Source organism: Leucoraja erinacea, chromosome 22 (assembly GCF_028641065.1).
Source record: "Leucoraja erinacea ecotype New England chromosome 22, Leri_hhj_1, whole genome shotgun sequence".
Classification (NCBI taxonomy): domain Eukaryota; kingdom Metazoa; phylum Chordata; class Chondrichthyes; order Rajiformes; family Rajidae; genus Leucoraja; species Leucoraja erinaceus.
Genome location: NC_073398.1, coordinates 31,938,044 through 32,226,401, shown reverse-complemented (window position 1 = coordinate 32,226,401; position 288,358 = coordinate 31,938,044). Strand labels below are relative to the sequence as shown.

General features: G+C 46.1%; 3 protein-coding genes, 1 long non-coding RNA gene and 1 pseudogene across 13 annotated transcripts; 3 read left to right on the top strand and 2 right to left on the bottom strand.

Moving 5' to 3' along the window:
• Positions 1 to 98,417: 98,417 nt before the first annotated feature.
• LOC129707934 (ankyrin repeat and SOCS box protein 13-like) lies at positions 98,418 to 117,557 on the bottom strand. Of its 2 annotated transcripts, none has more exons than XM_055653417.1 (6): positions 117,401 to 117,557; positions 111,477 to 111,664; positions 103,883 to 104,033; positions 102,757 to 102,891; positions 101,698 to 101,889; positions 98,418 to 99,259 (listed from the first exon to the last, which is right to left on the bottom strand). In XM_055653417.1, the coding sequence occupies exons 1-6, from the start codon at positions 117,495 to 117,497 to the stop codon at positions 99,132 to 99,134; spliced, it is 891 nt and encodes a 296-aa protein (XP_055509392.1). In that variant the 5' UTR covers positions 117,498 to 117,557; the 3' UTR covers positions 98,418 to 99,131. The 2 variants fall into 2 exon arrangements, with proteins under 2 accessions (XP_055509392.1, XP_055509391.1); XM_055653416.1 differs by lacking the exon at positions 117,401 to 117,557 and adding an exon at positions 114,885 to 115,002.
• A 5,682-nt stretch (positions 117,558 to 123,239) lies between these two features.
• On the top strand, positions 123,240 to 251,069 carry tasor2 (transcription activation suppressor family member 2). Of its 9 annotated transcripts, none has more exons than XM_055653407.1 (34): positions 123,240 to 127,109; positions 170,881 to 171,029; positions 175,603 to 175,698; positions 177,449 to 177,521; positions 182,719 to 182,810; positions 184,922 to 185,059; positions 186,501 to 186,628; positions 191,348 to 191,367; positions 194,288 to 194,387; positions 196,745 to 196,845; positions 196,924 to 197,033; positions 202,777 to 202,849; positions 202,941 to 203,015; positions 205,375 to 206,397; positions 208,165 to 209,317; positions 209,680 to 210,085; positions 213,536 to 213,638; positions 217,136 to 217,291; positions 221,483 to 221,638; positions 224,322 to 224,477; positions 225,455 to 225,610; positions 226,642 to 226,782; positions 229,606 to 229,761; positions 230,955 to 231,110; positions 232,027 to 232,182; positions 234,436 to 234,591; positions 235,434 to 235,589; positions 237,326 to 239,502; positions 242,204 to 242,329; positions 243,503 to 243,656; positions 244,297 to 244,402; positions 246,765 to 246,946; positions 248,890 to 249,012; positions 249,932 to 251,069. In XM_055653407.1, exons 1-34 carry the CDS (start codon positions 127,091 to 127,093, stop codon positions 250,015 to 250,017), a joined length of 8,358 nt encoding a protein of 2,785 aa, XP_055509382.1. In that variant the 5' UTR covers positions 123,240 to 127,090; the 3' UTR covers positions 250,018 to 251,069. The 9 variants fall into 9 exon arrangements, with proteins under 9 accessions (XP_055509382.1, XP_055509381.1, XP_055509380.1 ...); XM_055653406.1 differs by lacking the exon at positions 123,240 to 127,109 and adding an exon at positions 145,994 to 146,605 and having other exon boundaries at positions 194,291 to 194,387; XM_055653405.1 differs by lacking the exon at positions 123,240 to 127,109 and adding an exon at positions 145,994 to 146,605.
• LOC129708061 (U2 spliceosomal RNA) lies at positions 134,433 to 134,540 on the top strand (annotated as a pseudogene).
• A 1,206-nt stretch (positions 251,070 to 252,275) lies between the features above and the next one.
• On the bottom strand, positions 252,276 to 278,883 carry gdi2 (GDP dissociation inhibitor 2). Its single transcript, XM_055653414.1, has 11 exons — positions 278,702 to 278,883; positions 269,271 to 269,378; positions 266,356 to 266,455; positions 264,285 to 264,419; positions 262,002 to 262,200; positions 260,501 to 260,632; positions 258,258 to 258,357; positions 257,169 to 257,340; positions 256,319 to 256,463; positions 254,469 to 254,523; positions 252,276 to 252,918 (listed from the first exon to the last, which is right to left on the bottom strand). The coding sequence occupies exons 1-11, from the start codon at positions 278,744 to 278,746 to the stop codon at positions 252,754 to 252,756; spliced, it is 1,356 nt and encodes a 451-aa protein (XP_055509389.1). The 5' UTR covers positions 278,747 to 278,883; the 3' UTR covers positions 252,276 to 252,753.
• Positions 278,884 to 281,660: 2,777 nt separating this feature from the next.
• Positions 281,661 to 287,742, top strand: LOC129707935 (uncharacterized). Its single transcript, XR_008725257.1, has 2 exons — positions 281,661 to 282,089; positions 287,642 to 287,742. It is a non-coding gene; the product is annotated as an uncharacterized LOC129707935 (long non-coding RNA).
• Positions 287,743 to 288,358: the final 616 nt, after the last annotated feature.

Sequence of the window (288,358 nt, the reverse complement as noted above, 5' to 3'; positions counted from 1 at the left end):
GTCTGCATACCAACAGGGTACCTCTGCCCACTTGTAGACTTCCGAGATATGGATTATTTACAGCAGGCTCTTCTGTGCTCTTTAAACTATCACCAACATCTTCCAAATTCACACTCTCTCAGTTCTGATGATGAGTTGTGACCAACAACATTAACTGTTTCTCTCTCTCTGCAGATGCAGCCAGACCTGCTGAGTATTTTCAGCAGACAATGATGTGTAGGAAGGAACTGCAGATGCTGGTTTATACAGAAGATAGACACAAAGTGCTGGAGTAGCTCAGCAGGTCAGGCAGCATTTCTGGAGCAAAAGGATGAATGACGTTTCGGGTTGGGACTCTTCTTCCGACCCGACTTGAAATGTCACCCATCCTTTTTCTCCAGCGATGCTGCCTGACCCGTTGAGTTACTCCAGCACTTTGTGTCTTTCTTTGAGCATTTTCAGCACTTTGCTTTTGCCAATACTTGGAACTCGGTCTAATAGTGTGGTATAAATGAAACATTCGAGCCAAGGACATCTTGAAACAAAAATATTTCCAAATCGAGAATAGTAGTGATCTTAGTTTAGTTCATTATGGTCTCGTGTACCGAGCTGCAATGAAAATATTTTTGTTGCATGCTACCCATCGAGGGGGATCTACCACAGTCGCTGCCTCAAAAAGGCTGGCAGCGGCATCAAGGACCCAGACCATCCTGGCCACACACACATCTCTCCGCTGCCTTCAGGTAGAAGGTATAGGAGCCTGAAATCTGCAACATCCAGGTTCAGGAATAGCTGCTTCCCCACAGCCATCAGACTATTAAACTCAACTCAAACAAAATCTGGACTTTAACAGCGTGCTTGCGTGCGTGCGTGTGTGTGTGTGTGCGCTAATCTGTTCTGTATCATTTATGCGTGCAATATTCTGTTGTGCTGAAGCAAAGCAAGAATCTCATTGTCCTATCTGGAACACATGACAATAAACTCTCTTGAATCTCGACTCTTAAATCTTGATTACAATCGAGCCGTCCACAGTGTACAGTTACTGCATCTTATATCCCTTTACATCTACACTGTCCAAAGCAACAAATCTGTTTGTATATGAAGAGTTCTTCAGCAACAGTGGTCCTTAAATTTCCTCTTGAGTTAAATAAATAATAGCTGACAGAATTACGTTAAAAGTGCTGTGTTAAGATTCCAGCCGCCTCTGTAACATCTGAAAGAAGCCAGAAGTTAACATCTGTATACAATTTACATTACATTTGAAATGTTACACAGATTTGGTGACATTCTGGACCTAGCAACAGTTAAGTTAATTTGGCACGAACTGCCTTCTGCAAATACCTTCTGTGGAGTCAGAGTTCCAGACAAGAGCTGACAAAAATAAACTATCATTATTCTCCTTTTAGACCTCCAGAAATACTTTTAAAATATAAACTCTGATGGAATATAACAAATCTTCCGGCCAACTTGCACATAGCATGCATCTTCAAATCATGTCATAAATGATCAGAGGGGAGCAGCTATTTTTAATGATGCTCATTTAGGGTAAATGATACAAGGATGTATGTTATTATTTTTGTAACTTGGATCAGTTCTCTGTTCCCTCACTTTAGAGTGCATGTGAACAGCAGTCTCTCATGGAGTGTAAAGGGCATGTTTCACTTTCACGACCTAATTCACGACCTCTGCCGAGTTTGCCCTTGACTCATACTCGCAGCATGGTCGTCACGAGGTCGTAGCAGGTCGTGATGCTAGTCGTAGGTACTCGTGGCATCAAGTAGGTCGGGGCGTTTTTCTAGCCTGATGAAAAATGTCCACGAGTAAAAAAGGTCGTGAATTAGGTCGTGAAAATGGGACAGGCCCTTAAAACTTTAGGTTTAAAAACAGTCATCATATCCAAATGGTTTTAGTGATAGAACATAGGACAGTGCAGTCAAAACAAGGAACTGCAGATGCTGGTTACCAAAGGAAGACACAAAGTGCTGGAGTAACTCAGTGGGCTAGATAGCAACCCTGGAGAACATGGATAGGTGATGTTTCAGGTTGAGGAAGGTTCCTGTTGCGAAACATTACCTATTTATGTTCTCTTGTGATGCTGCCTTTAGACTGCAGAGATACAGCCTGGAAAAAGGCCCTTCGGCCCATTGTGTACGTTGCCAACCAGCGACCACCCCGTTATTAACACCATCTTACACCCTGGGGGCAATTTTTACAATCAGAGCCAATTAACCGACACACCTGTAGGTCTTGGAAGTTGTGGGTGGAAACCGGAACACCCGGAGAAAACCCACGTGGTCACAGGGAGGACGTGCAAACTCCGTACAGACAGCACCCGTAGTCAGGATCGAACCCGGGTCGCGGGCGCTGTGAGGCAGCAGCTCTACCGCTGCACCAATGTGCCACATGCCTAACCCGCTGAGTTACTCCAACATTTTGTTGGCCCCTAGGCCCACAATATCTGCGCAAAACATAATGCCAAGTTAAACTAATCCTCTTCCCGCATGTGATCCATCACCCTCTATTCCAAACTTCTGCATGTGCCTATGCAAAACTATCGTAACTGAATCTATCACCACACCTAGCAGTGCCTTCCGGCACTCTCCGCCCTCTCTGTGGAAAAACTTCATCAGTTCATAAGTGATAGGAGCAGAATTAGGCCATCGTCTATTCCGCCATTCAATCATGGCTGGTCTATCTCTCACTCTCACCCCCATTCTCCTGTCTTTTCCCCCATCACCTTTGACACCCGTACTAACCAAGACTTACTTGCCCCATACATCTCGGTTAAAGTTTAAATGCAATGAAGTGGACTGAAGGATAACCATTGGCCAGGGTGACAGAATAACTACCCCTTTACTCACTGAAATAAAATGAGCAGGTTGTTTTCACATGAAGGAGGGGCAGGATGTAAACATGGAACACTGCAGCATTTTTCTGAGTTCTCACAGCAGTCCTGGCTTATACTTCTGAACTTGCACCTGTGAAATGAACCCACAAGCTAGACACTAGTGTTCATGAGGTCATAAGGGATAGGAGTTAGTAGATTTAGGCCGTTCGGCCCATCGAGTCTACTCCGCCATTCAATCATGGCTGATCTATCTCTCCCTCCTAACCCCATTCTCCTGCCTTCTCCCCATAACCTCTGACACCTGTACTAATCAATAATCTATCTAACTCTGCCTTAAAATTCCTGCAATGAATTCCACAGATTCTCTACTCTCTGACTAAATAAACTTCTCCTCAGCTCCTTCCTAAAAGACCGTCCTTGAATTCTGAGGCTGTGACCTCTAGTCCTAGACTCTCCCATTAGTGGAAACATCCCCTCCACATCTACTCTATCCAAGCCTTTCGCTATTCTGTACATTTCAATGAGGTCCCCCCTCATGCTTCTAATCTCCAGTGAGTACAAGCCCAGTGCCGACTGACCTCATCATAGGTTAACCTGCTTATTTCTGGGATCATTCTTGTTCTGCTAACTATCTACAGTAGACAATTAAACACGTTCCATTTTATTTGGATTACATCCGTACTTCTACAAATTAAACCTCCTCAGTGCTAATCCCTGCCTGTTGTCCATTAGACCATCCCTGAGGGTCCTGAAGAAAGATACTGCAACCAACAAAAAGTTCGCCACACAAGTGGCTCAGCAGTAGAGTTGCTGTCTCACGGCACCAGAGACCCGGGTTCAATCCTGAATACAGGTACAGAGTTTGTACATTCTCCCCGTGACCTGCGTGAGTTTTCTCCAGGTGCTCCGGTTTCCTCCCACACCAAAGACTTACAGGTTTGTAGGTTGATTTGGCCTCTGTAAATTGAAAATTGTCCCTAGTGAGAGAAATAGATCGGGTAGATGCACTGAGTCTCTTGTCCAGAGTAGGTGAATCGAGGACCAGAGGACAAAGGTTTGTGAAGGGGAAAAGATTTAGTAAGCATCTGAGGGGTAACTATTTCACACAAAGGGTGGTGGATGTATGGAACAAGCACCCAGAGGAGGTAGCTAAGGCAGGGACAATCCCAACATTTAAGAAACAGTTAGATAGGTACATGGATAGGACAGGTCTGGAGGCATAAGAACCAAAAGCAAGCTGGTGGGACTAGTGTAGCTGGGACATGGGCAAGTTGGGCCGAAGGGCATGTTTCCACACTGTATCACTTTATGACTCATGTGTGTAGGATAGTGTTAGTGTACAGAGATCGCTGGTTGGTGCAAACTCGGTGGGCCGAAGGGCCTGTTTCCATGCTGTATATCTCTAAACTAATCTGGGGGGGGGGGGGGGGGAGGGACCTGGCTGGAGGTGGGGGAGGGGGCGTCAGCGCGTGTACCCATTGCGTCAGCGATACATCACGTAGGTGGTGCGCAAGGATTTTATGCAGCAGAAAATCCTGGAGCGCCGCGCGATACCGCGCACAACTCCACACTCCTCCACGCCTCTCCATGTGTCCGTCCCGCGCTACCCACACGGTACCCGTGCATCACAACGCGTCGACCTATTTTACATATATAACCATATAACCATATAACAATTACAGCACGGAAACAGGCCATCTCGACCCTTCTAGTCCGTGCCGAACACATATTCTCCCCTAGTCCCATATACCTGCGTTCAGACCATAACCCTCCATTCCTTTCCCGTCCATATAACTATCCAATTTATTTTTAAATGATAAAAACGAACCTGCCTCCACCACCTTCACTGGAAGCTCATTCCACACAGCTACCACTCTCTGGGTAAAGAAGTTCCCCCTCATGTTACCCCTAAACTTCAGTCCCTTAATTCTCAAATGTCCCCTTGTTTGAATCTTCCCTACTCTCAGTGGGAAAAGCTTATCCACGTCAACTCTGTCTATCCCTCTCATCATTTTAAAGACCTCTATCAAGTCCCCCCTTAACCTCCTGCGCTCCAAAGAATAAAGCCCTAACTTGTTCAACCTTTCTCTGTAACTTAGTTGCTGAAACCCAGGCAACATTCTAGTAAATCTCCTCTGTACTCTCTCTATTTTGTTGACATCCTTCCTATAATTTGGCAACCAAAATTGTACACCATACTCCAAAATTGGCCTCACTAATGCCTTGTACAATTTTAACATTACATCCCAACTTCTATACTCAATGCTCTGATTTATAAAGGCCAGCACACCAAAAGCTTTCTTTACCACCCTAACTACATGAGATTCCACTTTCAGGGAACTGTGCACAGTTATTCCCAGATCCCTCTGTTCACCTGCATTCTTCAATTCCCTGCCATTTACCATGTACGTCCTATTTTGATTTGTCCTGCCAAAATGTAGCACCTCACACTTATCAGCATTAAACTCCATCTGCCATCTTTCAGCCCACTCTTCCAACTGGCATAAATCTCTCTGTAGACTTTGAAAATCTACTGCATTATCCACAACCCCACCTATCTTAGTATCATCTGCATACTTACTAATCCAATTTACCACACCATCATCCAGATCATTGATGTACATGACAAACAACAGTGGACCCAACACAGATCCCTGTGGCACCCCACTAGTCACCGGCCTCCAACCTGACAAACAACCATATGACGCGTAAATGAGGCATAAATGACGGCCAAGTGGGACAGGCTCTTTACTCAGCATTAATGGGGCTACTGTGGATAGGGTGAGCAGCGTTAAATACCTGGGTCCGCATCACAGAGGGTCTGACATGGACAACACACACTGCCGCACTGGTGAGAAAGGCAAGGCAGTGCCTTTACCACCTCAGGCAGCTGAGGAAATTCAGAGTCTCTCTGAGGATCCTTCAATCCTTCTACTCTGGTGCTGTAGAAAGTATCCTGACCAGAAACAGCTCGATCTGGTTTGGCAACAGCTCTGCCCAGAACAGGAAGGCTCTGCAGAGGGTAGTGCATTTGGCCAAACACACTGTGGGAACTACACTCCCCCCCCCCCACTGCAGGACCTATACACCAGGAGGTGTAGATCCAGAGCCAGCAACATTATGGGGGACCCCTACCCCCCCAGCAACGGACTGTTCCAGCTGCTACGGTCAAGCAAGCGCCTTCGCTGTCACGCTGCGAAAACAGAGAGGATGAGATGGATTTCTTCCCACAGGCCATCAGGACTGTAAACTCTGATCTCACCAGGGCATCTGAAGAAGGGTTTCGGCCCGAAATATTTCCTATTTCCTTCGCTCCATAGATGCTGCCTCACCCGCTGAGTTTACCCAGCATTTTTGTCTACTTTCGATTTTCCAGCATCTGCAGTTCCTTCTTAAACAGGGCGTAAATATTGGTTCGGTTCTGTTCTGTTCTGTTGTTTTACACAATCCCGCAGGCATTGCCACTTTCATTTCACTGTACATCCTGTATGTGTATGTGACAAATAAACTTGACTTGACTTGTGTCTGTCAGCCTTCAGTCTTAAACCAGCATCTGCAGTTGCCTCCTCGACAAACCTTTCGTCAACCCAAGAGTTAAAATACAAAGCTATCTTTCAGATTGGCCACCAGTCAACTAAACTGTCTGATGGTGATTTATTGTCCGGCCCTGCCCAAGTTGCCTGAGTTCTGGCACCATTCATTCCACAAACGTTAAAAAGGCCCATAAAACCCAGTTCCTCCCATTTCCTGAGCAGTTTCAAAAAATAACAGAACTCCCACTGAATAAATAAAAACTAAATCTCAGAGTCTGGCGTGTCAGCATAATCTTCCCGTTCAACTGATAAAGACCAATCTCCAGAGGACAAAGGCGTATGCAGGGGGGAGGTAAGGGGGGGGTCGTGCAGATTTAGAGGAAAGATGTGAGATTTTACTAGCGAGGTGCTCCTTCCAAAACAAGGTGTTATTGTACTGATGACCTCTCTTCCATTGACTCCATTTATACCTAACGCTGCCTCGGCAAGGCCAGCAGCATAATCAAGGACCAGTCGCACCCCGGCCACTCCCTCTTCCCCCCTCTCCCATCCGGCAAGAGATACAGAAGTGTGAAAACGCACACCTCCAGATTCAGGGACAGTTTCTTCCCAGCTGTTGTCAGGCAACTGAATAACTACCATAACTAGAGAGCAGTGTTAAACTGCTCACTGGCCACCCTCAGACGATCTTTGATTAGACTTTGTGTTCAAGTAGGAACTGCAGATGCTGGAAGATCGAAGGTACACAAAATTGCTGGAGAAACTCAGCGGGTGCAGCAGCATCTATGGAGCGAAGGAAATAGGCGACGTTTCGGGGCCGAAACGTCGCCTATTTCCTTCGCTCCATAGATGCTGCTGCACCCGCTGAGTTTCTCCAGCAATTTTGTGTACCTTTGATTAGACTTTGCTGGCTTTATCTTGCACTAAATGTTATTCCCTTATCATGATCTATACACTGTAAATAGCTCAATTATAATCATATATGGTCTTTCCTCTGACTGGATAGTAGGCAACCCTATGGCGGAAAGGTAGGAAAATAAGGTTAGGAGGGAGAGATAGATCAGCCATGATTGAATGGCAAGGTAGAATTGATGGGCTGAATGGCCTAATTTCTGCTCCCATTGCTTATGAATTTATGAAGAGCTTTTCAGGGTTCCTCGGTACACGTGATAGTAATCTAAACTGTACCATTGGTCCATGCACTTGGACAACGTTGCCGTCTTTTGCTTGGGTTGTAAGTTTTATTGAAGGGCATTCAGCACAAATATCTCGGTTGTTCCCGCAGGTGTGTGACACTGCCACAGGTCTCGTCTTCCACATCCATCACTAGTTCCCCGTCCGTTTACTCCGGCTGGCGTTAGAAAAATCACGAGGCGACGCAGGTGATGAAATATTGAGAGAAAAAAAACAAAGCGCTGGAGGAACTCAGCATCTGGGGAAGGAACAGGCAGACGACAATTCAGGATTGAAGTGACATTACATGGGACGACAGATGGCACAATGGGCTAAGTGTTCGGCTGGCGACCGGAGGGTAGCCGGTTCGAATCCCGCTTGGAGTGCTTACTGTCGTTGTGTCCTTGGGGCAAGACACTTCACCCACCTTTGCCTGTGTGTAATGTAATGTAATTATGTGAAGCACTTTGGGGTCAATGCAAGTTGACTGAAAATGTGCTATATAAATAAGATTATTATTATTATTATTATTATTATATTGTTAGGGTTGAACCCGGGGCTCTGGCGCTGTAGGGCAGCAACTCTACCGTTGCACCACCCTGCCACCCACTTGTTCTCCAATGATATAAAGGTGCGTCCTAATGGATTGAAGAGAGTGGTTATGGTATTGAACCCACCCCCACAATAAGGGTCCGGAGAGGGTTTCGGCCCGAAACGTTGTCTATTTCCTTCGCTCCATAGATGCTGCTGCACCCGCTGAGTTTCTCCAGCATATTTGTCTACCCACAATAAACAGTAGAGGCAAATAGCATGGACACATTTAAGAGAGAAGCTGGCAAACAGATGAAGACAGGCTAGATTACATGAGAAAGCTTGGGAGGATTGTTGTAAAACCAAACAGCTGGAAGAATGTTACGAGGACGTTGCCGGGACTTGAGGCTGAGCTATTGGGAGAGGTTGGGCAGCCTGGGACTCTGAGGGGTGATCTTACAGAGATGTATAAAATCGAGAGTGGGAATAGATAGGATGAATGCACAGACACTTTTACCCAGGGTCGAGGGATCAAAAACAAAAGGTTTAAGGTAAGAGGGGAACAATCTAATTGGAACCTGAAAGCAAATTTTTCACTCAGGGGGCAGTGAGTATGGAACAAGCTTCCAGAGGAGGTAGTTGAGGGAGATACTATGAGAGCATTTAAAAGACCTTTGGATTGGTGTATGGATAGGAACGGTATAGAGGTAAATGGATTAATATGGGCAAATGGGTTCTAGATTTGATGGTACACAGAAATGCTGGAGAAACTCAGCGGGTGCAGCAGCATCTATGGAGCAAAGGAAATAGGCAACGTTTCGGGCTGAAACCCTTCTTCAGACAAACCCTAGATTTGATGGGGCATTTTGATCAGCATGGACGAGTTGGGCCGAAGGGCCTGACTCCGTGCAGTATGACTCGATGACTATCGGGGTCTATGGGTCAAACAGCATCTGGAAGGTAAAGAGATGGTCGATGTTTCAGGTCAGTACTCTGCAGAATAGTCCTTGGGCAACATCTTCTTGTGTGAGACATCTGTCTATGGACTGAGCTGGCACAACCGGAGCTGAGGCTGAGGAGGTGGGAGAATTGGAATGTCAACATCTCCACCCTGGGAAAAGATGAATGTGCGGCATAGAATATGGTGCGGACCATTTGGACCGAATGGCCTGTTACTGCTTGTAAATTGCAAACCTATTCAGCTGACAAAGGGCAGTTTTGACACCTCTCCGTGGCATTCAACACATCGTTAGTATCATTGAAATCTCTCCCATCTCTTATCCACCACGATGATGAAGGAAGGTGGAGATGATTCTCTTTCCCCTTGTCCATTTGCTTTTGCGAGAAAGAGAGAGTCCATGTTCCTGACTGTGTTAATGTTAGATCAACGGCACGTCATTTCAGCTACTAATGTGCGCAGTTCCCAGTCAGGGATAATCACCATCTGATGGGCTTCATTCATCTGTGATGGAGCTGCCAGGGTATAGGAGACAGCACCGGCTCCACGCTGACTGGGAAATATTCCAGATATTGTAGCCGCCCAGACATAGAAACATAGAAACATAGAAAATAGGTGCAGGAGGAGGCCATTCGGCCCTTCGAGCCAGCACCTCCATTCATTGTGATCATGACTGATCGTCCCCAATCAATAACCCGTGCCTGCCTTCTCCACACAGAAATATCCAAGATCTGAAGAAGGGTCCCGACCCGAAACGCTACCTATCCATGTTCTCCAGAGTTGCTGCCAGACCCGTTGAGTTACTTCATGCTTTTGGGAAATATTCCATGCTTTTCTGGTTATGAGGTCTCGTAAATCCATGTGTCCTAGGAGCTGAATTAGGCCATTCGGCCCATCAAGTCTACTCAAGTCCATGGCTGATCTATCTCTCCCTCTCAACCCCATTCTCCTGCTTTCTCCCCATAACGGCTGACAGTCTCTGAGACGGAGCAATCCTGGGTTCCATATGCTAATCTTACTTTTCCTTATTATCCCCATATTTCCATCAACACTGCGGCACGGCGGCAACGGAGTTGGTACGTTCTCCCCGTGACCACGTGGGTTTTCTCCGGGTGCTCCGGTTTCCTCCCACACTCCAAAGGCGTGCAGGCTCGTAGGTTAATTGGCTTCTGCAAATTGCCCCTAGATAGAACTAGTGTACAGGTGATCACTGGTCGGCGCAGATTCAATGGGCCGAAGGGCCTGCTTCCACGCTGTATCTCTAACCTCGCAATGAAATGTGGTGCTCACTCACATGAGGAAGCAAAAAGAGAAGAGAATTTCTAACACCAAGAACTACTCATTCTGGTTTAAGCATAAAATGCTGGAATACAGAGAGGGGCCTGGCAGCTTCACTGAGTCACACCCCACGGAACGAAGCCTTACTATGAGCACAAATATTTGGGCATGCCTAAACCAGCATTGCCTGTGTTGGAAGCAGCTTTCCAGCCCAGATTGGTCTAATCCACCATCTCCATACTCCAAGATTGAAGAGTAGAAACAAGGAACTGTAGATGCTGGTTTACAAAGAAGGGTGCAAAGTGCTGGAGTAACTCCGGACTGAACTAACCTGAGGACTCCAGTTGCGGAGCCTGCGGACTTGCCGTCGCGGAGCTGGCCGACTTCGGAACGGGAAGAGCTGTGGTGGCGCGCGGCTGCGACCCCCGACTTCGGAGGCTCCGGCCCGGTGGACAGGGACAACGGGAGCTCGCAGGTCCCTGGTGGGAGACCGCTTTTCGGAGCTCCAGCAGCGGCAACTTCTCCCGCTGGAATCGCGGGGTTTAATGACTAGGAGCGGGGCCTAACATCGCCCCGCGCGGCTTAAACGGCGGCGGGACTTACCATCGCCCGCCAGGGGCTTTAATATCGGGAGCCCCAGTCGCCTCGACGTTGTAGTTAGACTGCTGGACCGCGGGAGAAGAACAAAGGGAAGAGATAAGACTTTGCCTTCCATCACAGTGAGGAGATGTTGGAGATTCACTGTGATGGATGTTTGTGTAAATTGTGTTAAGTGTGTGTCTTGGTTTTTTTTGTAATGTTAAGATTGTAGAAATGCAATTTCGTTCAAACCTTGTATGTTTGAATGACAATAAAAGGCATTCTATTTTATTATTTTATTACACAGTGGTGGGTGCCTGGAACGCGCTGCCTGGGGTAGGGGTGGAGGCAGATACGATAGTGGTGTTTAAGAGGCTTTTAGATAGACATTTCGACATACAAGGACTGGAGGGATACGGATCACATGCAGGCAGAGGAGATTAGTTTAATTTGACTTGATGTTTGGCACATTCATTGCGGGCCTGTTCCTGCCGCGTGCTGTTCTATTTATTCTATCCTGTGCAAGGTGTATGTCATTCATATCAAAATGAATGGTGGTGGTTGCCAATTCACCTTAAGACAATTATGCCTCGAAGCCTTCACGTGGCTGATGTTTAATTAAACAACTCGAATGCGGTCATAATGTGAACAAGAAGCTACGTGGATTGATGCACGATCTTCAAAGGTGCAGCTTGTAGTGCTGATGCCTTGCAGCATGAGCAAACCTGACCGTGACCTCGGGTGCTGTCTGGGTGGAGTTTGCACGTTCTCCCTGTGACCCCGTGGGTTTCCTCCGTTTTCCTCCCCCATACCAAAGATGCCCGGGTTTGTAAGTTAATTGCTCCCTGTAAATTACCCCTGGTGACGGGAGAGTGGATGAGAAAGTGGGATAACAATTAAAATTGAATCTGAATCTAGTGCGGGTGGGTGATCGATGGTCGGTGTGGGCATGGTGGGCCGAAGGGCCTGTTTCCATGTTGTATCTGAGTTTAGTTTAGTTTAGAGATACAGCGCGGAAATAGACCCTCCGGCCAACCGAGTCCACGCCGGCCAGCGATCCCCACACATTAACACTACCCGACACACACTAGGGACAATTTACATTTATACCAAGCTAATTAAACTACAAACCTGTATACGCCTTTTGAGTGTGGAAGGAAATCAACGATCTCTGTACAAACTCTGCGCAGACAGCACCCGTAGCCAGGATCGAACCCGGGTCTCTGGCGCTGTAAAGGGCCTGTCCCACTTGGCCGTCATTCGCGCGCCATTTACACGACCTGCTAGCGTGTGGGTAGCGCGTGGGTAGCACGGGACAGGCGCGTGGAGTGGCGTGAAGGAGCGTGGATTCGTCCTGCACAAAATCTTCACACGCCACTGGCCTGTCGCGTGACTGACGGCCAAAGTGGGGCAGGCCCATAAGGCAGCAACTCTACCGCTGTGCCATCGTGCCGCCCTAAAACTAAAAACTGAACAAAACGTCCGAGAGGAATCCCTCTCTCCTGACCTGGTCTGTCCCGTATGTAACTCCAATCCTTGCCAAAACAGTTGATTTCTAAATGCACTCTGAAATGGCCTAGTATGTCATTCAGATCACTGTACTAATATAGGAAAGAAAATCTAAGTGGAAAGTGGCATAGAGACAGCAAATGGTAATGGGAACATGGAACCGCAGATGCTGGTTTACAAAAGACAGAGTGCTGGAGTAACTCAGGGGGTCAGGTAGCATCTCTGGAGAACATGGCGAGGTGACCCTTCTTCAGACTACAGGTAGTGGGGGGAGAAAGCTGGTCGCGAGGTGGGGGCAGGCAAATGATAGGTAGTCAAGGCTGCGTGTGTGAGTGACCTGTTTGTCCTCCATGTTGAGTGATTAATCTGGCCACTCATTTCGCACCATTAGCAGGTCTGCAGTCAGGTACAGGTCATAGACAATAGACAATAGGTGCAGGAGTAGGCCATTCGACCCCTCGAACCACCACCACCATTCAATGTGATCATGGCTGATCATCCCCAATCAGTACCCTGTTCCTGCCTTCACCCCATATCCCCTGACTCCGCTATCTTTAAGAGCCCTATCTAGCTCTCTCATGAAAGCATCTAGAGAACTGGTCTGAGGCGAAGAATTCCACAGACTCCCTGGGTCAAAAATTGCTCTCATCTCTGTCTTAATGCTTAAGCATCTAGAGATTGTATTCCGGTCATTGTCTCAATTTGAGACAGAGAATTCCCTTACAGGCTCATAAAAAAACTCTAAAAAGTGGGTCAAAAATAAATAAATGTTTCTTCATCTCTGTTAAAAAAAAAGCAAACACAGAAAGTCCACGACACAACATAACATAAATGGCACCAAGGTGAGGATGGCACCATAGTCCAGCCAGCCTCCCCTCCGTGTTCATCCGTGGTCGGGGCCCCTGGTTCTGGACTCCCCCAACATGGGGAACATGTTTCCATGGTCAATAAGAATGAAACTTGCTTTGAAGGACATTATTGTCCCAGATACTTTTTTCTAAACAACACTTAGATAATGTCATGATTACCATTGGGGGAGGGGCAGGACAAAGCCTGGCAGGTAATAGGCTGAAGTGAGGAAACAAGGAACTGCAGACGCTGGTTTACCAAGGAAAGACACAAAGTGCTGAAATAACTCGGCAGATCAGGCACCGCAGGAGAACATGGATTGGTAACGTTTCAGGTCAGGATTATACGGGCTGGCATAATAGGGTGGTGAATCTGTGGGATTCATTGCCACAGAAGGCTGTGGAGGCCAAGTCAATGGATATTTTCAGGCCGGGATTGATAGCTTCTTGATAGGTTCGGGTGTCAGAGGTTATGGGGAGAAGGCAGGAGAATGGGGTTGGGAGGGAGAGATAGATCAGCCATGATTGAATGGCGGAGAAAACTATGGGCTGAATGGTCTAATTCTGCTCCTATCACTGATGAATTTATGAACGTATGGACACAGATGTGGAGGGTTATTCTATTTGTAGATGTTTGGACAAAGGCCAGATATGAAAAGACAACAGGAGTGAGATAAATACAATACAATTTACAATACAATACAATTTATTTGTCATTTGGACCCCTTGAGGTCCAAACAAAATGACGTTTCTGCAGCCATACATTACAAAACAAAAGACCCGAGACACAACACAATTTACACAAACATCCATCACATCGCTGTGATGGAAGGCAAAAATACTTATCTCTCCCCTGCAATCCCCCCCCCCCCCCCCCCCGATGTCCGAGTCAAAGTCAAAGCCCCCCGGCTGGTGATGGTGATTGTCCCATGGCCATTAAAGCCACGCCGGGTGATGCAAGGTCGCACACCGGGTCTTGTTGTTGGAGCCCCCGGTGTGCGCTCACAAAGTCCCGCGGCCATTCCAAGCCGCGCGGGGCGGTGATGTAAGGCCCCGCTCCAGGTACTCTTCAACCCCGCAACTCGGTAGTGTTTTGTATTGAAAAGGTTGACATTAGCGCAAGGTTCTATCGTGCTGTGTATCTCCAGTGTTCTAGAATTTAATGCCTCTAGATTTTTTGCTCTTGGCCACTTTTCCAGAGAGGTGCAGTATAATCCTGCGTCGGTCCAGTCTAGGCATGGACAATCGCCATTACAGAATTCACAAATCAAATCACCACCAAAAAGTTTGAGACATACGATAAAAAAATCACTTTTACAAACTTTATGGGATATAGATTCCTTAAATAAATGTAAAATACAAAAATAAAATAAAAAATCATGTTCATAAGTGATAGGAGAAGAATAGGCCATTCGGCCCATCATGTCTATTCCACCATTCAATCATGGCTCTCAACCCCATTGTCCTGCCTTCTCCCCCATAACCCCTAACATTCGTACTAATCAAGAATCTATCTATCTCAGCCTTAACATTATCCATTGACTTGGCCTCCACAGCCGTCTGTGGCAAAGAATTCCACAATGAATGACATTGTCTCCATTTTTCTCAAGGGTTCAAGTTGTTGAAAATGGTGACGTGGACGTTATTCCAGCCACGTGACCCCTCCGCGTGCAGGCTGACTCTGGATGCCCGCACGTGGACAATTACTGTAAATTCCACGTTAATCCGGAGAATTCCCAGGACTAGGGTCAGTGACGGCCGGGACCTTAACATCACTTTCTGCTAAAGGAGAAGACAAAGTCAGCGGGCCAGGCAGCATCTCTGGAAGGCATGGACAGGAGATGATTCAGGTCAAGACCCTCCATCAGACCCTTTCACCAGGGATGCTGCCTGACCTGCTGGATTACTCAAGCACTTTGAGTCCTTTTTGGTAAACCATTATCTGCAGCTCTGAGTGTCTCCATTTTGTTACAACAGACAATAGACAATAGGTGCAGGAGTAGGCCATTCAGCCCTTCGAGCCAGCACCGCCATTCAATGTCATCATGGCTGAGCATCCCCAATCAGTACCCCGTTCCTGCCTTCTCCTCATACCCCCTGACTCCGCTATCTTTACACTTTCTGCAGTTTACTTGTTAACTGGTGATGCAACTGGTTGTGATTGTGATAAAGTATTATTGTGTTTGTCAAAAATGTACTTACAACTTACATCATTTACTTTGATGGGTGGCCAGATCCAAAGCTTTAAATCTTTCAGTCTGTGTGAAAGTACAAGCGGTCATCAAAGCTTTATCTCCTCTCATTTGGGAAGATCAGTTACTGACGGTGAACTGGGTGTGATTAAATGTGCCCCAATGCCAGTCTCGCTACTTGGCTTCAGGAAGCAGTTTCCTCTTCATTGTTTACAAATGAATATGTTAAAGTAAATGGCAGTGCCTTTTCTATCTGTAAAAACAAATGAGCTATATTGAGATGCTTCTCAGTCATTAGGTCTCGTTTCCTCCCAAAATGTTCTTCCCAAAAGTACTTTCACTGAGACTAACAAAAAGCAATTTTGTTAGCAGTTGGCAATACATTTGCAAATTATTGAACTAACATCCTGGGATTCTTGCAAAAGGAAGCATTGCATGACCTGTCGTCAATCTCCAAATTAAATAGTCACCTCACCTAACATTTAACTATTTCAAGGCGTTGAAGAAAGAACTGCAGATGCTGGAAAAATCGAAAGTAGACAAAAATGCTGGAGAAACTCAGCGGGTGAAGAATGGTCTCGACCCGAAAGGTTGCCTATTTCCTTCACTCCATAGATAGATTGCTGAGTTTCTTCAGCATTTTTGTCTATCAACTATTTCGAGGAGCTGTTTTGTCTTTTTGGTCAGCCTTCCTGTCTTCACCAATACATTTTATCATGCGAGTCTTTCTTCAAAAATATATGTATTTTCTAAGCCCTTCTTAAGTGTATTATTTCCTGCATGAAGTTACAGCATTTTCACCAGTTCCTCACCTGTAATGGTTTGTGAATATAGAAACAAAGAACTGCAGGTGCCGGTTTATACCAAAAGTAGACACAAAATGCTGGAGTAACTCAGAGGGTCAGGCAGCATCTCTGGAGAAAAAGGATGGGTGACTTTTCGGGTTGGGTCTGAAGAAGGATCGCGAGGGTATCATTAACTACCGAAGGGCAGTTCATCTGTGGAACTCATTGCCACAGAAGGTTGTGGAGGTCAAGTGAGTGGATATTTTTAAGGCAGAGTCAGACAAGTTCTTGATTAGAACGGGAGTCAAGGGTTATGGGTAGAAGGCAGGAAAATGGGATTGGGAGGCAGAGATCAGCCATGATTGAATGGCGGAGTGGACTTGATGGGCCAAATGGCCTAATTCTACTCCTGTAACTTGTGAACTTGTAAAACGTCACCCATCCTTTTCTCCAGAGATGCTGTCTGACCCGCTGAGTTACTCCAGCATTTTGTGTCTATCTGGTGTGGTGCAGCAGTAGAGTTGCTGCCTCACAGCGGCAGAGAACCCGGTTCGATCCTGACCACTGCTGCTGTCTGTACAGAGTTTGTACGTTCTCCCCGTGACCGCGTGGGTTTTCTCCGGGTGCTCCAGTTTACTCCCACATTCCATTGATTCCACAATCCATAATTCCACCCCCACATTCCACAACCTTCCCTCCATTGACGAACTGTACACTGCAAGGGCCAGGAAGCGAGCGGGCAAGATCATCTCTGACCCCTCTCACCCTGGCCACAAACTCTTTGAATCACTTCCCTCTGGAAGGCGACTCCAGACTGTCAAAGCTGCCACAGCCAGACACAAAAACAGCTTTTATCCACGAGTAGTAGCTCTACTCAACAACCAAAAATCTGTAGCCTCCCTTTGATCTGGTATTTTATTATTAAAATCTAATGTTTTATGTGTCATTCCTAACTGTCACTATGTCATTGTCACTTGCGGGCGGAGCACCAAGGCAAATTCCTTGTATGTGAATACTTGGCCAATAAACTTATTCATCTCCCTCATAGAGGTGCGGGTTTGTAGGTTAATTGGCTTCTGTAAATTGTCCCCAAAGTGTAGCATAGAATTAGTGCATAGCTGCTCATTGGTTGGCATGGACTCGGTGGGCCGAAGGGCCCTTTTCCCCGCTGCATCTAAAAGGAGGAATGAAAACAAAAGAGAACATTTCATGTTGATCTTGGAAAAAACACTTTTGGGATGAACACTTTTGGAGGAAACGAGACCTAATGACTGAGGTACATCTCAATTTAGCTCATTTGTTTTTACAGATAGAAAGGGCACTGCCATTTACTTTCACATATTAATTGGTAAACAATGAAGAGGAAACTGCTTCCTGAAGCCAAGTAGCGAGACTGGTATTGGGGCACATTTAATCACACCCAGTTCACCGTCTGTAACTGATGTTCCCAGATGAGAGGAGATAAAGGCTTGATGATCACTTGTACTTTCACACAGACTGAAAGATTTAAAGCTTTGGATCTGGCCACCCATCAAAGTTAATTTTTTACATAACCAGTTAATAAACAGCAGGAAGTGCAATAAAATAGACACACTACGAACTCCAGATACATGTCACACAAACAAAGACTCAACGTGCTTGAGTAATTCAGCGGGTCAGGCAGCATCCCTGGACCACACGTCTCGGCAATGCTTTAGGTCTGAGAAAATATCTCCTATCCATGTCTTCCAGAGGTGCTGCCTGACCCGCTGAGTTACCCCAGCACTTTGTGTCCTTTTTAGCAGAAACTGAAGTTATGATCCTGGCTGGCACTGATCCCAGCCCTGGGAATTCTCTGGGTAATCATGGAATTTCTAGCAATTGGCCAGACATGGGCATCCAAAGTCCAAAGTCAATTTTGAATGTTGCAACCTAATTTTAACATGACCAGTTGACAAAGTGCTGGAGGAAATCAGTGGGTCAGGCAACATCTGTGGAGGGAACGGACAGACAATGTTTTGGGTTGGGGCTCATAGAACATAGAAACAGTACAGCACGCACAAGAAAGAACAGTGTCTGTGCCAAACATGGCGCCAAGATCAATTCTTGTCTGTTGCCTGCACATGATCCATATCCTTCCAATCCCTCGGTATCCATATGCCTGATTGTCGGTTTGTCAAGGAGGACTCTCTCTAACTTCTACAGGTGCACAATAGAGAGCATGCTGACCGGTTGCATCGTGGCTTGGTTCGGCAACTTGAGTGCCCTGGAGAGGAAGAGACTACAAAAAATAGTATGCACTGCCCAGTCCATCATTGGCTCTGACCTTCCTTCCATCGAGGGGATTTATCGCAGTCGATGCCTCAAAAAGGCTGGCAGTATCATCAAAGACCCACACACCATCCTGGCCACACACTCATCTCCCTGCTACCTTCAGGAAGACTGCAATGACCAGGTTCAGGAATAGCTACTTCCCCACAGCCATCAGGCTATTAAACTTGGCTCGGACAAAACTATGAACATTAATAGCCCATTATCTGTTATTTGCACTTTATCAGTTTATTTATTCATGTGTGTATATATTTATATAATGGTATATGGACACACTGATCTGTTCTGTATTCATGCCTACTATGTTCTGTGTGCTGAAGCAAAGCAAGAATTTCATTGGCCTATCAGGGACACATGACAATAAACTCACTTGAACTTGAACTTCCCTACCCAAAAATGTCTTAGACACCACAATCGTACCTGCCTCCACCACCACCCCAGCAGTATGTTCCAGGCATCTATCACCCTCTGTGTATAAAACTTGCTCCGCACATCTCGTTTATTCCAAATCAGTCCGAAGAAGGGTGCCAATCCAAGGCATTGTTTGTCCACCCCCTTCCACAGATGCTTCTTGGCCCGTTGAGTTCCTCTCATGAAGAACTGCTATTCTGGAACTACTATCTACTGTACATCATCGGGAACCCTCAGACTACATTTACTGACTTTACCTTGCACTAAACATAATTTATCATGTATCTGTACACTGCGAATGGCTCGATTGTAATCATGTGTTGCCTTTCTGCTGGTCGGATAGCACGCAACAAAAAAAGCTTTTCACTGTACCTCGGTACACGTGACAATAAACTAAACTGAACTGAACGGAACTAAACCCCAGCACTTTGCGTTTTGCTCAAGATTTCACCATCTGTAGCTTCTTGTGTCTCGATGTGGCCATTGCACTATTTTGTCTGCACTTTCTCTATAGCTGTTACGTTGCATCTTGTTTCCATTCTATTTTTACACTTCCCCTTGCAGTCATGTATGGTTTGATTGTTGGGTATGGTTTGCCTGGATAGCACGCAGAACAAAGCCTTCCACTGTATCTCCACGCACGTGGCCATAATTAACCAAATACTAAATACCAAACACCTTGCAGACTTACAGCACAATAAAACATTGTGCCAAAGTCAATGTATTCCAACACCTTTGTGCTTTAGTTTAGTTCAGTTTAGTTCAGAGATACAGCGCGGAAACAGGCCCTTCGGCCCACCGGCTCCGTGCCGACCAGCGATCCCCGCACATCAACACTATCCTACATCCACTAGGAACAATTTTTACATTTACCAAGGCAATTAACCTACAAACCTGCACGTCTTTGGAGTGTGGGAGGAAACCAAAGATCTCGGAGAAAACCCACGCAGGTCACGGGGAGAAAACGTACAAACTCCATACAGACAGCGCCCGTAGTTGGGATCGAACCCGGGTCTCCTGCGCTGCATTCGCTGTAAGACAGCAACTCTACCGCTGCGCCACCGTGACACACTTTTCCTCTCACACTCCAAAGACGTGCAAATTTGTATGTAGGAGGGGGGGTCTTACCCTCCGTGCCCCTCGAGGTCGGCTGCAGGGGGCGCCCACTGGGGAATGAGGGTTGAAGGGGGCCGGGCGTGGAGAGGGACAACAGTTCGCGGGACAGAGGCGGCGGCTGCAACGGGCCCTTATGGCCGGCTGTAGCTGGGACAGTAAATTGGCACCAAAATGGCGCCTCCTGCATATGGACTCGGTGGACTGTCCTGGACATTATGTACTGATTCAGATTCAGATTCAGATTCAGATTCAATTTTAATTGTCATTGTCAGTGTACAGTACAGAGACAATGAAATGCATTTAGCATCTCCCTTGAAGAGCGACATAGCAAACGATTTGAAACAATAATAATAAGTCCGGGGGGGGGGGGGGGGGGGGGGGTGATAGTCCTGATTGGCAGTCATCGTCCGGGGAGGTTGTGCTTACGTACGTACGTCCGGTGATAGTCTTGCTGAGCTGTTTGCAGAAAATGTATTTCACTGTACACGTGATAATAAGGAAACCATTGAACCGTTGAATGCTCAATTTGGAGGCTGCCTCTCTTGAAGGAACCCACGAGAAGGATGAAGAAAATATAAGGGGAGATACTATTGCAACGTTTGAGAAACTCCAACGTTAGTACATGGATAGGACAGGTTTGGAGGGGTATTGACCAAATGCAGGCAGGTTGACTAGTGTAGATGGGACACATTGGCCGGTTTCCACACTGTATGACTCCATGACTTTATGACCGTAACTTAAACAACACATACATTATTGCCTTGAAGTTTTTTATTGATGGTAGCCCGTGCCCACATTAAATGTGTCACCGTACCAATTGCCGATATTGTGTTTTATAATCTTGGGCCAGGCTGCATCCAGTTTATCCCCTAAGGAAACCCACACCTTATGATGTCAGAATGGGATGTGTTGCGGCCTGCCTCTGTTCAACGCCGGCTCTGCCCATGAAGAGGCGGGAAGTTCTTCATGCCTGAATCACACAGGCATGGTCTGTTCCATTAATACAAGGTTGCTCAACTTCAGAGCTGTTTTCTCTCTCCAAAGGACTGGAGACCGTGCACTCATTTGCAGGACTAAAGGGCCTGTCCCACTTGGCCGTTTTTTTCGGAGACTGCCGGCATCATTGACTGACGTATATCAGGTCACCGAAAAATTTGCCGCGTGATGCCACGTGACGCGCGGTGTTTTTTCAAGTGTCGCAACATTTTTTTTGTCGCCGCTGGATCTTTGAAATGTTCAAAATCTTTTGGCGACACTGATATGACGCCAGCAGTCCCCGAAAAAATCGCCAAGTGGGTCAGGCCCCTTAAAGGTACTAATGCATGATGAAAAGGACACCCACGTACAGATCAATGAATGTTTTACAGACGGGCAAGGCTGGATGGTTTCAGGTGTGAAGGGTTCGAGGGTGTCAGGGGTGACGGGGAGAAGGCAGGAGAATGGGGTTGAGAGAAAAGGGTAGATCAACATTGGTTGAGTAGACTTGGTGGGCCGAATGGCCTAATTCTGCTCCTAGAACAGATGATGTTTTTTTCAAACAGAGGGTGGTGGGGGCCTGGACTGTGCCTGGAACGTGCTGGAGTCTGAAGAAGGGTTTCAGCCCGAAACGTTGCCTATTTCCTTCGCTCCATAGATGCTGCTGCACCCGCTGAGTTTCTCCAGCACTTTTGTCTACCTTCGATTTTCCAGCATCTGCAGTTCCTTCTTAAACACATGACTCCAGCACTTTTGTTTCCCAATGCAATAGATTTCCCCCAGTACAGGCCGACTGGAATAGGAAGGAGATTGCGGAGATTAGAGATGAGAAAGATGTTTAATTAGGCACGCGATGTTACACAGTTTACTCTGAGTGAGTTGCTTTCCCAGCCTTATTATGACTATTGTAACACTGGGTTTCTGTAGACAACACGAACCCACAATGGGAGATTACGGTCATTAACACATAATCCGCTTTAGTCATTTAGATTGAGGTTAAGTATCAGTCAGGGTGGAGTGGGTGAAGAGGATGGTGTGGTTGAGGGAGGGAGACTGCCTTGCCATTAGATAGACACAAAATGCTGGAGTAATGTCCCCAGTCTCACTTAGGCAATTTTTTAGGTGGCTACAGGTGACTAGTCTGTGGCCACACGGTCGGCGGGGTGTCGCCTGTACGGTCGTGAGTCGTCTCCTCAGTCGCCCAAAGAGCCGTAGAGTCTTTCTGGTCGCCGCTGGCTTTTGAAATGTTCAAAACTTTTCGGCGATAGTTGGCTTGACGCCAATGAGCGTAGCGTGACTTCTCCTGATGTAGGTGCTGTGGTAGATTGTCGCCAGGATAACGTAGGTTGTCGCCGGTGCTGACTTCGGTGAATTCCATTGGCGACTAGCTACGTCAACTTACGCCAACCGGCGACAGGTACCGGCTGCTGAAATCTTGCACCTTGTCACGGGTGGACGTAAGTTGTTGTAGGTGTGGTCGTAGGTGGACGTCCTAATGGGTCGCCTGTTGTCGGTGGCTTGCCATAGTTTGACGTCGACTAGGTGGTTGGTCATTGTAGACATTGTCGTGGACGTATTGTCGTAGTGGGGTCCAGGCGCCGTTTTTTCGGCGACCTGTGACGGCTATGACAGTCGCCGAAAAAAATCTCCTAAGTGGGACAGGCCCTTAACACAGCGGGTCTGGCTGCATTTCTGGAGAAAAGGAATAGGTGACGTTTTGGGTGGAGACCCTTCTTCAGTAGAGATGCATTACTCTCTAGTGACGTGCCAACTCCACAAAGGCAGCGTGGCACCAAGGGGCCGGGGCCATCAGAATCTTGTGAAAGACTCGAGATGTGGTTTCGGCCGATGGCCTTGCCTCTTTCAACCTTTCTGAGAATGATCTGTCAAGGACCGTGGAGTGGCTGTCTGTGCGCCAGTCTCCCCACGTTAATCAAAGTCACGCACAGGTGTCCTCCAACCCTGGAGACACCCATGGTCAGGACAGCCATGACTAAGAAGAAGAAGCAGGAAATGGAGGGATTTAGATTATGTACAGGCAGATATGAGTTGGTCTTGGCATCATGTCTGGCACTGTCATTGTGGGCTGAATGGCCTGCTCCTGTACTGTGCTGATCTATCTTATATGTTTTATGTTCTATAATTGAGATTAGAGCTTGGATCCTCATAAAGGTTATGATTGACCTTAGATCAGTTGTAATGAGAACAAAGATATGTTCCTAACATCCAAAACAAACCTGTGGTCATTCCACTTTGTAAATGATGCAAAGATATCTGACAAGGCAGAAACTGTGCGGAGGTGAGCGGGCTGTGTGAATCTGTCTGAGTCTCTTCCCAATTCCCTCAGGGAGGATTCTGTGGAAATTCCAGATAATGATCTTGCCTTTCTTGAAATATCTTTCACTGAACAGATGTGTAACTGCAACTTAACTTTTTAACTTTGCTTGAGAGATGCTGCACTGAAACGGGCCGCCCGGCCACCGAGTCAAGTCAAGTATCGATCTTTCATTCATTCAAGTACGTGTCGACCAGCGATCTCATGAAACATATGCAATTATTAAGGGATTGGACACGCTGGATGCAGGAAACAGGTTCCCGATGTTGGGGGGGAGTCCAGAACCAGGGGCCACAGTTTAAGAATAAAGGGGTAGGCCATTTAGAACTGAGATGAGGAAAAACGTTTTCACCCAGAGAGTTGTGAATTTGTGGAATTCTCTGCAACAGAAGGCAGTGGTGGCCAATTCACTGGATGCTTTCAAAAGAGAGTTAGATATCGCTCTGAGGGCTAGTGGAATCAAGGGATACGGGGAGAAGGCAGGAACGGGGTACTGATTGTGGATGATCAGCCATGATCACATTGAATGACGGTGCTGGCTCGAAGGGCTAAATGGCCTACTCCTGCACCTATTTTCTATGTATCTATGTACACTAATAGCCCTGTCCCACGGTACGAGTTCATTCCAAGAGCTCTCCCGAGTTTGCCCTGATTCGAACTCGGAGATTTACGGTAATGGCCGCTCGTTGGTACTCGGGGCTCTCGTGGACATTTTTCAACATGTTGAAAAATCTTCACGAGTCTTACCGTGCTTACCTGCCGTTAGCGGGTCTTCCCGAGTACCTGCCGTTAGCGTTACGAGACGTCCCCGAGCTCCGACGTACCCGCTACGTTCATTCTCCGTGCTAACCACGAGTTTGATTTTTTTTAAACTCGGGAGAGCTCTTGGAATGAACTCGTACCGTGGGACAGGGCTTTAACACTACCCTACGCACACTGTGGACAATTTACAATTATACCAAGCGGTTAACCTGCAAACCTGTACGTCTTTGGAGTGTGGGGTGGGGGGAAACTGGAGATTCCGGGGAAAACCCACACAGGTACAAACTCCGTACAGTCAGCACCCGTGGCCAGGATCGAACCCGGGTCTCTGGCGCTGTGCGGCAGCAACTCCACCGCTGCTCCAACGTGCAGCCCTACTCCAAGGCATGAAAGAGTCACGGGAGCCAACAGCTCCAGCCTGCTGGCGCGGCAAATGCCTGACTGTTTTTTGTGGACGAGCAAGCTGCAATTTTGGCCAAGTTCAGCTAACGTCTCGGTGATCAGAGGGTGTGGGATCCCGGTGGGGAGGGAACGAGACGGAGCGGAATAACCAGATAAACAACACTGCCTGGAGCTGGTTCACGTCACATAGCTGAAATGCCAAGCCTAATCCCCGCACGCTGCTCCCTTGTATTCATTACCTCAGCTCCATTTCTACGCCTTTGTCTTCGGCAGCCAAAATAATACATTAGCATTGAGACTGGCTGGTTTCATGTCACCAGGAGCGGCCGGCAATCTATGACGTACGTTTGCATCTTTGAGATCTGCGGAGAGAAAGACAGAAGAAGCAAGGGGCTTAACGCTGCAAATAATCTCCCACAGTTTACAGTAAACAGAGGGTCTCTTCACAACAGGGTGTTCACAAGTAGTTGGAGCAGAATTAGGCCATTCGGCCCATCAAGTCTACTCTACCATTCAATCATGGCTGATCTATCTTTCCCTCCTAACCCCCATTCTACTGCCTGCTCCCCATAACCCCTGACACTTCGTACGAATCATTTTTGTCATTTGAACAGGGTAGTTGGTGTGTGTACCTGGGCTTCCAGCAATGTGATCTTAATCGGAGGCGATGGAATGAGACCTAGTCATACAGTGATGGTGATCAGGAACGGGCCCTTCAGCCTAACACATCCATGCTGAAGACAGACAACGTGCTGGAGTAACTCTGGTGGGTCAGGCAGCAACTCTGGTGACGTTTGCGGGTGAAGCCCTTCCTTGTCCATGCTGCCCTTCTACCCTAACCCCATTGGCCAGTGTTTGGCTCGTATCACCCTCAACCTTAGAAATAACGAACTGCAGATGCTGGTTAATACACATTGGGTCACAGAGTGCTGGAGTAACTCAACAGGTCAGGTAGCATCTCTGGAGAACAAGGATGGGTGGTGTATCGGGTTTGTGAGACCCTTCCTCAGAATCTGAAGAGCCTGAAGAAGGGTCTCACAAACCCCGACACATCACCTATCCATGTTCTGAAGAGTCTGAAGAAGGGTCTCAACCCAAAACGTCACCTATCCTTGTTCTCCAGAGATGCTAGCTGACCTGCTGAGTTACCCCAGCGCTCTGTGTGTCCTTTTTTCCACTTCTAAACTTTTCCCTACGCATGCACCTGTCCAAATGTTTTGTAAATGGTATTCTAGTTCCTGCCTCAACTACTTCTTCAGGCAATTCATGTTCATATGCCCCCCACAGTCTGAATGAAAAAGATGCCTCTCAGGTTCCTATTAAACCTTTCCCCTCTCACCTTAAACGTGTGTGTCCACTGGTTTTTGATTCCCTTCCCTTCCCCTGGGTAAAAGATTCCATGCCTTCACCTTATCTACTCCCCTCATGATTCCATACGCCTCTATAAGATCGCCACTCATCCGACTGCGCTCCAAGGAATAAGCCGATGCAGAAAAAACACTTGACCTGCACTTGTAAAACACTCTGTTTAAGCAGCAGTGGAAACTGAACAGGATAGAAACCGTCAGTCTGAAGACGGGCCTCGACCCGAAACGTCACCTATTCCTTCGCTCCATAGATGCTGCCTCACCCGCTGAGTCTCACCTGCATTTTTGTCTACTAGGACAGAAACCATAGCAGTTCCTCCCAAGCTGGTTTCACTAGAACATGCAGCTATATATAGCTGAAACAACTTGATCGGGCTCTTAAAGATAGCGGAGTCAGGGGATATGGGGAGAAGGCAGGAACGGGTACTGATTGGGGATGATCAGCCATGATCACATTGAATGGCGGTGCTGGCTCGAAGGGCTGAATGATCAACTACTGCACCTATTTTTCCTGCTAGATGCAGGAAAAATGGTCCCGATGTTGGGGGAGTCCAGAACCAGGGGGGTCACACAGTTTAAGAATAAGGGGTGGGCCATTTAGGGCTGAGGTGAGGAAATAACTTTTTCACCCAGAGAGTTGTGAATCTGTGGAATTCTCTGCCACAGAAGGCAGTGGAGGCCAATTCGCTGGATATTTTCTAGATGGAGTTAGCTCTTCGGGCTAAGGGAATCAAGGGATGTTGGGAGAAAGCAGGAACGGGGTACTGATTTTGGATGATCAGCCACGATCATATTGAATGGCGGTGCTGGCTCGAAGGGCCGAATGGCCTACTCCTGCACCTACTTTCTGTGTTTCTACATTTCTAAAGACCTAGGGAGGTGGTGGTAAACACTGATGACGTGAATACTCAGAGCAGCGCCATCAGGGGCATTGGATGAGTCTTGTTAACTCTCTCCCATTACCCCCCCCCCCCCCCCCCCCACACCCCCCCCCCCCCCCCTTTTAGTCAGAGGGTCGTGATTCTGTGGAATTCTTTGCCACAGGAGGCTGTGGAGGCCAAGTCAGTGGATATTTTTAAGGCAGAGATAGATAGATACGTGATTAGTACAGGTGTCAGGGGTTATGGGGAGAAGGCAGGAGAATGGGGTTGAGAGGGGGAGATAGATCAGCCATGATTGAATGGCGGAGTAGACTTGATGGGCCGAATGGCCTAATTCTACTCCTATCCCTTATGACCATATGACGTCATGAATAGATCGGGTAGATCCAGCCTGCCCAGAGTAGGGGAATCGAGAAGCAGAGGACATAGGTTTAAGGTGCGGGGGTTTGGGGTTGTCATGGTGCAGGGATTCTAGCAAATCAGTCGGGAAGTTGCACTCATTTCAAGGCAGGCTGGATGGAGACTATCTGGAGCTGTTTCCTCTGTCCTTCTGCTAATCTCTCTTCTCACCTCATCACTTTATCAGTCAGCGCTGGAACAGTCTGTTCTGATAGAGGGTGAACGAGCCTTTTTGTTGACATCCACAAACAATTCGGTGATGTTTTTGCAGTCACGGCGTTTGGTGAATTGCAGACACTTTAACATTAAGGCCACTTAAAAAAAAAAACTTTTACATCTACTGTATCTCCCTGTTCATCTTTTCGTACCTTGTGAAATGGAATAACGCTCAGAGTAGATTAAAGTGGGAGATAAACACAAAGTGCTGGAGTCGTAGATTCATAGATTCATAGATTCATAGAGTGATACAGTGTGGAAACAGGCCCTTCGATCCAACATGTCCCAGCTACACCAGTCCAACCTGCCTGCGTTTGGTCCATATCCCTCCAAACTTGTCCTATCCATGTACCTGTGTAACTGTTTCTTAAACGTTGGGATAGTCTCTGCCTCAACTACCTCCTCTGGCTGCTCGTTGTTTAAGGAACTGCAGATGCTGGAAAAAACAAGCCTCTGACAGCTCGTCCATACAGCCACCACCCTTTGCGTGAAAAAGTTACCCCTCAGATTCCTGTTAAATCCTTTCCCCGTCACCTTGAACCTATGTCCTCTGGTCCTCGATTCCCATACTCTGGGCAAGAGACTCTGTGCTTCTACCCGATCTATTCCTCTCATGATTTTATACACTAGAGTAACTCAGCGGGACAGGCAACCTCTCTGGACAAAAGGAATAGGTGACGTTCTTCAGACTCGAGCCGAAACGTCACCTATTCCTTTTCTTCAGAGATGCTGCCTGACCCACTGATTCCAGCTTCTTGTGTCTATCTTCGGTGTAAACCAGCATTTGCAGTTCCTTCCGACACATAGATTTCATCAGGAACTCTGTAACCAAGGAACGGGACAGCCCGATAAACACACACATTTTGTAACATTAAAACAAGCGGCTAGTCACTGGGTTAGGTTATGGTGTTGTCTTTCGGATTGGTCTGGTATGGGGAGAAACTGGGGTGACTGGAAGTAATTAGTGTGCCCACAAGTGCTGAGCCTTCAGGAAAACAAGGTGAGTCACACGTGATTATTGCAGGCTTATTTCATGCCCTGAAGATTTGTTTTGCTTAGTTTAATTTTGTTTAGTTTAGAGATACAGCGCGGAAACAGGCCCTTCGGCCCACCGAGTCCGCACCGACCAGCGATGCCCGCACACTAACACTATCCTACACACACTAGGGACAATTTACACGTACACCAAGCCAATTCACCTACAAACCTGCACGTCTTTGGAGTGTGGGAGGAAATCGAGGATCTCGGGGGAAAACCCACGCAGGTCTAGGGGAGAACGTACAAACTATGTAAGATAGCACCCGTAGTCGGGATCGAACCTGGGTCCCCGGCGCTGCAAGCGCTGTAAGGCAGAAACTCTACCACTGCGCCACCGTGACAGCCCAGATGACTTTCCACAATACTCCTGAAAGGCCACAGTTTGTGCTTTTCTTGTCCTGGCAAGAGTAAGCATGTAGAAGTGAGGAGGCTGATAACAACCTGGTGCGTACTCAAGGGCATGGGGTGATACACGATGACTCACTTGAGCTGTTTCAGCAGAGGGAGAGAGATGCAGATGTAATGCTTTGCTCTCTGGAGAGCACAAAGGGGAAATACCCCCCCAAGCTGGAATGCAGTGGAGGAAGGTACTGCAGATGCTGTCTTACACTGAAGATGGACAAAAACTGCTGGAGTAACTCAGCCGGACAGGTAGCATCTCTGGAGAGAAGGAATAGGTGACATTTTGGGTCGTAACCCCTTCTTCAGACTGCTTCACTTGATGAGGAGAGACAGATTTGTTTTACTTGAGGGCTGAGGAGGGATTTAAAGATTCGAGGCACAGCGTGGAAACTGACCATTCGGCCCTCCGAGTCCACGTCATCCAACTTTCCCTTACACTCCCTGCACACTAGGGGCAATTTACAGAAAACCCGCAAGTGTCTAGAATGTGGGAGGAAACCGGAGCGCCCGGAGGAAACCCACGCAGTCACGGGGAGAGCGTACAGACTCCGCACATACAGCATCTCCTCCAGAGATGTTGCTTGGCTCGCTGAGTTACTCCAGTAAAAAATGACACTGAGTGCTAGAGTAACTCAGCTGGCCAGGCAGCATCTTTGGAGAATATGGATAAGTGACGTATCGGGTCGGGACCCTTCAGAAATATCACCCATCCATGGAATGGCTTAGAACCGAAACATCACCAATCATGTTCTCCAGAGATGCTGCCTGGCCCGCTGAGTTACTCCAGCACTCGGTGTCTTTTTTTGTAGACCACGTCTGCAGTTCCTTGTTTCTACGTGTTACTCCAGCAATCTCTCCTTCTATCTGCAGTTCGACTCATGGTACAAGGGGGGGGGAGAGATGCAGAGATATTATCCTTTGATTTCTAGCTGAGGCAGCAAGTTGATTTCCCGAGGCTCAGACCAGAATTCTCTCCAAAACGGAGGCAGGCCGTAATGCCACCAAAGAGCTCATTGATTAACTCAACTCAAGTACTTCTTGTTTTCAAGAGAGAGTTAGACTTAAAGCCCTGTCCCACGGTACGAGTTCATTCCAAGAGTTCTCCCGAGTTTAAAAAAAAAATCAAACTCGTGGTAAGCACGGAGAATGAACGTAGCAGGTACGTCGGAGCTCGGGGACGTCTCTTAGCGGCTCGTAACGCTAACGGCCGGTACTCGGGAAGACTCGCCAATGGCAGGTAAGCACGGGAAGACACGTGAAGATTTTTCAACACGTTGAATAATGTCCACGAAAGCCCCGAGTACCGACGAGTGGCCATTACCGTAAATCTCCGAGTTCAAATCAGGGCAAACTCGGGAGAACTCTTGGAATGAACTCGTACCGTGGGACAGGGCTTTTAGCTCTTAGGGGTAACGGAATCGAGGGATATGGGGAAGAAAGCTGCAATGGGCTATTGATTTTGGATGATCAGCCATGATCATATTGAAGGGCTGAATGGCCTATCCCTGCACCTATTTTCTATGTTTCAATCCCTGGGTATGTGTGGGGCTTTCCTGAGAGTGGTATGCGCTGTGCTTCCCTCTATAACAGATAGAGACAAGGTTTACGATTACTTAAATAAGAAACAAAAATGCTGGCAACACTAGAAGAGGGTGTGGCAATGGTTGCCGTGGTGATTCCGATGTTTACTGACAATAGATGAATGTGGCAGGGACAGAGGGAGAGAGAAAACAGATCAGGGGAGGTGTCAAATACAGGTGAGAACTGTGTAGGAAGGAACTGCAGATGCTGGTTAAAACCGAAGACAGACACAAAAAGCTGGAGTAACTCTGCGGGTCAGGCAGCATCTCTGGAGGGAAGGAACGACCCGAAACGTCACCCATTCCTTCTCTCCAGAGATGCTGCCTGTCCCGCTGAGTTACTCCAACTTTTTGCGTCTGTCTACAGGTTAGACACAAAAACTGTTGTCACCTGAAACTAAGGGAAGAATTCTGAAAGGTTTAGTTTAATTCAAAGATAGGCACAAATAGCTGGAGTAACTCTGCGGGTCAGGCAGCATCTCTGGAGCTAAAGGAATAGGTGATGTTTCTGGTCGAGACCCTTCTTCAGGCTGAGAGTCTCTGCATGACCCTTCTTCAGGCAATTAAATTGAATCTGAATCTGATCTGAGAGTTAGGGGAAAGGGAAAGGAGAGATATGGACAGTAGTATAGAGAGATACAGAATCTCAGGGAGAACGTACAAACTCCGTACAGACAGCACCCGTGGTCGGGATCGAACCCGAGTCTCCGGCGCTGCATTCTACCGCTACACCACCGTGACCGCCCTGGGAGATACAGGGAGAGGTTGAGCAGGCTGGGACTCTATTCCTTGGAGCGCAGGAGGATGAGCGGTGATCTTATAGAGGTGTATAAAATCATGAGAGGAATAGATCGGGTAGATGCACAGTCTCTTGCCCAGAGGGAGGGGAATCAAGGACCAGAGGGCATAGATTTAAGGTGAAGGGGAAAAGATTTAATAGAAATCTGAGGGGTAACTTCCTCACCCAAATGTTGTGGTGGGTGTATGGAACAAGCTGCCAGAGGAGGCAGTTGAGGCAGGGACTATGCCAACACTTAAGAAACAGTTAGACAGGTACATGGATGGGACAGGTTTGGAGGGATATGGACCAGATACGGGCAGCTGGGACTAGTGTAGCTGGGACATGTTGACCAGTGTGGGCAAGTTGGGCTGAAGGGCCTGATTCCACACTGTATCACTCTAGGACTCTGAGACTCTAATGACATGGTGACTTCAAATGTATTCAGACTTTATTGTTATTCGTCCATTGATTTCTGGGGTATGGACTTGCACTTTAAGTTTATCTTAACTACAATGTATTTACACTGAAAGGAAGGACCCAGTGAAAATGTATCTTGAATTCTGCGTTGGCTACTGACTCCATCTCAAAAGTAATGGGAGCTTTAAAATCTTTGAATCATGATGAAAGCAATTGAAGTATTACATTCTCATATGCTACGCATTTTACAGAGAGGGTGGTGAGTGCCTGGAACGTGCTGCCATGGGTGGTAGTTGAAACAGATAAGTTAGTGGCATTGAAAATTCTTTTGGATAGGCATATGGATATGCAGGGGATGGAGGGTTATGGGTTACTGGCAGGTAGATAGGTGATGGTCTTGGCATCATGACCGGCACTGATATTGTGGGCTGAATGGCCTGTTCTTGTGCTATGTTCTCATTTGGCTTTTTAGAAGCCACCAGCTTCTCTGGTTTTTAATTGGAAATCAAAGAAAGAGGGAAATCTGGATTTAGTATATTCGAACTCCCCCGAGCATCTGATATTGTTCAACTGTGCACATCTGTCTATTAAGTGTTTTTTTCCATTACCGTTTCGAAAGCGTTGTGGTAATTATTGCCACTTTGCGAGGATCTGCCCTTGTGATTCACGCAATAGATGAGGACATAGGCTAATAGGAGCCACCTACCCAATAGAACCTTCCGCCTTCCAAACATTCCATGTAGTCATCAGGTCATTAGGTAATCAGGGATAGGAGTAGAATTCGGCCATTCGGCCCATTGTCTACATCATTCAATCATGACTGATCTATCTCTCCCTCCTAACCCCATTCTCCTGCCTTCTCCCCATAACCACACGTGTACTAATTAAGAATCTATCCATCTATCTCTGCCTTAAAAATATTCACTGACTTGGCCTCCACAGCGCTCTGTAGCAAATAATTCCACAGATTCACCACCCTCTGACTAAATGATTTCTCCTCATCCCCTTCCTAAAAGAGCGTCCTTTAACTCTATGGCTGTGACCTCTAGTCCTAGACTCTCCCACTAGTGGAAACATCCTCTCCGTATCCACTCTATCTAAGTCTTTCCTCATCCTGTATGTTTCAATGAGGTCCCCTCCTCATTCTCCTAAACTCCAGCAAGCCATGGCTGACCTGCCCAGGCCTCATCTCCTCTTCTGATCCATCAGTAAATTAGTGTTGGGACCCAACCCGAAACGTCACCTATCCGTGTTCTCCAAAAGATGCTGCTTGACCCGCTAGAGTTACTCCAGTACATCCCCATCCCAGATTTTTTTGGAAACCAGCACCTGCATTTCCTTTTGTCTACATTCCACCACTTTATATTTGCATCAGACCATATGAAATTTCCAATTAAAGACACAGAGTGCTGGAGTAACTCAGTGGGTCAGGCAGCATCTCTGGAGAACATGGATAGGTGACGTTTCACAGAGTGCTGGAGTAACTCAGCGGGTTAGGCAGCATCTCTGGAGAACATGGATAGGTGACGTTTCACAGAGTGCTGGAGTAACTCAGCAGGTTAGGCAGCATCTCTGGAGAACATGGATAGGTGACGTTTCACAGAGTGCTGGAGTAACTCAGCGGGTCAGGCAGCATCTGTGGAGAACATGGATAGGTGACGTTTCACAGAGTGTTGGAGTAACTCAGCGGGTGCAGCAGCATCTATGGAGCTAAGGAAATAGGCAACGTTTCGGGTCGAAACCCTTCCGGGTTTCGGCCCGAAACGTTGCCTATTTCCAGAAGGGTTTCGGCCCGAAACGTTGCGTATTTCCAGAAGGGTTTCGGCCCAAAACGTTGCCTAATTCCTTCGCTCCATAGATGCTGCTGCACCATAACTCAGCGGGCCAAGCAGCATCTCTGGAGAACATGGATAGGTGGCATTTCACAGAGTGCTGGAATAACTCAGCAGGTCAGGCAGCATCTCTGGAGAACAATGATAGGTGACGTTTTGGTTCAGGACCCTTCCAATGCCTTGGTGGTTTTTCTCGCAATGTCTCCTATTGATGTTGTCCACAGATGCCACCTAACCCATTGAATTACTCCAGCACTCTGTGGCCTTCTTTGTGAATCAACATCTTTACTTCCTTGTTCCAAAATTTCCAATTTGTTGTAATCTCCGGCCCGTTGATGCAATGTCAAATGGAGAGGCACGTTGAGGTTGCAACTGGTCATTGGTTGACCTTACTGTATGTGACACGGACTTCCTCTAACAAGCTGATTTAAAGTCATGTGTAGATGACTTCAGGAAGCTCGTCCCAGAGGCAGGAACCCAGTCAACTGGGAGCTGATGCCACTCAAGCTGAACCATCCTACCACAACCAGAGAGCAGTCCCGAACTACTATCTACCTCGTTGGTGACCCTCGGACTATCTGTGATCAGACTTTACAGGGTTTACCTTGCACTAACGTTATTCCCTTACCATGCATCTGTACACTGTAAATGGCTCGATTGTAATCATGTATTGTCTTTCCGCTGACTGTATGGCATGCAACAGAAACAAAAGCTTTTCACTGTACCTCAGTACACGTGACAATAAACCAAACTGTAACTATATAAACTAAACTGGAAAGGCGCACACTATTCACCAATTCCGCTTGGGGAGTCTGCATCCTGGGGGCATGAACATTGAATTCTCCCAATTTTGTTAGCCCTTGCTGTCTCCTCCCCTTCCTATCTCTCCCTCAGCCCTCGGGCTCCTCCTCCTCCTTTCTCCTTTCTTCTCCCCGCCCCCACCCCCCATCAGTCTGAAGAAGGCCCGAAACATTGCCTATTTCCTTCGCTCCATAGATGCTGACTCGCCTACTGAGTTTCTCCAGCATTTTTGTGTACCTTCGATTTTCCAGCATCTGCAGTTCCTTCTTAAACACTTCATTTGTGCATGTTTGGTGTATAAATACTCAGCACAAAATTTGCAAGTGTGATGTGTAAACCTTTTTCAAGAGAGAGTTAGATTTAGCTCTTTGGGCTAACTGAATCGAGGGATATGGGGAAAAAGCTGGAATGGGGTACTGATTTTGGATGACCAGCCATGATCATATTGAATGGTGGTGCTGGCTCGAAGGGCCAAATGGCCTACTCCTGCACCTATTGTTTATGTCTATGTTTCCTAGGTGACAATAAACTGAAACTTGAAACCTTTAGCTAGGGTATAACAATCTGAAACCACCTTAAAATCTGAGATCACTTGACTGTCCCAAGTTCAATGGGAAGAAAATCTCACTTTGTTGAATGGAATAAAACGCCTCTCTGATGTTCTTGGCTCCATTTCATTTTCTTTAAAACGACGTTAGAACCTTTCCACAGTCAATATTTACGTTTGGAGGTACTATAATGGAAACTTGGCATCTTTATATAAAAGCCAGACTTGCGTGAATGTGAGTTTGGAGGGTCTGAACAGCTTATTTGAGATAAAATGCATTTTACAGCTGGTTGAACAAATCCTGTACAACAGGAGCATTCCACATTGGGGCCTGGAGATGTCTTTAATTGTATTTGAGCAAGCATAACATAATACAAATTGGCTACATTTAAGAGGGAGTTCGATGTTGCCCTTGTGGCTAAAGGGATCAGGGGGTATGGAGAGAAGGCAGGTATGGGATACTGAGTTGGATGATCAGCCATGATCATATTTAATGGCGGTGCAGGCTCGAAGGGCCGAATGGCCTATTTTCTATGTTTCTATGTTTCTATGTTTCTATGTTTCTAATACAAAGGTAGACAAAAAAGCTGGTGAAACTCAGCGGGTGAGGCAGCATCTATGGAGCGAAGGAATAGGCGACGTTTCGGGTCGAGTCTCGACCCGAAACATCGCCTATTCCTTCGCTCCATAGATGCTGCCTCACCCGCTGAGTTTCACCAGATTTTTTGTCTACCTTTGATTTTTCCAGTGTTTGCAGTTCCTTCTCCAACATAACATGAGACAAAATGTTTCCCACTAGTGGTGAAATCGGTTTTACGTTCTATATGTTGTTGCCTTGCATTAATACCTGAACTTTTTAGTTTAGTTTAGAGATACAGCACAGAAACAAGGCCCTTCGGCCCACTGAGTCCCCGCCCCGTATACTAGCACTATCCTACACACACAAGGGGGAATTTACAATTTTACTGAAACCAATCAACCTACAAACCTGTACATTTTTGGTGAGTGAGAGGAAACCGGAGCACCCGGAGAAAACCCAGGTGGTCACAGGGAGAACGTGCAAACTCCATGCAGGCATCACCCTTAGCCAGGATCGAACCGGGGTCTCTGGCGCTGTGAGGCAGCAACCCCGACTGCTGTGCCACCGTGCCGTCCCGTTAGCTATTAATTTAACTAATCATCGCAGATTGGAACAGTTCGAAACCTGCAAAGCTGCCAAGTTTCTTCCCACATTCCAGCGTTAAACACAGGAGTAACTGAGGGATTCCTGAACAGGGTTCAAGTGCCACCTGTTGTGAAAGGCAGCCTTTGTTCAGAAGGCAGAAGAGACCATTAATCACACCACTGGCAGCAACAGCTGCCTTCTAACAATGAAAGAGCGAGGAAGAGAGCCTATAGCTGCTACTGATTGATAACACATCTGCTCATACCTGCACCCCACCCCCCCCCCCCCCCCCCCCCCCCCCCCCCCCCCTTTCCAGCCCTCACTCCCATCCCCCGTATAAAGAGGCCCACTGCTCATGTAAAATGGTGCCTGGTGCAAGGGAATTCCCTGGAAACGAAACCTTCAGGCTAAAGTGGAGGATCGGACGGACGTTCAGCAGCTATGGCAGGGCTTGCACGCCCTTGTTCCCTGCAGGGCAAAACCAAGTAGCTCAAGTGACAGCGAAGTATCACTCACGGAAGAGCAGCGACCCCAGTTCCCCGAGTTCGATATAGACACAAAGTGCTGGAGTATCTCAACGGGTCGGGCAGCATCTCTGGGGAACTTGGATAGGTGAATGTCATGGGACGAAGCTAGAGAATGGGGTTGAGAGGGAAAGATAGATCATCCATGATTGAATGGTGGAACAAACAGACTTGATGGGCCGAATGGCCTAATTCTGCTCCTAGAACTTATGAATTTATGAACATGTTTACACCATAGGATACAAAGTGTTGGAGTAACTCAGCGAGTCAGGCAGCATCGCTGGAGAACATGGATAGGCGACGTTGTGGGTCAGGGCACTACTTCAAATTCCCCGATTTTGATGTGTGGGAAGGAACTGCAGACTTAGAAAGGGACAAAATGCTGGAGTAACTCAGTGGGTCTGGCAGCATCTCTGGATAGAGGAATGGATGTAACTAATAAATAATAATAATAATAATAATAAGCCTTTATTGTCATTGTACTTAGAAATACAACAACATTAGGAGAGCTACTCCTGATCAGTGCAACCAAACAAGTTAAAACAAGATAAAAATAAGATATTTTTATAAGAAATACAAGAAATAAGAATAAGGAGTAAGCCATTTAGAACGGAGATGAGGAAACCCTTTTTCTCACAGAGAGTGGTGAGTCTGTGGAATTCTCTGCCTCAGAGGGCAGTTCTCTGGATGCTTTCAAGAGAGAGCTAGATAGGGCTCTTAAAAATAGTGGAGTCAGGGGATATGGGGAGAAGGCAGGAACGGGGTACTGATGGGGAAGATCAGCCATGATCACATTGAATGGCGGTGCTGGCACGAAGGGCCGAATGGCCTGCTCCTGCACCTATTGTCTATTGTCTATTGTCTGTTGTCTAAAAATACATCCAATTGTATCCGATACGTTATTTAACTGCTTGAAATAGTAGATAAATTATATTTGACACACCTAGGTAGAACATTGCACTGGGAGAATATTGCACTTTAAAATGTAATAAATACTTTAAAAGAATTAAAAAAGAAGAAATATTAGCTGAGTGGTCTGTGGTATAGTGGAATGTATGACAGCATTCTCATGTCGTGTGGATAGTTGAGAAGTTTAGAGTTCTAATGGCCCCGGGAAAGAAACTGTTCTCGAGTCTGTTTGTCCGGCTTTTGATGCACCTGTACCGCCTACCAGAGGGCAGGAGGTTGAACAGGAACTGTCCAGGATGGGAGGGGTCTTTGATTATTTCCCTGGCTCTACAGAGGCACCGAGAGCTGGAGATGTCTTCCAGGGAAGGCAGAGGGTTGAGACTCTTCTTCAGATTGGGAGTCAGGAGAAATGAAACGAGAAATATAGCAGGGAAATAGAACCCTTTCCCCTTCATTCTTTCCATGTCTCTCATTTCCCTTTCCCCTCTCAGTCTGAAGAAGGGACCCGACCCGAAACGTCACGGGAACAGGCCCTTCGGCCCATAATATCTGTGCTGAAAAAAATACTACATTAAATTAATCTCGTCATCCTACACATAATCCATTTGACTCCATTCCCAGTGAAGCCATCTCCTATTTAAATGTCTCCTAAACACTAATATTGTATCTGCCTCCATCACCACCAGTGGCAGCTCGTTCCAGACACCAACCACACTGTGTATAAAAAACATGCCCCTTTAAACTTCACCCCTCTTGCCTTAAAGCAACACATTCTAGATTTTGGCATTTCCACCCTGGGTGAAAAAGGTTTTGCGTGTCTACCCTATCTCTACCGCTCATCATTTTATATACCTCTGTCATGACTACCCTTCATCTCCAGTGTTTTGGAGAAAACTATCCAAGCCTGGACAACTGCTCCCTGTAGCTAACGTCATTGATTCCTTTTTCTCCAGAGATGCTGCCTGATCCGTTGAGTTACTCCAGCTGTTTGTGTCCATCTTGCCTGATTTTGATGATATGTTTACAGGGGAGGATGGTCGTAAAGTCATAAGTAATAGTAAAGAGATTTAGGCCATCCTCGATTACCTACGACTAACATGCCGACCTATTACGAGCTACTACGACTAAACCTACGAGTAAAAAAAGTATCGATTTTTTCCATGGCGACATTTTTTTACTCGCGGGCATTTTTCAACATGTTGAAAAATACGCCGCTACCTAGCTGAGGCCTCAAATACACGGGGACCACTCTCGAGCATGAAGGATAGTTACAAAGACTATCGTACCTACGACCTCATGTCGACCATGCTGCGAGTATGAGGCAAACTCGCCAGAACTAAATTAAACTAAAGTAAAATAAACTAAATGGTAGCATCGCATCCCTGAATGTATGGCTATCAAATCAAATCAAATCAAATCAACCTTTATTGTCATCTTGCCAAGCAACAGTTGCACAGTGCAAAATGAGAAGACGCTTCCCAGGGAATACCGGAGCATCGCACATGAAGCTTAAAACATTTCACACATAATAACAATAAAAAACAATCCAGTCCCTGATGAAACAGTATAAATAGTTAAAAGCAGGTAAAACAGCAACATTAAAATACAGTAAAACCAATCATTAAAATGTCCGGGGCAGCTAATTTGAGTGGCCAGTGCCAGAGTTATTCAAATGTCAGTGCAAAGCCACAGAATCAGGTGACTGTGAGTACAGAGTGACTGTTTAGCAGCCTCACAGCCTGTAGCAGGAAGCTGTTTATCTGTCTGGTAGTCCGGGCTTTGATGCTACGGTATCTCTTGCCTGATGGCAGGAGATCCAGGTGTGTGTGGAGGGGGTTCAGTTTGTCCTTAGCTATTCTCAGAGCTTTTTTCAGACAGCGGCTCTGGAACAGTTCTTGTACCGAGGGTAGGGAGACGCCAATGATCCTCTCTGCTCCCCTCACTACCCTCTGCAGAGCCTTCCTGTCTGAACAGTTGCAGGTGGAGTACCACGTATTTATGCAGTACGTGAGTACAGACTCCACCGTGCCCCTGTAGAAAGTCCTGAGGATGTTGGTGGGGAGTGAGGCCTGTTTGAGTTTCCTCAGGAAGTGCAGTCGCTGATGGGCCCGTTTGACAATCCCAGTGTTGTTCCTGGACCAGGTGAGACTGTCTGTAATTTGCATACCGAGGAACTTAATGCTCTCCACTCTCTCCACTGTGGTGCCACTGATGTTGAGGGGTGTGTGTTTTGGCTGCGCCCTCCTGAAGTCAACAATCATCTCCTTTGTTTTGTCGACATTTAATGCTAGATTGTTGTTTCCGCACCAGTCCACTAGTTGTTTTACTTCCTCCCTGTACATTGATTCGTCATCTCCGCTGATGAGTCCCGCCACTGTTGTGTCATCCGCAAATTTTATGATCTTATTGATGATCTAAGACTGAGCGATCCAATTGATTTGAAGTACGGTGAATTTGAAGTACAATTTATTCGAGGGGCGGCACGGTGGCGCGGCGGTAGAGTTGCTGCCATACAGCTCAAGAGACCCGGGTTCGATCCTGACGACGGGTGCTGCCTGTACGTAGTTTGCACGTTCTCCCCGTGACCTGCCCGGGTTTTCCCTGGTATCTCCAGTTTCCTCCCACACTCCAAAGACGTGCAGGTTTATAGGTTAACTGGCTTTGGTGTCATTGTAAATTGTCCCTAGTGTGTGTAGGGTAGCCAGTGTATGGGGGTCGCTGGTCGGCACGGACTCGGCGGGCCGAAGGGCCTGTTTCCGCACTGTATCTCTAAACTAAACTAAAGGACAATGGCAAAGGCAATGAATATTTAATGGTTATGGGCAACACAGTGGTGCATGGGCAGATATCACCCTCTCAGGGTAGAGGTGCTGCCTTACAGCAAATACAGTGCTGGAGACCCGGGTTCGATCCCGACTACGGGTGCTGTCTGTATGGAGTTTGCACGTTCTCCCTGTGACCTCCATTTTTTCTCCAAGATCTTCAGTTTCCTCCCAGACGCCAAAGACATACAGGTTTGTAGGTTAATCGGCTTGGTAAATGTAACAATTGTCCCTATAGTGTGTGTAGGATAGGGTTATTGTGCGAGGATCGCTGTTCGGTGCTGACCCGGTGGACTGAGGGGCTTGTTACCGCTCTGTATCTCTAAACTTAACGAAACTAAACTAAACAAGTCACCGGAAATTTAGGCAAAACGAGTCTATTCTAAGAGAGGGTGCATGATTGTCCCTTCTACTCTTGTCAGTCCGACTTTCAGTTGCCCAATAGTGTCTGGATAATGAAGCAAGCTAGAGGTTGCCACAGATAATGGAAACTATGCTTCAGGCCTTGGAAAGAGTGACTAATTACATTGTAAACTGTTATCTCTAGGATCGGATGTAGGACCTTTGGCTAAGCTCAACTCTTACTAGCTCCATAAAACATCTGAAAAATGTGATGGGTGTTTAGAGTAATTTCACTTGTAAGTTAATAGATGCAAAAGGACTGGGGTATTTTTCACATTAGATTGGGGGAACGCTTCCAAATGTATCTCCTATTTGTGACAAATGTGTCAAGGGTGGCACGGTGGCGCAGCGGTAGGAATGCCGCCTCACAGCGCCAGAGACCCGGGTTAGATTCTGACCACGGGTGCTGTCTGTGCCAAGTTGGTATATCATCCCGGGGACCACGCGGGTTTTCTCTGGGTGCTCTGGTTTCCACCCACACTCCAAAAACGTGCAGGTTGACACAAAATGCTGGAGTAATTCAGCGGGCCGGGCAGCATCTGTGGAGAAAAGGAAGAGGTGACATTTTGATTGGTTTCTGTAAATTGCCCCTATTGTGTATGGTGCCAAGATGGGATATAATAGAACTAGTGCGAATGGGTGATCTATAGTCAGCGTGGACTCGGTGGGCCAATGGGCCTGTTTCCCCACCAACTGAAAAGATGGGGCAACATCTGAGAATAATGCTTAAACAGTACAGATTGTTTCATGCATGTGAGCTGCTGTCATTAGTTTACATGAGGTTACATTAGGTTACAGAGAAAGGTTGAACAAGTTAGGGCTTTATTCTTTGGAGCGCAGAAGGTTAAGGGGGGGACTTGATAGAGGTTTTTTAAATGATGAGAGGGATAGACAGAGTTGACGTGGAAAAGCTTTTCCCACTGAGAGTAGGGAAGATTCAAACAAGGGGACATGACTTGAGAATTAAGGGACTGAAGTTTAGGGGTAACATGAGGGGGAACTTCTTTACTCAGAGAGTGGTAGCGGTGTGGAATGAGCTTCCAGTGAAGGTGGTGGAGGCAGGTTCGTTTTTATCATTTAAAAATAAATTGGATAGTTATATGGATGGGAAGGGAATGGAGGGTTATGGTCTGAGCGCAGGTATATGGGACTAGGGGAGATTATGTGTTCGGAACGGACTAGAAGGGTCGAGATGGCCTGTTTCCGTGCTGTAATTGTTATATGTTATATGGACTTATATTAGTAAGTCTAGTAATTGAGCCATAGAGTGATACAGCATGGAAACAGGCCCTTCGGCCCAACTTGCCCACATAATCATAATCATCATCATCATACTTTATTAGCCAAGTTTTGCAACATACGAGGAATTTGATTTGCCGTACTGTCACACCAATAAAAAGTAACGAGACACACAAAACGCATTTTAACATAAACATCCACCACAGTGACTCCTCCACATTCCTCACTGTGATAGAAGGCAAAAAAAAGTTCAATCTCTTCCCTTCTTTGTCCTCCAGCGGTCGGGGGCCTCGAGGCCTCCGTTGACGGGACGATCTTGCCTCCCGTAGCCAGCAGTCGGGCCATCCGCGTCGGGGCGATCAAACTCTCACATCGGGGGGATCTCAGCTCCCCCGCGCCGGGCGATCGGACCTGGGTCGGAGCTGGTGGAACCTACTGCGGCATTGGAGCTTCCCGACATCAGTCTCCACCCGAGACTGCGAGCTCCTCGATGTTGAAGTCCGCAGGCTGCGGTTGGAGCGTCGATCCCAGGCGGTGGATCGCAGGCTCCGATGGTAAGTCCACGTCCCCGCGGGGGGGGGCTCAAAGTCAGTCTCGAGCAAGGCCGGCAGCTCCACCATGTTAGGCCGCAGAGCGACCGGAGATACGATCCGGAAAACAATCGCATCTCCGGCAAGGAACAAAACTTTCCCCCGATCCCCTCCCTCACCCCCCACATAAAACAAACCAGAGAACATCAACACATACTTTTAAAAACGCACTAAAAATAACAAAAAAGACGAAAAGATGGACGCGACTGCCATCACTGACGGCGCTTCAGCTATTCTAGTCCCACCTGCCCGCGTTTGGTCCATATTCCTCCAAACCTGTCCGATCGCTAAATGTATTTAAAGTATTTAATGCCAATCGGAATTGCCTCAGAGATTGGTGGTGAACTTGCATGTTGAATTGCTGCTGTGTGTGTGCTGATGTTAGGTAATTCTGAAGAAGGGTGTCGACCCAAAACATTACCCCTTCCTTCTCTCCAGAGATGTTGCCTGTCCCACTGAGTTACTCTTGTCCATGTTAGGTCCATGTCCATATATTTGTTTCCCGGGGGCTAATTGTACAATGCTGCTACATACCCATGTCTTTATTCTCCATTGTTTGTGTGTCATAACGCCTGATATTGAAGTGAACCTTCCCAGCACTTTATGTCAATGCCAATCTTACTGGAAAACATTGGCTCATGAGAAGTTTCAAGGAGGAAGCAAGTGCCCAAGTTGAATGAGTTGTTCCTTTTTTTTATAAATGGGACCTTGTATCAGTTTGATTTCATTCATGTTGAAATAGTGTGCCCAGGTTTTATTTAAGGAAACACTGACTAACACGAAAATAAGGCTTGTGTGTAGGAAGGAACTGCAGATGCTGGTTTACACCGAAGATGGACACAAAAAGCTGGGGGAACTCAGCAGGTCAGGCAGCAACTCTGTAGAAAAGGAATAGGTGACGTTCAGCTCAATCAACTCATAATGGCGGCACGGTGGCGCAGCTGGTAGAGCCACCGCCTCACAGCACCAGAGTCCCCGGTTCAATCCTGACCTTGGGTGCTGTCGGTACGGAGTTTGTACTTTCTCCCCGTGACTGCGTGGGCTTCCTCTGGGTTCCCTGGTTTTGTCCCACATCCCAAAGACGTGCTGGTTTGTAGGTTTGGTTTGGCCTCTGTAAAATTGTCCCATAGTGTGTAGGGAGTGGATGAGAACATGAAATGCTATAGAACTAGTGTGGACGGGTGATCAATAGCTTGCTGGACTCGATGAGCCAAAAGGCCTGCTTTCATACTGTATATATCCATTCAATTCAACAACTTTTTTGTGGGATCCTGCTATGTATTGTGGCTGGTTACTGCTTTTTAGGCATGATGATGGCTTTAAGATTTCTGCAGTGTCTTAAGGATATACAAAGTGGAAGATAAGTCCGATTTCTTCTCTTGTTCGTTGACATCTTAACGGAGGGCCGTATACATAGGCTGTATCTGTACTTTTATGTTTCAGACTGCACTTTGGACCAAATTAGATTTCCGAGCTCCGCAGGACTTTTTCCGTTTTGTTTCAACGTTGGCACAATTCCCCTTTTAAACTTCTCTTCGTTTTGACGTCCACCGCTATTTCACCTTTCTCGGTGAGACTAGTTCTTGAAATTCCAACTCACTTCCTCATTTTATGAAATAGACCTTCTTTTCAAAGGTTGTTTCAATTTCCTGCACATGCAGCATCTCTGAACTCTATTCAGCTAAACTAAACTAAAGTAAACTAAATTCACGAGGATGTTGCCAGGACTCGAGGGTCTGAGCTACAGGGAGAGGATTAGGCTGGGACTCGATTCCTTGGAGCACATGAGGATGAGGGGTGATCTTATAGAGGTGTATAAAATCATGAGAGGAATAGATCGGGTAGATGCACAAAGTCCCTTGCCCAGAGTAGGGGAATCGAAGACCAGAGGACGTAGGTTTAAGGTGAAGGAGAAAAGATTTAATAGGAATATGAGGGGTAATTTTTTCACACAAAGGGTGGTGGGTGAATGAACGAGCTTCCAGAGGAGGTAGTTGAGGCTGGGACTATCCTAACGTTTAAGAAACAGTTAGACAGGTACAGGAATTGGACAGGTTTGGAGGGACATGGACAAAACGCAGGCTGGTAGGACTGGTGTAGCCGGGACATGTTGGTCGGTATGGGCAAGTTGGGCCGAAGGGCCTGTTTCCATTCTGTATCACTCTATGACTCTAGAAACTAAACTAAACTAAACTAAATGGAGTCTCCTCATCAAATGCATCCACGACATCTCAATTCTCAAACTACCAACACATCTGTCCCTTCCAACACCTCATCAATGCCCTGCAGCAGAGTCTATGTCACCAACACAGGTCTCATCAACTACCTCGTGATTGCAGTCGAAGATCGGTCCGCCTTGGCCTACTGGATGTCCCGGTCGCTAAACATATCACCTCCCCTTCCCGTTCCCACACTGACCTTTCTGTCCTGGGCCTCCTCCATTGTCAGTATGAGGCCACATGCAAACTGGAGGAACAGCACCTCATATTTCGCTTGGGCATCTTACAACCCAGCGGTATGAATATTAAACTCTCTCATTTTAAATAACTTACACTCCGCTCCCCTCCCCCATCCTCCCTTGCCCACTTCCTCCACCCTAGTCATTTCACCAGTTCCACAGTGAATTCCCTCATTTTCGGTAACTTCTACTGACACTCCCCTCCACCCACCCCTCCTCCCTTGTCCCCTCCCTCCACGCTAGTCGTTTGACCAATTCCACAGTTCTCCACATTGGTTTCCTCTTAAGATCACATCATCCCCAGCCAACAATGAGCTTATCAGGCTCAGCCTGCCTAGGGTTGCCAACTGTCCCGTATTAGCCGGGACATCTCGTATATTGGGATAAATTGGTTTGTCCCGTACGGGACCGCCCTTGTCCCGTATTTGACCGTTACTGCTCGGACCGAGGAAACTGTCGGGTCAGAGCGCCGCGTCCGGCCCCCGCCTCACCCGCCCCGACGTAGTGCAGCCCATGGAGTGCAGCAGCAGCAGCAGCAGCGCCTCGCCCGTGGCCCCGTCGGTCGGCAGCCCGGCCAGCTGTCCGACCTTCAGACCTTCGCTTACCGCCGACACCACCACCCCTCCTTCTCATGGCCGATCATCGGTTCACGAGTTGGACGGGGCGCCGGACTTTGCGCGCAACATTGCGCGGCCCGGGCCAAAACTCCTCAGCTGGCCCGCCGGCTGGGCTTTGTGTGCAGTCCAGCACCCGGGGCCAACTCATCATTCACCATTCGAGTCGGTCAACGAATTGCCGTGGGGAATTTGTCCCTATTTTTGACCTTTTGCCCCTTAATTGGGAGTGAGAAAGTTGGCGACCCTGGCCCTGCCTGAGGTCATTTGTGGCCGATCTAGGTTAGCCCTGGTGTTTACTCACCTCCAGCTCTTCACACACACCTATTATTAGGTATGTTACAAAACCTACCTGAATCGTCATTGGGAATCTGCCCTCAGCCATGTCGGCGATTTTGGCGCTGTTTGGAGGGGGCGGGTTTTAAATGCGATTTTTACTAGGCTGTACTAATCGCACATGTTCAGCCTAGTAAATCATTAACGAAAAATCGCTGCAAGACCCGGTCGCAAAAGGTATTATTAGTTTTATAGGCCTCGATAATATAGTTCTAATAGTTTTAAAATTAGTCTCTGATTCCGCAACATCTCGCAGCCCCAGGGTTTTATAGAGCAAACAATTAAAGGTATGTACCTTATTTTTACATTAAATGGGGCATGTATATAACCCTATATATCAAGTTATCTATAGCGAGTAGTTCATTTTGGGCTTTTTATATCCCGCAGTATTTTTCTCGGCATTTGAGGGCACTAATCCAGCGCTATGTCAACATTCTAAACCAGCGCGTTCCACATGAACCCACTAGAAAGCCGATTTAAATGGGCATTTATTTACAGCAATTGAACACTAAATTCCTTCCATTTGGCCTATAAATTAATGTAAATTAGATATAAAAATCATGTTATATTGTGAATTATTTGTGAATAATCTTTGGACACTTAGACTATTTAAAAATGTTAATCTTTCCTTAAGAAATGGGCGTTTGACTATCCAAGATCACAGCTTTTTTGTAATGTCCATTGAAAATCAATAGGGAACAAGATGCTAATTTCCGCGTATGAAAATGGTCATAACTTTTTTAATACTTGAGATATGAAAGTGAATTTGGTGTCAAATTAAACTTATTGTTATGCTTTATCTGATGGGATAAATTGCAGACTTGATTTTTTAAATCTCAAAATTTTGTAACATTGCTACTATTATCTCTGGCCTTTGTTTAACTATCTGCATATCAAAAACCCTCCTCACTCGTACTAACCTAATACCTGCCGCCCTTTGTCCTGCCCCTTCTATCTTCCAGCTTTCTTCCCCCCACCTACAACCAGTCTGAAGCAAAGATCCTGCAGCGAGCAAGATAGATCACTCGACGAAAAAGACGTAGTTCGGTCATGGGCAGATTCACGGGTAATTTTCAGCCCCATTTCCGTAACCGGCTTCCGTCTCCGCACCAAAGATCCCGTAGCGGAGCAAAGATACTAGTGCGGAGACGGAAGCCGTTTACGGAAACAGCCTCGTAAAAATAAAAGTTATTTGGTAAAAATCTTCACCTCATTTTCAGGATTTAAATTTATTAACACAAACTGTTCCCCCGCCACGTTGATTACACTGCGGGTCGGGTCGGGTCTGGTTACGGAAATGGATGAAAAAAAGGCCCACATTCCGCTCCGTTGTGTACTACACGTCAGCCCATTGCATTTAGAAGGAGTGATCTATCTTGCTCCGCTATAGGATCTTTGGTCTGAAGAAGGATCCCCCAACCAAAACAGCACCCACCCATTTTCTCCGAAGATGCTGCCTGACTCGCTGAGTTACTTCAACACTGTGCGTCTATCTTTGGTATAAACCACACCTGCAGTTCTTTGTTTCGACAGCAAGTTAAGCTAGCTCCTGAGAGAGAGAGATGCTGCCTGACCAGCTGAGTTACTCCAGCATTTTGTGCCTTTCTCCTGTAATGTTGATCGGACCTCACTGGCTTCACCTTATTCCATTATCATGTATCTATACACTGTCAAAGGCTCGATTGTAATCATGCATTATCCTTCCACTGACTGGTCAGCATGCAACAAAAGCTTTTCATTGTACCTCAGTACACATGACAATAAACTAAACTCAACTGAGTGTGATCCTGAGGGAAGACTCTGGAGTAACTCGGTGGGAGAGGCAGCATCTCTGGAGAGAAGGAATGGGTGACGTTTCTGGTCGAGACGCTTCTTCAGACCCTAGGGGTTGCCCTAGAAAGCGCAGACACATGCGAGACTTTCTTTTGAAGTCACCGCTGCCCCACACATGCGTAGGGACTCTTCAGCATCTGTTAAATAATTTATAATGTATTCACCAAAATGGGGCTGGAAACAAAAGGTTGAAAGTACAACTTTTCCCTTGCTGCCGGATGCAGTTTATCTGTTTCCACTTGCATAAGCTCAGCCACCCTTTCATCGAAAACATTAACAGCGGGGGCCTTTGTATGAGGGAACGCCACCTGTGGGAGAATGGACATGCGGTCATTTTTTCCACTTGCGGGTTAATGATCACAAGCTTGAGACAGACCAGTAAATCACTCTAATTTAGGAGAAACGTACACTGAATACACATGCTTTTAAGGGTAATTTATGAATCGCAGAATGGTAATTTCAATTTTACTGGAGAACAAAGGGAGACTTTACTAGGCAGCTGGTAGTTAGATTGTGTCAGAACAGCCCAGAGCATGTTGCGCAGGCCAAATAAAAATGACTGAAAGTTCTATTTCTTCCCCCCTGAAAACTAATCATATATTCTAGGAACAGACACAAAGGACTCAATGTAGACAAAAATGCTGGAGAAACTCAGCGGGTGAGGCAGCATCTATGGGGAGAAGGAATAGGCGATGTTTCGGGTCGAGACCCTTCTTCAGACTGGGTTCGAGGGGGGTAGGGGGGGAGGAGGGTGGGAAAAAGAAAGGAAGAGGCGGAGACAGTGGGCTGTGGGAGAGCTGGGGAGGGGAGGGGAAGGAGGGAGAAAGCAGGGACTACCTGAAATTGGAGAAGTCAATGTTCATACCGCTGGGGTGTAAACTACCCAAGCGAAATATGAGGTGCTGCTCCTCCAATTTGCGCTGGGCCTCACTCTGGCCATGGAGGAGGCCCAGGACAGAAAGGGTGGATTCGGAATGGGAGGGGGAGTTGAAGTGCTGAGCCACCGGGAGATCAGGTTGGTTATTGCGAACTGAGCGGAGAAGATTTAGAAGGATGTTGCCAGGCCTCGAGGGCCTGAGCTATAGGGAGAGGTTGAGCAGGCTGGGACTTTATTCCTCGAAGTGCAGGAGGCTGAGGAGTGATCTTGTAGAGCTGTATACAATGATGAGGGGAATAGACAGAGCTAATGCTCAGAGTTTTTTTTAAAACTCAGAGCAGAGCAGAGATCACAAGTTTAAGGTGAGAGTGGAAAGATTTAATAGGAACCTGAGAGGGTTTACCTTTTATAGACAATAGACAATAGACAATAGGTGCAGGAGTAGGCCATTTGGACCTTCAAGCCAGCACCGCCATTCAATGTGATCATGGCTGATCATTCCCAATTAGTACCCCGTTCTTGCCTTCTCCCCATACCCCTGACTCCGCTATCTTTAAGAGCCCTATCTAGCTCTCTCTTGAAAGCACCCAGAGAACCCGCCTCCACCGCCCTCTGAGGCAGAGAATTCCACAGACTCACCACTCTCTTTGAGAAAAAGAGTTTCCTCGTCCCCGTTCTAAATGGCTTACTCCTTATTCTTAAACTATGGCCCCTGGTTCTGGACTGCCCCCAACATCGGGAACATGTTTTGTGTTGTGAGTATATGGAACGAGCAGCCAGAGGAGGTAGTTGAGGCAGGATCTATAACGACACTTAAAAGACACTTGGTTTGGAAGGAACTGCAGATGTGTTTTACACCAAAGATAGACACAAAATGCTGGAGTAACTCTGCAGGTCAGGCAGCATCTCTGGAAAAAATGGAATAGGTGACGTTTCCAGTCGAGACTCTTCTTCAGACAGGATGTTGCCTGAACCTTTAAAAAACACTTGGACGGGTACATGGATAGGAAAGGTTTCGAGGGATGTGAGCAAAACACTGGCAAACACTTTTAATTGTAACGCTGCATGGTAAATTAATTTCACTGCACCTTCTGGGGCATGTGACAAATACATTTGAACTTGAACTTGAACTTGGCTAGCTTGGGTGGGGAAAGTTGGTTGGTATGGGCGAGTTGGGCCGAAGGGCCTGTTTCTGTGCTATATAACTCTACGACTCCATAACAAGCCAAGCATCTAATATTTCCTTATGACATTAAAGAGGCCATTTAGCCCTTCAAGTCCAAGCCAGGACTTGAGCATTCCCATATGTCCTATCCCCTCACAATCCATGTGACCTCTCCTCTCTCCCATGTCAACCAGCATCTCCCCCCAATTCTCCTGGCAATTATCTAGACTAGAGAGGACAATTCAGATCGAGTACCAACATGCCTTGGGGATGTGGGAGGGAACCGGAGTACCGAGGGGAGACTATCATTGACACAACTCCAAACAGGTGTAACGCCCAAGGCCAGCACTGAACCTATAGCAGGGAAGCTCAAATTAAGTCAGGCCAATTTTTCTGTCATTGTAGAAGTACAGTGAGGTGCAGGTGCAAAGAAAATCTCAGCAGGATACCAACATCACAGGCACATGAACAACGAAAAAAACATAAATCATATATATATGTAGGAAGGAACTGCAGATGCTGGTTTAAACCGAAGCTAGACACAAAAATCTGGAGTAACTCAGCGGTGCAGGCAGCATCTCTGGAGAGAAGGAATGGGTGACGTCCCGACCCGAAACGTCACCCATTCCTTCTCTCCAGAGATGCTGCCTGTCCCGCTGAGTTACTCCAGATTTTTGTGTCTATCCTCAATCATCGACGGGACTGGCAGCAATTTGGAATTCCCCCTGTCGTGTAGTCAAGGGTCCAGTCCAGTAATCTTTTGAATTGGCATCACACCCCAGGGGTTTTCCCAACTATTTCACTGCAGGAAAGGAAGATCATCCTCATGCCACGGAGGAATCGACAGGAACGTGTTCCCGGTGTCCCTGCTCTGCTGAACTCCTTTGTCCTTGGAGCCTCCTCTTCTTCAAAGGGTTTCCTTTTCCCAAGTTCGACGCTGAGGGAAAATATCCTGGTGCACTCCAGTGGAAATGAAACCATGACATTTTCCAAGAATCAATAAAAAAAACGCCTATTTCATTTTCATTAATCCCATTTCTCTAAAAAACCTTGGGAAGAAATTCACAGAGTATCTTACTCTTAGAGTAAAGGAATCGAGAACCAGAGGAGATAGGTTTGAGGAGAGAGGGGAAAGATTGAATAGGAGGTAGACAAAAATGCTGGAGAAACTCCGCGGGTGCGGCAGTGAGGCAGTATCTATGGAGCGAAGGAAATAGGCAACGTTTCGGGCCGAAACCCTTCTTCAGACCAGCATTTTTGTCTACCTTCGATTTTCCAGCATCTGCAGTTCCTTCTTGAAGATTCAATAGGAACCTAAGGCGTGACATTTTCACACAAAGGGTGGTGGGTGTATGGAACATGCTGCCAGAGGAGGTAGTTGAGGCTGGGACTATCGCAAAGTTTAGATAGGTACATGAATAGGACTGGTTCAGAGGGATATGTGCCAAATGCAGGCAGATGGGACTAGTGTAGATGTCCTCTCCACATCCACTCTATCCAAGCTTTTACTCTTCTGTATGCTTCAATGTGGTCCCCTTCTAAAGTCCAGAGAGTAGAGGCCCAGTGCCGATCATAGGTTAATCTAGTGGTGTTTAAGAAGGAATTGCAGATGCTGGAAAATCGAAGGTACACAAAAAAGCTGGAGAAACTCAGCGGGTGCAGCACCAGCTTTTTTGTGTACCCTTAATCTGGTTTACCCAAGGGCGAATGAATTTTTTTTGGGGTGAATGAGGGCGGAAGGAAGGGTGAATGATGTAATTTATTCAGATATTTATATATATATTTTCTATGCTATAAAAATGTATTGCCATTAAAGTGGTTAGTACGCTCTTATTGGTTTTAACGGCAGTGGAGCTGGAAACTTGTTTTTTTCTCTCTACCCCATGGTTTTCTAATTTCAAAGCAGCAAGATATTTCCCAAATTTACCATAATATAACCTTTTAGGGAAGACCAGACGAGCTAGTGGGATCATAAATGTATAAAAGGCAACACTGGAGGATCGCCGTAGGCAACTGTAACTTTACTTTGTGTAGCAATTTAGCCACCAAAGTTGATATTTAGCGGTACCTGTATTGTGAGCTTTCGTCGGGGAGAGGTATAGGAAGTTATATCAGTTGGATACTAATATATTAAATCACATACTCCATGGTTTTTTGAGCTAGTTTTCCGAGAAAAAAAACTGTGGTAATCAAAGCCCGAAAGGGTAACCATATAACCATATAACAATTACAGCACGGAAACAGGCCATCTCGACCCTTCTAGTCCGTGCTGAACACGTATTCTCCCCTAGTCCCATACACCTGCGTTCAGACCATAACCCTCCATACCTTTCCCGTCCATATAACTATCCAATTTATTTTTAAATGATAAAAACGAACCTGCCTCCACCACCTTCACTGGAAGCTCATTCCACACAGCCACCACTCTCTGATAAAGAAGTTCCCCCTCATGTTACCCCTAAACTTCTGTCCCTTAATTCTCAAGTCATGTCCCCTTGTTTGAATCTTCCCTACTCTCAGTGGGAAAAGCTTATCCACGTCAACTCTGTCTATCCCTCTCATCATTTTAAAGACCTCTATCAAGTCCCCCCTTAACCTTCTGCGCTCCAAAGAATAAAGCCCTAACTTGTTCAACCTTTCTCTGTAACTTAGTTGCTGAAATCCAGGCAACATTCTAGTAAATCTCCTCCGTACTCTCTCTATTTTGTTGACATCCTTCCTATAATTAGGCGACCAAAATTGTACACCATACTCCAAAATTGGCCTCACCAATGCCTTGTACAATTTTAACATTACATCCCAACAGGTAGGATGGGGCTGAAGCCCAGTTGAACAAAGGAGGACTGGCTGGACTTTGTTGCCTTCCAACACAGTGAAGAATGCTGTGGTGGATGTTTGTGTTAAATCTTATTGTGTATTGTGTGTTCTTTTTAAGTGTATTGCTGCTGGCAAATTCATTTCACTGCACCTTCTGGGTGCATGTGACAAATAAAATTGATTTTGACTTTGTTTTTAGAGATTGGAATGTTTTTTTTTTATCATTCTAATAGAATGATTTTCCAACTCCAGTGGTAATTAAACTTTTTTTTCCACTCCTAGTTTTCTTTACATATTTTTAGGATTTTCAAAAAGTTGAATAAAATAAATACTTCAGAACTGAGTTAATTTAATGTTCTTTCCTCATGTGACAAAATAAGTTATATCTAAAATTAGACACAAGGGAGAAAAAGATGAAAATGACCAAAAAATCCATTAGAAAATTTAGTCGAGAGTTTATGAAATTTTGTGATAAAGACTCAAGGGTGAATTAGTTTAAGACACTGAAATAGTTTAAGAAACTGGATTAACTGACTCATTCCTGGGATCATTCTTGTAAAACTTCTTGGAAAACATTTGGACAAGGCCAGAGATAAAAGGGTGAAAGGGAATATGTGCCGTTTCGGGTCAAGGCCCTTCTTCAGACGGAGAGTCAGGAAAGAAGGAAACTAGAGGTATGAAAAGATACAGAGCTGGCACTGATGGCTCAGGAAAGGTGGAGCCCACAATGGTCCATTGTTGGCTGTGGAAGAGGAGATATTTCGAAGGGATACGAAGTGGAACTAGCAGAACCACTAGGGTGGGGAGGGACAGAGAGAGAGAGAGAGAGAGAGAGAGAGAGAGAGGGAATGCAAGGGTCACAAAATTAGAGAAATCAATATTCATACTGAAGATAGACACAAAATGCTGGAGTAACTCAGCGGGACAGGCAGCATCTCTGGAGAGAAGGAGTGGGCGACATTTTGACGTTTCGGGTCGAGACCCTTCTTCAGACTGAAGAATGGTCACCCATTCCTTCTCCCCTGAGATGCTGCCTGTCCCGCTGAGATAAATCATATATAAATACATGATGACAAGTCACAGTGTAATTCTTGGCTTGCTGGATCTGGATCTAGAACTCTGAAAAGCTCTAGGTAGAACAACACTCAGCACTGGACAATTTTATACTGGACAATTTTTACATTTACCAAGCCAATTAACCTACAAACCTGTACGTCTTTGGAGTGTGGGAGGAAACGGAAGATCTCGGAGAAAACCCACGCAGATCAGGGGGAGAACGTACAAACTCCATACAGACAGCACCCGTAGTCAGGATCGAACTCGGGTCTCTGGCGCTACATTTAGCATTTTGCTGTAAGGCAGCAACTCTACCGCTGCGCCACCGTGACCATACTCAGGTATGTAAATAGCTGCCACATAAAGGGCATTGACAAAGTATTACAAAGTATCCCGCGCCGGGACCCCCTTTGTTCTCCCCGCCACCCCCTCGCTCCCAGCCGACCCCCCATGCTGGGCCCATCTTTCTTTGGAACTTAAAATAAAACAGAATAAAGGTTTGTGGCGAATGTTATTCATGGGAATGCCATGATCCTGGATTTAGAGTGCAGTGGATTACTTGGAAAATAATACAAAGATGGTTATGAGAAAAGATTAACATTAGGTAACATAAAAAACAGAAACAGAAAAAACATTGAACGCAAAAATTAAACAGAAAACAAAAATCTTTCACCGTAACAGAAAAAACCCGACGTTTGGCTAAAGTGTTTTGTGACGATACAAGGCTGTGAAAGAGTTAAGTAAGTCAAAATTCTTTCTTTCTATCATTCCATAATTATTCTTAGATCATAAAATCTGCACAGAAGGTTATTCAGCCCTGTGCCAGCTGTTTGCAAAGAATTATCTAACTACAGCCCACAGTCCAACATTTTCTGCAGAACTCTATGAATAAAAGCCTCTTCAAAATCAAGCACAGAAAACTCTAAAACGTACCATAACGTACACCGCGATCACACGTGTATTATTGTGCACATATGCAATCTGAGAAAAAGCCATGAAGAAAGGTTTCATTACTGACTTTCCCCACAAAAAAGATTTAGCATTCTCTGCATGAGCGTTTGATGGCACTGGGCCTGTACTCACTGGAGTTTAGGAGGATGAGGGGGATCGCATTGAAACCTACCAAATAATGAAAGGCTCGGATAGAGTGGATGTGGAGAGGATGTTTGCACTAGTGGGAGAGTCTAGGACCAGAGGACACAGCCGCAGGATAAAAGCACCAACCTTTAGAAAGGAGATGGGAAGGAATTTCTTTAGTCAGAGGGTGGTGTATCTGTGGAATTCATTGCCACACACAGCTTTGGAGGCCAAGTCAATGGATATTTTTAAGGCTGAGATTGACAGATTCTTGTCTAGTGAGGGTGTCGAGGGTTACGGGGAGAAGGCAGGAGAATGGGATTGATAGATTAGGTCCTCCCCACATTCACTCTATCCAACACCAGCACATCTTTCCTCAGATATGGGGTCCAAAACTGCTCCCGATATGTCGGTACACACAAAATTGCTGGAGAAACTCAGCGGGGGGCAGCAACATCAATGGAGCGAAGAAAAGAGGCGACGTTTCAGGCCGGAACCCTTCTTCGGACTGATGGGGGGGTGGGGGGGAGAAGGAAGGAAAAAGGGGGGGGGAGGAGCCCGAGGGCGGGGGGAGGGGGTGGGTGGGAGGAGGCAACTCGAGGGTTAAGGAAGGGGAGGAGACAACAAGAGCTAGCAAAATTGGGAGAATTCAACGTTCATGCCATCAGGACGCAAGCTGCCCAGGCGGAATATGAGGTGCTGTTCCTCCAATTTCCGGTGTTGCTCACTCACTCACAGATAAGTAGCATCATCATTGATTCTTGGTATCTCAGGCCCACAGCAGCCTAATGTGATGAAAGAGAAAGCTATTGAGCACCTCAAATCTCTTTGGGCAGCGCTGTTGGTGCAGTTGGTAGACCTGTTGTCTTACAGCGCCAGAGACCTGACCTTGGGTCATGTAGAGTTTGCACATTCTGTAAGGAAGTAAGTTTCTCCCGGGTGTTCCAGTTTTCTCCCGTATCTCAAAGCGGGTTTGTAGATTAATTGGTCTCGTTCAACGGACCATCGATCACCCCTTCACACTAGTTCAATGTTATTCCATTTTCTCAGCCAATTAACCTGTAGGAAGGAACTGCAGATGCTGGTTTAAACCAAAGATAGGCACAAAAAGCTGGAGTAACTCAGCGGGGCAGGCAGCACCTCTGGAGAGAAGGAATGGGTGACATGGGTGAAGGAATGGTGACATAGGATTTGTGGTGGATTTGTATTCTTTTGTTGAAAATGGAAACCTACTGTATCTTTAATTTAGTTTTGTTTAGAGATACAGAAAGAAAACAGGCCATTCAGCCCACTGACCAGCGATCACCCTGCACACTAGCACTATCTTACGCGCTAGGGATAATTTTACAATTTTACCGAAGCTAATTTTACTTCGGAGTCACGTGAGTGATTCCGTGAAGAACCCAGCAGGTACTGCGCATGCGACATTATCGCACAGCTGTGCAACGCGGCCAGCGGGAGTCGGGCTAGCTCCCGCATCCAAGGAACGAGAGGTAAGTACTTACCTTAATCGGGCCTTGTGGTTTTTGCTCCAGGGGGAGCAAAGTAGAGAGGCATGGTGAGCGGGCCCCGTTTCGACTCCAGCGTGGAGCCGACAGTGGACGGGGAAAAAGCGCTACCCGGACCGCAAACGCTGCGGACCGCTGCAAAGAGCTGCGCTATACCGGTCCGCTGAACAGCTGTTCCGTACAGCCGCGGACCGGCGGGAAGTTTAAAAAAACCCGACCAGCAGCCCTGCAGACTCCTGACAAGGAGAATCACCGCCCGGGAACCGCTACAATGCCGCCTGGAAAACGGCAGGCAGCCTCTACATGCAGGTAAGAGAAAAATCTTCCCAATTTACAGGTTCTACAGGAGCCAACTTCCTCCAAAACTGGAACAGGTTGGAGAAGGCAAAATAAGTATGTCTGTCTCCCCAAGCCAGAGGAGGTCATGGAGTTCACCTCCAGGAGAAAAGGGGCACTGGCTGAATGCCAAGGGAGCTGACTCCTACCCCAGTGCTATTGCACTAGCCATCTCCCTTGTCAAGGGATTGATGCAACAGCGGAGTTTGAGCTATGCCTCCTCCAATTTAGCACACCCTTTTGCTCCCTCTTTTGAGGCTAGCTAAGGAGGCCAGGGCTGGGCTGGCTTAAACGCTGGGCAGGCGGACGAGAACAGCAGTATGCCAGGGGAGCAGGATCAGGAAGAGCTACTGGGTGTCGTGGGCCACTACATGGCTCCTCCACGCGACCATCTTCCCAACAAAAGTCCTGCAGGAGCAGGCCTTTCCAGAGGCAAATCCGCAGGCAGCTGGGTCAGCAGACTCGCAGACAAGCAGCGAATTCTACAGAAGGGTCAAGATGTTACCGCCTTTGCTCGCCTTTTCCACGGATTATACTCTCCCAGGATGAGACTATCCCATTGCACTACCAGGGTGCTGACGCCTAAGATGTTCCCAAATTTGGGATACTCGACTGAACAATGGTGCATATAGACCTGCCCGCAACCCCAAATATATGGGGCTATGCAAACCGCTGCTGCGGGAAGAGAGGCAGATAAACCTGTGCGCCTCATGAAGGCAGGCCATGGAACGAGCAGGACATCGCATCCAACACCCAGCTGGCAGCACCCCTCGGCATCCACCAGTGAATCAAACAAGGACTGGTGAAAGCCTGGCGACCGCTTCACTTTACCCCAAAGTTCTTTTTAGACGGGGCCCAGAGCGGAGCCGTGGGAAGATGCGCCGCCCCACCGACAGCACCAGCATACCAGCAAACTACGCCTTCATGAAAAAACAACAAACATGGAGGTAGGTAGTCTGGTTCCTCCCGTTTACACTAAACAAGGGTGTTCTACTAACTGCGTGGGGGGGCATTTACACTTGTGGATAAAGCATGGGATGCTGTCACAAATAACTAAAATATACTCAACAGTCTTAGAGGATAAAAACGAATTCAAATTGGGCATATTACCGCCAGTTCAGCAATGCGCCCAAAGGGCATTTTCTCCCTCTAAGAAAAGAGAAGTGAGAAGGTCAAGCTGAACTAGAAAGGCTCATTACTAAACGGATGATGGGAGTAAACATGAGCCATTGGAATTTGTATCGAATATATTCACCAAAACTACAAAAGATGGTGAATGTAGCATCATCATTGATCTAATATCACTAAATAAATCTGTTGAGTATATACACTTTAAGATGGAGATGGGTTCTTGTCACTGCCAGACATCTGATCTCCCTAGGATACCTATGGGGAGCATTGATATGGAAGATGCTAACTATCTTATACCCATACACTAGGATCATTATAGATACCTAAAAAATTTTACCTGGATAATGGATATCCCGGGTAGGGCAACCATGGGAGCATATAGCATTCCCTATGGTCTAACCTCAGCCCTAAACTATTATAAATGGCCATGAAAATATTAAGAAAACAAGCATAATCATGGCATATATTGGATGATATCCTCATATTAGGGGAAACAAAGGATTAGCTGTGGCAGCAGTTCTAGCTACGAAACAGCTCCCTAAAGCTGAGGTTTATCCCACGCCCAGATAAACCAGAATTGAAGCGTTAACCTCCAAGGATTATCTGGGCTTCAATAATAATTCCGTCCATATGACTGTTACTTTGCCAAGGTACTTGGATCACTATAATCAAATCATGAATGTACCCACTGAAGCTATATCACAATTAAGGTGGTGGGCAGACATATATTTGGCATAGTTTTCAGCCCTATTATCATCACCAATCCCAACCTGGTTATTAAAAACCGATGCCAGTACTTTAGGCTGGGGAGCAACTAAACTCCATATCCAGCACAGGTAACAGATGGACCAATTCACAAACATCGTTACTACACATACCGGGCATCAACTACTTGGGATTGGTGATCGCCTATTGGGCTAAAAAGCATATGCATTTCAAATGCAGCACGTACATATGTGGTTACGGATTGATAATACTATGGTGGTGGCTTATATCAACCATATGGGGAGCATAATAATCATTATTGTGCAACAAATTGGTCAAACAAATCTGGCAATGGTGTGTCAAAAGACATTTTAACTATCAGCTGCCTATGTCCTAGGAAGCTAGAACACAGTGGGAGACACCATGTCACGGGGTAAAATCTATGATTACATTGAATAGATGTCAAACCCAAAATATCTGCTAAATTTATTAAGCAGTTTGAAAGCCAGATATCAATTTGGTTGCACAAGACGGAATCACCAGTAACCCATGTATGTGACTTAGGAACCAGATTAGAGGCAGCAGCGATAGATGCCTATACGCTGGAAGGGGGAATTTCTGCTTTGCCTTCCTCCCTTCTGCCTCATCAGACGGGCACTTCGCAATACAGAGGGATCTGTCTCCGAGATATTGAACGTGCCCGACCGGCCTACACAGCCATGGTTCCCAGTTCATCACGACACGGTGGGCGAGTCACCTATGGATTTCCCTAGTGGACCATGGTTGCTGACTCAACCCAGTATCAGGCACAAGCCACCCATGCCAGGGAAACATCAAACTCCTGGGTGCAGGGTTTGAATAGACCTTACCAGGGACTGGGATTATCCAAAGGAACCATTACCACCATGTCGGCATCCCTGCGAACAGTCACTAAAAGCTAACATGGGTAAAATACTGCCACGACGCAGGGACAACGAACTATTCAACCACTGACGTATTGGAGTTCCTGGAACATCTACACCATGACTAAAAGGTGAGTTACAGTGCCGTAAATACAGCATGGAGCGCCTTATCTGCTTATCTAAAACAGCATGTCAGCAGAGCATGGGATCCCATCCACTGAAGGTATGAAGGGCAACTATAATATAAGCCCCAAACACCCAGGTATATACCCATGTTGGGATATTGGTGTGACATTGACATGTCTCAGAGATGGCATCAGCCAGATCCCTCAGCTTGCTTAATCTATGTTTTTTAAAAAACGCTCATGCTTATGGCTCTCGTACACGCTCACAGAGTCCAGTCACTCCATAAAACAGACTGGATAACATGGTGATTACCCCAGACGCATCACGTTCATATTTAGGTCTGGTAAAATCTAACTCGCAGGTATATGGGACTAGGCGAGATTATGAGTTCGGCACGAACTAGTAGGGTCGAGATCGCCCGTGTTTCCGTGCTGTAGTCGTTATATGGCTATATGGACCAGGAACGCCCAATTCACTGGTGGGATTCCGGGCCTACCCACCAGAGTCCAGGTTGAGTGTGGTGACCCATCTACTACTATATATAGACACAACCCACAATCTTAGAGGGAGAGGAAAGCCTATGGGTCAACCACAGTAACCCAAGACGGGGTACGAGCCAAACCACTCCTAGGTGGCTCAAACAGGTACCGAAAGCTGCCGGAATAGATAATAATACATTTAATCCCATTCCACTAGGGCAGCATTGGTATCAGCGGCTGAACGAATGGACATCCCGGTTGACCACATTTTCAATACAGTAGAATGGTCAAGGGAACGGCGTTCAGAACATTTTGTTTTTATTATAAACCGTTGATAAACCTGATTTAATTGCAGGAGAATATTACAAACTGCAATATTAATTTAAGCTCAGAGGAGCTCTTTTATGTTGTTATTGTTAACAAATACCTTTCTGTTTCTTTTGAAAGCAGATCAACTGGTTGATTACGATAACACTTCCTCCCTCATAAACTTCGGCAGTGAGTGAAATAAAAACTGTTACACGGTTTGAAATCACAGACCTTTGAAGTCTTCACGGAATCACTCACGTGACTCCGAAGTAAAATAGTTAGATTAAACGAGTACTTACCAGTATGAAGTTTGATCTGTATTTTATGAGGAGTTACGGTGAGGGATTAAGTGCCCGCCGCTCCCACCCTCATTATATAGATCAAGCTAATAAACTGATGTCTCGTGATCTTTACTATCTTACTTCAAATATTGTGTCTATTCTGTGATTCCACACCGCTGCTTCGAAGTATGCCGCATGCGCAGTACCTGCTGGGTTCTTCACTTAATCCCTCACCGTAACTCCTCATAAAATACAGATCAAACTTCATACTGGTAAGTACTCGTTTAATCTAACTATTAAACTACAAACCCGCACATTGTTGGAGTGTGGGAGGAAACCGGAGCACCCGGAGAAAACCCACACGGTCACAGGGAGAACGTACAAACACCGTACAGACAGCGCCCGTAGTCCAGGGTCTCTGGCGCTGTGAGGCAGCAACTCTACTGCTGCGCCACTGTGCCTATCTGATTTCATCTGCAATTAACCTTCCAGTGCGACAATTGCTTCTTAAATGTCATGCATTTAGAAGCCTGGAATTCCATCCATTGGATCAATTGCTTATCTGGTGAAAAACAGGAATTGGCTCAAAAGAACTTGGATTCTGAAGTTGTTTCAAACACAGACCATTTGCCTCATCGATGACTCGTTCCAGTTAGCCGCAAGCTAATTCTCAGCTGTCATGGAATTGCGTAGGTTCGATTTTTCCTATTGATTAGAGTTGGAACCAGATTGGCAAGACTAAGACACGTGCCTCCGGCTCTTTCTCAGAACCTCTCTCCAATCTTAAACAGAGTCTAGACATTTCCCTACAAGGAATGATGACTACAGAGCAGGTCATACGTCACCCAGTCTTCCATGAACTGTGCGTTGTAGGCTATTTTGATTGTGGCTGGCCCTATGATGTATTAGATTAGGGAGGGAGGGGAAGGGAGTGGGGAGGGGGTTGGGAGGGTGGATTTCTAAAGAAAACGGATGATACATGGAAAAAATAAACATGATTTCACAATTATTCTGGTCAAGGACAGAAAGGGCAGATGACAACAAGAAATGCTGATCACTACTGTAACCATTTTGCTGTAACATTGTCTAACGGGGTTATTTTTAGTGAGTAGGATGTGAAAAAAATGACATGATTGTGGGGCAATGTTTTAAGTGGACTCGTTAATAAACAGCTTCTGTTCCTACGCCCAAATATGTAACTGAAACATGGCGCATCTGTTCACGTCATGTTGGCCGGTACTTAAATTTCATTATTATTATAACGGGCAAGACACTTTCAATGCTATGTAAATGTATCTTTTGAATGGTGGCAGACCAATTTTGGGATAAATAAAAGTCGTATCATATCGTATTGTATCGTTTCGTATCATATTGTATCATATCGCACTGTATCGTATCGTATCGAATCGTGTCGCGTTGTGTCGTGTCGTATCGTATCGTATCGTATTGTGTTGTCATATCCTATTGTTGAGTCATTGGTCAGAGTCAGAGACACAAAGGAACTGCAGATGTTGGACTTGTGCGTATAACACAAAGTGCTGGATTAACTCAACGGGTCAGGCAGCTTCTCTGAGGGACGTGGATAGACGTTTTTCGAGTCGGGGCCCTTCTTCAGGCCATCTGTAGAAGGTTCCCGGCCTGAAACCTCGACAATCCATGTTCTCCACAGATGCTGCCTGACTCGCTGAGTTATTCCAATACTTTGTGTTCGACTCAGACTCATTTCCTACATTGACACTTCCGTACCCTGTACAGCAGTGAGTGGCGCGGTGGCGCAGCGGTAGAGTTGCTGCCTTACAGCGCCAGAGACCCGGGCTCGATCCTGACTATGGGTATATGGAGCACGCACGTTCTCCCCGTGACCTGCGTCACTTTTCTCCGGGTGCTCCAGTTTCCCCCCACACTCCAAAGACGTACGTGCAGGTTTGTAGGTTAATTGGCTTGGTATATATGTAAAATGATCCCTAGTTATGAGTTGGACAATGTTAATGTGTGGGGATCGCTGGTCGGTGCGGACTCAGTTGACCGACGGGCCGGCTCCTGCGCTGTGTCTCTAAACTAAACTAAACGGTGGTAGAAGATTCAGAATTTCGTACGGGCCAGCAGATGAATTCTGTCACGAGGGGAACTTTGACCAAATGGTTGATGGGTGAGATCAATGAAAGATGCCAACAGCCTGAAGTGTGGAAACAGGTGTTTTGAAACTCCAGGCAACAGGATCTGTCCGAGCGAGAGACAGAGAAGGAGTGAAAGGTCAAATTTCATGCAGAAATCGCCAAAGAACCAAGCATGGTAACATAACACAGCTAGAATCCGTGAAGTACATATATTATCTATTAAAATAATCAGTGAGGCTAAAAAAATGATTTTCCGTTTTTAGTTTAGTTTCGTCAATTGTCACGTGTACAGCAAAACGTTTTATTTGCGTGCTAACCAGTCAGCGGAAAGGCAATACATGATTACGATGGTTCTATTACAGTGCATGGGTACATGATGAGGGATTTAGCCTGGAGTTTTTCTTCAGTATTCTTGTATCTATCCCTGGTTTTAACACGTTTGAGGGGCATCTGAAAATGGAGCCGTGTTGGATATTCCGCGTTTCACCTTAATATCAACAAGTTGTGTAACTGGGATGTACTGTGTGTAAGCCCATGCATCAATGCAGGACACTGGAACACAACCAAGGACAGGTCTTTGACCTACAGACGCCACGACTGGCTTAAGCATCGAATCCTTGTCTAAACTGAGATTGTCTCATTTAGCCTTGACCAAGGTATGAACCAGGAACTTTTCCAGCCTTTAAGATTCATTTCATTCTTGTGAAAAGTAGTTAGCAACTGAATTAATGGTTTTAAATGAGTGACAGTTCTCACATGGTGAACTTCTACCGCTGCACCATCGAGAGCATCCTTACCAACTGCATCACAGTATGGTATGGCAACTGCTCTGTCTCCGACCGGAAGGCATTGCAGAGGGTGGTGAAAATTGCCCAACGCATCACCGGTTCCTCGCTCCCCTCCATTGAGTCTGTCCAAAGCAAGCGCTGTCTGCGGAGGGCGCTCAGCATCGCCAAGGACTGCTCTCACCCCAACCATGGATTGTTTACCCTCCTACCATCCGGGAGGCACTACAGGTCTCTCCGTTGCCGAACCAGCAGGTCGAGGAACAGCTTCTTTCCGGCGGCTGTCACTCTACTCAACAACGTACCTCGGTGACTGCCAATTACCACCCCCCCCCCCCCCCCCCCCCCCCCCCGGACACTTATTATTATTTATTCAAATCGTTTGCTATGTCGCTCTTCCAGGGAGATGCTAAATGCATTTCGTTGTCTCTGTACTGTACGCTGACAATGACAATTAAAATTGAATCTGAATCTGATGTCCCGTTTAGTTTAGTTTAGTTTTGTTTAGTTTAGTTTACAGCCCCTTCGGCCCACCGATTCCATGCCGACCAGCGATCCCCGCATATTGACACTAACCTTACATCCTGATAATTTAACGTTCATACCAAGCCAATTAAACTACAAAACAGCGTCTTTGGAGTGTGGGAGTAAGCCGGAGATCCCGGAGAAAACCCACGCAGGTCGCGGGGAGAACGGACAAACTCCGTACAGACAGCACCCGTAGTCGGGATCGAACCCGGGTCTCTGGCGCTGCGAGGCAGAAACTCTACCGCTGCGTTGCCGTGCCGCCCCGACATTTCGTTTAGTTTGGTTTGGAGATTCAGCATGGAAGCAGGCTCTTCGACACACCAAATCCATGCCAAACAACAATGACTCGTGAACACCAGTTCTATTCGATGGTTCAATGCTACCATCTTGTCACATGCGCCGAAGGTGGAAGGGGCAAAGTTTAAAGGAGATGCGTGGGGAAAGCTTTTTTTACACGGAGGGTGGGTGATGAGTGCCTGCAACACCCTGTTAGGGGTGGTGGTGGAGGCAGACATGATTGTGATATTCAACCGGCTTTTAGAGTGGCCCATGGATATGCTGGGAATGGAGGGACAAGGATCATGTGCCGGATGACGAGATTCCTTTACTTTGGCATCATGGAATACTTTGTGTTTTGCAAACAATCTGGTAAAATCATACAGCAGCCAGCATCATCAGCAGACACACACCATCCTGGCCACACACTCATTTCACCACCGCCATCGGGAAGTAGGCCCAGGAGCCTGAAAACTGTAACATCCAGGTTCAGGAACAGCTTCTTCCCGACAGCCATTAGGCGATTAAACATGACCACCTCATAGAAACATAGAAAATGGGCGCAGGAGGAGGCCATTCGGCCCTTCGAGCCAGCACCGCCATTCATTGTGATCATGGCTGATCGTCCCCTATCAATGACCCGTGCCTGCCTTCTCCCCATATCCCTTGACTCCACTGGCCCCTAGAGCTTTATCTAACTCTCTCTTAAATCCTTGTCCTGCCACCCCCCACCCCTCCTACCCCACCCCACTCCTTCCCTGGGCCATGGCTGGATTTGCACACATTGTTGCCATCGTCCTCGAAGGGCCGAATGGCCTACTCCTGCACCTAATTTCTATGTCCTGCCCACTTTCCCCTTCCCACCGCCCCTTCCACCCTCACCCCAACCTGGATATTGTATGTATGTGTCGACCCATCCATTCCAGGCCCCGCGATTGAGGAACCCGTCCAAAACAGTGAGACTGCGCACGGCCACAGCTCCTTCCACGTCCTAAACGCTGCCTCCTTATAAGGAATATATCTCAAAAATCTTGAACAGCCATCTTAGTCACTTTTCTAGGCTCCACTTGCCAGAAAAATAAGCCAAGGGTTTAGAAAGCCCCTCAACACTTCTGACATTCAGAGAGTATTGTGAACTTTCAGACCCGATCCAAAATTATTAAAGCATTCCTTAAAAAAAAAAGATTGCCTTAAAAGCACAGCAGTAATTATGTGACTCCCAGGATACAAATATTGCACGGACATTATGTGGAAGGGTCTCGACCCGAAACGTCACCCATTCCTTCTCTCCAGAGATGCTGCCTGTCCCGCTGAGTTACTCCAGCATTTTGTGTCTATCTTCGGACATTACAGTATGTGGAGCTTGATTGTAAATGTTGGCGATCTGTGTGTGTGTGTGTGTGTGTGTGTGTGTGTGTGTGTGTGTGTGTGTGTGTGTGTGTGTGTGTGTGTGTGTGTGTGTGTATCTGTGTGTGTGTGGGCATGTGTGCGTACGCGCGTGTGTGTGTGTGTGTGTATGTATCTGTGTGTGTGTGTGTGTGTGTATCTGTGTGTGTGTGTGTGTGTGTGTGTGTGTGTGTGTCTCTGTGTGTGTGTGTGTGTGTGTGTGTGTGTGTGTGTGTGTGTGTGTGTGTGTGTGTGTGTGTGTGTGTGTCTGTGTGTGTGTGTGTGTGTCTGTATGTATGTGTGTGTGTGTATTTGGGTGCGTGCGTGTGTGTTTAGTTGTCCGTGTGTTTGTGTGTATATGTGTGCCTGTGTGTATGTCTATATGTATGTTTGTGTATATGTGTGTGTGCGTGTGTGTGTGTGTGTGTGTGTATCTGTGTGTGTGTGTGTGTGTGTGTGTGTGTGTGTGTGTGTGTGTGTATATGTGTGTGTGTGTGTATGTATGTATGTGTGTGTGTGTGTGTGTGTGTGTGTCTGTGTGTGTGTGTGTGTGTGTGTGTGTGTGTGTGTGTGTGTGTGTCTGTGTGTGTGTGTGTGTGTATGTATCTATGTGTGTGTGTATGTATCTGTGTGTGTGTCCATGTGTGTGTGTGTGCGTGTATGTATCTGTGTGTGTGTGTGTGTGTGTGTCTGTGTGTGTGTGTGTCTGTATGTATCTGTGTGTGTGTCTGTATGTATCTGTGTGTATGTGTGCGTGGGGGAATTTGATCTTCTTCACACATACAATGGGTATTTGTCACTGGGGAGTTGCTACTAAACTCCAGCCCAAAGTGTATTGTCGTAAAGACAAGCAGGAAAGATCACGTAATGTCTCTGAAATACTTATTGTATTTTAAATCGTAAATGCAAATGTCCTTGAATCTGTACAGCAAACAAATGATTAGCATGCTACATTCAGTCTTGTTTAGGCTGGAGTTGCAGTGTGGAAACAGGCCCTTCAGCCCATCGAGTCCGTGCCGGCCAATGATCACCCGTTCACACTAGTTCTATCGTGCACAGTAGGGACAATTTATGGACTTTATTGAAACCAATTAACCTATTAACAAACCTGCACGTCTTGGGAATGTGGGATGAAACCGGAGCACCTGGAGAAAATCCACACGATCACAGGGAGAACATGCAAACTCCATACAGACAGCAGCCGCAGTCAGGATTGAACCCGGGTCTCTGGTGCTGTGAGGCAGTAACTGTCCCACTGCACCACCGTGCCACCCCTTGTGCCTCCATCCTTCTGTCCTGATCTAAAGTTTGAAGTATGAAGTTTAGTTTATCGTCACTTGGGGTGCTGTCTGTGTGTTGTTTGTACGTACTGCCTGTGACCTGTGGGTTTCCTCCGGGTGCTCCGGTTTGCTCCCACGTCCCAACGACGTGCTGGTTTTTGTCGGTTAATTGCCTTTTAATAAATTGACCCTAGTGTGTGTGTGTGTGTGTGTGTGTGTGTGTGTGTGTGTGTGTGTGTGTGTGTGTGTGTGTGTGTGTGTGTGTGTGTGTGTGTGTGTGTGTGTGTGTGTGTGTGTGTGTGTGTGTGTGTGTGGTGTGTGTGTGTGGAATTGGTGTGTAGATGGAATAACATGGGACCAGCGTCAACGAATGTTGATGGTCGGAGGAAAGACACAAAAAGCTGCAGTAACTAAAGGGCCTGGCCCACGAGCATGCGGCAAGCGCGACCTAACGTGGTCGCTTGAGCCGTACGGCCTCGCGGGGCCGGTCCCACTTCGATCGCCGGAGCCGTATGGAGTTGTGCGGAGTTGGTCCCGACATCGCGCGGGGCTCCGAAAAACTGACAGTGTTAAAAAATTCCGCGCGGCAACGGCCTGCCAGCCTCGATGCCGTACGCTCCGACTCGACGGGCATGCGCAGCGTCTCGACGCCGTACGTCACGCGCGAACTTCCCGTGGACTTCGCTCGAACTTCACGTCACTCACTCGACCTCCGCGCGGCCCCCGCTTCTGGTTTGGTCGTGCTCGCCGCTTGCAGTCGCATGCTGGTGGGACCGGCCCTTTAGCAGGACAGGCAACATCTCTGGAGAGAAGAAACAGGTGACGTTTCAGGTCGAGAACCTTCTTCAGACAAACTTCTTCTTCTTCTTGCGAATGAAACAGAAACCAAAGGAATAGTTAGATCTCAAGCCTGGGGTGTTGAGCAGCCAGGTTGTTGCCTCTGTTGGCATCAATGCCTGCCAGGCCCTGACACAGCTCCATTTGGTGGGTGGTAGAGCGGGCACCCAGAGATGACATGGTTCAGACAGTGGTCAGCGTAGACTCAGTGGGGCGAAGGGCCTGTTTCCATGCTGCATCTCTGAACTAAACCCTGAAGCAGTTAACCATTAGCTGCGAGCACATGTGGAGTACCACGAGCTGTTATGGAACTCGCTCTCCCTGTCTAGACTACATAACCTTATTTGCAAAAAAAAGTTTGCAAGAAATGTTGAAGATATTAAAGGCTGCTGAGATGGTGATTGAGCTGTGTGCTATGTGTAAGCTGTGGGCAATCGTCTACAATGGCAGGGCCAAGACTATTCTCTTTGTTGTGCCGTGGCAGGCGATTATTGCAGTTCCCACAGTGGACGGCTGCTGGAGAGACATTGCAGAAACACCTAGACAGGAAACCAGGGGAAAAGTAACCCTGGCAGAACATAGTTAGTGGAGCAAGCTGCAGACAGGACTGCTTGCGTCAGGAATTCAAACACTGAGGAATATTATGTGTTGTTTCTTCTGTTCTGCTCCCTAGTGCATTCCTGATTTTCACTCCTCCACCGTCAACACCGTTCCTCCAGCTGCCTCGATAGTAAAATTCGGAATTCCCTCCCCAAACCTCGTCTCTTCACGTAATTTTCTCTTTCTTTATATTCTTGCGACATTCGGCCCATCAAAAATTTTCCTTTCTTTTGACCAGTCTGAGTAAGTTGCCTCGACCCGAAACGTCACCCATTCCTTCTCTCCAGAGATGCTGCCTGTCCCGCTGAGTTACTCCAGCATTTTTGTGGTTATCTTTAGTTTAGTTTAAGAAGGAACTGCAGATGCTAGAAAAATCGAAGGTAGATAAAAATGCTGGAGAAACTCAGCGGGTGAGGCAGCATCTATGGAGCGAAGGAATAGGTGACATTTCATGTCGAGGCCCTTAAAGGTGGTTCAGTTGCCTGATAACAGCTGGGAAGAAACTGAATCTGAATCTTCAGAAGGGGTAGGATGGGGACCCACAATCCCGTTTATATCAATGGTGGAAAGGGTCAAGAACTTCAAATTCCTGGGCGTGCATATTTCTGAAGATGTATTCTGGGCCAAGAACATTGATGCAATCATAAAGAAAGCACATCAGCGCCTCTACTTCCTGAGAAGATTACGGAGAGTCGGTTTGTCAAGGAGGACATTAGAGAGCATGCTGACCGGTTGCATCGTGGCTTGGTTCGGCATGTTGGTTCGGCAACCTGAGCGCCCAGGAGGGCTGCAAAAAGTTGCAAACACTGCCCAGTCCATCATCGGCTCTGACCTCCCTTCCATCGAGGGGATCTATCGCAGGCGCTGCCTCAAAAAGACTGGCAGCATCATCAAGGACCCACACCATCCTGGCCACACACTCATCTCCCCACTACCTTCAGGTAGAAGGTACAGGAGTCTGAAGACTGCAACGTCCAGGTTCAGAAATAGCTACTTCTCCACAGCCATCAGGCTGTTAAACACAACTTCAAACAAACTATGAACTATAACAGCCTATTGCACCTTATCTGTGTATTTTTGAGTGTGTATATATATATATATTCTGTGGTATATGGACACACTGATCTGATCTGATCTGTATTTATACCTAAAATATTCAGTCGTGCTGCAGCAAGCAAGAATTTCATTGTCCTATCTGGGGCCCATGACAATAAACTCTTAGAATAGCGGAGTCAGGGGATATGGGGAGAAGGCAGGAACGGGGTACTGATTGGGGCTGATCAGCCATGATCACATTGAATGGCGGTGCTGGCTCGAAGGGCCAAATGGCCTACTCCTGCACCTATTGTCTATTGTCTCTTGACTCTTGACTTGATTAAGGGAATAACGTTTATATCTGGACCAGACCCAGTCAGTGTCCTGATGAGGCCACAACACTAACTTCTGTGTCACTGAACCACCTTTCCCTAACCTCTGCTGCTCTCACTTTCTTGACGATATTCATAAGAACCGTCATGTTTATGGTTCAGGTACTGTGCGGCTCTTAATGTCCTTACATTGGATCTAGCCAGCTGGGGTTTAGTGGAGTTCATGTTAATAGACGGGATGCTGGCCAGGAGTGCACAGGGATCTTCTATTGTAACAAGATCTTGCATGAGTCATGTCTAGGAATAATCTGAACCTCCGCCAGCTTGGAAACTGTACACAGTATTGCTGCTTCCCGATCTGGAAATGTGTGCGTTCTCCCCTCTCTTCACAACATAGAACATAGAACAGCACAGGAACAGGCCCTTCGGCCCATAATGCTCACCCTGAACACGATGCCAAGTTAAACCCTCCTCTGTCTGCACGCAATCTTCAGTTTAGTTGACTTTATTGTCACAGTGAACAGCTTTGGATGGAACCCAGGTCTCTGCCGCTGTAAGGCAGCAACTCTACCGCTGTGCCACCATGCCAATAGACAGCAGACAATAGACAATAGACAATAGGTGCAGGAGTAGGCCATTCGGCCCTTCGAGCCAGCACCGCCATTCAATGTGATCATGGTTGATCATCCCCAATCAGTACCCCGTTCCTGCCTTCTCCCCGTATATCCTGACTCCTCTATTTTTAAGAGCCCTATCTAGCTCTCTCTTGAAAGCATCCAGAGAACCTGCCTCCACCGCCCTCTGAGGCAGAGAATTCCACAGACTGCCGCTGTACATTTCACCCGAAACTTGACATTTCTAATAATGCAGCACTTCTCAATACCATTTTGAAGGAGCATAGAGTCATAGAGTGATACAGTGCGGAAACACACCCTTCGGCCCAACTTGCCCACACCGGCCAACATGTCCCACCTGCCTGCGTTTGGCCCAAATCACTCCAAACTTGTCCTATCTATGTACCTGTCTAACTGTTTCTTAAACGTTGGTAGAAAGGTCCCCACCCAAAGCGCTACTTATCTACATTCTCCAGTGATGCTGCCTCGCCCATTGAATTACTCCAGCGCTTTGTGTTTTTTTTTGTTGTAAAGTGGCATCTGCAGTTCCTCGTGCCTCCTTATCGCTGGCTATTCCCGGCACCGATGAAGTGTCATGGACATGAATCGATAACTTTGTTCCTGAATGCTTCCAGCATTTGTCATTTTATCACTCTGACCATTTCTGCCTTTATTGACTCTGAGAGAAGGTTTTAAAACAGGTGCAGGTGGAGAGAGGAATGTGACTGATAATAAACATGACGCCTATAAAAAACTATGTCAAGGGCAGTAAAAAAACGCTCAGTGCAGAGAGTATTTTCACATATCTCAAAAGTTGCGTTACGATAGCAGGGTACAAATTTCAATCAATTTATGTAATTACTTTGTTTAAGAAGGAACTGCAGATGCTGGAGAATCGAAGGTACACAAAAAAGCTGGAGAAACTCAGCGGGTGCAGCAGCATCTATGGAGCGAAGGAAATAGGCAACGTTTCGGGCCGAAACGTTGCCTATTTCCTTCGCTCCATAGATGCTGCTGCACCCGCTGAGTTTCTCCAGCTTTTATGTAATGACTTTGCTGTTTTGTTAAGATTAGACAGTCAGAATATTTGTGTCCCAGGATGGAACTATCAAAAACAGGACGACATTGCTTTAGTGTTTAAGAGGGAACTGCAGATGCTGGAGAATCGAAGGTTACACAGAAAAGCTGGAGAAACTCAGCGGGTGCAGCAGCATCTATGGAACGACATTGCTTTAGGGTGAGAGGGACGGCTTGTACCTTGTACCTTGTGAAGAGTCCACCATACTGAAGTCCGAAGATCTCTGAGACAACCCACGCAGGTCACGGGGAGAACGTGCAAACTCTGTACAGACAGTGCCCGTAGTCGGGATCGAACCCGGGTCTCTGGCGCTGCATTTTGCTGCAAGGCAGCAACTCTACCGCTGCGCCACCGTGATACCTCTGCTGTTCCACTGGTAACACATTTATCCCAGAGGCTCAAAGTTGTAGGTTCAGGTCCTCCTTTATAACAATTTATATTCGTTTTTTTTTAAGAGAGTTGCATACTTTTGAAGGTGCCATCTATCAGATGAGCATCTGGATTTTGTAAGCAAACCTTCACACAAACCAACCTCCCTTCATTGATGTCTCACACTAAAGGCCAGCAGCAACAGCTGCGTCCGCTGGACTGGAGGGCGGCAGTTTCGACCACCCCTGGGCCGCGGAGCTTGAACCGGCCCGTTCGCGGAGCTCGGTTGAGCCGCGGGACTGACCACCATCGCCCGGTGGGGGAACAACACATCGCCTCAGCGCAGAGGGAGAATGAGGAGGGAAGAGACAGTAACCTTAAGACTTTTGCCTCCATCACAGTGAGGAGGTGCCTGGTGAACTCACTGTGGTGGATGTTAATTTGTGTTTATTGTGTGTTTTGTTGTTTATTGTTATATGTATGGCTGCAGGCAACGACATATCGTACAGACCGAAAGGTCTGAATGACAAATAAAAGATCTAATCTAATCTAATCTAATCTAATAATCAAGGATCAGTCTCACCCTGGTCACTCCCTCTTCCCCCCTCTCCCATCAGGCAAGAGGTACAGAAGTGTGAAAACACACACCTCCAGATTCAGGGACTGTTTCTTCCCAGCTGTTATCAGGCAACTGAATCATCCTACCAACAACGAGAGAGCAATGCCGAGCTTCTATGCACCTCATTGGTGACTCAGACTATCTCTGATCAGACTTTATTGGACTTGCTATTCACGTTATTCCCTTTATCATGCATCTGTACACTGTGGATGGCTGTCGATTGTAATCATGTTTGTGTTTAAGAAGGAACTGCAGATGCTGGAAAATCGAAGGGACACAAAAATGCTGCAGAAACTCAGCGGGTGCAGCAGCATCTATGGAGCGAAGGAAATAGGCAACGTTTCGGGCCGAAACCCTTCATGTATTGACTTTCCAGTGTCTGGTTAGCATGCAACAAAAGCTTTTCACTGTACCTCGGTACACGTGACAATACACTGACCTCAGACTCAAACTGGAGGCCAGCAATTATTGTCCAACCCCATGGGATGGTGAATGCAAAAGCCACCATGGGCCTAGTTCAAAATAAGTGCAGAGGATTCTGCTGCAGGACAATTTTAATTGATGGGTCAACATGATTTAAAGGGATTATGTGGTCATTATTTCATTGTGTTGGGAGGTTGCCGCATGCCAATTGCCTGACAACAATAACAATGTTCTAATAAAATAAAATGTCACGCACTGTGGGAGGCTGAGAGCATCGTGAATGATTCAGTTACAGTCATAGAGTGATACAGCATGGAAACAGGCCCTTCGGCCCAACTTGCCCATGCTGAACAACGTGTCCCATCTACACTAGTCCTACCTGCCTGAATTTGACACTTATCCCTCTCAACCTGTCCAATCCATGTAGCTCTCTAACTGTTTCATAAACGTTGCGATAGTCCCTGCCTCAAATACTTCCTCTGGCAACTCGTTCCATACACCCACCACCCTTTGTATGAAAAAATTACCCCTCAGATTCCTATTAAATCTTCACTCTTCACCATAAACCTGTGCCCTCTGGTTCCTGACACCTCTACTAGAGAAAATAATAGGTGCAGGAGTAGGCCATTCGGCCCTTCCAGCCAGCACCGCCATTCGATATGATCATGGCTGATCATCCAAAATCAGAAGTCAGTAATCTCTGGGCAAGAGACTCTGTGCGTCTCCCCGATCTATGCCAAATTAAGATTGAGTTGAGATGCTTATTTCTGCTTCCGTCAGAAAGGGATGGAATGGTTTAAGGCAAAGTTGCTGAAATCAGGAAGCACCATTTCTTGGTCATCAGAATCGGTTCTGCTTCATGCTGACGAGGGTTAATGACCAGACGAGCGTTGCTCAGTCATTCACCAAGTGGATGACTTGAACAACTGGTGGTTAAAAGACCGATCATCTTGCAATAAATGAGCCCGAGCCAAGACTTTGTTGTGTTGATAAATGGCCCTTATGTCAGCCTGTGCATGGAAAGGCAAACCACTTCATTAGTCATGTTATAAATATGCTTGGGGGAAGGGCGGTGACTGCACTAATGTAAAGATCTGAGCACTCTATCTCCGACGTGTAACTTATCTAGAGTTTTTGTCAGCCTGCATTTGGCAGCTGTACAATGCACGCACAGTAACACACATATGCACGTGTGCACACACTCACACACACGCTCACACACACACTCACACACATGCTCACACACACACTCACACACTCACACACACACACACACACACACACATGCGCACACACACACACACACAAACACACACACACGCTCACACACACACACACACACACACACACGCGCACACACACATGCTCACACACACACACACACACACACACACACACACACACACACACACACACACACTCTCTCACACACACACACACACACACACACACACACACACACACACACACACACACACACACACACACACACACACACACACACACACACACACACACACACACACACACACACACACACACACACTGACACAAACACACATGCGCACACACACACGCACAGCTACGACCACCCAAGTAGACAGACTTCACCACACAGACATAAACTAACCTAATATTTTCTTGAGGTTTAATAAAAGATCACTGCCTTTAAGACAAACATATATGGAAAAGGTTTCTGTATTTTATCCCATCGTTGAGATGTAAATGTGTCAAAGTATGTCAATGGGCTTCTTCTGTGCAATGTCTTCACAATATCTCTGTGTCCATTGAGGAAAGGCTAATGAATACACACCTTTCCTTATCCTGCTCACTTCCTCAAACAATCCTTTACTTTTCCCTCCTTCTTCTAGTTTAGTTTGGTTTAGTTTAGTTTAGTTTAGTTTAGTTTAGTTTAGTTTAGTTTAATTTAATTTAGTATAATGTCACGTGCTCCGTTGCATGCAAACCAGTCAGTGGAAAAACAATCTATGATTACAATTGAGCCATTCACAGTTTACACGATAAGGGAATAACGTTTAGTGCAAGATACAGCCAGGAAAGTCCGATCAAAGATAGTCCGGGGGATTCCAAATGAGGTAGATAGTAGTTCAGGACTGCTCTCTAGTTGTTGTAGGATGGTTCAGTTGTCTGATAACAGCTGGAGTTACACTCCTTCTACAGGGAGTGTGAGGTTTGGTCAGGGAGGTATGTGTCACCACCAGACAGGAAGATATGTTTCACTTTCAGGAATACTCAAACGAGCCTTCATTGAATTGTTACCAATCTCTTCTGATTGATTTGGGGGGCATTTGCCTGAAGACGTAAGGGCCTGTCCCAATTGGCCGTCATTTGCACCTCATTTACGGGTCATATGTAAAATAGATCGTTGAGTCGTGACGCGTGGGGTGCGCGTGGGTGATGCACGCATTGCACATGGTGAGGCGTGGAATCGCATGCGGTGGCGCGCTGTATCGCGCGGCGCTCCAGGATTTCGTAGTGTAACAAAATCCTCGCGCGCCACCCTTGCGTATCGCGTACGCTGATGCATTGGCATCGCACGCTGGCATCCCGACGTCTCACGTGTATCGCGTGGTGACGCATGGTTACGTCACCGTGTGTCCACGTCCATAACCATGCGTCTCCGCGCGCCGCAGGGTATTCTAATTACGTCACGTGCACCAGATGGCTGTGCTGACGCGTGATTTGCGCGCGACATCGCGCATTACAGTTTAAGGATAAGGGAGAAATCTTTTAGGACCGAGATGAGAAAAAAATTTTTTACACAAAGAGTGGTGAATCTGTGGAATTCTCTGCCACAGAGGGTAGTTGAGGCCACAGTTCATTGGCAATATTTAAGAGGGAGTTAGATGTGGCCCTTGTGGCTAAAGGGATCAGGGGGTATGGAGAGAAGGCAGGTACAGGATACTGAGTTGGATGATCAGCCATGATCATATTGAATGGTGGTGCAGGCTCGAAGGGCCGAATGGCCTACTCCTGCACCTATTTTCTATGTTTCTCTGTTTCTATCATGACACGTCGACCTATGACGCGTAAATGAGGCGCAAATGACAGCCGAGTGGGACAGGCCCTTTAGCGAAAAGCTGTGAATGGGAATGGGTGTCATGAAAAGTAGACTTGGCCGTGATATGAAATACCGTGGAATTACTGTGCCTGGTCACCACCACAGACAAACATTGCACAAGCAGGTTACATAATCTTGTGTTTTGGTCCAAAAATGTTACAGAGCAAAGAGAGACACAAAATGATGGAATAACTCAGCGGATCAGGCAGCTTCTCTGGAGAACATGGACAGGTGATGTTATGGGTTGGGCCCCTTCTTCAGACTGATGGCAGCACCTGTAGTCGGGATTGAACCTGGGTCCCTGGTGCTGTAAGGCAGCAACTCTACCGCTGCGACACCATGCTGCCACATTCATGTATGTGTTCGTCAAATCTGAATGCATGATTTTTTTAAAAGAGCAATACTTTTGGATATTTTTCCATTGCCTGTAGCTAGAAAGTTTTGAGTACCTTCTCTTCACCCTTTCAATAGACAATAGACAATAGGTGCAGCAGGAGTGGGCCATTCGGCCCTTCGAGCCAGCACCGCCAATTCATTGTGATCATGGCTGATCATCCCCAATCAGTACCCCGTTCCTGCCTTCTCCCCATATCCCTTGACTCCGCTATCTTTAAGAACTCTATCTAACTCCCTCTTGAAAGCATTCAGAGAATTGGCCTCCAGTGCCTTCTGAGACAGAGAATTCCACATATTCACAACTCTCTGGGTGAAAACGTTTTTCCTCATTTCCGTTCTAAATGTTCTAAAACCCCTTATTCTTAAACTGTGGCCCCTGGTTCTGGACTCCCCCAACATCGGGAACATGTTTCCTGCCTCAAGAGTGTCCAATTCCTTAATAGTCTTATATGTTTCAATGAGTTCCCTTCTCATCCTTCTAAATTCCAGTGTATGCAAGTCCATTCTTTCAACATATGCCAGTCCCGCCATCCCAGGAATTAACCTCATTCCAGCCAGCCAACATCCTAACAGCAATGCCTAACATGACTTGACTACCTGTTGATCTTTAATGATAATGATGCATCCCTTGATCCTGAAACCAATTAGTGGCCACCCTAATCTGAGTTGTAGCAAGGCTCACATGGCTCTATAACATTTTTACTCATTTCATAGCGAGCATAGTCTCAGAATTAAAGGACGTTCCTTAAAGCAGAAATTAAAGCAGAATTTCTTTGGTCAGAGGGTGGTGAATCTGTGGAATTCATTGCCACCGAAGGCTGTGAAGGCCATCCATGGATATTTTTAAGGCAGAGATAGATAGATTCTTGATTAGGAAATAGACAAAAAATGCTGAAGAAACTCAGCGGGTGAGGCAGCATCTACGGAGGGAAGGAATAGGTGACATTTCGGGTCAAGACCCTTCTTCAATCAGAATGAAGAATGGTCTTGACCCAAAACGTCGCCTATTCCTTCTCTCTATAGATGCTGCCTCACCCGCTGAGTTTCTCCAGCATTTTTTTGCCTATTTTCGATTTTTCCAGCATCTGCGGTTCCTTCTCAAACAAGACTTGATTAGTACGGGTGTCAGGGGTTGTGGGGAGAACGCAGGAGAATGAGGTTGAGAGGGGGAGCCATGACTGATTGGCGGATTAGGCTTGATGGGCCGAATGGCCTAATTCTGTTCCTATCACTTATGACCTTATGTTTTTACACAATGGGTAGTGGGTGACAGGAACAGGCTGCCAGGGGTGGTGGTGGAAGCAGATACATTTAGTGACATTTGTGAGGCTTTTAGACAGGCACATGGGATTTAAGGGTCATGGGTCACGTTTAGGCAGATGAGATTAGTTTGACTTGACATTATGTTCGGCACAGATATTGTGGCCCAAGGGCCTGTAACTATGCTGCACTGTTCTACATTCAACATTCTTAATTGCTGTTCTACTCTGGTGAAGCTGTAATTATATCCAATAATATTTATCTATCATCGTTCACCTGGCAATGTGTGCTGAAATACTGTCCTTTGCAAAACAAGCTACGTTGTATTCAAAAGATTCAGTCTGCATGAAGGCACGTAAGGTTAATAAACTCAGGCCGAAGGTTAACTTGATGCCGTTATTGAAAGCAATCATCAGTGGTAACAATGCAATTAACCTCTCCCCTACAGTTGTAATACGAGGCTCGGATCCAATTGGAACCGCTTTTCGAAGAGAAGACACAAAGTGCTGGAGTAACTCAGCAGGGCAGGCAGCATCTCTGCAGGGAATGAGTCTGAGGAAGGGTCCCGACCCTGAAACATCCCCTATCCATGTTCTCCAGAGTTGCTGCCTGACTTGCTGACTTTGAGTCCTTTAATGCAATTTTGTAGCTGTTCATGCATATTTACATGCGGCACGGTGGTACAGCGGTAGAGTTGCTGTCTCACAGCGCCAGAGACCCGGGTTCGATCCTGATTACGGGTGCTGTCTGTACGGAGTTTGTACGTTCTCCCCGTGACCTGCGTGGGTTTCCCCCGGGTGCTCCGGTTTCCTCCCACACTCCAAAGACGTGCAGGTTTGTAGGTTAATTGGCTTGGTATGAATGTAAATTGTCCCTAGTGTGTGATAGTGTTAAGGGCCTGTCCCACTTGGCATCATTTGCACGTTATTTACGTGTCACGATGCACGACGCGCGCCTGCGTGACGCCCAAGTGGGACAGGCCCTTATATGTGTGGGGATCGCTGGTCGGTGAGGACTCAGTGGGTTTCGAAGATTACCTTTGAGCAAGGATACTCATTCGGTCTCAACACAAAGTGCTGGAGTAACTCACCGGGTCAGGCAGCATCGCTGGAGAACATGATGTGTGTTGTCTCGGGTCAGGGTCCTTCTTCAGACTGATTGTAGGGAGATGGGGGGAGAAAGCTGGAAGGTAGGAGGGGCAGGACAAAGGCTGGCAGGTTAATACAGATGATACGTGCATAGTTAAAGTCGTAAGTGATAGGAGTAGAATTAGACCATTCGGCCCATCAAGTCTATTCCGCCATTCAATCACGGCTGATCTATCTTTCCCTCTCAACCCTATTTTCTTGCCTTCTCTCCATAACCTCTGACACCTGTACTATCTAAACCTGCCTTAAAAATATCCACTTGCATTGACTTGGCCTCTGCAGCCTTCTGTGGCAAAGAATTCCACAAATTCACCACCCTCTGACTAAAGAAATTCCTCTTCATCTCTGTCAAAGAACGTCCTTTAATTCTGAGGCTGTGACCTCTAGTCCTAGACTCTCCCACTGGTGAAAACATCTCCTCCACATCCACTCTATCCAAGCCCTCTCACTAGTTTGTATGTTTCAACGAGGTCCCCCCCCCCCCCCCCCCCCTCATTCTTCTAAACCACAGCGAGTACAGGCCCAGTACCGACAATCGCTCATCATAGGCTAACCCCCACATTCCTGGGATCATTCTTGTAAAACTCCTTGTAAAAATGTTGAACAAAGGCCAGATATATTAGGTTGAAAACAAGTTTTTGTAATGGGTTGCTACGTGAGGTTAGCATTGCTCACCTGAGTCTGTGATTCATAATCTACACTGACATATCATCACCTAACCAGGGAGATGCTTTATTAGCAGTGAAAAACAGACGGAATCCCTGGAGAAAGGGAATACAGTGTAGGTGACGTTTCGGGTCCACACCCTTCTTCAGGCGGAGAGTCAGGGCAACGAGAGGTATGAAAAGGTGCAGAACAATCAGAGCCGGCACCAATGACTCAGGAAAGGTGGAGCCCACAATGGTCCATTGTTGGCTGTGGGAGAGGAGATATAATGAAGGGATACGAACAGTGGAACTAGCAGAACGACAAGGGTGGGGAGGGACAGAGAGAGAGAGAGAGGGAATGCAAGGGTCACGAAATTAGAAAAATCAATTTTAATACTGAAGATAGACACAAAATACTGGAGTAACTCAGCGGGTCAGGAAGCATCTCTGGAGAAAAGGAAAGGGCGACGTTTCAGGTCGAAATCCTATACCTTTTAGCGAATCTATACCTTTTTGATGACCCTCGGACTATCGTTGATCGCACTTTGCTGGCTTTACCTTGCGCTAAACTTTATTCCCTGATGATGTATCTACATTGTGGATTGTAATTATGTTTGTCTTTCCACTGACTGGTTTGCAAATAAAAGCTTTTCACTGTACCTCGATACACGTGATAATAAACTAATCAAACTAACTAACTAGGGTCAGGGGAGAGGGAAACCAATATACCCTCACAGAGGGCAATTGGATTTTAGCTCAGTTCTTCATCTTAAGAAAGAAGCAAGCGCTGTCCGAGGAGGGCGCTCAGCATCGCCAAGGACTGCTCTCACCACAACCATGGACTGTTTACCCTCCTACCATCCGGGAGGCGCTACAGGTCTCTCTGTTGCCGAACCAGCAGGTCGAGGAACAGCTTCTTTCCGGCGGCTGTCACTCTACTCAACAACGTACCTCGGTGACTGCCAATCACCACCCCCCCCCCCCGGACACTTATTATTTTTTATTCAAATCGTTTGCTATGTCGCTCTTCAAGGGAGATGCTAAATGCATTTCGTTGTCTCTGTACTGTACACTGACAATGACAATTAAATTGAATCTGAATCTGAATCTGAATCTGAATCTTATGAAAATGGGACATTCAAACCTGTGCCTCAATCCAGAAGGAACTGCAGATGCTGGTTTAAACCGAAGATAGACACAAAAAGCTGGAGTAACTCAGCGGGACAGGCAGCGTCCCTGGAGAGAAGGAATGGGTGACGTTTCGGGTCTGGTCTGCAGAAGGGTCTCGACCTGAAACGTCACCCGTTCCTTCTCTCCAGAGATGCTGCCTGTCCCACTGAGTTACTCCAGTTTTTTGTGGCTATCTTCAATCTTTGAGTTCCCACTGCGGGACTGGCAGCAATGTGGAATTCCCCCTGTCGTGTAGTCAAGGGCCCAGTCCAGTAATCTTCGGAATTGGCATCACACCCCAGGGGTTTTCCCAACTATTTCACTGCAGGAAAGGAAGATCATCCTCATGCCACGGAGGAATCGACAGGAACGTGTTCCCGGTGTCCTTGCTCTGCTGAACTCCTTTGGCCCTGGAGCCTCCTCTTCCGCAAAGGGTTTCCTTTTCCCGTGTTCAACGTGGAGGGAAAATATCCTGGTGCACTCCAGTGGAAATGAAACCATGACATTTCCCAAGAATCAATTAAAAATGTCCTTTTCACTAATCCCATTTCTCTAAAAACCTTGAGAAGAAATTCTCGAGTCTCTTACTCGGAGTAAGAAAATCGAGAAGCAGAGGACATAGGTTTAAGGTGAGGGGGGGAAAGATTCAATAGGAACTTGAGGTGTAACCTTTTCACACAAAGGGTGGTGGGTGGATGGAACGAGCTGCCAGAGGAGGTGGTGGAGGCTGGGACTATCCCAACATTTAATAAACATTTAGACAGGTACATGGATAGGACAGGTTTAGAGAGACATGGGCCAAATGCAGGCAGGTGGGACTAGTGTAGATGGGACACGTTGACCAATGTGGGCAAGTTGGGCCGAAGTAATCCGAAGATTACTTATTTATGAAGCATTCGCACAGTAGCTAAATATCTCCTTGTGGCTCAATATCGTTTGATTTTATAATGGTCTCTGTGAGTAAACACGGCCCAGTCCATCATCGGCTCTGACCTCCCTTCCATCGAGGGGATTTATCGCAGTCGCTGCCTCAAAAAGGCTGGCAGTATCATCAAAGGACCCACACCATCCTGGCCACACACTCATCTCCCTGCTACCTTCAGGTAAAAGGTACAGGAGCCTGAAGACTGCAACAACCAGGTTCAGGAATAGCTACTTCCCCACAGCCATCAGGCTATTAAACTTGGCTCGGACAAAAATTTGATTATTAATAACCAATTATTTGTTCATGTGTGTATATATTTATATTATGGTATATGGACACACTGATCTGTTTTGTAGTAAATGCCTACTATGTTCTGTGTGCTGAAGCAAAGCAAGAATTTCATTGTCCTATCAGGGACACATGACAATAAAGTCACTTGAACTTGAACTTGAAGTGCCTTGGGACCTTTACCTCTTTAAGCCACTATGTAAGCATGCATTATACTCTCTCATAAGCCATCAACTTCAAATCTGAAATTTTAAAAAAATGAAAATGCTAGGGGCACTCTGCAGGTCGGGCAGCATCTGTGGTGGGAAAAGTGGGGTTAAATTCTCACGTTGGTGACTTTTGTTATTGAGGAGTATTTGTAGGAGTGTGATGGGCCCATGTGACACAGTTGCTTTCGGCACTGTTTAAGGTAAAAACACCCTGGAGGTGTTTTTTTAAGTTGAGCTGCAAATGAGGACAGTATATGAAAGAAAATGTGCTGGGACGTGTGAGGGGGCAGCACACAGGAGTTGCTGGGGATCTGGAAGAATAGGGAATGCTGGATATATTCAACAGGTCAGGCAGCATCTGCCGAGAGAGAAATAATATATAATGTTGCAAATGTTCTGAATCAGCCGGGTGGCACAGTGGCGCAGCAGTAGTGTTCGGTAGTGCAGCGCTGAACACCCAGGTTTGATCCCGACTTCGGGTGCTGTCTGTACGGAGTTTGCACGTTCTCCCCGTGACCTGCGTGGGTTTTCTCCGAGACCTTCGGTTTCCTCCCACTCTCCAAAGACGTGCAGGTTTGTAGGTTAATTGGCTTGGTGTACGTGTAAATTGTCCTTAGTGTGTGTAGAATAGTGTTAGTGTGTGGGGATCGCTGGTCGGTGTGGACTCAGCGGGGCGAAGGACGTGTTTCCACGGTTTCTCTAAACTAAACTAAACTTAACTAATTGGCCGGAACTGATACAAACAGGAATGACTGGTACCTGTATTTGAAATTGTTTATGCATTTTTATGTGTATAAAAATCACAGTGGGTGCATTGTTTCACCGGGACAAGATGACAGATGAGATATATCATTTGAATCTATATTTGGAAATATAGTAATGAACCAGTTGCGGGTCCTGTCATCACTTACAAAGACAATAATAATAATTTGTGTTGTTACATAGTTACATTGTCTGTTTATAAAATGTTATCTCTCTCCTTTTGGCTTGCTCTCGATCTGTCTGAAATCTGTCTGAAGAAGGGTCTCGACCCGAAACTTCAAGGGCCTGTTGCACTTGGCGGTTTTTTCGCCGACTGCCGGCGTCATTGACTGGCGTATCAGGGTTGCCGAAAGATTTAGAACATTTCAAAAGCCAGCGGCGACAGAAAAAATGTTGCGACACTTGAGGAAACACCACGGGTCAAAACGTCATCATACCGCGACTGTTTCGGTGACCGGATACGCCTGTCAATGATGCCGGCAGTCGCCAAAAAAATCGCCAAGTGGGACAGGCCCTTCAATCTTTCCTTCTCTCTAGAGATGCTGCCTGTTCCGCTGAGTTACTCCAGCATTTTGTCCATCTTCGATTTAAACCAGCATCTGCAGTTCTTTCCTCCACTCTCAGTCTTTCTCTGTTGCAACCACCTGCTTAACATTAGGGTCTTTCAAGTCAAGCCAAGTCGAGTTTCCTTGGCATATGCATGTACGGTGAGATTCCGCTACAATGAAAATCAGGCACATAGACAACAATTAAAAAACATGAAGTAGAAACAAAGAACTGCAAGCGCTGGTTTAAACCAAAGATAGACACAAAGTGCTGGAGTAATTCTGCTGGTCAGGCAGCATCAGGAGAATATTGAACACGTTATTAATTTTCTTCTTCTTGCGTGTGGCATGCACAGCCAAAAGTTGCAAGCCAACTTGTTCTGTTTGATCTTCTGTTTGTGCACGCCAGGTCGATTGCAGTCGTGGAAACAGGGTGGACCACGCGAAGGTTGCAATCTCCCACCCCATTGTTAAACACAGCCATATAGGACATTTCAGACCAAAAGATACAGTTCACAACATCAACAAACCTGACTACCTCATCCAGGAGAAACTGAACATAGTTATCTGATCGGGGCTGACGGTACTAAATTTCAACAAGAAAACGACTGCTTTAAATCATAAATTATTTCAGGGCTTTGTAGTGACGTCAATGCTATTGACCAGTGTAGCAGCATTTTAAATCAGTACCTGACTAGCAGTGAAAGACTTATATCCCCACTACCACATAGGCTTGGGTCAAAGTGACCTGTCCAAGCTTAAACTGGTGCGTCGCTTTTCCCTTGATTGATACATAGCAGTTAAAGATACATTTCAACTTCCTTTGTTAAAGTCCTGGAAGATCATACTAGGTCTAAGAGGCGGCACGGTGGCTCAGCGGTAGAGTTGCTGCCTTACAGCGCCAGGGACCCGGGTTCGATCCTGACCAAGGGTGTTGTCTGTCTAGAGTTTGTACATTCTACCTGTGACTGTACGGGTTTTCTCCTGTTTCCTCCCACACCCAAAAGGTAAGTAAGTAAGTAAGTAAGTTTATTGGCCAAATATTCACATACAAGGAAATTGCCTTGGTGCTCCGCCCACAAGTAACAACATGACATACAGTGACAGTTACGAATCTCAGAAAACACTAAACATTAATAATAATAAAACATTAATGATAAAACACCATTGATCAAGCATGTGAACCAACAAAATACCAGATCAAAGGGAGGCTACAGATTTTTGGCCGTTGAGTAGAGCTCGTGGATAAAAACTGTTTTTATTACTTTGACAGTCCGGAGTCGCCTTCCAGAGAGAAGTGATTCAAAGAGTTTGTGGCCAGGGTGAGAGGGGTCAGAGATAATCTTGCCCGCTCGCTTCCTAGCCCTTGCAGTTTGTAGGTTAATTGACTTCTGTAAATTGTAAATCATCCCTAGTGTGTTGTACAGTGCTAGTGTACAGGGTGATCGCTGGTCAATGAACAATAGACAGTAGGTGCAGGAGTAGGCCATTCGGCCCTTCAAACCAGCACCGCCATTCAATGTGATCATGGCTGATCATCCCCAATCAGTACCCCGTTCCTGCCTTCTCCCCATATCCCCTGACTCTGCTATCTTCAAGAGCCCTATCTAGCTCTCTCTTGAAAGCATCCAGAGACCTGGCCTCCACCGTCCTCTGAGGCAGAGAATTCCACAGACTCACCACTCTCTGTGTGAAAAAGTGTTTCCTCTCCGTTCTAAATGGCTTACTCCTTATTCTTAATCTGTGGCCCCTGGTTCTGGACTCCCCCAACATTGGGAACATGTTTCCTGCCTCTAGCGTGTCCAAACCCTTAATAATCTTATATGTTTCAATAAGATCCCATCTCATCCTTCTAAAGTCCAGAGTGTACAAGCCAAGCCACTTCATTCTCTTAGCATATGACCATATTCGGCATGGAATCAGTGGGCCGAAGGGCCTGTTTCCACGCTGTATCTCTAAAGTCTAAAGGGTTATGGGCCAGACACGGACAGGTGGGACGTGTGCTGATGGGGTTTGTTGGTCGGCATGTGCAAGTTGGGCCGAAGGGCCTGTTTCCATGCTGTATGATACTCTGACTCTAAGCGTGCCCAGTTTGAAGTCGATGCCTTTCAACATTGCCCCCACATTAGATGTGGTCACGTTGATATGTGAAATTAGACTGTAGAGATACAGTGTAGAAATGAGCCCTTCGGCCCACCGAGTCCATGCTGACCAGTGATCCCCATAAACCAGCACCATCCTACACCCGAGGGACAATTTACAATTTTACTGAAGCCAATTAACCTGCAAACCTGCACGTCTTTGGAGTGTGGGAGGAAACCAGAGCACCCGGAGAAAACCCACGCAGGTCACGGGGAGAAAGTACTGTACAAACTCCGTGGTCAGGATCGAACCCAGGTCCCTGGCGCTGTAAGGCAGCGCAACTCTACCGCTGAGCCACCGTGCCGCCTCTTAGACCAAGTATGATCTTCCAGGATTTTAACAAACGAAGTTGAAATGTATCTTTTAGCTGCTATGTATCAATCAAGGGAAAAGCGCCGCACCAGTTTAAGCTTGGACAGGTCACTTTGCCACCCTTCTAAACCTTTCCAATCCATGTACCCATCTAAATGTCTTTTAAATGAAGTCACAGTAGCAGCCTCAACTACCTCCTCTGGCAGCTCGCCAGGCTTTCCCCACCCTTCCTCTCTACCGGCTTTCTCCCCCGCCTCACCACAATCAGTCTAAAGAAGGGTCCCAACCCAAACCGTCTGAAGAACGCCAGCTATTTACAATATATATTAATGATCTGGATGAGGGAATTGAAGGCAATATCTCCAAGTTTGCGGATGACACTAAACTGGGGGGCAGTGTTAGCTGTGAGGAGGATGCTAGAAGACTGCAGGGTGACTTGGATAGGCTGGGTGAGTGGGCAAATGTTTGCCAGATGCAGTATAATGTGGATAAATGTGAGGTTATCCATTTTGGTGGCAAAAACGGGAAAGCAGATTATTATCTAAATGGTGGCCGATTGGGAAAGGGGGAGATGCAGCGAGACCTGGGTGTCATGGTACACCAGTCATTGAAGGTAGGCATGCAGGTGCAGCAGGCAGTAAAGAAAGCGAATGGTATGTTGGCTTTCATAGCAAGAGGATTTGAGTATAGGAGCAGGGAGGTTCTACTGCAGTTGTACAGGGTCTTGGTGAGACCACACCTGGAGTATTGCGTGCAGTTTTGGTCTCCAAATCTGAGGAAGGACATTATTGCCATAGAGGGAGTGCAGAGAAGGTTCACCAGACTGATTCCTGGGATGTCAGGACTGTCTTATGAAGAAAGACTGGATAGACTTGTTTATACTCTCTAGAATTTAGGAGATTGAGAGGGGGATCTTATAGAAACTTACAAAATTCTTAAGGGGTTGGACAGGCTAGATGCAGGAAGATTGTTCCCGATGTTGGGGAAGTCCAGGACAAGGGGTCACAGCTTAAGGATAAGGGGGAAATCCTTTAATACCGAGATGAGGAGAACTTTTTTCACACAGAGAGTGGTGAATCTCTTGGAACTCTCTGCCACAGAGGGTAGTTGAGGCCAGTTCATTGGCTATATTTAAGAGGGAGTTAGATGTGGCCCTTGTGGCCAAGGGGATCAGAGAGTATGGAGAGAAGGCAGGTACGGGATACTGAGTTGGATGATCAGCCATGATCATATTGAATGGCGGTGCAGGCTCGAAGGGCCGAATGGCCTACTCCTGCACCTAATTTCTATGTTTCTATGTTTCTAAGAAGGGTTTCGGTCCGAAACGTTGCCTATTTCCTTCGTTCCATAGATGCTGCTGCACCCGCTGAGTTTCTCCAGCTTTTTTGTGTACATCACTACTCATGTTCTCCAGAGATTCCGTCTGACCTGCATAGTTACTCCAGCACTTTGCTTCTTTTTTAAATAAACCAGCACCTGCGGTTCCATCTGTTTATTGTGAGTCATTATTCGAGGAAGCAGCATTATGATCATAGGTGTCACAAAGCCGGCTAAAGGGGAAGAACTGGTTAGTTTACATTGGTGCTTATTAATAGTAAATATTTCAACTTACTGCTGGCACTGTGTTTCTGTGGCATGATAAAATGTCGTAAGAAAATATGAAAAAAATAAAAGAGGTATATGGAGCAATCATGGGCACTTGGGACTAACTTAGATGGGGCATAGAGTCAAAGAGTCTTACAGCCTGGAAACAGGCCCTTCGGCCCAACTTGCCCGCACCAGCCAACATGTCCCATCTACACTAGTCCCACCTGTCTACGTTTGGCCAATAACCCTCAAAACCTGTCCATGTGCCTGTCTAAATGTTGCTCAAAAGTTGCAATAGTCACTGCCTCAACTACCTCACCCAGCAGCTCATTCCATGCACCCTTTGTGTGAAAAGGCTACCCCTCAGATTCCTATTGAATCTTTCCCTCCTCATCTTAAACCTATGTCATGGTTTCACCTGCAACCTATGATGGCCGATTAGGAAAGGGGGAGATGCAACGAGACCTGGGTGTCATGGTACACCAGTCATTAAAAGTAGGCATGCAGGTACAGCAGGCAGTGAAGAAGGCGAATGGTATGTTAGCATTCATAGCACAAGGATTTGAGTATAGGAGCAGGGAGGTTCTACTGCAGTTGTACAGGGTCTTGGTGAGACCACACCTGGAGTATTGCGTACAGTTTTGGTCTCCTAATCTGAGGAAAGACATTCTTGCCTTAGAGGGAGTACAGAGACGGTTCACCAGACTGATTCCTGGGATGTCAGGACTGTATTATGAAGAAAGACTGGATAGACTTGGTTTATACTCTCTAGAATTTAGGAGATTGAGAGGGGATCTTATAGAAACTTACAAAATTCTTATGGGGTTGGACAGGCTAGATGCAGGAAGATTGTTTCCGATGTTGGGGAAGTCCAGAGCAAGGGGTCACAGTTTAAGGATAAGGGGGAAATCCTTTAGGACTGAGATGAGGAAAACATTTTTCACACAGAGTGGTGAATCTCTGGAATTCTCTGCCACAGAAGGTAGGTGAGGCCAGTTCGTTGGCTATATTTAAGAGGGAGTTAGATGTGGCCCTTGTGGCTAAAGGGATCGGGGGTATGGAGAGAAGGCAGGTACAGGATACCGAGTTGGATGATCAGCCATGATCATATTGAATGGCGGTGCAGGCTCGAAGGGCCGAATGGCCTACTCCTGCACCTATTTTCTATGTTTCTATGTTTCTATGTCATAAACCTATGGTTCTCGATTACCCTACTCTGGGCAAGAGACATCTACCTGATCTATTCCTTTCATTATGGACGAGTTGGGCCGAAGGGCCTGTTTCCTTGCTCTCTGACTCTAAATCCCTTTCACAGGCCTGCCTTAGGAATTCTTGCCTGAATGATAGATATTCCCCACCCACAGATTCTGCACTGGTCCGGCATTTAATTCCGGAAATAAGGGGTGCAAAGAATAAGGGGTTGGCCATTTAAAATGGAGAGGAGGAAAAACATTTTCTCCCAGAGAGTTGTGAATCTGTGGAATTCTCGGCCTCAGAAGGCAGTGGAGGTCAATTCTCTACATGCTTTCAAGCGAGAGTTAGATAGAGGTCGTAAAGGTAGCGGAGTCAGCGGATGTCGAGGAGAAGGTAGGAACGGGGCTATCATTGTTGATGATATTCTTTACGGACTTGATCTGGCTGAACATGACGCCAATCTGAAGAAAGTACTTGACCGTGCCAAAGACATTCATATTAAACTCAATCCCACTTCTGACACCATGTAATGAGTAGACTCGAACACACATCAAGATACAACACATCTATCTATCTATCTATCTATCTATCTATCTATCTATCTATCTATCTATCTATCTATCTATCTATCTATCTATCTATCTATCTTTAAAATATTAAAACTGTGTGTGTGTGTGTGTGTGTGTGTGTGTGTGTTTCTGACTGACTTGTGGGTGCCAGCCTTTGATTCGTTGCTACGCCAACACCAGAAGCAGAAAGGCCGAGATTTTTTTCCATTTCGGTAGAGATTTCACTTTTCATTCCAAGTATCCACTCCTGATTAAATTTCGTCGTGTTTATGTACACATTTTTAATAAAATCCTTCTCCCCCCCCACTCACTCATTTTGTCGCCTCCTGCTGGCCAGCGACCATAACAGCTGCTGGCGCCCGCCTCACGCCTCAAAGACGCCATTTAAAAACAGCCGCACTGCTGAGTGCTGGAATCTTATGTTCGGGAACGGCTTGAATTGGAGGACCACGTCTCCCGTGGGGGCTACGGGTAGGGAACGGCTGCATTGGGGGAGCAGACCCAACGGGTCTGCACTTGGTCTAGTATTCATTAAATCTACATACGCAAGGATCTGCACTCATCACATCTCCGAGCTACTATTCGTTCTAACCAATTTAAGCAGGCTCTTGATAATATGAATTACATAGTAGGCGAAGTTACTACTAACAAACACTATAATTGGCTAGTATGAAATAGCCAATCTACAATCAGCCATGATCACAGTGAATGGCGGTGGTAGACAAAAATGCTGGAGAAACTCAGCGGGTGAGGCAGCATCTATGGAGCGAACGAATAGGTGACCTGAAATGCCTCGACCCGAAACGTCACCTATTCCTTCGCTCCATAGATGCTGCCTCACCCACTGAGTTTCTCCAGCATTTTTGACTAACTTCGATTTTTTCAGCATCTGCAGTTCTTTCTTAAACAGTGATTGGTGGTGCTGGATCAAAGGGCCAAATGGCCTACTCCTGCTCCTATTGTCTGTTGGAAACTCAGAGAAATATTGACTTCCTGGAGCAAGAAAATATTGTCAGTTTAAAAAGTTTTGGTTGCACACAATAAAAGTTTGGAGATTCAAGTGATATTGTTTGGGTATTCACTAAATCTGTTTTGAATACAAATAATGGATGAACTGAATATTTCCATATTTCATAGTTCACATTGGGTTGTCTTGCAGGTTCACATAGAAATGTCAGTGTGTGCTGCTAATATATCATTCTTTCACTGGCTAGCTTCATGTTTGGACAGCACAGTGGCGCAGTTAGCAGAACGGGAGATATCCAGAGTTTAATCACATCCTCCGGCGCTGTCCGTGCAGAGTTTGAACGTTTCCACCCCAAAGTGTTCTGGTTTCCACCGACAGTCCAAAAGCCAAAAAGGTATTGAGCACAGACGCTGGAACGCCATGTTACAGAATAAGGGGTAAGCCATTTAGAACGGAGACGAGGAAACACTTTTTCTCACAGAGAGTTGTGAGTCTGTGGAATTCTCTGCCTCAGAGGGCGATGGAGGCCGGGTCTCTGGATACTTTCAAGAGAGAGCTAGATAGGGCTCTTAAAAATAGTGGAGTCAGGGGATATGGGGAGAAGGCAGGAATGGGGTACTGATTGGGGATGATCAGCCATGATCACATTGAATGGCTGTGCTGGCTCGAAGGGCCGAATGGCCTACTCCTGCACCTATTGTCTATCGTACAAGACGTTGGTGAGGCCACACTTGGAATTTGGGGTGTTCAGTTTCGGCCACCCTCCTATAAGAAGATCGCTTGTCGGCGCGGACTCAGTGGGCCGAAGGGCCTGTTTCCGCGCTGTATCTGGAAACTAAACAAAACTAAACAAGGGTCTGGACCAATTCCTTCTCTCCAGAGATGCTGCCTCACCCGCTGAGTTTCTCCAGCATTTATTGTTTACCTTTGATTTTCCCAGCATCTGCAGTTCCTTCGTAAACTAAACTAAAGATTGTCAGATCCAGAGGGATTAGTTATAATGAGGAGGTTCTCTGATGTTACATCATGGGCCTCCAGATGACGATGAAGCGTTTGGATTTTGAATGTTTCAAGTTCAGCTCTCACCCTTTCTTCCCACTTACCTTTCATCTAATTTAACACAACTTTATTGTTTGGTAAGCTTTGACATTTAATATCCATGAGACCCAGCTGATCACGGCCAGCCCGCTAATCCAGCTTTTCACTGTAAAAAATGAAAGCTGAAAGGAAAAAATCTAAAAGATGACCTTTGTTATTCTGAGTCAGGTTATGTTACAGCTCAGGGCAGCGCCACTGAATAATGAAAATTGCTCTCAGAACAGTGAATGATTGTAGATTGGCAGAAGCTATCCTTGATCGGATCGGCCTGTCACTCACCAGGTAGACACCAACTGCTGGAGTAACTCAGCGGGACAGGCAGCATCTCTGGAGAGAAGGAATGGGTGACGTTTCGAGTCGAGACCCTTCTTTATAGAAACATAAAAAATAGGTGCAGAAGGAGGCCATTTGGCCCTTCAAGCCATCACCGCCATTCATTGTGATCATGGCTGATCATCCACAATCAGTAACCCGTGCCTGCCTTCTCCGTGTATCCCTAGATTCCGCTAGCCCCCAGAACTCTATGATCTAACTCTTTTTTAAATTCATCCAATGAATTGGCCTCTACTGCCTTCTGTGGCAGAGAATTCTACAAATTCATAACTCTCTGGGTGAAAAAGTTTTTTCTCATCTCAGTTTTAAATGGCCTCCCCCTTATTCTTAGGCTGTGGCCCCTGGTTCTGGACCCCTCCCCTATAATTGGGAACATTTTTCCTGCATCGAGCTTGTCCAGTCCTTCTTCATTGGTCTGCCCCCACCTCTCTCTTCCAGCTTTCTCTACGCTACTCCATCAATCTGAAGAAGGGTCTCGACCCGAAATGTCATCCATTCCTTCTCCAGAGATGCTGCCTGTCCCACAGAGTTACTCCAGCATTTTGTGTCTAATTCGATCGGACTTTACTGGTTTTATCTTGCACTAAACGTTATTCCCTTATCGTGTATCGTGTACACTGCGAATGGCTCGATTGTAATGGTGTACTGTCTTCCTGCTGACAGGATAGCATGCAACAAAAGCTTTTCACTGTACACGTGACAATAAACTAAACTAAACTAAACTACACACATAAACCAACAGCTTTGATGCTTCAAGCAAAGCACAAGGGTGCTGGACGAACTCAGGGGGTCAGGCAGCATCTGCGGAGGGAATGGACAAACGACGTTTCGGGGCGGGGCCCTTGGTCTGTCCAATGGGGTAGCGGGGAGAGAAAGTTGGGAGAGAGAGGTGGGGGCAGGCCCAAGCCTGGTGAGTGATAGGTGGATACAGCTGGGAGGGTCTGATTGGCAGGTGGGTGGAGCAAGTGACAAAGCCTGGAGGTGATAAGGCGACAAAAAGGGTGTCGGATTAGGAAAGGAGGAGTGGAATGTACTGGAAAGCCACAGAGAGAGGGGTTTGTGTAGAAGGAGAATGGGGGAGGGAAAAGAAGGGAGAAATGGAGGTGCCCGAGGGCATGGGAATGTTCATAGAAACATAGAAAATAGGTGGAGTAGGCCATTCGGCCCTTCGAGCCTGCACCGCCATTCAATATGATCATGGCTAATCATCCAACTCAGTATCCTGTACCTGCCTTCTCTCCATACACCCTGATCCCTTTAGCCACAAGGGCCACATCTAACTCCCTCTTAAATATAGCCAATGAACTGGCCTCAACTACCTTCTGTGGCAGAGAATTCCACAGATTCACCACTCTCAGTGAAACATGTTTTTCTCATCTCGGTCCTAAAAGATTTCCCCCTTATCCTTAAACTGTGACCCCTTGTTCTGGACTTCCCCAACATCGGGAACAATCTTCCTGCATCTAGCCTGTCCAACCCCTTAAGAATTTTGTAAGTTTCTATAAGATCCCCCCTCAATCTTCTAAATTCTAGCGAGTACTAGCCGAGTCTATCCAGTCTTTCTTTATATGAAAGTCCTGACATCCCAGGAATCAGTCTGGTGAACCTTCTCTGTACTCCCTCTATGTTCGGACTGAAGGCTTACGCCTTGTTCCGAGGGAACCCCGTGTGACTCATGAAGATCAACGTGTTAGTAGCAGCCAAGATACCCGTGTTCTGCAGCAGTCTGTGATGACCTTGGACTGTAGACCTGTGTTATTTCCTGCATGGACTCTCTTACTGTTCCTGCCACATCATCAGTACCTCCCTCCCGATTATCCACTCTATCGCAAAACTCTCTCTCGATGTATTCAAGAGAGAGTTAGATTTAGCTCTTAGGGTTATGGGAATCAAGGGATATGGGGAGAAAGCAGAAACGGGGTACTGATTTTGGATGATCATATTCGAAGGCCCGAATGGCCTACTCCTGCACCAGTTTCCTACTCTCTATGATCTATGTCTCTAACCCCTTTCTTCCACAACTTAAAACCATGTTCGATTTCCAGCTCTCTCAATTCAGAGCAAAACCTAAAATATTAAAGTGGCGCAGTGGCTTAGCGGTAGAGTTGCTGCCTTACAGAGACCCAGGTTCGATCCTGACTCCGAGTGCTTTTATCTACGGAGTTTGTACGTTCTCCCTGTGACCGAGTGGGTTTTCTCCGGGAGCTCCGGTTTCCTCCCACACTTTAAAGACATACAAGTTTGTAGGTTAATTGGCTTCATTAAAAAAATTGTAGACAGTCCCTAATGTATAGGATAGTGCTAATGACCGCTGGTTGGCACGGACTCGATGGGCCGAAGGGCTTGTTTCCACACCGTATCTAGTTTACAGATCTAGCCTAAAGTCTAAAATTGACTCAGTTTCTCTCTCCATTGATGCTGATGTTTCCAACATTGACAACACAGTGAAGCAGCTACTAGAGAGGCTGCCTCACAGTGCCACAGACCCCGGTTCGATCCTGGCCTTGGGTTTAATTTAGTTTAGTGATACAGCATGGAAACAGGCTCTTCGGCCCACCAAGCCTAGGCCGTTACACACCAGTTCTATGTTATCCCACTCTCGTATCCACTCTCTACACATTTAGGAGCAATTTTACAGAGGGCCAATTAACCTACAATCCTGCACGTGTTTGGGATGTGGGAGGAAACCGGAGCACTCAGAGGAAACCCACGCGGTCACAGGGAGAACATGCAAACTCCGTACACAGCACCCGTGGTCAGGATCGAACCCTGGTCTCTGGTGCTGTGAAGCTGGGCCACTTGGCTGGCATTTTGTAAAACGCCAGTCTGTATGTAGTTTGCATGTTCTCCTTGTGACCACGTGAGTTAGCTGCAAGTGTTCTGTTTTCCTTCCATGTTCCAAAAGATGTGCCAGAGACCCAGGCTCGATCCTGACCTCGGGTGCTGTCTGTGTGGAGTTTGCATGTTCTCCCGAAAGGCCTACTCCTGCACCTATTGTCTATTGTCTGCAACACAGGAATAGTCTCTTCGGCCCACAGTGTCTGTGCTGGATGACTAATCCCTTCTGCCTGTAAGTGCTTAATTTCCCACCATTCCCAACACATCCCACCTGCAATTAAAAGCCTGTTCAACACCAGTATCGTACCCGTCTCCTCAACCGCCTCTGCAGTGTGGTCTGTGTAAAAAAAAAAAAAAAACCTGCCTTAGTTTAAATCTTTAAACTATTAACAGCTCCAGCCGAGAAAAACATCCGACTGCCCCGTCCGTCCATAACTCTCAGAAGTTAATAAACTTCGATTAGTTTCTCCTCAGCCTCCATAGAATACAATCCAAGCTTGTCTAACTTCTCCGTGCAGCTAATTCTCTCCAATCCAGACAGCAGTCTGGTAAACCTCTCTTGCACCTTCTCCAAAGCCTTTACATTCGTTCCTGTAATGGGCCGACCAGAAGTGCAGGCAATACTCCAACCGCAGCTTAACCTAAATTCTATAAAGGTGCATCATGTCTTGCTGACATCTTTTACGCAATGCCCCGATCGATGAAGTCAAGCATACCATACACCTTCTTTAACAATTCACCGACTTGCGAGTTGCTACTCTCATGGAGCTATGGACTTGGACCTCAAATACCTCTCTACCACAGCTAGAGAGCAGCGCTGAACTACTATCTACCTCGTTGGTGACCCTTGGACTATCCTTGAAGAAGGAACTGCAGATGCTGAAGAAATGAAGGTAGATAGAAATGCTGGAGAAACTCAGCGGGTGAGGCAGCATCTATGGAGCGAAGGAATAGGTGACATCTGAAGAAGGGATTTGTCCCGAAATGTTGCCTATTTCCTTCGCTCCATAGATGCTGCTGCACCCGCTGAGTTTCTCCAGCACTTTTGTCTATCTTCAATTTTCCAGCATCTGCAGTTCCTTCTTAAACACAAACAGGTGAAGAGACCCTTCTTCAGACTGAAGATGGGTCTCGAACCGAAACATCACCTATTCCTTCACTCCATAGATGCTGCCTCACCCACTGAGTTTCTCCAGCATTTTTATCTACCTCAGACTATCCTTGATCGGACTTTGCTGGCTTTACCTTGCACTAAACGTTATTCTGGTGCCATGTATCTGTACACTGTAGATAGCGAGATTGTAATCATGTATTATCAATCTGTTGACTGACTAGCACGCAGCAAAAGCTTGTCACTGCTCCTCGGTACACGTGCCAATAAACTGAACTGAAACTGAATCACTGTGAAAGGTCCTGTCATTAACTGAAAAAAAATGACCTCTTTGTCTCCCACCACACATGCTGCCTGGTCAGCTAAGCATTTTCCACTTTAATTTTACATGTGAAAGATTGTTAATTCTTTTAGGCATTGAATCAATCAGCAAGAGTTCTTTCAGAGTGCGAGATCTATGAGTCGGTGTTTGAGAATGTATCTTGAGTTTCATATGAAGGATTGATGTACACATCCGTAAGATCCGAGCTTAAAATCTTACCATGTATTGAATGAATCCACTCAGGATTGTATAATAAAAGTGGGGCCAAATTTACCAACAGAGTCATGGGAGAAAACAGTAATTGTTCTGTAGTCAGTACATATGACAATTATTACTCCAGTATTTTGTGTCTATCTTCAGTGTAAACCAGCATCTGCAGTTCCTTCCTACACATTCTGTCTGATCCACATAACTCTCTTCATGGTATGCCTATTTTGAAGAAATTCCCATAGAGTGATACAGCGTGGAAGCAGGCCCAACTTGCCCTCACCGACCAACATGTCCCAGCTGCACTCATCCCGTAGATCTCCCACCGTGCAAACTCCACACAGTGACCCGAGATCAGGATCGAGCCTGGGTCTCTGGCGCTGTGAGGCGGCAGCTCTAGGTCTGCACTTTGGTCCATATCCCTACAAACCTGTCTGTTTCTTAAACATTAGGAAAATCCCAGCCTCAACTACCTCCTCTGGCAGCTCGTTCCATACACCCACCACCCCGTGCGTGAAAAAGTTACTCCTCAGGTTCCTATTCAATCTTTTCCCCTTCATCTTAAACCTATATCCTCTGGTCCTTGATTCCCCTACTCTGGACAAGACTCTGTGCGTCTACCCGATCTAATCCTCTCATGATTTTGTACACCTTCATAAGATCACCCCTCATCCTCCTGCGCTCCAAGGAATAGAGTCCCAGCCTGCTTAACCTCTCCCTGTAGCTCAGGCCTTCTAGTCCTGGCAACATCCTTGTAAATCTTCTCTGTGCCCTTTCCAACTTTCCAACGCGACTTCATCGTCTGCTTTGATCGGCCCTTTTCACATCTTGCATGCCCTTTGTTCTCATCCATAACTTTGTCTCTCCCCTGAATCTTAGTCTGAAGACAGGTCTCGAGTCTCCAAATTTGGTCTCCAAATCTGAGGAAGGACATTATTGCCATAGAGGGAGTGCAGAGAAGGTTCACCAGACTGATTCCTGGGATGTCAGGACTGTCTTATGAAGAAAGACTGGATAGACTTGGTTTATACTCTCTAGAATTTAGGAGAGTGAGAGGGGATCTTATAGAAACTTACAAAATTCTTAAGGGGTTGGACAGGCTAGATGCAGGAAGATTGCTCCCGATGTTGGGGAAGTCCAGGACAAGGGGTCACAGCTTAAGGATAAGGGGGAAATCCTTTAAAACTGAGATAAGAACTTTTTTCACACAGAGAGTGGTGAATCTCTGGAACTCTCTGCCACAGAGGGTAGTCGAGGACAGTTCATTGGCTATATTTAAGAGGGAGTTAGATGTGGCCCTTGTGGCTAAGGGGATCAGAGGGTATGGAGAGAAGGCAGGTACGGGATACTGAGTTGGATGATCAGCCATGATCATATTGAATGGCGGTGCAGGCTCGAAGGGCCGAATGGCCTACTCCTGCACCTAATTTCTATGTTTCTATGTCTCGATCCAAAACATCACCCATTCCTTCTATACAGAGATGCTGCCTGTCCCGTAGAGTTACTCCAGCATTTTGTGTCTATTTTGGACAATTAAATGCTTTAAGTCTCTTGCCCATGGAAATGTGATTTGCTCCACACTGCCACCCAGTGGCTGCTGTTGGATCGGGCTTGCTGAATTTACCCCTCTCAACCCTCGTTCACCAGTTGTTAAAAAGATCTCCCTTGCCCGCACCAGCGAAGAACGATGGCGTCGCCTTGGCACTGAATGCGTACTGACTGGCGTGGATATGCATCGCAAGAGATAGCATCCAGAAAGAAGACCAGAGAACTGACAAGAAATAAATAGAACAACATTCATGGAAGGCAGACAAAAGTGCTGGAGAAACTCAGTGGGTGCAGCAGCATCTATGGAGCGAAGGAAATGGGCAACGTTTCAGGCCGAAACCCTTTCTCAGACTCATTCATGGAGATCGACACTAAGTGCTGAAGTAACTCAGTGGGACAAGCAGCATCTCCGATCATCATCAGTATCAGGCAGTAACCCAGCTGAGTTACTCCACCATCGTTGGCACAAAACAGCATCAGCAATTCCTTTCTATGCATTGATGGGGACACAAGGGGGACACAGTGGCACAGCGGTAGAAGCACTGCCTTACAGCACCAGAGACCAGGGTTCAATCCTCACTACGGGTGCTGTCTTTACGACTGGTTGCTTGTACGTTTTCCGCTCCAACCATCGATCGCCCGAGCACACTAATCTATGTTATCTCACTTCCTCATCCACTCCCTGGACTCTAGGGGCAATTAACAGAGGCCAATTATCCCACCAACCCACACAGGTATGCGATGTGGGAGGAAATGGGAGCACCCAGGAAGAAACCTTTAGTCAGAGGGCGATTAATGTGTGGAATCCTTTGCCACAGTAGGCTGCGGAGGCCAAGTCAGTGGATATTTCTGAAGCAGAGATAGATTTGTGATTAGTACAGGTGTCAGAGGTTGTGGGGAGAAGGCAGGAGAGTAGGGTTAGGAGGGAGAGACAGGTCAGCCATGATTAAATAGCGGAGTAGACTTGATGGGCCGAATGGCCTACTTCTGCTCCTATCACTTATGAGCTAGACCCACGCAGTCACAGGAAGAATGTGCAAACTGCACACAGATTTTTTTGAAATAATTTACAATCTTAGCCCATCCTTTACTGACTGTATCTTATCAGAAAAAAATCATTCTGCTTTCGCTCAGACTAAGTTACTACCCGTACAGTCACAGACTCAACGTTTAACAGTTCTCTTTAAATAAACTCCCTAAATAGCCTTTGTTTGCTTTGCCATTTCTCGAGACAGAAAATTCTGTTTATACATTGTCTGCAATGAAAATTCCCAGGCTCCAGTTTATTTGACACAGTCTCACTTCTGTCAAGAGAATAAAATAAAAAGGGCAGAATTCAATGGCAACAAGTTCATAAACTTATATTTAAATCTGGCATGTCTAATTTAATATCAACGAGGCAGTAGGTCGAGGGAACTTTCTGCTTGCCAACCAGCAAGATGTCAGCAATGCCAAACAGAAATAGCTTTTTAACTTGAGCGCTGCTGGTTTGGGGCGATAACCTTTACGTTCCGTTGGAAGGTTGCAAGAGTCAGCAAACAGCATACAATGGGAGATCTTTTAAGAAGCTGGCATGAACAGGATGGGACGAACGGCCTCATTCTGTGCCGAGAATCTCTATGCTTCCACAAGCATTCAATGTCTTGGAGTTGCAAATGGAAAAAAAAAAAAAAAAGAAAAGATGGGGCATTTAATTCTCAAAGAAGTTCATCAACGTGTTGAAGTGGCTCTTGATGTACAATTTGTTCAGTCGTAGCAGAGATAGCCGATGAGTCCTGGAGGGATGTTTAACTGGTGGATGGATTTTAATCTTCGTGGACCAAGGACTTTCCTCAGGGTCAGTCTGCAGTAGTGTGCCAAGCTCATTGGTGTACCTGCAGTCAAAGCAGAACCGTTAGTATCTGCGATTCAAAGATAGACATCCCTCACACATAATTCCAAAATACGTGAACACTCCCTCAACATCCCACCACACAATCCTTCCGATTCATTCATCCACGCATTGCAGAATTACGTAGAAACAAAGAACTGCAGATGCTGGTTAATACACAAAAGGGCACAAAGTGCCATAGTGACTCGGTGGGTCAGGCAGCATCCCTGGAGAACAAGATTGACGGGGGCACCCTGGCGCAGTTGCAGAGCTGCCCCCTCACAGCGCCAGAGACGCAGGTTCGATCCTGACCTCGGGTCACTGTCTGTGTGGAGTTTGCACGTTTTCTCTGTGAATGTGGGTTTCCTCCGGGAGCTCCGGCTTCCCCCCACATTCCAAAGACATACGGGTTCGTAGTTTAATTGGCCTCTGTAAAATGTGTAGGGAGTGGTTGGGAAAGTGGGGTAACATACACTGCGAACAGGTGATCGATGGTCGGTGTAGACTCAGCAGGCCGAAGAGTCAGTTCCCACGCTGGATCTTTAATAAAATACTGACTGCTGTTATATGGCAATAACTTACTGAATGTCTTACTTAAGAATAAAGGGCAAGCCATTTAGAACGGAGACGAGGAAACACTTTTTTCACACAGAATTGAGAGTCTGTGGAATGCTCTGTCTTAGAGGGCAGTGAAGGCCGGTTCTCTGGATGCTTTAAAGAGAGAGCTACAATAGGGCTCTTAAAGATAGCGGAGTCAGGGGATATGGGGAGAAGGCAGGAACGGGGTACTGATTGGGGATGATCTGCCATGATCACATTGAATGGCGGTGCTGGCTCGAAGGGCCGAATGGCCTACTCCTGCACCTATTCTCTATTGTCATAATGCCTCCAACTATTTCACACACTGTTTAACTTGGGTGACTCAATTAAAGAAATAAGACTGAATGGAGAATTTACGATAAAACTGCAAATCGCAATTAATTATATGGATGGCAGGTAGCAGAAACAATTTTTCAAGCACACTTGTAATGCGAATCAGGGTTGATGCAATGCAGTGGCTTCAGTAATGGGCTGGCTAGTGGACGATAAACTAGCATCTGCAGTTCCATCACTCTACATCATGGAGGATTCCTCCACCTTCACCTCCCACCTATGAACCGGGTGGATGTGGAGAGGGTGTTTCTACTAGGAGAGTCTAGGACTAGAGGTCATAGCCTCAGAATTAAAGGAGCTCCGGTTAGTTTTAGGAAGGCAAGATGATGCTGGATTTGGAGCCGCGCAGCCAGGGGTAGAGTTGCTGGGTGGCTCCAACCGGCGCCGCGCCCACGGGACGGAGCCCCCAACTCCGCGCCCCCAGCTTCTGGCAAGCTCCCCGCTGGCTATCCCAGCGCTGCGAAGCCGCCCTCCCGACAGCGCATTTTCTTCCCCGGAGCTTGCGACAGAGGGCTGTGGAGGCCACGTCAGTGGATATTTTTAAGGCAGAGATAGATTCTTCATTAGTACAGGTGTCACCAGGTAGGTATGGGGAATTAAAGAATCCCTCCAAACAGGAGAATAGCAATGGTTAGGAGGAGACTTTTAGATCAGTCCATGAATGATGTCCGAAATCCGCAAGTGTCTGGAGTAGACCTGATGGGAGGCCGAATAGCCACAGAATTAAAGGAGGTTCTTTTAGGAAGGAGATGATGAGGAATTATTTGCCACAGAGGGCTGTGGAGGCCACGTCAGTGGATATTTTTTAAGGCAGAGATAGATTCTTCATTAGTACAGGTGTCAGAGGTTATGGGGAGAAGACAGGAGAATAGGGTTAGGAGAGATAGATCAGTCATGAATGAATGGAGAGTAGACCTGATGGGCCGAATGGCCTCATTCCACTCCTATCCCTTATGACCTGATGACCCAATGGTGGAGGCAGAACTGAGCACCGTCACTTTAAGTCTACACCACACGAGTGCTCTCACGTAGTAGCGAATTGTGAACACAGCCCAAACCAGCCTCCCTTCCAATGACTCCATCTACACCTCACGCTGCCTCGCCAAGGCCAGCATCATAATCAAGGATGAGTCATACTGTGGCCACCCCCTCTTCTCCCCTCTCCCATCGGGCAAAAGGTACAGAAGTGTGAAAACGCACACCTCCAGATTCAAGGGCAGTTTCTTCCCAACTGCTATCAGGCAACTGAATCATCCTACCACAACCAGAGAGCTGTGCTGAACTAATATTGGTGACCCTTGGGCTATGCTTGATCGGACTTGGCCGGCTTTATCTTGCACTAAATGTTATCCCCTTATCAATGTGTTATCCCCTTATACACCGTAAACGGCTCGATTGTAATCATGTATTGTGTTTCTGCTGACTGGTTAGCACGCAACAAAAACGTCTCACTGTGCCTCGGTACACGTGACAATAAACTAAACTGAAACTGTGAAAAAGCCTCCTTACTCTGGTAATATTTCAGGCGCTCTGCAGAAGGCGATCCTGACAGCGTGCGCTCCAGCGGCGACCGGCCTTGGTTGTCTCTCCCGTAAACGTTGGCTCCAAAGTCGATGAGCATTGTGATCAGATCCACATCCTTCACCTTGGCTGCAAGGTGAAGAGCTGTTTCATGCAGTTTCGCTCCATTCACATTTGCCCCTGGATGAGAGTCAAGTCGAGAGCGTTTATTTGTCACATGTATCGAATCCTCCTTTCGTCAGAGGGTGGTGAATCTGCAGAATTCACTGCCATGTCAATGGATACTTTCAAGGCAGAGACAGATAGATTCTGGATTAGTACGGGTGTCAGGGATTATGGGGAGAAGGCAGGAGAATGCAGTAGAGAGGGAGAGATAGATCAGCCATGATTGAATGGTGGAGAAGACGTGATGGGCAGAATGGCCTAATTCTGCTCCTATCACTTATTAAGATGAAATGGAACAACAGGGGGCCAAATAGACGCAGGACCCCACAGATAGACATAAAACGCTGGAACAACTCAGCTGGTCAGGCAGCATCTCTGGGAAAAAAGGAATAGCTGACGTTTTGTGTTGAGGCCCTTCTACAGTCCCGAGAGGTCACCTATTCCTTCTCTCCAGAGATGCTGCCTGTCCCGCTGAGTTACTCCAGCTTTGTGTGTCTATCTTTGGGCCTGTTTCTGCGCTGTATCGCTGAAGTCTAAAGTAAAGACCGCTCTATGCCGTGTCGTTGGGTCAGAGTGCGAGAGGAAATTGACCAGTTTAAGAAAGAACTGCAGATGTTGGAAAAATCGAAGGTAGACAAAAATGCTGGAGAAACTCAGCAGGTGAGGCAGCGTCTATGGAGCGAAGGAATCGGTGACGTTTCGGGTCAAGACCCTTCTTCAGTCCTCGCTCCATAGATGCTGCCTCACCTGCTGAGTTTCTCCACCATTTTTGTCTACCGATGGAAATGGACCTGGTCTGTCGCGAGTGACCAGCGACCACAAAAGGAAGTGTCAAGTGGGTGAAGAAGAAGCCTTGGTTTTCCAGCTTGGTGGGAAACGCACCTGCATTCAGCAAGACCTTTGCACAATCGATGTGTGGCCTAGCACAGGCAATGTGCAGCGGGGTCCCAAAGTGGCAGTCATAAGCCTCCAGGTTTGCACCCACATCGATGAGCAGCCTCATGCACTCGGCACTGCCTGAAACACAGCAAAACACAGGTTAAAGCAGCCCCATACAGTGGCTCGATCAATGGCTCAATGCCACTTTACTGTAACATGCCACGTTACAGCGCCAGTGACCCAGGTTCGATTCCGACTACACACGTCCATCACCAAGGACCTTGCCAGGATGTGGCCCGGACTAGAGGGTTTGAGTTGTAGGGATAAGTTGAATAGGCTGGGTCTCTATTCCTTGGAGCATAGGAGGATGAGGGGTTACCTTATAGAGGTGTATAAAATCATGAGAGGAATAGATCAGGGAATAGAGACTCTTGCCCAGAGTAGGGGAATCGAGGACCAGAGGACAAAGGTTTAAGGTGAAAAGATTTAATAGGGATATAAGGGGTAAGGGTGGTGGGTGTATGGAACATGCTTCCAGAGGAGGTAGTTGAAGCTGGGACTATCCCAACCTTTAACAGTTAGACAGGTACATGGATAGGACAAGTTTGGAGGGATATGGACCAAACACTAGCTGGGACATGTTGGCAGGTGTGGGAAAGTTGGGCTGAAGGGCCTGCTTTCACATGTATCATTCTATGACCACTCCCTCTTCTCCCTTCTGGCAAGAGGTACAGAAGTGTGAAAGCGCTCACGTTCAGATGCAGGGACAGTTTCTTCCCGGCTGTTATCAGGCAACTGAACCGTCCTCTCATAAACGAGAGTGCAGTCTTGACCTCCCATCTACCTCTTCGAAGTGAACGTTCGTCAGAGTAGAGGTGGTCTCGGGATGGGTATTTACCCAGAACGTCACCCATTCCTTCTCCCCAGAGATGCCGCCTGTCCCACTGAGTTACTCCAGCTTTTAGAGACCATTGGAGTGTCCGGGATGAAACTAGTCCTTGATTATGACGGTGGCCTTGCTGAGGAAGCGTGAAGTGTAGATGCTTCACTGAAGGTCCCTTTGTATCCAGATACAAACTACATACTTTAATGACTGATGGATGAGAAAGAACGTGGGGCTCCAGCTTACCGATCATACAAGCTTCATGTAATGGTGAGACTGTAAAGTTGAGTGGATTCACATTGGCTCCGTGGCTCAACAGCAACTTAACACATTCTATACTTCCTACAGCACAGGCATCACAAAGTGGAGTACTTCCATCTATGTTTCTGGCTTCGATCTGAGAGACAGATTGGAAAGAAAATGAATAAGTTATCACTTTTTGTTTTAAAGCAGGATGATGTCTGAATCACAAAACAGCAAGTCAAAGCTCCTTCAGACTACATAGTCATAGAGTGATACAGTGTGGAAACAGGCCCTTCTGTGGAGGTTTTGTTTTAAAGTAGAGGCATAGATGCTTGATATGCAAAGGTTTGAATATAATTGACACAGTGGATGTATGGAATGAGCTGCCAGAGGAGTAGTTGAGGCAGATACTATAACAATATTTTGTTTCGTTTTTTTAGTTTAGAGGTACAGCGTGAAAACAGGTCCTTTGGCCCACCGAGTCCGCGCCGACCAGCGACCCCCGTAACGCTAATTCTAGCCTAAACACACAGACGGAATAATTTTACAGAAGGCAATTAACCTACAAACCTGCACGTCTTGGGAATGTGGGCAGAAACCGGAGCACCTGGAGAAAACCCATGGAGAAAGTACAGATTCCGTAAAGATGGCAAACCTGGTCAGGATCGAACCTGGGCCTCCAGCTCGGTAAGGCAGCATCTCTACCAACGTGCCACCCCAACTTAAAAGCTACTTGGACAGGTACATGGGTATAAAAGGTTTAGAGGGATATGGACCAAACACGGGCAGGAGGGACTAGTGTAGATGGGACATCTTGGTCAACATGGGCAAGTTGGGCCAAAGGGCCTCGTTTCCGCACTGGATGACTCTATGACGGGGAGAAGACAGGAATATCGAGTCTGATCAGCAATGATCTTATTAACTGGCAAAGCCCCCATGATAGAGTTCTCTACGAGTGAGCTTGTTAGACACAAGATGCTGGATTTTCTCCTTCTTTTGAAGCAATGATAAATTATGAATTATTAGGCAGATTGCAGCCCCAAGCTTTCAAAGACAATTAAGTATCATATTTTCCAGCTTAGATCTTTGCCTGCACCTGGATAGAAGCAGAGGATTGTACGGAATGTGGGCCACTCACCGCACCTTAGCTTTCAGAGCTAAACATCTGTCAGTTCAAATCCCCACGGAGTCCTGGAGTGATTCTGCGTGGAACAGGCCCTTCGGCCCAACATGCTCCCACCTACCAGCATTTGGTCAATGTCGCTCCAAACCTGTCCTATCCATGTACCTATCTAACGGTTTCTTAAATGTTGGGATAATCCCAGCCTCAACTACCTCCTCTGGCAGCTAGTTCCACATGCCCACCAGCATCTTTTGAGCGAAAATGTGGTGGAGGCAGATAATATAGTGCCGTTTACGAGACTTTTACATTTTGTATAGTTTAGTTTAGAGATACAGCACAGAAACAGGCCGTTCAGCCCCAAGTCAACACACACCAACACTATCCCACACACACCAGGACAATGTTTACATTCACACCAAGCCAATTAACCTACAAACCTGTACGTCTTTGGAGTGTGGGAGGAAACCAAAGATCTCGGAGAAAATCCACGCAGGTCACGGTGAGAATGTACAATCTACGTACAGAAAGCACCCGTAGTCGGGATCGAACCTGGGTTTCTGGTGCTGTAAGGCAACTCCACCACTGCCCCACCGTGATGTCCAAAAGAAGCACATGGGTGCACAGGGAATAGAGTAAAATGGATTATGTGTAGGAAGACGAGATTAGATTATTTGAGTATTATGTTCAACACAGATATTATGGGCCCAAGGGCCTGTGTTATTCTAGTCTATATCCTGAAGTGTCCATCTCTGCTGCTCAATAATCAGCCTTTCACAACGCCTGACACTTTTTCCAGTGACCTCTAGATGTCGCTGTTGATTCACTTTCCCCACTTACCTAGAGAGTCCCAGTCAAAGGTTGAACATACAAACAGGCCAGGCAGCAACTCTAACGGTGCGCCACCATGCCGGCCCTCCGGCACTTAGTTTTCATTCAAGATTCCAGCATCTGCAGTCACTTGTGCCTCCAACTCCCACACAAACTCCCAGACACTTTGTACAAAGAAAGGTCTGCACTTCTATAGCAACTATCGTGTCCATGTCTTGGCAAACCAATCAGTTCGCAGCCAGTGAAATACTTCAATGCAGCAACCAGCTGTTCTAACATTGAACCTGGAGTAATTTGAAGATGGTAAACTCCCACAAAAAAGCAATATGAAAATGTCCAAGATTCATGTAATTTGGTGGAACTAGAGCACGGAAACAAACCCTTTGGCCCACAGAGGATGTCCGCTGACCAAGGATCGCCCGACCTTAGTTCAATCCTACACACTACGGACAATTTACAGAAGTACAAACCCGTATATCTTTGGCGTTTAGGAGGAAACCGGAGCGCCCGGAGTAAACTCACGGGGTCTTGGGGAGAACGTACAAACTCCGTACAGATAGCACCCATAGTCGGGATCGAACCCGTGTCTCTGGCGCTGTAAGGCAGCAACTCTACCGCTGTGCCATTTCTAATTATCTAAGAATGTTTTTAACAATGGTAACTATCGCCCTAGACACAAGGAAGGCTTCATGTTTGAAATAGTAACATGGGGATTGCTCGGGGGGGGGGGGGGGGGGGGGGGGGGGGGGGGGGGAAGAAGTTAAGATGAGCTTTGGAACAAAACTCCATGTTGAAGGCACCGCACCCTCAGTGTGGCACCAGCCCAGATTTTGCATTTACTTTCCTGGAGAGACTAAAACTGGCATTTCTTGTTGGACAGGGGAGTGCCAAATCTGCCGGAAGCTACAGGAGTTTTATAAAGTTTAGTTTAGAGATACAGCGCGGAAACAGGCCCTTCGGCCCACCAGGTCCGCGCCAACCACGACCCCCGCACATTAACACTATCCTACACACACACACAACTAGGGACAATTTACAGGTAATATCAAGCCCACTGTCGCTGAGAGGTTTTGAACATTTCAAAGTCCAGCGGCAACAAGAAATAAATAACGACACTTGAGGAGACCGCTCACGATAACAGGCGTCACCCTGCGACAGCCTATTTTTCGGCTGTCGATGAAAAAAAATCCCCTAAGTGGGACAGGCCCTTTAGTGTACGTAGTGATCGCTGGTCAGCGCGGACTTTGTGGGCTGCTGGGCCTTTTTGTGTACTGTATCACACTAGTGGTATCTGTATCACACACACTACAGAGGGCAATTGACCTACAAACCCGTACGTCTTTGGGATGTTGAAGGAAACCCGAGCACCAGGGGGAAACCCACGTGGTCACGGGGAGAACATGCAAAATGTGATGTTTCGTGGACTGTGTGGGGTGGGAGGACCTGTTGCTCCTCCCGTGCAGCAGGTGGCGCTGCACAGGACAAAGGGAGATGTGTGTGTGTGTGTGTGTGTGTGTGTGTGTGTGTGTGTGTGTGTGTGTGTGTGTGTACCCATTTCGAGTTGTCTTGCTGCCAACATTGAGTAATGTAATAAAGACTTCTGTTATGACCTTGAAGAAGCTTTTGTGCAGAAAACAAACACGAAAGTGGTGTCAGAAGTGGGATACTTCGGATTGCGTCCAAAGACCCAGATAAGAGCCTATTTTTCGATTAAAAAAAAATATATAATTTTGCGATCTGTAGTATACTCAAACTAACATGTCTCGGCAATTCGATCGTTTCGATCCCGAGCGAGAAAGGTGGTCGGCGTATTTAATGCGAGCCGAGTTTTATTTTGAAAGTATGGAAATTTTACGAATGGCCAGATGAAGAAGGCTCCAGTGTTCATCTATGTCGCCAGAAACATTTGCACCGCTTCAAAATTTACTGACAGAAGAAGTAACTGAAGCCTCATATGCTGAAATCACAATGGTTTTGCAGTTGCATTTCAAAGAAAGTCAAAGTTTCCTCGCAGCTCGCCTCGATTTCGACAGGACGATGCAACAGGAAGGGCTATCGATCATGGAATTTCTTGCCGAACTTCGCACCAAGGCAAAGGCATGTTATTTTAAAACTCAATGATGCGAAAAGTGCCAAGACAATGCGTTGCGGGATAGACTGGTCATGGGCTGCAGGCATGCATTCATCCAGCAGGCGATTCTCAAGGAATCGGACGCCTCATTGAAGAGTGCGCTAAGATGGCCGAGCTGCTGAGTAAAGAACTGCACAAAATGGCAGGCGAAACAGCATCGAAACTCCCTCAGGAGGTGCATACAGTTCGTCAGACTCGGCCGCAACGCCAGAAACCACTTGATCGACCCAGAGCAAAACGGAGAAGGAGAGACAGTTTCAGAAGAGCCGTCCCCCTGTGGGGGGAGGATCGAAACCCTGCTACTGGTGCGGCTCGACTGCTCATCATCACCGTGAGTGCCCGTATATCGAGTCCGTTTGTTATGCCTGTTACCGAAAAGGTCATCTCCAAGCAGCGTGTCAGTCCGTAGGAAAGCTGAGAAAGGGCTAGAAAGACCAAAACAGTCGACCAAATCGCGGAGACCATTCATATTGAAGTGCTCGGTGTGTCTACGATCACCAACAAGACGAGGATTTTGCTGCGGGTCTCGAACGTCGATCTACAGTTCCAGTGGACACTGGTGCGGCTGTGTCGCTAGTGGGTCAGGACATCGGGGAGAGGATCAGATCGCCGAAACTGAAAACGGCCAACATCAGACTTTTCGGAGTCGGACGACAGCCCATTCCCACGAAAGGCAAATCCAGTATCGCCGTTTCCTGTAATGGTATGACACAGATGTTGCTGCTGATCGTCGTTGGTAAAGGTACATCCCTGTGTGCCATCGACTGGATCCATTCAAGCTTGACATGAACGCCTTGATCTACGATGGATCAACTATGGCATTGTCATTGACCACGGATTGCAACATGGTCAGCAAGTGCGAGAATAACCTGTGGAAACAGGACGTCGAATGGTACTGGTCCAAAGAGTGTGACCACGCGTTCACCAGGTTGAAGGAGATGCTCGCTCAGAAGACACGCTTGGACTATGATCGAAGCCGATCTCGCTGGCCGCCGAGGCTGGTCTTGGAGCTGTAATCTCACAAACGGCGTTGAACGGCAAGGAAGAACAAACCGCGTTCGCATCCAAGACGCTGACGACCACCGAGAAAAACTACAGTCAAGTGGAGAAAGAACAGCAAATACTGATAGATTTTCAAAAGAGAACACCGAGGAAAACTCTGTTGATTCTGAGCCTTTAGCAAGAGTTATGAAACGCAAAAAAGGCTGGAAAATAAGAGTGAAGCGAGGTCCAGCTAAATGGAGACGTTCAAACTGGACAGGGGAAATGAGACAGGGAAACCATTGTCTCTGCGTGTTCGTGCCCCACCAAACTCATCTCCACATACCTTGACTCCATACTATCCCCCTTGGTCAAATCCCTGCCCACCTATGTTCTAGACACCTCAGACACTCTCCGCCACCTCCACGCATTCCACTCTCTAGGCCCCCACCCCCTCATCTTCACCATGGATGTCCAGTCACTCTACACCTCCATCTCCATCCGGATGGCCTCAAAGCCTTCCGGTTCTTCCTCGACCAGAGGAGCAACCTATACCCAGCCACTGACACTCTCCTCCGCCTAACGGAGTTGGTCCTCACCCTCAACAACTTTACATTTGACTCCTCCCATTTCCTCCAAACACAAGGCGTAGCTATGGGCACACGCATGGGCACCAGCTACACCTGCCTCTTTGTCGGGTACGTTGAACAATCCTTGTTCAATACGTACCAGGGCCCCATCCCCGACCTCTACCTCCGTTACATTGACAACTGCTTTGGGGCCACCTCCTGCACCTACACACAACTGACTGACTTCATCCACTTCACCACCAACTTCCATCCGGCACTCAAATACACCTGGATCATTTCCGACACTTCCCTACCATTCCTTGACCTCACCATCTCCATCACAGGGGACAGACTTCTGACCGACATACACTACAAACCAACTGACTCACATGGCTATCTGGATTACACGTCTTCCCACCCTGCCCCCTGTAAAGACTCCATCCCCTACTCCCAATTCCTCCGCCTACGCCGCATCTGTTCCCAGGTTCCCATCATTTCCGATGCCAGGGCATCGGAAACGTCCTCATTCTTCAGGGAACGGGGATTCCCCTCTGCCACCATAGATGAAGCTCGCACCAGGGTCTCATCCATACCCCGCACTCATAACAAGGGCAGAGTCCCCCTGGTCCTCACCTTTCACCCCACCAGCCGGCAAATACAACACATAATTCTCCGCCATTTCCTCCACCTCCAATGTGACCCCACCACTCGCCACATCTTCCCATCTCCCCCCATGTCTGCCTTCCGCAAAGACCGCTCCCTCCGCAACTCCCTTGTCAATTCTTCCCTTCCGTACCACCCCCTCCCCGGGCACTTTCCGTTGCAACCGCAGGAAATGCAACACCTGTCCCTGCACCTCCCCCCTCGACTCCATTCAAGGTCCCAAGCAGTCGTTCCAGGTGTGACAAAAGTTCACCTGTATCTCCTCCAACCTCATCTACTGCATCCGCTGCTCTAGATGTCAGCTGATTTACATCGGGGAGACTAAGCGGAGGTTGGGCGATCGTTTCGCCGAACACCTCCGCTCAGTCCGCAATAACCTACCTGAACTCCCGGTGGCTCAGCACTTCAACTCCCCCTCCCATTCCCAATCCAACCTCTCTGTCCTGGGTCTCCTCCATTGCCAGAGTGAGCAACACCGGAAATTGGAGGAACAGCACCTCATATTCCGCCTGGGTAGCTTGCATCCGGTGGGCATGAACATTGAATTCTCCCAATTTTGCTAGCCCTTGCTGTCTCCTCCCCTTCCTTAACCCCCGAGCTGTCTCCTCCCATCCCCCCCGCCCTCGGGCTCCTCCTCCTCCCTTTTTCCTTCCTTCTCCCCCCCACCCCCTATCAGGCTGAAGAAGGGTTTCGGCCCGAAACGTCGCCTATTTCCTTCGCTCCATAGATGCTGCTGCACCCGCTGAGTTTCTCCAGCAATTTTGTGTACCTTCGATCTTCCAGCATCTGCAGTTCCTTCTTGTTCAGGGGAAATGAGATGTTTGGTGGACTGTGTGGGGTGGGAGGATCTGTTGCTCCTGCCATGCAGCAGGTGGCGCTGCACAGGACAAAGGGAGATGTTGTGTGCATAGATCTCTCCTGTGCGTAGTGTGTGTGTACGTGTCTGTAGTGTGTGTGTGTGTGCGTGTGTGTGTAGTGTGCATGTAGTGTGCGTGTAGTGTGCGTGTAGTGTGCGTGCGTAGCCATTTCGAGTTGTCTTGCTGCCAGCATTGAGTAATGTAATAAAGACTTCTGTTGTAACCTCAAAGACTCTCAGGTTTTGTGCAGACCTAGAGAACGAACACAAAACAAACTCCGCCCGACTCGGACAGCAGCCGAGGTCAGGATCGAGCCCGGATTCTCAGGTGCAGTGGCTCCACAACCCACCTACTGTTTCCATCACATGGACTATTGGGAACCCACAAAACAGACAGCTGTGCTGAGGTGTACAGCAGCAGCAGCCAGTCCCAATGGCGTTTGTACCTCCGCTCCAGCAGCAAGCAGCATCTGTGCACATTGCAGCAGTCCCCGGAGGCTGGCCTCATGCAGGGGGGTAATGGAGTCGACAGTGACCACGTTCACACAGGCTCCCTGTTCAATCAGTTGCTGCAGCTTTAGCACCTGGTCGCCTTTGACTGCTTCATGTACGGGTGTACGATCAGCCCAGAAACCTAGAGAGGAAATATAAAACACACAATTACCTTCGTTAAAGAGGTCCTTCCATAAGCTTGGGTGGCCGATTCACCTCTACCCCATTGTGGACATTGGACTTTGTCTCTGGAACTGATGCACTGCAATGCTGAGAACTACTGTATATTCTGCACTCTATATCTTCCCCTTTACTCTGCCTATTTGAACTTGGCTAGATTATCAAGTCTTGTCCCAACCCAGTCATTTCTTCTTTTCTTCTCCCTGTTCCTGTCCGGCAGAAGGAACAGAATCTTTAAAGCATGCATCACCAGATTTAGGAACACCATTCCCCCTGTTGTCAGGTTTCTGAATGGTACTTTTATCAGCTAGGGAACTGTCCAATTCACCTCTCCCCCAATGTCCACACCTCCCCCCCATTGTGGACATTGGACATTGTCTATGGAACTGGTGCAGTACCACAATAGACAATAGGTGCAGGAGTAGGCCATTCGGTCCTTCGAGCCAGCACCACCATTCAATGTGATCATGGCTGATCATCCCCAATCAGTACCCCGTTCCTGCCTTCTCCCCATATCCCCCGACTCCGAATATATTCTGCAATCTGTATCTTCCCCTTTGCTCTACCTATTTGAGCTTGGCTTGATTATCAAAGTCTTGCCCCACCCCAGTCATTCCTTCTTCTCTCTGTTCCTGTCTGGAAGGAGGTACAGAAGCTTGAAAGCACGCACCACCATTTCTTCCCCTGTTATCGGGCTTCTAAACGGTCCCTCCATGAGCCAAATTGCTGCTTGATTCACCTCTACCCCGACAAGGATGTTGGACTTCTATGGAACAGATTCGCTACAATGTGCAAGAAGGAACTGCAGATGCTGGTTTATGCCGAAGATAGACACAAAGCGCTGGAGTAACTCAGCAGGTCAAGCAGCATCTCTGGAGAAGCTGGATAGGCAATGTTTTGGTTCGCGACCCTTCTACAGGCTGAATGTAGTAGGGGATAAATCTGGTCACGAGGTGGGGGCAGGCAAGTGATAAGTAGTCAAAGCTGGGTGTGATTGTCCTGTTTGTCCTCCATGTTGAGTGACTAATCTGGCCACACATTTCACACCATTAGCGGGTCTACAGTCAATAGACAATAGGTGCAGGAGTAGGCCATTCGGCCCTTCGAGCCAGCACCTCTCAGGTACAGGTCATGGTCAATAAAAATGAAACTTGCTTTTGAAGGACATTGTTGTATCCGATTCTTCTTTTTTATATAAACACTCAGATAATTTCATGATTACCAATGCCGACACCAGCATTGTATTCCACATATTATTGATCGATTTTAAATAACCCAGCGGTCAGCTTGTGGCAGCAATACCTCCTTAGGCCAGTTGTTGCCTCGTCTCGAAGTTCTTGCAGGGGGGTGGTGAATTGTGTAGGCTGGATCAGTGGCGGTATAAAAAGAGAGAGCAGATAGTTTTCGAAGGACCAGAGAATTGAGGGATACGAGGAACAAGCACAGGAGAGAGCACTGCTCTCTAACTCTTGTTTGACTTTGAGTTAGGGAACAGCACAGTAGTTGAGCTGCTGCCTTACAGCACCAGAGACCCAGGTGTGATCCTGACTACAGGTGCGGAGATTATTCGTTCTTCCCGTGACCGCAAGGGATTTCTCCGGGTGCTCCGATTTCCTCCCACACTCCAAAGATGTGCAGCTTTGTAGGTTAATCGGCTTTGGTAAAATTGTACATTGTCCCTAGCGCATAGAATAGTGCGAGTACATGGGGGTGATCGCTGGTTGGCACAGACACTGGGTCGGTGGTCCTGTTTCCGTGCTGTATCTCTAAAGTCTAAAACAGTCTAAACAGTGGGAAGCTCGGCCCAGATGCAGGCAAATGGCCCTAGCTAGGTAGGGCAACTTGGTTAGCATGGATGAGTTGGGCCGAATGGCCTGTCATGCGCTGTATGGAACTAGGATTCTATCAGAAGAGGCCTGGAGTGGATCAGCCTGGTCATAGTGAATGGCAGGGCAGCCTTAAGGTACTCGGTGACCTACTCCTGCCGCTATTTTTTACGTTTGCACCTTCTTAATACATAGTAATCCATTTCAGCTTCCACATAACACGCTCAGCTGATCGGTCTTTTCAGATACAGCTCTGAAGCTCCATCTCCAAACATAACTGAACATAGAATTAAAATTAAAAATAGGCCAGATGCAACAACTTAGTAAGGTATTCCCCCTTTCCCTCCCTTTCTCCCCCTCTCTCTTCCCTGTGCCCCACCTAGATGTGGACTCATTTCTCTTGCTCCTATATTCCTTCCTCTGGCTTCACATTTTGTGCTGCTTCTATTCTTATCTCTTTACCTCCCAAGCAAAACCACTCACTCATCTGTATCCACCCATCACTTGCCAGGCTTTGTCCCGACTCCACTTGCCTTTTCCAGCTTTCTCCCCCTTACACCAATCATTCCGAAGAAGGGTCCCAACCCAAAATGTTGCCCACCTGCCCACACCCTGCACAGATGCTGCCTGACCCACTGAGTTCTCCAACGCCTTGTGTGTTGCTCAGCATTCCAGCACCTGCAGTTTTTTGTATCTCCACTTGAAAGTTAATTTTTTTAATCTTTTCAAAAAAAAGTTAAATTAAAGTTTAAACAATTCATTTAAACGTAGCTAAATTAGCCAAGGATGTTAAAAAAAAAGTGATTATTGTGATTTGCTAATCTTTGTAATAGATCATGATCAGCCATGATCATATTGAATGGCGGTGCAGGCTTGAAGGACCGAATGGCCTACTCCTGCACCTATTTTCTATGTTTCTATGCTGTTCCATGCTGATAGATGGAAGGCAATTGAACCTGGGTCAGGTCTAAATTAGCAGACAAACTATGCGCCCTGGATCACAGGATAATCATATTATGTGTAGTTCCCGTCACCATGGGAGATGGTACAGAAGAGGCTCATTGCTTTTGCTTGGATTGGATACATATAATGGCATCACAGCGGTAGAGTTGCTGCCTGACAGCGCCAAGCATCCCGGTTCAAACCTGACTACGGGTGCTGTCTGTATGGAGTTTGTACGTTCTCCCCGTGACCTGCGTGGGTTTTCTCCGGGTGCTCCGGTTTCCACCACAACAAGCGCAAGACGGACACCATTGTGCGCAGATGCCGAACAGCGTGTTCAGCTCTGGCTGAACAACATCTAATCTTGTGTGTGGACTCGATAAGAAGAAGGCTGAAGCCAATTGCCCTACAAACCTGTACGTCTTTGGAGCGTGGAAGGAAACCGGAGCACCCAGAGAAAACCCACGCAGGTCACGGGTTGTTCAAATTCCGTACAGAGAGCACCCGTAGTCAGCATCGAATCCGGGTCTCTGCCGCTGTGAGGTAACAACTCAGCCGCTGCACCACCGTGCCGCCCCCCAGTCTACCTCATAAGATCATAAGTGAAAGAAACAGAATTAGGCCATTAGGCCCATCAAGTCTACTCCACCATTCAATCATGGCTGATCTATTTCTTCCTCCCAACTCCTGCCTTCTCCCCATAACCCCCGACACCTGTACTAATCAAGACCTCTAGCACGTAACTTCCTTACCTTTATCTGTCACCTTTCTGCTGGGTTACAAGCTGCTTCCCCTTGACTAGAACCTCTTTCCCAGGTACACAGGGGCAAGTGATACAGGAAGGGAGAAGCGAAAGTGAGGAAGCAAAAGGCCAATCACAAACATCACCAAGCACGAAAGAGAAACTGAAGAACAATTCAAGAAATGGAAAGTGAAACTTACCAAGAGAAAGTGAAAATAGGCCCAGGATTGTGACAACCATGATTGCAGACTCCTAATGACTACAATCAAACTAATCACACTTAAAGAGTCATACAGGCCCTTCGGTCCAACTAGCCCACACCAACCACCATGCCCCATCTACACTAGTCCCACCTGCTTGTGTTTGGCCCATATCCCTCTACTGTCCATGTACCTACCAAAATAGTTTTTTTAATGTCGTGCTAGTACCTGCCTCAACTACCTCCTCTGGCAGCTCAGTACATGTACCTACCATCCATTATGTAACAAAAAAAATGTCCTTAAAATTGTCCTATTAAATCTTTCCCCTCCTCACCCTAAACCTTCCCCTACTCTGGGTAAAATAATCTGCATGTCTACCCTATCTATTCCTCTCATGATCTTATACATCGCCACAACATCACCCTTGGTATGGAACGTTAGCGTACATAATATGAATGAATTTACCTTGATTTAAAAAAATACTTTAATGTCAGTGTACCACACATTGATATAAAATTACCTCTTCAATCGGGTAATTGATGTAAAGTGACCCCTTAATATTTTTATTCAATCAAGCTGAGATTACAGAGAAAGGTAGACACCGCTTGTTCCATCACAGGTACTGACCTCCCCACCATCGAAGGGATCTGTAGGTGCTGTCTCGAGAAGGCAGCCTATATTACAAAGACCAACATCTCTCCAGCCTTCCTCTCATTTCAATCCTATCATCGGGAAGAAGGTACAGGAGCCTGAAAACCGTGTCACCGGGTTCAAGAGCAGCTTCTTCCCAACAACCACAAGGCTCTTGAACACTGCTCCATAGTAACCTCAGCAACCAATGAACGTCTATGGACTGCCTTTCATCACAGTAGGAATTTTTGCACTATTACAGTTATTACATTTTTAGACATACAGCACAGAAAAAGGTCCATGCCAACGAGCGCCCCCGCCCCACATACTAGTAATATCCTCCATGCAAGGGACAATTTACCCAAGACAATTAACCTACAAACCCACATGTCCTTGGAGTGCAGGAGAAAAGCAGAGATCCCAGAGAAAACCGGAGCGTGTACCGAGGCACAGTGAAAAGCTTTGTTTGGGAGCTATCCAATCAAATCAGATAATACAAATGAATACAATTAAGTCAAACTCATGTACAATAGGTAGAGGCAAAGAGAAGATACAGAGTGCAGAACATAGTTCTCAGCATTGTAGCACAACAGTCCCAGAGACAAAGTTTAATGTCCTCAATTAGGTTGGTTGAAAGATTGGGACTACAGCCTAACTTATGGAAAGACCATTTAGAAGCCCGATAACAGAGGGGAAGACGCTGTTCCATTGTCGGATGGTGGACACTTTCAAGCTTCTGCATATTTTGCTGGACAGGAGTGAGGAGAAGCAATAATCAGGATTGGAAAGAAAGTGTTTTGACCCAAAATGGCACCTATTTCTTTTTCTCCAGAGATGCTGCCTGACCATTGATAGTACGGGTGTCAGGGGGTTATGGGGAAAAGGCAGGAGAATGGGGTTAGGAGGGAAGATAGATCAACCGTGATTGAATGGCAGAGTAGACTTGATGGGCCCAATGGCCTAATTCTACTCCTTTCACATGACCATATGGCCCTCCAGTTACTCCAGCATTGTGTCTATCCAAGGTCTCTGGTAATGTTGGCTGCTTTCCCAAAGGCAGCATGGAGTATAGATGGAGTCAATGGTGGGGGAGTGGGGATGTGAATCTCATCATCCTCCGGCACAGAGTGTAGGACGCGCTACGCAAATACTGCCAGAGATGCTGCCTAATCCGGCAGAGTTACTCCAGCATTTCGTGTCTATCTTCGGTGCAAACCCAGCATCTGCAGTTCCTTCCCTCACACCGCGAAAGGTGGCAGGTAAACAAACAGTGGGCGGCTTAAAATACAAAGACATCTTGCCGCAACGCTGCTGCTATTGCTTCCCCCACCCCCCCCCAAGCTCCCGCTGCTACTCACCCGTGTCTCCTATGCCCCGCTGCACCTGCATCACCTCCACACCGATGCCGGCAGTTGTTGCAGCAGCTCCATCTAAGCTGCTGTTTATGTCCATCATCTCCTGCCATCAGCTGAGCCCCCGCTGGACACGTGACCCGCCGCAACTCGCTACACTGGGCGGCTGCGCGCCTGCGCGACCGCTGAAACGCACACGCGGAAGTGGGGAGAGGAACATTGTCACGTGGAGGCGTGTTAGTGTAATGGGGTCGTGTAGGGGTGGAGTTATATATATATGTAATATAACAATGTTATAGGACAAACAGACTCAGGAATAGCTGCTTCCTTCCAGGACAAACAGACTCAGGAATAGCTGCTTCCTCCAGGACAAACAGACTCAGGAATAGCTGCTTCCTTCCAGGACAAACAGACTCAGGAATAGCTGCTTCCCGAGAATTATATCTACCATAAATTCAAATCCACACATGCACTGACTACACCGCCCAACACGGACTTCCATATATATATGTATATATATATTTGTGCACCTATTATAAAATTGTATGTATGCACTGAGTATGAGCAGCTTTCAGTTTCACTGTACATGTATAGTGACAATAAATAGCATATCATATATCATCATATATAATATATATCATATATATTATATGTGATATATATATTATATATATAATTGTCATGTGGCCCTTGTGGCTAAAGGGATCAGGGAGTATGGAGGGAAGGCAGGTACAGGATACTGAGTTGGATGATCAGCCATGATCATATTGAATGGCGGTGCAGGCACGAAGGGCCGAATGGCCAACTCCTGCACCTATTTTCTATGTTTCTATGTGGAGTTCGTGGGTATAATGCTGTACTGTAGCAGTTTTAGGGGTGGTGGGTTTGTATGCGTGTATATTGTGTGTATATATATAGATATATGTAACATTGTCATGTAGTGGTGTTAGTGTGTGTAATGTAGCAGGGTAGGAGTGGTTGCGGGGTTGTGTGTGTGCAATGTGGCGGGGTTAGGGATGGTAGCGGTGGGGTTGTGTGTGTGTATATATATCATTGTCATGTAGAGGTGTTAGTGCAATCTTTTAAGAGGTGTTAGTGTGTGTAAAGGTGTAATGTAACAAGGTAGGTGGTGGGTTTTGATTGGTTTTGTCCTGCTCCACCTCTCTTCCAGCTCTCTCCCCCTACTACAATCAGTCTTAAGAAGGATCTTGACCAGAAACATTGCCTATCCATGTTGGCCGGAGATACGGCCTGACCTGCTGAGTTACTCCAGCACTTTGTGTTTTCTCTCCCCGTTGGATTGCAACCTTGTCGTGGTCGGGGAGCTTGTGTGGCTCAGTGACCCCTAGAGCTATGCCTGCGGGAGATTCGTCTCTTGTCAGGGTCTCCCATGCCGGGCAGGTCGAAGGGTAGAGGCGAGACGAAGAGAGATCCACTGGTCCTCCAGGTTGGAGGTTGGGCACAGGGCTAACAACCCTGTCTCGTAAAACAAATATGTTACGGAAACGGCAACTGAAGGAATCAAAACTGGGGGGTGTGATGGACCTCCAGGGCTATCGACAGGAGCTAGGATGAATGTAACAGACAGCATCCCAAGAATAGCCCTGCACTGGACACCGGATGGGAAAAGGAAAAGAGGGAGACCCAAAACCACCTGGCGTTGAGCTGTAGAGGAGGAAATGAAAACAATGGACCTGACCTGGGGTAGTGTCCAGAAGTTAGCCCAGAACAGACAGGAGTGGAGGACCGTTGTTGCTGCCCTACATGCCAGGAGGTGTAATGGGTAGTAAGTAAGTAAGTTTGTGTTTTCTGCTTGAAACAGTTAATATGTCAGTTTGATGAAGTAACGTGTTCCTAACCGTGTGCGAGAAAATCCTTTAATGAAGGAAGCAGCCCTGAACTGTGCCGCCTCGTTCAACAACACATCAGTCACAACGGACAGCAACCTCAGTTCGTACATTGCGTTATTTTCTCTTTGGGAAGTAGGCCAGCCCATGAGAACAATCAAGCATTACACATTTGAGGTCATGCAGTAAGTTAAATATTGCCTCGTGTATAACTGGTGTAGATGTAATTATTGTACATTCAATTTTCTCATCCTCTGAGATTGCATCACAGGAAACTATTTGTCATCCTCAGGAATTCCTTCCTTTGTGGTTCATGCGTCATCTACTTGCGTTTGACCTTTGTCCCATCCAGTGACTGTTGCATCAGCGAAGTCGTCCTGTAACTCAAGTCCACACTTATGCTGCACATCACATTCTCAACCACTGTCTTCTTGGGTGTTATGTGCAGCTAATAAATAATTTATGTGAACCTTCCGACTTCAGTTCCTCGTCACTCTGTTAGGTCATAAGTGATAGGAGCAGAATTAGGCTACTCGGCCCATCTAGTCTACTCCGCCATTCAGTCATGGCTGATCTACCTCTCCCTCCTAACCGCATTCTCCTGCCTTCTCCCCATAACCCCCGACACCCGTACTTATCAAGAATCTATCTATCTATCTGGTTTAAAAATATTAATTGACTTGGCCTCTACAGCCTTCTGTGGCAAAGATTTCCATAAATTCACCAGCCTCTGATTAAAGAAATTGCTCCTCATCTCCTTCCTAAAGGAATGTCCTTTAATTCTGAAGCTATGACTACTGGTCCTACACTCTCCCACTAGTTGAAAAATCCTCTCCACATCCACTCTATCCAAGCCTTTCACTATTTGGTAAGTTTCAATGAGGTCCTCTTTCTTCTTAAACTCCAGCTAGCACAGGCCCAGTAGTCCTGATACATTAGTTCTGATCTCCAGTACTTCCACGATCGCTCCCATGACCATTGTCCAATCTCTCGTGGTCAGTTGAGTTTAGTTTATTGTCACGTGTACAGAGGTATAGTAGAAAGATTTTGTTGCGTGCTAACCAGTCAGCAGAAAGATCATACATCACAAGCCATCCACAGTGTACAGATACATGATAAAGGGAGTAACATTTAGTGCAAGATAAAGTCCGATCAAAAAGAAATCATGGGTCTCCAATTAGGTAGATAGTAGGTCAGTACCGCTCTCTAGTTGTTGGTAGGATGGTTCAGTGGCCTGATAACAACTGGGAAGAAACTGTCAGAGCACTGCATATCCTACTTGAAACAATCTCCCTTAAACTTACAAAAAACTTCTCACAAAGTTGCCTCTTCTGTATTCCCTCTCTACATTTGCCAGCACAGCTCATCCCAGGCTCAATATCATTCAATGGTACCAAGCTCAATGATGAAGAGGGTGTAGGTTCCTTGCAGCCGATCCGTACATGGAGCTGATGCTATCAACCCCACAGCATTGGTCCACATTCATCGTGCTTTCCCATGAGCGGTCCTGAGCTCTCTGCTAGCCCCGGGTCGCTACATTGCACGTCCAATACAAGCCTTCACAAGTAGCCTCCCCACCCTGAGCCAGCGGGTGACTCATTGTAGTTGCACCACCAGGTTTCTAGTACAGAATTGCTGCCATCATGGAACTTGGTACCATTTAGTGATGTTGAGCCTGGGATGAGCAAACAAAGAGAGGGAATGCAGAAGAGGCATGGATAGGACAGGTTTGGAGGGATGTGGACCAAATGCGGGCAGGTGGGACTAGTGTAGCTGCGACATGTTGGCCGGTGTGCGCAACTTGGGCCAAAGGGCCTGTTTCCAGGCTATATAACTATGACTCTAAGAGGCAACATTGTGAGCACTGAATGCAGTTCTCTGCAAATGCTTACATGATTCCTAGTTTTCATCAATGCCCTCATCCTCGGGGAAGCAATCTGAGTGCTAAGTGAGGTGCTAGCTTAATAAATTTAAACAAAATCTAGAATAATAGCTTGCAACCTATCAGTTTTACAGCCACCACCACTGCCAGAGTGAGGCCACACACAAACTGGAAGAACACAACCTTGTATTCCGCTTGGGCAGCTTACAACCTAACGGTATGAACATAGAATTGTCCAATTTTAAATAACTACTTATCTTCAAACCACCCCCGTCTCTTTTCCCAGTGCTCCACCTAGAGGCAAACCCATTGCTCCCCTCACCCCTCCCCTTATATTCCTTCCTCTGGCTTTAAAAGTTGCACCTATCCTTATCTCACACTTTTTGTATCTGGCCTTTGTCCAACAATCTGCCTAACCAAATGTCACCTGTATTCACCTATCACTCACCAGGCTTTGTCCTGCCCTTCTCTTTTCCAGCTTTCCACCAAGAGGCAATATTCCCTCATATTTTTTTCCAGTCGCCAACCAAGAGCATATCCTGACAAGTGCATTGAATTTGAAGCTCTCTATTCAAACACATTTCAGGTTATTCATTTACAGGGGTTGGACATCACTGCCAAGGCCTCTATTTACTGTTCATTCCTAACCATCGTGAACTGCGGAAACAGATAAGAGTGCACTGCGTCACTGGAAGAAGAGTTGTGGGAATAGTGCTGAAAACTTGGCACAACACTGAGCTAGAAGATCAGTTGTGATCTCCATGAATTGTGAAGCAGGCTTGAAGGGCCAAATGGCCTTCTCATGCCCCTATTCCTTATGCCCCTGTCCCACTTAGGCAATTTTTTAGGCGACTACAGGCCACATGGTCGCGGGCTGTCGCCTGTACGGTCGTGAGTCGTCTCCTCAGTCGCCCAGAGAGTTGTAGCGTCTTTCTGGTCGCCGCTGGGTTTTGAAATGTTCAAAAAGTTTCGGCAACAGTGGGCTTGACGCCAATGAGCGTAGCTTGACTTCTCCTGACGTAGGTGCTGTCATAGATTGTCGCCAGGACGACTCAGGTTGTCGCCGGTGCAGACTTCATTTTTTTTTTGTTAAAGTATGATTCTATTTCAAATTATATGTCGCAGGGGTGTCCAGTTGCCATTTTTTCGGCAACCTGTTACGACGATGACAGTCGCCGGCAGTCACCTAAAAATAGCCTAAGTGGGACAGGCTCATTATGAAGACTCATTTCCTTTCATGAAGGACGTTAATGAATGGGATACCAAACAAGACACAAAGTGCTGGAGTAACTCAGCGGGACAGTCAGCATCCCATGGGGAACATGGATAGATGACATTTCAAAACGGGACCCTTCTTCAGAATGATGTTTTCAGTCCGAAGAAGGGTCCCGACCTGAAATGTCACCTGTCCACGCTCTCCATGGCTGCTGCCCATCCTGCCTAGTTACTCCAGCACTTTGTGTCTTTAGACATAGATTTAGCCTTTAGAGATACAGCGTGGAAACAGACCTTTCGGCCCACCAAGTCCACTCCGCCCAGTGATCACCCCATATATTATACTACCCTACACACAATAGACAATAGGTGCAGGAGTAGGCCATTCGGCCCTTCGAGCCAGCACAGCCATTCAATGTGATCATGGCTGATCATCCCCAATCAGTACCCCGTTCCTCCTTCTCCCCATATCCCCTGACTCCGCTATTTTTAAGGGCCCTATCTAGCTCTCTCTTGAAAGCATCCAGAGAACCGGCCTCCACCACCCACACTAGGACATTAGGGACAAGTTTACAGTTTTTTACCATATCCAATTAATCTACAAACCTGTACGTCTTTGGAGTGTGGGTAGAAACCTGAGCACTTGGAGAAAACCCACGCTGTCACTGGGAGAATGTGCAAAATCTGTACAGACAGCACTGGCAGTCACGATCCAACCCGGGTCTCGATCGCTGTAACGCAGCGACTCTACCGCTGTGCCATCGTGCCGTCTTGATTTGTAAACCAGCATCTGTAGGGGGCGCTGTCCTGTGCACGGCTGCCCAGCCAGCAGCTGTCTGTCCTTTCATCTTTTTATTTTTTATTTTAGTAAGTTAAGTGTTTTGTTTGGAGGTCTAGACTTTTTTACGTGGGGGGTGGGAGGGGAAACTACCTTTCAGGGTCCCTACCTGGTCGGAGAGGCGGCTTTTCTCCGGGCTGCAGCTTTGACCCGTCCTCGCGGCCTACCAGCGTGCCTGGAGCAGCGTTTCCTGTCGGGGACCGCCCAGAACCTCGTCTTCGGCGGCGGCACAGCGCTGGAGCGCTATCGCGGAGCGGGCGATGCCTTGCCTGGGTCGCCGCGCTGGAACTCCGGTGAGCTGAAGATCGCTGGGGGGAAACATCGCGGAGCTGCGGGACTGTGGAGCGACCAGCTGCGGGCGGCGGCGCTGAACTTACACCGGGAGCCTGGGATCTCTAGATGAGATCGCCAGTGGTGGAGCTCCAACCGGCGCGGCCCTGTTGGCTTCGGAAGCCGCGGCCTCCAGTACGGAAGTGGCCGTTCCAGTGTTCCCAAGCCGCTGAGAGGACTCTCCCGATGCCGGAGCAACATCACCCGGCGAGAACGGCCTGGAACATCGGGCCTCCGTAGAGGCAACTGTGGAGGCCTCAATGGGCCCGACTATGGGTGAACTGGGGTTGGGGACTGGACTTTGCGCCTTCCCTCATAGTGGGAACCATTGTGGGGGGATGTTCTTTATGTTTAAAACTCTTATTAATGTTATGTCTGTATTCCTTCTTTATTTGCTGCAAAATGGCAAGAAGCATTTCACTTCACTACACCTAGGTGTATGTGAATGTGACCAATAAAATACCTTTGATAACTTTGATCTGCCATTCCTTGTTTCTACTTAATGAACGAAATAGTTGCTATTTCCATTTCCAGTTTCGTGTTGCACATTTATCTCTATACTTGAATTTAATGGCAGCCACAATGCTGGGATTTCAGTTTCTGTCACTGAATTTTCCTGGCAGCCAGATGCTAGTCAAGTGACTTAACCACTAGCATACCCCTAGTCAGCGCTGATGCTCAAAAATCTCTTCTCATCCATATTTCTCATACATCTTTATAACATTCGAGGCAATTCGACCCACCGAGTCCATACTGGCCCTCAGAGCCAACCCACCAGTCCCATTCATCCACGTATCTCCCTGTAATCTATTCTCTCTCACTTCCCTGTCAGCTTGCCCTGAATTCTCTCATCTGCACCAGGGATAATTTCCACAAGAGGCCAATTAACCCACCAGCCAGCTCCTCATCAAGATGTGGACGGAAACCAAAGCAACTGTGAAGTGCTCATGCTACAAAGTGGGAAAAAGTGCAAACACCACACGATTAATTGCGGTCCGTCATGATAATGTGCATTCTGTTTAGTCATTCAGCACGGAAACAAGCCCTTTGGCCCATCTTGTCCAGGTCGAACAAAATACGTCATCTATACCAGTCCCACCTGCCCGCGTTTGGCCCGTATTCCTCTCAACCTTTCCTTTCCATGTGCCTGTCCAAATGTCTTTGAAATGTTGTTATAATACCCGTCTCAGCTGTCTCCTCTGGAACCTCATCCCATTTACCCATTACACTCTGATTGGAAAACATTGTCGTATCATGCCCCACTCATCCTAAACCTATGTCCTCTGATTCTTCATTCCCCTACCCCGGGCAAAAGGCATTGGCACCTTATCTATTTCCTTCATTGAATTGAATTGAATTGAATTCCTTTATTGTCATTCAGACCTTACGGTCTGAACGAAATTTCGTGCCTGCAGTCATACATACAATAATACAATAATAAACAACAATAAACACAAATTAACATCCACCACAGTGAGTCCTCCAAACACCTCCTCACTGTGGTGGAGGCAAAAATCTTAGGGCTGCAGTCTCTTCCCTCTTCTCCCTCTGCGCTGAGGCAATTCCCCACCGGGCGATGGTACAAACAGTCCCGCAGCTCACCGAACCCCGCGAACGGGCCGGTTCAAACACTGCGGCCCGGGGTGGTCGAAGCCGCCGCACCTCCAGTCCAGCACACGCAGCCGCCGGCCCGCGGCTGAACCCAGGACTCTGGACACCACCACCAGAACGTCGTCCCAGCCACCGGAGCACCGTCCCAGCCCCCGGACCGGATCGCCCTCACGTGAGTACCGTTCCTCCCTCGGGCTGGGCCACTCCATATACACTTTTATACACCTCTATAAGATCACCCCTCATCCTCCAGTGCTCCAAGGTATGAAGTCCTAGCCTGCCCAACCTCTCCCTGTAGCTCAGGCCCTCGAGTCCTGGCGACATTCTCCCTTTGTGTTTCTCTGGCTTTGGTATTGTTTTTGTCTTATTGTTGTAATTTGTATCGAGATACAATGGAAAAACTAATAAAGTCATGCTATACGCGAGTACACTCAAGCCACAGAGAAGTACAACAGGTGGTGGAAAGAGAAAGTAAAACAGAGTACACAACGAGTGAAAATAATAGTTGAAGTATAGTTTAAGAATAAGGGGTAAGCCATTTAGAACGGAGATGAGGAAACACTTTTTCACACAGAGAGTTGTGAGTCTGAAATTCTCTGCCTCAGAGAAGGCCATGGAGGCCGGTTCGCTGGATACTTTCAAGAAAGGGCTAGAAAGGGCTCTTAAAGATAGCGGAGTCAGGGGATATGGGGAGAAGGCAGGAATGGGGTACTAATTGGGGATGATCAGCCATGATCACATTGAATGGCGGTGCTGGCTCGAAGAGCCGAATGGCCTATCCTGCACCTATTATTTTTGGACAAAGTGCAGGTAAAAAAAGTGCAAGTCCACAATGACGTAGGTTGGAAGATTGTGGACGTAGGTTGGAAGACCCTAGCTTTTGGGAGGATTGTCCAGTAGTCTGATAACAGCGGGGAAGAAGCTGTTTCTGAACCTGGTGAAACGTGCTTTCAACCTTGCGTATCCCACGGCTGACAGGACTGGGGAGACGAGGGAATGTTCAGGGTGAAAAGGGCCCTCGATGATGATGGCTGCCTTCCTGAGGCAGCGAAAAGTGTAGATGCTTTAAATGCATCAATGAAAGTAATCTCAGATTGTAACAGAGAGTTCCACATTCCTGATGGCACAACAGGGAAGAGGAAGCATGAAGTAATGGCTTTACTGGAGCAGGCCCACAAAATGTGACGTGGCTCACTGACTCGTCAGGCTTGACACAGTCTAATCAGCTGTCAGCATCATGGTCAGGAGCACTTACTCTGAAATGTCTTTCATGCAAGAATTTTATAATTCGACAGAGTTGTGGTTGCACAATCAATTTTGAACTTCTAAACATTTGGAGAGAACAGAAACATCAACACAAAATGGGGAGGGAATACAGTGTGCAACTATAAGGCTGCAAAATTGCTGGCAGCTTTTATTTTTAATCTATTAACAGAAAACCTTATCCGGCTGCTGCATAGCAAAATGTATCAAATTTCCTGTCAAGATGGCAGCTCTGCTTATGTTCGATGTTAAAAACATGTGTAAACTCAAATGCATCAAACATCAATGGAAAACCACCAATTAAGTTACCTGAAAGTGGACTGCTGGTCGTAAATCAAACCTTCACATTGGAGCAGCAGAGGAAATTCTCGTCTGACAATATCGGAAAAAACTTGCATGCAATTTTTTTAAGCTTGGCTTTTTGGACACAAGTAACAACTGAGCAAATCCTATTTCAAGTTAAGGTCAGTGTTGCAAAGATCTGGTAAAATCTTGCAAAATTTACAGGTAGATCTCTCGTTAGTTTATCTCCCCATCTCTGCGCTTTGTTAAACTCGAGTAAAGCTCTGTTAATCTGTGACCATCCCCTCTGAACGAGTTCAAACTAGAGGCTGCCGGAATGTGGCAGGGCACACCTTCTGCGTTGAGGAAGTACATTCATAGCCACAGAATATGGTGTAGCACCACACAGGAACACATGGCTAAACACCATGGCTGAGAATAGTTTGGGTAAGTAAACCACGTTTTACATTTGTAGAGTGAACACTTCAAGGTAAATTCGATTAGCCTTATATACAGTCTCTGTAAAACATAATCATGCATGTCAGAGTAGGTACAAGGGTCCAACAAGCCTAATCTGCTTTGTATTTCTTACATTCTTAAAACTGGAATCGTATCTAAGAAATCTCTGAGTAAAATAGTTTCTCCTGTAACTTGTATTTCCGTTTATTCATCTGAATTTGGCTGTGTGTGTAAATGCAGAAATGAATAGACAATAGGTGCAGGAGTAGGCCATTCGGCCCTTTGAGCCAGCACCGCCATTCAATGTGATCACGGCTGATCATCCACAATCAGTACCCCGTTCCTGCCTTCTCCCCATAATCCCCTGACTCCGCTATCTTTAAGAGCCCTATCAAGCTCTCACTTGAAAGTATCCAGAGAACCGGCCTCCACCGCCCTCTGAGGCAGAGAATTCCACAGACTCACAACTCTCAGCTGTGAAACACCTGCATCCACCTATCATTTGTGTAGGAAGGAACTGCAGATGCTGGTTTAAACCGTAGACACAAAATGTTGGAGTAACTCAGCGGGACAGGCAGCATCTCTGGAGAGAAGGAACAGGTGATGTTTCGGGTCGAAACCCTTCTTCAGACTGACGAAGGGTCTCGACCCGAAAAGTCACCCATTCCTTCTCTCCACAGATGCTGCCTGACCCACAGAGTTCCTCCAATACTTTATTCCTAGGAAGAAGAACAATATAATTCTTCAACCAAACTGCAAATGAAGCTTTTGGGCACAGACACTGGACCACCAATATTCTGCACCTTGAGTTAGAAGCATTCAAGCTTTTTAAAATACGATTTGTATTCCAAATTTCTTCCCTTCAATTACACAGATGCACACACTTGCCATTGTCCAACTCTGTAGACCAATAGTACCTTTGATTTAATAATAAATAATTAATAATAATTTTATTTATAGAGCACTTTAAAAACAAACATAGCTGCAACAAAGTGCTGTACATCACTAATCATTGACAAAAAAGTGAATACACACCAAAAATAACAATCAAAAGAAATAGTAGGAAAAGACATGTGAAATAAAGAAACATCAAAAACACCACAAACAGAAGCAAAGCCTCAGGCATGGTCAAAAGCCAGGGAGTACAAATGTGTTTTAACACTGGATTTGAAGATGGACAGTGAGGGGGCCTGTCTGATGTGCAACGGCAGGGTGTTCCATGGAAGCAGGCCCTTCGTCCCATTGAGTTCTATGTTATCCCATTTTCTCATCCACTCCCCACACATTAGGGGTTATTTACAGAGGCCGATTGACCTACAAACCCACATTTCTTTGGGATGTGGGGGGGGGGGGGGGGGACCCACGCGGTCTCAGGATGAACTTGCAAACTCCACGCAGACATTACTCGGGGTCAGGATCAAACCCGGATCTTTGGCACTGTGAGACAGTGGCACTACCCGCTGTGCCACTGTGCCGTCCCTAAAATCTTATATGAGTAATCACCCCTCCAGTCTATGTGTGTTAACAGGAAGTCCAAGTAAAATCTGATTAAAAGTTTAAAGTGACTTGGTTTATTTTGGCAGAAAGATTGTCCATACTTAAACTTCAAAATGACAATTTCTATTTAGGGCAATTTTGATAATTTTATGTTTGCATAATGCAGGATTAATCCTTTGGGATTAGGAGTCCATGTATCTATAATGAGATAATGCCACAATGTGCTGGTGTCCTATATCAGGACCAGACACTAAATGCATTATTTGTAGCTCTTTGTATTGACTTATTTTAACGGCTAAACATTGCAATCTTCATGTCACAATCATATTTTGTTACCAAGATGCTGGCATGCTGGAGTTTGCTTTGTCATATTGAAAAGCCAACCCTATGGTATTCTGTTTAGTGAAACCTGAACTCCAGCACTACAATGCCCTCCATAATGTTTTGGACCAAGACCCATCATTTATTTATTTGCCTCTGTACCACACAATTTGAGATTTGTAATAGAAAAAAAATCACATGCGGTTAAAATGCACATTGTCAGATGTTATTCAAGGGTAATGTTATACATTTCAAGTTCAAGTTCACATTTATTGTCACATGCACCAATTGATACAGTAATATTTGAGTTACCATACAGCCATACAAATCAAAAGAACACAATACACGATAGAGCTTAACATAAACATCCACCACAGCAGAATCAACGTTTCCCATTGTGATGGAAGGCAATGAAGTTCAGTCATCTTCCTCTGTTCACCCGTGGTCAGGGCCTTTGAACCCTCCGCAGGCATTGCTATGGACGGCCTTATGTACAGGACCTCTCGCCGGGATGATCGGAACTCCGGCGTCGGAACGGATCGGAACACACTTGCGGCTTGGAGTTTCCGAATCGGCCACTTCTTACCGGAGACCGCGGCTTCCGAAGTCCACAGGCCGAGCTGGATGGAGCTCCAACACTGGCGATCCACGGCAAAAGATCCGAGGCCTAACATTAGCAAATTTGCAGATGACACAAAGCTGTGTGGCAGTGTGAACTGTGAGGAGGATGCTATGAGGATGCAGGGTGATTTGGACAGGTTGGGTGCGTGGGCAGATGCATGGCAGATGCAGTTTAATGTGTATAAATGTGAGGTTATCTACTTTGATGGCAAACACAGGAAGGCAGATTATTATCTGAATGGTGTCAATGGTGAAAGGGGAAGTACAAAGAGATCTGGGGGTCCTTGTTCATCACTCACTGAAAGTAAGCATGCAGGTACAGCAGGCAGTGAAGAAAGCTAATGGCATGTTGGCCTTCATAACAAGAGGAGTTGAGTATAGGAGCAAAGAGGTCCTTCTGCAGTTGTACAGGGCCCTAGTGAGACCACACCTGGAGTATTGTGTGCAGTTTTCGTCTCCAAATTTGAGGAAGGACATTCTTGCTATTGAGAGAGTGCAGCATAGGATCACAAGGTTAATTCCCAGGATGGCGGGACTGTCATATGTTGATAGAATTGGGCGGCTGGGCTTGTATACTCTGGAATTAGAAGGATGAGAGGGTAACTTATTGAAACATATAAGATTATTGAGGGATTGGACACGCTAGAGGCAGGAAACATGTTCCCAATGTTGGTCCTGAACCAGGGGTCACAGTTTAAGAATAAGGGGCAGGCCATTTAGAACGGATGAGGAAAACCTTTTTCACCCAGAAAGTTGTGAATCTGTGGAATTCTCTGCCTCAGAAGGCATTGGAGGCCAATTCTCTGGATGCTTTCAAGAGAGAGTTAGATAGAGCTCTTAAATATAACGGAGTGAAGAGGTATGGTGCGAAGGCAGGAATGGGGGTACTGATTGTGGATGGCGGTGCTGGCACGAAGGACCGAATGGCCTACTCCTGCATCTATTGTCTATTGTATATTGTGAGGGAGGAGCAGGAAGAGAAAAGGGGGAACTTGCACGGTGGGGAGATTTGGGCAACTATCTACCTACCTTGGGTATGCAAGCAAAGCATTTCACTGTGACTTGTCACAAGTGACAATAAAGTAATGTATTCAAGTCTTCAAGTTTGAATAGCTGAGTTGAAGAACCACAATATGCCAAGATTGCAAATAGTCCAAACCACTTTGAGAGTGTGGCTGGGAAGGACTCAAATTCTACCAAAATCTTTATGTTTTGAATATAAGATTTAACCACCCCATTTGCAGGAAACATAGAAACATAGAAAACAGGTGCAGGAGGAGGCCATTCGGCCCTTCGAGCCAGCACCACCATTCATTGTGATCATGGCTGATCGTCCCCTATCAAAAACCCGTGTCTGCCTTCTCCCCATATCCCTTGGCTCCACTAGCCCCTAGAGCTCTATCTAACTCTTAAATCCATCCAGTGACTTGGCCTCCACTGCCCTTTGTGGCAGGGAATTCCATAAATTCACAACTCTCTGGGTGAAAAAGTTTTTTCTCACCTCAGTCTTAAATAACCTCTCCTTTATTCTAAGATAGGACTCTTTTTCTAAGATGATGACAAAATGACAAGGCTCAAAACAATAATAAGAATATAAAAGGCTCGCATTCATAACACATTTCAGAAATACAAGCCAGAACCATTTCAGTAAGTTGCACTATTAATATATCATTTCACGGAACAAACTTTACTGCCACATCATTTACAAACTAGGAAGTACATGTGAGTGTGTCTGCAGAGTGTGTCTTTGAGTTAATAGGTCACCTTTTTATCAAGTCAAAGCTAGACAAAAATGCTGGAGAAACTCAGCGGTTGAGGCAGCATATAAGGAGTGAACGAATAGGCGACATTTTGGGTTGAGACCCTTCTTCAGACTGATGTGGGGGGGGGCGGGAAAAAGAAAAGGAAAAGGTGGAGGCTGTTGGAGAGCTGGGAAGGGGAGAGGAAGGAGGGAGAAAGCAAGGACTGCCTGAAATTGGAGGTCAATGTTCATAACGCTGGGGTGTAAACTACCCAAGCGAAATATGAGGTGCTGCTCCTCCAATTTGCGGTGGGACTAAAGTCACGCACTATATCCATTATAGAAGAGTGAACTGTTTCAAAAATCAATTACTCGACAATGCAAGTGTTCCGTGACTTTGTGACCAGCCCTCTGACCTCATGGTCTGATGGTTCTGTGCTCAGCCACCATTTAGAGATCTGGGTTGGTGCTCCAGTACATGACTGAGTGGGAGGCTGCATTGCTAAAGGACCCATCCCTCGGACTGAATGTACAATCTAGTGTGCTCTATCAAGAGATACCATGGTGCTATTTCAAACAAGGACAATGGAGATGGTAAGGAACTGCAGATGCTGGATTCTTTTGTGGAATATAAAGCGCTGGAGTAGCTCGTAGAAACAAATAACTGCAGAAGCTGATTTAGAAAAAAAAGGCTCAAAGTGCTGGAGTAACTCAGCGGGTCAGGCAGCATCTCTGGTGAAAAGGAATAGGTGACATATCGGGTTAGGACCCTTCTTTAGACTCGCTCGGTGACATTTTGGGTCAGGTCCCTTCTTCATACTAACTGGAGTGACTCAGGAAACAGTCTCTCTGCCCAGCATGTCCACATCTACATTTAATCAGCCATTCATACAAATTATATGTTCTCCTATTTTGTCATTCACTCTCTGCACACTAGGGACAGTTTACAAAGGGCAATTCACCTACATAGAAAATAGGTGCAGGAGTAGGCCATTCGGCCCTTCGAGCCTGCATTGCCATCCAATATGATCATGGCTGATCATCCAACTCAGTATCCTGTACCTGCCTTCTCTCCATACCCCCTGATCCCTTTAGCCACAAGGGCCACATCTAACTCCCTCTTAAATATAGCCAATGAACTGGCCTCAACTACCTTCTGTGGCAGATAATTCTAGAGATTCACCACTCTCTGTGTGAAAAATGTTTTCCTCATCTCGATCCTAAAAGATTTCCCCCTTATCCTTAAACTGTGACCCCTTGTCTTGGACTTCCCCAACATCGGGAACAATCTTCCTGCATCTAGCCTGTCCAACCCCTGAAGAATTTTGTAAGTTTCGATAAGATCCCCCCTCAATCCCCACTACAAACCTTACATCTTTGGGAGGCAATTCGCCTACAAACCTTACATGTGGGAGGAAACCGGAGCACCTGGAAGAAACCCACGTGGTCACAGAGAGAATGTGCAAACTCCACACAGATAGCACCTGAGGTCAGTATCGATCCTGGGTTTCTGGTGCTGTGAGGCAGCTGCTCTACCAGCTGCGACACTGTGCAGTCGTGCAAGAGACTTAAGATAAAGCTTCAGAATAGCTGCACTGTGAATATAGGGAAATTACTTTTATAAAGAGAAAAAGTACAAAGTACTGGAATAGCTCAGTAGGTCAGGCAGCATCTCTGAAGACATGGACAGGTGACATTTAGGGTCGGGGCCCTTCCTCATATTCAAGAAGAGTCCCGACCTGAAACATCACCTAACTATGTTCTCCATAGATGTTACCTGACCCATTGAGTTACTCCAGCACTTTGTGTCCTTTTTTGGTAAACCAGCATTACCATTTCCTTGTTTCTTTTTTTTAGGCGGTTTTAGTTTTCCCTGGCTGTATTCTGGTGATTAAACCTTATATTCAAAACATAAATGCAAGCTTTCAAGGAAGGTAATCTAATGTTCTGTAGCTGGAGAATAGTCAATGCTCAAAGTTGTATGAGACAGTACATCATGTTCAATTCCTAGTCAAAGGCATGGTTTGTAGCCAGTAACCGTGCCCAATCCTGGTGGCTTATTCAGATGCAAACAACTCTGAATTTTACTTCGGAGTCACGTGAGTGACTTCGTGAAGAAGCCCGCTTCCACGCATGCGTGTCATATCGCTACACGCATTGCAACGAGTCACACAGGGGGGAACGGCGTTCCCCAAGCGGGAGATTTGAAAGTCGGGAACAGCAGGTAAGAGACTCTGCGTTCCTTTTTACTACTTACTTTTAGGAGGCTGCGGAAAGCTTGCGGGGAGACCCGTGGAGGGCGAGCAGCCAGCAGCAGCAACAGCACGAGTTTCCCTGGAGGGGAACAACCTGAGCCCGACTTTGCTCCCGCACCGGCAAAATTCACCTCTCGGCCGGGCGGGAAGCAAAGTAAAAAAGGTCCCTATGCCAGTCTCAAACGAGACTGGCTTGGGAGCAGTCGGTAGCAGCCAGCGCAGAGGCTGCGGGACAGACAGCACGGACCAGCGGTACCGGGGCTCGAAACGCTCAGCGAGTGCAGCGGCACTTATGGAGTCAGAACGGGACGTTCGGGCTGAAAACCTTGTTCACAAGGTAAGCACCAGGGTCCAGGGGATCTATAGGAACAGCCGGGGTTACCGGCTGCGGAACTGCCGCGAAGGACCAGGCCCGTGAACACCGGGGTCGGTCCAAGCGGCTCGAACCCGACACAGGGAACGACGGTCACCGGCGGGAGAAGGAAAGTCGGGAACAGCAGGTAAGAGACCCTGCGTTTCCTTCAACTTACCTTTCTAGGTGCAGACATGGACCAGGTCCATGTAAGGTGCAGAAGGCCGGCGGGGAGAACCGCGGAGGAGCGAACCAGCGGAGGAGCGGCAAACAGCAGCAGTGGCAGTGGCAGCTGGCACTTCGTGAGGAGCTGGCAGCTGGCACTTCGTGAGGAGCTGGCAGGAGCAGCATGGGCACATCGATTCCCGGGGGGGGAAAAACACCTGTGCCCAACTTCGCTCCAGCATGGTGAGAAAGTTCATTTCTCGGCAGCAAAGGACTTTGCAGTTGACTGGCTGCAATCTACTACAAGGGACCAGTATGTGAGTACCAGGATCGGTCCCAGCGGGGTTTTAGTTACAATAATCGCTTCTCGGCTTTTTGGCTAAGATCAAGTGTAGTATCTGTTCTTATCAGTTTAATATCTGATACACCCCTTATCTAGGGACTATATATATTATATAAAAACTATAGTAGCTGTTATCATCAGTTTTAATGTCTTATATGTCCCTTATCTAAGGACCATATAAGTAGGAGTGCCCAGAATTGAGGGCATTAGAGTGGGGTTGACCGGCTGCAACGACCATAAGGGACCAGTACCGTCAGTACGGGGGTGGGTCCCAGGGGTCTAAGATAAAGGAGCAGCCAGGAGTGCTGAGAGCGTTGAAGTCAGGTTAAAGGAATAGATGGAAGCAGCTGTGCCAGTTATCCTCCACACCGGCCATATCCACTTCACGGAAGGAAGGACAAAACTGGAGAAGGAGGACCATGGAACAGCGGGCAGCCAGCAGCAGCCAGCGGCACTTGGATCAACCGTAGTGGGATCAGCTGTGCCCGATGTCGGCCCCGCACCGGCCAGATCCATGTGACCGAGCGGTAGGCTAGACACAAATCAAACAAGGTAGTGGACTCAGAAGGGTCCGACTTTGCATAAAACCACCGGCAACCAGTGCCCGAGAGGGCTGGAGCGGGAAGAAGCGGTGTATGGAGCCTTGCTCCAACGTGATAAACCCACAGCAGTACCTCTTTGAGGGCTGCACAATGCTTCTACCCCATCAGAGGGGAGCACTGTGGGTCAGTTCTGGGCTGACCTGCAAGAGGGGTCCGCAGAACAAAAGACAAGTGGGCAGCAGTTAAGCCCACATGGGTACCCCGTGTGGGACCCTAGAGATCTCTAACTCTATAAAAAAGAGTAGGCAGGACCCTGATGGGCCAGAGCCTGGTAATACAGCGTCCCATGATCCTAACACAGCAGGGACTCTGCTGGACATGGTGGCCGATTACTTTAGCCAAGTCAAACATGGGTAGACTTGGATCCAGGATGGCAATAGTATTACTATATGTCTGGCCACAAACGCCAACAAGAAAAATTTACAAACACTGGCCAGACATCTGCCACCTGGCAACGGTGAGGCATTACAGGTGCCCAGTGTAAACCAATGCATTTGGCAGCATATGGACGAACATCAGGAACCAGGACCTCAAGATCCAGAGAACCTTCAAGGGATTGACGGAAGGCATCATAGCACACACCAGCACCCTGGACTAAACGTAGGTAACCAAAGACCATCAAGACGCACCAGATCTGTTTAATAATATGCAATATAACCTGAACTACACGTGGAAGGCGGCCATTCAGCCAGCACTAGGACCCCAAATATGCTACCATTTGCAAATAAAAACCGTGTGTGGACTAAGCCAAGACACTGGGGCTCATCAAGGCCAGCGCAAGGGCCTATTTTGGAGCATGATACCAGCCACAGGCAAGGCCATAAAAAATGTGGCTCATACCAGTAGCAGTGTCAGAAATCAATATAACCTGCAGGATCCGTTTTAGGGTATGGCCAGGGCGGCCACCCTGGAAGATGCGGAAGCCTCAACCTCCCACACAACCCCGAACAAGAAATATTAAACCAGAACCTTATTTTCAAAAAACCAAGGAAATAACAAAACCACCGGTAACCATGGAGGTAGGTGGGTGGGGTTTTCTTCTGTTAAAATAGGGACCTACGAGGGTAGGGGAGGTTGCAACACTACAGTTATGTATGGTATATAATCACTACAGATTCATATAATCTCAGCAGTATTCAGGGTTATCTGATAGGGTTTTTCTCATCCCATTAACCACAGTACATCATACACCAGAAGGGCATTTTGTCCTTACATAAACCAAACAATCTAAAACCCACATGGTGCTACAAGAATTGTACACAAAAGATGGGATTGAACATATTTATTAAATATAAGATAGAGTAGGGTTGCAGGATTATCATTGATTTTAACCCTAAACACATTTGTTTTAGATATTCATTTTAAGATGGATGCTCTTATTATTGATATAGACTTGGTGTCAGTTGTGGGTTTCTATATGGCAGGCATTGACTCAATAGAGGAACTTTGGCAATATAGAGCTTACAAAAGGGGCAATCATTAGCCCCATTATTATGTACTAATATTCGTAAACCAGCTTGGCATTGTTATGTAAATAAGCCATAGGGTGAGGTTTTCCCCCGTTCGGACCCATCATTGGGGTACTAGGGATAATTCAACCACACTCGGCATCTGGAATTTTCAGAGTACCCGACTGACCTTCTCAATCATGGTATTTCAGTCTTACAGGGGATGGTGTTAGAACCATGTTCCCTATGAACATTGCCAAAAAATTATTGATTTATCCAGTGACTGGAGGCAGTCATCCATGCCATAACACTATGGATTTATTGATTTGTAGAGTCTAACAGACCCACTACACTGTCAGACAGGACGATGAATCTCATCTCATCTGCACTAAGACTGTCAACATGGAAGCAGTACCTTGGACACATCAAGAAATGGGGCATATACTGCTTGGACAACAATCTCGACCAAAAGGCCAAGAACATTCTGGCCGTATTGGAATTTTTACAAGCCTCCATTAGGATAATCGATGGAGCTACAGTGCCTTCAATAGTGCCACAAGTGCACTCTCCAATTACCTATCACAAGGAACGGAGCGGCACGCGGTGGAAACGCACCCCTGGTAAGAAAACCAGGTACTCCGAAATCTGGGACGTGGGTGTCGTTTCTCAACATGCTGAGGAGCTTGTAGCTCATAACAGCGTTGTCACTTCAGTAACAGTCCAGGAAGATGGTTATGCTCATGGTGTTATTTACCGCACAACAAGTCCAGCCATTAAGCAAACTGAGCCTGGACTCCCTGATCATCTCACCGAGAAACTGGTGTTGTCATACAGGATTTAATAAAAGAAAACAGATCGGGTTCCTCGGGTCAAGTGTTTGAATTTATGGTACACCCATATGGCAAACGACTGTATAGCAAGACACATCTAACAATACATAGAATATACTAAGAACATTCGAGGTCAGAGAATGGAGTTGTTTATCTCTTACAAGAAACCGCATGAAAGGGTCATGACTCAAACTATATCAAGGTGGCTCAAATAGGTCCTAAAAATGGCAGAAATAGACACTAATGTTTTAACTCTCATTCCACCAGGGCTGCAGCAACATCCGCAGCAAAAATTGTACAGGTACCCACAGACCAAATCCTCAGAATGGCAGGATGGTCATTAAAAAAAGGGTTTTCCACAGGTTTTATAATAAACCAGTTATTTTTTGGAGCCATCATTGTATTAAGAAAACATTTTATGTTCAACAAAATAATTTGCCCGAAAGGTTACAGGGCTATGATTCTCAAATTTTAAAAAATGTTATATATATTTTTTCGTTATACCACACAACTCTTTGTATAATTGTGTTTTAAAATTACTAATGATGCTCTCTCCCAATACCCAAGGCAGTTGTGAAGCATGGACTCGTTCCACGGCATGAGGTCACAGAGCTTTGAAATCTTCACGAAGTCACTCACGTGACTCCGAAGTAAAATAGTAAGATTAAACGAGAACTTACCAGTTTGAAGTTTGATCTGTATTTTATGAGGAGTTACGATGAGGGATTTCGTGCCCTCCGCTCCCACCCTCTTATGATCATATCAAAAACTGGTATCTCTTTGGTAATCTTACTATGTTAGATCATTATAGGTTCCTGTGACCTCACACCGCTGCTTTGAAGTATGACACGCATGCGTGGAAGCGGGCTTCTTCACGAAATCCCTCATCGTAACTCCTCATAAAATACAGATCAAACTTCAAACTGGTAAGTTCTCGTTTAATCTTACTATTCTTCAGTGTCAGATTAAAAGATAAAAGACCAAGCATTTAATTTTGATTAAGCGACAACTGACTGATTTCCACCCCCACCCCACCCCCGACATAATCCTTTACCAAGGCAGTAACGTTTACAATATGCACCCATGCAAAATATTAACTCCGTTTATTTGTGATGATTAGAACTAATATCTGTTCATGTTGTTGCTGTTGGTACAACATATTAATTATATATAATTTCTCCTGGGGATCACGAGATAAAACCGCCCAGGGGGATCAGCTATTTATACTGAGTGCCCAAGAGAGAGCTGCATGTGCAATCTACTGATACACTCCAAATATACACACACACACACAAATATATATACTTGTGTGTGTGTGTGTGTGTGTGTGTGTGTGTGTGTGTGTGTGTGTGTGTGTATATATATTTGTGCACGTGTGTATATATATATATATTTGTGTGTGGGTGTACATATATATATGTGTATGTATATATATGTGTGTGTATATATATATATATTTGTCTGTGTGTGAAAATATAATATATCTTTGTGTGTGCGTGTGTGTGTATATATCTATAATTACTAAAAGTAAGATCTTGACCGCTTTTGACTCACTGCGATGTGATTTCCGAGGGAAATCCGCCACTTACGGCCGTCATTTTTGGCCTCCTCGCTCAGAGCCCCCCTCAGCCGGACTGGACCAGAGGATTTTTCCAATCGATGAAACATCAGAGAGATATTAATGTTTTATTCCCATCAATTAAACATTTTGCCATTCTCTCTGCTGCCCCTGCTGGTGGGAGGGGGAGGGAATATAAAACCCGGAAGTGGTGTGCCTCACTCAGTGTCTGCAAGATGGAGGAAGCGAGAGGATCACGTCTCTCTGAGCTCTGAATAACACTGAACACGTGTCTACTCAACTCTGCCCTTAATGTTATTTGAAAATGAAAATATGGTTGGTTTGAAGTAAAAAGGCAGTGCAAATGGTTGTTTGGGTGGTTTTGGGTTGAAGTAAAAAGGCACTGCAAATGGTTGTTTGTGGGGATTTTGGGGTTGAAGTAAAAAGGCACTGCAAATGGTTGTGGGGGGGCGGGGTGGGGTTGAAGTAAAAAGGCACTGCAAATGGTTGTTTGGGGGTTTTGGGGTTGAAGTAAAAGGCACTGCAGATGGTTGTTTGTCAAAACTTGACAACTTCCTGTTTGCACTATATTGATTTTAGATTAAACGTTACCACTTACGGCTGTGATTTTTGGCCATCTTATTCAGTCCCCCTCCGCTCATCAGGTGCAGAGGATTCTTCCCATCAATGAAAAATAAAAGTGTTATTAGTGTTTAAAAAATGTTGAGAATCTCTCCTGTCAATCACGCCATGAAGGCCACACCTTTTCCGGTGGGAGGGGGAGGGATTATAAAACTCAGAAGTGTGGGTGTGGCTCAGTCTCTGCATGATGGGGGAGGGAGAGGTCAGGACACTGTCTGAGCTGTAAATCAACTGAATACACTGAATGTCTAATGAACTGTGAGTGTTGTGTTTTGTGTGGTTTTATGGTGGTTTCACCCTGCTTGAAATGGTATGAAACTGCACTTGAATTTGGTGGCCTTGCACCCTGCTTGAAGTGGTAAGAAACTGCACTTGAATTTGGTGGCCTTGCACCCTGCTTGAAGTGGTAAGAAACTGCACTTGAATTTGGTGGCCTTGCACCCTGCTTGAAATGGTAGGAAAATGGATTTGAATTTGGTGGCCTTGCATTCTGCTTGAAATGGAATTTCAAGGAATAGCCGTGAGTCAACTGCCAGCCCACCAGCCATGAGTGAGCTGCCAGCACATCAGGCTTGAGCGACTGAGCTGCCACCCCAAGAAACCATTTGGCCCACAATATCCATACTAGACCTCTGGAGACCATTAGTCCCTGCAACCAACAACACCCACACGAGCACTCCAGAAAGCCCCCCCCACCCCCACTGGCCACCAATATTGGAATTGGTGGAGAGGTGGAATATTACATTGGGGGACCAGCCCTCCCGTGTGAACATGGGACCCAACGGGTCCCACTTAGTCTAGTATATAAATATATATATATATATAATCAATCAGCTGTTTTGTAGTTCATTACTATAATCCACTGAATGCACTTCATTTAAAAAAAAAAGGAAATACGTCTTACAGGAAATTATATCCAATGTTCTGAGCTTCAGCTCCATTCCAAAGATCTGAGAACAAAAATCTAACGAGACATTAGCCAATGGCCAACATTTCAAAGGTATCCCTCTAGTTATCGCACCTTCCCCAGCCAACAATAGGCCATTGTGGGCTCCACCATTCCTGAGGTCATCTGTTGCCAGCAGTGATTTTTGTTTTTGCCTTTTCTCACCTCCAGTTTATTTTTCTCCAGTTTATTTTGCCTTTTCTCACCTCCAGTTTCGGGCCGAAACGTTGCCTATTTTCTTCGCTCCATAGATGCTGCTGCACCTGCTGAGTTTCTCCAGTATTTTTGTGTGCCTTTGTAGGTTAACTGGTTTGTTATAATTGTAAACTGTCTCTGATATGTGTAGGATAATGTTAGTGTGTGGGGATCGCTGGTTGGCATGGATTCAGTGGACCGAGGGGCCTGTTAACTAAATTCATCCATGCCGACCAAGATACCGCATCTAGGCTAGTCCCATTTGCTTGCGTTGGGCCTATATACCTCTAAACCAGGGGTTCCCAACATTTTTCATCCCGTTTACCCCTGGCAACTTTAATAGCACAAAACAATGTTATTTCGCTTATTTATGAACAACTAACGGTATACCAGAACCAAACACAGTCAGTCAATGAGAACAAAATATGTACAAATCCAGAATCAACAAATTTACCCCCTGGGTAGGCGAAATTTAACTCCTGGGGGTAAATTTACCCCAGGTTGGGAACCCTTGCTCTATCACCATTCCTATCCATGTACCTGGCCAAATGTCATTTAAATGTTGTTAGTACATCTGCCTCAACTACTTCCACTGGCAGCTCTATCTACATACCCACCACGCTCTGAGTGAAAAGGTTGCTCCTCAGGTTCCTGCTAAATCACCCCCCTCTCACTTAAACATATGCCCTGTAGTTCTTGGTTCCTCTGCTCTAGGAAAAAGATTTTGTGCATTCACTCTAATTCTCCTCATGATTTTGTGCACCTCGATAAGATAATCCCTCTCTCCACTGCGATCCAAGGAATGGCGTCCTAGCCTGCTCAGTTTCTCTCTATAACTCGGGCCCTCAATATCCTGGCAATGTCTTTCTATCAGATAGTTTTCCTATTAGATCGTCCCTTTTAATAATTTATTGTCATGTGTCATGTGAAAGGAGTAGAATTAGGCCATTCGGCCCATCAAGTCTACTCCGCCATTCAACCATGGCTGATCAATCTCTCCCTCCTAACCCCATTCTCCTGCCTTCTCCCCATAATCTCTGACACCTGTACTAATCGAGAATCTTTCTATCTCTGCATTGAAAATATCCACAGCCGTCTGTGGCAAAGAATTCCACAGATTCACCTCATCTCCTTCCTAAAAGAACTTTCTTTAATTCTGAGCCTATGACCTCTAGTCCTAGACTCTCCCACTGGTGGAAACATCGCCTCCACATCCACTCGCTCAAAGCCTTTCATTATTCTGTATGTAATTAATTCTTTCATTGGATATGGGGGAAAAGCCGGAACGGAGGGCTGATATTGGATGATCAGCCATGATCATATTGAATGGTGGTGCTGGCTCGAAGGGCCGAATGACCTACTCCTGCAAACTATTTTCTATGTTTCTATTGCTTCCAGTTCCAGGATTTAGACACTATATGCAAAGATGGCACAAATTATTCCTCCCACTTGAGGAAATTAACTTCCTTTAGACTACAGGATCCAATCCACAGTGTTGGCGCATTGGGAAATAAAATATTTATACTTAGTAATATTGACTGTTCAAATTATGGTGGCGCAGTAATGTAGTGTGCCTCACAGCACCAAAGACCCATATTCAATCCGTGTGTGTGTGTGTGTGTGTGTGTGTGTGTGTGTGTGTGTGTGTGTGTGTGTGTGTGTGTGTGTGTGTGTGTGTGTGTGTGTGTGTGTGTGTCTGTGTGTGTGTGTGTGTGTGTGTGTGTGTGTGTGTGTGTGGAGTTTGCACGCTCTCCGTGTGACCACGTGGGTTTCTCCAGCTTCCTCCCACATTTGAAAGATGTGCAGAATTGTAGGTTAATTGGCTTCTGCAAATTGTACCTGGTGTTTAGGATGGAACTAGTGTACGGGTGATTGTTGTTCGGTGCAGATTCAGTGGGCTGAAGGACCTGTTTCCGCACTGTATCTCTATAAACAAAATTAGCTTATTTACTCCCATGGTCTACTTTCGATTTTCAGTTTTTATGTTTTAAAAAAAATATTTTCAGCAAAAAAGGTATTCCAGTGCCCTTGTTTCTTGGATATTCAGTGTGCAAGTAATTTATTTAAACAGGTGTGAATTGATCAAGACATGCTCCATTAGCTCCTTTTCACAAACAGTTGTTTCCTGTTTGACCCAAGATCTTATGCAAAAATGTCGCCACACACACACAGCATGAAGGTGATATGTAAACCTGAAAAGACTTTACTTGTTCATGCACCGGCTGCCTGGTACAAACACAACCACACATTGTGATTCGCAGAATTAACATCCCACAGCCATTTGCAGACACCATTTTAGAAGATAGAAAAAAACAATGAAAAGTACAGAAAGTGCTGGAGTAACTCAGCGGGTCAGGCAGCATCTCTGGAGAACATGGATAGGTGGCGTTTCAGGTCAGGACCCTTCTTCAGACTCAGTCTGATCTACCCTTCACAAAACTATGCTGACTTTGGCCTATTTTACCATGAATTTCTAAGTACCCCATAACCTCATCCTTTATAATGGAGTCCAATGGATAACAAGATAAACTAACCTCATCAATAGAATAGAGGAAATCTCCTCAGGGTATGTCTACTTTGAAGCAGTTCTTCTCCTCTCTCCGAAGACGGTTTGGCAACCTCCCTCTCTCCCCCCCCCCCCCCCCCCCCCCCCCCTCTGTGACATCTCCTTCCCTTCAACTCTACAACCACGTCATAACCCAGACCTATTACCACAGCCACGTTTGCTTTCTCGGGACTTGCCTTCGCCTCCATCTTGTACCTCGTGGATTTGAAATCTCATCGATAGAACATGTAACTTTCATTCCCTATATCTTGGTGTATAAAATTCATTTGTGTTCAGTCAATAAATGAAGGTCACACAGTCCCTTTACCTGGCTTCTTTTGAATGAATGAATAAGTTTATTGGCCAAGTATTCACATACAAGGAATTTGCCTTGGTGCTCCGCGCACAAGTGACAACATGACATACAGTTAAGAATGATACATAAAACATTAATAAAACATTATTGGTTAAACATGTGAATTAAATAAAATACCAGAACAAAAGTAGGCTACAGATTTTTGGTTATTGAGTAGAGCTACTACTCATGGAAAAAAGCTGTTTTTATGTCTGGCTGTGGCAGCTTTGACAGGGTGGAGTCTGTGAGGGGTCAGAGATGATCTTACCCACTCGCTTCCTGGCCCTTGCAGTGTACAGTTCGTCAATGGAGGGAAGGTTGCAGCCAATAACCTTCTCAGCTGATCAGATGATTCGCTGCAGCCTCCAGGTATCGTGCTTGGTGGCTGAGCCAAACCAGACCAAAAAATGGAGGTGAGGACAAACGTATAGAATTGGACCATCATTGCCTGTGGCAGATTATCTTGTTAAGCTCCCCAATTTACAAGTAATTAATAATAGTTTATGGCGTCTTACCTGTTAACTGGAACTATTGTCAACATGTTGCCTAATTACCAGAGTATTATTGTTAGTGGTGCCGTGATGGGAATAAGGATGGGTGGAGTAAGAGTTGAGTTGATTACAGGGACAGAGAAGATGATGGGGTGATGAGAGCAGCATTGGAGGTGATTATGGGGGAAAGAGTGGATTCTACATCTGGACGAGTCAAAGTAAGTGAGTAGGGCTGGGGTTGGATGCGCAGACTGGTGGGTCAGACCAGTGTTGTAGAGCTGAAGAGTCGATAGCAGTTTCGACAGAGGTTGAGGCGAGGTCTGGTGGGGTGGTGGGGTGGTGGATGGTGGGTGAAGAAGGGTCTTGACCCGAAACGTCACCCATTCCTTCTTTCCAGAGGAGCTGCCTCTGGAAGAGCTGAAGGTGGTTTAGAGGCGTATGTGGAGTGGGGGGTAGCAGTGGGTAATGGTGTTGAGTGTGGAGGTGATTACTGAGCTAGGTGAGACAGGGTAGAAGTTCTATAGATGTTAAAAGTGCAGGGCATTATACATTTGGAGGAAAGTCACCAAACCAACATTTGCACTTCCTTGTTTCTACAATATTAATGTGGAAATGTGAGGAGTCTGAGTCTCAACTTGTTTTGAGATTTGCAAGTGTCTGGGATTGGGGTTATGGTTGTGGGGATGTGTTGGCCTTCAGGAATGGGAATAATGGGAATAGAGTATGTGGACACAAAATGCTGGAGTAACTCAGCAGGACAGGCAGCATCTCTGATCAGTCTGAAGAAAGGGATGGGACCCATACACAAATAAAAACATTTCTTCCATCGAACGTGTCCAAAGACAGGCAGCTCGATTTGTTACTAACACCTATGAGAGAGAAGCGAGTGTCACCAAACTTCTGAATTCTCTGGGGTGGAACCCTCTCCAAGACAGACGTGAAGCTCACCGTTTGACCTGTTTTTACAAAATGTTAAATGGTCAGCTCGACATAGACTACAAGACCTACACCAAACCCAAACCAATTAGGAACAGACTAGGGCATTCGATCCAATTTGTGATCCCAGCTACAAAGACAGATGTATACAGCAATTCGTTCTTCCCCCACACAATTAAAACATGGAATAATCTCCACCCAACTATAGTTACCCAACCAGATGCAACTAAATTTAATGTAGCTCTTTCTTCCCAATAACCCTTTCTGGCTTAAGCCCCCCCCTTCACCACCTCCAGTTTAAATTCCATTTGGAATATTTTGGAGGACCAAGAAACCAAGAACCAAGGGTCTCGACCCGAATCGTCGCCCATTCCTTCTCCAGAGATGCTGAGTTACTTCAGCATTTTGTGTCTACCTTCGATTTAAACCCGCATCTGCAACTCTTTCCTCCACATTGAGTAAGTAGAGTTGGTTTCAGGCCTGGAAGTGTTCATGGGGATTGGCGAGTGAAGAAGGGCTGGGGGAGGAATTGGTGTGGAGGGCGGGAGGTGGTTTCGGAGTCAATTGGTGGATAGGGCTGGACGACTGTTGTTCTGGGCTGAGTATCAAAGATCTTATAGCTCCTCTATAATCTTTGCTGAGTATGGTTGGATTGGAGGTGGATGGCGTCAGTATACAAGGCCGGAGTTGGTTTGGTTGGTCGACCAGTGTACATGGCTGGAGTTGAGTCGGTTTGTGTGGAGGGCAGGAGGCGAGTCCGTTAACGTACAGCCCCAGGGAGACAGCCAGGACCCGGCATGAGTAGTTGGGCCACCTCCCGGCCGTCGGACAGCGTCAACAAACGCCGTGAACAGTGACGAGGTCCCCAGCCGCCATAGCGACGCGGGCCCGAGCCGCAGTCAAACACAAACTCGGTGTAACAACCCAATGTAGCGACTCAATGTAACAACTGCATGTAGCGACTCGTTGTAGCGAGCGGCAACAATGTAGCGACGCAGCCACCGCCGCCTCCACGAATGCAGCCAACATCTTGTTTTAAATAGTATTTCACTTATCCCAACCCCTCCAGCTATTTTCTTTTTTTCTCCCTCTCGCTTTCTCGGTGTGAATGGACGAGTCGTGTCCCTCCCCGGAGCTTGTGGATCGGCATCACGTCCCGGGGAGAGCGGCGGTGGCGACAATCCTGGCCTTCCCACGATGGTAACACCAGGCGACAAGCTTTCTCTTTCTTTATCCCTGCCTGATGTAGTAGTGCTTCCGCCTCGGCTAAAGGAACGCCTCCGTGAGTTCACCGTTTTCCGAGCACGCTGCCGGCCGCGGAGAAACTGACTCGTGTTGTGGTTCCTGTTTCAAAAAAAAACTCTTCTCACGGGCGCCCCTGTTGTCTCGTCTCTGTCTCTCCCCCCCCTCCTCCCCACATCGGGAGAGAGGAGAAGGCCGCTCGTAGCTCGGCTCACATTTTACCTCCGACACACACACACACAGACACTATCGGAGAGAAATCTAGAGTGAAGGGGCGGTGAAGAGGAGAGGAGAATAAACTTTCTGTCGGCCGAAATAAGAGGATGCATGAAGGGGAGAGGCCAGAGGCCGCTCTGCCGAAGAGAGAGAACAAGATGTCGGCCCCATGTCGGAAGGCAGGTGAGTCCAGAGCCGCCTTCCAGCTAAATAAAACCCCAGCCTTCCCGCAACCGTACGCTCTTCCCTTATTTTTATTATTTTAAATCGGTTTTTTTTCAACGATCACACGTTGATCGAAACGAAGGTGGATTTTGCGCCTGGAGCAACTTCCTCTTTGTGAATCTGTGGAATTCGTTGTTTTGTGGAGGCCGATGTTTTTTTAATTTTTAAAAAAGGCGCAGGTTGACGTATTCTTGATTAGTATACGGGTGTCATGGGTTGTGGGGAGAAGGCAGGAGGTTGGGAGGGAGAGATACTGTAAATCAGCCATGATTGAATGGCGGAGTAGACGTGATGGGCTGAAAGGCCTAGATTTTGCTCCTAGAAATTATGAGCTTCCCAACAACTATCGGGCTATTAAACACAAGCTCCGAACTACATGCGGCCGTTGTTTTGGACAGGCTAGATGCAGGAAGATTGTTCCCGTTGTTGGGGAAGTCCAGAACAAGGGATCACAGTTTAAGGATAAGGGGGAAATCTTTTAGGACTGAGATGAGAAAAACATTTTTCACACAGAGAGTGGTGAATCTCTGGAATTCTCTACCACAGAATGTAGTTGAGGCCAGTCCATTGGCTATATTTAAGAGGGAGTTAAATGTGGCCCTTGTGGCTAAAGGGATGGAGAGAAGGCAGGTACAGGATACCGAGTTGGATGATCAGCCATGATCATATTGAATGGCGGTGCAGGTTCGAAGGGCCGAATGGCCTACTCCTGCACCTATTTTCTATGTTTTTGCCTTGTACTGTTATTGTTTGTTTGCTTTCTTTAATGTATATACTGAGCTTTTCTTAGTGTTTATTGAGAGGGAAAGATAGATCAGCCCCGATTGAATGCCGGGCCACAGTTTAAGAATAAGGAGTAAGCCATTTAGAATGGAGACGAGGAAACACTTTTTCTCACAGAGAGTTGTGAGCCTGTTGAATTCTCTGCCTCAGAGGGGGGTGGAGGCCGGTTCTCTCGATACTTTAAAGAGAGAGCTGGATAGGGCTCTTAAAGATAGCGGGGTCAGGGGATATGGGGAGAAGGCAGGAACGGGGTACTGATTGGGGATGATCAGCCATGATCACATTGAATGGCGGTGCTGGCTCGAAGGGCTGAATGGCCTACTCCTGCATCTATTGTCTATTGAATGGTGGAGTAGACTTAATGGGCTGAATGGCTGCTGTAACTTACGAACTTCCTTACAATTATCAGGCTATTACGCACCACAACCTCCAAATAAGCGCTGAACTACATAGACTTGGGTGCATTGGCTTTGTCTTTACATTATTATTGTTTGTTTGCTTTCTTTAAAAAAAATATATATATATATATATATTGAACTTTTCTTGTTGTTTATTATGGTGTTTACAGTGTACAATGTTCACATATCTGCGGTGCTGCTGCAAGTAATAATTTCATTGTTCTGTTTCGGGACATATGACCATAAAACTCTTGACTCTTGTTCCAAGATGGTTTGCAGTGGAGGCTTCCGGGGTGAAGGTTTGTAATGTCATTTTTACATTACAAGGAGTTGTATTCTTAAGGGGTTGGACAGGCTAGATGCAGGAAGATTGTTCCCGATGTTAGGGAAGTCCAGGACAAGGGGTCACAGCTTAAGGATAAGGGGGAAATCCTTTAAAACCGAGATGAGAAGAACTTTTTTCACACAGAGAGTGGTGAATCTCTGGAACTCTCTGCCACAGAGGGTAATTGAGGCCAGTTCATTGGCTATATTTAAGAGGGAGTTAGATGTGGCCCTTGTGGCTAAAGGGATCAGGGGGTATGGAGAGAAGGCAGGTACGGGATACTGAGTTGGATGATCAGCCATGATCATATTGAATGGCGGTGCAGGCTCGAAGGGCCGAATGGCCTACTCCTGCACCTAATTTCTATGTTTCTATGTCATTGGAGTTTAAGTTATGTGGCCATGTACTAATGCAAGGTCGCAGCCAAAGCTGGGAAGTGAGATTATAATGAACGATATAATGAAAAAGAAATGCAGATGTTGGTTTATACCAAAGATGGACACAAAGTACTGGAGTAACTTAGCGGGCCAGGCAGCCTCCCTGGAGGACATGGATGGGTGATGTTTTGGGTCTGGACCCTTCTTCAGACTGAATGATGATGTTGGTTCAGTTAATGTGCTCAATAAATCGAATGGTTTCAAAGTGATTTTTTAAATAGTAGAGTGTTGAGGGCCGATGGTGTTTAGCGATCCCTTGATTTGACCAGTGACCTCTGTTGATTAATGGAAGTTACCAGGAAACTTGCTTCTGATCGATTCCTTTGTGCAAACCCGATGTTACAACGGTCTAGATTAACTGACAGCATATGTTCAGTGCGAGGAAGGGCCCCGACCCGAAACATAGAAAATAGGTGTAGAAGTAGGCCATTAAGCCATTCGAGCCTGTATAGCCATTCAATACGATCATGGCTGATCATTCAAAATCAGTATCCCAACCCTGCTTTTTCCCCATATCCCTTGATTCCTTTAGCCCCAAGATCTAAATCTAACTCTCTCTTGAAAACATCCAGTGAATTGGCCATTGCCTTCCGTGGTAGAGAATTCCACAGGTTCACAACTCTCTGGATGAAAAAGTTTTTGCTCATCTCAGTCCTAAATGGCCTACCCCTTTATTCTTAAACTGTGACCCCTGGTTCTGGACTCCCCCAACATGGGGAACAGTTTTCCTGCATCTCGCCTGTCCAATCCCTTAAGAATTTTATATGTTTCCATAAGATCCCCTCTCATCTGCTAAATTCCAGTGAATACAAGCCCAATCGACACATTCTTTCATCATATATCAGTCCCGCCAACCCGGGAACTAACCTGGTGAACCTACGCTGCAGTCCCTTAATATCAAGAATGTCTTGCCTCAAATTAGGAGACCAAAACTGCATACAATACTCAAGGTGTGGTCTCACCAGGGCCCTGTACAACTGCAGTAGGACCTCTTTGCTCCTATACACAAATCCTCTCACTATGAGGGCCACCATGCCATTTGCTTTCTTCACTGCCTGCTGTACCTGCATGCTTATTTTCAGTGACTGATGTATAGGAGTAAAGAGGTCCTACTGCAGTTGTACAGGGCCCTGGTGAGACTACATCTGGAGTATTGTGTGCAATTTTGGTCTCCTAATTTGAGAAAGGACATCCTTGCTCTTGAGGTAGTGCAGCGTAGGTTCACGAGGTTAATCCCCGGGATGGCTGGACTGTCATATGAGGAAAGATTGGAAAGACTGGGCTTGTATTCACTGGAATTTAGAAGGATGAGAGGGAATCTTATAGAAACTTATGAAAGGACTGGACAAGCTAAATGCATGAAAAATGGTCCCAATGTTGGGGGAATCCAGAACCGGGGGCCTCAGTCTAAGAATAAAAGGGAGGCCATTTAAAATTGAGACGAGAAAAAACTTTTTCACCCTGAGAGTTGTGAATTTGCGGAATTCTCTGCCGCAGAAGGCAGTAGAGGCCAATTCACTGAATGAATTTAAAAGAGAGTTAGATAGAGCTTTAGGGGCTAGCAAAATGAAGGGATATGGGGAGAAGGCAGGCACGGGTTACTGATTGTAGATGATCCACAATGAATGGCGAGGCTGGATCAAAGGACCAATGGTCTCCTCCTGCACCTATTTTCTATGTTTCTAAAAGGACACCCAGATCTCGTTGCTCCTCCCCTCTTCCTAATCTGACACCATTCAGATAATAATCTGCCGCCTTGTTCTTGCTACCAAAGTGGATAGCCTCACATTTAGCCATATTATACTGCATCTGCCATGTATCTGCCCACTCCCCCAACCTATCCAAGTCACCCTGCAGCCTCATAACAACCTCCTTGCAGCTCACACTGCCACTCACCTTTGTGTCATCAGCAATCACGGAGATGTTACATTTAACTCCCTTGTTTAAATCGTCAAAATATATTGTAAATAACTTGGGTCCCAGCACTGAGCCTTGTGGCCACTGCCTGCCATTCTGAAAAGGGCCTGTTAGTTCCGACTCTTTGCTTCCTGTCTGCCAACCAGTTCTCTATTGTTGTGAATACCCAATACCATGTGCTTTCATTTTGCACACTAATCTCTTGTGTGGGATCTTTTCAAAGGCTTTTTGATAGAACAGATATACCACATCCACTGGCTCTCCCTTATCCATTCTACTCGTTACATCTTCAAAAAATGCCAGAAGATTAGTCAAGCATGATTTCCCCTTCATATGCTGACTTTGACTGATCCTGTCACTGTTTCCCAAATGCGCTGCTATTACATCTTTAATAATCCACTCCAGCATCTTCCCCACTACCGATGTAAGGCTAACTGGTCTATAATTCCCTGTTTTCTCTCTCCCTCCTTTCTTAAAAAGTGGGGTTACATTGGCTACCCTCTAGTCCACAGGAACTGATCATAGAAACATAGAAATTAGGTGCAGGAGTAGGCCATTCGGCCCTTCGAACCTGCACCGCCATTCAATATGATCATGGCTGATCATCCAACTCAGTATCCCGTACCTGCCTTCTCTCCATACCCTCTGATCCCCTTAGCCACAAGGGCCACATCCTGAGTCAATAAAACATTGGAAAATGATCACCAATGCATCCACAATTTCCAGGGCACCTCCTTGAGTACTCTAGGATGCAGACCATCAGGCCCTGGGGATTTATCTGCCTTCAGTCCCCACAGTTTACCTAACACCATTTCCTGACGAATGTGGATTCCCTTCAGTTCCTCCCTCCCACTAGACCCTCGGTCCCCTAGTATTTCTGGGAGATTGTTTGTGTTTTCCTTAGTGAAGACGGAACCAAAGTACTTATTTAACTGGTCTGCCATTTCCTTGTTTTCCATTATAAATTCACCTGTTTCTGACTGTAAGGGACAATAGACAATAGGTGCAGGAGTAGGCCATTGGGCCCGAGCCAGCACCGCCATTCAGTGTGACCTACATTCATCTTCACAAATCTTTTCATCTTCACATATCTAAAGAAGCTTAAGACCTTTGTCCTCCTCAGTTGAATAAGTTTCTCCCAGCAAATAAGTTTGCTGCTTCCTCTGGCCAATTTATATGCCTCTTTCTTGGATTTAACAATATCCCTAATTTCCCTCATTAGCCACAGTTGAGCCAACTTCCCCGTTTTATTTTCTCGCCAGTGGGGTCAGGCACATATCTGTATAAAATGGATAGGTGATGTTTTGGGTCAGGACCCTTCTTCAGAGTCTGACCCAAAACGCCACCTATTCCTTTTCACCAGAGATGCTGCCTCATCCGCTGAGTTACTCCCACATTTTTACCAAGCCAATTAACTAACAAATCTGAACGTCTTTGGAATGTGGGAGGAAACCGGAGCTCCCGGAGAAAACCCTCGCAGGTCACAGGGAGAACATACAAAATGCAATACCAATCGCACATGTAGTCAGGATCGAACCCGGGTCTCTGGTGCTGTAAGGCAGCAACTCAGCCACAACGCCACTGTGCCGAAGGGCCTTTCTCTGTTCTGCATCCCTCGGTGAAGAAGAGTGCCAGGTTGTCTCTCGAACCCAGGATTGTCTTTTGTGAGTCAGGAGTTCAAGCCCCACCTTGGAAAGTTGAGCTCTTTAACCCAGGCAGGCACTTCAGCCAAGTACAAAGGTGTATGATGTTATTTGAGACACTATTCCCGCCTGCGATGTTAAAACAGGCCATTCACCTGTCCCGGAGAATGTAAAATGGAGCAATGAATCAATCTTTTGTTTAATTCAGAACAGAACAAATATTCCTCGCAGAATTCTGGACAACAATTACTTGTTGGTCACATTGCATCATCAAGGAAACAAAAATAGTTGGCTGATGTTATCTGTAGTTTGGTGTGTGCAATTTGCCATCTAGGTTTTTTTGCAGAGTGGATGTTTCCAGTGGTGCGAGAATCTGGGACCAAAGGGCAGAGCCTCAAAATAAAAGAATGTACCTTTAAACTTTGCCCCTCTCGACTTAAAGCTAGTGATATTTCCATCCTGGAGAAAAAGGTTCTGACTGTCTACCCTGTCTATACATCTCATAATTCTACTTCTGTCGGGATTCCCCCTCGAGTTCTGGCGTTCCAGCGAAAACCATCTACGTCTGTTCAACCTCTCTCTGTAGCTAATGCCTCCGAATACAGGCATCATTCTGGTAACCTCATCTGCTGCACCCTTTGCAATGTCTCCACATCCTTCCTGTAATGGGGCGATGAGAATCTCACGGAACACTACAAGATAGATACAAGTCAAGATAGTCTACTCTTTACCCGACTATCCTTCATTGGACTTTGCTGGCTTTACCTTGCACTAAACGTTATTCCCTCATCATGTATCCTTACATTGTAAATGGCTCGTGTTATCTTTCTGCTGACTGGTTAGCACGCAACAAAAACTTTTCACTGTACCTCGATACACATGACATAACGATAAACTAAACATTGAAACAAAGACAATAGGTGCAGGAGTGGGCCATTCGGCCCCTCGAGCCAGCACCGCCATTCAATTTCAGATTCAGATTCAATTTTAATTGTCATTGTCAGTGTACAGTACAGAGACAACGAAATGCATTTAGCATCTCCCTTGAAGAGCGACATAGCAAACGATTTGAATTAAAAAAAAGAAATAAAAAAAAGTGTCCGGGAGGCGGGGGGCGGGGGGGGGGGGGGGGGGTGGTGTGTTGATTGGCAGTCACCGAGGTACGTATGATCGTGGCTGATCATCCTAAATCAATACCCCGTTCTGGCTTTTTGCCCAAAACAGCCTGAACTGACTGATAGGAACTGTCAGTGTCAGGCAGAAGGATTGAAGACAAAATAAATGTCGCTCTTTTTCAGGCTGGTTTGATGAAAAGAAGGGAGTTTGCCCCACTGATGACTTCCTGGCTCGCAATTATTTACTATACATGTTAATAACTCGGAGGTCGGGACAGAGTAAAGTACAGGGGATTCAGATGGTCTTGTGCATGAAACACATAATTAAGATTTTGGTGCAACAAGTAATTAAGAAGGCAATAATATAGTCTGAAAAAGGGTCTCGATCTAATTTGATCTAAAATGGCGCTGGCTTATGGCGACATTTTCCTAGCAGCCCAGCAGAATACAATCAAATACAGCTTTTCTCAGTTTGCCTGGATAAAAGAAACGGCAGAAACCAGCGCTGTAACCGACAAGCTGCTAACACATTTAAAGGCGTTAGCGCTATTGTGAAACAATTCCGGAGCGGAGTGAATCCCCGACCCGGCGGAGCATCGCAGGTACTATACCTGGAATCATCGTGGAGGCCTCCATGGTGCACGGGAACGTGGCCTTCGGGCAGGATCTCCCGGTAACAACGGAGCTGGAGCTGCCGACTATAAGGGAATCCCCGATCGCTGGGTAATCCCCGACTTGGCACAGACTCGCAGGTACAGGACGTACAGTACCTATAAACACCGGGGAGGCCTCCATTACGTACGGAAACGTGGCCGGCGGGCAGGACAACAAGTCAGACTGAAGCGCAGGGGACTACGATCCCCTCGCCCTACCATCCTACTAGCAAACGTACAATCTCTAGAAAATAAAGTGGAGGACCTAAGGTCAAGGCTTCTTTACCAAAGGGAGCTGAGGGAGAATGCTCTGTGTTCTGTTTCACAGAGACATGGCTCACCCCCAGCTCCACAGACACAGCAGTCCAGCCTGAAGGTTTCTCTATCCACCGTATGGACCGTACGCACGCATCTGGGAAAGGGAGAGGAGGGGGCGTCTGCCTCATGGTCAACTCTTCGTGTTGCTTAGAAGTGGAAGTTCTGTCTAACTCCTGCTCTCCGCACCTGGAACATCTGGCGGTGATGTGCAGCCGCTTCTACCTACTGAGGGAATTCACCTCCATTATCCTGACCGCAGTCTACATCCCACCCCAAGCAGACGTCCATCTGGCACTGCAGGAGCTGCACGCCGTGGTCAACAAGCACCAGACAGCTTACCCCGAGGCGTCTACCACCATAGCCGGGGACTTCAACAAAGCCAACCTTAAAAAGTCACTCCCAAACTACCACCAGCATGTCGCCTGCAGCACCAGAGGACTAAACATCCGTGACCACTGCTATACGACCATCAAGAATGCCTATCGCTCTATCCCTCGCCCTCACTTCGGGAAATCCGATCATTCAGTGGAGCTGCTTCTTCCTGCATACAGGCAGTGACTGAAGAGCGCACCCCCAGAGGTGAGGACTACACAGAGCTGGTCTGGGGAGGCATAGGAACAACTACAGGTCTGCTTGGAGTCTGTAGACTGGGCAATGTTCAAGGACTCGGCAACGGACCTGAATGAATACCCCACAATCGTTACAGATTTCATAAAGAAATGTGTGGAGGACTGCGTTCCAACAAAAACCTTCCGAGTGTTTCCTAACCACTTCAGTTCGCCTACTGCCACAACAGATCAATGGACAATACGATCTCACTGGCTCTCCACTCTACATTGGACCACTTGGACAATAAAAACACTTGCGTCAGGCTGTTGTTTATAGACTACAGCTCGGCATTCAATACCATCATCTCCACCAAGCTGGTTACCAAGCTCACGGAACTGGGTCTCGGCGCATCCTTCTGCAATTGGATCCTCGACTTCCTCATCCACAGACCTCAGTTTTCGAATTGGCAGAAACGCTTCATCCTCAGTAACAATCAGTACGGAGCACCTCAAGGCTACGTACTCAGCCCCCTGCTTTACTCTATACCCATGACTGCTGGACATAGTGCAAACTCCGTCATCAAGTTCGCCGACGACACCACTGTGGGTGGACGAATCACAGATGGGGATGAGTCAGAATATAGAAGTGAGATCGACCGATTGACCAAATGGTGCCAGCACAACAACCTGGCTCTCAACACCAGCAAAACCAAGGAACTAATTGTGGACTTTGGTAGGGGAAGGATGAGGACCCACAATCCTCCTTACAACATGGTGGAGAGGGTCAAAAACGTCAAATTCCTGGGCGTGCATATTTCCGAAGACCTTTCCTGGACCCTGCGCGCTGATGCAATAATAAAGAAGGCACATCAGCGACCCTACTTCCTGAGAAGATTACAGAGATTCGGCATGTCAAAGACGATTCTCCTGAACTTCTACAGGTGCACAGTAGAGGGCATACTGACTGGTTTGCATCGTGGCCTGATGGGGCAACTTGAACGTCCAGGAGCAGAAAAGACTGCAAAAAGTTGTGACCCACTGCCCCGTCCATCACCGGCTTTGACCTCCCCACCATCGAAGGGGTCTATCAAAGTCACTACCTCAAAAAGGCAGCCAACATCATCAAAGACCCACACCATCCTGGACACACGCTCATGTCACCATTATCATCGGGAAAAAGGTACAGGAGCTTGAAATCTGCAATGTCCAGCTTCAGGAAAAGCTTCTTCCCTGCAGCCTTCAGGATATTAAACACAGCAACAAATAAGCTCTGAACTGCAACAGACTATCATTATTATTGCACTATATTTGTTATTTATTGAGTATGTGTGCATGTGTGTACACACACACACTGAACTTTTTTTCTTCCGTTATGTACTTTGTTTACATATTCTGTTGTGATGCAGCAAGCAAGAATTTCATTGTCCCCTCTGGGAATATGACAATAAAATATTCTTGACTCTTGACCCGAAACATCGCCCATTCCTTCTCTCCAGAGATGCTGCCTTTCCCACTGAGTTACTCCAGCTTTTTATGTCTATGTTTGGGGTAAATCAGCATCTGCAGTTCCTTCCTCTACTTTCAAAAAACATTTGGTCAGGTATGTGGACAGGAAACGTTTAGAGGGGTACTAGACCAAGTGGGACCTGTTGGGCCCCGTTCCCCCAACGCATTATTCCACCACTCACCCATAGCCCCCAACTGCGCAGGCGCGGCTCATTTCCCATCATCCCCAGCACTCCCTCTTCTTTCCTCTCATCCTCCCTCCCCCTACACCCTCTCTCACCTCTCCTTTCCCCTACACTCAGTCACTCACTCCCATCCTCCATAACCCCTCTCCCCTCCCTACCCCTCTCCTCTCCATTATCTAAATAACATTAAACAAGAATCCTCCCCCACTCCCTCTCTCTCCTTACCAAATCTCCCTCTCCTTACCAAATACTAAATGCAACAAACCTCCCATTGCGCTGGGAGTCCTGTCTTTGTTAACATTGTAATGGAATTTTTTCGAAAAGAGTAATCTTTTATATAAATGAGATTCGGGATCCCATTGTGACGTCATAAATTGTTAACTGTTAGTGCATTCAAGTGAATTTTGTCAAAGCCGGGTTTTGTAAAGTTTAAAGTGTGCCCCCGACGCGACCCGTTTCCCCAACGTTCATTTCCCCTCATCCCCCAGCACTCCCTCCCCCTCCTCTTCTCCCTCCCTCTTCTTTCTCCTCTCCCACACTCCCTCTCTCACCTCTCTCTCCCTTTCCCCTACCCTCAGTTACTCCCTCCCTCTCTCAATAACCCCTCTCCCCTCCCTACCCCCCTTGACGTCATTGTGAGGTGGAAGCTGCTGTGTTTTTGAAAACGATTAAAAAAAAAAAAATGTAAATGAGATCCCACTGTGGGGTGGAACAATGCTGACGGGCATTTTATATAAATGAGATCCTATTGTGCCGTCATACGCTGCTAACTGCCAGTGCAGATTGAAGATTTTTTTTCTCAAAGTGAGGTTTCGTTAAGTTTAAAATGTGAATAACTTGTAAATTATATAATCAATCTGAACGATACGTCATCGGGTGGCGCCGCGCGCGGCAGCCTCGCCAGCAGTTTGTCTTTTTGTTACGTTTAGTGTCAAAAGTATGGTTTATTTTTTTATGTGGGGGGAGGGGAAGCGGGGAAACGGTTTCCCAGTCACTTCCTGATTGAGGATGTGTCTTTTCTCCGAGTCCTTCTTCGCCATCTCCCCCCCTCGCGGCCTACCATCTTTCCTACCGGAGACTGGCCAGAGTTTCAGCAGCGGTGCCGCATTGGATTCCATGACGGAGCGGGGCGGAGCCTTACTGGGGATCGCCTGTGTTGAAACTCCGGAGTGTTGAGCCTGATGCTTTAACATCACAGAGCTGTGGCTTGTGGAGCTTCTAGCCGCCGGTGGCTCTGACTTTAACATCACCGAGTCCAGGGATCTTTTGCCGAGGGTCGCCAGTGTTGAATCTGCCCAGCTCGGCCTGTGAACTTCGGGAGCCACGGTCTCCCGGTAAGAAGCGGCCGATTCGGAAACTCGAAGCCACTGAGAGTGTTCTTCCGTTTTGACATCAGAGTTCCAATTATACCGGCGAGAGGTCTGGACATCGGGCCGCCGTAGTGGCGACAGCGGAGGGCTCAAAGAACCCGACCACGGGTGAACATAGAGGGAGATGACTGAACTTTATTGCCTTCCCTCAGAGCGGGAAACGTTGATCTCGCTGTGTGGGGATGTTCGTGTTAAATTCTTATCGTGTTTTGTGTTCTTTTTATTCTGTGTATGATAACTCAAATCTCACTGTACCAATTGGTGCATGTGACAATGAATGTAACTTAAACGATACACCGCACATCAGGCAATGGTGAGTAAGGTGGGCCAGAAATTGTGGCGTTTTGGCGTAGTTCTGGCAGCCCACACAGATGGATAAACATAGAAACAAACACAATGAGAATTTTAGTAATATACTGGACCAAGTGGGACCCGTTGGGTCCCGTCCCCTCAACGCGCGGTTGCGAGAAGGGGGGGGGGGGGGGGGGCGGCCTGTGGCCACACACACACACACACCACCCCCTTGATATATTAATATTATTCATTCACTCCTTTTATCCTATCCCCGCCCCAACCACTCATGCATAGCCCCCAACGTGCCTGCTTGGCTAGAGAGGAAGGGGGGTAGAGAGGGCAGAGTGCAGGGGCAGTGACAGAGGCAGAGAGCAGCAGCAACCTCCCCACCATGCGCCAACACGAGGACCCTGAGCGAGGGGGTGGGCGGGCGAGCGTCGACCAAGTGACCGTGAGTTCGGCCTATGCAGTCTGCAGCTCAGTGCTTCCACACCTCATAGCATTTCAAGCAGAGTGCAGTCCACCAAATGCCGTTTCATAGCATTTCAAGCAGAGTGCAGGCCATCAAATGCCGTTTCATAGCATTTCAAGCAGAGTGCAGGCCACCAAATTCAATTCCATTGCATTTGAAGGAGAGTGCATGTTGGTTTGGAGTCCTTGTAATAATAAAGACCTCACACCATGTCAGGTTTACACTGTTTATTTAGAATAAACAACGACAAGCTCTCACTTGAGAGCACTTCAGACTGTGGAGTGCAGTAGACCGCGACGCTAATAAGCTAGTGGGAGTAACTGCAAAAGCATGACTCGTAACATAGAATCATAGAATCATAGAAAGTAGGTGCGAGAGTAGACCACCAGGTCCGTCGAGCCCGCACCGCCATTCGCTCATGGCTGAACACTAAACAGACACACTTACCCACAAACAGTAGACACAAGACACAGAACACAAGACACTACCCTCCCCTTTTTACCGCTATCACCCCTCTCCACCCCAAGAACCTCATGATCTCCTGGGGGAGGCAAAAAACCGGATAAAAACCCAGGTCCAATTCGGGAAAAAAAATCCGGGAAATTCCTCTCCGACCCCAATCCAGGCGATCGACACTTGTCCAGGAGATCACTCAGGTCTTACTATACTAACCATACCTAGGTCCATATCCCTGCCCTCTCCCCGTAGCCCCTTATCCCCTTGGCAGCTAAAAAACCATCTATTTTAGTCTTAAATATATTTAAAGTTTCTGCTTCCACTGCTCCCTGGGGCAGTGAATTCCATAAATTAACCACCCTCTGGGTGAAGAAGTTCTTCCTCATCTCAGTTTTAAAAGAGCCCCCCCTTATTCTGCAACTATGTCCCCTAGTTCTAGTTTCCCCGATCATTGGGAACATCCTCGGTGCATCCACCCGATCAAGGCCCCTCACGATCTTATATGTTTCAATGAGATCGCCTCTCATTCTTCTAAACTCCAAAGAGTAGAGTTCCAGCCTACTTAACCTTTCCTCATATGTCAATCCCCTCATTGCAGGAATTAATCTTGTAAACCTTCGCTGCACTGCCTCCAGGGCTAGTACATCCTTTCTTAAGTATGGACCCCAGAACTGTACACAGTATTCCAAATGTGGTCTCACTAATACTGTGTACAGCTGCAGCAAGACCTCCGTGTTTTTATACTCAATCCCCCTAGCAATAAAGGCCAAAACTCCATTGGCCTTCCTGATTGCTTGCTGCACCTGCATACTAACTTTCATTGATTCATGTACTAATACCCCTAGATCCCTTTGCGTTGCATTACAACGCAGCTCCTCCTCATTTAGAAAATAACTTGCCCTATCATTTTTTTTCCCAAAGTGAATGACTTCACATTTATTAGTATTAAATTTCATCTGCCAAGTTGTTGCCCACTCACCTAGCTTATCTATATCCTTTTGCAGACTCTTCCTATCCTCCTCATCCCCTACTTTTCCTCCCATTTTTGTATCGTCCGCAAATTTTGATATATTACACTTGGTTCCCTCCTCCAAATCATTTATATAAATTGTGAACAACTGGGGTCCCAGCACCGACCCTTGCGGAACCCCGCTAGTTACCGGTTGCCATCCCGAGTATGAACCATTTATCCCCACTCTCTGCTTCCTATTTGTTAGCCAATCCTCTACCCATGCTAATATATTACCCCCAATCCCATAATTTTTTATTTTTAGCAATAGTCTCTTATGTCTCTTATGTGGCACCTTGTCAAAAGCCTTTTGGAAGTCCAAGTATACCACATCCACCGGTTCCCCTTTATCCACCCGGGTTGTTACTTCCTCAAAGAATTCGAGCAGATTCGTTAAACAGGACTTCCCCTTCACAAAACCATGTTGGTTCTGTCCGATGAAGTCATGTTTATCCAAGTGCCCCGTTAGTGTTTCTTTAATAATTGTCTCTAACATTTTACCCACCACCGATGTTAGACTAACCGGTCTATAGTTACCCGCCTTCTGTTTACTTCCTTTTTTAAATATAGGTGTTACATTGGCCATTTTCCAATCCACTGGGACCGTTCCTGCCTCCAGGGAGTTTTGGAAAATTATCACCAATGCATCCACAATCCCCACCGCTATCTCCCTCAAGACCCTTGGATGTAATCCATCAGGCCCAGGGGATTTATCCTCCTTCAGTCTCATTAATTTCCCTAATACCACCTCCTTGGTGATCTTAATAGTATTTAGCTCCTCCCATTCCTACTGCCCCCTGTTTGTCCAGCGTTGGAATATTTTTTGTGTCTTCTATGGTGAAGACTGATACAAAATACTCGTTTAATGCCTTTGCCATTTCCATGTTCCCCACCAACAACTCTCCAGTCTCACCCTCCAATGGACCAACGTTCACCTTAGCCACCCTTTTTCTTTTTATATAGCTATAAAAACTCTTACTATTAGTTTTTATGTTGTTCGCTAAATTCCTTTCATAGTCTATTTTCCCCGTCTTAATTAATCTCTTAGTTATTTTTTGCTGACCTTTAAATGCTTCCCAAACATGAGCCACTAATCTACACCCACACCCCCCCCCCCCCCCCCCCCCCCCTTGTTGTTCATGCCAGGACCAAGCAGTGTCTTTGTGTGTGCGAAGGCGTAATGGGGCTGACGTTTCGCTGAAATCAGGAATGAATTTGCTCAAATAGTTCGCCATGCCAAGGAACCTGTGCAAGCTGGGCACGTCAGTGGGTGCTGGGAGTTCATTAATGACACTGTTTTTTTGCTGGATCCATTTTCAGGCCGTCCTATATGGCCTAGGTATTTTACCTCATTCGCATTTTGCATTTTTTGGGGTTGAATTTGAGATGGATGGCCTCGGCACGCTTCAATGCTTTTGTCAGATTGGCGTCGTGTTCCTCGATCGTTTTCCCAGCAATGAGGATATCGTTCACTACGATGGAGCAGGGGTATCCGGAAAACAATTGCTCCATGGATTGTTGAACCACTTCACTGGCAGGACTTGTACCAAAGGGCATTCTCAAAAATTTATATCGTCCGAACGGTGTGCTGAAAGTTGTCAGCATGGAGGATTTTTGTTCCAGTGGAATCTACCAGAATGAATTCTTGGCATCTAGCACTGTGAATACAGTTGCATCTGCCATCTGTGTCGCAATCCCGTCCTCCGAACGCATTGGATAAAGTCGTCTCTTAATTGCTGTATTTTGGGGTTAATACAAATTCGTATCGTCTTTATTCTTCTTAGTAGCAGCAACCATTCAGGAGACCCAGTCTGAGGGTTCAGTTATGGGAGTAATCACACCAAGAGCCACCATTCTGTTAAGTTCACCTTGTACTCAATCCCGCATAGCATAGGGAATCCTGTGAGCTGGACGAACAACTGGGATTGCCCCAGGGTCAATAGTAATTGTGCATCTGGCAGGCAACCTGCCCAGCTCGTCGTTAAACAAGTCCTTGTATTGTGTTAAAACGTGATGTGTAAAATCACAGTCAACAGTCAGTGGTCACGGGCGTTGAGATGACAATGTAACTTTTCTTGGCCGATAGGGCACAGTGCTGCACCATTAAAAGAGATGAGTAAAGCAGTTGTCTGAGTTAGAGCTTCGGTGTTTTGTAGCTGTTTGAAGACAGCCAAGGAGATAGCGTTACAACGAGCCCCGCTATCAACCTTAAGATAGAGAGTTTTGCTGTTTATGAGTGACCTTGGGATCGAGCTTGGACGCTGAACCAGACAAAGCAGGCACATTAATCTCTGTGCTGTCATCATCTGTTTGTGGGAACTGGGAGACAGGAAATTCATCCTGGTTTAACAAGCTGACAGACTGTCTCGTTTCAAATTTGTTGTTTCCCCGATTTGCAGCATTTCGCGAAATTGTTTCTTTTATTACAGAGCCTGCAGAGTTTTCCAAATGCCGGACACCGGTCACGAATTGCAGTGTGTGAAGCTCTGCAATTAAAGCAATTAGTAATCCATCTTGGACTGTTAACTGGCCCCTGAAACTGTCGAGCTGTAATTTGATTAGACACACTGGCTGCATTAACTTCACGAGCAGCAGGAAATGTTTGCGTTTTAATGTGGGCATTGGTTAACTTAGCTATGCAACAGCGGTTTTCAAGGTCAGGCCCACTTCACGCAACAATTCATCGCGTAGTTTATCACTCAATATGCCATGTATCAATCGATCTCTTATCAAACTAGCGTTGATTTCTCTAAAATCGCATCGACTACATGCTTCAGTGCACTGACATAGAGCTCGACCGGTTCTCGCTGTTTTTGACACATCGCGAAAAATTTATGTGATTCAATGATCACATTAATTTCTAACATAGTTGTTGGAATTTACATAGTTGTTGGAATTTAAATAGGAGGCACTCAGGATCACGGATGGACTCTGCTGGGATTTGTACGTTATTATCATCCACACCAGCCGGTACATAGTGAAATCTACTGGCACGTCGTGCAGCCTCAGTGCCTGCTAAGTTAAGGAGAATCGAGGCACGAAGAGCAGGTGCTGCATTCGGATAATCAGCATCAATGTAGATTGAGAAATCTTCCTCGAACTCACGCCATCGCTCTGCAAGATCAGCATCAAACACCAAGATATCTGGCTTTCTGAGAGCAGTAGCCATAATCGTAGTTAAAAAAATAAACTAAGATAAAAACAATATAATCAATCGGAGGGTGAGATTGGAAACTTTGACACCATGTTGGTTTTGTAATAATAAAGACCTCGCACCATGTCAGGTTATACATTGTTTATTTAGAATAAACAATTACAAGCTATCGCTTGAGAGTTCACTTCAGACTGTGGAGTGCAGCAGACCGCAACGCTAATAAGCTAGTGTGCGTAACTACAAAAGCATGACTCGTATCATGGGCCACTAATTTACGGTGCAGGCCACCAAATTCAATTGCACATCATTTCAAGCAGATTGCAGGCCAGCAAATTCAATTGCATAGCATTTCAAGCAGAGTGCAGGCACCAAATTCAATTGCATAACATTTCAAGCAGAGTGCAGGCCACTAAATTTGGGTTCATAGCATTTGAAGCAGAGTGCAGGCCACTAAATTCGAGTTCATAGCATTTCAAGCAGAGTGCAGGCCACCAAATTCAATTGCATGACATTTCAGGCAGAGTGCAGGCCACCCCATATTCAATTGAATGGCATTTCAAGCAGAATGCAGGCCACAAAATTCAATTGCATAGCATTGCAAGCAGAGTGCAGGTCAACAAATTCAATTGCATGGCATTTCAAGCAGAGTGCAGGCCACCAAATTCAATTTCATGGCATTGCAAGCAGTGCATGCCACCAAATTCAATTTCATGGCACATCAAGCAGAGTGCAGGCCACCAAATTCAGTTTCATAGCATTTCAAGCATAGTGCAGGCCACTAAATTCGGGTTCATAGCATTTGAAGCAGAGTACAGGCCACCAAATTCAATTGCATGACATTTCAAGCAGAGTGCAGGCCACCCCAAATTCAATTGCATGGCATTTCAAGCAGAATGCAGGCCACAAAATTCAATTGCATATCATTGGAAGCAGAGTGCAGGTCAACAAATTCAATTGCATGGCATTTCAAGCAGAGTGCAGGCCACCAAATTCAATTTCATGGCATTGCAAGCAGTGCATGCCACCAAATTCAATTTCATGGCACATCAAGCAGAGTGCAGGCCACCAAATTCAGTTTCATAGCATTTCAAGCACAGTGCAGGCCACTAAATTCGGGTTCATAGCATTTGAAGCAGAGTGCAGGCCACCAAATTCAATTGCATGGCATTTCAAGCAGAGTGCAGGCCACCCCAAATTCAATTGCATGGCATTTCAAGCAGAATGCAGGCCACAAAATTCAATTGCATATCATTGGAAGCAGAGTGCAGGTCAACAAATTCAATTGCATGGCATTTCAAGCAGAGTGCAGGCCACCAACTTCAATTTCATGGCATTGCAAGCAGTGCATGCCACCAAATTCAATTTCATGGCACATCAAGCAGAGTGCAGGCCACCAAATTCAGTTTCATAGCATTTCAAGCACAGTGCAGGCCACTAAATTCGGGTTCATAGCATTTGAAGCAGAGTGCAGGCCACCAAATTCAATTGCATGGCATTTCAAGCAGAGTGCAGGCCACCCCAAATTCAATTGCATGGCATTTCAAGCAGAATGCAGGCCACAAAATTCAATTGCATAGCATTGGAAGCAGAGTGCAGGTCAACAAATTCAATTGCATGGCATTTCAAGCAGAGTGCAGGCCACCAAATTCAGTTTCATGGCATTGCAAGCAGTGCAGGCCACCAAATTCGATTTCATGGCACATCAAGCAGAGTGCAGGCCACCAAATTCAGTTTCATAACATTTCAAACAGAATGCAGGCCACCTAATTCAGTTTCATAGCATTTCAAGCAGAGCGAACGCCTCCAAATTCAATTGCATAGCATTGCAAGCAGAGTGCAGGTCAACAAATTCAATTGCATGGCATTTCAAGCAGAGTGCAGGCCACCAAATTCAATTTCATGGCATTGCAAGCAGTGCATGCCACCAAATTCAATTTCATGGCACATCAAGCAGAGTGCAGGCCACCAAATTCAGTTTCATAGCATTTCAAGCACAGTGCAGGCCACTAAATTCGGGTTCATAGCATTTCAAGCAGAGTGCAGGCCACCAAATTCAATTGCATGACATTTCAAGCAGAGTGCAGGCCACCCCAAATTCAATTGCATGGCATTTCAAGCAGAATGCAGGCCACAAAATTCAATTGCATAGCATTGGAAGCAGAGTGCAGGTCAACAAATTCAATTGCATGGCATTTCAAGCAGAATGCAGGCCACCAAATTCAATTTCATGGCATTGCAAGCAGTGCATGCCACCAAATTCAATTTCATGGCACATCAAGCAGAGTGCAGGCCACCAAATTCAGTTTCATAGCATTTCAAGCACAGTGCAGGCCACTAAATTCGGGTTCATAGCATTTGAAGCAGAGTGCAGGCCACCAAATTCAATTACATGACATTTCAAGCAGAGTGCAGGCCACCCCAAATTCAATTGCATGGTATTTCAAGCAGAATGCAGGCCACAAAATTCATAGCATTGGAAGCAGATAGGTCAACAAATTCAATTGCATGGCATTTCAAGCAGAGTGCAGGCCACCAAATTCAGTTTCATGGCATTGCAAGCAGTGCAGGCCAACCAAATTCGATTTCATGGCACATCAAGCAGAGTGCAGGCCACCAAATTCAGTTTCATAACATTTCAAACAGAATGCAGGCCACCTAATTCAGTTTCATAGCATTTCAAGCAGAGCGAACGCCTCCAAATTCAATTGCATAGCATTTCAAGCTGAGAGCAAGCCTCCAAATTCACTTTCATAGCATTTCAAGCAGAGTGCAGGCCACCAAATTCACTTTCATAGCATTTCAAGCCGAGTGCAGGCCACCAAATTCACTTGCATTACATTTTTAGCAGAGTGCAGGCCACCAAATAGTATTACATAGCATTTCCAGCAGAGTGCAGGCCACCAACTTCAGTTTCATAGCATTTCCATCAGAGTGCAGGCCACCAACTTCAGTTTCATAGCATTTCCATCAGAGTGCAGGCCACCAAATTCAGACTCATAGCATTTTAAGCAAAGTGCAGGCCACGAACATCAATTTCATAACATTTCAAGCAGAGTGCAGCCCACCAAATTCAATTGCATAGCATTACAAGCAGAGTGCAGGCCACCAAATTCAATTGCACAGCATTTCAAGCAGAGTGCAGGCCACCAAAATCAATTGCATAGCATTTCAAGCAGAGTGCAGGCCACCAAATTCATTTTCATAGCATTTTAAGCAAAGTGCAGGCCACGAACATCAATTTCATAACATTTCAAGCAGAGTGCAGCCCACCAAATTCAATTGCATAGCATTACAAGCAGAGTGCAGGCCACCAAACTCAATTGCACAGCATTTCAAGCAGAGTGCCGGCCACCAAATTCAATTGCATAGCATTTCAAGCAGAATGCAGGCCACCAAATTCAGTTTCTTAGCATTTGAAGCAGAGTGCAGGACACTAAATTCAATTGCATAGCATTTCACGCAGAGTGCAGGCCACCAAATTCAATTGCATAGCATCTGAAGCAGAGTGCAGGCCATCAAATTCACTTTCATAGCATTTCAAGCTGAGTTCTGGCCTCCAAATTCAGTGTCACAGCATTTCAAGCAGAGTGCAGGCCACCAAATTCAATTGCATAGCATTTCAAGCAGAGTGCAGGCCACCAAATTCAATTGCTTAGCAATTCAAGCGGAGTGCAGGCCACCAGATTCAGTTCCATGGCATTTCAAGCAGAGTGCCGGCCACCAAATTTAATTGCATAGCATTTCAAGCAGAGTGACGGCCACCAAATTCAATTGCATAGCATTTCAAGCAGAGTGCAGGCCACCAACTTCAGTTTCATAGCATTTCCATCAGAGTGCAGGCCACCAACTTCAGTTTCATAGCATTTCAAGCAGAGTGCAGGCCACCAAATTCAGACTCATAGCATTTTAAGCAAAGTGCAGGCCACGAACATCAATTTCATAACATTTCAAGCAGAGTGCAGCCCACCAAATTCAATTGCATAGCATTACAAGCAGAGTGCAGGCCACCAAATTCAATTGCATAGCATCTGAAGCAGAGTGCAGGCCACCAAATTCACTTTCATAGCATTTCAAGCTGAGTGCTGGCCTCCAAATTCAGTGTCACAGTATTTCAAGCAGAGTGCAGGCCATCAAATTTGGTTTCAAAGTATTTCAAGCAAGTGCAGGCCTCCAAATTCAGTTTCATAGCATTTCAAGCAGAGTGCAGGCCACCAAATTCAATTGAATAGCATTTCAAGCAGAGTGCAGGCCACCAAATTCAATTGCTTAGCAATTCAAGCGGAGTACAGGCCACCAGATTCAATTGCATAGCATTTCTAGCAGAGTGCAGGCCACCAACTTCAGTTCCATTGCATTTCAAGCAGAGTGCAGACCCCCAAATTCAGTTCCATAGCCTTTCAAGCAGAGTACAGGCCACCAGATTCAGTTTCATAGCATTTCAAGCAGAGTGCTGGGCACCAGATTCGGTTTCGTAGCATTTCAACCAGAGTGCAGGTCACCAAAATCAATTTTGTAGCATTTCAAGCAGCATGCAGGCCAGCAAATTCAATTGCATTGCATTTCAAGCCAATTACAGGCCAGCAAATTCAATTGCATAGCATCTCAAGCAGAGTGACGGCCATCAAATTCAATTGCATAGCATTTAAAGCAGTGTGCAGGCCACCACATTCAATTGCATTGCATTTCCAGCAGGGTGGCAGCCACTAAATTGCCAAACAACTCATTGCATTGTCATTAAGGGCTAACAAATCATTTGTTGCAAGTACATTGCAGACTCACAGTTCAGTTGATTCACAGCCCAGAAATATAGTTGTGGACTTTCCCTCGTGATCTTCCAGAATCAATCAGCTGATCGCAAGATTTTTTAAACACTCATAGCTTTTTTATTTTTCATCGATCGGAAAAATCGTCGGGGCTGTCTCAGCAGTGGAGGACTTGTGAGTAAGAGGGCCAAAAATCATAGCGATTTATGGTAACGTTTTTTCTAAAATCAATATACAGAGCAGACAGGAAGTGGTCAAGATGAGACTTTTAGTAATATAGATTTGTTGCCACAGCCAGTGCCACATCTGTGCCTCTGTGGAGATGGTCCGCAGTGCATGCCTCTCCGCCGCAAGTCAGTAGGTGGGCCATTGTCTGTACCTCTCCACGGTTGCACTTGTCAGAGTTTGAGAGGCCCCACTTCTTCAGGTTGAGTCGTCAACGTCCCACTCTAGTGCGGAGACGGTTTAGGGCTCTCCAGGTAGTATAAGTCAGGTGGTGTCCTGGTGCCATCTGTTGTTTGGTTTTGGTGCCTGCCTGGCCTCTTCCGCCGTCTCTGCCTTCCTTTCTCTTTGTTGTAGCTCGCTGTTGGCTTTTGTCATCGTCTAACATGTTGACAGAATTGGTCACCCGACGCGATACAGAGAGCATCGCGTCGTCGTTTCCAGGGATCGCCACGAGGAGTCTTCTGTCACGGTTCTGGAGCACCCGCAGTCAGGAGTGGACGTGGGTCTCCGGCGCTGCAAGGCGCCAACTCCACCGCTGTGCCACTGCTGTGGAGGTTGGACCACTGGATTCAGTGGGTCAGGCAGCATCTCTAGACGACTTAAGGTCATGAGATAGTAGAATTAGGCCATTCAGCCCATCGTCTACTCAACCATTCAATCATATCTGATCTATCTTTCCCTCCTAACCTCATTCTCCTGCCTTCTCCCCATAACATCCGACACCCGTACTAATCACGATTCTATCTCTCTATGCCTTAAAAAATATCTACTGACTTTGCCTCCACAGCCTTCAGTGGCAAAGTAAAGAGGTTTCTCCTCGTCTTCTTCCTAAAAGAACGTCCTTTAATTCTGAGGCTGTGACCTCTAGTCCTAGACTCTCACACAAGTGGAAACATCCTCTCCACATCCACTCTATCGAAGCTTTTCACTATTCTGTATGTTTCAATGAGGTCCCTCCTCATTCTGCTAAACTACAGGCCCAGCGTCGACATACGCTACTCATCCTAGGTTTAACCTCGCTCATTGCTGGGATCATTCTTGTAAACACGGATAGGTGACGCTTCGGGTGGGGGACTCTTCTTCAGACTGATTGCGGAGGGGATGGGAAAGAAAGCTGGAAGTTGAGGGGCTCGACAAGCGTGTAAGAGGTAATACAGCATGTGTGATAGGTGAAGAGGTTTTTGTTTGAGAGGCAGATTGGTGGACAGAGGCCAGGGACGAAAAGGCAGGTGTGAGTCCCGAAAGGATAAAGTGTCACGAATTGTGGAACTCGAGGGTTGAAAAGTTGCGAATTGTGTAGCCATTGGACGGGTTGCAGGTGGGAGGGTGGGCGATAAGGTCAGCCAGGGTTCACGGGAGGGAAGTGTTGGGTGGGGGTGGAAAGGGGGGGGGGGGGGGGGGGGTGTTTTGGGGAGAAGGGGGAGGGAGAGGTTTTGGGGAAAAAGAGGTTACGGGTGCGTGGAGGTGGTGAAGGCAGATGGGATACTGGCATTTAAGAGGCGACGGATATGCAGAGAATGCACATCATGCGCTGGCCAATGAACTGGCCTCAACTACCTTCTGTGGCAGAGAATTCCAGAGATTCACCACTCTCCTGTGTGAAAAATGTTTTTCTCATCTCGGTCCTAAAAGATTTCCCCCTTATCCTTAAACTGTGACCCCCTTGTTCTGGACTTCCCCAACATTTGGACAGCAGAAGCCGCGGTGGCATTGATAAGAAGATAGGATAGGAAGAGTGGGTACAAGGAACTGCAGATGCTGGTTTACAACAAAAAAAATGACACAAGTGCTGGAGTAACTCAGTGGGCCAGGCAGCATCGGATATCAGGGGTTAAGGGGAGAAGGCAGGAGAATGGGGTTGAGAGGGAAAGATAGATCTGCCATGATTAAATGGCGGAGTAGACTTGATGGGCCGAATGGCCTAATTCTGCTCCGAGAACTGATGAAAGTGTGTACTTATGAACTCACTGATGCCCAGTAATTCAATCAAACAAGCAACATATAAAACTCCATAAAATCTCAGGCCGGGTGAGGGGTTTGGGTCGGGGAACGCCCCCCCCCTTCACCACCCCTGTAACAACCCTAATACCTGCTCAGCCTTGTCCTGCCTCTCTCTTCTCCACCACACCCCCCTCCCCACAATCAGACTGAAGAAGGGTCTCGACCCAGAAAGTCTCCCGCCCGTGTTCTCCAGGGTTGCTGCCTGACCCGCTGGGTTACTCCCGCATTTTGAGTCTTGTTTTATTATAGGGGGAGTCTATTTTTGGTGTGGAATTGGGCTTAACCTTGTTGCTTTAACTTCAGGATAGTAAATTGTGAAAAGATTAACAGTCTGTGGTCGAGCATGAGGTGTGATTAAGATACTGGCAGACAATCAATAGCCCTGCAATCGACACTCCAAGACGAGCAATTCTCACTCAATTTGTCGTGAGACTAGCACTTAAAAATTCTAGTGTCAGTAGGATCTTGAAAGCTATGCGTTCTGCACACCCTGTTATCAACAGTGATGTTATTGCTACGCATGCATAACAGCATTATTATTCAAATGTTATAATTATTTCATTTAGGTGAAAAAGTTGGAAATTGTACATGTATCTCTGTGAGAGTAACTATTTTCAAAGGTTAATCTGCTGTGCTAATTTGTGTTTTTTTTCTTTTGCAGAGATATTTTGTCCCATTTCTCTTGTCTCCAGCCAGTTCACACAAGAAATTCTACCCATCTTGCGTCGCGCCTATCTAGATGAAACGTCGCTGGATTATTTTCATTACAGCCAAGTGACGGTGGTAAACAATACAAAGCTGCTGCATCAGGTATTATATTAAAGGAGGGATTCTACTTTACTAGTCAACAAAACCGCGAAGCGTTTTGAATTGAGAATGGAGCGGCTGGGCTTGTGCACTCTGGAGTTTAGAAGGACGAGAGGGGACCTTATTGAAACATATAAGATTTTTAAGGGTTTGGACAAGCTAGAGGCAGGAAACATGTTCCCGATGTTGGGGGAGTCCAGAACCAGCAGCCACTGTTTAAGAATAAAGGGTAAGCCATTTAGAACGGAGACGAGGAAACACTTTTTCACACAGAGAGTTGTGAGTCTGTGGAATTCTCTGCCTCAGAGGGCGGTGGAGGAAGGTTCTTTGGATACTTTCAAGAGAGAGCTAGATAGGGCTATTAAAGATAGCGGAGTCAGGGGATATGGGGAGAAGGCAGGAACGGGGTACTGATTGGGGATGATCAGCCGTGATCACATTGAATGGCGGTGCTGGCTCGAAGGGCCGAATGGCCTACTCCTGCACCTATTGTCTATTGTCTATTCTATCTGTTGCAAGGAATGCTGGTTTGCACCGTAGACACAAAATAGTGGAGTAGACCCAGCGGGACAGGCAGCATCTCTGGGAGGGAAGGAATGGGTGACGTATTGGGTCGAGACCCTTCTTCAGACTGGGACTTGGGGGAGAGGAAGACATGGAGATATGGAAGGGTAAGATGTGAAAACACAGATCAAAAGGGACGATGGTCAAGGAAATGTAGAATGTTACATTGTTAGCTGAGGGGAATGTGACAACGAGGCATACAACAATAATATTTAATCAGGAGGACAGTGGAGAACTAGGATGGGGAAGGGACGGAGAGAGAGGGAAAGCAAGGGTTACGAAGTGTAGAGTATATTCATACGAATAATCGGTACACTTGACAATAAACAATAGACTAAACTAAACTTCGATTCCCTTAGTGTTGAAAGGTCTACTGTCTTGCCTCGAATAAACTGAGCAACTGAATGTCCATTGTCCACCAAAGATTCACAGCCACCGACTGAGGAAATTTCTCTTCATCTTATCTCTCATCTGACCACAACCCTCAGTTCTAGGTTGCTCATGGCCATTTGGTACAGTCTGAGGAAGGGTTTCGGCCCGAAACTTTGCCTATTTCCTGCTGCACCCGCTGAGTTTCTCCAGCATTTCTGTGTACCTGGTATATTTATAGTCTCAGATATAACGGAAGCTCAGTAAACGTTTATTGTCAGCAGGGGTCACAGTTTAAGGATAAGGGGGAAATATTTTAGGACCGAGATTAGGAAAACATTTTTCACACAGAGAATGGTGAATCTCTGGAATTCTCTGCCACAGAAGGTAGTTGAGGCCAGTTCATCGGCTATATTTAAGAGGGAGTTAGATGTGGCCCTTGTGGCTAAAGGGATCAGGGGATATGGAGAGAAGGCAGGTACAGGATACTGAGTTGGATGATCAGCCATGATCATATTGAATGGCGGTGCAGGCTAAAGGGCCGAATGGCCTACTCCTGCACCTATTTTCTATGTTTCTATGTCAACGCTTACCGTGGTAAACATTGACAATAAACTAAACCTAACTGATAGTAGTATAATAAATGTCTTAAAACTAAAGACATTGAAGTGAAATGGAAGTTACTAACAAAGCAGAATGGTGGGATCAGATCAAATATACTGCTGTAACAAGTATCTTTTCTTCGTCTTTTTTTTGAAAAGCATTTAATCTGCCTGCAAGGAACCAGTTATGCTACTTGATACACAGACCCAACCCTGAATGTGTAAATGAGGGTAAAATAACCTGGTGTGATCTTGTTGGTGTCACTGTTTTACTTACTTTGAACAATAATCTTGTGCAGTTACTGTAAGTACTTTGTTGGGGAAATATCTGTCATGCCAATGTAACATGTAGCCTCTTGAATCCAACCTTAAATCTGAACACATTAGGACTCACTGCAAGGTAGACAAAAATGCTGGAGAAACTCAGCGGGTGAGGCAGCATCTGTGGAGCGAAGGAAATAGGCGACGTTTCGGGTCGAGACCTATCTTCAGACTGATGTGGGGGGGTGGGAGGTGCGGGAAGAAGAAAGGAAGAGGCGGAGACAGTGGGCTGTGGGTGAGCTGGGAAGGGGAGGGGAAAGAAGGAGAAAGCAGGGACTATCTAAAATTGGAGAAGTCAATGTTCATACCGCTAGGGTGTAAACTGCCCAAGCGAAATATGAGGTGCTGCTCCTTCAAATTATGTTGGGCCTCACTCTGACCATGGAGGAGGCCCAGGATAGAAAGGTCGGATTCGGAATGGGAGGGGGAGTTGAAGTGCTGAGCCACCGGGAGATCAGGTTGGTTATTGCGAACCGAGCGGAGGTGTTGGGCGAAGCGATCACCAAGCCTGCGCTTGGTCTCACCGATGTAGAGCAGCTGACACCTAGAGCAGCGGATGCAATAGATGAGGTTGGAGGAGGTGCAGATGAACCTGTGCCGCACCTCGAGAGACTGCTTGGGTCCTTGGATGGAGTCAAAGGGGGAGGTAAATCGACAAGTGTAGCATTTCCTGCGGTTGCAAAGGAAAGTGACTGGAGAGGGGGTGGTTTGGGTGGGAAGGCACGAATTGACCAGGGGATTACGGAGGGAGTGGTCTCTGCGGAACGCAGAAAGGGGAGGAGATGGGAAGATATGGCCAGTGGTGGGATCCTGTTGGAGGTGGTGAAAATGTCGGAGAATTATTTGTTGTACGTGACAGCAGGTAGGGTGGAAGGTGAGGACAAGGGGGATTCGGCCCTTGTTGCGAGTGGGGGGGATGGGGAGTGAGAGCAGAGTCACTGGGTATAGAAGAGACCCTGGGGAGAGCCTCATCTATAGTAAAAGAGGGGAACCCCCATTCCCTAAAGAATGAGGACATCCCCAATGCTCTGGTTTGTCCTCATTCTTGCGGTGCTCCTATGCTGAGGTTCAGCGGGTCTGAGATGTGCTTTTCCAGCCTCACATGCTGCTTCCTGTCTCTCAGGAAGTTGGTGATCCACTGACAGAGGGGTTCAGGCACAGTCAACTGGGAGAGTTTGGAGTGTTGTAGCTCTGGCACAATGGTGTTGAATGCAGATCTAAAATCCACAAACAAAATCCTTGCATAGGTCCCCTGGCAGTCTAGGTGCTGGAGGATGAAGTGTAGGCCTAGGTTGACTGCATCATCCACTGATCTATTGGCCCGGTATGCAAACTGCAGGGGTTCCAGCAGGAGGTTTGTGATATTTTTCAGGTGGGCCAGCACAAGCCTTTCAAGGGTCTTCATGACTATAGAGGTCAGTGCAACAGGCCTGTAGTCATTAAGACCAGTAATACTTGGATTTTTCTGTACGGGAACAACAGGGGAGACTTTGAAGCAGGCAGGGTCAGTGCAGGGACCGATTGAAAATGTCTGTGTGGACTGGTGCCAGTTGTTCGACACAGAGCTTGAGGGTAGAGGGGGAAACATTGTCCGGTCATGGAGATTTCCAGCTTTTCAGTCTCCTGAATAGCTTTTCCACCTCCTCAATTGTTATTGTTAGCGATGGAGTGGCCAGGCTGATGTTGGGCAGCAAGGAGGGGGTGGGTAGTGGATGAGGGCCCAGTCTTTGCAGACTGTAGTCAGGCTTGTAAGTGGGTGTGAAGTGGTGATTGGGGAGGAGTGGGTAGGGGAAGAAGTACCAGGGTTATTTCTGTCTATCGAACCTGCAGTAGATCTCGTTCAGGTCGTTGGTCAGCTGAGGATTCTTCCCAGCCCTTCCACACTGAGGAAGAGTCATTAGCAGAGAATTTGCTCCTCAACTTCTCAGAGTTCCTTTCCTTGGCAGCTCAGATTCCTCTTCTCAGCTTGTACTTGGCCTGCCTGTAGATGTCTGCGTCCCCGCTCCTGTAGGCCTCATCTTTAGACTGGCGGAGCTGTCTGAGTTCTGCTGTAAACCAAGGCTTGTCATTGTGGAACCTGATCCGGGTCCTAGTGGGAATGCAACTGTCCTCACAAAAGCTGACATATGATGTCACAGTGTCTGTATATTCATCGAGGCTTGTGGTTGCTTCTCTGAACCCATTCCAATCTGTGCAGTCAAAGCAGGACTGTAGGTTTTCAATGCCCTCGCTTGTCCACCTTGTCATTGTGCTGACCACAGGCTTCGCAGATTTTAGTTTCTGCCTGTAGTTCGGAATAAGGTGAACCAAACAACGATCATAGAGACCTAGAGCCACATGGGGTACAGAGCGATATGCGTTCTTGAATGTAGTGTAACAGTGATCGAGTGTTCTCTCCCCTCTGGTGGGCAGGTAGCGTAATGTCTGTACCTTTGAAAGCTCTCGGCTGAGGTTCAAGTCCCCCAAAACAATGACCATGGAGTCCGGGAAGTCACTCTCCACGCTCATTACCTGACCAGCGACTTGCGTTTGTGCCTCATGTACGCAGGCTTGGGGAGGTGGGGGGGGGGTATGTTAACTCCAGCGAGAATAAAAGAGGTAAATTCCCTCGGAGCTAAATATTAACTAACTTTTAACGATGCCCAAATCCAATAAGTTAATTCATGCAAATTGTTTCCTGGTGAACCTGGAAAATATCATGTTTTGTTTATTGATTACAGCACAATGAATGGCTGTTGGGTATGGAGCAGAGGGGAAACACCAAGGAGGAGCTTGCAACATCCTTTGCTTTTTTAATGTTTGACACTGAAGATCAGGTAAATCAAAAATCCGAATTTCTGGAGAGAAAGAACAAGGAATTTTATTATTATTATTATTATAACAGAGATTTTTTTTTAATAATGCAAGCTCACAGATGTGTGAAATTTTAAAGATCAGAATTGCTCGTTGTAAGGCAACGCAATTGCAGCATGGTGGTGCAGCGGCAGAGTTGCTGCCTTACAGCGCCAGAGACACTGGTTTGATCCTGACTGCTGGTGCTGTCTGTATGGAGTTTGCATGTTCTCCCCGTGACGTGCGTGGGTTTTCTCTGAGAACTTCGGTTTCCTCCCACATTCCAATGATGTGCAGGTTTGTACGTTAATTGACTTGGTATTAAAAAAAATGTTTTAATTGGCCCTAGTGTGGGATGGTATTAATGTGCGGGGATCACTGGTCGGTGCGGACCAGGTGGGCCAAAGGGGCCTGTTTCCGTGTTGTAAACTGTCACTGTTTCACTCGTTATCTCCTTATCCAACAATGGATCATTGTGGGCTCCACCGTCCCGTGATCAGCGATGCTGGCTTTGATGTGTCGTTTTGCATACCTTTCATTCATTTGTCCTTCGTATCTCTAGTTTCCATCTCCTCCGACCTTCAGTCTGAAGGAGGGTCTCTTGACCTGAAACGTCACCCATTCCTTCTCTCCAGAGATGCTGACCACCAAGAAACATGTGAATTGGATTGCCATAGGGCCAGTCTGATCCAAGGGCTTTATCACAACATCCGCTGAACCTAATGTACATCTGGTTCAGGTCAGGCAACCAGGCTCCCCGTGTCCGTATACACAGTCATTCATAGGAATATTTGGCAAAGAGATTCAGTCTAAGGCCTTTGAGGAAGAAAGGTGTGCGGTGTAAAAGAGAATTTGGGCGGCACAATGGCGCAGTGGTAAAGGTGCTGCCTCACAGCGCCAGAGACCCGGGTTCGAGCCTGTCTACGGGTGCTGTCTGTACGCCTCCCTGGGTTTTCTCTGGGTGCTCTGGTTTCCTCCCACACTCCAAAGACGTGCAGGTTTGTGGGTTAAGTGCCTTCTGCTAATTGTGCCCCTAGTGTGCAGGACATAGAACTAGTGCATGGGTGAACGTTGGGCGGCCCGGACTCAGTGGGCCAAAGCCCCTGTTTGAACACTTTATCTCGAAATGTAAATAGTTCAGTTTAGAGATACAGAGCGGAAACAGGCCTTTCGACTCACCGAGTCCGCCCCGACCAGCGATCCCCGCACGGTAACAATCCTACACACACTAGGGACAATGTTACATTTATACCAAGCCAATTAACCTACGAACCTGTACATCTTTGGAGCGTTGGAGGAAACTGAAGGTCCCGGATAAAACCTGCACAGGTCACGGGGAGAACGTACAAACTCCGTACATACGTGGGACGACAGATGGCGCAATGGGCTAAGTGTTCGGCTGGCGACCGGAAGGTAGCCGGTTCGAATCCCGCCTGGACACTTCACCCACCTTTGCCTGTGTGTAAAATGTAATGTAATTATGTGAAGCACTTTGGGGTCAATGCAAGTTGACTAAAAATGTGCTATATAAATAATATTATTATTATTATTATTATTATTATTATTATTATACAGCACCCATAGTCAGGATCGAACCCAGGTCTGTGTCTGTGTGTGTGTGTGTGGCTCTGTGTGTGTGTGTGTGTGTGTGTGTGTGTGTGTGTATGTTGATTGCCACAGCACATTTTGGATTTTGGTTTCCTTTCTCAATGTCACTTTTCCTTTTTTTTGTAGGCAAAAGCAGTCTGCCGCAACGGATTGGAGACTGGGAGCAGTGATATTACAACACTTGGAGATCCGGCGAATGGTATATATATTTATACACAATTACTGCAGTGACCACAGTATGTACACAGTCTGAAAATGACCGAGAGCATCTGTTACAGGAAGTGAAAATTACTTTTATTGGGAGAGAATTAAAATACTTCCTTATGTTTGAGGAATATGAAGTCATTGAAAAAAATATAAGCATTGTACTCAGAAACAAATGTTAAGCCTCTGGGTTTGTGCTATAGTGGATGTTTGGCTTTATTCCCCAGTTTGGGATTTTCTCAAGGGAGAGTACATTTAATTACTATTTCTGTGATCTTGTTGTTGCTCCGAGGCATTGAACTCTAGCAGTTTACTTTAGAGAAGTAAACAGCGCGGAAACAGGCCTTCGGCCCACCGAGTCTATGCCGATGAGTGATCATCCCGTACACCAGCACTATCCTACACACAATGATTAATTTACAATTTTTAGAGGCCAATTAACCTGCAATCTGTACGTCTTTGGAGTGTGGAATGAAACCGCCTCGCCTGTCAAACCCGCAGCCACAGGGAGAACATACATTTATGGAGTTCTTTTTAAGGATTCATGGTCTGCAGATAAATTTGTAGCTGTTTAATTTACATAGAAACATAGAAATTAGGTGCAGGAGTAGGCCATTCGGCCCTTCGAGCCTGCACCGCCATTCAATATGATCATGCAACGTTGAAAAGGCTCATCGGCCCAGTAAAGGGCCTGTCCCACGAGCATGCGACTCAATGCAGCAAGCGCGACCTAACGTGGTCGCTTGAGCCGTACGGCCTCGCGGGGCTGGTCCCACTTTGATCGCCGGAGCCGTATGGAGTTGTGCGGAGCTGGTCCCGACATCGCGCAGGGCTCCGAAAAACTGACCGTGTTAAAAAATTCCGAGCGGCAACGGCCTGCCGGCCCGCAGCCGCCTCGACGCCGTACGCAGCCGCCTTGACGCCGTACGTCACGCGCGAACTTCCCGCGGATTTCGCTCGAACTTCATGTCACTCACTCGACCTCCGAGCGGCCCCCGCTTCTGGTTAGGTCGTGCTTGCCGCATGCTCGTGGGACAGGCCCTTAAGTCCATGTTGAGTATCGATCACCAATTCACACTAGTGTTATGCTATTCCACTTTCGCATCCACTCCCTGGGGGCAATTTACAGAAGTCAATTAACCGACAAACCCGCACATCTTTGGGAAGTGGGAGGAAACTGGAGCACCCGGAGGAAACCCACGCGGTCACAGGAAGAACGTGCAAACTCCATGCAGGCAGCACTCGGGGTCGGGGTTGAACCTGGGTCTCTGGGGCTGTGAGGCAGCAGCTGTGTCACTGTTGCCAGCCTGGCAGTGGGACTGCTTTATATCTAAGGAGAATCTTAAATGCCAATTTCTGCTGCCCATCCAAGGTCGGATGTGCTTGCAGGGTGTGCTCTGTTTATTTTGAAAGGTGCGGTATGATTGGTAACAAGAACTCTGCTTTGAGCTCCCAGGAATGTGTCCCCAAGTAGATTAGTTTAGAGATACAGCGCGGAAACAGGTCCGTCGGTCCACCGAGTCCGCGCCGAACAGCGATCCCAGGCACATTAACACTCTATGAACCATTTACACTTTACACCAATCCAATTGAACGTACAATAACGCACGTCTTTGGAACGCGGGAGGAAAGCGAAGATCTCGGAGAAAACCCAAGCAGGTCACGGGGAGAAAGTACAAACTCCGAACAGACACATGGAGTTTGGATGTTCTTCCAGTGACCTCGTGGGTTTTCCCCGGGTGCTCCGGTTTCCTCCCACACTCCAAAGGCGTACAGGTTTAAACCAGCATCTGCAGTTCCTTCCTACACAGGTTTCTAGGTTAATTGGCTTCGGTTTAAAAAAAACATTGTAAATTGTCCTTTGTGTGTATGATAGAGCTAGTGTACGGGGATTGCTGGTCAGCATTGACTCGGTGGGCCGAAGGGCCTGTTTCCCCGCTGTAACCCTAAAGTCTAAAGATGCCATCGTTTTGTTTCGCCCTGTTAATGTTTCCTCCTTTATAAGCTTCTTGGGGGGGGGGGGTGTGGGGGAAGAACAATGGACAATGGGGGGGCAAAGGACAATGGGGACCCGGCTGGGGGGTTGGGGTGGGGGGTTGGGACAAAAGGGGGAGCTGGCGTGCTTTGTAACTTTGTCACCATCTGTAGTTGCCTGCTATTTGTATACATTGGGTATGCAAGCAAGTCTGCAAGCACTGTGCCCAGTCCCAGACAATAAAGTATTCCTATTTTTCAATTGCCTTGCTTCCCCATGGTGGCATTGCAATGATTGCTAGACTGGTCCGTCGGTGTTACTCCTGTTCCTCTTTATTGTTGCTGGACGGTTGGTGTCAAATTGCACAAGGAACCTGTGGGCAGATTACATCGGGGGGGGGGGTTGGGTGTTTCAAAGCTTCTTCGGCGACGTCTGATGACGTCTTTAAACAAAGTTTAAACAATGCTTTCCTGAAGCTCAAACGAATGGGAACCCTGCCTTCAACGGGATTATTAACGGATTTTGTCGACAATACTGAGAGGGCAGGATATTATTTGAGTTGTTGTGTTGCCCTTAAAGGAGGAAGAATCTATTTAGAGTTTTTTTAAATAAAAAACAACAACGTGGCTTTGAGCCAGAACTGCCTCTAGTGTTGACAATGGCGTCAAATGACAAACGTAGACTTTAAACCACCCTTAACTCCGGTGACCACGTTTTTGCAAACCAGGAATTGCTGAGAATGTGAGCAAATACGACACGGAACTGCAAGTAGTGAGTATAGACAAAAAATGCTGGAGTAACTCGGCAGGACAGGCAGCATCTCCGGATAGAACGAATGGGTGACGTTTTGGGTCGAGACCCTTCTTCAGACTGAGAGTCAGGGGAGAGGGGGTATACAGAGGTATGGACGGGTGAGATGTGAAAACGAGATATCAAAGGGGGATGCAGATCAAGGGAAATGTAGAGTAGATAATTGCTAGCGGGGTTATGTTTCTGTCTGTCGAACCTGCAGTAGAACTCATTCAGGTAGTTGGTCAGCTGGCGATTGTCCAAGGAGCGGGGGGGGGTTCCTCTTGTAGCTGGTGGTTTCTTGCAAGTCCTTTCACACTGAGGAAGAGTCATTAGCTGAGAACTTGTTCTTCAACTTCTCAGACTGCTTCAACTGCTGTAAGCCAAGGATGGTTTAAATGCCTGAGGAAAAAGCTATTATTAACCATGATAAATACTTTGGGAAATTTATTTCTCAAGACTGAATTACTGTGGCACAGTGGCGTAACGATAAGTTGCTGCCTTACAGCACCAGTGACCCACTTTCAATCCTGAGTACGGGTGCTGTCTGTGCAGAGCTTGTACGTTCTCCCCGTGACCCGAGTGGGTTTTCTCCAGGATCTTCGGTTTCCCCCCCACACTCCAAAGACCTACAAGTTTGTAGTTTAATTGGCTTGGTATCATTGTAAATTGTCCCTAGTGTGTGTGTAGGATAGTGTTAGTGGGCTTGGTGTATGTGTAAAATTGTCCCCAGTGAGGGTAGGGTGGCGGGGATCGTTGCTGGTCGGCGCGGACTTGGAGGGCCGAAGGGCCTGTTTCTGCACTCTATAAACAAAACAAAAAAATTAAACTATACACTGTTTTGATTTTTTGATTTTTAAACCTGTCCTATCCATGCACCAGTGTAAATGTTTCTTAAATGTTGCGCTAGTCTCAGCCTCAACTTCCTCCACTGGCAGCTCGTTCCATACACCCACCACCCACCGCGTGAAAAAGTTACCCCTCGGATTCATGTTAATTCTTTCCCCCCTCACATTAAACCTATGTCCTATTGTTCTCGATTCCCCTTCTCTTGCCGTCTACCCGATCTATTGCTCTCATGATTTTATACATTTCATGCATGTTTTCCTTAATAGAAACATAGAAACATAGAAATTAGGTGCAGGCCATTCGGCCCTTCGAGCCTGCACCGCCATTCAATATGATCATGGCAATATTACTGGATGATGTGTAGAATATTTGAGATTGTTACATCTGTGTTAATGGGTGGGTGAGGCACAGCAGACAAGTACATGTGCCGAGCCTTGGGTTGGGTAAGTTAAGGTTGGGTTGGATTCAAGTCTTTTTTGAGTTTAGTGATAAAACATGGAAAGGGGCCCTTCGGCCCACCGAGTCTGCGCCAACCAGCGATCACTCGTGCACTAGTTCTATCCGACACACTAGGGAAAATTTACAAAAGCCAATTAATTAACCTACAAACCTGCACGTCTTTGGAATGTGGAGGAAACTGGAGCACCCGGAGAACCCAAGCTGTCACAGGGAGAACGTACAAACTCCGTACAGACAGCATTCGCGGTCAGGATGGAACCCGGGTCTCTGGAGCTGTGAGGCAGCAACGTTACCGCTGTACTATTGATCTCTCGAAGTGGGTTTTAATTTCATATATCCAGTACCTCGACCTCTAATGATTTGACCAGTAAGTCAGCAGCGACCCAGCTTACACTCAATACTTAGCACTGGTCACACCAGCTAATGAATTCCACAAGCTTGTATTTCTCACAAATAAACAAAAGCTGTCTTTTTTCAATTCAATTAAATTCAATTCAACTTTAATGTCATCGCACAAATACAAGTATGAGTACAACGAAATGCAGTTTTGCGTCAGTCCGTAGTAGTTGTGCATAAAGAAATTAAAATAAAAAAAAAATAGAAAGAGAGAAGATACAGAATAATCAAAAAATGCAGAATAATTAAACAATGGGGATGGAGGGACTGGAGAAATCTATCGGTGGGACTCCGAGTTCAGCAATGTGATTGTATTATTGTAGAAGCTGTTCCTCATCCTACTAGTACGTGACCTGAGGCTCCTGTACCGTCTCCCTAATGGGAGGAGGGCAAACAGTCCATGGTTGGGGTGTGAGGGGTCTTTGATGATCTTCCCAGCCCGTCTCAGACACCGTTTTCGGTGGAGGGCATCCATGGCAGGGAGCGGGGCACCGATGATGTGCTGCGCGGTTTTCACCACCCGTTGTAGTGTAGTGTCTTAATTCCCCATCTATTCAAGCTCTTGCATTGCTTCATCTTTGGTCCTCCATTTTACAATATACTGTGCGGTGTAATTTCACGTCTTCAGAATAGAGCACTGGCTATTAAAAAATATATAATTTTTGCTTTAAATGAGTATTGCCGTGAGATTTACTTAACTTCCATATTTCTTATTGCCTTACAGGAGTGTATCTTTGTAAATTTTCCGACTTCCTTCGCCCTACGCCGTGGAACCACGGGAAACAAGGCTACATTGTTGTATTTAAAATAATCAAGGTAAAGGAAGAGAAAGCATTTTCATTGTATTTTATCCAGAACATCTCGTTTTCAATCTTTCTTAACCCTGATCCAACTTAATTTAGTGGCAGCCACTCCTTTCAGTCCCAAAAAAAAACATACACAGTTGTTTTTTGGGATTTTCTAGGTATCAGTTATGCAGGGCGAGCCAAATATAATTTGCTGTGGCCAGCTCTGTTCTGGGTGTAGTATTTTACCCCTCTGGTATCCTGGACAAGCTGGGAATTTTTTGGAAACTAAGGGCGTTCCAAAAACTGATTGATATGTATTATCCCTGATCCCTGCAGTATGTGCTTTTTTAAAAATTCATTGAAAGGACATCTCTGACATGGCCTTAGTGACTATGGCTGGGCCACTGAACAGGAGTTCTAAATTTACCATGGAGACGCCAGGAACTGCAGATGGTAGAATCTTGCGTAGAACAGAAAGTGCTATGTCCCTTCTGGTGACTCCATTTATACCTCGCATTGCCTCGGAAAGGCCAGCAGCATAGTCAAGGACGAGTTACACCCTGGCCACTCCCTCTTTCTCCCCTCTCCCATCGGGCAAAACATAGAAACATAGAAAATAGGTGCAGGAGTAGGAGTAGGCCATTCGGCCCGTCGAGCCTGCACCGCCATTCAATATGATCATGGCTGATCATCCAACTCAGTATCCCATCCCTGCCTTCTCTCCATACCCCCTGATCCCTTTAGCCACAAGGGCCACATCTAACTCCCTCTTAAATATAGCCAATGAACTGGCCTCAACTACCTTCTGTGGCAGAGAATTCCAGAGATTCACCACTCTCTGGTATAGAAGTGTGAAAACGCACACCACCTGATTCAGGGACAGTTTCTTCCCAGCTGTTATCAGGCAACTGAAGCGTCCTTCCACAACCAGAGAGCGGTCCTGAACTATTATCTACCTCTGATGCCCCTCAGACTATCCTTGACCGGACTTTGCTGGTTTTACCTTGCACTAAATGTTATTCCCTTATCATGTATGATCTATACACTGTAAATGGATTGATTGCAATCATGTATTGTCTTTCTGCTGACTGGTCAACATGCAACAAAAGCTTTTCACTGTACTTCAGTGGGTCAAGCAGCATCTTTGGAGGACATGGGTCGTCGACGTTTCGAGTTGAGACCCTTTTCTGACCCACAACATCACCTGTCCATTCCCTCCACAATGCTGCCGGACCCGCTGAGTTCCTCCAGCACCTTGTGTTTCAAATTTGTCATGCTGGCTTTGACTCTGTGATCACACCCATCCCAAATAGAGTGACATTCCTTTCGCTACTTTGTAATATTTCTCTCTAAACTTTCACAATGGATCCTGATTTCTTCCCTTACTCCGACATTTAAAAATAAGTGTTTCTTTGGCCAGTTTTGCAACAAGTGTCATCTCAGTCCTGCCCAATGAATCATTTGATTTTAACTGCACATGCTGCTTCATTGAAACACTTCATACAGTATATCACCACTGTACTATGGACCAATGGGTGTATGCTGAATGAAATGCTGCCATCTTCAGACCAAAGGTTCTCAGAAGTTACAAATGTGAAGATAGACACAAAGAGATGGAGTAACTCAGTGGGACAGGCAGCATCTCTGGAGAGAAGGAATGGGTCGAGATCCTTCTTCAGACTGGAGAAAAAAGGTCTTGACCCGAAACGTCACCCATTCTTTCTCTCCAGAGATGCTGCCTGTCCCGCTGAGTTACTCCATCTATTTGGAGTTTCTCCAGGTTTTTATGTCTATCTTCGGTTTAAACCAGCATCTGCAGTTCCTTCCTACACCCTTGGAAATGTCAGTCAGGGAGTCATCGAAAGCAGCTCTACCAGCTGCACCACCACTTGCCGGTCAAGCAGTAATGTCCATGTTAATGCAGGCACGGTATCTGATACCTTTCCCCTCTGGAGATTGGCTGGAGCCTGGTGTGAAATTTGATATTCAGTCAACAGTTTGAGCCCCAGTTGATCAGTCCACTTGTGAAATTACTAGATGCATGAGGTCGGCTCAGAGAAGTTTTCTTTGCTGGACTTTATATTTCTCTGCTTCTTTGTATTCAAGAGTAAAAGCATTGCTGTTTTGTTTGTTTAACAGGGTAGAGTGAAGACTGTGACTGAAAACTACACTTCTGATTTCACCAGACCAACTCCTGACTACACTTGCCATGTTTCAACCAACTGTGATAAGGTTTCTTCCAGAAACAGCTGCTTCCAGGCTTTTGAACTGACACAGGTAGAGGCTGTTAAAAAACATTTTTGCATTTGCCTGGAGCTCCTCCTTGATGATCATTGTCAAATGTTGCTTTCTCTGTGGATTTGAGCTTTGATAACTTCACCGGCAATACACTTTTCTCTGGAAGCTGTTTCTCGTTTGGTTTCAAAGAATCAAGATCGATCACTTTAAAATAGTAACACGAGGAACACACAGGTTAAGTGCTTAGTTTAGAGATACAGCATAGAAATAGGCCCATTCTGCCCACAGAGTCCGCTCCGACCAGTGATCTTCGTACACTAGCCCTATCCTACACATTAGGGACTGTTTATAATATCACCAAACCGAGTAACCTACAAACTTGTATGTGTTTGGAGTGTGGAAGGAAACCGGAGCACCCAGAGAAAACCCACGCAGGTCACGGGGAGAACGTACAAACTCTGTACAGACAACCACCCGTAGTCAGGAGAAGGGTCTCGCCCCGAAACGTCAGCTATTCATAGAAATATAGAAAATAGGTGCAGGAGTAGGCCATTCGGCCCTTTGAGCCTGCACCGCCATTCAATATGATCATGGCTGATCATCCAACTCAGTATCCTGTACCTGCCTTCTCTCCATACCCCCTGATCCCTTTAGCCACATGGGCCACATCTAACTCCCTCTTAAATATAGCCAATGAACTGGCCTCAATTACCTTCTGTGGCAGAGAATTCCACAGATTCACCACTCTCTGTGTAAAAAATGATTTTCTCATCTCGGTCCTAAAAGACTTCTCTCTTATCCTTAAACTGTGACCCCTTGTTCGGGACTTCCCCAACATCGGGAATAATCTTCCTGCATCTAGCCTGTCCAACCCCTTAAGAATTTTGTAAGTTTCTATAAAATCCCCCCTCAATCTTCTAAATTCTAGCGTGTACAAGCCGAGTCTATCCAGTCTTTCTTCATATGAAAGTCCTGCCATCCCAGGAATTAGTCTGGTGACTTCTCTCCAGAGGTGCTGCCTGCCCCCCGCTGAGTTACTCCAGCTTTTTGTGTCTTCCATCTATCACTTGGCAGGAAGGGGACTGAGGGAAAGGGAAGAGTAACACGTTAATGGGAGCCAGGGGGAGGGAAGGGAGGAGAGAAGGGGATTAAAAAGGAAGCAAAAGGGAGTGGTATAGGGGGAAGGGGACGGGGAAGGAACGGCAGAGGGAGGGATATAGGTGAAGGGGAACAGTGACCCCCCCCTGAGTCCCTCCAGCAAGTTATATATTGCTTTGATGATCTTTTACAAATGTTGATCGAAGGAGGAACAGGGAAACTGCTCGCTCTGTCCTTGAGCTGATTAGTTTTTGTTTATTCAATATTATTTCAGACCTATTTTGATCTCAATGGGCTTTGCTGTTGAAGCCTGACTTGTTTGGGAGAAGAGCTCATATTTAGCATTGTTTCGGTGACCCCTCTCGCTCCCCCTGTCTTGCAGTACTACCTGTATGATCCTGACCAGCATGAAGGCCGGCATTGCCCACGTCACGTCTGCCCGTTCGCGATTGTGGCATTTCAGTACCGTGACTACAAGTGCAATTCGGCAGAGTCCGGAGAGAATAACACGTGAGTTCACATCTGTTTGGGGAAAATGCAATTTTAGTTTTACAAATGATCCCCGACAACCGTGTGATTGTTGTTATGATATGTGTAATGTGCCTTTAACGACTTAACAGAGTCCAGGCAAGCGCGGGGGTTTCCAGGCATGCGTAGGAGTTTTACTTACTGGAAAAGCTTGGTGGCAGCGGTGGTGCCTTAAAGAATCATTTTTCTGCCACGACCTGAAGCTCCCGGCTGGAACAGTCGGCAGCTAAGGACTAGTGAAAGTGTCGAGGGCCGTAGGATTGGTGAGTGAGCAGCATTTAAGGCACAGAGAATATCAAAACTGCCGGAAAACGACATGGCTACCTGAAGGGTGGGGCAGACGGCCGCTCAGCAGCGAGCCGAGTCGAGTGCGGATGAGGAGACGGGTGACCAGAGACCTACGCTGACGGCCGCCGGTAGTACTCCACAGCGCGCTGCCGGTCCACCTCCCGTGAGCGGTACACGACCACCGACCCCATTAACCGTCAACCGCGGAGTGATCGATGGTTGGGAAACATGGCGTCGGATGTAGGCAAACTACAGCGTGGTCGCACGGCTAGACAGGCAAACAGCAGCATACCAGACAGCGTTGTCTCTCCATGCAATTGGCCCGTCAGGACTGGAGATTTACAACAGTTTTTGTGTTCGCCAACGACGAGGAGAACCAAGAACTGGGGGAGATCATTCGCGCGTTCAAGAGCTACGGTATTGACGAGAAGAATGAGACGTACGAGCAATACTTCTTCAACAAGAGACAGCAAGAAGCAGGTGAGAGGTTTGAATTGTTCCTTGCGAGCCTGAGGACACTAGCGAAGACCTGTCATTTCTGCCAGTGCATGACGGACAGCTTGCTCCGTGACAAGATTGTGTTGGGCATTAGCGACTCGCAGACGAGGAGACGTTTGGTGCAGGAAAGGAAGCTCACTCTCAACAGATGTATCGACATCTGCAAGTGCCGAAACTGCCGAGACTGCCGAGTCAAATCTCCAAGCTTTCACCGGAAGCTGCAGTCCACAAAATCAGACAGCGGAGCGGCAAGAGAGGAATGGCTGTGCAATACTCACACAAGCAAAGCAAGTGGGCTAAGCCTAAGAACAGCCAAGGCGCAAGCACAATCTAGAAGGGAAAGCGTGCAAGTATTGTGGCAAGGAGCATACAATGGACAAACAGCAATGTCCAGCCTACGGACAGACGTGTCGGGAAGGTGGCAGTCGCAACCACTTTGCCAAAGTGTGCAGAAAGAGGAAAGTACACAAAGTGGACGACCAGGCCGGAAGTGACAGGAGCACTGAGTTCATTGATAGTATCACGCTCACAATTTACACAGTGCAGCTAAAGATGATGTCTACGCATCCATCGATGCTTGTCAATGGGAAGCAGGTCGCCATCTTGCCACGCAGATATTTACACGGCGTAGACCACACACTAGCCCCATGTCAAAAGAAGCTCATGATGTGGAATAAGACTACGATGGACACGGAAGGAGTTTGCCAGGTTAAGCTGCTCAACCCCAAGACAAACCGCAAATATTCTGCGTAGTCATTGTGGTCAGTGATGGCTTCACACCACTGCTAGGGAGCAAAGCTAGTCAGCGAATGAATTTGATCACTGTAAATGACGACAGCTTTCACCGTGTACACACGTCGATGGTCGTGAAAGAGAAAGCGGGTAAGACTGAAGAACGCTATGCAGAGGTGTTTGACGGTAAACTAGTAGAGCTACCTGGTGAAGCACACCTGGCAGTGCAACCCACAGTCTTACCGCCAAGACGTTTATCTCATGCGATGAAGCAGAAGGTGAAGACGGAGCTCGAGCGCATGGTAGAGCGTCACGTGATCGCACCAGTTCACGAGCCGACGAGTTGGGTCAGCCAGCTCGTGGTCGCGGCGAATAAGAATGGCGATCTTCGGGTGTGAATCGATCCACAACCGCTAAACAAAGCGCTGAAGCGAGAACACTATCCGCTCCCAGTTACTGAGGACATCTTGCCAGATCTCGACCAAGCGAAGATCTTCAGTCAGATACACATGAGCTCAGCTTTCTGATGATGACATCGATTGCCATTCGGTATAAGTGTATCGTTTAAAATCTTCCAGCAAAGATTACATCAAGTGCTCGAAGGGTTACCTGGAGTGATCTGCGTTGCAGACGACATCCTAGTCTATGGTAAGGGAGAGGCGATGGGAGAAACATGGTCATCAACCACGACTCGAAACTCGAGCAGTTGCTTCAGCGATGTGTACAGCATAACATCAAACGCAACAAGGATAAGCCTGCCTTCCAGTGCAACTGAGATACCATTTTTAGGACATGTGATCACTGGCACAGGACTGCAACCCGACCCCAAAAAGGTTGCAGATGTCGTCAATATGCCAGCACCCTCAGATGTACAGGGTGTGCAGAGGCTAGTTGGATTTGTCAACTACCTGAGCCGTTTTCTACCCAGCCTGTCTGATACCCTTGAGCCCATCAGATGGCTGACGAGACCAGACATCGCATGGGAGTGCTTAAGAAGGAACTGCAGATGCTGCATAGCATGGGAGTGGTCTGCTGAGCAGGACAAAGCGAGGTCCAAGATCAGACAGATGGCATCTGAAGCACCGATCTTAGCGTACTACAATCCCAGAGAGGAGCTGATGATTCAGTGTGATGCGAGCAACAAGGAACTGGGGGCAGCCTTGCTCCAAAAGGGACGTTCCATCGCGAAGGCGAGCAGAGCAATAACTGACACCGAATCACGATATGCCTCGATTGAGAAGGAGATGCTCGCCGTGGTATTTGCAATGGAGCGTTTCCATCAGTATACATTTGTCCGTTTCACCAGCATGATCAGCGATCACACGTCGCTGGAAATGATAGCAAAGAATCCGCTAGTGAAAGTGCCGACGCATCTTCAAGGAATGCTACTCCGCAACAGAGCTATGATTTTGACATCAGCTACTGTCAGGGGAAGCCTCATGTACCTTGCCGATACACTGTCGCATGCAGTTAGCAGCACTACGAGCAGAGAGCAAGCATTCGAGGAGGTAAACATGGTATCACGTTTGCCAATTCGAGATGAGTGTCTCGAGCAAATTCGCAATGAAACAACGAAAGAAGACACACTACAGATGCTGAAATGTGTCATCATCAGTGGTTGGCCTAGTGAACGAGATAGGCTACCAGAGCAGCTCACGCCTTATTACAGCTAGAGGGATGAGCTCACAGTCCAAGATGGTTTGATCTTCCACGGCTAGCGTGTGATCATACCGATAAGCTTAAGAAGAAACATGAAATAAAAGATACTCTCTTCACATCTAGGCGTCGAGGGCTGCCTGCGACGAGCACGCGAATGCCTATTCTGGCCTTGCATGAGTAGCGACATCAAGCTGTATATTGCTACATGTGATGTGTGCCGCACCTATGAGGTGAGCCAGCAAAAAGTGACGCTCATGAGTGATGAGGTACCGACAAGGCCATGGGAGAAAGTCGGCACAGATCTCTCCACATGGGACGGGAAGGATTATCTCGTCACCGTAGATTACCATAGCAACTTTGTCGAAGTAGACCGGCTGAGATACACGAGCAGTCCAACCGTGATTCACGAGATACGACAGCCCGACACAAGTTGTGAGCGATAACGGGCCGCAGTATACATCTGTCGCATTTCGCAGTTCGCCAAGAAATGGGATTTTGAGCACCTGTGGAGCAGTCGCAGAATCTGCCGTCAAAACGGCGAAGCGAATCTTGAGGAAGAGCAGCAAATCACGATCCGACCCCTATCTAACGAAGTTGGATCATCGTAATACACCTTCGCAAGGGCTGAGCACGTCCCGCTCAGCGCCCCATGAATCGTTGCACGCGTACACTTCTGCCGACAGCGAGACTACTTGAACCCAGAGTTGTATACGAGCATGAACGCATGAAGCAGCGCGTTACAATATGTCAGCTAAAGACCTTTCCACACTTCATGAGGGCGACACAGTGCGAATGCAACCCCGCGTACAAGGATAGAAGAGTTGGGAGAAAGCCGCCGTTTCTCGCCAGCTTGACGATCCTTCGTACGTGGTTCAGAGCCCATCTGGCATATACCGTCACAATCGCGTACATCTCCGCAAGACCTGCGAAAATCCACCAGACGCGCTAGTCGCACGTCAACAAGCGAAGCACGGCCAGACCATAAAAGACCAGGGCGAATCTACTACACCGACCACAACTAACACGACACAGGCGTTGAAACAGCAGCCAGCGCCTACTGAAAAGCAAACAGCCACTGAGCGAACTGACAAAAACAAGGACATTGACATAAACGAAACAGTGAGAACTCGCTCAGGTCGAGCTGTGAGACCGCCTAAGTATTTTGGAGACTATGTGACCCATTGATTTAGTTCGCATCAATTTTTATGTCTGTATGGGGTTGTGCAAGTATGGTAAAACAAGTTTATGTAAATAAGATAATGAGAAGGAAAGGAAATTTTACTTTAGAAAAAGTGTTCTTTTCTCACTTGGACAGATATATACATTGTACAGCTGTATGTTTTTCTCTTTTGGTAAAAGAGGGGATGTTATGATATGTGTAATGTGCCTTTGACGACTTTATCAAGTCCACGCATGCGGACTTTAGGGGTCCCAGGCGTGCGTAGAGGTTTTACTTACTGGAAAAGCTTGCCCTTGAACAATTGTAACTAATTATCTTGTTTATGTCGCTTTTCTCCTTCCCAGAGACGCTGCAAAAATTCAAGGTAATTTTCATTTCCTTTTAAATTCTAGCTTAAATAAGTGCTTGTTTATATGACTCTTGAACATAGCTGCTGTATCTGATTCCAATGCAAACAGAAATAGAGAGAAGCCAAATATTTTAAGGAAGTGCTTTTGTCCATCAGCACCGCTTAACTTTTAAGAGTAGAAAGAAGGGAGAGGGGAGTTTCAAAAAGAACCCGAGCAGCAGCTGGGGGGTGGGGGGGGGGGGCGACTAACAGTGGTGTGGCGGTAGAGTCAGCATCAGACCGGGATATGATTCTAACTATGGTTGCTGTCTGTACGGAGTTTGTACGTTCTCCATGTGACTGGCGTGGGTTTTCCCCGGGTGCTCCGGTTTCCTCCCACACCCCAAAGACGTACAGGTTTGAGGGTTAATTAGCTTGTCATAATTGTAAATTGTCGCTAGTACGTGTAGGATAGTGTTGGTGTGTGGGGATCACCGGACGGTGCGAACTCGGCGGGCCAAAGGGCCAGCTTCTAAACTAAAGGGTGGTAGGTATTTGACATGGACTGCCCGATTAGGTAACTGAGACAGGTACTGTCACATCGTTTAAGAAACATTTGGGCAGGTACATGGATAGGCAAGGTCTGGAGGGATATGAGCCAAATGGATATGGGGCAGGCAGGTGGGACTAGTGTAGATGGAGCATGTTGGTTACAGAATTTGCAGAAGCCAATTAACCTACAAACCCTGTACTTCTTTGGAGTGTGGGAGGAAACCAGAGATCCTCGAGAAAATCCACGCAGGTCACTGGGAGAACGTGCAAACAAACATAGAAACATAGAAATTAGGTGCAGGAGTAGGCCATTCGGCCCTTCGAGCCTGCACCGCCATTCAATATGATCATGGCTGATCATCCAACTCAGTATCCCGTACCTGCCTTCTCTCCATACCCTCTGATCCCCTTAACCACAAGGGCCACATCTAACTCCCTCTTAAATACAGCCAATGAACTGGCCTCGACTACCCTCTGTGGCAGAGAGTTCCAGAGATTCACCACTCTCTGTGTGAAAAAAGTTCCTCTCATCTCGGTTTTAAAGGATTTCCCCCTTATCCTTAAGCTGTGACCTCTTGTCCTGGACTTCCCCAACATCAGGAACAATCTTCCTGCATCTAGCTTGTCCAACCCCTTAAGAATTTTGTAAGTTTCTATAAGATCCCCTCTCAATCTCCTAAATTCTAGATAATATAAACCAAGTCCATCCAGTCTTTCTTCATAAGACAGTCCTGACATCCCAGGAATCAGTCTGGTGAACCTTCTCTGCACTCCCTCTATGGCAATAATGTCCTTCCTCAGATTTGGAGACCAAAACTGCACGCAATACTCCAGGTGTGGTCTCACCAAGACCCTGTACAAACACCTGCAGTCCGGATCGAACCCGGGTCTCTGGCGCTGTGAGGCAGCAACTCTACCCGTACGCCACTCCGCTAGAGTTCAGTTCAGTTCATTGTCACGTGTGCCGAGGTACAGTGAAAAGCTTTTGTTGCGTGCTAACCAATAAGGAAATAACATTTAGTGCAAGGTAAAGCCAGCAAAGTCCGATCAAGGATAGTCCGAGGGACACCAGTGAGGTAGATAGTAGTTCGGCACTGCTCTCTGGTTGTGGTAGGATGATTCAGTTGCCTGATAACAGCTGATAAAAGGAAAATGCAATAGAGATATTGGATGGGCTAAAAATTGCTAAAAGTAAACAAGCTGTATTTAACATAGAAACACAGGAAAATAGGTGCAGGAATAGACCATTTGAGCCATTATCATTCATAAAATCAATACCCTGTTCCTGCTTTTCCCCCATATCACTTGATTCCTTTAGCCCTAATAGCTAAATCTAACTCTCTCTTGAAAACATCGTGAATTGGCCTCCACCGCCTTCTGTGACAGAATTGGGGCAGCACGGTGGCACAGCGGCAGAGTTGCTGCCTTGCAGCGCCGGAGGCCTGGGTCCGATCCCGACTACGGGCGCTGTCTGTACGGAGTTTGTACGTTCTCCCCGTGATCACGTGGGTTTTTTCCGAGATCTTCGGTTTCCTCCCACGCTCCGAAGACGTACAGGTTTGTAGGTTAATTGGTTTGGTGTATGTGTAAATTGTCCCGAGTAGTGGGGTAGTGTTAGTGTGCGGTGATCGCTGGTCGGTGCGGACCCGGTGGGCCGAAGGGCCTGTTTCCGCGCTGTATCTCTAAACTAAAACTCCACTCTGGATGGCAATGCTTTAACAGTGGATGACAATGGGTGATGACTCAGCACTGGTGGATTGTGCCCTGGATGGATCGCTGCGACTCTGGCTGAAATCTCCCAGACATTTGTTGGAGGGGGGGAAAAAACAAATTTGTGAGTTGAAGGGAGCAGACCGCGTACTTCTTTAGATTTTAGTTTTAGAGATGGAGGCCCTTCGGCCCACCGAGTCCGCACCAACCACCAGCGATCCCCGTCACCCCACCCACACATACACCAAGCCAATTAACCCTCATACCTGATTAGGAAAGAACTGTGCAGATGCTGGTTTAAATCGAAGGTAGACACAAAATGCTGGAGTAACTCAGCGGGTCAGGCAGCATCTCTGGAGAGAAGGAATGGGTGACGTTTCGGGTCGAGACCCTTCTTTAGACGTACAGGCATGTAGTGTGGGAGGAAACCCTAGATCTCGGAGAAAACCCACTTAGGTCACGGTGAGAACATCCAGACAGCACCCATAGTCGTAATCGAACCCGGGTCTCTGGCGCTGAAAGCGCTGGTAAGGCAGCAACTCTACCGCTGCACCACCGTGCCGACCTTGCCTTCTCCAAACTTCTCTTAGTAGTTTGGCTGAGCATCAGTGCTGGCACCAGGGACAGTTAATGTGTGGTATGCATGTGCAGCCGTGCTTGCAGGCTTATTAAAACCTCAACCCTTTGTGTTTAGCAGTGCTGTACTACCCATGGAGGGGAAAGCTCGTCAGCAAATCCAACGAGATCAGTGTGGCTCTCAAGTCGAACGGCAGTGCATTGATGCCGGTTGCTTTGTAAGTGTTCCCATTTTGTTCTTTGTCTCTCTGGTCACACTCCTTTCCTTTAAGTCACTGATCTGAATATCTTCTTGTGTGACACCGTTCAAATATTAATGCCCCTGTGAATAACCTCTGGGTGTCTTCATGCAAGCCCATGGGGATTTATCCCCAGGTGGTTTGACTTTTGAAAGCAGAGCAGAGGTGCGACTGTGATTTTCAATGTATCTGTACCTCACCGTGAAGGACACGCAGTGCTGGAGGGACTCAGCGGGTCAGGCATCATTTCTGGAGAACGTGGATTGGTGACGTTTTGGGTCGGGACCCTTCTGCAGAAGGTTGAAGTCTGAAGAACTACCCAAGTCCAAAGAAGGGTCGCCACCCATATCGTCACCTGTCCATGTTCTCCAGAGATGCCGTCTGACCCGCTGAGTTACTCCAGCACTTTGTGTCCTTTTGTGTAAACCAACAACGGCAGTTCCTCGTGCCTATGACAATAAACCTGACTAGCTTTGAGCTAAAGTGTACCATGTATAGTACATTAAACACCATCGACGGTCACTCAAAACGAGTATGACTGTCCTCTCATGGAGGACGCCAGTGCGTGACTTTGTTTAACGTGGGGAGACTGGTGCACAGGCAGCCACCACACGGTCCTTGACAGATCTGGGTCAGGATCCAGTGGCATGGAGTCCAAGACGACCGGAGACCATTTTCTGCCGCAGCCTTCATCCGCCTTCCCAGCCGTTGTGACGCTCCACTAAAGTCAGCCATCGTCCTCCGCCTGTTCCACCGTTGAGCTCTTGGTTGGATTGCTCTTGTCAGAGACCTCCCCCCCTCGACTCAATAACTAAAAGTCTGTAGCCTCCTTTTGCTCTGGTATTTTATTTCATTCACATGTTTAAACTATAATGTTTTATTCTGAATGTTTTAATGTTTTATGTTTTATTCTTAATGGTTTACTGTATGTCGTGTTGTTGCTTGTGAGCGGAGCACCAAGGCAAATTCCTTGTATGTTTACATACTTGGCCAATAAACTTATTCAATGTAATTGTTTCAGTTCCCATCAGAGTGTTGGAGTAACTCTGCGGGTCAGGCAGCATCTCAGTCTGAAGAAGGGTCCCGACTTGAAACATCGCCCATCCTTTTACTCCAGAGATGCTGCCCGACCCGCTGATTTATTCCAGCACTGTGTGGCTATCTAAAGGATTATTGCTTACAGAGAGATGGTGTTATTGGCTCCAATAGCTTGCTCTGCAATTAGCTATTAGACAAAAGCTGGAAAAGGAGAGAGGCAGGACCAAGCATGGCAGGTTTTGGCACGTTTCAGTTAAGAAGTAAACCCTGGCTGCAATCCGTAGCTTACAGTTACCCATTCACCTGCAAACTGTATTAATTCCTTGTCTGTAGGAAGGAACTGCGGATGCTGGTTTACACCAAAGAAAGACACAAAATGCTGGAGTAGCTCAGCGGGTCAGGCAGCATCTCTGGAGCATCTCAGGCAACGTTTCTGGTTGTTCTGAAGAAGGGTCTTGATCCTTAAAAGTCACCTCTTCCCTTTCTCCAGAGATACTGCCTGATCTGCTGAGTTGCTCCAGTATTTTGTGTCTTCATTCTTTGTGTGCTGTGCCCCAGACTGGGTAAAGAAGATTTTTATTCCTGTGAAAGGATGGGAAAACATCTTGCCATTTCGTGTACATGTGCGTGCGCGCGTGTGTGTGTGCGTGCGCGCGTGTGTGTACGTGCGCACGTGTGTGTGCGCGCGTGTGTGCGCGTGGGTGCGTGCGTGAGTGCGTGCATGCGTGTGTGCGCGTGCGTGTATGCGCGTGTGTATGTGTGTGCGCGCGTGTGTGTGCGTGTGCTTGTGTGCGCGCGCGCATGTATGTGTGTGTGCTCGTGTGTGTGTGTGTGTGCGCGTGTGTATGTGTGTGTGTGTGCGTGTGCTCGTGTGTGTGTGTGCGTTACATTGACTGAAAACTGCCCACATTCTCCCAATGGCCGTCAATGACCTCGCATTGCCAACAGGTGGCGCAAAGTCCCCACTGCCATGTGCCAAGAATTGTATCCTTAACACATGGAGTCAAAGAGAGGCACAAGGAACTGCAGGTGCTGGACTGTTGAGCAAAACACTGTGCTGGAGTAACTCAGCAGGTAGGGAGGGGGGCAGGCAACATCTGTGATGAGAATGGATAAGGCCACGTTTCGGGTCAGGACTCTTCTTCAGACCTCAGAGTCACGGAAAGATACACAGAGTTGTTACTAACTGTCAACCACCCATTAAGCTCTGCATATATTCCTTTCTCGGTCCCTTTGTACACTGTCACCCTCGGTTCATAAGTTCGTCTTTCATCTGTGTGTACATTTTCTATTTTCAGGCCGACCAATCTTGAAATTGAACGCATGATCAAGATTGAGGAACTAAAACTCAAACTGCCCCAGGCTGTTTTCGCACCAGAAAACTACACACGGAAAGAAGGTATTTAAAGTTGACTTGCGCCATTTGTTAACCTACAACATGCTGAGCTGAATCACTAACCCATTGTGTTTGTCACAGTCTGTTTGGAAGGATTATACTGCAGTTGGTATGAGCTGGTGGAATCCCTGGAAGAAGGCAACACCTCTCAACTAGGCACTCTGTTGGCTGAATTGGAAGAGAAGAACTTGGTAAGAAATGCATTGGTTATGAAGTTTGGTGGTCACCCTAGTTCAAAAAGGGTGCAAGGATAAACTGAGTAGTTTAGTTTAGAGACACAGCGTGGAAACAGGCCCCTTCGGCCCACCGAGCCCGCACCGACCAGCGATCACCACACATCAACAGTGCCCTGCGCACACCAGGGACAATTTACACATACACCAAGCCAATCTTTGGAGTGTGGGAGGAAACCGAAGAGCTCGGAGAAAACCCACATGGTCACGGGAAGAATGTACAAACTCCATACAGACGGCGTCCGTAGTCAGGATCGCTGTAAGGCAGCAACTCTAGCGCTGTGCCACCATGTCGCCCTAACCAGTAGCCACACACTGCCCAGTTAATCCGCGCTGATGGGGAAAGTTATAGAAGCAATAATCAAAGATGGCATTATTAACTGGACAGATGTGTATTGATTACTGAAAGCCAGCATGAATTTTTTTTAAAGGAAAATTGAGTCAAAGTAACTTTTTGACAGAGATAACAGAGGATTGAGTTTAGTTTAGGGATACAGCACGGAAACAGGCCCTTCGAGTCCATGCCGACCAGCGATCCTCGTTACACAAGCGCACACCCTGCACATTAATGACAATTTACAGTTTTTACTGATGCCTATTAACCTACAAACCTGCACGTCTTTGGAGCGTGGGAGGAAACCGGAGCACCCGGAGAAAACCCACGGAGGTCACAGGGAGAACGTACAAACTTTGTACAGACAAGCACCCGTGGTCAGGATCGAACCCGGGTTGCTGGCGCTGTAAGGCAGCAATTCTACCACTGTGCCACCGTGCCACCCAAAATTTGATGAGAGAGAAAGGTGATTGGTCCGAAAGGCTTGAATGACAATAAAGGATCGATCTATCTATCTATCTATCTATCTATCTATCTATCTATCTATCTATCTATCTATTGATGTGATATATATGGACATGGAATGGGCAATTGTTGAGATACCACATAAATGTTTAAATTTAGAGGTATAGCAGGGAAACAGGCCCTTCAGCCCACACCGTCCCTAGATCACCTGCTCACACCAGTTCTACATCATCCCAGTTTCTCATTCACTCCCTATGCACTAGGGACAACCTAGAAGTCGATTAACCTACAAACCTGCACATCTTTGGGATGTGGGAGGAAACTGGAGCACCCGCAATAAAACCCACACAGTCATAGAGAGAATGTGCAAACTCCACACAGACAGCACCCGAGGTCAGGATTGAACCAGGGTCTCTGGCGCTGTGAGGCAACGGCTCAACCAGCTGTGCCACCCAAAAGCCTCGTCATCACAATTGAAAGCCATGGGGTCATGGTCATATGATTGGAAAAAATCAGCTCGTGCAGAAGAAATGTATCAAAGGGTTGTGGGCTGAAGACAGTAGATAGAAATAAACTATTCTCAATGGAGACAATGTCAAGATCCAGGGACTTGGGTGGCTGGCAAAAGAACCTGAGGTAACTCTAGGACTTTGACCTATCCATGTCCTCCAGAGATGTTACCTGATCTACTGAGTTACTCCAGCACTTTGTGGCCTTTTGTGATTTTTAAGGGCGCTCTTTTTAGAAAGGATGCAAGGAAGAACGTCTTTAGTCAGAGGGTGGTTTGTTAATCTGTGGAACTCATTGCCACAGAGGGCTGTGGAGGCCAAGTCAGTGGATATTTTTAAGGTAGAGGTAGACAAATTCTTGATTAAAACTGGTGTCAGGGTTTATGGGGAGAAGGCAGGAAAATGGGATTGGGAGGCAGAGATCAGCCATGATTGAATGACGGAGTGGAGTCGATGGGCCGAATGGCCTAAGTCTGCTCCTTTAACTTGTGGAAGGATGCATTTCATACACACTGAACGGACCACTCCTTCCACCACGATGTTGGCAGATCTTTGTGGGTTGAATTAGAAATTAGAAATAATCCAAGGGTTTTGCCTGCCCCGATGCCAACCTCGGCCGAGCTCTCCGACCTCCTTTGCCTACCTCTTTGCTTTCGTGCACCACTATGTGTTCTGTTCTTTCACGAGGATTGAACCTCCCCTGCTCGCCTGCCTGGGGCTGTGCGAATGCCTGTGTCGTCCCGGCCTCGGCCAATGGCAGCTGGTTGTTTGTCTCCTTGTGATGCAACAATTGAAAGGTTACCCCAAAGTGCCGCCGGCCGTTATCTCAACTGATTTTAGAATGAGCTGCCATTCAGGTCGAATTGTACTGGGATATTGATCCTAGGTGGAAGAAGATCAATGAGCTGTAATGGGACTCCACGGAAAGGCCGTAAGGGAAAGGAGTAAAATTAGGCCATTCGGACCATCAAGTCTATCGCGCCATTCAATCATGGCTGATCTATTTCTCCCTCCTAACCCCATTCTCCTGCCTACTCCCCATAACGTCTGAAGTAAGTAGAGAGAGAAAGATACAACGCAGACACAGGCCCTTCGGCCTACTGAGCCCGCGCCCACCAGCGATCACCCCGTACACTAACACTCTCCTACACACACACTAGGGACAATTTACAATTTTACCGAAGCCAATTACCCAACAACCGTGCATGTCTTTGGGATGTGGGAGGAAACCGGAATGCCCGGGTGGAGAAAATCCACGCAGGTCTGTGGGAGAACGGACAAATTCCGTCCAGACAGCACCCGTGGTCGCGATCGAACCTGGGTCTCTGGCGCTGTGAGGTAGCGGCTCTACCAGCTGCACCACCGTGCCGCCCCTGCGGTGTTGAAAGTGGCCACAGTACACCCAGTTCCGTGAGCCGCCAGTGTCCTGTGGTCTTCTACACGCTGATGGAGTTTAGACATCAGTGGTGGGGAAGATGCTGGAGTCAATTATTAAAGAGGTAATAGCGGCACATTGCGATAGCAGGAACAGGATCGGTCCAAGTAAGCACGGATTAATGAAGGGGAAATCTTGCTTGACTGATCGTCTGGAATTGTTTGAGGATGTAACAAGTAAAATGGATAAGGGAGAGCCAGTGGATGTAGTGTACCTGGACTTTCAGAAAGCCTTTGATAAGGTCCCACACAGGAGATTAGTGGACAAAATTAGAGCACATGGTATTGGTGGGTAGGGTATGGATAGAAAATTGGTTGGCAGACAGGAAACAGTAGAAATTAACGGGTCCCTTTAAAAATGACAGGCAGTGACTAAAGGGTCGGTGCTGGGATCCCAGTTATTTACAATATATATTAACGATTTAGATGAGGGAATTAAATGTGACATCTCCAAGTTTGCGGATGACACGAAGCTGGGCGGAAGTGTGAGCTGCGATGAGGATGCTATGAGGCTGCAGGGTGACTTGGATAGGTTGGGTGAGTGGGCAGATGCATGGCAGATGCAGTATAATGTGAGGTTATCCACGGAAACGACGACGCGATGCACACTGTGACGCGTCGGGCGACCGATTCTGTCAACATGTTGGACGAAGACAGAAGCCATACGTCGTCTGACACACGAGCGAACGATTCACTGACACACACACACAATGTTTTTCATCTGTAGTTATTGTAAAATATTCCAAAACAGCAGATTTGGTTTGAGTTTTCTTTGCCATTTCAAACTTGCTAACTTGGGAAATTTTGAATGAACTCAAATTTTGTTCCTGAAAAATAAAATAATTAATGACATTAGTGAATGAATAGTGCCTGAAATGGAATTATTAACATCTTTTATATATCACAAAATACAGGGTTAAAGTACAGTAAATGGAAGAACTGATATACTTTACTTACCTTTACTAACTCACTTTAGCAGTCTCTATTCATTGAATAATTTAATAATTTTAGGAAACTTGTTTTAAAGGATTAAGGGTGTCAAGGGAACGTAGCCCCCCCCCCACCCTCCTAGTTTAGGTCAGCGGTGTTTACTGTACTATTACCTAAATGAGCCCTAACCTTTTTTTCCCTTCATTACCCAATCCCACACTAAGCTTTTAACCTAGAATATTGTGTCATGCATACCACTGAAAGTAGAAATTACCATTTGTTTTGACGGAAAATTACCAAATTCTTTGACGCTTTGCCAAGACTAGTGTTTACTGCTGTTGTGAAGGGGAATCCCTGACAGACAGGAAGCAGCATGCGTGGCTGGGAAAGCAAATCTCGGACCCGCAGACCCTCAGCACAGGAGCACCGCAAGGCTGCGATACTCTCCCCTCTCCTCTACTCTCTCTACACCAACGACTCCACCTCCCCAGACTCCTCTGTCAAGCTTCTCACGGATGACACAACCGTGATTGGACTGATCCAGGATGGGGAGGAATTTGCCTACAGACAGGAAGTGACACAGCTGGCGTCCTGGTGCCATCGCAACAACCTGGAGCTCAATGCTCTTAAGACGGTGGAATTGATTGTAGACTTTAGGAGAGCACCCCACTCACCATCAACAACACCACTGTCACATCTGTGGAGTCCTTCAAGTTCCTTGGAACCATCATCTCCAAGGACCTTAAATGGGGGGGGGGGCACCATCGACTCCACAGGCAAACAGGCCCGACAGAGGATGTACTTCCTGCGGCAGCCGAGGAAACACAAGGTGACTCCGGACTGTCAAAGCCGCCACAGCCGGACATAAAAACAGCTTTTTTTCCACGAGCAGTAACCAAAAATCTGTAGCCTCCTTTTGCTCTGGTATTTTATTTCATTCATGCTTAAACTGTAATGTTTTAGTCTTAATGTTTTAATGTTTTATGTTTCATTCTTAATGGTTTACTGTGTGTCGTGCTGTACCTTGCGCATGGAGCACCAAGGCAAATTCCTTGTATGTTTACATACTTGGCCAATAAACCTATTCATTCATTCATTCTGACGATTTCTTATGCAGTAAATTATGAAAATTCGTAATCTGTATTAAATTGTAATATATTTCCCCATAAATGAATGACTAAATTTGCCTTTTGAATTCAGAAATTGTCCAGGCATGTTGGCAGGTGGAGGGAAATCAGCTGGTGTTGGCGTTAGTTTACGTTTTGTTTCTCGTCGTTCTGCCACCAGGTGGCAGCACCGATGTGATATCTCACTCTCTCGGGCAGGAAGGAAGTATGCGGTATGTTTTAATGAGATGCACAATCGCGATAGGAAATTTATTACGAAGGTTCCGGGTGGCCTAGTGTGTGAATCACGAAAGGTTACTCAACAGCAAATGATTAGGAAAACTAGCAATGTTATGGTTTATGGCAAGGGGAATTCAATACAAAAGTTGGGAGGTCATGTTAGAGTTCAATTTTAGGTGGCACTAGTAAGTCACCAAGAGTACTCGTCTACATGCGATCTGATTTAACAAAGGAAGCTCGCGTGTGGGAATACGTTCAGAGAAGGTTTAACCGACTAATACCTGGATTGTCTTCTGAGGAAAGATTGGACAGGCTTGACGTTTCCACTGGAATTTAGAAGAACGAGAGGTGACGTGAATGAAACAGATTAAGATCCTGTGGAGTATTGAGACGGGACTGAAGTCTGAAAGTTCAGATTCAGAGAACCTCATTGGAGACCCTTGGACTATCAATAATTGGACTTTACTGGACTTTATCTTGCACTAACTGCTGTAACCTTTATCCTGTATCTGTACACAATGGACAGCTGAGTCTCTTCTTTGACTGGATAGTACGCAACAACAAAGTCTCTGTGCCTCATTGCACGAGAGCATAATAAACAAAATGAAACTAAACCAAAGGGATACTTCCTTGAACTAGGAGGATCACCACAATTTTACATGTGTACTTTTATTTATTTCCAGGCAATTGTAAAATGCTTACAGGACCAGGGGCTCCTTATATTGTTCAGCCATCCTGTTTGCAGCACGACGGGAGGTAAGTATACACATAAAAAGGGAATTGTAAATGTTGGAGCTATTATACTGAGGAGACTCTTCATAACAATGGGTATTTTGTTATATTGCAGAGAGCAGCAAGACTGCCCCGTGCACAATACAGGCTGTCTTCATTTTTAAATCGCCAAGAATATCACATCTTAAAGGTATTAACTTTCTTTTTATTCTTGACTTGTAACTTAATTTTCTCATCTAAAGGGGCGTCCAAAGATGTTGGGTAGTTCCAGGCTCCTTGATTGCAATGTTTAAAATGGTCTGGAAAAGCTGACCTTTCATCAATTTCTAAACGGTAGAGGGTTGACTCTTGACTCTTGTATTTCCCCATCTCATGGAAATTCTTGTGTATTAAAGATAGGCGCAAAGCGCTGGGGTGGGTTGGAGTAGACTTGATGATCCAAACGGCCTAACTCTGCTCCTCGACCCTATGAACTTATGGGTTAGGCAGAATCTCTGGAGAAAAAGGATGGGTGACGTTTCCTCAGACATTTCCGTATATTCTGTATATTCAGATTCCTGCACATTGATGGCGTCGACATGTAACACCCGCCTTGGCAGGGAATGAAGTGAGGAACAGTTGGTTCAATTGGAAAAACAAAAATCATCTTATGGATCACCTTTTTCCCCTCCCGGGGTGGAAATGTCAAAGATAGCTGGAATAGCTATAAGATTATAGAAACTTACAAAATTCTTAAGGGGTTGGACAGGCTAGATGCAGTAAGATTGTTCCCGATGTTGGGGAAGTTCAGAACAAGGGGTCACAGTTTAAGGATAAGGGGGAAATCTTTTAGGACCGAGATGAGAAAATTTTATTTCACACAGACAGTGGTGAATCTCTGGAATTCTCTGCCACAGAAGGTAGTTGAGGCCACAGTTCATTGGCTATATTTAAGAGGGAGTTAGATGTGGCCCTTGTGACTAAAGGGATCAGGGGGTATGGAGAGAAGGCAGGCACAGGATACTGAGTTGGATGATCAGCCATGATCATATTGAATGGCGGTGCAGGCTCGAAGGGCCAAATGGCCTACTCCTGCACCTATGCTCTATGTTTCTATGAGAGGAGGCAAAGCTTAGAGGAGATGTGTGGGCCAAAGGTGAATGCCCAGAACATGTTGCGCAGGGATAGTGGTGGAGACAGATGTGATAGTGGCATCATCAGAGGCTTTACAGATGGATATGCAGTGAATGCATGGACATGGTTTATGTGCAGACAGAGGACATAGGTTTAACTGTTGGCAATGTGTTTGGCACAGATATTGTGGACTGTTCCTGTACTGGGCTTCTCTATGTTCTATAGTGAAATGGATTGCATAGAAGTTAAGCCTGGAGCGGCACACTAGCGCAGCCCTAGAGTTGCTGCCTCACAGCGCCAGAGACCCGGGTTCGACCCTGACTATGGCTGTTGTCTGTGTGGAGTTTGCACGTTCTCCATGTGACTGCATGGTTTTTTTTCTAGGTGCTCCGGTTTCCTCCCACATTCCAAAGACGTGTGGCTTTGCTGGTCTATTGGCTTCAGTTCAGTTCAGTTTAACATATTCTCACGTGTACCGAGGTACAGTGAAAAGCTCCTGTAAATTGTCCCTAGTGTGTAGGATAGAACTAGTGTACAGGTGATGGTCGGTCGGTGTGGACACTGTATCTGAACTGATGAGGATTTTTTTCTTTCCAAGATGTGTTGATAACTCCCTCTCTTTCCAAGATGCCCTGATGTTTGGCATTGCTCTTGGTCTTATCTTCTGTCCCCTCGTGGCAAATTGTTTGGCATCGGCCAGGGCCGCTGGGTGGTAGCTCTTCGTATTGCTCCTTCCTTGGCAAGCCCAAAATGTAGAGAACGATCCAACTTGGATGGTTTTCTCTGCAGTCTAGGCTTATCCTACGTTCCCAGTTAACCCAGCGGGTTAAATTGTGAGCTCTTTGCTTGTCAGCTTCGGTCAAATTCGGTCCAGATGTCTCGCCAAAGGGCGGCCGTGGGGCACAGCGGTAGAGCTACTTACTGCCTTACAGCGCCAGAGACCCGGCTTCGCACCTAACTACGGTTATTTGTCCGTACGGAGTTTGTACGTTCACCCCGCGACCTGTGTGGGTTTTCTCCGAGATCTTCGGCTTCCTCCCACACTCCAAAGGCGTGTAGGTTTGTAGGTCGATTAGCTTGGTATGAAAATGTAAATTGTCCCTAGTGTGTGTAGGATGGTGTTAGTGTGCAGGGATCGCTGGTCAGTGTGGACTAAGTGGGCCGAAGGGCCTGTTTCCACGCTCCATCGAAACTAAAGTAACGCAGAGATAAGTGTGGACAGTCGGAATCTTTTTCCCAGGGTGGAAATGTCCGCCATCAGAGGGCACGATTAGTCCGGGGTACTTTTTTGATCGGAGTCTTGTTGGGGGCCTGGTTTTCTCCGAAATGTTCTGTTTCCTCCCACATTCCAAATACCTACATGTTTGTAGGTTAATTGGCTTTGGTATAAATGATTTTATACATTGTTTTATAACAATTGTTTTTTTGCCCAGCAGATGTTGGCCAGCAAACCCGCCCTCGACAGCGCTCTCCTTTCTCGGCTAAGATAACGCCGCTTCTCCCGGCTGTTGACTACGCGCTGGCGGCAGGCCAGGGTCTGGCAGGGAACCAGGAGACTCCGCGCAACAAGACGGTCGAGGACCGCCTGGGCGAATACTTCGATATGTCGTCGGAGGTGCCGCGGAATTCCCGCCAGGCGTGCCGGATCGCGGGCGGCGTCCCTCCGCTCGAGGACGGGGACTCGGCGGCCGAGGGGGGGTCGGCCAGCCCCGGAGACTGCCAGGGATCGGCGACCTCCCAGCTCTCCCCCTACCTGGCCGACCCCGCCAGCTACATACTCCCCGTGGCGACTGTTTTGAAACTGCGGGCAAACTACCTCAAGCTGTGCCAGAGCTCCGGCGACAAGCACAAGGTGCCGCGCACTCCGAGAGCAGCGTCCGCGGCGCCCCGGGTGAAAGACAGCCTTAACCCAGGGCAGGTTCGCGGTCGAAGCCCCAGGACTCGGTGCCGACCGGCGGACGGTGACACCCCCAGATCTGGGGCGAAGGCGAAGGTGAAGGTGAAGGCGACGGCAAAGGAGCAGGCAAACGGGGACCCAGGGGCCGACGCGGGAACAGCAAAACCAACCAGCAAACCCCTGACGGGCAGAGCCGTCGGCAAGGGTGCCGGCAAGGCGAGGAATAAAGCCAGTGCCGCGACCACCAAGACCGCGGCTGGCCCAAAGCCCGCCAAAGTGGCAAGGTCGGCAATCCTGGCCGGTGGTGATGGTGGTACCGGCAATCCCGCTTCCCCCGGTCCGGGCCGAACGACCAGGTCTCTGTCTGCCCGCGCTAAGAGGGCAGCGGCGGAAGAGCTGGCCAAGGGCAGCACGGCAGGGCAGCCTGCCCCCGCGGAGATGGTCAACGGTGAGGAGGCGAAGGAGACTGGAGAGCCTCTTAAACCCGGCCCGGCATCCACCGCCAAGGCAAGGAAGATGGTGACAAGGAGGGCCGGGGCGGCAAAACAGAGACCGCAAACAGGTAGGGGGAACTTCAGTGCTGACCCCCCCCCCCCCCCCCCCCTTCCCCCCCCCCCCCCCCCCCCCCCCCCCCCCCATCCCCCACCGCGTCCTTCAGAGATGCTGCCTCATCCGTTGAGTAACTACATTATTTAGTTTAGTTTAAAGATATAGCATCGAAACGGGCCCTTTGGAGAAAAGAAGTAAAATCAAGTGACATCAGAAACATAGAGAAATAGGTAGACAAAAAGCTGGAGAAACTCAGCCGGTGAGGCAGCATCTATGGAGCGAAGGAATGGGTACCAGCTTGCCACTGCAATCACAAAAAGCCCTGACTGACACTACAGTGTAGAGCAGGAGATGCTGTGAGGTGTTAATCCAATGGGCCGGTTATCTGAGTGTCAAACCTGCCCTGACATTGCGGATCACTCTGGCAGTCACCCCCAGTGTCCCGGCCCACATTGATCCCACAGCCTACATCACAAGGCCAGATTACCCTACTCTCTGTCACACTGTGGTTTGTGGGAGGTTCACAAGTGATAGTAGAATTAGGCCGTTCGGCCCATCGAATCTCCTCCGCCATTCAATCATGGCTGATCTCCGCCGCCTCATCCCATTCTCCTGCTTTCTCCCCATAACCCTTGACACCCGTTCTAATCATGAATTTGTCTACCTCTGCCGTTAAAATATCCACTGACTTGGCCTCGACAGCCCTCTGTGGCAATGAATTCCACAGATCAACTACCCCTCTGACAAAAGAAATTCCCCCTCACCTCCTTTCTAAAATAGCGCCCTTTAATTCTGAACTAATTTGGTTGCTGCAGTGAACTACACCCCAAACACCAAAATAGCCAGGTGTTCCAACTCGGAACATCTTCCAAAGTAGTGGCAGTCTGTTTGTGCTATGAAGAAAGTAGTCCTCTCTGATAGTTCCGTGGTCTATTTGGCTGAAGGATGGGAAGTATGAGATGTTTTCCCCATTGCAGAGTAGGGTGATGGCCTGAAAGATACAATAGTGTCGTTTAAGAGACTTTTGGATGGGGCACATGGCAATGCAGGGATATGGGTAATATGTATGCAGGTAAGGGTCGGTCTTAAACTGCTTCCTCTCACCCAAAGTTCTGGAGTAACTCAGCGGGTCAGGCAGCAGCCCTGGAGAACGTGGTTAGGTGACATTTCGGGTCGAGACCCTTCTTCAGACTAGTTATAGCTGGGGGGGGGGGGAGGGGAGAAGAAAGCGGGATAAGGGGAGAGGCAGGGACATTGTGGCAGGTGATAGGTCAGCACAGGTGAGGGGAGTGGGGGGGTGTTGATCGGTAGCTGGTCAAAACAATGGCCAAAGAGAAAGGGGGGGAAGGGTGCTCTGCCATATTGTTTTTGATATACCTGCTATGGAGGGGGGGGGGAGATTTTGATTCTATGGGAATCGAGAGCTGGCATAGGTTTAAGGTGAAGGGGGGAAGATTTTGAAGCAAACTGAGGGGTAACCTTTTTCAGGCAAAGGGTGGTGAGTGTACGGAACGAGGTGTCGAAGGAGGTAGTTGAAGCTGGGACAATCGGAACATGTAAGAGGTACATGGATAGGACAGGTTTAGAGGGATATGGGCCAAATGCAAGCAGGTGAGACTAGTGTAGATGAAGCATGTTGGTCGGTGTGGGCAAGTTGGGTCGAGGGGCCATTTTCCACGCTGTATCACTACGATTTTTGATTCACGGATTCTGTTGCTTTAAGGCAGTAGTTGTCTAATTGTGGATGATGACCTTGTAAACATGTCTGCTTGTGCTGCAGGATTGGACACCGAGCAGAATTCAAGGTACGGTGTCTGCACCTGGAGCTTTGTCGAGGGCCAGTCTGGTGACAGCCCGTCCACCTCCTTGCATCCCTTTACCTTGGCCATCAGCCAGAACGAGTCCCAGTCGAAGAACGGTTCAGAGGTGGGGAACTGGGGACTGGAAAAGGGCCTGGAAACGGACGCACTGAGCATCCTCGCGGACCTTGCGATTAGTTCCTCCATCACCTCGCTGCCAAGATCCCAGCAGGAACACGCCTTGTCCTTGCACCTTGCGTCTGGCCTGAGCGCGCCCAACATCGGGGGCGACAGGCGGTCGGACTGCCCCCCCAATCCGCCTGCCGACGTGGAGTTAAACGTGGCCGAGGGCAGCCAAGCAGGGGGCGGGTCCGTCTCTGCGACGTTCGGGGGGGCGCCAGGCGCCGCGGCCGTCACTCCCTGCGCGGAAACGTCGCGGGTTCCCAGCCCCAGGATCCAGGCTGCGGTTCGGGCGCAGAAGGAGCAGGCGCGCAAGATCCCGGCCCCTCGACGCATTGCCATGTTAGTGGCGGACCACTCGTACTGCCGGCCGCCCGGCGCGAGGGAGGCCGTGCGTTTGGCCGTGGCCGAGCTCGTGCAGGAGGACGACGATGCCGCCGCCGCCCTCAGGCAATCCATGTGGACGACGGGGCCGGTCAACAGACGGGGGAGACGGATGCGTCCCAAGGTGGCCGCCAAGCTGGCTGCCAAAGCGGCTGCTAAAGCGGCTGCCCAGCTGGCTGCCCAGGTGCCTGCCAAGGTGCCTGCCCAGGTGCCTGCCCAGGTGCCTGCCCAGGTGCCTGCCCAGGGCGAGGAGCGGAGCTACGAGGAAGGGACGTTGGTGGGGAGGGTTCTGCCCTTCAGGCGAGAAGACAGCAGTGGGATAAATGTCCCCGTCCCAGACCCGCAGAAGGAGGGTGATGCCATCTCAAAACTTCCCTGGGCTCCTGATCACAACCTGACAGATGCGGGGCAGAGCAGGTTCGATGAAACCTTCCAGCAGTCTCGCTGCGTGCGGGAGGAGAAGAACACCGTGAAGGTGACGTTTGAGTGGAAAGGACCGTATCTGTACCAGTGGGACAGCAAGTATACCAATGATCCCAAGGAGAAGTCGGTCAATCGGGCATTGCATGGGTAAGAGTCCAGCGATCCCCGCACATTAACATTATCCTACACACACACTAAGGACAATTTACACATTTACACCAAGCCGATTAACCTACAGTACAAATCTGTACGTCTTTGGAGTGTGGGGGGAAATCGAAGATCTCGGGGAAACCCCACGCAGGTCACGGGGAGAACATACAAACTCTGTACAGACAGCACACATAGTCGGGATTCGAGCCCGAGTCTCTGGCGCTGTAAGGCAGCAAATCTACCGCTGCGCCACCGTGCCGCCATTCTGATCCTCTAATCCCAATGTCTTGTGTCGTTAACGATCGTGCCAGCCCTTGCGCTTGTGATGTGATTTGAATTCCCGTTCCTCTTTGCGGCAGGCTTTGGGACCCAGCCATCCAGGAGACAATGAGAGACGTGAAGCTTATTCTGCACATGTGGATGGGTCTGTTTTACACCAAGTCCAGCGCGGTGCTGCGGACCTCGGTGCGGATGGTGCAGAACAGCGCGGGGCCCGCCGGGGAGCCGACTGCGGTGCTGGACCTCGGCACCAGCGAGAGCGATGCCGAGCGCGAGGCCGAGTTGGTCACCCCCACCGTGATCAGGAGGGTGGAGAAGCTCCCGGACCTCGCCGCACGCCACGGCGGGGAGGCGCCAGCGCCCGGCGAGGAACCGGCCCCTGGGGGAGACGTCGGGGAGGGCGACGGCAATGAAACGACGGCGGCTGCAGCAACTCCCACGCCCAGCCCTGACCTCGAACCAACCGCAAGCACTCTGGCCGAGGAAGTAAGTATTATCACCGTTGACCGGAGATAATCTAGAGCTAATCTGCAAACTAATTGGAAGTTCTCGGGGGAGACAAGGGACTGCAGATGCTGGTTTACCTAAAACGGACGCAAAGTGCTGGAGTAACTCAGCTGGTCAGGCACCATCTCTGGAGAACACGGGTGGCCTTGATGGTGATGCAAATCCAGCAATGTCAGCCCGCGGTTTGGTGATAGTTAACAGCCTGTGGGGTGGTGGTGACAGTGGGTTGGCTGGTGCTTGATACTGAGGTACAGGAGTTCTGCACATTGGTGGGGAGGGCAGCACCTGCTTCATGTGTTAACAGGCCTCCCTGTGAGCCTCTTTGTCACTTCCTTTTGTTGAGGTGGAAGCTGTGGAGTGGGGGGGGGGGAGGGAGATGAATACGAGAGGAAGGTAATGGGGGGGGGAAGAGGAAGGTGGAGAGGGGAAGCAAGGGATGAGGGAAGGTGGGAGGGGAAGCAAGGGAGGGAGGAGAGGATGAGAGCAAGGGGGGGGAGGGAAGGGGATGTGCGAGGGGGGAGGGCAGGAGGTGAGAGTTGGAAGGACTACAAATTGTTATAGAGAAGCGTGGGGGAAGGGAGGAGACAGGGTTTGGGCTGGGCAATGTTATAGAAAGGGAGGAAGGATATAGAGAGTTGGGCGAGCCGGTGTGTTTTTCAGAGAGGGAGGGAGGAAGGAATGAAATCCAGTTTTTCCACAGACCTTTGATCTTCTGTATGTGTTTTAAAACATGATGCACGTATTTACAGACAGTAGAAAACCAGTATAACCACTAGTGTTAATGCCCATGGGATGATACTTCTTGAGACTTTGCACAAGGCAAGGCAATGTCAACTCCCAAACTTTAATATCAAGTTCAAGTTCAAGTGAGTTCAAGAGAGTTTAGTGTCATGTGTCCCTGATAGGACAATGAAATTCTTGCTTTGCTTCAGCACACAGAACACAGTAGGCATTTACTCCAAAACAGATCAGTGTGTCCATATACCGTAATTTAAATATATACACACATGAATAAATAAACTGTTAAAAGTGCAAATAACAAATAATGGGTTATTAATAATCAGAGTTTTGTCTGAGCCAGGTTTAATAGCCTGATGGCTGTGGGGAAGTAGCTATTCCTGAACCTGGTTGTTGCAGGTTCAATATGCACCTTTCTTTGAACTGAAATGGAACTATTTTACTTGAAGCTAAGTGCAGCAGTTTTGTTTAGCAGCCATAGTTATCGTGTTTTTACTTGGTTTCATTTCCAGTGGTGTCATATTTTACAAGATATTCATATATGGCTGGAAATACCAACACTCCTTTAGTTTAGTTTTAGAGATACAGCGCGGAAACAGGCCCTTCGGCCCACCGCGTCCGTGCCGACCAGCGATCCCCATGCACTAACACTATCCTACACACACTAGGGACAATTTACAATGTTACCGAAGCCAGTTAACTTTCAAACCTGCACATCTCTGGTGTGTGGGAGGAAACTGGGGCACCCGGAGAAAACCCACGCAAGTCATGGGGAGAATGTATAAAATCTATACGAACAGCACCCGTAGTCAGGATCGAACCCGGTAGTCTGGAGCTGTGAGGCCGCAACTCTACTGCTGCACCACCGCACCGTCATCCTTGTTCTTCCCTAATTGCCTTGAGCTGGAGGAGTAGGTTACGTCAACTACATTAATGGGTCTACGATCAGGACAAACTGGAGTACAAGAAGGTAGAAAAGAGCAAAGGGGAAGTGACAGAGTGCAGACTATATTTCTCAGCATTGTAGTGCATCAGTTCCCTGGACAAAGTCCAATGTCCGCAATGGGGGCGAGGTGAATTGGAAAGTAGCCTTGCCAATGGATGGACTGTTTAGAAGCCTGATACCCAGGACAAATTGGGCAAAGATGACGGATTTAGTTTCCGGAAGACGGTGAAACAGATTGTTTTCCCAATAATCTGCTAACTCTAATTCCGAAATTATTTATTTTACCCGAACTTTAATTTCCCGTAGTGGGATTTGAACCCGGTGCCCTGGTCCCGTCGGGCTGAAGCTTGAAAGGCTGTGACATCAGGCTCGGGAACAGCTTCTTCCCCCCTCTGTACAGGCATCCGTACTACCCTTCCGTAAGCTAGGCACTGTCCAATTCACCTCTACCCCATTGAGGACATTGGACTTTGTCTCTGGAACTAGAATAGTTTCTTTATTGTCATTGTAACATGGGCCATGTACAACGAAATTTAAAATGTCAGCCAGTCAGTGCAGCATTCAAACATTTCTAAAGCTAACGAAACATCCACGGTAAAATAATAAAGATAAGCAAATAAATAAATATCACAGACAAAGCACGCATACACACCCAACCCTCCATCCTTCTGTCGATTTCACCGTTACCACAGTCCCTTAGTCTGTATCGCCCCTGCGTTCCTTGGCGGCTACATTTAGTGCTTTTATAGCAGTGGGGTAAAAACTGTTTTTTAGTCTATTTGTCCTTGTCCTTGTAGATCTGTACCGTCTGCCTGACGGCAACAGTTCAAACAGGGAGTGTCCGGGGTGGGAGATGTCCTTTATTATATTCTGGGTTTTTTTGGTGCAGCGGGAACTGTGTAGGTCCTCCAAGGTAAGGAGAGGGCAGCCGACAATCCTCTGGGCGTTGTCAATGGCCCTCTGGAGCGCTTTCCTCTGAGCCGCTGTGCAGCTGGTGTACCACACGCATACACAGTATGTTAGTATGCTCTCAATGGAGCACCGATAAAAGGACAGCAGCAGCCTCTGAGTGATGTTGTTCTTCCTGAGCACTGATGCACTACAATGCTGAGAACCACAGTACATTCTGTACTGACTGAAAGGCATAGATAGAGCGATGTGGGTGGAAAGGATGTTTCCATTGGTGGGATAGTCTAGGACCAGAGGTCACAGCCTCAGAATTAAAGGGAGCTCTTTTAAAAAGGAGGTGAGGAGGAACTTCTTTAGTCAGAGGGTGGTGAATCCGTGGATCTCATTTCCACAGGGTGCTGTGGAGGCCATGTCGGTGGATATTTTTAAGGTGGAGATAAACACATTCTTGATTAGAACGGGTGTCAAGGGTTATGGGGAGAAGGCAGGAAAATGGGATTAGGTGGCAGAGATCAGCCATGGAGTCGAGTCGATGGGCCGAATGGCCTAATTCTTATTCCTAAAACCTGTGAACTTGTGAACCTTCCCCTCGAGGTTGACTTGATTGTATACATGTATGGTATAATCTGATTTGATTGGGACAGCATGCAAAACACAAAATACTTTTGCTGTACCTCAGTACACGTGACAATAATATTCCTAAAACTGCAAACTATTAGGTCAAAGATTCAGAATTTAGACAACTTGTCCGGAAATATGTTTGCGATCTTATTGTGTAGTGAATAGCTTTGTGTACTATTTTATGTGGTATCCTAAATGACACCCTTTTTGTTTAGGAACCATGCAGCAACCAGGAGCCTTCAGACGATGTGAATGGCACAAGGTCTGAAAGTGAGCCTCGGGAGCAGAGTTTGGATCAGGGATCAACTCCTATATCAGGTTTGAGATTTGACACGCTATAAATGTCCTGATTGCTTACATCTGCAATGGACGGGTGTAAGAGGGAGACCTTTAATTATTTTACTTTAGTGTCTCATTCAAGAGAGAGCTAGATAGGGCTCCTAAAGATAGCGGAGTCAGGGGATATGAGGAGAAGGCAGGAACGGGGTACTGATTGGGGATGTTCAGCCATGATCACATTGAATGGCGCTGCTGGCTCGGAGGGCCGAATGGCCTACTCCTGCACCTATTGTCCATTGTCTATTATCTATTGTCTACAGCATGAGAACGTGACCTTTTGGCCCAATGAATCCACACTGACGAGCGATCATCCCCTACGCTAGCACTATCCTAGGGACCATTTACTGAAGCCAATTAACTGACAAACCTGCACGTCTTTGGAGTGTGGGAGGAAACCAGAGCACCCGGAGAAAACCCACTCGGTCACGGGGTGAATGTACAAACTCCGTATAGACAGCACCCTGGCACTGTAAGGCAGCAAATCTACTTCTGCGCCACTCTGCCAGCCCGCTAGTATTTAGCTGTTGACATTCTTGCTAGAGAATAATTTTTCCCGGAACATAATCATAAACGTCCTACATCATGTCGTCTGGTGGCGCAGCTGGTGGAGCCGGAAACCCACCCAAACCTGCACGTCTTTGGGGTGTAGGAGGAAACCCAGATGGTCACAGGGAGAACATGCAAACTCCACACAGACAGCGCCTGAGGTCAGGATGAAACCCTGGTCTCCGGCACTGTGGTGCCGCTGCCCCGCTGTGCTGCCCATACCATAAAGAGTTTTGTTGCCATGCGTCAAGAGACACAGGCAGAATAATGCAGCACCTTTGCCTCAGCAAACAGCCTCAAAAGCTTAGAAGGCACTTGTGTAATGAAGCAGTCTTAATTTCCCTGTGGATTAAATTAACAGATCAAGTTCTGAGTGCTGCAGTAATTACATTGTAAATGAAGATACTATTACAAGATCATTGTGATGTGCTTTATGGCACTTGCTGTGTTATTTTGGCAGATCCACAGGCAATGAATAGGTCCCTGGTGTGTAGGTGTCTGTGAGTCTGATAGTGCTGTGTTCCAGTCCCACACCTGAGTGTTTAATCCGAGTGTTGCACTTCATACAAGCTGCGAAATGAGGCGGCACAGTGGCGCAGCGGTGGAACTGCTGCCTCACAGTGCCAGAGACCCAGGTTCAATCCTGACCTCGGCTGCTGTCTGCACGGGAGTTTGCACGTTCTCCCCGTGACCTGCGAAGGTTTGCCCGGGGTTCGCCAGTTTCCTCCCACATCCCAAAGACGTGCGAGTTTGGAGGTTCATTGGCCCTCTGTAAATGTCCCCTAGAATGCAGGTCACGAAAGTGGGATAACATGAAACTGATGGCCAGCGTGAGCTCGGTGGGCAGAAGGGCCTGTTCTTATGCTGTATCTCTAAACTTTAAAAAAAAAACACGAAACAAAACTAAATTCAAGTCGCCTTTATGGTCTTAGGAAGTCCAAAAAATCCTGTGTGACACTTTTGTAAACACTGTGGGAGGGGTTATCTCTATTGTATTGTCTAACGCTTGGCCAACATAAAAAACAGATTAACTGATCATTATCACACTACTGCGTGTGGAGATGGCTGTGTACGTAATGGCTGCTGCATCTATGCACCGTGACTGCATGGCAAACGTTACAGCATTGGCTGTAAAACATTTTGGCTTTTTCCGGAAGAGATAAGATGGAAAGATAGAACGCAACAGTACACTCATTGGTGACCCTCAGACTATCCTTGATCAGACTTTGCTGGCTTTACCTTGCACTAAGCGTTATTCCCTTATGTATCTGCACACTGTGGATGGCTCGATTGTAATCACGCATTGTCTTTCATTTGACTGCTTAGCACACAACAAAAGCTTTTCACTGCATCGGGGTACACGTGACAATAAACTAACAAACTGAACTATAGTGAAATGGGATCAGCACTGGACCATTTCACTCTTTGAACCTGGTCTGCTGTTCAGTACAGGCTTGCTTAATCCTCTGCCTCGATACCATATCCCCGTGCTATCCGCTCGCACGCACACCTACGCACGCGCACACACACACACACCACACACACACACACACACACACACACACACACACACACACACACACACACTCACACTCACACTCACACACTCACACACACACACACACACCCTCCACCCTCACACACACACACACACACACACACACTCACACACACACACACACTCACACACACACACACACACACACACACACACACGCGCACTCACACACACACACACACACACACACACACACACACTCACACTCACTCACACTCACACACACACACACACACACACACACACACACACACACACACTCACACACTCACACACACACACACACACACACACACACACACACGACCACACACACACACACACACACACACACACACACGCGCGCGTGCGCATGGAATCACACACTACCATGTCCCTGCTCTCTCCCCTCACACACACCACAGAGATATTGCAGACACACCACATTGCAGAGATATCAACAACTCGTTTCTGGTTGTGGGTTTTAACAACATTTTGATTTTGAGGTTACATTTTTTTGACTATTTCTTTTTAAATCATATGTAGCTCTGTGACATGTTTAGGTTTCTTATTGTCACGTGTACCGAGGTTCGGTGAAAATCTTTTTTCTGTGAGTTATTCTATCAAAACCGGTAATACCACATGAATACCATCAAGCCAAACACAAGTACTAAAGGGAGAGAGAAGAGCAAGATGCCAGAGTGGAAACAAAGAACCGCAGATTCTGGGTAATACAACAAGGACAAAGGACACCAAGTGCTGGAGTAACTCAGCAGGTCTTGCAGCATCTCTGGAGAACATGGATAAGTGACGTTTCAGGTGGAGACCCTTCTTCGGACTGAAGAAGGGAGCTGATGTGATACGTTTCCTTTCCATCTTCTCCAGAGTGGCATGGTGGCGCAGTGGTAGAGTTCCTGCCTCACAGCACCAGAGACCCAGGTTTGATCCTGACTACGGGTGTTGCCCGTACAGGGTTTGCACGTTCTCCCTGTGACCTGCATGGGTTTTCTCTGAGATCTTCGGTGTCCTCCCACACTCCTAAGATGTACAGGTTTGTAGGTTAATTGGCTTGGTAGAAATGTAAACTGTCCCTACTGGGTGTAGGATATTGTTAATGTGCGGGGATCGCTGGTCGGCACGAACTTGCTGGGCCGAATGGCCTGTTTCCATGCCGTATCTCTAAACTAAAAGATGCTGCCTGACCTGCTGAGTTACCCCAGCACTTTGTGTCCCAGAGTGAAGAGTATAGTCGTCAGCATTGCAGTGTACATTATTTGCCCATTACTCTCCTGAAATAGCAACTGCGTTTCAGAATTGGCATGGAAGTACTTTTGAGTGTCCTGAGATTGTCACAAGTGCTCTAATAGTGTAAACTCTTTTCTGTATTCAACAGATGAAAGTCGTGCAGCTGAAATAATGCAACACGACAATGTCCCAGATAACACAGATGATACAGTTGGAAATTTGGCAGAAAGCAATTTCATTGAAACGGATGCGGCCATGGAACAAGCTGAAATTATTCGGCAAGATTCACAGGACGAGCCCGAAGGTAATCAGACAACTAATATACATTGTTAATCTCTTACGAGCAGTCTCAACCGTGATCGCCAGAATTGTCTGTTGTATCCATGAAATCTTCTAATCATTTGTAAATGTCATTTTTGTGTTGTGTTATAAAATGTTGAAATTTAGCTTAGTTTGTTGTCACGTGTACTGAGGTACAGTGAAAAGCTTTTTTTTGCAAGGCAGCATCTCTGGAGAAAAAGATTAGGTGACGCTTCGGTAGTTCCTTCCGCAGTTCCAACCCAAAACGTCTTTTTCTCCAGAGATGCTGCCCGACTCCTTGAGTTACTCCAACAGTTTGTGTCCATCTTTGCACAGCAGATTTTGGCTATTCGCCCCATCGTCTCAGCTCTGCCATTTGATCGCGGGATATCTATATTTCCCTTTCAACCTCGTTCTCCTGCATTCACCCCGTAACCTTTGACGCCCTTACTAATCAAGAACCTATTAATCTTCGCTTTAAAAACACCAAATGACTTGACCTCCACCGCTGCCTGTGGCAATTAATTGGGGATAATGTACGGATTGGGGATAATGTGTTTCCACTCGTGAGCTGCAGAGAGAATAAAGAATATATATATATGTACACGCACACACACACACACGCACGCACACACCACACACGCACACACACACACGCACGCACACACCACGCACACACCACGCACGCACACACACGCACGCATCTATCTATATATATATAAAACTCAAATCCGTCCGTCTGCCTGCAGTACGGATCCCTTCCTGCCTTTCGATTCGTGCCCGATACTCGCAGATGTCCAATAAAATGGCCGATGCTCGCAGATGTCCAATCGGAATGGATTCATTTGCATGTACTGCTGCCGGCTGCATTTCTTCCTTTGATTCATTGCCACGCCCAATCCAGACGCTCAATCTCCGAGATATTTTCCATTTCGGTAGAGATTTCGCTTTTCTTTCTAAGTATCCGCTCCTCATTTCATTTCGTCGTGTTGAAGTACATGTTTTTAATCAAATCCTCCCCCACCCACTCCCAAGTATTTCAAAAATAAACAGGCTTCTCCATTTACATGTCAGCTTCCAACACACTTCGAAACAAAGTTGCAAGAGAGGAACACTGAACTTTTCACTGCTGCAGCAGGCAGGGGAGGGCTGCAATCTTACATTTGGGAACGGGCTCAGTTCCAATGGAGGAGACGGGTGCATGGTGGAATATTGGGTTGGGGGATCACACCATTGGGGGAGCAGACCCAACGGGTCTGCACTTGGTCTAGTATATATATAAAAGTCTGTGGCTGCCGCCTGCCGTCCGGTTGCCAGTGCCTTTCTTCCTTTTGATTCGCTGCTCCTTCCTGTCAGCTTCCAACACACTTCGAAACAAAGTTGCAAGACAGGAACACTGAACTTTTCACTGCTGCAGCAGGCAGGGGAGGTGCAATTGAGGGAGGCAGGGGAGTGCTGGAAACTTACATTTGGCAACGGCTTCAGTTCCATTGGAGGAGACGGGTGCATGGTGGAATATTGGGTTGGGGGAATCACACCATTGGGGAAGCAGACCCAACGGGTCTGCACTTGGTCTAGTTATTATATAAAAGTCTGTGGCTGCCGCCTGCCGTCCGGCTGCAGGCTGCCTTTCTTCCTTTTGATTCGCTGCTCCTTCCTATCAGCTTCCAACACACTTCGAAACAAAGTTGCAAGACAGGAACACTGAACTTTTCACTGCTGCAGCAAGCAGGGGAGGTGTCAATGGATTTTTTTTTAAAGAGGCAGGGCAGTGCTGGAATCTTACTTTTGAGAACGGCTTCAGTTCCATTGGAGGAGACGAGTGCATGGTGGAATATTGGGTTGGGGGATCACACCATTGGGGGAGCAGACCCAACGGGTCTGCACTTGGTCTAGTTATTATATAAAACTGTGTGCCTGTCGCCTGCCGTCCGTCCGGCTGTCGGCTGCCTTTCTTCGTTTTGATTCGTTCCATCATGTGATGTCACAATGCCCAATGTTCACATATGTCCAATCGGAATGGATGCATTTACATATGTCTTTGCAGGAGCCCCAGCCCATGGTGAACATTGTGTGATGTCACAATGCCCAATGCTCAAAGACATTCTTGCCATAGATGGAGTACAGAGAAGGTTCACCAGACTGTACTTTCATATGAAGAAAGACTGGATAGACTCGGCTTGTACTCGCTAGATTTTAGAAGATTGAGGGGGGATCTTATAGAAACCGATGTTGGGGAAGTCCAGAACAAGGGGTCACAGTTTAAGGATAAGGGGGAAATCTTCTAAGACCGAGATGAGAAAAACATTTTATATACAGGAGTGGTGAATCTCTGGAATTCACTGCCACAGAAGGTAGTTGAGGCCTGTTCATTGGCTATATTTAAGACGGAGTTAGATGTGACCCTTGTGGCTAAAGGGATCAGGGGGTGTGGAGAGAAGGCAGGTACAGGATACTGAGTTAGATGATCAGCCATGATCATATTGACTGGACGTACAGGCTAGAAGGGCCGAATGGCCTACTCCTGCACCTGATTTCTATGTTTCTAAGTTTCCCTCTTCTCACCCCTCTCCCTCTCCCACCCATCCCTCTCTCCCCCACCCCCCTTCACTCTCTACCCTATCCCCTTCCCTCTCTCCCTCCGCCCCCTTCCCCCTACCCCTCTTTCCCTCTTCCACCACCTCCCTACCCCTTCCTCCCCCCTCGTCCACTTCTCTCCCTCACCCCCCCACCCCTTTCCCTTCCCCACCCCTCTCTCGCCCCCTCCCTTTCCCCCCCTCCCTTCCCTCTCCCCACCCCCACCCCCTTCCCCCTACCCCTCTGACCCTCCCCCATTCTTCCACCTCTCCCCCTCCCACTATCCCTCCCCACTCTTTCCCCCCTCTCTCCCCCCACCTCTCTCCCCCTCCCTCCACACTCTTCTCTCCCTCCCTCCACACTCTTACCCCTCCATCCTCCTCTCCGTCCCCATCCCTCCCCCCCACATCTCTCTCCCCTCCCCATCCCTCAATCCTCCTCTCTTCACTTCACTTCTCTCCCCCCTTCCCCCTCCACCTCCCCACTCTTCCCCTCTCTCCACCCACCCCTCTCCCCTTCCCTCCCTCCTCCCCTCCCTCCCCATCCCCCCCCTCACCCACATCTCTCTCCCCATCCCCCTCTCTCACTCCCTACCCCGCTCTCCTTTCCCTCCCAAATCTGTCCCGTTTCCTCCTCCTCCTCTCCCCTCACTCCCCTCTTCTCACCCCCCCCTCCCCCCACCTGTGTGTTTGGGGGGTGGTTAATGTGTGTGTGATGCCTCAGCAGCAAACGCCATTGGGGAAACAGACCCAACGGGTCTGCACTTGGTCTAGTTATTATATAAAAGTCTGTGGCTGCCGCCTGCCGTCCGTCCGTCCGTCCGGCTGCCTTTCTTCCTTTTGATTCGCTGCTCCTTCCTATCAGATTTCAACACACTTCAAAACAAAGTTGCAAGACAGGAACACTCTGAACTTTTCACCTCAATGGGATATCACAGCAAGTGCTTCAATAGGAGGGGGAGAGCCAATTGGTATTGCAATTGGAACTGCTGTAGCAGGCAGGGAGGTGAAATTGGATTTTTTTTTAAATCCACTGCTGAGGGAGGCAGGAGAGTGCTGGAATCTTACATTTGGGAACGGGTTCAGTTCCGTTGGAGGAGACGGGTGCATGGTGGAATAATGGGTTGGGGGATCACACCATTAGGGGAGCAGACCCAACGGGTCTGCACTTGGTCTAGTATATTACTAAAACTCTCATCTTGTTTGCGTGTAAGCATGTGTATGAGTCTGGAAACTACGACAAAACGGTACAGAGTAGCGCCGCAAGTTTCGTTCAGATTGATGTTATATTTCACAAGTTATTGACATTTTAAACTTTACAAAAACACATTTCCATTTGCTCTGCCAGTCAGCCACGTTCGATGTCACAATGACGACACAAAGGGGTCCCGAATTTCATTAAAAAAAAATTTGGTATTTTCTTTTCCCCGTGTACTTGCCTGGCCTCACAATGGGGTCCCAACGGCTCCACGGGTAAGTTTCCTTCTATTTTACAAATGCCAGTCGGCGCGGACTTGGTGGGCTGAAGTGCATGTTTCCATGCCGTATCTCTAAACTTAAAGATCTCCTGAAATAGCAACTGTGCTCTAATAGTGTCAACTCTTTTCTGTATTCAACAGATGAAAGTCGTGCAGCTGAAATAATGCAACCCCACAATGTCCCAGATAACACAGATGATGCAGTTGGAAATTTGGCAGAAAGCAATTTCATTGAAACGGGTCCGGCCATGGAACAAGCTGAAATTATTCGAAAAGATTCACAGGACGAGCCTGAAGGTAATCAGACAACTAATATACATTGTTAATCTCTTACAAACAGTCTCAACCGTGATCGCCAGAATTGAGTGTTGTATCCGTGGACTCTTCTGATAATTTGTAAATGTCATTTTTGTGTTGTGTTATAAAATGTTGAAATTTAGCGTAGTTTGTTGTCACGTGTACTGAGGTACAGTGAAAAGCTTTCTTTTGCAAGGCAGCATCTCTGGAGAAAAAGATTAGGTGACGCTTCGGCAGTTCCTTCCGCAGTTCCAAACCAAAACGCCCTTTTCTCCAGAGATGCTGCCTGACTCCTGACTCTGGCATTTGTGTCCATCTTTAGTATAACCAGCATCTGTAGTTCCTTCCTGCACAGCAGATAGTGACCATTCGGCCCATCGTGTCAGCTCTGCCATTCGATCGCAGTGCAATCGATATTTCCCTTTCAACCACTTTCTCCTGCATTCACCATGTAACCTTTGATGCCCAAAGTAATCAAGAACCTATCAATCTCTGCTTCAAAAACACCAAATGACTTGGCTTAAAATGTATGGAGTTGATGTGTTTCCACTCGTGAGCTACAGAAAGGATGAAGAAAAAAAAAATATATACACACACACGCACACGCACACGCATACACACACACACACACACACACACATATATATAAACTAGACCCTTTGGGTCTCATGTTCTCAAGGGAATCTAATATTGGTTGGGGGGGGGGCTTTCTGGAGCGCTAGTATGGGTGTAGTGGCTGAAGGGACTGGTTTCCAGACGGCTAGTATTGACATTGTGGTCCGAATGGATTTTTCGGCTGGCAGCTCAGTCACTGAGGGCTTGGTAGGATGGCAGCTCAGTCACACAGGCCTGGTGGGCTGACAGCTCCGTCACTCAGGGCTGGTGGGCTGGCAGCTCAGCCACTCAGGGGTGGCAGCTCAGTCACTCGGGGCTGGTGGGCTGGCAGCTCAGTCACTCAGGGCTGGTGGGCTGGCAACTCCGTCACTCAGGGCTGGTGGGCTGGCAGATCAGTCACTCAGGGCAGGTGCGCATGCAGTTCACTCACGGCTATTCCTTGAAATTATATTTCAAGCAGAGTGCAGGCCACCAAATTCAATTTCATAGCATTTCAAGCAGAGTGCAGGCCACCAAATTGCCAAACAACTCATTGCATTGTCATTGAGGGCTAACAAATCATTTATTGCAAGTACATTGCAGACTCACAGTTCAGTTGATTCACAGCTTAGAATCACATTTGAGTACTCTACCTGCGATCTTCCAGAGTGACTGACTCACGTCCAGGCATCCGGAGTTTTATAGTCCTGCTCCCCCGGAAGGGGTGTTACCTTCATCGTGGTTATTGACAGGCAAGAGGACCAATCAGCTGTTCGCCAGATTTTTTAAACACTCATAACTTCTTTATTTTTCATCGATCGGAAAAATCCTCGGGGCTGTCTCAGCGGTGGAGGACTTGTGAGTAAGATGGCCAAAAATCATAGCGATATATAGTAGCGTTTTTTTTCTAAAATCAATATACAGCGCAGACAGGAAGTGGTCACGATGAGACTTAGTTATGTAGATATATATATCTTCTATACTATTACTAAAACTCTCATCTTGACACTTCCGGTCTGCGTTGTAATTAACATTTGCTCAAAAATGATCCCCCATAGCGCTACGATTTTTCGCCACCTTACCATTCTCGTCTGCTGCCAGTGAAATAAGTTTTGTCGGAATCGGTGAAATAGTACAAAAGTTATGAAGATTTAAATATTGTAAAAACCGCCCCTTCCAGAACCCGCTGCCAATAAAGCGGCGAGGAGTATAAAAAGCTGAAGGGGCGGAGTGTGTTGAGCAGCCCACGTGGAGTGCGCAGCCCGCGGGGAGTGAGCAGCCCTGTGGACTGCTTCTGCGGTGACCAGCAGGACCAGCCGGAAGCTGCTGAGTTGAACCTGAAGCCGCAGTTGGGACCAGGATCTGCTGAGTGAGGCCTAAAGCTGAAGGTGCAGGGTGAGCAGAATGCGAGCCCACCCACCTTCCCCCTTCCCCCCCCACCCACTTCCCTACCCCTGCCCCGCCCCCCATGCCCCATTTCCCATCAACCCCCCCTTTCCCCACACCCCCCCTTTCCCCACTCCCACACCAATGGGTCCGACTTAGTCTAGTATATTACTAAAACTCTCATCTTGTTTGCGTGTATGCATGTGTGTTAGTTCTGGAAACTACGGCAAAATGGTACACAATAACGCTACAATTTTTGGCCCACCTTACTTACCATTATCCTGTGATGTGTGGCAGCAAGTTTCGTTCAGAATAATGTAATATTTTACAGCTTATTGACATTTTAAACTTTACGAAAAACACTTTTCCACTTGCCCAGCCCGTCAGATGCGTTCGATGTCACAATAACGTCAAAATGGGGTCCCGAATTTCTTTTTTTTTTTAAATTGCCTTTTTTTTTCTGCGTATACTTGCCTGGCCTCACAACGGGGACCCAACGGCACCACGGGTAAGTTTCCTTCTATTTTACAAATGCCGGTTGGAGTGGATTTGGTTGGCCGAAGGGCCTTTTTCCATGTCGTATTTCTAAGCTAAAAGATATGAAATAGCAACTGCACTTCAAAATTGGCTCTGAAGTACTTTTGGGTGTCCTAAGATTGTCAAAAGAGCTATAATAATATAAACTCTTTTCTGTATTCTACAGATGAAAGTCGTGCAGCTGAAATAATGCAACACCACAATGTCCCAGATAACACAGATGATACAGTTGGAAATTTGGCAGAAAGCAATTTAATTGAATCGGATGCGGCCATGGAACAAGCTGAAATTATTCGGCAAGATTCACAGGACGAGCCCGAAGGTAATCAGACAATTAAAAAACACGTTACTCTCTTACAAACAGTCTCAACCGTGATCGCCAGAATTGTGTGTTGTATCAGTGGACTCTTCTAATAATTTGTAAATGCCATTTGTGTGTAGTGCTATAAAATGTTGAAATTTAGCTTAGTTTGTTGTCACGTGTACTGAGGTACAGTGAAAAGCTTTTTTTTTTTGCAAGGCAGTATCTCTGGAGACAAAGATCAGGTGATGTTTCGGCAGTTCCTTCCGCAGTTCCAACCCGAAACGTCACTTTTTTCCCAGAGATGCTGCCTGACCCCTTGAGTTACTTTATCAATCTCCGCTTTAAAAACACCAAATTACTTGGCCTCCACCGCCGTATGTGGCAATGAATTGGGGATAATGTACAGAGTTGATGTGTTTCCACTCGTGAGCTACAGAAAGGATGACGAATAACTATATAAAAATATTACTAAAACTCTCATCTTGTTTGTTTGTGTGTATACGTGTGTGAGTTCTGGAAACTACGGCAAAACAGTACTTAATAGCGCTACAATTTTGGCCCACCTTAGTCATCATTGTCCTGTGATGTTACAAGTTTCTTTCAGATTGATATTATATTTTACAAGTTATTGATATTTTAAACTATATAAAAAACACATTTCCACTTGCCCAGCCCAGCCCATCAGCCACAATCGATGTCATAATGACATCACAATGGGGTCCCGAATTTCATTTTTTTTTAAATCGGCATTTTTTTCCCGCGTGTACTTGCCTGGCCTCACAACGTGGTCTCATTGGCTACATTTCCTTCTATTTTACAAACGCCGGTCGGTGTGGACTTGGTGGGCCAAAGAGCCTGTTTCCATTCCGTATGCCTAAACTAAAAGATCTCCTGAAATAGCAACTGCGCTTCAAAATTGGCTGGGAAGTACTTTTGGGTGTCCTGAGATTGACAAAAGTACTATAATAGTGTAAACTCTTTTCTCTATTCAACAGATGAAAGTCATGCAGCTGAAATAACGCAACACCACAATGTCCCAGATAACACAGATGATACCGTTGGAAATTTGGCAGAAAGCAATTTAATTGAAACGGGTGCGGCCATGGAACAAGCTGAAATTATTCGGCAAGATTCACAGGACGAGCCCGAAGGTAATCAGACAACTAATAAACACTGTTAATCTCTTACAAACAGTCTCAACCGTGATCGCCAGAATTGTGTATTGTATCCGTGGACTCTTCTGATAATATGTAATTGTCATTTTTGTGTTGTGCTATAAAATGTTGACATTTAGCTTAGTTTGTTGTCACGTATACTGAGGTACAGTGAAAAGCTTTTTTTTTTGCAAAGGCTGCATCTCTGGAGAAAAATATTAGGTGACGGTTCGGCAGTTCCAACCCGAAACGTCACTTTTTTTCCAGAGATGCTGCCTGACTCCTTGAATTACTCTATCAATGTCCACTTTAAATACACCAAGTGACTTGGCCTCCACCGCCGTCTGTGCCAATGAATTCAGGATAATGTATGGAGTTGATGTGTTTCCACTCGAGCTACAGAAAAGATGAAGAAAAAATATATATATAATACACACACACACAAATATATATATACACACACAGACACATGTATGTATATATATATATTTTATATATATATATATATATATTACTAAAACTAATCTTGTTTGTTTGCGTGTGTGTGAGTTCTGGAAACTGGCAAAATGGTACATGATAGCGCTGCAATTTTGGCCCACCTTAGTCATCATTGTCCTGTGATGTGCTGCACCAAGTTTTGTTCAGATTGATGTTATATTTTACAAGTTATTGACATTTTAAACTTTACAAAAAACACTTTTCCACTTGCCCAGCCCGTCAGCCGCGTTCAATGTTACAATTACGTCAAAATGGGGTCCCGAATTTCATTTTTTTTAAGTAGGCTTTATTTTTTTCGGCCTGGACTCACAACGGGGACACAACGGCTCCACGGATAAGTTTCCTTCTATTTAACAAACGTTGGTCGGCACGGCCTTGGTGGGCCGAAGGGCCCGTTTCCATGCCGTATCTCTTATACAAAAAGTTCTGAAATAGCAACTGCGTTTCAAAATTGGCTGGGAAGTACATTTGGGTGTGCTGAGATTGTCAAAAGTGGTATAATAGTGTAAACTATTTACTGTATTCAACAGATGAAATAACGCAATACCACAATGTCCCAGATAACATAGATGATACTGATGGATATTTGGCAGAAAAGAATTCCATTGAAACAGATCCGGTCATGAAACAAGCTGAAATTATTGGGCAAGATTCACAGGACGAGCTCGAAGGTAATCAGTCAACTAAAAAACATTGTTAATCTCTTACAAACAGTCTCAACCGTGATTGTGTGTTGTATCGGTGGACTCATCTGATAATTCGTAAATGTCATTTTTATGTTGTGTTATAAAATGTTGAAATTTAGCGTAGTGTGTTGTCACGTGTACTGAGGTACAGTGAAAAGCTTTTTTTTGCAAGGCAGCATCTCTGGAGAAAAAGATTAGGCGACTCTTCCACAGTTCCTTCTGCAGTTCCTTTCGCAGTTCCTACCCGCAACATCACCTTGTTTTTTCCCAGAGATGCTGCCGGACAATACAATACAATACAATACCGTTTATTGTCATTTGAACCTCAAATGAAGTTCAAACTAAATTTGGTTTCTGCAGTCACACAACAAGGAACCAAGACACACACCCAACACAATTTGCACAAACATCCATCACAGTGAATCTCCTCCTCACTGTGATGGAAGGCAAAGTCATTGTCTCTCCCCTGCTCTCCATTCTTCTCCCGATGTTAAAGCCCCCGGCGGGCGATGGCAAGTCCCGCGGCCATTAAGGCCGCGCCAGGCGATGTAAGGCCCTGCCCGGGTCTTGATCTAGGAGCCCCCGGCGGGTGCTGGCAAGTCCCGCGGCTGTTAAAGCCGTGCCGGGCGATGTAAGGTCCCGCTCCGGGTCGCCTTCAACCCCGCAACATGGGCGGGAGAAGTTGCCGTTGCGGGAGCTCCGAAAAGCGGGGAGTAATTGTATCCTGACAGTCTGTGGGCGGTCTGTTAAAAAGTCCTTAATCCATCCGCATGTGTTTGCATTAACACCCAGATCGGACAGTTTGTCCACCATTCTGCTGGGGATGATGGTATTAAATGCAGAACTAAAATCTACAAATAACATCCTCACATATGAGCCAGGACGCTCCTATGTGTCAGTGCAGAATGTAGAGCTATGTTGATGGCATCCTCTGTTGACCTATTAGCTCCGTTGACCTATATGCAAACTGATGCTGATCCAGGGTGGATGGGAGTGAGGACTTAATGTGAGCCAGGACCAGCCGTTCAAAACACTTCATCACCGTTGAAGTGAGAGCAACAGGTCTATAGTCATTCAAGCTGGTAATGGATGTTTTTTTGGGTACAGTCACGATGGTAGCAGTCTTAAAGCATTTAGGGACAGTGCACGTTGACAGAGAGAGGTTAAAGATGTCGCTAAAAACCTCCGCTAACTGGTCTGCACAGTCCCGCAATACTCTCCCTGGGATGCCATCTGGGCCAGCAGCCTTCCTGGGGTTGACCTTGCGGAGTGTTCTTCTGACGTCCTCCGTACTCACAGTGAGTGCCAGGTCGTCAGTGCTGGGTGCGGCTGCAGGTGCAGGCTCCATCTCATTCAGCTCAAAACGGGCGAAAAAGTGGTTGAGCTCCTCAGCTAGCGAGTTGTTACTGCTGCTGATGATCAGCCCCCCCTTGCCCTTGTGGTTTGTGCATTGCTGAATGCCCTGCCAGACACGCCGAGGGTCCCTCTCGTTAAAATACCCCTCTAACCTTCTTTCATAGGCTGTCTTTGCCTCTTTAATGGCTCGCTTTAGTTTAGATCTGGCTGTGCTGTACAGTTCATCATTGCCAGATCTAAATGCTGAGTTGCGTTCCCTCATCAGTTTCCTGACATCCCTGGTCATCCATGGTTTGTTGTTTGGATAGCACCTGACCTCCCTGTCGACAGTGACGTTGTTGATACAGTTCTGTATATAGAACATGACTGTGGATGTGTATTCTTGTATGTCCTGGTTTGCAAACAGGTCCCACTCAGTGCGCTCAAAACAGTCCTGAAGTTGGGCGGCAGCGCCCTCGGGCCAAGTCTCACACTGGGCTTGGTTCTCATAATGAGAGATACTTGACTATCAACACACATAATAAGGGCTTGTATTCATATACAAAGCTGCCCTATGGTGTGAAATCCTCCCCAAATATTTTTCAGTCTGTCATGGACAAAATGTTACGAGGCTGTGTGTGGACTGCGTGCGCAACCAGGATGACCTACTGATATTCACAGAGGGCATGGTAGAACATCTGGAAATCCTTGAGCAAGTTCTCGCACGACTGAACTACCACAATGTCAAACTGCGACAAATTAAATGTGCATTTGCGCAGTCAGAGGTGGTCTACCTTGGACTCAAAGTAGATGCCAACAGACTTCGCCCTGTGAAGGCAAAAGTTGAAGCAATAGTGAATGCTCCAAAACACAACTATGTGTCAGAGCTACGATCATTCTTTGGGATGGTGCAGTTCTATGCACGATCCCTTCCAGATTTAGCAACTTTGCTAAAGCCACTACATCATCTGCTACAAAAAGATGTGAAATGGACGTGGGGAGGAAAGGAACGGCAACGTGCATATGACATCTGCAAGGAAAACTTGACAAGTGACAAACTCCTTGTTCACGACGATACAACACACGAGATGAAACTTGCTTGTGATGCTTCAAGTTGTGGTGTAGGTGCAGTGTAGGTGCATCTCCCATGTAATGAATGACGGACAGGAAAAGCCTATTGCTTTTGCATCCCTCACCCTATCACCGAGTGAATGCAATTATGCACAGATAGAAAAGGAAGCACTCAGCATCGTGTTCGGAATCAAGAAATTCCATCAGTTTCTTCTCGGCAGACCATTCACCCTGGTCAGCGTGGACTTGGTGGGCCGATGGGGCCTGTTTCCATGCCGTATCTCTAAACTAAAAGATCTAAAATAGCAACTGCGTTTCAAAATTGTCTGGGAAGTACTTTTAGGTGTCCTGAGATTGTTAAAAAGTACTCTAATAGTGTAAACTCTTTTCTGTATTCAACAGATGAAAGTCGTGCAGCTGAAATAATGGAAGACGACAATGTCCCAGATAACACAGATGATACAGTTGGAAATTTGGCAGAAAGCAATTTCATTGAAACGGATGCGGCAATGGAACAAGCTGAAATTATTCGGCAAGATTCCCAGGACGAGCCTGAAGGTAATCAGTCAACTAAAAACCACAGTTAATTTCTTACAAACAGTATCAACAGTGATCGCCAGAATTGTGTGTTGTATCGTGAACTCTTCTGATAATTTGTAAATGTCATTTTTATGTTGTGTTATAAAATGTTTAAATTTAGCTTAGTTTGTTGTCACGTGTACTGAAGAACAGTGAAAAGTTTTTTTTTGCAAGGAAGCATCTCTGGACAAAAAGATTAGGTGGTGCTTCGGCAGTTCCTTCCGCAGTTCCAACCCGAAACGTCAATTTTGTTCCAGAGATGCTGCCCGACTCCTTGAGTTACTCTATCAATCTCCACTTTAAAAAACACCAAATTACTTGGTCTCCACCGCCGTCTGTGGCAAGGAATTGGGGATAATGTACGGAGTTGATGTGCTATTTTAGATCTTTTAGTTTAGAGATATACGACACAGAAACAGGCCCTTCAGCCCACCAAGTCCGTGCCGACCGCCGTTTGTAAAAGAGAAAGAAACTTACCTGTGGAGCCGTTGGGTCCCCATTGTGAGGCCAGTTAAGTACAGGGAAAAAAAAAAAATGGCGATTTAAAAATAAATAAATTTGGGACCCCATTGTGACATCGGACGCGGGTGACAGACTGTCCTGTGATGTGCTGCAGCAAGTTGATGTGAGCTACAGAAAGGATGAAGAATATACATAAATATATTACTAAAAATCTCATCTTGTTTGCGTGTATGCGTGTGTGTGGAAACCACGGCAAAACGGTTCACAATAGTGCTACAATTGTTGGCCCACCTTACTTACCATTGTCCTGTGATGTGCTGCAGCAAGTTTCATTCAGATTGATGTTATAAACTTTACAAACAACACTTTTCCACTTGCCCTATACCCGTCAGCCGCGTTCGATGTCACAATGACATCACAGCGGGGGTCCTGAATTTCATTTTTTTTTAAATCGCCATTTTTTTTTTCCGCCTGTACTTGCCTGGCCTCACAATGGGGATGTAACGGCTCCACGGGTAAGTTTCTTTCTATTTTACAAACGCCGGTCGGCGCGAACTTGGTGGGCCTAAGGGCCTGTTTCCATGCCGTATCTCTAAACTAAAAGATCTGAAATAGCAACTGCGCTTCAAAACTGGCTGGGAAGTACTTTTAGGTGTCCTGAGGTTGTCAAAAGTGCTCTAATAGTGTAAACTCTTTTCTGTATTCACCAGATGAAAGTCGTGCTGCGGAGATAATGCAAGACGACAATGTCCCAGATAACACAGATGATACAGGTGGAAATTTGGCAGAAAGCAATTTCATTGAAACGGGTCCGGCCATGGAACAAGCTGAAATTATTCGGCAAGATTCACAGGACGAGCCTGAAGGTAATCAGCCAACTAATATACATTGTTAATCTCTTACAAATTCTCGCCAGAATTGTGTGTTGTATCCGTGGAATCTTCTGATAATTTGTAAATGTCATTTTTGTTTTGTGTTATAAAATGTTGAAATTCAGCTTAGTTTGTTGTCACGTGTACTGAGGTACAGTGTAAAGCTTATTTTTTCAAGGTAGCATCTCTGGAGAAAAAGATTAGGTGAAGCTTCGGTAGTTCCTTCCGCAGTTCCAACCCGAAATGTCACTTTTTTTCCAGAGATGCTGCCTGACTCCTTGAGTTTCTCTATCAATCTCCGCTTTAAAAATATCAAATGACTTGGCCTCCACCTGTGGCAATGAATTGGGGATAATGTACGGAGTTGATGTAACTATATATATTACAAAAACTCTCATCTTGTTTGTTTGGGCGTATGCGTGTGCGTGTGTGTGAGTTCGGGAAACAACGGCGAAACGGTACATAATAGCGCTACAATATTTCGCCCACCTTAGCACTGTCCTGTGATGTGCTGCAGCAAGTTTCATTCAGATTGAATTTATGTTTTACAAGTTATTGACTTTATAAACTTTACAAAAAACACTTTTCCACTTGCCCTGCCTGTCACCCGCGTCCGATGTCACAATGGGGTCCCGAATTTATTTATTTTTAAATCGCCATTTTTTTTCCCCTGTACTTAACTGGCCTCACAATGGGGACCCAACGGCTCCACAGGTAAGTTTCTTTCTCTTTTACAAACGGCGGTCGGCACGGACTTGGTGGGCTGAAGGGCCTGTTTCTGTGTCGTATATCTCTAAATTAAAAGATCTAAAATAGCAACTGCGCTGCAAAATTGGCTGGGAAGTACTTTTAGGTGTCCTGAGATTGTCAGTGTGCTCTAATAGTGTAAACTCTTTTCTATGTTCAACAGATGAAAGTCGTGCAGCTGAAATACTGCAACACCACAATGTCCCAGATAACACAGATGATACCATTGGAAATCTGGCAGAAAGCAATTTCAGTGGAACAGATCCATCCATGAAAGAAACTGAAATTATTCGGCAAGATTCACAAGACGAGCCCGAAGGTAATCAGACAACAAAAAAGCACTGTTAATCTCTTACAGTCTCAACTGTGATCGCCAGAATTGTGCGTTGTATCCGTGGACTCTACTGATAATTTGTAAATGGCATTTTTGTGTTGTGATGTTAAATGTTGAAATTTAGCAGTATCAAAACAAAAGATGAAGCGTACAAATTATCCAGAAAAAGCAGCCTACCAGAGGACTGGGAGAAATTCAGAGTCCAGCAGAGGAGGACAAAGGGCTTAATTAGGAAAGGGAAAATAGATTATGAAAGAAAACTGGCAGGGAACATAAAAACTGACTGCAAAAGCTTTTATAGACATGTGAAGAGAAAAAGATTAGTTAAAAGAAATGTAGGTCCCTTGCAGTCAGAAACAGGTGAATTGATCATGGGGAACAAGGACATGGCAGACCAATTGAATAACTACTTTGGTTCTGTCTTCACTAAGGAAGACATAAATAATAGCAGGAAATAGCAGGGACCGGGGGTCAAATGAAATGGAGGAACAATGAAATCCAGGTTAGCTAGGAAGTGGTGTTAGGTAAATTGAATGGATTAAAGGCTGATAAATCCCCAGGGCCAGATAGGTTGCATCCCAGAGTGCTTAAGGAAGTAGCCCCCGAAATAGTGGATGCATTAGTGATAATTTTTCAAAGCTCTTTAGATTCTGGAGTAGCTCCTGAGGATTGGAGGGTAGCTAATGTAACCCCACTTTTTAAAAAGGGAGGGATGGAAAGAGAAAACGGGGAATTACAGACCAGTTAGTCTAACATCGGTAGTGGGGAAGCTGCTAGAATCAGTTATTAAAGATGGGATAGCAGCACATTTGGAAAGTGGTGAAATCATTGGACAAAGTCAGCATGGATTTATGAAAGGTAAATCATGTCTGACGAATCTTATAGAATTTTTCGAGGATGTAACTAGTAGAGTGGATAAGGGAGAACCAGTGGATGTGTTATATCTGGACTTTCAGAAGGCTATAGACAAGGTCCCACATAAGAGATTAGTATACAAACTTAAAGCACACGGTATTGGGGGTTCAGTATTGATGTGGATAGAGAACTGGCTGGCAGACAGGAAGCAAAGAGTATGAGTAAACGGGTCCTTTTCACAATGGCAGGCAGTGACTAGTGGGGTACCGCAAGGCTCAGTGCTGGGACCCCAGCTATTTACGATATATATTAATGATTTGGACGAGGGAATTGAATGCAACATCTCCAAGTTTGCGGATGACACAAAGCTGGGGGGCAGTGTTAGCTGTGTGGGGGATGCTTGGAGGCTGCAAGGTGACTTGGATAGGCTGGGTGAGTGGGCAAATGCATGGCAGATGCAGTATAATGTGGATAAATGTGAGGTTATCCACTTTGGTGGCAAAAACAGGAAAGTAGACTATTATCTGAATGGTGGCCGATTAGGAAAGGGGGAGATGCAACGACACCTGGGTGTCATGGTACACCAGTCATTGAAAGTAGGCATGCAGGTGCAGCAGGCAGTGAAGAAGGCGAATGGTATGTTAGCATTCATAGCAAAAGGATTTGAGTATAGGAGCAGGGAGGTTCTACTATTGTTGTACAGGGTCTTGGTGAGACCGCACCTGGAGTATTGCGTACAGTTTTGGCCTCCTAATCTGAGGAAAGACATTCCTGCCTTAGAGGGGGTACAGAGAAGGTTCACCAGACTGATTCCTGGGATGTCAGGACTTTCATATGAAGAAAGACTGGATAGACTCGGCTTGTACTCGCTAGAATTTAGAACATTGAGGGGGGATCTTATAGAAACTTACAAAATTCTTAAGGGGGTTGGACAGGCTAGATGCAGGAAGATTACTTACCATTGTCCTGTGATGTGCTGCAGTTCATTCGGAGTGATGTCATATTTTACAAGTTATTGACAATTGAAACTTTACAAAAAACACTTTTCCACTTGCCCTGCCTTCAGCTGCGTTCGATGTCACAATGACGTCACAATGGGGTCCTGAATTTCATTTTTTTTAAATTGGCTTTTTTTTCCCTCGCGTGTATTTGCCTGGCCTCACAATGGGGACCCAACGGCTCCACGGGTAAGTTTCCTTCTATTTTACAAACACCGGTCGGCACGAACTTGGTGGGCCGATGGGGCCTGTTTCCATGCCGTATCTCTAAACTAAAAGATCTGAAATAGCAACTGCGCTTCAAAATGGGCTGGGTAGTAATTTTAGGTGTCCTGAGATTGTCACAAATGCTATAATAGTGTAAACTCTTTACTCTATTCAACAGATGAAAGTCGTGCAGCTGAAATAATGCAACACCACAATGTCCCAGATAACACAGATGATGCAGTTGGAAATTTGGCAGAAAGCAATTTCATTGAAACGGGTCCGGCCATGGAACAAGCTGAAATTATTCGGCAAGATTCACAGGACGAGCCTGAAGGTAATCAGATATAACTAATATACATTGTTAATCTCTCACAAGCAGTCTCAACTGTGATTGCCAGAATTGTGTGTTGTATCGGTGGACTCTTCTGATAATTTGTAAATGTCATTTTTGTGTTGTGTTATAAAATGTTGAAATTAACCTTAGTTTGTTGTCACGTGTACTGAGGTACAGTGAAAAGCTTTTTTTTGCAAGGCAGCATCTCCGGAGAAAAAGATTAGGTGACACTTCGGCAGTTCCTTCCACAGTTCCAATCTGAAATGTCACTTTGTTTTTCCAGAGATGTTGCGCGACTCCTTGAGTTACTCTATCAATCTCCACTTTAAAAACACCAAATTACTTGGCCTCCACCGCCGTCTTGGAATTGGGGATAATGTATGGAGTTGATGTGTTTCCACTAGTGAGCTACAGAAAGGATATAGAATATCTATATATATATATATATATATATATTACTAAAACTCTCATCTTCTTTGTTTGTGTGTGTGTGAGTTCTGGAAACCACTGCAAAACGGCACACAATAGCACTACAAGGTTTGGCCTACCTTACTCATCATTGTCCTGTGATGTGCACCAGCAAGTTTCATTTAGATTGGTGTTATATTTTACAAGTTATTGACATTTTAAACATTACAAAAACCACTTTTAGTGTCCTATTTTACAAACGCCAGTCGGCTCGAACTAGGTGGGCCAAAGGGCCTGTTTCCATGCCGTATCTCTAAACTAAAAGATCTCCTGAAATAGCAACTGCTCTTCAAAATGGGCTGGGAAATACTTTTATGTGTCTTGAGATTGTCACAAGTGCTATAATAGTGTAAACTCTTTTCTGTATTCAACAGATGGAAGTCGTGCAGCTGAAATAATGCAACACCACAATGTCCCAGATAACACGGATGATACCGTTGGAAATTTGGCAGAAAGCAATTTTAGTGAAATAGATCCTCCCATGAAAGAAGCTGAAACTATTCGGCAAGATTCCCAGGACGAGCCCGAAGGTAATCAGACAACTAAAAACCACTGTTAATTTATTCCAAACACTCAACCGTGATCGCCAGAATTGTGCGTTGTATCGGCGGACTCTTCTGATAATTTGTAAATGTCGTTTTTATGTTGTGTTATAAAATGTTGTAATTTAGCTTACTTTGTTGTCACGTGTACTGAGGTACAGTGAAAAGCTTTTTTTTGGAAGGCAGCATCTCTGGAGAAAAAGGTTAGGTGATGCTTCGGCAGTTCCAACCCGAAATGTCAACTTTTTTCTCAGAGTTGCTGCCTGACTCCTTGAGTTAGTCCGGCAATTTGTGTCTGTCTTTGGTATAACCAGCATCTGCAGTTCCTTCCTGCACAGCAGAATTTGGCCATTCGGCCCGTCGTGTCAGCTCTGCCATTTGATCACGGGCGATCTATATTTCCCTTTCAACCTCGTTCTTCAGCGTTCCCCCGTAACCTTTGACGTCCTTACTAATCAAGAATCTATCAATCTCCGCTTTAAAAACACCAAATGACTTGGCCTCCACTGCTAATGTACGGAGTTGATGTGTTTCCACTCGTGAGCTTACAGAAAGGATGAAGAATATCTATTATATATATATTTATATATATATTAACCTCTCATCTTTGTGTGTATAAGTGTGTGTGGTTTCTGGAAACTACGATAGCGCTACAATTTTTGGCCCACCTTACTCACCATTGTCCTGTGATGCGCTGTAGTAAGTTTTGTTCAGATTGATGTTATATTTTACAAGTTATTGACATTTCAAACTTTTACATAAATCATTTTTCCACTTGCCCTGCCCGTCAAACGCCTTCGACGTCACAATGGCGTCATAATGGGGTCGCCGTTTTTTTCCTCTCGTGTATTTGCGTGGCCTCACAACGGGGACCCAACAGCTCCATGGGTAAGTTTCCTTCTATTATTCAAACGCCTCCATGGGTCCTCTGTTCAATTGATTAACTATAACTTAATTTCTGCCATCAACGGCACAACTGTGAACGCGGCACCCGCGCATGCGCAGTTTGCCGGTATATTGCGTTGGGGGAACTGGCCCAACGGGTCAGCACTTGGTCTAGTTAATATTTAAAAAATATGAAGCACATCTGAGTAGATAATTGAATCCGTACAGACGGTGATGCAGAGATGTAGTCTGTACTCATTCTCACCTAGCACACAGCTAACAATGGCCCGTCTCCTTTATCACCGTTAATTTTTTTGCATAATCTTTCATTTGTTCTATATCTCTCTACATCACCGTCTATATCTCTTGTTTCCCTTTCCCCTGACTCTCAGTCTGAAGAAGGGTGTCAACCCGAAACGTCACCTATTCCCTTTCTCCATCAGATTCAGGAACAGTTTCTTCCCAGCTGTTATCAGGCAGCTGAATCATCCTACCACAACTCGAGAGCAGTGCTGGACTACTATCTATCTATCTTATAGGTGACCTTCAGACTAAACTTGATTAGACTTTGCTGGCTTTACCTTGCACTAAACATGCCCTTATCTTGTATCTACACACTGTAAATGGCTCGATTGTAATCATGTATTGTCTTTCTACTGACTGGTCAGCATGCAGCTAAAGCTTTTCACCATACCTCGGTACACGTGACAATAAACTAAACTAAACTAAAAGGCTGCCTGACCCGCAGTTACTCCAGCTTTTTGTGCCTATCCTCGGTTTTAAACCAGCATCTGCAGTTCCTTCCTACACACTGAATCCGTATGTTTTTTCTCTTTAAGCCGCAGAGAACCAGAGCCCGTCGGCGTCTTCCTGTCCGGATTCGATGGTGGAGAAGCCCAGAAGTGTGGACAGCGGCGGTGGGCTTGCGATTGAGTGTGGCCAGTGGGGTATCCTTCGGCAGTCTTCCGTGATCAGAGAGCTGCTGCGGACTAAGCCCCAGGCACAGCTGCCGCCTCCCAGCACCATCCCCAGCGGCGCGGTCCCTCCAGCGAGCAGCCCGAGCTCGCACGAGCGAGGTGAAAGCAGACTTCACAGCCAAGGCTACGATCATCTCGGCAGCAGGGAGAAGAGAACTCGCTGGGATGAAGGAGCGAGTCCGCCTGGGAGAGGTTTGCCGGGGGATGAATCTGACTGCGATTCCGCCACATCGGAAAGCCCCGCTCCTACAAGGGACGCGCAAAGTCGTCCCGTGACGTCAGACACGAGCGGCCACGGCGACAGCAGCGGAGCGGACGCCTGCAGTCCCGTGCATGTCGCAGGGTGGGCTCCGGGGAATGAAGCTGACGACTACTGGGTTGGGAATGGTGCTGGCGATTGGAAAAGCGGAGACGATGCAGAAACGTGCCGCAAGGGACCTGCTTTGGGAGCGGCTCACCAACTTCAGGACCGCGTGGAGTTTTTCGCCACAAACGAGGGTCACAGACACCTGATAAAACACACCTCCCACTCAAACCTCCCATCCAGAACAGATACACCTCCCATCCTCAGACGCATCTCCCACCCACACCTCTCACCACGATCAGATACACCTCCCTTTCACATCTTCCATCAACATCTCCCATCCAGAGCAGATAGACCTCCCATCCACAAACGCACCTCTTCCCACCCACACCCATCCAGAACAGATAGACCTCCCATCCCCAGACACACCTCCTCCCACCCACAGCAAAGCTTGCAGCAGGAAGATGGGTTTGAAACTGTGGACCGCTACCCCAACTTTGACACCGAGCTCGAACGAGCGGTTCGTGGCCGCGGTGGGTCCAAGCGAGCTCTGGTGGCCGGCGAAGATTTCTTGGACGGTCCATGCGGTGAAGTCCAGCCGGGCGGCGGGTCCTTTGTAGAAGAGGGCAGGCTCGGTCACACATCGCACAGCCGGCCAGCCAGAATGAAAGTTTCCACGGGCAAAGAGAGGTCCCGCTGTGCCAGGGGTGCGGGGGAGAGGGGGCGAGCGCCAACCAGGAGGGGGGTTGAGGAATGGGATTATCCACCCAGTGGATTCGCAGAAGATGTCCCCCTTGTCCAGCCACAGCCTCCGGCATTCATTAAGATCCCCGACTCCGCCACAGAAGGCTACAAAGTCTTCCAGAACGTCCGCGTCACCACCAAACTTCACCAAACTCCAACTGGGACATGTCGGGGTGAAAGGGCGGCCAGGAAGTCTGGTGGCAGGTTGGAGCAGCAGAGGTCCCGGGCCAGCGGACCCCTGCCCTGGGGAGCGTTGGGCGGGGAAACGTGCCGCCAACGCCGCAAAGGGAGCCCCATCCGCAGAACCCTCGACCTGGAGTTCATCCACTTCTCCCGCAATCTCCAGCGGCTGCTGGAGGTCAGCAGGTCGGACGCCCCCCGGCAACCGGACATGTTGCCCCGCGGCTCCAGGGGCGGGACAGCCCGGCGGAGGAAGGGCTGCAGCAAGGGGTGGGACGAGAGCGAGCCACCGCTGGCCGTGACGATATCTTGCCCTGCAGTCAGCGCTGGCGGCCGGAGACGTCCGGGCAATAATGATAACAACAACGACTCCAGCACCGCCGGCCCTCAGCAGCAGCTGCTGAGCAGCGGGGAGGGGTGCAGTAGGGACTGGCTGCGCGAAGGAGCCACTGCTGCGGCTGCAACCTTCCGCCAGCCCAAAGACCACCACAGCCGCTGCAAGCGGCGATGGAGAGCCCCCCATTCCCAAGCACCGGGCCGCGGGGGAGGGGAAGGGGAGGAGCAAGCTGAGAGATGGTCAAAGAAGCGGCGCACCGCCCGGGAGAGGGCTCCCCGGCCCGAGGAGAGGCGGAGAGAGGGGGGTCTGGGCGAGAAGTGGAACAGACGGGACCCCACCCTGTGCCCAATGGCCAATGTCAACCACCGCGACTTTCACCACAGCTCGCTCGCACTGCGAAAGGAAGCGCAGAAAGCCAGCTACAAATTTTATGTCTACCAGACAAACTCTGACCCATTCTTTCAGGAAGTTAAGGTAATTGTTAATTTCATCTATGTATATGTGCGTGTGTATGTTGAAACATAGAAAATAGATGCAGGAGTAGGCCATTGGGCCCTTCGAGCCAGCACCACTATTCACTGTGATCATGGCTGATCATCCAGAATCAGTACCCCCTTCCTGCCATCTCCCCCATGCTCCTTGATTCCGTTAGCCCTAAGAGTTAAATCTAACCTTCTCTTGAATACATCCAGTGAATTGGCCTCCACTGCCTTCTGAGTGTTGGTCTGGCAGCTTGTTCCATATCAGAAGCAGCAGGGCAGGGCAGAAGGTGGAGCAGACTTAGCAGCAAGAGAGGAAAGAAGGGTCTCGACCCAAAGTGTCACCCATTCCCTCTCTCCAGAGATGCTGCCAGTCCTGCTGAGTCACTCCATGTCTTATCTAAGGCAGTAGGTGGGTTTGTTGTAGAAGAACTAATGGGTGTTGGGGGCAGAAAGGAGATGTATAACGTGCGTTATGTGTGTTTCTTTGTAAGTGTGTTCTGTGCAAGTGTATCTCGGCTTAATGCCAGCTTGATATTTGTGGAGCTACGAGTTTAATTATGGACCGGGATAAGTGGAAGACAGTTTGTGAGTGTTTAGTATTTGTTACGAGTGAATTAATCAGTAGTTTCCTTTATTTAGTAGCTACTGGTAGCGCAGGGTGGTGAGACTCGCTGGAGTTTAGAAGGTTGAGTGGGGGATCTCATTGAAACTTAGAGAATAATGAAAAGCATGGATAGAGTGGATGTGGAGAGGATGGTTCCACTGTTGGGAGAGTAGGACCAGAGGTCCTCGCCTCAGAATTCAAGGGCACTCTTTTAAAAAGTAAGTGAGGAGGAACTTATTTAGTCAGAGGGGTGGTTAATCTGTGGAACTCATTGCCACCGAGGGCCGTGGAGGCCAAGTCTGTGGATATTTTTAACGCAGAGATAGACGAGTTCTTGATTAGAACGGGTGTCGAGGGTTATGCGAAGAAGGCAGGAAAATGGGATTAGGAGGCAGAGATCAGCCATGATTGAACTTGATGGGCTGAATGGCCTAATTCTTCTATAACTTGTGAGAACAGGTATTAAGGGAGGTTGTTCCAGGACACAAGAGCCAATTGTTTTGAGCCTTCCTGAGATGTCATGGGCCAAACAACGAAACACCAGTGAAGGGGAAGGTGCCCACTTGATAACCCCAATGATATACTTGCATCTACATAATCAGTTTTAAAATATGTGCTTGCTAACATGTTGGTAGCTGATTATTGCATATGGAGTTAGTTATTTGTCCTTGGCATAAGTTGGTATAATCAGTTTAGATAGTGCTTTGGGCTTGGTTGACCGCTTATCCTGGCGTTATAGCACAAGTACTTTGTGTTTTATAGCTGTTCCCGATGTTGGGGAAGTCCAGAACAAGGGGTCACAGTTTAAGGATAAGGGGGGACGGAGATGAGAATAACATTTTTCGCACAGAGAGTGGTGAATCTCTGGAATTCTCTGCCACAGAAGGTAGTTGAGGCCAGTTCATTGGCTATATTTAAGAGGGAGATAGATGTGGCCCATGTGGCTAAAGGGATCAGGGGGTATGGTGAGAAGGCAGGGAGAAGGCAGGTACATGGGATTACTGAGTTGGATGATCAGCCATGGTCATGGCCTACTCCTGCACCTATTTTCTATGTTTCTATGTTTAATTGCAATTTAAACAGTGCCCTCTATTATCATTTTCCCTTCTGACTTTAAACTGTAAAATTGCCTCGAGTGTGTAGGGGGAGTGGATGCAAAGGTGGGATTCTGAATGAGTGTCGAATGGATGTTGTGTACTGCTTCAATGCTGCATCTATAAAATATATATTTTTTTAATGGAATAGTTGATTTGGATGACAAGCAACAATGGGGCCAGCCCTGAGGCAAACATTAGTCATGGGCCTCTAGTCTGAAAACAAAGCTTCCACCATCATCACCCTCTGCTTCCGACGATCAAACCCATTCTGTATCCAGTTAGCTACAGTAGCTCTCCCTGGAATAGCTGTCCAGAGTAACTAATCAAGCAGAACCTTGTCACACGCCTTTCTAATAACGTCCATATAGACACCTAGTGTAGAAACAAGGAACTGCAGATGCTGGTTTATCTTCTATGTTCTATATCTTATTTCTGCGGTTGACAGTGGAGCACAGGAACATGTGTAGGAAGGAACTGCAGGTGCTGGCTTATACACGAAGATGGGCCCAAAGTGCTGGAGTAACTCAGCGGGCCAGGCAGCATATCTGGAGAAAAGGACGAGGTGACGTTTCGGATCTGAAAGAGGAGTTACAACCCGCAACGTCACCTGTTCCTCCTCCAGAGATGCTGCCTGACTCTAGTTACACCGGCATTTTGTGTTGTATATTCTGAGCAGGGGAACAAATGCGTTCACGTCTCTCTCGTTTCTGCTTTTGACGTGTTAGCTCAGGCCATGTGTGTAGCCTTATTGTGTTTAATGGTTCCGCAAATGGACATGGTTTGGGTCCGCTTCCTACATCAGACACCCACCCAGACAGCATCTCCCTTTGACCTCTTTTAGCCTGAAACCAATGTGTAAAGATGTGCCGTTGCCATTCACAGGACAAATATTAAGCCGCGTGTGTCCGCGTGTCTGTGCCTTTGCTCTGTTGCGTACTAATTTGAAGGCCGTCTTGTGCTTCACTGATTTAATGACTCCTCCAATGTTTCAGGACTTTCTGAAGAAGGAAGGCCACAGGGAGATAAGCTTTATGTATCTCTCAGCGATACACTCTAACCAATCTGGCAAAGTGCTTGTTATTATCCAGAACAAAGACGTTGAAACACACCTGCACCAGGTGAGGGGAAGCTGCAGGCTCCTGAATAACCAAGGCGTTGCTTTCGAACCCCGTGTCCCTGCTAGCTCTCTTATTAGACCTATATTATAAACAAGTGTAATAACTCAGGAACTGGAGGCGTGGGTTCGTATCCCACTTCTGACACCATGTAATAACTCAGCATCCGTACACAAGTACAAGTTGTTTATTATAGTAAACACACAGAGCTCAAATATCATAGGTGTTGTAAGCTCATGCTCAGCCATGAATCTTAACTAGAGGCTGGACTAACAGATGACTGTTTGAGTACACAGCGGTTGGTCTGCAGTAAAACACGACATGGATCAGGTCAACTAATACTGACTGATCTACATATATAAGCTCTTAATAGCTGCCATATTATCCCCGGACCCCTGCAAATGAGTTTCTTCAGACTGGTTGTCGTATAGGCGGGTGGGGGGAGAAAGCTGGAAAAGAGGTGGGGGCGAGACAAAGCCCGGCAAGTTACGGGTGGATATAGGAGGGTTTCTTTGGCAGGTGAGTGGGCAAAGATAGAAATGATGAGGAGACAAAGAGGTGCTAGATTAGGAGAGAAGTGGAGCGATATGTAAAGGCAGTGAGAGGGATATGGGGAGGGGGGAAGGGGGGAGATAGTGGGAGAAAAGGATGGTCACTGGGGTGGGGGGGTGGGGCACAGGAAATAGAGGGGGATGGGGGGGGGGGGGGGAGAAATTGATTAGTGATTTTGTACCACATCCAATGCGTTTGCACTGGGATACGCATCAGGCATTGTGTCAAATCTTGCCTGTGGGTCTTGGGTAGATTGGGTTAAAATCATCTCCTGCCTCTCCTTCAGCGACGTGTTTGAACAGGTTTACCGTCCCATCGATGCTTAGTTGTGCCATATGTAGGGGGGAACTGCAGATGCTGGTTATGCTCCCAAGAAAAGCACAAAATGCTGGAGTAACGCAGGGGGACGGGCAGCATCTCTGGCTAGAAGCAACGGGCGACGTTTCAGGTCGAGACCCTTCTTCGGTCTGAAGGAAGAGTCCTGACCCGAAACGTTGCCCATTGCTTCCCTCCAGAGATGCTGCCCATCCCGCTGAGAGTTACTCCAGCATTTTGCGCGTGTGTCTCTAGTCGTATTAAGTTGCCGCGGGCATTGAAATCATGTGCTCTGTCGCCACCTGCCAGATTCCGTACCTGCTGAAGTTGAAGCGGATGCCGCGTGTTCAGTTTGCTGGAGTGGATTCTCCCAGGGACCTCAAAGACCAGACCTATCGAGAGTTATTTACCTCGGGAGGCTTCATCGTCTCCGATGGAAACGTGCTGGACATAATTACTCCAGGTGGGTCTACTGGTTTTACAGGAACAAAAAATAGGAACTGGAGATGTTCCAGAATGAACTGCAGATGCTGGAAAATCGAAGGTAGACAAAAATGCTGGAGAAACCGAAACGTTGCCTATTTCCTTCGCTCCATAGATGCTGCCGCACCCGCTGAGTTTCTCCAGCATTTTTGTCTACCTAGGAACTGTAGATGATGGCTTACAAAAAATGACACAGAATGGTCCCTCTCCACTAAGGCAGCCGCCTGCTCCTTCCCTTCACTTGCTCTAGAGTTTGGAGATACAGCGCGGAAACAGGCCCCACCGAGTCCCCACTACACGTATAATTTACTGAAGTTACAAATCTGCACGTCTTTGGAGTGTGGGAGGAAACCAGAGCACCCGGACAAAACCCTTGTGGTCACGGGGAGAGCGTACAAACTCTGTACAGGCAGCACCCGTAGTGAGGATGGAACCCGGGTCTCTGGCGCTGTGCGGCAGCAACTCTACCACAGCGCCGCCGTGCAGCTGCTCAGGCAATAAAGTCCCAGCCCGATCAATATCTGTCCACGTAGCTTAAACGGATCAATGCGTGAAGCAACTCTGCGGCCTTTCTATTTGGAGAACTTGATTGACGGCTTCTTTTGTTTTTGCACAACCAGAGCAATTGCAGCAGATCTCTGACCTGCTGGAGGAGGTTGGCTCCGAGTCTGAATGGAAGTGGATGGTACATTTCAGAGAGCTCAAAAAGCTGAAGGACTTGGCAAGGTTAGTTTGCGTCAAGAGTGTTCTATATATAAGCTTCATAAGTTCTAGGAGCAGAATTCAGCCATTCGGCCCATCAAGTCTACTCCACCATTCAATCGTGGCTGATCTATCTCTCCCTCTCTACCCCAATCTCCTGCCTTCTCCCCATAACCCTTGACAATCAAGAATCCTGGACAATACAGCACACCCCCTCCATGACACACTGGTCAACCTGAGGAGCACCTTCAGCAACAGACTGGTTCCACCAAGATGCAGCACAGAACGCCACAGGAGATCCTTTTTCCCCTGTGGCTATTAAACTGTACAACCCCTCCCATTTCTGTCGTGGGGTAGACCCCCCCCCCCCCCTCAATATTTGCACATTCCCAACCCTGGCCTTTCCACTCGTCACTTTAATTTAGTGTTTCACGTATCTTGTGATGTTTCAAGATTGTTGGCAGACCAATCCCCCCCGGGGATAAATAAAGATCTATCATGTCACATAACGGCATTAAGCAAATTGCAAAACATTGATCTTACTGGCTGCAAAGTGGGTTGTTCTATTTTACAAATTACAAACCCTTTCTGAATGCTTTCAGTCGATTTTCTTTTAAATGAAGGGAAGTCAAAGCCACCATTAAAAAAAAACCAAGATCGTAACATATTCTTGAGAAATATTGTTAATAAACTCATCTCAGACATAATACATCCTCTATGGAGTTATAAATAGAGGATGTTTAGTTTAGTTCAGAGATGCAGTGTGGAAAGATTGATGGGGGATCTTATAGAAACTTACAAAATTCTTAAGGGGTTGGACAGGCTAGATGCAGGAAGATTGTTCCTGATGTTGGGGAAGTCCAGAACAAGGGGTCACAGTTAGGACCGAGATGAGAAAAACATTTTTCACACAGAGAGTGGTGAATCTCTGGAATTCTCTGCCACAGAAGGTAGTTGAGGCCAGTTCATTGGCTATATTTAAGAGGGAGTTAGATGTGGACCTGGTGGCAAAAGGGATCAGGGGCTATGGAGAGAGGGCAGGTACAGGATACTGAGTTGGATGATCAGCCGTGATCATATTGAATGGTGGTGCAGGCTCGAAGGGCCGAATGGCCTACTCATGCACCTATTTTCTATGTGTCTATGAAAGAGGCCCTTCGGCCCACCAAGTCCGTACAGACCAACGATCCCCGTACACTAGTTCTATCCTACACTCTAGGGACAATCTACAGAAGCCAGTTAACCTACAAACCTGCACGTCTTTGGAGTGTGGGAGGAGCCCGCAGATCCTGTAGAAAACCCACGCAGGTCACGGGGAGAACGTTCAAACTCTGTACAGACAGCACCTGAGGTCACGTTCTAACCCAGGCCTCTGGCGCTATAAAGGCAGCAACTCTACCGCTGTGCCACCCTAATGAAGTATTGTGGCTGAGAGGCGTCTGTTAACAATGTTTTAATAGGTACTGAATGAGCGGAGGGCTGTGTGTTCTGAGGGGGTGAGATTGGAGTGGACAAGGGGGGTAAAGAAGTCAAGATGGTTGGAAATAATGACTGACTTAATGAGTGTGTAGTCTCACAAGTAAGTTAGTTGTATCTGACACTGAGAACAGCAAGGCTTATTTCCATCTTCTCTTACAATGTAGATGGAGGTAATTGTTGTGCATTCGATAGTGGCTCAGAGAGGAATCCTGTTTTCCCCTCTTATTTTTGCTGTTGCCTATTCTCGTGCTCCCATCAGTTTTGGTCCACCCCCAGCACAACACATACACTGAAGGGCAAATCACTGCAGCCCAACTACTAACCTGCACGTCTTTGGGATGCGGGAGGAAACCGGAGCACCCGGGTGGAACCCCACAGTCACGAGGAACGTGCAAACTCCCCACCGACAGTACCATGTTGGGATTGAACCCAGGTCTCTGCAGTGAGTCTTGACCGCACCGCTGCTCCTCCGTGAAGCAACTATTAATGACGAACTAGAGTCACAGAGTGGAAACAGGCCCTTCGGCCCAACTTGTCCATGCCGCCCAGCATGCCCCATCCACACGTGTTCCACCTGCCTGCATTTGGCCCCTATACCTCCAAACCGATCCAATTCAAATACCTGTTCAAATGTTGTGATAGTCCCTGCCTCGACCACCTCCTCCGGCAGCTCGTTCCATGCACCCACCACCCTTTGTGTAAAAAGAAATGTTGCCCCTCTGGTTCATTTTAAATCTTTCCCCTTCACCTTACAATATGACGCATATGGGTGTATCTGCAACTTCTGTAGTGGCATAATTGCTTTGAGTACGTATAATTCAAGTTTTCATGATCTTCAGGGCTGCATTAGTAATTTTGGAACTGATCTCTGTTGATGACGGTGACATATTGTAATCTATTCATTCAGGGAGGACAGTGCAGCCAGATGGAAGATTTCCCTACTGAGTCGAAATATTGAAGCAAATATTGTGGAAGTTCTCCCTTTCCACGGCTGTGATTCGAAGTGCCAGACAAAGTACGACTACCTCGATTGCCTCATCAAACTACAGCTTCAGAGAATAAGCTCCAGGTTCGCAGTGTTCCTCTCAGGTAAGGTGCAACGTTACATCAGGGCGCTCGTTTCGCTGAACACCTTTGCTCAGTCCCGCTCACTTTAACTTCCCCCTCCCACACCCACACTGACCTCTCGGTCCTGGACCTCCTCCACTGTCAGAGTGAGGCCCAGCGCAAATTGGAGGAACAGCACCTCATATTTCACTTGGGCAGCTGACACCCCAGCGGTATGAGTATAGATTTCTCTAACTTCAGGTGACCCCTGCACCCCCTCCCTCTTTGTCCCTCCCCCTACTCTAGTTCTCTGACTAGTTCCACTGTCCTCCTGATTAATGTTACTGTTTATATGCCTCGTTGTCACCTTCCCCATAGCCAACAATGAACCATTCTACCTTTTCTTTATCACCATCTGCTTTGATCTATCCTTTTCACACCTTGCATGCTCTTGGTACCCTTCCATGTCTAGTTTCCCACTCCCCTGACTCTCAGTCTGAAGAAGGGTCTCGACCTGAAACGTCACCCATTCCTTCTCTCCTGTCCTGCTGAGTTACTCCAGCTTTGTGTGTCTATCTTTGGTTTAAACCAGCATCTGCAGTTCCTTCCTACACCTTGTGCTTCTGATTCTGATTATCCATCTGAATTATCCCCTCAATATTCAATATACGGCCACTACTCAGCTTCCGTGCACCAGTGAGAACGAACCCGTCTATACAATCTCCCTTTACAATTAAAACCCGCTGACCTGGTGAATCTCTTCTGCACTCTTTCTAATGCTGAAGCATCCTTGCTAGTGTGGTGAACAGAACTGTACACAGTACTGCAACTGCCTTCTGACCAATGTTTTGCACAGTTGCAACGTGATGTCTCAACTCCTATCCAGTTCACCCCCACCCCACACTGCAGCAGTTTGGGGAACGGAAATTCACCCTTACAGAATTTGACCTCCCATCTAACGCAGTGTACAGGTACAAGATGAAGGGAATAAGGTTTCAACAATAGACAACAGGTGTAGGCCATTCGACCCTTCGAGCCAGCAGCGCCATTCAATGTGATCATCTTGGCTGATCATCCCCAATCAGTACCCCGTTCCTGCCTTCTTCCCATATCCCCTGACTCTGCTATCTTTAAGAGCCCTATCTAGCTCCCTCTTGAAAATATCCAGGGAACCTGCCTCCACCGCCCTCTGAGGCAAATCATTCCAGACTCACAACTCTCTGATTGAAAAAGTGTTTCCTCATCTCAGTTCTAAATGGCTTAGCCCTTATTCTTAAACAGTGGTCCCTGGTTCTGGACTTCCCCCAACTTCGGGAACATGTTTCCTGCCTCTAGCGTGTCCGAACCCTTAATAATCTTATATGTTTCAATAAGATTCCCACTCATCCTTCTAAACTCCATAGTGTACAAGCCCAGCCGCTCCATTCTCTCAGCATATGACAGTCCCGCCATCCCGGGAATTAACCTTGTAAGCCTACGCTGCACTCCCTCAATAGCAAGAATGTCCTTCCTCAAATTAGATCAAAACTGCACACAATACTCCAGATGTGGTCTCACTGGGGCCTTATACAACTGCAGGACCTCTTTGCTCCTATACTCAACTCCTCTATGAAGATGCAAGGTAAAGTCCAGTAGAGTCCCAGTTAAAGATAGTTCAAGCGTCTCCAATGAGGTTGGTAGTAGCTTGAAATAATGGCGCCAAAAAAAGGAGTGATATGTGCGACGCAGTGGGTAGAGCTGCTGCCTCTCACAGCGCCAGTGTGCTGGGTTCCATCGTGACTTCCGCTACTGTCTGTGTGGAGTTTGCACGTTCTCCCTGCAAACGCGTGGGTTTCCTCCATTTGGATAAGTAAATTGTTGTTCTCCCTGAGCATTGTTCTTTTTATTATACATAAATCTTTTGGAAGAACTGGTCACGAATTGCAAATTTATAATAATTTGCCTTCACTCATCATCTTTCTCTTTTTTTGGGGGCAATTTTTCAGCTAAACCTGAGAATGGAGAAGTCTTCGCGCAAAAAGGCATTATTGTTATGGATGTAAATAACTTCGCTAAGGATTTAAGGATCCTAAGTACGCCTTTACCAAGTACCTTGGTCGCAGAAAATGGTAAGACTTAAATGTAGTTTATAGTGATAAAGTTCCACAGGGCCATTCTTTGGAAAGTGAACCAAAATGTCACACACGTTACCAAACGGCATCACACAAATGTAATACATTAAAACATTCTTGCAATAGGTTAATCTTATTGATTGCCATCTTCCTACCTACAGAACTGTAATGCATGTCAGCCAAAGATATGAACATTCTAGCTTTTTAAAATACACAAGAGTTTTAGAGAAGACAGGGAAAATCGCTGTGTTTTGTGAACTTGGGTCAGAAATGGGAAATATAGCAGATGTGTTCTTATGCAGGAGCTGGGAGGGAAGAAAAAGGGGAAGAAAAGTCGACAGGGTGCATGTGGGGCAGGGTTAGGCAGGACGATCCTGAACTCACCCTTTGGCCTCGGCCTCCAATGTAAAAACCAACCGTCCACCAGGCTCTTTCCACCAAACCAATTTAGTATGCATTGGCTAACTCACTCTGGATCACGAAGATAGGCACAGAAATCTGGAGTAACTCAGCGGGTCACGCAGCATCTCTGGAGAAAATAGGTGACGTTTTGGGTCGAGACCCTACTTCACTCTGAAGAAAGGTCTCGACACGAAACGTCGCCTAATCCTGTTCTACAGATATGCTCCTTGACCCGCTGAGTTACTCCAGGATTTTGTGTCTCACCGGTTTAAACCAGCATCTGTAGTTCCTTGTGTAGGAGAGAACTGCAGATGCTGATTTAGAGTTTTACTATGATGGGGATATTCAGTAGAATATTGACAAGGTCAGTAGATTTTCACAAATGCATGAGGTCGTAATTAAAGTTAGAATTATCACCGACACTAAAAGCAGCCTGATCTACATGCTAATGTTTTAACATGCATAAGAATAATGTGACATAGTACATTGAGGTTGATAATTTTTGCTTTTTCAGCTATTGAGGATGAAGATTACGACTCCACAGCAACCCAGGAAAGCACAGCCACACATACTTCACAAATGGATCCTGACATGTTCTGAGTTGTGATTTTATTTACGAGTGGTATGCCAAAGCTATAGTTGGGGATTGGGGAAGTCTTTTTGGTGATTGTGGTGTTTTGGAAATCCAGGAAAAATATCTTTTTTTTTTTGTCCACGATTGTGTGTCTGCATTCCCAATCTTTCCCTTGCCGTTGGTGTGAGCAAATTATTTTTCTGAATCTTTGTCTGGTCTTGGCAACCTGTTTTAAAAAAAATTAGCAAAAGCTTGGTTCTGGTATTCTGCCAGCTTTGCAGAAGAATGAGCATTTTGTGGGTAAGAGGATTGTCATTCTCATTATCCTTCTTCTTGCATTATTAACTTTTGGGGATACAAATCCCCTCTTCCCCCAACCGTCTACAACAGGTTCATGGAGATACAAGAATATTTATCTTGCATGCAACACTCTCATTTCCACAGCTGCAAACCCATTGGAATAGAGACCCTACCACATTTAGTCAGTACCCCTTAAGTCTCAGCACAGATTTGAAAAAGATTAACTTGTAAAGTACCTCCAATTTACCTGGCTATAATATTTTGATTTATTAATGTTATGGAATATAATTTCCTACTGGCAAATAATCAAATGGGTGGTCATCCACCCAGTTTTAAATTGTAATTGATACTGTTGAGTAAGGCAATATGTTTTTAGTCAGTGCTTAACACTGCTTTTTGAGTTAGTTATATCCCTGCATCAGGCAGTTTTTACCCCCCAACTAATAGGTAAGCTCCATGAGTTTGATTGTCCTTCCACATTCCCCTCTTGTTAAAAATGGTTGGATAGAAATAACTTGATACAAACCTTCAGATTTATCTAGTGTTTGTTGGAAAGTCTTAACAAAGATAGCAATAGAAAAGGAATCCATATTCCTGCTTGGTAGAGCTACCATATTTGATGAATTTTATTTGTTAATGCACCTGGTTATGTATTTTTAACCTGCATTGGTTCACACTAAAATGACTTAACTAAATGGTGGAATGTATATTTTTATATTTATTTGTAAACTTGTACATATTTAATCAGTGTCAAAATAAAAAATATTTGTATTCCAAACGTTTGCATTTGTTAGCAAGTTTTATTAAAATAAAATGCCGAACAATAACCTGCCTTGTGGAAGATATTTGTGCGGTTAGGAATTCCATGATAGTTGGATGTGTAGTCAGTGGGAATTATGTTCTTCATAAATGGAACAATCCCAGTCTGAAGGAGGGTCCTGATTAGAAACGTTGTCTGTCCATTCCCTCCACAGATGCTGCCTGTCCAGAGTTTAGCATTTGAACAATTCTGTGCAATATTTAAAGTAAAAGTAACACTATGGATTTCTTCTAATACTAGCAAGGTTGTAGCAGAACAATCTGAGCATACCAGTTGATTTCATTGTACCCTTGGTCCAAAAGAGGCAAGACGCACATTCTAGTGGCAGTACAAGTGCAGTAACGAGGAGCTTTAATAAACTTAGGTCAATGAAAATTAAGCATAACATTTCATGAACTGTCTGGATCTACACCTTGTTCTGAAAATCAATTGGTTATTTCAACCCCAGAACTGTACAAGGATATTTTCCCAAATCAAAAATATGTTCAGTTACTGTACTGATTTTCCATCTCATTGTGGAAAAAAGTAACAGATTACAGACTTGTTTAAACTTGCAGAATGACAGGTAGAACACCAACCACAATTATCCAGGCTCAAAGCCCACTCTTCCATTTATGTTTAAGCACTTAGTTCCTCTGACAAATATCTTGATCATGATGTGTAAGAAGGTACTCCAGGTTACACCAAAGACAGGCGCAAAATGCTGGAGTGACTCGGCAGCAACCCTGGAGATAATAAATAGGTTGACGTTTCGGGTCGAGACCCTTCATTAGCCTGATCTTTATCATAAATGATAACCTATACCATCTCCAAATGCCGTGCACCAACTAAGCTCTTCTGACTTGGTCTGCCAAACCTACCACTTGCTGAAGATTGTATCAAGTGCCACATTTCCAACTTGGAAATGACTTTGTTTAGAATCCAGGAATTCACTACCACTTTAGCTAAAACAGCTGGGCTCCATTTAGTTGCAATCCAAGGCAAAGGGCTGCATGTGACCAAATAGGCTTTATTATCCATGTTAGATTTTAAGAGCACGATTTACCCAAGTATGTCAGAGTTTATCAGATTTAAAGCAGCTGCAACAGAGTGCACCCCAAACTATTTGCAACCTAGTGAATACAAGTATTAACAATCAAGGTCCTATGATGTTTAGAAATGGCAGGTGGTACATACAACTTTATTGTGAAGTTGCAATTGTACACAATCAATCCATCATAAACAGTTAGTCAATTATGCAATGAAATTTTAAACCTTTAAATGTTCCAGCTGATGTTAAAGCAAATGGCAGTAGATACTTTCACGAACAGTATGGAATATCAATTCAGCATTTTTACATTGTTCCATTAAAGAATGCATCCAAATTTAGTCACTATTTTACCACCCTCAACCCTTCTCCAAAACCTTTGATCAAAACAGGAGACACAAGCAAATTGCTATCTTTGAATAGCACCCCTTAAGATATCAGCAAAAAATTTACACATGATGCCAAAGACAAATAATGGGGTTACCATCTATAATCAGTGCAATACTTGTCAGGATCTTGAAGATGCAATTTAAAATTAAGCAGCCCCCACATTACATTACAAACTCTCCCCGCAGACCTCCTGCACCCGTTGAATCAACCAAGTGGATATCAGGCCTATTTTGTTTCTTTCTGCTCATCTTCTCCAAAGATGTCATTCTGTTTGCGCTTCATTTCTTCAAAGTCTAAATCTATCCCCGTCATCCTCCTGTAAATATCTTTGATATCATCACAGGTGGTCTCAAAGTGGGTAGTTGCATCGTATGTTCTTGAAATGAATATCTGTTGAATATCAAAAAGTAATTGTTACGAATGCCTTGAGACTTAAAAGATTGGCATAGCAGAACCCGTTCCCCAGAAACCAGTGAGCCCAGTCAGTTCCATATAACCATATAACAATTACAGCACGGAAACAGGCCATCTCGGCCCTACAAGTCCATGCCGAACAAATTTGTTTTCTTAGTCCCACCTGCCTGCACTCGTACCATAACCCTCCATTCCCTTCTCATCCATATGCCTATCCCATTTATTTTTAAATGATACCAATGAACCTGCCTCCACCACTTCCACTGGGAGCTCATTCCACACCGCCACCACTCTCTGCGTAAAGAAGTTCCCCCTCATATTACCCCTAAACTTCTGTCCCTTAATTCTGAAGTCATGTCCTCTTGTTTGAATCTTCCCTATTCTCAAAGGGAAAAGCTTGTCCACATCAACTCTGTCTATCCCAGTTCCGCAGGCTTTCAATTAGTCCTCTCTGATCAGAGTCAACAGTGCAACAGTTTGATGGGTTCTCTCCCCTTCAGCACCAAGACCTGAGGGTATCTGTCCCTAAGAACCTAAACTCTTCCTCATTAGCCACAAACTAGTGGGTGACAAGTGCAACACAGGGTGGCACAGCAGTAGAGTTGCTGCCCTACAGCACCAGAGACCCAGGGCCAACCCTGACTTTGGAGTTTGAACATTCTCCCACACTCCTAAGACATACAGGTTTGTCGGTTAATTGGCTTGGTTAAATTATAAATCGTCCCTAGCGTGTATAGGATAGTGTTAATGTGTGGGGATCGGTGGGCCGAAGAGCTTGTTTCCATGCTGCATCTTTAAACTAAGCTGCCAAACCATTCCCTCGTACTTTAAGTGAACATTAACTATGCATGAGATCTGGGCATTACTGGCAAATCTCAAATCAATTACTAATCCCTAATTGCCTTGGGTTTAATATTCTTGTGAAGTGCTTTTTTTGTAGTCACTTGCCACTAAGATCTGTCTCTGATGACATCTCGTCATTGTTTTGGTTTGCTTATAAATGAACTGCTCCCAATAGAATAATCCTTTTCCTTTAAAGTTCAGCCATGCCCAGAAATGTTATGACTTCTAAATTGGCATTTTTTTCACCAGCAAATGTTTTTAAATATATATTTTTTTAAATCATTCCATTCATTGTTCACCACTTGCTCATTGAAGTTGCTCAGAAAAGTGTCAAACTGAAATCATGTCGCAAACATTACAGGGTGATCAATGCTCAAACAATCTGGAACTATTTTCAATGGCTATATAAATTTACAATTCAAATACAAATTTCACTGTGGTTTATGACTGATTAATAACACAGCAAAGGTAGACAAAAATGCTGGAGAAACCCAGCGGGTGAGGCAGCATCTATGGAGCGAAGGAAATAGGCGACATTTCGGGTCAAGACCCGAAACGTCGCCTATTTCCTTCGCTCCTTAGATGCTGCCTCAGCTGCTGAGTTTTTCCAGCATTTTTGTCTACCTTCGATTTTCTAGCATCTGCAGTTCCTTCTTAAAAATAACACAGCAATATCCTCTTACCTGTGTTTCAGTTCCCAAGTCAACTGGAAGATACATATCACTGATGCAAACAAATCTGAAAGAAAATGTTACACATATTAATTTCTACACACAGAAAAGAAAGAAAACACATAATAGACCACTGCAATTCAATCTATCAGGCTCCCATCAAAATTAAAGTGCAAGGCCGGAACTGTCATGCATCATTCGGTTTTAACTACATCCATTCTCTAGCAATTGTAAAATTTCTCCTCAGATCATAAAGTCACCAGAAAAAATGCACTAGTCACATTAGAAATCTCCCAAATCATCCCACCACTCTCCAAAATAATGCAGAGGATTTGTTGGGTTGGGAGAAAGGAAAACTACAACTAAATGATCGGAAATGAACTGCTGGGTGAACTGGATGACAGCAGGTCAGGCAGCATCTGGGGAGGGAAATGGAAAACTACATTTCCTGGAATGTCACGTGTTCACTCCCTCCACAGTTGTTGCCAGCCCTACTGAATTCCCTCTGCAGTTTGCTTTTCACTTAAGATTCCAGAGGACATAGACACAAGGTGAGAGGGGAATGATTTAATAGGAACCCAATGGACAATTTTCACTGAGGAGCAGTGGGTCTACAGAACAAGTTGTCAGGTAGTTGAGGCGGTACTGTGACATTTAAAGACAGGTGTACGGATAGGAAAGTTTTAGAGGGGTTGGGTAAACCCGGACACATGGGACTTGCTTACACAGGGCACTTGGACAAGGCCCTGTTTCTGCACTGCCTGACTGCTCCAGCACCTGCAGTTTCTTGAATCTCAACTCAATGGTTTGCCTCCTCTGTCTTCCCCATGCTGTACTAACAAACCATCCAACTCCAGCTCCTGAGAAATTATGCAGCATGAGATTACAATGCAAAATGTGCAGGGAATATGCCAGTGCTTCATTTCATGGGGGAGGGGGTGAACAGCGGCTTCCGTAAGATACAAGTGGTAGATCTGTTGGGCCGAGGAACTAGTTTCAATGGTGCCCGTTCTTTCAACTGCAACATTTAGGTTAGCAAAGTTTTACAAGATGGGTTGAATGGCCACATTCTGCTACTATGCATTATGGTCCAAAATCAAATCAAATATCTGGATAGGTGTTTTATCGAAGGTAGACAAAAATGCTGGAGAAACTCAGCGGGTGAGGCAGCATCTATGGAGCGAAGGAAATAGGCAACGTTTCGGGCCGAAACCCTTCTTCAGACTGATGTGAGGGTGTGGGGGGCGGGAAGAAGAAAGGAAGAGGGGAAACCGGAGGGCTAGAGGGAGAGCTGAGAAGGGGAGAAGACAGTAAGGACTACCTGAAATTAGAGAAGTCAATGTTCATACCGCTGGGGTACAAACTGCCCAAACGTTTTATCTAGTGATCTTTTAAAATGTTGCTTTTTATCTCATCTCTCTCCTCTTCAGTCCCTCCTCTTCCTCCCCTCCCCCCAAAAGTTTGGATTTTCATTTGCAATAGTCGATTCATACCACGTGGGACAGTGAAGCTGCAGGCCCTTTATCTTTCATTCCCTCATCAGGACAGCTGGAACAAGTCTGAAGTCTGTGATTCATGCAATAGCCTGTTTCAGTTAGACACACATCCATGATCAACTCTACACAACACCACAGCAGATTTTTTAATACTTCCTACATAATTCACTGGGGGTCACTTCAACGCCACCATATTTAAAAAGATGGGCCTATTTATTGAACCAGACCATTACAACACCATATTTATTGAATCCCAGACCATTACGGACCACCAAGGGATGGAAGATCTCTCCTGACAGGCCACAATTCTATCAACGTTATCACGCAGGAAATTTTCATGTCTTTGAGCAAAATATTAAATCATACTTCTGTTCCACAGGCTCTAGAAGGTTCAATGCTGGTTGAATTTCTTTCTCAGGATCGCTGGTCTCCACTGTTGTGCTAATGATGGCAATGTACTTTCCTTGAGCAGCTACATTGTGAGCATGAGATATCATGCAGATGTAGATGTCTGGGGAATGCATGAAAAGATTATGACACCAAACAACGTAATATTATCTCAAGCTCTTCAATGGATTGCACTATTGACATTATTAACGGACTAGAAATTCCAATGGAAGTTAGACATTTCTTAATACTGGTTTCTTTTCCAATCTTAAATGTTCTTGACCTGGTAATGAACACCCTTCATAATACTGCAACCAGGTGCAGGGGCATGCAATTTCAGGTCCAAGAAAAATGGTAGGAGAGCCATTTGTTGGCTTGGCTGAATCATAAACCAAGCTATGAATTCTGCCCATAAACTTCTTGAGAGGACAATTCTCCCCGGACACGCCCTCTTCTTCCATTGGGCAAGGTATAGAAGTTTGAAACCACATAACTCCATTCGGGGACAGTTTCTTCCCAGTTGTTATCAGGCAACTGATTTGTTCTTTCATCAGTTAGGAGAGTGCAGTCTTGACCTCCCATCTATCTCATGGGAGATCTTGAAGCTATCTTTAATTAGACTTGCACTAAAAGTTGCACCCTTGATCTGTGCACTGTGGACAGCTTGACTGACTGGAATCATGTATAGTCCTTGGCTGGATAGCACACAAACACTCTTTTCACTGTACCTTAACAAACATGACAATAATAAACAAAACACTGCCAATGGGCTGTCCTTTACATTCTTCTCCAGTGCTGTAATGTATGTAGACATGCGCCTGCTACTTACCAGATTTTCTGTTGACCTGGTTTTGTGGAATGATGATCTGACAGGAATTGACATTTGCTATGGTCTTAATGGGGTGGCCCAAGATACAGATGACCCTTATCACTTGGCCAACTTTCTTCACACGGTCAGATACGTAACTTGGGTCACAGATCAGCTGCTTACATCGTGCAACCTGCAAACGGAATAACTTCATTCAAATCTGTCACAGCAGCTGATCCGACAGAACCATTTGCAGACCTACCAGCAAGCAGAGATTTGCGGAAACATTTGGGGGTTTTTTTTTTTTTTTTAAATAGGTGTTGATTTCTCAAAATGTATACAAAAATCACTTGACACAGTTGCCATGAAAGGTAAAACGGACAGTTTTTTGTTTTTTTTGGAGCATTGTTCTGATATTTACTGGATGAAGTGGTACCAATCGCAGCATCTTAAATAAAGTAAGTAAAATGACAAGCATTTTAATTCAAATTGGCTTTGTTGTTTTGCCACCATGGTATTTAATCTCATGTACTGACGATGTACTGCCAATTCAGTATCATGCATCAACATCAGTATTTTAAAAAACTGAAGACAACTACTAATCTACAAACTAATTTTAACAGAATTTGTAACTAATGATAAAAGTCAATTTCTTCCGAAGACGACATCCAACGTCTGAAATATGCACGGTTGGTAGAAATACAAGCTGTTCAGGCACGTCTCTCTGAAGAATGGACTCATTTGCAGCCTTTTCTGGTGCACCAAGCAAAAACATCACTGGAGCATTTGTGAACTAATCAGACTTTAAACACTGAAAATATTACACATACTTACCTAAAGTGTTATGCTGTGGTTGCCCGCTGGGAAAACTGGCTCTAAGCAATTTCATAAGAATGAACAGCAAATTCCCTACAGCCTCAATTCAGCAAGTGATTTTCAAATTTTGATAATTCCCCGATCACCCACAACATCCTAATAGGCTTTTTTTTTTTGTTTACAACATACCTGCAGTAGATCAAAAATTGTGCTACAAAACAAATCACAATAGTTGGAAAGATTCAGGAGCTCTTTAATAACTGATTTAGACTGGCAAAGTACTTAAGGTCTCACCTCTCCTTCAGACTTTACTCCGACCACACGACCATTTTCCATTACTATCTCTTCAATAGGCTTGTTTAACATATAGGTCCCACCATATATGGCACTTAACCTACAAAAGGAAAACCCGGTTTTCAACTAGTATGCTCAACACGCATGCGTCCAGAAGTAGTGTAGCAGATTCCTAGCAGAATTCCTCAAGCGAAACTCCTTTAAGAAACCATTAGACAGGTACACAGATAGGGCAAGTTTAGAGGAACACGTCCCACCAGCCTGCGTTTGACCCAAGTGTAGATGGGACATTTTGGTTGGTGTGGGCAAGTTGGGCCAAAGGACCCGTTTCCACACTATATGACCATGATTCATTCCAGAGAAAACAGGGAAAGGGCAGATATAAATTGGCCAAACATACATGCCCTATCTGTTCATTTAATGAGTCATGATCATTGTGTTTGCTTGCACCCCAGTTTGGACCCACTCTGAAAGCCATAAATGTGTTTCTATGTTCATACTGCGCGCATTTGAATTCTCAATTCAGTGTAGGATTTCCTCCACTTTAAAAAAAGATCAGGTACGTGGAATCTGTAACTTGCAGAGGAATCTATAACCAGGAGAGTAAAACTTGGAACTTCCCTATGTAATCTAACAATTATTGTTGCAATTGAGATCAAAATGTGATACAGCTTTTATATGCAAACTAATACCTCAAATGCTTATTATTAAAAAGACAGGTACAGAATGAACCAAGGGACCACAATCATGTTACATCTCCTTTTACTCTGAACTACATAGACTATTATTGTTGTTTGTTTTGTATTGTATTGTATTGTATTCAAATTTATTGTCATTGTCTCAATTTGAGACAACGAAATGAATCTTTTTTTATGTGTATGTATGTGTGCGTGTGTGGATATGTGTGTGCGTGCGTGTGCGGATATATGCACACAACTTTTTTTTCTCATTTATTATATTGTTCACAGTGTACTATATTCACATATTCTGTTGTGCTGCTGCAAGTAAGAATGACATTGTTCTATCTGGGACATATGACAATAAAACACTCTTGACTACTTAACCAGTTCCAGAAATTATTTTTCTCAATTCAATGAACAATTTAGACCATAAATGTTGCAATGACATCTCAGGAAGACATTAATAGCTCAACGCATAGTGGGTCCTTCAAATCAATACATTATAAAGTAATGAAATATCTTTAATTTGGCTGCATCCTAGGAACAGTATTAGCAAGGTCAGCCTATATTGCTAATTGTAATTCTCTTCTCAGAGTTTGACGCATCATTTCAGAGGCTGGTTAAAAATATGATTAGTTGACTGGCTAGACATATGGCAGGCTAGCTAAAAGTGGCAGATTGTTTTCTGAGGAGAACACTCAGGAGTTATGCAAACAGAGGTTATTAATACAAAATCTTCCAAATTAATAGAGGTTTCACTCATTTGGACATATAGTTTTGTAAATGGTAAGCAACAGTCAAGGGATAAATCCTACAGCAAGCAAAGCTATCTAGAAGGCAGGGAATGGTACCAAAATGTTGTGCATGTGTGATATTTGAAATGGGCAACAAGCCACATGTTACGTTGCAGTGGTACAACCGTGGATCAGAATATTAGATATAATAAGACTTTCAGAAAGCTAAAGAACTTTCAGAGCACTTTCTTCAATCTGGTACACAAGTTTTACATGGAATTATTACCTGCGGTAGAAATTATTTATGAGACAAGGAAAAAAACCCATGGAGTGAGCAAATTGGATAACTCTTCAATGGGGCAATGCTGTACCATTTATGATTTTCAATTAGGAAAGAACTAGGGGGGGGGGGGGGGGGGTCATATAAAAAAGTACCAAATATAGAACCCTTTAGTCTTGTTCAAAAGATTATCAAATTTATCCATTGAAGCAAAGATCTCAAAAGTCACTACAGGCTGATGTGGACATCAATATATACAAGTCACTAGTGGAGGTAAGGTACCTGCCAAGTAACTAAAGGTCTCATAGGAGCTGCTGCATTACGGTGCCCGGGAAACCTTGGATGAGTGGGATTTGGTCCAGGGAGTGTACAACTCAATGCCTATCATTACTAAATAAATAAACAATGACATCTCTCATGTTTGCATTTATTACAAGACCTTTCTAGCAGAGTATACCGATCTAACTCAAGTTTTCCACTGAATGTTCTTTGTTTAAGATAGTTATTCATTTATAATCCACGTATCCATTTCATACAGCAACTACTCACCTGGCAAAGCCCTGAGGCAACTCTCCAAGGCCATAAAGTGGATAAAGGTATGGACTTTTCCCATAACGAGCTAGCGATTCGCTATAAAGCTTAATCCTGTTTATCGTCTCAAGGCAAGGTTGGTCAAGGTAGCTGTAAAAAGATCATTATTTTTTTTAAATGCAAGAAATAATCAGAGTGTCCACTAGAACCAGTGCCACTCATTTCTGACCTCACTTGTAAGTAGCAGCAGCATGGAAGCCTGCTTCTTCCAAAAGGCACAGATTTTTCACGTGAAACACAAACGTTCATGTGACAGATGCCTCAAAGTAGTAAACCAAATGATCCATGGAAGATTGAAAGCCAAAGCCCTTTGGCTTTGTTTGGCATCCATAAATGAGAACAAAGTTCAAAGTACTAGGTCAAATTGAGCAGCATATTGTTTAATAAAGGGAACAGTATGTACATAAAAATTAGCAAACTCAAATACAAATTAGAAAAACAAATTGTATAGAATCAGAAGGGGGAAAAATGAAAAGCACAAATACTGCAAAGCCAACCGCACCCAGTAGAGACGGGAATATTGCCCTGACCATGGCTTTGGAAATGTTCAGATATAAGATATTTAACCCCTCTGCAGCAAGATAAGATTTTACTAAGGAAACGAAATAGCAAGAAATCCAAAATGAGGCAAATTTAATGAAACAAAGGGAACAAATTAATCAACGATTTGAGAGGTCTTTTCAATAACACTTGTGGCCAAGATGCTGAACATGGAAGATAAATAGCACAAAGTGCCAGAGAGGGAGTGCAAAGATGTTTCACAAGACAGTGGAACTATAGTATTCAAGTGGGCCTGTATTCACAAGAGTTCAAAGATTAAGGGGCGATCTCAATGAAATAGAATTCTGATTGTGCTTAAAATGCAGCTGCCAGGAGGACGTTTCCTCAGGCCAGAGGGAGATATAAAAAAAGAGTTAAGGGAAGAGAACAAAACATTTAGGGCAGAGAGTGGTGTGTCTATGGAATATTCTACTGCTGAATGCACATTACACAGATGGATGCGTTTCAAGACAAACCACATCAAGGCATTTAAGAAGAGAGTAGGCAGTTGGCATTCAGACAGAGGATTAGTCACGATTGTAAAGACCTCAGATCCAGAGCTGAGTGCATTTTTTTGGCTCCTATTTATATACGTTTCCGTTAAAATGAGAACGTTCAAACAAATTTATTGCAGCCCCAATTCAATTAACAGTTTATAATCTATAAAGTGAGTGGTGGCACATTGGGAACAAATTAAAACAGCATCTCAATTCACCCCAATTTAAGCTGTGGACACAGATTACTTTGTCCAATTAAAATGTGATTTAAAAAAATCTATATTGATCAAAATCTAGATGGGGAGGAGTGGGACAGATTATCTTCTTGGCATTAAAGCAACAAAATTCAGCAAGTAATTAAAGTGGTCAGTGTTGTATATCAAGTACAAGGAAGATAGAATCATTTAGCATTAATCACTCACTCATCAGTCCTATACAAGGCGAGGGCATGGCCTGTGAAATCCATGACATCCTTCCCCAAATTGCATTTTTCGTACATGTTTCTCATTGTTGTTTTCTTGGGGTCAAAACCATCCCAAGTTGAAGAATCATTTTCATCGTACAGAGCCACACGCTGCAGAAGTTTCCTATATCTATTTTTTTCCATAAAGCTCAGCAAGTCTACAAAGAAAGTACACATTTCAACACATTTGTTGCATAGCTGGAAACTATTAGTTAAATTAGTTCAATGACTAAGTGTGGTAGGCTGTAAATCGGAGAAACGCAGCTGGTCAGCTTCCTGTGTACATCCCACTCCATTAACGCAGTATTTAGACTTATCTCGTAAATTAAAGTCCAAAATTACATCAAAACCCACACCAATGGCTGCATCCACTAGGGGTGCTGCACTGGCAGCAGCCTCTACCTACAGCCTGTCTGTTATTTCTGTCTTTTTTATTATTTTTAGTTAGTCCAAAGTTTTGTGTTGGGGGAAACTTTTACTTTTCTATGTGGGGGAGGGGGGCAGGGTAAAGGGGAAACCGTTTCTCAGTCTCTTCCTAGCGGGGGGACTATTTCTCCGAGTCGCGTCCTCGCCCCCCACCTTGCGGCCTACCAGCTGGATCGGAGCGGCCTTTCCTGCCGGGGACCGGGAACCGGACCAGGGCTGCTACAGCGGCGGCGCAGTGCTGGAGTCACCGCGGAGCGGGCGATGCCTACCTGGGTAGCCGTTAGAGCTGCGGAGTGTTGGGCCGCTGCTCCAACATCGTGGAGCTCTGGTGCGGAGAGCTTCCAACGCGGGCGGCGCTGGGACACCTTGCAGAGGGTCTCCAGCAGCAGTCTCCACCCGGCGCGGCCTGCGGACTTTGGGAGCCGCAGACTCCGGTAGGAGGGGGCCGACTCTGTGTCCACGCCGCTGTGTCCACATCCCGCAGTCCCGACGTCGGACTTACAACACCCCGGCGGGGACATCGGGCCACCCGTAGCGGCAACTGCGGAGGGCACGTGGAGGCCCTGACCACAGGGAATAGTGGAGGAAGAAGACCGACTTTGGTGCCTTCCCACACAGTGGGGAACTTTGATTCTGCTGTGTGGGGATGTTTTATGTCAAACCCTATAGTGTGTTGTGTCCTGTTGATTTTTATTGTATGGCTGTATGGAAATTCATTCACAATTAAATCTATCTTGAATCTTGAATAATGCACCAGGTGATGGACACCATGAACAGCCATTAACTTTATCAATATATTGTGCTGACAATTCTGAAGTTCAGAAACCCTAACCCCACCACCATTCTTCAAAAGACAAAATCCATGGGGTGAATTTTTACCAACTCAAAAGTTTATAACTGATGCAGGACACCAAATTGCCACAAAGTTTGCTGAACAGGAAACAGTGCACAATGCCAAGGACTGAGATCTAGGTTACAGAGATTCTTCAATGTTAAAACTTCAGCTATAGTATTATTACTTCAAAGTTGCTAGCAAATTGGGAAAAAGTGAAAACAGTGTCTCAATTAACCCAACCTAAGGTGCAATTTACTTTGTCCAATTAAAATGTGCTTAATTTTCGATTTTTGTACTGTAATGATGTGGCTCATTGCCAAGATGCAAACCAACAAACAACCTAATCCACAACCAGAGAGTTAACATTGAGGTGGAGCCCATTTAGTCTCTTAAGCATTCCCATCAGTGTCATCCCCCTTCTAACCTGTTCCCTCAGCCCATCAATACCCCCACCCCAATTCTCCTACCACCTATAAACATTAAGGGTAATTAACAGTAACCAAGTAACCCAAGGCACGTCTCAATATCGTCTGCTCCTGCAACATGAAGGATCTGGGGACACCTAACATAAATGCACAGTCTCAAAGAGAATGTGTAAACTGTACACAGACAGCATGAGCTGAAAGGCAGCAGCCGTAACTGCTGTGCCACCCCACTGACCCGAGACCACCTTCATTTCTCTTTTCACAGATATCGCCTTATCTGTCCAGTCTTTACAATATTTTCTTTTGATGTTTAGTTATTTGATTGATCTGAAATTATGGACAAAAGTCCATAGCTGTTTTCAGAAAAAAATTATTCATGGGAATGTGTGGGAAGGCCAAGTCTCCACATCCTATTTGACAGCTCTTGCCACAAAAGCCTCTGAACAAAACGTTTATCAGTTGATAAATTGTTACACGCAAGTTCCAACTTGCCCAATTATTTCTATTGCATACCCGTAAATCCTGGGTCCTTATTAACCCTTTTTGTTTTACTCACTGGAAGCCAAGGCTTCTGTCTCAGTTGAGGGAACTTTGTAGATTTTGCCTTTTTTGTAAACATAACTGCCTTCAACAACCTTAAAATCAAGGTAACGGGTGACCTCTGTATATAGAAGCATCTTCACAAGTTGTCCTGCAAAGAAAAACAGTAGACTTTTAAAATGCACGTCAGATTTTAATTACAAAGGGTAGAGAAGAGGAAATTTCAAGGCACGGAAACAGCATTTATTGTACCTTCTGGGCTCTTAAAATCTATTGCATATTCAGCCTAGATTTGTTTATGGTTTTTATTGTAGGAGTTGAACCACGGATCATCTGAAGAGGAAAGTGAGCAGCCAACATGTCACAATTAATGTGCCAACTATTTAACATTATACCTTCGAGAGCACACCATTCCTTTAATTATACAACTAAGTACAGGACGTATGGTCTTGTGTGCACATGGTCTTCAGTGCTATTGTCAAGTACACTTAAGGTAGTAAGTGTGTAAGGAGAAACTGTAGATGCTGATTTACACCAAAGACAGACACAAAATACTGGAGCAACTCAGCGGGTCAGGCAGCATCTCGGGGGCATAGGAATAGGTGACGTTTTGGGTTGAGACCCTTCATCAGAGGACTCCATGTCTCCATGAAGAAGGGCCTCAACCCGAAACAACACCTATTCCTTTTCTCCAGAGAGGCTGCCTGACCCGCTGAGTTACTCAAGGTACTAAGTGCCTAATTGTATGGCAGACTGCCATTATGAAGCAGAAAGTATCACCGATTTCAATAAGTCAGTGATGATGTTACATTCCCATCCACCGCTCTATCCTGAAGACACAAAAAGCTGGAGTAACTCAGCGGGACAGGCAGCATCTCTGGAGAGAAGGAATGGGTGACGTTTCGGGTCGAGACCCTTCTCAGACTGGTTAGGGATAAGGAAAACGAGACATATAGACGGTGATGGGGAGATAAAGAACAGTGAATGAAAGATATGCAAAAAAGTAATGATGATAAAGGAATTACCCCCTCCCCAGATACCTTCCCCAGCAACAATACCTCCTCCCTCAACTCTGTCAAGGGACCCTGACAGTCCTTTCAGGTTAGGCAGAAGTTCACTTGCACCTCCTCCAACCTCATCTACTGTATCCATTGTTCAAGATGTGGACTCGTACATCGGCGAGACCAAATGCAGACTGGGCGATCGTTTCTCAAAACACCTTCGCTTAGCCTGCTTAAACCAACCTGATCTTCCAGTTGCTGGACACTTTAATTCTCCTTCCCATTCCTACACAGACCTTTCTGTCCTCGGTCTCCTCCATTGTCTGAGTGAGGCTAAATGCAAATTGGAGGGACAGCATCTCATATTTCGCCTGGGCAGCTTGCAGCCCGGTGGTATGAGCATTGATTTCTCTCTCTTCAGGTATTGTCCCCTTTCTCTCGCTTTCTATCCCTCCCCCACCCAAGTCGCGCGAGCTTCTCATTTTCACATTACAAACAGCTTACAATGGCCTGTTTCTTTATCATCGTTATTTTTTGGCATATCTTTCATTCATTATTCATTTATTACTCCACATCACCGTCTATATCTCTCGTTTCCCTTAACCCTAACCAGTCTGAAGAAGGGTCTCATCCAAAAATGTCACCCATTCCTTCTCTCCAGAGATGCTGCCAGACCCGCAGAGTTACTCCAGCTTTCTGTGTGTATCTTAGGTTTAAATCAGCATCTGCAGTTCCTTCTTACACACCACTCTAACCTGTTCCTTTTTATCTAGTTCTGAGATGACGATGCACCGTGATGTACCGCAACAGAATAATGGCAACAGCAACCCAAAAAAATGCATGTGCCTGTTCCTGGGGAAGCTCCTACATGTTACTGAGCATGGGACAAAGGCTCAATAACATGGAGGTTCCACAAGAGCATCACCTACCATTGTAACAAGGAGAAGCACAGTCTTCATCCGGCTCGATTGATCCCTGGAACAAAGTCAAGCTTCAAAATGACAACTCCCTCTTACTGGTTACTCCACACAAACCATATCAGTGTACCTCAATGGGACAGTTGATATTTCAAAGGATTCTTCCTACCATTTGCCATGAGAAACTTTGGGATCAGGTCCACGTTCCAGTCTCTTCCCCTGCCCATGGATTCTGGTGGTGAACCAGGGAGATTAAATCTTTTATACAGCTGAAGAAAAGAGCAGAAATTTATAATAGTACAAGCTGAAAGTATTAAAGCATTTTCTTAAAAATAGTATGCACAAACTAGAAAAATCTAACGTGCAAGCATGAACTGCATGACTTTTATTGCCAAGAATCAACATTTAAAATCAAAATTGCTTCGTTCAGGTAGAGCAAGGCAATTCTCTGAAACATTGCAACAAAACAATAAAATTATTACTTGCACTTTGAATATAAAACATTTAGATGTTGATTACTTAAACAATTCTGCCTCAGGTAATGAGTTTAATACCCAACACGTAATTAATTATGTCTTAATACCACATGTCATTCTGATCAAAGTTCAGCATTCCTGGAGTATTGCGTACAGTTTTGGTCTCCAAATCTGAGGAAGGACATTCTTGCCATAGAGGGAGTGCAGAGAAGGTTCACCAGACTGATTCCTGGGATGTCAGGACTATCTTATGAAGAAAGACTGGATAGACTTGGTTTATACTCTCTAGAATTTAGGAGACTGAGAGGGGATCTTATAGAAACTTACAAAATTCTTAAGGGGTTGGACAGGCTAGATGCAGGAAGATTGCTCCCGATGTTGGGGAAGTCCAGGACAAGGGGGTCACAGCTTAAGGATAAGGGGGAAATCCTTTTAAAACTGAGATGAGAAGAACTTTTTTCACACAGAGAGTGGTGAATCTCTGGAACTCTCTGCCACAGAGGGTAGTCGAGGCCAGTTCATTGGCTATATTTAAGAGGGAGTTAGATGTGGCCCTTGTGGCTAAGGGGATCAGAGGGTATGGAGAGAAGGCAGGTACGGGATACTGAGTTGGATGATTCAGCCATGATCATATTGAATGGCGGTGCAGGCTCGAAGGGCCGAATGGCCTACTCCTGCACCTAATTTCTATGTTTCTATTCCAAATGCTTCAATGCTAGAATAGTGACCTGATGCAGAGCCCAAACGTGCAACATGAAAATTCTTTTTGATCCAATCTTGCCAAAAGAAACATGTTCCCCATCTCATTGATGGCAAAATAGTGGACATTGCTCCAAATGCAACCCAATGCAGAAAACTACAAATTTACTAGTTCACCAAATTTGACATTTGACCACGAATTAGAGGAAGGCAAATTTCAGATATTCCACATCATAGAGCTTTTCCAACCAAATCCTATTCATTCTTTTAATTTTGTGCAGGCAACTCAAAATAATTGAAGCCACAAAGCATGCTGCTGATGGAAATCAAACTACTCATGACGATGCAATTGAGAACAAGTGGGGAGGGGGGGGGGGCGAGAAGAAAGAAGACACATGCAACATTTTTGGAACTATATAAAAAGAATCAAGCCCACCGAAAGACCTGAATGATACTAAGGCATGGACTGATGTGGCACGTATAACAATTCCTTGCTTTACAAAATCTGCCATCGACTCCATCAAGTCCAACATGTCAGACTTAAAGCGGTTTCTCATCATAATGAATTTTATGCTGCATTCTATAAGTAGGAATATGCAAAATATTTTGACAAGCATTTTTAATCTCTGAACTTCATTTATTGAAACCTCTTCCAAAAATTCACACTTTCATTAATGAAGGAATTGTATTACTCACACAAAACTTGTGTCTTGGTCATTACCATCTACAGGGAGCAAATTATGCACTTAATTGATATTTAATGAAATTAACATTACAAAGTCCCATTGTCATTGATCAGAAACTGAAAGTAAGCATGCAGGTAAAGCAGGCAGTGAAGAAAGCTAATGGCATGTTAGCCTTCATAAGAGTTGAGTATAGGAGCAAAGAGGTCCTTCTGCAGTTGTACAGGGCCCTGGTGAGACAACACCTGGAGTAGTGTGTGTAGTTTTGGTCTCCAAATTAGTGGAAGGACATTCTTCCTATTGAGGGAGTGCAGCGTAGGTTCACGAGGTTAATTGCTAGGGGGACGGGGAAACTTTTAAATCTCTTCCCTGTACGGGGGACCCGACCTTTTCCCTGTCGGATCTCTGTTGTCATTGGGGGCCTAGCACCGTGGAGCGGCCTCCAACCGGAACGACCTGGGGGCTCCAGTCGCGGAGCCTGCGGACTCGCCATCATGGAGCTCGGTGGCGCGCGGCTGCGACCCGACTTCGGAGCTTCCAGCCGCAGGCCCGGTTGACGGTGACATCAGCAGACCGTGGATTCCGGGGGTGGGGGGGGCCCACTTTTCGGAGCTCCCGCAATGGCAACTTCTCCCACCCGAATTGTGGGGCTGAAAACGACCCGGAGCAGGGTCTTGCATCGTCCACAGCAGCTTTAACGGCCGCGGGACTTGCCATCGCCCGCCATGGGCTTTAACGTTGTGAGAAGAATGGAAAACAGGGGAGAAACAATGACTTTGCCTTCCATCACAGTGAGGAGGAGATTCACTGATGGATGTTTGTGTAAATTATGTTAATTGTGTGTCTTGGTATTTTTTCCCTTGTTGTATGACTGCAGAATCCAAATTTTGTTTGAACTTCATTTGAGGTTCAAATGACAATAAATGGTATTGTATTGTATCAATTAAAACAGGAGCACCAGACACCACCTGAAAATTTGCACTCAATATTAAAACCATCCCAATTCTAATGGAAACTAACCATCCCTTCCATCTTTTGACCAAACTGGAATTTCTTTGGTAACCTAACTTTAAGAGTGCCTTCATCTTAAGGATTACAGCAGTTCACTGCTGCCTTCTGACTGGCAATTAGGAGTATACATCAATCAGCCTTGTCAGCCACATCCTGAAGGTAAAAAGCAACAGGTGCCCGAGGCAGAGGAAGAAAGCAAGCAATGTTATACTTACATCTTCCAAAGGGGTTATAGATGCACTTTCACCCCCATAGTACGAGTTGCGATCCATGTGAAGAACTTTCTTGCCTTTTACTGACATTATTCCAGAAAGGATACATTCCTATGAAAAGGTAAAACAAGGCCTGGTTAACAGACTGCTGGATCAAATGAAAAATAAATAAAATAATTTACTGAATGTATAATTGAATCTTGCATTACAATAATCCGTATATAATCTATGAACAGTTGTAAAAAGAATGAGAAAAGTTTCAGTACAATTTAAATGCAGAATTAAAAATTGATAATCTTCCAATCAAAAAGCAAGGAGAAAATAAGTGCAATAAAGATATACGGACTGTATCATTCAGCTGGATCAGGTTTTCGAAATACTCCAATGAGAAAGGTGTATTCTAATGTTTAAAATAATTAAACAAGTTATTTACAAGGGAGAAATTGACAGAATAGAAACTGAAATTATAGAACAGTGGGGCTAATAATCCAGATATTGAAATTCAAATCCCATTATGGTGGCTGTGGAATTAAAGTCTAATAATAACGAGCATAAAAATAAAGGAATTTTGAAAGAGGGCATTCGGTTCAATGGAGACACGAGAGACTGAAGATGCCGGATTCTTAAGCAAAAAACAAACTGCCGGAAGAATTCACTGGGTCAAGCAGCATCTGCGGAGAGAAATGAATGTATGATATTTTGGGTTGTAACCTTTCAGCCTGATAGAGTAGAGGGGACATAGGTAGAAGAGGGCAGCAGGGTGCAGATATGGAATCAGATTGGGGAGGGAAATGTAAATCTTTTGCTTCAATGTAATTCAAGAGAAGAAAATTTGATCTGGGCTGTATAAGAGACTCCAATACAGTTAGCTCTTTCGTACCTGCAAGTAGACTAGTTCAAGTACAACACAGGTGGGCAATAAACGCTGACCAGCTCGTTAAAATAAGTAAATGTGTTTTGTTATTCAACCGTGAAATATCAGACTTGTGCATGTGCATTATGTTTGATGGAAAGTTCAGTATTTAGTTCATACTGGGGCCACAATAGTTTCAGGATGTTAATTCATGCATGCAGTTATGGATAAACCAGCATGACCTACAAAGACATACTGCTGACCGGAGTGTGGCTTTCATTGGGGCGGCAAATGCGAAGTTACCCTGACACTCATAATGTCAAAGCGAACTTTAATTTTATATAAATAATGCACAGTGAATTTACAAGGAAACCTTCAAATCACCCAACAAATTGAATGACACAATAAAAAATACAAATCTTAACACTTGGAATAGATATGTCATTTTTTGTTAAATGCTGACAGCCAGAGATAAAGGCACAAATTTAAATTACTTGATGATACAATTGCTTGAATGATTCAAGCTATAACTACAGCTGCATAACAATAGGCAGAAGGAATTTTTCCACAACAATTTAGTTATGGAAGATATAATTGAGATTTACAAATGTAAATGCTGCAAATCCTAAAAGGAAAAACAAAAAACGGAGATATTCAGCAGACTTGACATTGTCAGTGATGGTGAAGCCATCAATCTGAAACTTTTTTTTGCTGTCTCGCCTATTTTCTCTCACAGTGCAACATGTGTTATAATGTGTATGGAAGTTAACTAGGTCTGAGAATAAGAATATTTATTTTGTGCATCCCAGATAGGACCAATGTTACTAGTTTTTATTAGCTATAAAAGACATAAAATGCAAACTATATTTCAATGTACTTAAAGCACTAACACTGAGCCCAGCAATAAAATGTTCTAGATAACCCAAAGATCAAAACCAGGACAAGTTTAAAATGGCTTCCTCACAACCCATTTTTTTGCTGTGTTCACAAGCCGTTACTCACGTATGCCTGACCTACTTTTTAAACTATAACTAAGACACCAAAGGAAGTCCAGTAATTCAGATAGCAGTAGAATCAAAGCATGCTCGGTCTCTACTCCCGAGGGAGATTGCAGCTGCAGTCATTAAAAAAATTGCTTCAACTCTGTATATAGTTCTGATGAGTTCAGAATTTTTTTCCCCTATTGCTGCATGGTACCTTGGCTTTCACAAAGACTTTGCAGCTTTGCTTATTTTTTTAAAGATTCTCGCAAGCCCTGCATCCAGCGGAGGAAAAAATCTCGGCACATTATACATTGAAGGGAAGCTGCCTTCCCTCCAGCCAGACCGCTCAGCAAAAGGACCTTGCAGGATATTTTGCACAGAACCCAATCTTTCATTCACAGAAATGCACCTGGCTCCATCCCCACCTGATACTTAGTCAATTATTTGGAAATAGTTAATGTTGGTAATTTAAAGCTTCTGGATGGATTCTACCGCATGTCTTGTATTTTGCAAATCAACTGCAACCAATAAAAAAATTGCCGTATTGTTCCTCATGATTACCCATGCCAAATTGCAATCAACCGTCCTTACAAAATTAGTTAAATTTATAGCGATAACTTGAAATCACTCATGCCTCTCAACAGCAATCTATTTAAGGCAAGATTCGCAAAACAATCATAGAACATTAGTAATAAGGAGAGATCTGTCCCATAAGCTGCAGAACTAGCAATTAAACCCAAATGTTTTCACTGTACACATCTTACTTTCTCAGTGCACTAGAATTCTTAGTTGTAAGACATGCTTAATTGGCCCAGGGAGCCAAACTCATGCTTAGCAACCAGTCACCATTTTTTAAACATACACTTGCATCCACAAATGCCAAACACAGCGTTGTCAAGATGTCACTGGAAATCCCTTGCACACAACCCAAGTCAAAGTTATAAGCAAATAATTCTAATGTCTTGGAGGCATTAACTACGTTGATGGACCTGTATAAGATTGAAATGTGCACAAAGGCTGTATATGTTTAGTCATTGTCTTGGATAAATATGTCTACACTGCATAAATCAATTATCTGCAAACATTCTAAAAAACAAGTAAGCAAATCCCACTCCATATGCTTCCGAGTGAGGGTTTGGAGACACAAGATTGAAATGTTGTAATTTTTATAATTTTCCATGCTCTTCCAAATGTTCTGTATCACATGCATCAAGCTTATGAATTGTAATTTGTTAACTCATTCACAGTAAATATTAAATCTATTCATTTTAAAACTCTTGTAGCCGGACAGATGTTTAACTACGTTCAAACCTGTACCTTTTATCATCAAGATAATGTACAAAAAAATGATATCTGCAGAACAATAACATTCAGGAAAAAAACATTTGACACAGCCACAAGTTCTGCAAAGTGATCTGATTGGAGAAAGTGTGAATCACTGATCTGTTATTTAGGTGCCTTCAGTATCTATATTTAACAAAATAATAAACCCTTAATTAGCTGCAACAACGTTCAAGCCTTGCATGCAAGCAATGTTTATAGGAATCCTGTAATTGAGGGTCAGGGAAAGCAAGAGATAATGGCTTGAAAGGAAACAAAATAGAGCACAATTCTAATAATCTGCTATCCATATATTCAGCAATCTTCTGAATCCACATCTGCCTTACTCATTGAAATTTACCCACTTTCCTCGATTCCTTAAAACTTATTGATTACATGGTATTATAACTAATACTGTGAACCATCTTAAGGGGAATTTTAAAAATGTTGGAACGTTAACATAGTTCAGCAAAGGCTTGAGCGTGTCAGAGATCGAACAAGTACATCAATGTGACCATTGTGACAAAGACCAAAAGCAATTTGAGCTAATAAAAAGAAGGTAAGACTACCCCAGCTCACAAAAAGAAAATCAACACGATTGCTGCACAAAAAAAGGACTATTTGCCAATCCAATCCAAAACACCTCCACAATCAAAACGTTTGAAAAAGTGCTGAAACGTATGCTTGAAACAGAAGTCAAAGATTGTTTAATGTAAATCATTTTACACAGAAAAAAAGTAAATAGATAGAAACATAGAAATTAGGTGCAGGAGTAGGCCATTCGGCCCTTCGAGCCTGCACCGCCATTCAATATGATCATGGCTGATCATCCAACTCAGTATCCTGTACCTGCCTTCTCTCCATACCCCCTGATCCCTTTAGCCACAAGGGCCACATCTAACTCCCTCTTAAATATAGCCAATGAACTGGCCTCAACTCCCTTCTGTGGCAGAGAATTCCACAGATTCACCACTCTGTGTGAAAAATGTTTTTCTCATCTCGGTCCTAAAAGATTTCCCCCTTATCCTTAAACTGTGACCCCTTGTTCTGGACTTCCCCAACATCGGGAACAATCTTCCTGCATCTATCCTGTCCAACCCCTTAAGAATTTTGTACGTTTCTATAAGATCCCCCCTCAATCTTCTAAATTCTAGCGAGTACAAGCCGAGTCTATCCAGTCTTTCTTCATATGAAAGTCCTGACATCCCAGTTAGTAAAGACTGCAGAAAGTTCTGACCACTGCCCAGTCCATCACCGGCTCTGACCTCCCCACCATCGAAGGGGTCTATCGCAATTGCTGCGTCAAAAAGGCTGCCAACATCATCAAAGACCCACACCATCCTGGTCACACACGCATCTCACCGTTGCCATCAGGGTGGTGGTACAGGAGCCTGAAATCTGTAACATCCACGTTCAGGAATAGCTACTTCCCCACAGCCACCAAGCTATTAAACTCAACAACAAATAAGCTCTGAACAATAACAGTCTATTATTGCACTATATCTGTTTATTTATCGTGTATATATGGTCTATAGACTCACTGAACTTTTATCTTCCATTTTGTATTACGTTTACATATTCTGTTGTGCTGCAGCAAGTAAGAATTTCATTGTCCTATCTGGGACACATGACAATAAAACTCTTGACTCTTGACTATAGCACGACTTTCCCCAACCAGCATATCTTCGAAAATATTTATACTTCTATACTCTATTACTGTAATAATGCTTCAAAAATTAAATTACTTGAACTAAGTGAAGAATCCCATTTGGAAGTCGTTTTTTTTGGATCTGATATTTCAAATATTAAATAGTTGGACTTTTGTTTAATGAAACTTTCAAAGGCAAATGAGATGTTCAAAAATAACAAAAACAAAATCACTTCCTTATGAAATCAGTGCAAACAAGTTTATATCAGCAAAACCATTGATGCTTTCCTTATGTCTCTATTTCAAAATAAACATGCACGTTTTCCATGTAACCCATTACTTTACCTGATTTGCAATGGATTAACTCAAGTGTCTCAATGAGGATAAAAAGCATGCATGGAATGATTTTGTAACAAGTATAAAATGCATTACCAGCATTCATCTTTGGGTATTCCAAGCATTGTCCCCACTGGCTGGAGTAAACATTTTACCATAGTTTTGTAAAATGCCTTGCAACTGGGCCAATTGGTATTGCACGCAATCCTTCTTCAAATTAGAATGGGGATTAAGATTATAAAATTCAAGCAAAACATCCTGCTATTACCAAGAGCATATTTTACTGCTAGGAGGGGGCAGCTAGAGATTTAATGGATCCATGAGCTTTAAAACTCAAGCTTCCAACACAGTTCATCCTATCCTGCTATCTCCAATCTATCTATTTGAGGCTACATTGTGATGCCAGGCTACACAGCATATACTGCTTTAGTACTCCACAACAAAAATCTGACAACGTGTTATTGCTGCCAACACCCAGATTTCACAATGACAACGGAGGGATTTTTTTTTAAACAATACTGAAAATAGCCAATCCATTCTGTAGGCAACAATTAAAACTTGGAAAAGCAATCCATGCACTTGAAAAAGCAATCCATACAAACTGTCAATTAAATAATATCAACACTGTTCTTGTTATTCAGCCTGCATGCCCATTATCAGTCACTAAGTCTATTATTTACCCCATCTATATTTTCTTGCTACCTTTGGAAAGCAAAGTCCATTATTATTTAAAATGCTAATGCATCAATCAGAGTTTGAACTTTTGTTAATCCCTACCATTTTTAGTACTACAATCATTCATTTTCAAATTCCCATCCAACAATCCTCCCATCATATTATCGGCTTCATTGCATTAGTTATAACAGGGCTAGTTTTTAGTGAATCAAATATTAAAGACAAAGAAGAAAAATTATCTATGAAAAATTCAGGTCAGGCAAGCAAGGAGAAACGGTGATCTTTTGTCAGAACCAAGGGTCGCAGACCCAAAACGTTGAGTTTCTCTATCCAGACCTGCTGAGTTTTCCCAGTATTTTTTTGATGTCCAATTAGAAAACATTGTCTTTTTGACCTACCTCAAGTCAAGTGAGTTTATTGCCATGTGTCCCAGATAGGGCAATGAAATTATTGCTTGCTGCAGCACAACAGAATATTGTAAGCATAAATACAGAACAGTTCAGTGTGTCTATATAGCATAGACCATATATATAAATACACATAAATAAACAGATAAAGAGCAATAGGCTGATAAAGTTCAAAGTTTGTTTGATGGCGAGTTTAATAGCCTGATGGCTGTGGGGAAGAAGCTGTTCCTGAACATGGATGTACCAGATTTCAAGCTCCTGTACCTTCTACCTGATGGCAGCGGAGAGACGAGTGTGTGGCCAGGATGCCTCATCCAGATACAAGGACAATTTATGCAGATCACTAATAGAATAAGTACGCCTTATCTACCCAAAACATTTCAGACCTTACAAAAACCCAGATAAGAATATACATTATTTAATGACAATACTTGGGACAGCACAGTAGAGTTGCTGCCTTATAGCACTAGAGACCCGGGTTCGATCCTGACTACGGGTGCTGCCTGTACGGAGTTCATATGTTCTCTGTGACCATGTGGGTCTTCTCTGGGTGCTCCATGTTCCAAACACATTCCAAAGATGTGCAGGTTTGTTTGTAAGTCAATTGGCTTCTGTAAATTGGCCCTGGTGGGTAGGATAAAACTAGTGTACAGGGGATCATTAGTCAGTGGGTCAAAGGACCTGCTTCCATGCTGTATCACAAAACTTAAACATTCTGCACATAAGTTACACACTAAGCCAAGATTGAAAGTGTCACAGGCATCAAAAATTGAGCCGAGCCATGTTGGTTTTATCTCCATTCTTCACGACAGGTAGAAATGTTTTGATGTAGATTTAAACATTTTGAAATCTTATAATCACAATTTGGTAGCTCTAATGTGCAAGACCTAATGCTTACAAAATATAGCCATGATTGTCTAACATGCATTTTATTTACTTCTTCAAATCACAAAATATGATTTGCACATTTAATAATCTGCAGAATGAGAAACCATCTTTCCACTCCAATGTCAATCTTCCCCTTTGCAAACCTGGTCTGCAATTATGATCCATCTAATTGCAATTTGAGATTTCCATAAAGTAGATTAGTTCCATCTACTCAAATGTTAACTTAACAACTGTTGAACGCAGTCAACTCAGGTCTTCCATCAGGAGAGCACATTAACCAATTGTTACAATCTGCCAACCTTGTCCCTCTTGAATCGCTTCACCTCTCACTGGTTTAAATAACTTTCTCCCAGAATAATTGTTGAATCTTCAATTCAAAGCAGAATTGAAACTGTCCCCATACACTTCCACATTAAACAATATACCATCTGTGCCTGTTTTTGATCACATCCTGATTAACGTAGATTATTTTGGTTTACATTGAAAGCAATGTGATATAATAAAAAAACACTGAGACAAAGACAAGGATTATAAAATATGCATCTTAAGCTGTGCAATAACCACATTCAAATATGTGGTTGTAGTTCAAGCCTCTAGAATTCAGTATAATTGGAAATTTAAGAATTGGCAACGTGCGGAGAAAGAAAAAAATGGTTTCAAGATGACAACGTTCATCAAAATACAACCTAGTTTATAACTGTACAAAGGGATTCCATATCGATTTTCAAATTGACTACATCTTCCACGTCAAGTGGACAAGCATCTCATGTTACAATTTTCCTTTTTTTTTTAATGTGTAGAACTGCAGATGCTGGTTTACACCAAAGATAGACAACATTCGTGTCTATCTTCATTTTTTTTTAAAAAGATTGATTATATAATAATCTCAGGATTTTTCAGAATCTCAGAATAATTCCTGCAATCTGCAATTCCTTCTTAAACACATATATAATAATCTCCCCATTAATGTCAAATGGACTAACATTGATTTCTGCCACAATAATGATTCAGCAGCTGCTCCCCAAAAAATTGTTAACTGTCCACTGCATGCCATCTCTAATTTTTATATTACATTGAATTTGAAAAATAAAAGTACAAAACAGATCTCGATGAAGAATAGGCCCACGATTAGGCCATGCGTTAAAGTTACTGACGTAAAAGGAACCCGTTCAGAGAATTTAATAGTCTAAACACCAAACCATTCCATCACTTGTATCTGCCGGTAGGAATGGACGTGGGTGACAGGACTAATAAGGATTCGTATACTGCAAGCACAATTCTTCTTCTACATCGTTATAGTGAAAGTACAAAACCCTCGATTATTTTAGAGGCGAGATTAGAAGGATTTATCACCATTGTAACTCTACTGGACGAGAAATTATAACATTATACAGACAGCCATTTCCGCAACTGACCTAAACCGATTGGTTTAAAATGCCGGCTGTGAAAGGAATCGACGTCGTAGTGCCACATAAATCATACTTTTAAGGTCGTCATGGGAGATTATACACGAATGCTCAAACGCCTCTCTTACTGGCCAAACCTGCAAGGAAACGTTGTGCTAAAGGATGCCTGAAGAAGGCGAACGACCCCGAAATGTCGGCTGTCCATTCCTGCACCCCACCCCGAGAAGCAAGACTTTGTGCTTTGCTCTAGATTCCAGCATCTACAGTCCCCTGCGCCTCTTCATTATGTTTCCAGTCGGTGGTCCAGCCCCACCTTCACTATAGCGCAGGGTTCAGGCATTTTCAGAGCCGATGGGGCAGGAAGGTGAAATAGAAACGTAAAACCGGGGTAGGGGGAAGCGGGACTGGATTGCAGAGCGAGAGAGAGAGAGAAAAAAAAGAAAGAATGAAATGGGGGGGGGGGGGGGGGAGAGGGAGGTTTACACCGGACTCTCTCCATCACTACATCCCTCTATAAGTGGCGGCACGGTAGCGCAGTGGTAGACTTGCTGCCTCACAGCGCCAGAAACCCAGGTTCGATCCTGACCACGGGTGCTACCTGTACGGAGTTTGCTCATTCTCCGTGACTGAGTGGGTTTTCTCCGGGTGTTCCAGTTATCCCCCATACTCCAAAGACGTGCAGGTTTGTAGGTTGATAAAGATCATACATTGTCCCTGGTGTGTGTCTGTGTGTAGGATAGTGTTCGTGTGCGGGGACTCGGTGGGGCGAAGGGCCTGTTTCTGCGCTGCATCTCTAGACTAAATTAAAGTGCACTGCACCGTTCCAGCCTGACTCAGCGGCCAGGCCCGAGGCCGGGGCGGGCGCCGGCAACACCCACATCCTCCCATCGCCATCGCCATCCCCACACACATACACACCGTCAGCCCGGTGCCCAGCACGATCACGTCGTACTCCTCGTCCATGACGGCAACGATTTCCCTCCTCAATCGCTCAGCGACCCGGGTGGCGACGACAAAATCGAAGCTTCCCTCCGACTGGAACCGTCGCCCGCTCTCCCCGGGACCCGCGCAGGCGCACTAGGCCACACTCCTCCCCCCTCCCCCCCGGGGAAAACCACTGACGCCAGTGCGCACGCGCCAGCAGCCACGCCCGACCTCCGTGTGTCTCTCCGCATCGGTGCTGGGAGGCGGCTGCCTTCACTGCGCAGGCGCAGCTGGGCCAGAGCTCGTGGATCGACGACCGTTGCCCACCCCAGCCCGTACGTTGCTGCGCAGGCGCAGACGGCCCGATCGGCCGTTGGTCACGTGGAACGGGAGGGGCACCGGCCGTGCGGGGCAACCTGTGCGCAGGCGCAGACGGCCCGATCGGCCGTTGGTCACGTGGAACGGGAGGGGCACCGGCCGTGCGGGGCAACCTGTGCGCAGGCGCGGTATAGACCACACGCCATGGCCTTCATCATTCAAGCCTGGGCAGGTAAAGAGTTCAACTCACAATGTTAATGAAATCATATTCAATGCAAATCTTGACAAGTTTAGAGTTCAATTTATTCAATATTATTCACTGTGAATCAGCAAATCTTGACAAGTTTGTTAAACTAGCACACAATCTTGCCTTTTTATTTTGGTATTTTGTGCCCTCAGGACATCAAGTCCAGTCAAGTCAAGTTTATTTGTCACATACACATACGAGATGTGCAGTGAAATGAAAGTGGCAATGCTCGCGGAACAACAAAACAACCAAACAAATTATAAACATAATCATAACACACATATTATTTTACATAATAAATAATAGAAGGAAAAACGTTCTGTACAGTTAGTCCCTGGCGAGAAAGGCGTTTACAGTCCGAATTGCCTCTGGGAAGAAACTCCTTCTCAACCTCTCCGTTCTCACTGCATGGCAACGGAGGCGTTTGCCTGACCGTAGCGGCTGGAACAGTCCGTTGCAGGGGTGGAAGAGGACATGGCTGAACCAAAACATTTCTATTGTAATTTTATTTTACATTTCCGCGATTAGTTGTCAATATACTTCAAATTATGGCAAAGCTTGCACTCAAGAATCCCATTGCTAATTTGACCTTTATTCCTCCTCTGAATAGAAATCTGGGCAGTGGTCCAATTTAAGTTTCCCCATGAATAATTTGTATTTTTAATTTTTACTATTCACAAAGTAAATCAATTTGGAAGTACCCCATTTTATTGATTTTCACAAAAATATCAGATAGTCATAGAGTGATACAGTGTGGAAACAGGCCCTTCGGCCCAACTTACGCACACTGGCCAATATGTCCCAGCTCCACTAGTCTCACCTGCCTGTGCTTGGTCCATATCCTTCCAAACTGGTCCTACCCATGTACCTGTCTAACTGTTTCTTAATCGTTAGGATAGTCCCTGCCTCAACTACCTCATCTGGCAGCTTGTTCCATACACCATTCTTTGTGTGAAAAAGTTACCCCTCAGATTCCTATTACATCTTTTCCCCTTCACCTTGAACCTATGTCCCCTACTCTGAACAAGAGATTCTGTGCACCTACCCAATCTATCCTCTCGTGGTAAAAAAACAAATATAGTGATGCAGCTTAATAAACCATCATTTCTTTCAGGATCAATTATCATTTAACCATTTGGCACCTTTTTCTACTCCCTTCTCAAGCTATTATTGTAAGCGGAACCAAACTGCTCATAATATTCGCCTCCTGTCATCACTTTTAGATTACACGTCAGGTCAACCAGCTACCTTTACTTTCTAAACATTGGCTTCCTCACATACCATTGACCCCTTTCTTTGCTTCTTTCATCTCCAAACTCACTACTCCAATGCTCTAATTGACAATACTTCCTCCTTCTATCCTCCATTACCACTGAAGAAGGGTTTCAATCCTCCATTACCACTGAAGAAGCGTTCCCCAATCCATCTCTCCAGAGATGCTGCCTGTCCCACCGAGTTACTCCAGCTTTTTGTGTCTATCTCCACAGCCACTAGCTTAGTCAAAGCATCGTCTACATCTTATCTTTTGCAGGTACACAAAAATGCTGGAGAAACTCAGCGGGTGCAGCAGCATCTATGGAGTGAAGGAAATAGGTAACGTTTCGGGCCGAAACCCTTCTTCAGACTGATAGGGGTTGGCGGGGAGAGGAAAAAAGGAGGAGGAGGAGCCTGAGGGCTGGGGATGGGAGGAGACAGCTCGAGGGCTAAGGAAGGGGAGGAGACAGCAAGGGCTAACAAAATTGGGAGAATTCAATGTTCATGCCCGCCAGATGCAGGCTCCCCAAGCGGAATATGAGGTGCTGTTCCTCCAATTTCCGATGTTGCTCACTGTGGCAATGGAGGAGACCCAGGACAGAGAGGTCGGATTGGGAATGGGAGGGGGAGTTGAAGTGCTGAGCCACTGCTGTTGAGACCAAATAACATAAGAACATATAAAATTGGAGCCTGCTCCTCCATTTCATGCCTGTTATTCAAGCCTGTTCCACCATTTGTCCATATCTTCATTCTCAACATTTCCCTGCCCTATCCCATATCCATTGATTCTTATTATCCAGACTTAACAACAACTTTGGACGAGCCCTTTTTCTAAAATATTTTATTTAAGAAAGAACTGCAGATGCTGGAAAATCGAAGGTAGACAAAAATGCTGGAGAAACTCAGTGGGTGCAGCAGCATCAATGGAGCGAAGGAAATAGGCAACTTTTCGGGCCGAAACCCTTCTTCACAATTCTAAAATATCTTGTTTGACTAAGCTCATGCTCATTTATTTAATATCTTCTTATGAAGACTAGAATGAATTTTGGATAATTTTTTCAAGGAATGCCTTTGGATATTTTTGTTAACTGTCTTACATAAGTGGAAATTATTTTTGTCGCCTGTCCTCTCTTTTGATCCTTTCTGAAGTTTTGACTCAATCTGGGTCTTACTTCCACTGCAATGCAACAGGCAAGAGCCACAAGTTATTGGTTTAATTTTGTCTAATTTTTACTGAGATACGTGAGAAACATTGTTTTGAAACAGGTGGTTCAAAAAGAAAAAGGAAGCATAGAATATGGGGCAGTACAGCAGAGGGACAGGCCGTCCGACTCACAATGTCTTGACTCTCTCAGTGGTACGTGCTTTAATACAATAGTATCGGGACATCCTTGACAATATTGGCTGCTTTGTGACAGTGTGTAGATGGAATCGATGGATGGCGAGGCTGGTTTGCGTAATGGATGAGGCTGCTTCCACAACGCTCCGCAATTTCTTGCAATAGTGGCCAGAGCAGTTGCCATACTAAGTTGTGATGCACGCCAATAGGATCTGTAGAAATCGGTAAGATTTATTGGAGACAAGCCAAAATTCCATAGACTTCCAGTATGTCGATGTGTTGTTGTGCTTTCTCAATGCTAACTCAATACTGGCATACAAAAACAGGGATGTAATATTAAGGCTCTATAAGGCGCTGGTAAGGCCAGATTTGGAATAGTGTGAGCAATTTTGGGCATCATATCTGAGGAAGGATGTGCTGGCTCTGGAGAAGGTCCTGGGGAGGTTTAGAAGAATGATCCTAGGAATGAGTAGGTTAACCTATGATGACCGTTTGCCACCACTGGGCCTGTACTCGCTGGAGTTTAGAAGAATGAGGGGTGACCTCATTGAAACATACAGAATAGTGAAAGGCCTGTATAGGGTGGATGTGCAGAGGATGTTTCCATTAGTGGGAGAGTCTAGGACCAGAGGTCATAGCCTCAGAATTAAAGGACGTTCTTTTAGGAAATTGAGGAGAAATTTCTTCAGTCAGAGGGTTGTGAATCTGTGGAATTCTTTGCCACAGAAGGCTGTAGAGGCCAAGTCAGTGGCTATTATTAAGGCAGAGATAGATAGATTCTGGATTAGTACTGGTGTCAGAGGTTATGGGGAGAAGGCAGGAGAATGGGGTTAGGAGGGAAAGCTAGATCTGCTATGATTGAATGGCAGAGTAGACTTAATGGGCCAAATGGCCTAATTTTACTCCTATTTCTTATGACCTTTCTTGGCCGTAGCATTGATGTGTTTGGAGCAGGGTTAAAATTTGTCAATAAGCACCAGCACCACCTTTCTGATCACTCTCAGGTGTGAAAAAGTTCCTCCCCTTAATAAGGACAAGGACAAATGACATTTATTGTCACATACATCAATTGGTGCAGTGAAATTTGAGTTACCATGCAGCACACAAATAAGATAAACACACCACTATAGAATTTAACATAAAACCTTATAATATATATATTTTTTAATCCTTCATTATATCTCAGCAAGGATCAATCTCTGGATTCTTTGAGCAAATCTTTATTTTTCTCTTCTTGTGACATGATCGTGGCAGGAGCACTTTTGTGGCACTTCTTGTGGCAGGAACGGGATACTGATTGGGGATGATCATATTGAATGGCGGTGCTGGCTTGAAGGGCCAAATGGCCTGCTCCTGCACCTGTCTATTGTTTATTGTCTATCCCTTTTAGAATAAAGCCTCCATTATTGTTTTATTGCTAAATGGCCAAAAAAAACGAGTGAGCGTTAACATTAGCAGAAGTATAATCAGCTGTCTACCAGTTGTTTCCATATTTTATGCCTATTATTTCTTCCATGTTCACTTCATATTCATTCTTTATTCTAGGCAGTTTCTAGGGATGACTTGCTTCCACTCCATTTACAGATGGGTTTCAGAACCTCAAGACTATCTAATATAGACACAAAATGCTGGAGTAACTCAGCGGGACAGGCAGCATCTCTGGAGAGAAGGAATGTGCGACGTTTCAGGTCGAGACCCTTCTTCAGACTCAGGTTTCAGGTCGAGACTCTTCTTCAGACAATGCTCAAGCCTATTTATTGGGAGCCCACAGATTCCCAGTGCAACCAACAGAAGTTGCAAACTACTCTCATGACTCATCGTTGGAATAATCCCCATTCTGATATTAGCTTCATTGGCCGCCTCATGTCCCACAAAGTGGATAGAAGCAAGACATCCTCAATCCCAAGTGATTGTCTAAGAAGATGAAGAAGAAACATGATAGTTGAAGTGAATATAAGTGACATGATAGGCATATGTGCAGCCATCTGTTGGACAGCTGATCTCACATCAGCTAATTTAAACCTCACTCATCTAATCTTCTTTGTTTTTGACCATTTAGCAATTTAACAAATTCTGGCATGAGGCTTTTATTCTAACAAGTACCATGTCACAAGAGGAGAAAAACAAAGATTTGCTCAAAGAACTAAGAGGTTGACCCTCACTGTGATAACGGGAAAGAACAACAATGAAGGATTTTCTAACTGTTTGTAAGGTCTTATCTCCAATTGAGCTGAGCTTTATTATTCAGGGCTAATCTTTACAGCACTGATTTTTGGTTTGTTGCTGATTGAATTATAAAAGTTCCAACTTTTGAACTCTACAAACTACAAACAGTCTAGGTTGAACTAGGGACTTAGGGCTTTTATTTTGCTTTGTAATAATATTGGGGTTTATTTATTTTTTGAACTTTTTTTGGTTTGCTTATTATGTTATCAATTGAGTATTATTTACAAACCTGTTGTTCTGCTGCTAGTAAAAATGTCATTCTTCAGTTTCGGCAATGAAACACTCTTGATGTGTAGGAAGGAACTGCAGATTCAGGTCAAGACCCTTCCTCCGACTGAAAGTCAGGAAAGAGGGAAAGAAGGGTCTCGACCCAAAATGTCTCCCATTCCTTCTAACTACAAACACTCTTGATGCTTGACTCTCTCTCACTTTCCGATCCTCCCCTGGTCTAATCAATTTCTGGTCTTTTTCCCATATGCTCGCCCCCCTTGATCCATTTTAATCCTCCTCAACCCCCTTTCTCCCATGGGCTTTCATAGAATGTGTAGGGAGTGACCAGGTTGAGACTGGTCCTTGATTATGCTTGCAGTCTTGCTGAGGCAGAGTGAAGTGTAGATTGACCTCTCTCATCCCTGATGCAGGGTCTCGGCCCAAAATAAAATCGACTGTTTCCTTCCATCCACAGGTGTTGCTCAACCAGCTGAGTTCCTGCTTGTTGCTCCAGATTCCACCATCGACTGCCCCCTCTTGTCTCCATGTTGTCGTATTATTAGTTTGCTAACTTCCTGTTTAAATACCACAGGACTCAAAACTCTACCGTTGGATTTGCTCCAACTGAGCTGATTATGCATATCCTGCTCACATGTAATTAAGCTTTAGCACGAGCCTTATTTAGGGCTTCCAAGCTGAGAAACGGTAATTGAAGTAAAAGGTGAAGAATTAAGAGGAAGGAAATTAATCTCGACTGAGTGAGATAGCCAGAATCACCAGGCCAGTGAGCAAGCAGAAAACTCAGTGAAGCAATCTATAGTCCAAAAAGATGTTTAGTTTACATTGGACTTCATGTCAGAAGTATCAAAATGACCACCAGCCAGGGACAGATCTGTGTAGGACAGATCTGTGTACGATGACATCTATTGCTGATGTTGATACTGAATCATGATAGGGTCACACATTAGTATTGAGTCAAATTTGGAAGCTGCCTGGTTATCAGTTTCAGGAAGCAGTACAACATTTTTGGATTAATGCAACTTCTAGGAAGTCAAGCTGGCCAACTCAGAAGTTCAAATCTGTAATGACTATGTGTAACTGTGTTTAAGGAAGAACTGCAGATGCTGGAAAAATCTAAGGTAGACAAAAATGCTGGAGAAACTCAGCGGGTGAGGCAGCATCTATAGGATGCGAAGGAATAGGTGACGTTTCGGGTCGAGACTCTTCTTCAGACTGTGTACTGTGTAAAGTGTTTACTCATTTTTTGTGTTTAAATACCTAAAACTCTTTTGGAATGTTGATTTGCAGCTTCCATTATCCAAGAAACAAATTCCTATTTATTCAGAGAACAGGCAGCTTTCACTGAAATATAAACAGAAAATGCTGGAAATATTCAACAGGTCAGGTCTGACGAAGGGTCTTTGACATTGTTTCTCCTTCTACAAATGCTGCATGGCCTATTTCAGCATGTTCTGTCTTTATTTTAAATTCCAGCATCTGCAGTGTCATGATTCTAGAGCTAGTACTCTAACTACATACTTTGTCCTTACTGAGGCATAGATTAGGTAGACTATCAGAACCTTTATCACAGGGTAGAAATATCAAAGATTAGAGGATATAGCTTTAAGGTGAGATGGACAAAGTTTAAATGAGATGTGCGCGATAGGTTTTTTACACAGAGAGTGGTGGGTGACTGGAACGTGCTGTCAGGTGTGGCAATAGAGGCAGGTACAAGAGTAATTATTAAGATGTGTTTAGATTAGCGCATGGATATGCATGTTATGGAGGGATATGGATCACATGCAGCTAGAGGAGATTAGTTTAAGTAGGCACCATGTTCAGCATGAGGATTTGAGCTGAAGTGCTTGTTCCTATTGTGTAATGTTCCATGTTCTATCTTCTATCAGATCTGTGACCTCATGCAACCTAAGACATAGCCTAGATTATTGGTCCATGAAGGTCAATAGTGTGCATTCTCTCGGTTCAACAGTAGACTTCTGCTGATCTGTGCCACGTTTCGCTGTTTGCTGCAATATGGATCTCACCCAAGCTTCACACTCAACAGTGAATACAATTTATTTTTACAGGCAAAAGGAACAGGCAGAGTGGGCACAAGGTTGTTCCCATGTAGTAGAACTGCTTATACGATACAATCTTTATTTATCCCAAGAGGGAAATTAGTCTGCCAACAGACCATGGGGCAAAGGAAATAGACGACGTTTCGGGTCGAGACCCTTCTTCAGTCTGAAGAAGCGTCTCGACCCGAAACGTCGCCTATTTCCTTCGTTCCATTTATGCTGCCTCACCTGCCGAGTTTCTCCAGCATTTTTGCCTACCTTCGATTTTCCAGCATCAGCAGTTCATTCAGCAGGTCAGTTATCAATTGACTGAGCTAAGAAACCAGGAGGAAAATTTAAAACTACCTTTCAGTGATTGTTCCTTGGGGCTTCCTGATGTTACTGGGGGAAAAAAACATGTAAAAGATATGTCTAGGAAGGACATGCAGATGCTGGTTTAAACCGAAGATAGACACAAAAAGCTGGAGTAACTCAGTCGAGACCCTTCTTCAGAAAGTTATGTTCAGAGTGCAGCTTAGGTTCACGAGGTTAATTCCCGGCTTGTTGGGACTGTCATATGTTGATAGAATGGAGCGGCTGGGCTTGTATACTCTGGAATTTAGAAGGATGAGAGGAGATCTTATTGAAACGTATAAGATTGAGGGTTTGAACATGCTAGAGGCAGGAAACATGGTCCCGATGTTGGGGGAGTCCAGAACCAGGGGCCACACTTTAAGAATAAGGGGTAAGCCATTTAGAACGGAGATGAGGAAAAACCTTATCACACAGAGGGTTGTGAATCTGTGGAATTCTCTGCGTCAGAAGGCAGTGGAGGTCAATACTCTGGATGCTTTCAAGAGAGATATGGCAAGAAGGCAGAAACGGTTGGGGATGATCAGCCATGATTACAGTGAATGGCGTTGCTGGCTCGAAGGGCCGAATGGCCTATTCCTGCACCTATTGTCTATTGTCTAAATCAGATTTTATCTTCTTTAGTGCGTTAACCATTCCATTTCTTGCTGACATCCAATATGATCCCCTGCAAAAACAAAGTGAATTTGTTCTCCAGAGATGCTGCCTGACCCACTGAGTTTCTCCAGTGTGTTTTTAAGCCAATTAAATGCATTAGTCTACTGTGCCAACAGAACACAGTGGATCACCAAATAAATTGTCAAGTTCTTGTTTTCTAATTGTGTTGTACACCAAGGTCTTGTCTTTTTTCACTGTCATGTGTAATTTGTGTGGAATTTATGCATAATTTATATTTTTTGTGTGATGTCCAGGTCAATGAGCCAGTGACACAGTTGCAAGCAAGATTTTCAATCGATGTATACCTACCTCCCTCACCATATTTATGCATTTGACAATAAACTTGTTTTTTGTAGCTCATTGTTACTTGCTGTTTGATAATGTTCTCATGGAGTGGCCTGGCCATATTTAAAAGCCAGTCGTTGTTGTTTTGCTAAAGCCAAGATGTTTAATACATCATTAGAAACAACGTTAGGATAAAGCTTTAAATTCATCTGTTTTCTGTTGGCCAATTTACCATTCATGTTACTATGTTACCCCACAATTTGAGGGGATAGTGGTGAATTTCTTTGAACTGTTACAGTCCTTTTGAAGGCATTGCCGGAGTATAACTGGATTCCTGATCCGGCTGCTTTGGAGAGCAGACAAGATTCAATGTTGTCAATGATCTGGTCACATCTGGCCCTGTGCAGATTTGGGCAGTAGATTTCCTTCGCCGCCAGATATCTGTGACCAGGGCTTTTTTTTTTTTTTTTTTTTTTAAACAAAACCCAGTTGGTTCAAGGTCACTGTAATCAAAACAAATTCCAACAAAAAGTTTTTTTTTAAGCAGCGAATTCTTCTCACGTCTGCTCCATGGCTCTATAAATTAAGTGATTGTCTATACATCCATTTTCCTGCTCTCTTCCCTTGATTCCTCTAACATCCAGAAATTTATAACTCTTTGTTTCGAATGCAATTGATGCCTTAGC

What these genes read in the sequence shown, in the direction of transcription:
- LOC129707934 (XM_055653416.1), bottom strand. Translation starts at nt 114,987, where the DNA reads ATGCTGACTACGGGTGCTCTCTGTACGGAATTTGAACAACCCGTGACC. An exon ending in CACGCTCCAAAGACGTACAG is followed by an intron (nt 111,665 to 114,884) that starts GTTTGTAGGGCA and finishes TTTCCTCTCTAG; the next exon opens with GTTTCTGGGCTGATCGTACA. An exon ending in GCGCCTGAAATATTACCAGA is followed by an intron (nt 99,260 to 101,697) that starts GTAAGGAGGCTT and finishes CTTTGACTGCAG; the next exon opens with GTACACCAATGAGCTTGGCA.
- tasor2 (XM_055653405.1), top strand. Translation starts at nt 146,530, where the DNA reads ATGCATGAAGGGGAGAGGCCAGAGGCCGCTCTGCCGAAGAGAGAGAAC. An exon ending in TTGTATTTAAAATAATCAAG is followed by an intron (nt 182,811 to 184,921) that starts GTAAAGGAAGAG and finishes TTTGTTTAACAG; the next exon opens with GGTAGAGTGAAGACTGTGAC. An exon ending in TTCACAGGACGAGCCTGAAG is followed by an intron (nt 221,639 to 224,321) that starts GTAATCAGACAA and finishes TGTATTCTACAG; the next exon opens with ATGAAAGTCGTGCAGCTGAA.
- gdi2 (XM_055653414.1), bottom strand. Translation starts at nt 278,746, where the DNA reads ATGGACGAGGAGTACGACGTGATCGTGCTGGGCACCGGGCTGACG. An exon ending in TGCTGGGCACCGGGCTGACG is followed by an intron (nt 269,379 to 278,701) that starts GTGTGTATGTGT and finishes ACCTTTTCATAG; the next exon opens with GAATGTATCCTTTCTGGAAT. An exon ending in GAGTAAAGTCTGAAGGAGAG is followed by an intron (nt 257,341 to 258,257) that starts GTGAGACCTTAA and finishes TTCCGTTTGCAG; the next exon opens with GTTGCACGATGTAAGCAGCT.